Source organism: Plecotus auritus (genome assembly GCF_963455305.1).
Source record: "Plecotus auritus genome assembly, chromosome: X".
Taxonomy (NCBI): domain Eukaryota; kingdom Metazoa; phylum Chordata; class Mammalia; order Chiroptera; family Vespertilionidae; genus Plecotus; species Plecotus auritus.
Window position 1 is genome coordinate 102,918,698 of NC_137784.1, and position 288,358 is coordinate 103,207,055.

The 288,358-nt window shown below is 39.9% G+C and overlaps 1 protein-coding gene across 7 annotated transcripts; it reads left to right on the forward strand.

Moving 5' to 3' along the window:
* Window positions 1–62,278: 62,278 nt before the first annotated feature.
* On the forward strand, window positions 62,279–217,819 carry STAG2 (STAG2 cohesin complex component). Of its 7 annotated transcripts, none has more exons than XM_080652172.1 (34): window positions 62,279–62,624; window positions 129,277–129,421; window positions 136,336–136,414; window positions 141,937–142,098; window positions 149,062–149,158; window positions 153,483–153,559; window positions 155,958–156,162; window positions 157,970–158,121; window positions 160,034–160,107; window positions 161,421–161,544; window positions 162,310–162,408; window positions 162,502–162,581; window positions 167,545–167,652; window positions 168,366–168,477; window positions 170,889–171,006; window positions 171,421–171,524; window positions 173,755–173,847; window positions 173,972–174,061; window positions 174,655–174,858; window positions 177,203–177,273; window positions 177,571–177,658; window positions 177,749–177,829; window positions 180,070–180,162; window positions 182,910–183,084; window positions 188,368–188,507; window positions 190,400–190,501; window positions 193,042–193,190; window positions 195,438–195,566; window positions 200,088–200,311; window positions 205,156–205,345; window positions 205,436–205,546; window positions 208,424–208,550; window positions 210,858–210,935; window positions 215,895–217,819. In XM_080652172.1, the coding sequence occupies exons 2-34, from the start codon at window positions 129,378–129,380 to the stop codon at window positions 215,916–215,918; spliced, it is 3,804 nt and encodes a 1,267-aa protein (XP_080508298.1). In that variant the 5' UTR covers window positions 62,279–62,624; window positions 129,277–129,377; the 3' UTR covers window positions 215,919–217,819. The 7 variants fall into 7 exon arrangements, with proteins under 7 accessions (XP_080508298.1, XP_080508302.1, XP_080508303.1 ...); XM_080652176.1 differs by having other exon boundaries at window positions 180,073–180,162; XM_080652175.1 differs by lacking the exon at window positions 62,279–62,624 and adding an exon at window positions 63,121–63,195.
* Window positions 217,820–288,358: the final 70,539 nt, after the last annotated feature.

Here is a 288,358-nt window from a genome sequence, read left to right on the forward strand (position 1 = left end):
TAAGTGATATTCATTTTTAAATTGCACTGCAAATTTAAATGAGAATTTAAAAAATAATGACTGTCCTGGTTTTGTTTTACTATTAGTTATATATTCATTAAATTTTACATGTGTAGTCTAAGATTTAAATTTAAATTACAAGGGGAGAAAAGTGTTAACGTTTGTAAACAGTGCTTTCAGGACCTATCTGCTCCAAGTCAAGTAGTTAGTTCAATCTAGTTATTGGCCAAGGACTGAATTGTTTTAACATAAGGCTTTTCCTGTTCTGGGAGCCTCAGTCCATTAAAACTCTTAAAACTTGTGTGTTTAGAATTAGGCAAGACCTTTTTTCTCCCCGTGAGTTGTGAAATTTAATGCATGAAGCTGATGTGACTAACAAGTTTATTTTAAGAATTATTTAGAAATGCAGTTGCTTCAGGTTCTTAAATCACTCAGCACTCCACCTTCTCGTCAAATTTTTTTAAGACTTACCAATGTTTGTCTGTGTTCACACTATAAAAAAGCACTGGATCCTTCCCATCTAATTATGCAAAAAATGATCACTTGCAAGGTCAAAAATATAACCGGATCCAAATCTCTGCTTCCCCCTTTCCCAGAATAGTTCTCAGTATCTACATGTAGACATTCCTTTTCTGTATGAAGTTCATGCTAAGATTTCCAAGTGACCACCAATTTCCTACTTGTAGTCACATGAAGAGTCAAGTTTTGTAATAGTTATCTTTGTTTGTAATAATTTGGTATGCTGATCAAAAGCCTTGTCTTAATTTTTAAGAAATGGCTTTAGTGTTTATAAATTCCAGTTTATTAATTAATGGCTTTGTATTGCCTTTACTGCTAGATTTGTTTTTTGTGTGTGTGGTTTTGCTTTTTTCCCCTTTGGTTAGGGTCTAAGATGGAGTAGGGTGGTTGTAGTGAGTGTGCATAATGTAACCCTGCATATTATGATCTTTTCTCTTTTTTCTTGTTACAATATTTAAATTTTGGTAGTTGCTTTCTCTTGTTTTCATTTTAGTGAATAAAATTGGTATTTTGAACTCTCTGAATGGGAGACTACCACCACAGCATTAGTTGCATGTATTGTACCCTTAAGATCAAAATCATTGTTTTATTTCCTGATTATTCAGGTGTTGGGTATGGGAGAAGGCGGTAGAGGAGTGGGAGAAATGGGATTGGTTGTGTATCATTTCCATTAGAGAAATAAAACTGGAGAGAATATTTGAAAGATGTAGTTATTTTTAGTGAAATCTTCTTTTTAAAAAAAGAGGTTGTCATTTCTTCATCTGTGAAAATGAGAATAATACCTGACTTACAGTTATGAGAGTTCAAGAGATCAGGTATGTAAAATACCTGCTATAAATGTTAATTCCCTCCCTAACACTGTTACCCTCCTGGTTTGCCTTTGACTCTGGAAATTTGAGCTTAAAAGTTAGGTGATAACTCTTTCAGTGACTCTTACCTTTTTTGATGTTTCTCATAGTTAAAATGTAAATTACAATAAATCAATAGGTCAAGTCCTTAAAATATTTACATTTTTTAAAAAACTTGAAAAATTTATCAAATTTGGGTGAGCTTTCCTAATAGGAACAGTTGGCTAATCCCCACCTTCATAATCAGTTTCAATTTGACCCATATACAGTACTTAGCACAATGTGAATTTCATTTTCAGCGTAATAGAATTATAGGGGTCAAAGTTAGAAGTGACCTTAGAGAGTATCTAATTCTTCCCCCTGGTTTTACAGATGAGGTAATTGAGGCTCAAAGGTGAAGTGATTTGTTCAAAGTTGTATAGCTAATTAGTGGTAGCCCAGACTGGGAAATAGTTTGAAGGTGAAAAACTTCAAGCTACCTTTCCTGAAAGGCATCAAAAGTTTATTTTTTTCAACTATTCTTTCTTCTATACCATAACTTTTGTCACTACATATTATTTTTTTTAATATATATTTTTATTGATTTGAGAGAGGGAGAGACAGAAACATCAATGATGAGAGAGCCTCATTGATCGGCTGCTTCCTGCACGCCCCCTACTAGGGATCGAGCCGGCAACCCAGGCATGTGCCCTTGACCGGAATCGAACCCGCAACCCTTCAGTCCACAGGCCAATGCTCTATCCACCAAGCCAAACCGGCCAGGGCTGTTGCTACATATTAAATGACACTTTATAACTAATACAATAGGACAATCTTAAATACCTATATCTTCAAATTGTACAATACTACATTAATGTTTGGGTGGTAAGATTCTATTTTGAAGTCTAAAGTTTGCAGATTGTGTATAAGTATATTTTGTCATTTTGTGTATACTTAGTTACAAATTTGTGTTTTTTATTTGATGTAACAAAGGCTTTTATGTAATTTTTGTTAGAAGAGTTTGCATTTTTTTGTTACTGTTATACTTTATCTAACCTGAGAGAATGGCTAATTATTACGTCATTGTATTAGTGTTGTGAATAATCGTGTGAAATGTTTTGAGATAGAGTACTATATTTGTGAGTATAATTTTATGGCTTCTTCCCCATATATTAGAAACCTTTCCATCAGCATGGAAAACTAAGAAAATTACTTTCCACTGCATAATCTGGCAGTCATAGATTAAAGCTTATTTTTCTGTGAATAAAATGTATTCAATAAAGTACTATTCTTTAAAATGATCTTATTACTTTGTATATGTTGTACTTTTTCAGAAAAAAATAGAACAGCCCTTTTTAAAATACTAAAATACAACCTAAATACACTTTTTTTAAAATATATTTTATTGATTTTTTAGAGAGGAAGGGAGAGGGATAGAAAGTTAGAAACATCGATGAGAGGGAAACATCGATCAGCTGCCTCCTGCAACACGCCCTACTGGGGATGTGCCCACAACCAAGGTACATGTCCTTGACCAGAATCGAACCTGGGACCCTCAGTCCGCAGGCCAACGCTCTATCCACTGAGCCAAACTGGTTAGGGCCTAAATACACTTTATACCATTGTGCTAGGCATTAAGGTACACATCAAGTCATCATTTAAAAAAAGAGACATCCATTTTCACACTAATTTATAGAATTCTATAAATGCATGAAAAGTCATGGGGGTTTTTTTGTTTATTTTTTATTGCTTTCAGAGAGGAAGGAAGAGGGAGAGATAGGAACATCAATGATGACAGAGAATCATTGATCAGCTGCCTCCTGCATGCCCCCCACTGGGCCTGAGCCTGCCACCCAGACATGTGCCCTTGACCAGAATCAAACCTGGGACCCCTCAGTCTGTAGGCCGACACTCCACTGAGCCAAACCAGCTGGGGCAAAAAGTCAGTTTTTAAAATATAAAAATATGAACCATAGTAACACTCCCCTCCCCACAAAGATTGGCCTGGTTGTCCCAAGGGATAGTGTCTATGTATATAAAAGCCTAAGCGACTATTAAGACTGGAACAACTGGTCTACCAGTTACCATTATGGGCACTGACCACCAGGGGGCAGATGCTCAATGCAGGAGCTGCCCCCTGGTGGTCAGTGCGCTCCCACAGCAGGAGCACGGTTCAGCCAGAAGCCGGGCTCATGGCAAGCAAGAGCAGCTGTGGTGGCAGCGGGGCTCCTCCCCAGCCGCCTGCCACTTTGGCACTGCTATGTCCCTCGGGGGGGATGTCGGACTGCCAGTTTTGGCCTGATCCGGCAGTCCGACATCCCCCAAAGGATCCTGGATTGTGAGAGGGTGCAGGCCAGGCTGAGGGACGCCACCTGTGCATGAATCCATGCACCAGGCCTCTAGTAGTCACTATAACAAAGCTTAAAGAAGCAAGGGACCTAAAAGCCATTGCCCCTTTGAAGCAGGTGGTAAAGAAGGATTTTTGTGAGTCTGTAGAGGCAGTGACCCAGAGAGTTTCAGAAGCTGCAAGCAATCTGATGGGATAAAAAGGGAGGGAATAAAGAATCCTTAAAGGCAGAGAGTTTAGAAGTAGGTACAGTAGGCCCTGGGGTTACGTCGGAGATCCGTTCCTTCAGCGCGACACAACATGATTTTCACCGTAAGTCAGAACCCACCTACATAAGCACCTACATCATTCACATGGAGCACATACACAGCAGTAATAAAGTGACACAGTAAAAAAAAATTTAAAAGAAACAATTCCTGACCTTTACTTGTGGTAAATAAATAATAAAAAAATAAAGCACATATGTACATACATCAAAATGATGGAACTTTTTTTTTTATAAATAAATGGGAGATGGCAACGTAACCACGAAACGACGTACGTCAAGTCCAACATAACCTGAGGACTGCCTTGTATTTCTTTTTTTTTTTTTTTTTCAATATATTTTATTGATTTTTCACAGAGAGGAAGGGAGAGGAATAGAGAGCCAGAAACATCGATGAAAGAGAAACATCGATCAGCTGCCTCCTGCACACCCCCCACTGGGGATGTGCCCGCAACCAAGGTACATGCCCTTGACCGGAATCGAACCCGGGACCCTTCAGTCCGCAGGCCGACGCTCTATCCACTGAGCCAAACCGGTTTCGGCTGCCTTGTATTTCAACTGGCTATTTCTCCTACCCATTCCTGCCCATAATGGAGAGTCCTAAATTAAGAGTTGTATTTCAGGCCTCGTCTATTATAATGACTATTGAGTCCTTGACTATGTTATCTGAGATGACCATAAGAATATTTTTAATTGATTTGAGAGAGAGAGATTGGTGTTCCACATATTTATACATTCATTGGTTCTTACGTGCCCTGACTAGGGATTGAACCCATAACCTTGGTATATCAGGACGATGCTCTGACCAACTGAGCTACCTGGCCAGGGCCATAAGAACCTTGTTTTAAATGCAGTCCACATTTTTTCTTACATGTCAACTATACTTTCAATGAATATCAATGAAGATATGAATTTTGAAAGCTTTTTCTTACAGAAATTTTCAAACTTACACAAAAGTATAATGAACTACATGATAACTTGTCATTCAGCTTCAACAAAAACAAATACAAATATTTTCCCAATCCTGTTTTTTCTAGGACTCCCCCTCTCTTTTTATTTTTGCTGACCTATCTAGAGCAAATTCTGGACATGTAATTTTCCCTGAATTACCTTATCGATCTATATCAGATTAGAATATTTTTTAGCCCTAGTGGTTCTCAACCTTTTTAATGCCATGACCCTTTAATACAGTTCTTCATGTTGTGGTGACCCCCAACCATAAAATTATTTTCGTTGCTACTTCATAACTGTAATTTTGCTACTGTTATGAATCGTAATGTAAATATCTGTGTTTTCCGATGGTCTTAGGCTCTACAGCAGCGGTTCTCAACCTGTGGGTCGTGACCCACAGGTTGAGAACCATTAGCAGGGTCGCCTAAGAGAGAAGGTCAGTTCTGCCTAGGAGAGAAGGTCAGTGGATCTAGTTTTCTTTTCCTGCAAGCCACTAATTTGCTTATAACAAATATTAAATAACTAGTAATTCTAAAATCAAATTTTAAAAAAATTGAGTTTAGAGAGAGAAACATTGATCTGATGTTCAACTTATTTATGCATTTATTGGTTGCTTCTTGCATGTGCCCTGACCAGAGTTCTAACCCACAACCTTGGCATATTGAGACGACACTCTAACAAACAGCTACCCAACCAAGGCTAACCATTTGGTTTTATTTTATTTTTTTTTAAAATATATTTTATTGATTTTTTACAGAGAGGAAGGGAGAGAGAGAGTTAGAAACATCGATGAGAGAGAAACACCGATCAGCTGCCTCTTGCACACCCCCCACTGGGGATGTGCCCGCAACCAAGGTATGTGCCCTTGACTGGAATCGAACCCAGGACCCTTCAGTCCGCAGGCCGACGCTCTATCCACTGAGCCAAACCAGTCAGGGCAACCATTTGGTTTTATATAGAGCTGGCTGCATAGAGGTTTTTTCCCAATATTATTCTGTTTAATTTGAGATTTCCAAGATTGTCGGCACCATAATTAATGACAACATAAGAAATCTTTTCATAGGTCTATACTTGTTAACTTCAGTATTATGAATAAATATTGGTTCAAAACAAATAGGGAATAAGAACCTCAGAGAAAGCAAACTTTGATTATTTCCCTTTTTAATTTCCTAGAATATAAATTTGGAAAAAAAACAACAACTAGGGTACAATTGAGATGATAGTATATCCACAATGATCATGCTACAAAATCTTATTCTTGTTTCAATAAATTGTACAATTCCAAAAATATATTTACATATAAAATTATAGATGTTCATTTGGTACATAAACTTTTATTTTGAGAGTTATTTTTCTTTAAGTCAGTGTTGTGTTTCTTTAACTTTATTCTGTTACTAGTTACTAGAGATTTCTTTTTAATTCCATTAGCTTAAATAAGGGGCTTTGCATTTTTGGCTAAAGCACCAAAAATATTTTTTCTCATTAAATATTGGAATTTTGTTTGGCAGTGATTAGGTTCTGCTTCTGCCAGATACTGACAATTGTACTGAGAAATAAACAAACAGGAGTATGTTCATGAACAGTTGACATTTTAGAGGACTTATATTAAAAATAAAAGTCCCCTGCCCTAGCCAGTTAGGCTCAGTGGATGGAGTGTCGGCCTGCAGACTAAAAAGTGCCAGGTTCAATTCTGGTCAGGGGCACATGAACGGTTTGCAGGCTCGGTCCCAGTGGGGGGCATGCAGGAGGCAGCCAATCACTGATTATCATCATCAATGTTTCTGTCTCTCCCTCTCCTTTCCTCTCTGAAATCAATAAAAAAATATTTTAAAAATAAAAATAAAAGTCCCCAAATCTTGCCAAGCCAGTGTAGCTCAGTGGTTGAGCATGGACCTGTAAACCAAGAGGTCACCAGTTCAATTCCTGGTTAGGGCACATGCCCAGGTTGCAGGCTCAATCCCCATTAGGGTGTGTGCAGGAGGCAGCTGATCAATGTTTCTCTCCCATCGGTGTTTCTATCCCTCTTCCTCTCTCTCTAAAACCAACAAAAACATTAAATTGTTTAAAAAGATAAAAAAGACTCCAAATCCCCCCTATAAAGTTCATCTAAAGTAGAAAGAAACTTGCTAAAATTATTGTTTTTTAATTCTTTATTGTTGAAAGTATTACATATGTCTCCTTTTTCCCCCATTGACCTCTCCCAGCCCGCTCCTGCTCCCAGTACAGGCCCTCACCCCACTATTGTCTGTGTCCATTGGTTATGCTTATATGCATGCATACAAGTCTTTTGGTTAATCTCTTACCCTTCCCCCACCCTCCCTTGCCTTCCCTCTGAGGTTTGACGGTCTGTTTGATGCTTCTGTGTCTCTGGATCTATTTTTGTTCATCGGTTTATGTTGTTAAAAATTACTTTTATTCAGTAAACATTGTGCATGGATTTCCTAGTAGAAATTTAACAAAGGCCTGTGTTAATGATTAAGAGAAGGACCTAACTCACCTGGAAAAACCTGTTTTTCTTTCAACAGATTTTTGTTTGTTATTTGATTACTAAAAATAATGTACTCTACTGTACTTGTACCTTTCTTGGTTTTCTACTGTAAACTTTTCAGATAGATAATATTCTTATGTGATCTATAAGAACTAAGTACAAAGACCTATACTAAGTATTGAGTTATAAATCAATATTTGGTAAGTTATATGAAGTGTACCAAAAATATTAATACATAAGGATAATAATCCTTGCTCCACCTACCTCAGAGGATTGTTGCAAGGATCATATGAGTAAAGTACATGAAAGAGCTTCAAAAAGTACAAACCCTCCACATAAGCTCAAGGAATCATTTCTCTAATTAGTGTTTACTGGGCTAATTATGGGTTAGTTTCACACAAAATGAAACAGTCATGGATCAGTATCTGATTAATCAGGGGTATATAATGATGAAATTCATTTATACAGTTTCTTGGCCATTTCCATGGCTCTCAAAAACCTTTACATACATTATCTCATTGGCTTCCAGTCTCTGCATGATTACTCCTGTGTTTAAATCAGAAGTATATGGGTAATGTAATGGTGCAGAGATAATTGGTGAAATTGTTGCTGTGTACAGTTGTGGAAATTGTATTCATAAACCCTGCCATTCAAGTGGCCCTCAAATAGATTTACTTGGGCAGTCAGGTTAGCTCTGTTTTCTAACATGTGAAAATAAGAATATATAAAACAGATAAATTTAGGGACGATAAAATAATTGGTTCAGTACTCTTGCACTATGCCATTGGGTCTCTCATTCATTATATTCCTAGCGTCTCTGTAATTTAAAGCTGAAGAACCCCAGACATAGAGGTTATGTGACTCACCTAAATCATATGTTGAATCACAAGTCAAGCTATTCTTATAGGCAATAAAAGTGTTTCTAGCTAATTTTTGGCATGAATTAGCTAAATTGGCTGCCTCAATGTCTGAACTTAGACTATATATGTCCAAATCCAGGCTCTTTTTTGGATGACAAGACCTGGATGACCATATGATAGCAAACCGCAAAACCAAATAGAAGTAATAAATAGGTATATGTAGTCCTTAGCATGTCTACTCAACTAGAACTGAAAAATTAAAGTAATTCTAAAACACCAAAATTTATGTTTCTGATCTCAAGAATTTGGAAATGGGGCGAGGGCGGGGTGGAGAGAGTCAAAGCAAAAAATGGGGGGACATCTGTAATACTTTCAACAATAAAGATAAATTTTTTAAAAAAAGAATTTGGAAATGAGAGAGCATTTCACTGCATTGCCAAGGCAAACCTTGGATGTTGGGAAGCATATTTCCCTAATCACTGTGTCTCCAATGACGAGCAAGCTGTCTAGCCCATTAATAAGCACTGAGTTAATTTTTCAGTACTTAAATGTATGAATGAAGGAATGGGTAAAGAAAATAAATGAACAGAGTGAGAAAACCTCATCTCAAAGTTGTGCATTGAGAAATATAATACAATTTGGAATGAATACTGATTTTCTACAAGTATTCTTTTTTACTGAAGAAATAGTAAACATCTTCTATGTTCCAGGTTCTGTGCTAGATGCTAAGAAGTCCATTCTGTTGCAGGGCACTGAAGGGCAATATGAGGTGTACCTAATTCAAGCTGAAAGGGTTATCTAGCTAGCTTAATTAGGAAGATTAGGGAATAAAGAGGGTCCATGGGAGAGGAATGCATAGATGGAGACTTGAAGAAGCCAAAATACTTATCTTACTTATACAGAGGATACAACAATGCCATAAGAAGAGGGGGTCCAGGCAGATGGAAACATTCCTGGCCTGAGCAATTAGAACAGCCATAAACCATGACAGACAGGAGTATCTCTGGCTTGAACAGCCAGGAGATCAAAGGCAACTCCAACCAGCAAAATAAGGGGGAGAGAAAGAGGAAGGTATCACGTGGGCTTTGAACTTTGAAACTAATTTTATGTAGCAGAATGACCAATGAGGAAAACATGGGGGTCCTAAATTAATGAAAGGGACCAATAAGGAAAGGTCAGATACAAAGAACTGCAGCATATATAAACTGGAGACAAAGGGACACAAGGCAGGATTTTTTATTTTCCCATTAGAGAAAGAGAGAGCAGGCTTTTCCCATATGGGGGCCTCTCCCATATGGGGTCCCCTTTGGGGACACCCTTGCCCAGATGGCCTTTGTATCTGCTTCCAATAAACTTCGACATTTTAAAAACCTTTTCTTTATTGATTGATTAAGGTATTACATATGTGTCCTTATCCCCACATTGCCCCCCACACTCCCCCATTCATGCCCTCACACCCCTGTTCTCTGTGTCCATTGGTTAGACTTATATGCATGCATACAAGTCTTTGGTTGATCTCTTACCCTTACCCCCACCCTCCCCTACCTTCCCTCTGAGGTTTGAGCATCTGATCAATGTTTTTCTGTCTCTGGATCTGCTTTTGTTCATCAGTTTATGTTGTTCATTATAATCCACAAATGAGTGAGATCATGTAATATTTATCTTTCTCTGACTGACTTATTTCACTTAGCATAATGCTCTCCAGCTCCATCCATGCTGTTGCAAATGGTAGGAGATCCTTCCTTTTTACAGCAGCATAGTATTCCATTGTGTAGATGTACCACAGTCTTAATCCACTCATCTGCTGATGGGCACTTAGGCTGTTTCCAAATCTTAGCTATTGTAAATTGTGCTGCTATGAACATAGGGGTGCATCTGTCCTTTCTGATTGGTGTTTCTAGTTTCTTGGGATATATTCCTAGAAGTGGGAGTTCCATTTTCAGTTTTTTGAGGAAACTCCATACTGTTCTCCACAGTGGCTGCAGCAGTCTGCATTCCCACCAGCAGTGCACGAGGGTTCCTTTTTCTCCGCATCCTCACCAGCTCTTGTCACTTGTTGATTTGTTGATGATAGCCATTCTGACAGGTGTGAGATGCTACCTCATTGTCATTTTGATTTGCATCTCTCAATGATTAGTGACTTTGAGCATGTTTTTTATATGTCTCTTGGCCTTCCTTCTGTCCTCTTTCGAAAAGTATCTATTTAGGTCTGTTGTCCATTTTTTTTAATTGGGTTGTTTATCTTCCTTTTGTTAAGTTGTATGAGTTCTTTGTAAATGTTGGAGATTAAACCCTTATCAGAGATAACATTTGCAAATATGTTCTCCCATGCAGTGGGCTTTCTTGTTTTGTTGATGGTTTCTTTTGCTGTGCAGAAGCTTTTTATTTTGATGTAGTCCCATTTGTTTATTTTCTCTTTAGTTTCCATTGCCCTAGGAGCTGTATCAGTGAAGATATTGCTTCAGCATATGTCTGAGATTTTGCTGCCTGTGGATTCCTCTAAGATTTTTATGGTTTCTCGTCTTACATTTAAGTCCTTTATCCATTTTGAGTTTATTTTTTGTGCATGGTGTAAGTTGGTGGTCTAGTTTCATTTTTTTGCATGTATTTGTACAATTTTCCCAACACCATTTATTGAAGAAACTGTCTTTACTCCATTGTATGCTCTTGACTCCTTTGTCAAATATTAACTTTGACATTTTTTATTAAAGAAGACTTTTTGTCCACAAGTTTATTCTTCAAACTTCATGAGGACAAGAACCCATGGGAAGAAAAGTCTGCACCCTGAACCTCACGTTTCAAAGCTGTTTGGGGGAGGGTCTGAGGGAAAGTTTTCTGGAGGAGGGAGTCCTTGAAGTAGTCAAGGAGGTAGAGGAACGGAGTTCTGCCTAGGAGAGAAGTACTAGTATGTGCAGAGCTCAGAATTAAGAAAGTTTGAAGAACTAAAAATGGAAGTTTTGAATGAGAGGCATTTATTGAGAATCCTCAAGGGCTCTTTATGTCACTAGGTCTCCTTGGTACACATTTTGAATAAATTTGATCCCTCTTCCCCATACAGATTAGATAAATTCAAGCTGATATAATGGGTTTTAAATTTCTGAGCAGGAAACTACTAAGTTATCTTCTAAAGCAGGTTTTGTGAGGTATGTTGGGGGATAAGGAAGAGGATATTTATTTCCTAGGCAACCATCAACAGTTCTAAACCTTTGCTGGGGCTGGATGGAATATATGTGTCTCACATGGGTTCCTTTTTATTTAAAGTACTACATGTTCTAATTAAGGCACCTGTTTAATGAGTTTAATGAAACCTTGTTTCACATCATTGTTGGTCTCCACCTACAGAACTTAATTCTACTGTTATACTAACAAGTGCACTCGAAAGTTCTGGGAGATAGTCATAGAAAAAAATAAGATTCATGCCCTAACTCAGTGGTCAGCAAACTCATTAGTCAACAGAGCCAAATATCAACAGTACAACGATTGAAATTTCTTTTGAGAGACAAATTTTTTAAACTTAAACTATATAGGTAGGTACATTTTATTAACTTAATAAGGGTACTCCTTCAATCGCACTATACGTGCACGCCCGCACATGGTATTTTGTGGAAGAGCCACACTCAAGGGGCCAAAGAGCAGCATGTGGCTCATGAGCCGCGGTTTGCCGACCACTGCCCTAACTGGTTTGGCTCAGTGGATAGAGCATTGGCCTGTGGACTGAAGGGTCCCAGGTTCAATTCTGGTCAAGGGCATGTACCTTGGTTGCAGGCACATCCCCAGTAGGGAGTGTGCAGGAGGCAGCTGAATCAATGTTTCTCTCTCATCGATGTTTCTAACTCTCTATTCGTCTCCCTTCCTCTCTGTAAAAATTCAATAAAATTTTTTTTTAAAAAAGAAAAAAATAAGATTCAGGCTGGGTCCTCCTTGAATTAACAGCAAGCATGTCAAACTCAAAGGCTAACATGGGCCAAATAAACAAGGTTTAAATTTATGTGGGCCGCGAAGATGGCGGCATAGGTAAACACCTAAACTGCTGCCTCGCACAACAATTTCAAAACTACAACTAGCCGAAACCGGTTTGGCTCAGTGGAAAGAGCGTCGGCCTGCGGACTGAAGGGTCCCGGGTTCGATTCCGGTCAAGGGCATGTACCTTGGTTGCAGGCACATCTCCAGGGGGAGGTGTGCAGGAGGCAGCTGATCGATGTTTCTTTCTCATCGATGTTTCTAGCTCTCTATCCCTCTCCCTTCCTCTCTGTAAAATATCAATAAAATGTATTTTAAAAAAAACAAAAAAAACTACAACTAAAAGACAAAACGTCTGTCACCCAGAACCACGGGAAAACTGGCTGAGTGGAAGTTCTACAACTAGAAGGAAAGAGAAAAGAGCATTGAGATGTGCACAAGCGCTGAAAAGCTGAGGTACGAAGGTGCGCGTATCGGGCTGGCGACGGGCGTCTGGGAGTGCTGCTTTTTTCAACCCGAAGGGAGACAAGCTCCCAATTACTCCGAATTCCAGTATCTGGGGAGACGCTGGGGACCCAAACTCCTACAGAGAGAAGTTGGACTATCTGCCATCAGGTTGAAAAGTGAGGGTGGCTTTCTTACAGAGGTGCGTGCAGCGATCATTGTTTACTGCGCTGGGGTGTGGGATGCAGGGACTTGGAAACACGGAGACGCAGAGACAGCTGACTGGTAGCCATCACTGTTTGCCACGCCCTAGCCTAGTGACTCCCTGAGACCCCGCCCTGCACAATCTACAAACCCACCCAAGCTCCAAGCAGCGGCTTTTGCATATAAATGGTCTGCCCTATCGCAGCTTAACCTAACAAACTGCAGCTCTGGTCAGACAGCTCCAAAACCTCCAAACCCCAAGCAAAGAGGAGAAAACTATAGTTCTCGCTATAGCTCCTGCTGTGTGGCCTCAGACAGTAGCTGACCTGCACTCAATTGAAGATCCAGAAGCTAGTGTATCTAGTGGTCAGTGTGAGACGACACCAGATTTCAACAACTCACATCCATAATTGACACATTCAAGAGACAGACTCAGTGAGCACCAAAGCCCCACTGAAGCAAGTCCTGCCCCATAAGTGTGTCTCCAGCACAGCAGTTCTTCCATTATACACACAGCAGGTCCTCACAGCCAATTGGCCTGGAGGTCAATTCCTCCCAGCGTACCAACAGCAATCAAGGCTTATCTACACCAAGACTTTGCACTCAGCCCACAAAGGGGTGCACCAAGTGTGTCCACCTCAGGTAATAGGCTGAACCACTGGTCACCTACCACAGAAAACTACTCCATCAACACAGGGAAGCAGCAAAATGCAGAGACAAAGAAACATATCACAAATGAAAGAAATGGAAGAAAGCAAACTACTGGACATAGTGTTCAAAACCACATTATAAGGTTACTCAAGAATCTTCTAAAAACCGCTAAGAAACTTGATGAGACCTCCAAGGAGCTTATTGAGACCTTCAAGGACCTTAATGAGAATGCCAAAAAAGTCAGAAATTAAGCATACACTGTCTGAAATAAAGAATATACAAGAATTCAACTGTAGATCAAAGGACCCCAAGAATCAAACCAAAGATCTGAAATATGAGGAAACAAAAAAACACCCAACCAGAAAAACAAAAAGAAAAAAGAATCCAAAATATGAAGATAGTGTAAGGAGCCTCTGGGACAACTTTAAGCGGACCAACATCCAAATTATTGGAGTGCCTGAAGAAGAGAGAGAGTAAAATAGTGAAAACCTATTAGAAGAAATAATGACAGAAAACTTGCCCTACCTGGTGAAAGAAATAGACTTAAAAGTCCAGGAAGTTCAGAGAACCCCAAACAAAAGGAATCCAAAGAGGACCACACCAAGACTCATCATAATTAAAATGCCAAGGTCAAAAGACAAAAAGAGAATCTTGAAAGCAGCAAGAGAAAAACAGTTAGTTACCTATAAGGGAGTACCCATACGACTGTTAGCTGATTTCTCAACAGAAACTATGCAGGCCAGAAGGGAGTGGCAAGAAATATTCAAAGTGATGAACAGCAAGAACCTACAACCAAGATTACTCTACCCAGCAAAGCTATCATTCAGAATTGAAGGTCAGATAAAGAGCTTCACAGACAAGAAAAAGCTAAAGGAGTTCATCACCACCAAACCAGGATTACATGAAATGCTGAAGGGTATTCTTTAAGAAGAGGAAGAAGAAGAAAAAAGTAAAGATAAAAATTATGAACAACAAAATGACAACAAATACATACCTACCAACAAGTGAATCTAAAAATCAAGTGAATAAAATATCTGATGAACAGAATGGACTGATGAATATAATAGAATCAGGGACATAGAAAGGGAGTGGACTGACAATTCTCAGGGGGAAGGGGGTGTGAGGGGTGCGGGAAGAGTTTGGACAAAAATCTTACACCTATGGATGAAGACAGTGGTGGGGTTAAGGGCATGGTGTGGGTTGGGGAATCAGGTGGAGGGGAGCTATGGGGGGAAAAAAAGAGGAACACGTGTAATAATCTGAACAATAAAGATTTATTTAAATAAATAAATAAATAAATAAATAAATAAATAATTTTATGTGGGCTGCAAAAAAATAAAAGCTTCAATTTTCATAGAACCGTAGGTTTATTTCAATAGAGACATGCTAAATACAAAGGGCTGAAATAAATGAGTCATAGTTAACATAGAATAATAGAACATTTTAATAAAAATTAATATTTTCTTGAACATTAACTTACCAGACACTCAATAACTGGACAAATCAATAAGCGTAATGCAAATAAACCTATTTTTCTTGTTCTCCAAAAGCGAAATATTTCCTGCTGCGCATACCAAACAAGTCAGTGCAAGACTAATGACATGGCAATCGGCTGCTAAAATATTCACTGCTAGTATTAGTGGAGAGAAATGGTGCGCCTGCGCATAAGGCGTGTAAGGGACACGAATGCAACATGATTATAGTAATCAGTCATTAGTGAACGTTGTAGTTCATTATTAATAATTATGGCCCCCTCCCTGGAGAAGAAACCTGGGTTCCCCAAGATATGTGATCAGTTCTGGGGCCCCGCCAGCAGGCTAGGGGATCCCAAGGCAGGTGCTGGGCGTGGAGGCCACGGGGGCATAGCCTACCAAGGAGACAGAACTAAACCTCACATCACCCTGCTTGGCCCCAGAGGATGGCTGGTTAGCCAGAGACGGGTAAGATTCCTCAGGGAAAGAACAACCTAAGACAGGCACAGTCGCAGAGGGGCCAACAGGAGAGAACTTGGGGGTCAACAGAGGTGGGGCACAGACCCTCACCCCCCCAACTTTGCAGAGGCTTGAACCCTCACCCCGTCTGAGGGAGGTCTCCTGCCCCCAAGGCTGATTCACTTCCCATGCCCAGCTCAAATTGGGACCCAGGTAACAGACAGAGACTTGGCCGACAGCAGCTGCCCTCTCACTGCAACAAGACTTGTTTCAGTTGTCTTGTACCCATGGTGTGGGGAAGTGGGCTTTTGATATCTAAATCCAGCCTAGCACCAGGAATGCTCAGGGCCTACTCAAGAAGGCAAATGATCCTTTCCACTAATATTTACAGGGTAAACTAAGATTGTTGTTATAGTATTAAATTTGACAGTAAAATAGTAGTCAAGTTCTCAGACTAATTTAAATTGGCTAAGTGAAATAAGCAAATATTCTAGAAAAATTAATGGTACTGGACAAAAGGCTGTTCCTAAAGTGCTAACTAAGATCTTTATTGGTAGTTCATCTCATGGTAAGATTGCATAACATGTAATGAACCTAAAGCAGTCATATTTTAGTGCAAAAAATTAAAATTTAAAAGCTGTCAAGACTACATTATAAAATTTCCAAAAGCCTCCTAATATTTAAATCAAAAAAGGAGGGATAGTAGAAGAATATCATGTAAGGAAAAATATCCTGTAAGTAAATTACATCTAGAAAATTTTTACTCTAGAAAATTAACTTTCATTTGTAATGCTAACAGCAAGACACCCATGAAAAACACACATGGTGTCAAAACAAGCCAAAGGAAAATCATTTGGGCAAAAAATGAAAAAGGTTCCCAAGTCAAATTTATAGAAAAGATTCCTTTATTAACTTTTGGTCGAGAATATGTTTGTATATTTTCAGAAAACAACTCCAAGACCATGTGGATTCCTACAACAGAGAGGAATTGACTGGACTGCTCCAGCCATGAAGACAGAAGAGAAACAGTCCAGAGATGGAAGACGCTGACGACGCCTTGCCATACTAGCAGTCAGCAGCTGTGCATCGCTGCAGGTTGCCCAGGACCAAACCAGAGAGGGTCGGACCTGCATTACCACCATTTGTCCACCATCCAGAACTGAAATATCATTGCTGACATGTACACATAAGGAACTGTTTGACATTGAAATTGGGATACAAAGAACTGTTGGCCCAGAAAGAAACTCACTACAGACTGATTCATTTGCCTCTCAGCATAGCCATTATTGCTTGTCTCATTTTCGGTTCTTATAAGTGTGTTTCTAGTATCACATGATCTCACTCACCTAGGGGAAATGATGAACAACATAAACTGATGAACAAAAACAGACCCGGAGACAGGGAAGCATCGATCAGACTGTCAAACCTCAGAGGGAAGGTAGGGGAGGGTGGGGGTAAGGGGGAGAGATCAACCAAAGGCCTTGTGTGCATGCATATAAGCCTAACCAGTGGTTACGGACAACAGGGGGGTGGGGGCATGCATGGAGAGGGGTTTGGGATGGGAATGGGGGGATGAGGACAAATATGTGATACCTTAATCAATAAAGAAATAAAAAAAAAATTATGGCCCTAACTGGTTTGGCTCAGTGGATAGAGCATTGGCCTGCAGATTGAAGGGTCCCGGGTTCGATTCCGGTCAAGGGCAGATGCCTGTGTTGCGAGCTTGATCCCCAGTGGGGGACGTGCAGGAGGCAGCCGATCAATGATTCTCTTTCACCATTGATGTTTCTATCTCTCTTTCCCTCTCCCTTCCTCTCTGAAATCAATAAAGATATATTTTAAAAAATAATTATGTATAACAGGATATTGTAAAAATTAAGTTATGAAATTTTTATTAAAACGTTTCTTACATACCGTTTTATTGGCTGGGCCACAAAAATATTCATTGTGGGCCAAATGCAGCCCACGGGCCGCGAGTTTGATATGCTTGGTTTACAGTCTTGTTCACAGGAATAGATTTACAGTCATCATTCCCCCATTCTAAACATAATGCATGGGTCATTGGTAACCACTGTGTTGTTTAACTAAAAAAAATAACAGGAACAAAAGAATGTAAAAGAGTAATACAGTGCTAGATTGTGTGGTATAGACTATCATTATTACTGGGACACAGAAGGACAAATGAGGGTGTGGCCAATAATTAGAGAAGGTTTTGTGAAAGTGGTGCAACCAAAGCTAGAGACATTGCTGAAAAATAAAATAAAAAGAGATTGTTGGAGGCCATTCCAGATACTAAAACTTGATTTTATTTTATTTTTTAAATATATGTTATTGATTCTTTTACAGAGAGGAAGGGAGAGGGGTATAGATTTAGAAACATCGATGAGAGAGAAACATTGATCAGCTGCCTCCTGCACACCCCCTACTGGGGATGTGCCCACAATCAAGGTACATGCCCTTGACCGGAATTGAACCTGGGACCCTTCAGTCCGAAGGCCGACGCTTTATCCACTGAGCCAAATTGGTCAGGGCAAAACTTGATTTTATATGATGTATTTGTCATTGTTTTCCTTTTTTTTTTTTTTAAATAAATCTTTATTCAGATTATTACAATTATTTCTCCTTTTTCCCCCCATAGCTCCCCTCCACCCATTTCCCACCCCACCTTCTGCCCTTACCTCCCCCCCAATGTCCTCATCCATAGGTGTATGATTTTTGTCCATTCTCTTCATGAACCCCCCATACCCCTTTCCCCCTGAGAATTATCAGTCCACTCCCTTTCTATGCCCCTGATTCTATTATATTCACCAGATTATTCTGTTCCTCAGGTTTTTAATTCCCTTGATTTTTAGGTTTGCTTGTTGATAGATATGCATTTGTTGTTCATAATTTTTCTCTTTACTTTTTTCTTCTTCCTCTTCTTTAAGAATACCTTTCAGCATTTCATATAATACTGGTTTGGTGGTGATGAACTCCTTCAGCTTTTTCTTATCTGTGAAGCTCTTTATCTGCCCTTCAATTCTGAATGATAGCTTTGCTGGGTAGAGTAATCTTGGTTGTAGGTTCTTGCTGTTCATCACTTTGAATATTTCTTGCCACTCCCTTCTGGTCTGCATAGTTTCTGTTGAGAAATCAGCTGACATTCATATGGGTGCTCCCTTGTAGGTAACTAACTGTTTTTCTCTTGCTGCTTTTAATATTCTCTCTTTGTCTTTTGCTCTTGGCATTTTAATTATGATGTGTCTTGGTGTGGTCCTCTTTGGATTCCTTTTGTTTGGGGTTCTGTGGGCTTCCTGGACTTGTAAATCTATTTCTTTCACCAGGTGGGGGAAGTTTTCGGTCATTATTTCTTCAAATAGGTTTTCAGTATCTTGCTCTCTCTCTTCTTCTGGCACCCCCATAATTCTGATGTTGGTACGCTTGAAGTTGTCCCAGAGTCTTCTTACATTATCTTCAACTTTTTGGATTTTTTTTTTTTTTTGCTTTTTGCTTTTTCAGTTGAGTGTTTTTTGCTTCTTTGTATTTCAATTCTTTGACTTGATTCTTGTGTTCCTCTATTCTGTTTCTGGGTCTCTGTATAATATTTTTTATTTCAGTCAGTGTATGTTTAATTTCTAGTTGGTCCTTTTTCATATCTTCGAGGGTCTCGTTATATTTATCGGCCTTTTCTAGGATATTCTTAAAAAGTCTTATAACCGTGGTTTTGAATTCTATATCCAGTCGTTTGTTTTCCTCCATTTCTTTCGTTTGTGATCTGATTCTTTGACCCCGCATTTTCATTGATTCCCTGAGTTGGTAAGGTAGATATTTGTGCTAGGTTTCCAATATGGCCCAGTGAGTCTGCTTCCCCAGTTAACCTGAGGTGGACACTCTTGGTGCACCCCTTTGTGGACTGTGTGTACAGCCTTGTTGTAATTAAGTCTTTATTATTGTTGGTATCACTGGGAAGAATTGACCTCCGGGCCAGTTGGCTGTAAGGATCAGCTGTGTCTATACTGGGAGAAGTTCGGTGCTGGAGACAGCCTTATAGGATTAGACTTGCCAAATTGCAATAGCCTCTGTGCTCAGCTTGGATGGGGTGGAGTCTCAGTCTTGGCTTCCTGTCAGCCTTGCCCTTGCGCGCATGTGCGCTTTCAGTCCTCCGCCTTCCCCAGCTCGAGTCTCCGCCTGAGAGTCCAGACTCCCCCCACAAGAGCGTGGGTCCCCAGGGGCTCATCTGGAACTGGGGTTCACTGCAGTCAGAACTGGGGCTCAGTGCCGTCAGGAGCCTCTGACTCCCTTTCACTAGGGAAAGCCTGTGGCAACCTCCGCAGCCTTTGTGCGCACTGGCCCGCGTGCGCCTTCAGACTTCTGCCTTTCCCAGCTCGAGTCTCCGCCCGAGAGTCCAGACTCCCCCCGTAAGAGCGTGGGTCCCCAGGGGTTCGCCCGGAACTGGGGTTCAGTGCAGTCAGAACTGGGGTTCAGTGCAGTCGGAGGCTTCCTTCCCCCTTCCGCCAGAGAAAGTCAGCCAGGCTCTCAGCCGCCCTTCCTCTCTGCGTGCACAAAGCCCCTTTGCCGTACCTCCAATTCTCTGTGAGCTTTTCTCTTTCCTTCTAGTTGTAGAATTTTCACTCAGCCAGCTTTCCTGTGGTTCTGGATGGTGTCCGTTCTGTCTTTTAGTTGTAGTTTTGAAATTGTTGTACGAGGCAGCAGTTTAGGTGTTTACCTATGCCACCATCTTGGTTTCTCCTCTGTCATTGTTTTCCTTTGTTTTCTATGCAAGGTTAATGATGGAGGTACTTAATGTAGGACTTATATGTTTGCCTGGCATATGTCTCGAATAATATTTTAATATATTTTCCTACACATTCCATTAAATAATAACTCTTTGAACAGCATTATATCTTAAAAAGAATTCAGCCTTGCCCTAACCGGTTTGGCTCAGTGGATAGAGCATCAGCCTGCGGACTGAAGGGTCCCGGGTTCGATTCCGGTCAGGGGCATGTGCCTTGGTTGCGGGCACATCCTCAGTGGGGGGTGTGCAGGAGGCGGCTGATCGATGTTTCTCTCTCATCGATGTTTCTGGCTCTCTATCCCTCTCCCTTCCTCTCTGTGAAATATCAATAAAATATATTTAAAAAAAAAAAAAAAAGAATTCAGCCTCCCTTGCTTGGAAACAAGAAATAGAAGCCAAAATTCACTCAAAGCCCTGCTCAAGCATTCCCTCTTCATTTGGAAATGGTCAATTAATTCAAATGGCAAATATGGAATGGGAGCAAGTCAGCAGCTGATTCATGGTGTGATTGAAGGGTAACCTTTCTGTCTGTTTTTTCATCTACCTCTAGGAAATAATGGTCTCACAGAGATGTTATGAAAAATAATTAAAGTTGGTAGTGTGCTTTGAGATCCATGGATGAACCATGCTTTCAAAGTGCATAATTATACACTACAGTGAGTCTCTCAGACTGGCTTCCCCTACTCACTCTTTAATAGGTATTCAAAATGATACAGCTCAGGTAAGTTTTCCTTGATCTCAAGTTACTACTACATTATTTAGCCACAGATACCAGTTGCCTTTAAAATAGAATGCAGCCCACAGTACTAGTAAAGACCACTAATCCTTTGGTTTTAGGATTCTTAAAGTCTTTCCTTTTGGGGAATTTAGTTTTCCAGATCACTGTCTACCTTCATTTCTCAATTTTTCCACTTTAGTTGGCTCACTCATCTGCTCTCTGATGACAGTCCCCAAAGATTATAAAAGATCAGCTCAATGGCTTCACTAAAATCTAACAGGAGTGCCCTCCTTTGCTTTGCTTAATACTTGGGAATTTCTTCTTTATGGTTGTTATTCTTCTTCTTCCCCCCCCCCCATTTTAATTGAACTTTTGGAAACACACAACAGGTGAAATTCTTCAGATGACTCCACTGCAGGAGAAGAAAAGAACTCCAAATGTTCAGTTGTTGAGTCGGAGGAGGGAAGGGGCTGGGATTGGGCAAGTCAAGTGGTTGAGCCTGGACCTATGAACCAGGAGGTTGTGGTTCCATTCCTGGTTGGGGTACATGCCTGGGTTGTGATCCCCAGTCAGGGGGTGTACAGGAGGCAGCTGATCAATGATTCTCTCTCATTGTTGATGTTTCTGTCTCTCTCCCTCTCCCTTCCTCTCTGAAATTAATAAAAATATATTTTAAAAAAAAACACAAGAACAAGATGCAAGCAAGATGTGTTAACATCAGAATCTGTCTGGGTAGTAAGGAGAAACCTAGAACAACGAAGTCAATTGAGAATATGTGAAAAAGAACCATTGACCCCTAATCTGGCAGCCTTCCTACAAATTCCTTTTGCCATTTTGCCATTTGAGAGAAGGAAGGAAGTGAATGTGGTATCCCTCCCCATTACAGGAAACACAAGGTCAAACTTATATATCCTAATGACCTTCGATCCATAGTGACATCTTTATGTTCAAAGGAAAGCACATTTTTCTGAATGTTGGGTTCCAAGATGGAAGATGAAATGGAATATGAGACTATGAGTATACTAGTAAATCAAATATTTTTAAGTTCTATTTAAATTCTGTCATTTATCAATATGTGTGATTATTTCAAAATATGAATCTCAGGTAAAAGTTTTCTTTCATTCCTCCCAACCCCAAAAGTTCTGTCTGTACTACGTGGGAGGCTGAATTTCCTTTCACAGAAACCATTACTTGAAGCAGTGCCCATTTCTGAGGGGCTTCAGTTACTATCACTAAACTGGAACTTCACCAGACTAAAATATCCAGAGAGTGGGTCAATTTTATTCTTATTTTGCTGGTAGGAAATATTTTCCTTCAAATGGAGTAAAATAACACAAAGAAGGCTTTTACCCTTCTTAAAATACTGTAGCACTGCAAGATTCTCACTCTTAAGTGCAGAAAATTTTTGAAAAGTATCTACTTATATCACATTTTTGAAATGACAACATTTAAGAAATGGAGAACAAAGTAGTAGTTAGTTGTCAAGGACTGGGGAGTGGAGGGCAGAGGGAAATGGGTGTGGTTATAAAAAGGCAACTAGAATCCTTGTGGTGTTGGAACTGCTCTGTATCTTGACTAGTGGTAGATACATGAAGCTATGAGAGTGACAAAATTGTATATAAATTAATATACGCATGTGTGTGCATGCACACACAAATTAGTACAATTAAAGTGGGGGAAATATGAATAAGACCAGTGGATTCTATCAATATCAATATTCTGGTTGTGATATAATACTATAGTTTTGCAAGATGTAACCATTGGGAGAACCTGGGCAAAGTGTACAAGGGATCTCTCTGTATTATTTCTTACAAAGGTATGCAAATCTACAATGATCTCATTAACATTTTCAATATTTAAAAATATTTCTTATTGATTTTTTTTTATATATTTTATTGATATTTTACAGAGAGGAAGGGAGAGGGACAGAGAGTTAGAAACATCGATGAAAGAGAAACATCGATCAGCTGCCTCCTGCACAACCCCCTACTGGGGATTTGCCCGCAACCAAGGTACATGCCCTTGACCGGAATCGAACCTGGGACCCTTCAGTCCGCAGGCCGACGCTCCATCCACTGAGCCAAACCGGTTTCGGCTCTTATTGATTTTTTACACAGAGGAAGGGAGAGGGAGAGGAAGAGGAATAGAAAGCTAGAAACATCGATGAGAGAGAAACATCAATCAGCTGCCTCCTGCACACTCCCCACTGGGGATGTGCCCGCAACCAAGGTACATACCCTTGACCGGAATCGAACCTGGGGCCCTTCAGTCCACAGGCCGAGGCTCTATCCACTGAGCCAAACTGGTTAGGGCACACTTTCAATTTTTTAAAAGGTTAACCAGGACTGTTCTAGGCCCCACTCAAATAACACAGTTAAGGAGACAAACTAACCATGGCTGAGACAAAGAGAAGAAAGCTGGATCCTGAGAGGTGAGCTGTCCTCTGAGAACTGAGTGACCCAGAATCAAAGTTTGATAAATCAGAAAAGGAAAAAAATGGGGGAGGTTTGATTACAAGGTAACAGTCCATGTAAAGGATTTAAGTTACAAATTAGTAAAATAAATAAAGATAGATAAACAAACAAATAATGCTGGCCCTGGCCAGTGTGGCTCAGTTGCTTGGCCATCCTCCCATGCACTGAAGGGTCACCAGTTCTATTCCCAGTCATGGCACATGCCCAGGTTGTGGGTGTGATTCCCTGTCAGGGCATGTGCAGAAGGCAACTGACCAGTTTCTCTCTCACATCAATGTTTTGCTCTCTCCCACTCCTTCCTCTCTCTCTAAAATAAATTTTTAAAAAAAAACCCTGCCTGGCTAGCATGGCCTAGTGGTTGAGCATCGACCTATGAACCAAGAGGTCGCCAGTTCAATTCCCCATCAGGGCACATGCCCGGGTTATGGGCTTGATCCCTGCAGGAGGCAGCTAAACAATGATTCTCTTTCATCATTGATGTTTTTCTCTCTCTCTTCCTCTCCCTTCCTCTCTGAAATCAATTAAAAAAGTATATTTTTTTAAAAAGATGCTGAGTTGTGCAATATTTATTTCTTTTAAATGTTGTTCTAAGAAATGAACCTTCAAAACAAATAACTGCACTTCCTAATGCCTATTTAATTATTTTATTATATAATTTTATTTTTATGAATATGGGTGGAAAAATCATGCCCATTTTTGGCAGAAATTTGCCTAAAGCCAGATGCCATCACTGTAAAATGCCTGGTTCAAATTTGTTTTGAGAAATAAATCTTACAAAGGTTAAATTTTTACACTAAGAGTATCAAATGATAGCATGTTATAGATACAGACTTTTTTGGAAAATGAAGAAATATTAAATCTAGGTTTTGAATATATATATTTGAACCAAAAAGGTAGTAGATGGGACCAAAGTGAGATGAGAAAGAGTCTAGTTGTTATAGCCATAGATATTCTCTGTTAGATAATTATTATCCTGAGGGAATAAAGAGGAAAAACCAGCCTAGCTTATGTTTAAGTATTAAAACCTTCTCCAATTAAATTATTCTGTGTTAGTCAATAATGAGGTATTCAGATAGAATCAAACTAACAAACACCTTGATATAAAACTGAAAAGAATTCCAGGTCAAAGTTAAATATTTGCCTAGCATCCTATTTGTATAATAAACAAGACGAGATGTGACTAAACAATAATGAATAATGCATATGCTGGAAGTCAAACTACTGTACACACTGTATATTCCTGGCAAATAACAGCAGTCTTGCAAACAACATCCTGAAGGCTCAACAGGATGATATTTTCCATCCCCAGAAAGTCTTGAAGCATATCATCCAAGCAAGAAGGAAAATAATTTCCTGGAGACTGAGTTAGGGATCTCAGTGCCAGGGTGGAATAGGAGAGAACTCATAACTTAGCAGACACAGGCGTGACATTACCACGTTGGGGAAAACATGGGAGAAAGGGAAGGGCTGCCTTCCTAGAGGTTTTCAAAGACACGTAGGCAAAATGGAAGTGTCAATTAGATACACTATCAAAAAATTAAAGGGCAATAGGGTAATTTCTAATGAGCCAGGAGAAAGACAGGGTGGAGGGAATTGAAAGGAAATATTGAAAACAAAAAAAGAAGCCCGGCTGGCATGGCTCAATGGTTGAGCATTGACCTATGAACCAGGAAGTCTCCGGTCGATTCCCGGTCAGGGCACTGCCTGGGTTGTGGGCTTGATCCCAGTAGGGGACATGCAGGAGGCAGCCAATCAATGATTCTCTCTCATCACTGATGTTTCTATCTCTCTCTCCCTCTCCCTTCCTCTCTGAAATTAATAAAAATACATTAAAAAAAGAAAACAATAAAGATCTAATCTGGCTGGGAGTTGTATGCCCCTGGGACCTGGGAGTCAACCTTGGACCTGGGAGTCAACCTTAGAATGCGGTCCAGTCTTATTCAAGAATTATCACAGAAAGATTAACAACCTTGCTTACCCAAAAATGGAGTCCCACCCCAGCTGGCATTGCCTACCTTTCCATGTAATCTTTGTCCCACCCTATATAAGCAGCTGACTTATGGGGGTCTGCAGACCAGATTTTTGTGGATGACCTGCTGCTCTCCCATACTGCCGGCAGTATTAGAATAAACACTCATATATAATGAACAACATAAATTGATGAACAAAAATAGATCCAGAGACAGAGAAACATCAATCAGAACGGCAAACCTCAGGAAAGGTAGGGGACAGTGGAGGTAAGGGGGAGAGATCAACCAAAGGACTTATATGCATGCATATAAGCCTAATCAATGGACACAGACAACAGGGGGGTGGGGGCATGAATGGGAGGTGGGGGGTAATGGGGGAATAAGGACACATATGTAATACCTTAATCAATAAAGAAATTTAAAGAGAGAGAGAGAGAAAATAAGCAATGAGGAGCTTCAGATCCAGAGGCTGCAAGTATTAGCATGGAACTGATTCCAAGACTGCCAAATGGCTGAGAAATTACACATGAATGAAAAAAAATCTATAAGACATAGGCCTCCTAGGCTATAAGAAGCAAGTCAAAGGACAATCTATATATATAAAAGGCTAAGTGATGGATCATCCATCCATCCGATGGTCTGACCAACCAGCTGGTACATATAACATGCACTGGCTATATATATATATGGCTAAGTGTCCATCCGACCAGTAGCTATGACATGCACTGACCACCAGGGGGCGGACGCTTAATGCAGGAGCTGCCATGACGCGCACTGGCCATTTAAAAATAAACAGCACCTCGGACCTGGCGCCGACAAACCAATCAACACTCAGCTTCCCCAAAGTGGGACACAGGCCCCACCATCACCCCAGAGCAACACCCCACCAAATTGCAGCCAACGCTGGCAAGTCCCCATGGTGCAAAATGCGGCCCACAGCCCAGCCCAGCCCAGCCCAGTCCAGCCTGGAAATGGTCGCTGTGGGCTCCAGGTAATGACATCACATAGCAACGCCCGGCTTCCTCTCCCTAGAGACCAGCCTTCTTGGAGTTTCTTCAGCCCAGGAACACAACTTGCTTTATAGCCAGGTGTAAACATTTTACACTTTAACCAAATGTTTGTGAAGCATTTTCCTATGCCTCATCTCATTTGATCCTCACAGAAGTCCTGGAGTAGGTACAAGGGAGACTCAGTAGAACCCTATTTTCTTTTCATTAGCCAGAAAAAGGAGATTTAGAAAGTTTAGAAACTTGACCTGACTGAAGAGAAGTAAGAAATGGTGGAACTTGAAAATGATTTCAGGTTTTCTCACGGCACAGAATATAGTCAAACACTGCTACAGTTAAATATTTTACCCTTTATTCTCCGTGCATGATCTACAATAATAATCTGCTTTGTGTTGATATTTACTGTTGTGTTGCTGACAATTACCTGAAAGAGAAGTTGGGGTGCTTCACTGGGTTGGAAAAAGTTTAGCTAAATCAGAAAGCAGGTCTAATTAAGCAAGTTTATATATATATAAAAGGCTAAGTTGACTTGCGCATCTTTGATACACATAAAGCTCTCACTAGTGCCAATTACAGGCATATGTTTTGATCTGTCATTGTCGATCGTGCATTTGGTTGACACCTCTATTATAAAGAAAGGGTGAATAGCGATATTAAAACATTTCTTCTAATTAATTTCCTTTCAATGTGCATGAATCTGTGCACTGGGACACTAGTTTAAAAATAAACATTGACTTGCACATCTGTGATACATATAAAGCTCTTGCTGGTGCCAATTGCACGTGTGTGTTTCTCAAAGCTGAAGTACTAACAGGATCTGCACAAGGAGAGGTTGTTCTGATTCCAAGAATTGATTTGTCCACGTCTGACACTGGCCTCCCATTTAAATTAATTCGAAGACAGTTTCCCGTGATGCCAGCATTTGCGATGACTTTTAATAAATCACAAGGACAAACTCCAGACAGAGTAGGAATATTCCTATATGAACCTGTTTTCGGACATGGTCAGTTATTTGTTACTTTCTCTCAAGTTTGAAGAGTATGTGACGTTAAAGTTGTAAATACTTTATCACAGGGGAAATTAGTCAAGCACTCTGAAAGTATTTTTACTCTTAATGTGGTATACAGGGAGATATTAGAATAAGTTTAATCAATTTATCAGTCATTGTTTTTATCAATTTTTAAAAAATATATTTCTTTATTGATTTCAGAGAGGAAGGTAGAGGGAGAGAGATAGATAGAAACATCAATGATGAGAGAGAATCATTGATCAGCTGCCTCCTGCATGCCCCCCACTAGGGATTGAGCCCACAACCCAGGCATGTGCCCTTGACCAGAATTGAACCTGGGACCCTTCAGTCTGCAGTCTGACACTCTATCCACTGAGCCAAACTGGCTATGGCTCAATGTTGTTTTTATATCATGTCTTTGTTGTTGTTATATCATGTTTTATTGTTTATTTATTAATCAATTTATATATTGTTTTCATATACATTTTACTAATTTTCTTTCATCTCTGACACTTCTATTATAGAGAAAGGGCGAATAGCAATATTAAAATATTTCTTCTCATTAATTTCCTTTCAATGTGCACGAATCCGTGCACTGGGCCACTAGTAATTAATAAGAACTTAAAAATGAGGATTTTAAAAAAAGTAAAAAAATAAAAATGAGGATTTCAGAAAAGTATTCCATAGAAACTAAAAAAAGAATCTGGCCATATGTAAGTTGGCCTTTTTGGAACACATTGATATTCAAATGTTCCAGGTAGTCTCTAACTAACACTGGTTGCATCAAGCCAATTGCAATTTCATGGCCACTTGAAAACCTAGAGTCTAATATTTCAGAAAAAAAATAAAGGATCTTGATGGCAATTGTCTCTGTAAATACAGTATTGTCTTAGATAATCTATATATATAAAAAGCTAATATGCAAAGTGTCCCTGCAGGAGTTCAACCAGGAGACCAGGAGTTCTATTGCTCACTATGACGTGCACTGACCACCAGGGGGAGGCATGGAACGAAGGAAGGCTCTTGCCAGCAGCCTGTAGGCCCCAATCTGCCCTGTTCGCTGGCCAGGACTAGGGACCCTACCCTAGCCATGCACGAATTTCATGCACCTGGCTTCTAGTAATTATACAAAACCTTCCTTTCTGGGATGAAGCATGCTGTATTGTCATTTCCTACTGCCTGTCAGTTTCATCAGATAGACTATAAACTTCTAGAAGGTAAGAATTGTGGCTTACTTTTTCTGAATCCCAAGTGCCTGGTATATGCTAAGAACTCAATAAAAGATTGCTTTTTAATAAACGAACAGCAAGGCAAAATTATCAAAAATGGAAGGCACTGGACAGGCATCTACTAGCAAATTCTGAAAGTGCTTCCTAGCAATCTCTACATGATAGCATTGAAAGAAACTAGATTATGCACTAATAATTTCTTTGAGGAGGTTTGGGAGAAAATAGTTCACAAAGGAAAGGAACAGTACAAGAGAAGCACAATTCCTGTATGATGTTCTGAGATAGTCAAAGTTAACCATTAAATTACAACTGGTTACAACATTTTTCCCTTCCAGACTTAGATCCAGCTTACCCTTCTCTTAGTTATTACCTGCTGTGTGCCTTCTGTTTATCTTTTAACCACACAATACCACTTGTCCTTCCTGAGATAGGCTGTGCACTTTCATTCCTCTGCGCCATTGCTCATAATATTCATTGTGCCTGAAATGCACTTTCTTCCATTATTTTCCCGGAGAATTTCTCTTCACCTTTCCATTGCCACCTTGTCTCACTTACCTATAGTTGCATAACAAACTCCCCCAAAACGGAATGGCTTAAAACAACTTAATTTATTATTTCTGAAGATTCAGTGGATTGGCTGGACACTTCTACTGGTCTTACCTGGGCTCACTCATGTGGCTGTCATCTGGGGACTTGGCTCAGCTGGGACATGATCACACCTGGTTCTCTCTCTCCATGTGGTCTCTCATCCTCCAGGATCTCACTCTCCATAGTCTCTTTCCAGCAAGATAGTCTGGACTTTTTTCCAGGGCAACTGGGTTCCAAGAGCTAAAGCTGAAACTTCTAGTTCTCTTAAGGCCTTCCTAGGCTCAGAAATTCCACAGTATCATTTCTGTTGTATTTTGTTGGTCTAAGAAGCAAATTACATCGTTAGCCCAGGTTCAAAGAGAAGGGAACTAGATAAGAGGAGCTGAAGAATTGCAAAAGGACATGAGCCCAGGGAGGCATAGTTTATAGGGAGCCATTTTTAATAATCAGACAGCTGAACTGTCACCTCTTCATCATTTGTGATATATATACAGTCATGCATCATTTAATAATCTGATATGTTCTTGAGAAATGCATTTTAGGTAATTTCGTCTTTGTGCGAACATCATAGAGTGCACTTACACAAACCTACATGGTATAGCTTACTACACACGTACGCCATATGGTATAGCCTATTGCTCCTAGGCTACAAACCTGTACAGTATGTTACTGTACTGAATACTGTAGGCAGTTGTATCACAGTTGTAAATATCTGTGTGTCTAAACATATCTAAACATAGACTTTGCTATAAAAGTTAAAATGGTACACCCATATAGGGTGCTTATCATGAACAGAGCTTGCGGGACTGGAAGTTGCTCTGGGTGAATAAGTGAGTGGTGAGTGAATGTGAAGGCCTGCCCTAGGGCATTACTGTACACTACTGTGGACTTTATAAACACTGTGCACTTAGGCTCCACTAAATTTATTGTTTAAAACATTTTTCTTTCTTCAATAATAAATTAACATTAGCTTACTATAATCTTTTTACTTTACAAACTTTTATTTATTTGCCTTTTGAACTCTTTTCTAATGACACTTAGCTTAAAATGCAAACTGAACAAATTATTTTCTTTCTTTATATCCTTATTCTACAATGTTTATTATTACTTTTAAAACTTTATTGTTAAAAACTAAGACACCAGCACAGACTTTAGCCTAGGCCTATACAGAGTCAGGACATCAATATCACTGTCTTTCACCTCCCCTCCATGGTCCACTGAAAGGTCTCCAGAGGCAATAACACACATGGAACTGTCATCTTCCGAGATGACAATGCCTCTGGAACACCTCCTGAAGGACCTGCCAGAGGCTCTTCTTGAGGAGGCATCACACTTCAGAAGTATGTCCATGGTAGTTTGCTTGGTTTGTTTCTTTTTTTTCCATCATGGATTTGCTTGTAAGCAAATACTGCATCATGAATATTCCTCTCTATTAATGAAAACCTTTTGGTGTTGGATTCCATCTTTTCAAATATTTTAAGAAGCTTGTTGAGGTCTGCCTTCTCTGTGAATTTTCTTGGGGGTTCAAATTTTATCTATAACGAAGCCATAAGCTATGCATTCCTGGTCCAGTTCCAACAACTCTTCATTTGTCAATTCCTTAGGATCCATCTCTAGGAGCTGCTAAATGTCATCCTCATCCACGCCCAGGTTAAATTTTTTGCCATCTCAACCACAGCCTTGTTGATTTAGGCAACCTGTTCATCTTTGAAAAATTCTTTAAAGTCATGGACAAACCTCTTGTGTGTTTTCTTCCACATGCCATTCATGCACTCTTGGTTACATCACCCCAAGCCCAAGCAAGGTTCTTGCTCTGGTCATAGATGTTGTAATTCTTCCCGAATTGCATCAGTGTCTTCCTCAGTTGCAGCAATAGCCTACACAAAGGTCCTCCTTAAAAGCTGCTATAACTCCTTGATCCATTTGTTGGATCAAAGAGGTGGTGTTTGGAGGGAGAAATAGCACTTTGATATTGGGATGAAGATGACCAGTAAAATGAGAATGTCCAGGAGTCTTATCAACAATAAGCAAAATCTTGAGAGGTGTGTTATTTTCCAATTAGCACTTCTCTATTTCGCTGGCTTAGCAATTCAGGAGGCCATCTTGGAAGTGGAGCTGGGTCATTCATGACTTCTTATTGCTCCTGTAGTGCACTGGCAATGTGTTCATATTGATATCCTTGAAGACCCTGAATTCTCACTGTGCCTATTCATAAAGGGTTGCAATTTGTAGCCTGCAACATTGCCTCCAAGCAAGACTCTTCTTCTGTCCTTAAAAGCCTTGAACTTGGCATTGACTTGACCTCCTTATATATGAAAGTCCTTTCATGCATCTGTTTCCAGAATAGGGAGGTTTCATCCATATTGAATATTTGTTCTGGCAAATAATTTTCCTCCATAATAAACGTATCTAGAGTTTCCAAAAATTCTTCAGCTGCCTGTGTATCAGCACCCACAGACTTACCATTCACTTTCACATTATGTAATGAATAACAATTCTTAAATCATTTAAACCACTCAGAGCTAGCAATAAATTAAACATGGTAGTTGGGTCCAAACTTTACTTTCTTTTAAAAAAATGTTTTTTAATTGATTTCAGAGAAGAAGGAAAAGGGAGAGAGAGAGATGGAAATGTCAATGATGAGAGAGAATCATTGATGGATTGGCTGCTTCCTACATGCCTCCCACTGGGGATCAAGCCTGCAACCTGGGTATGTGTCCTAACTAGGAATTGAACTGGTGACCTCCTGGTTCATAGGTGGACACTCAGCCACTGAACCACACCGGCCGGGCATCACAAATATCTCTTGACTCTGTCCCATCCTTCCATGTACACTGCCATAGCTTCAGTCCAGGGCCTCATGAATTCTCCTCTGACCTATTACCACAGCCTATTAACAGGTTTTCCTGATACTAGTCTTGTCCCTTATCCATCCTCCATGCTTCCACCCAAATGATCTGGTGAGGTTAGTCCCTTCATTATTAGCCTTCATGGATTTCTACTGTTCTCAAGATCCTGTTCAGCCCTAGACTGTTTGGCTCAGTGGATAGAGTGTTGGCCTGCAGACTGAAGGGTCCTAGGTTCGATTCCAATCAAGGGCACATGCCCAGGTTGTGGGCTTGATCCCCAGTAGGGGGCGTGCAGGAGACAGCCGATCAATTATTCTCTCTCATCATTGATATTTCCATCTCTCTTTCCCTCTCCCTTCCTCTCTCTGAAATATATATATTTAAAAAAAGATAAAGTTCAAAGTTTTTGCACTGATTACAAAAGGGCCCACCAGGATTTGGCCCCTCCTTAATTTCTCTCTACTGCCCTCTGCCCTTGTCCTTTATGCTTCAGCAATACCAAACTTTTTGTAGCTCAATTCATGCCATGCTCCCTTATGACTTGATGCTTTTGCCCATGCTAGACTCTGTGTCAAAAACAATTGCTCCCTTCTCTATGTGGGTAACTCCGTGTTTTCTCTCAAGACTCAATATATAGGAATACTTCCCTTACCCATACCCTCCTCTCAATCTGGGTTAGGTGCTTCTCTTCTGTTTTGCCATAGCACCCAGTGCTTATTGCTATCATAATACTTATCGATCACTCACATGAGTAACTAAATTCTTATACAAACTGCATGAAGTAGGTTATTTTAGTGAATCCCAGTGGCAGCTAGGATTTGAACCCAGATGCCTGGCTGAAGAACCTACTGTTGAAACCACTATACTTCTTTCCTGTTCAGACACAACACTCATCACACTGTACTGTAATTGTCAATTTACCTGTAGGTCTCTTCAACCTATTGTAAATTTCTTGAGAATAGAAACTATGTCACATTCATCTTTTTTACCCTCAGAACCTAACATAGTGCCTGTCACATAATAGGCATTCTACATATATGTATTGAATGGATGGACAAAGAAATGAATGACCCCTAAAATTTATGGGTGATTCCTCTTGCTCTGTTGTTTTAGCCTTTTTTAAAAGATAAAAATGCCTACAGAACTACACACATACTTCAATAAAGACCCAAATTATATTAAGGAAAAGAAGAGAGGACTGCTCACAGGTGATAAATTTTTTGTTTACTGATGGTCTGTCAGTTTAAAAATATAAGCAAAATCATTTTATTAAGAGAAAATATACAACATGGAATGAAGAAGGCACTAGATAACAGCAAGAATTTAATTCTTCCTTCTATTCCTCCCCATTAAGATAAGAAATGAAATGAAACCTACTATTAAGGGAAACTAGAGAGGGACACAAAGGCTGTCTTAAAAAGATATAAGCTTGACCAGAATGAAGATATTAATAATACATAGAAATATAATATAATAATACACTGAAAGGTAGCTTGGTTGTAGTGGAAAGCACACACATTTTGCATCCGAATAGATCTGAGTTTGAATCCTGGCCCTGATACTCCCTGTGCAAGTCACTTAAAAAATCTCCAAACCTCAGTTTTCTCATCTGTCATATAGGGATGATAATATCTACCTTAGAGGGATATTATGAGGTTTACATATAAGGTACCATACTAGCCCAGTGTTTTACATGGAATTGGTGGTTAATCAATGGTAGTTTTATTTTATATATATATATATATAAAATAGGCATAACAGTACCTAGTTGCATAATGAGGGATTTTGATCACTTATATACAGGCCTAAAAACCAATGGAATAAATTAATATTTCAGATTGTGAACTCTGAAAAATCAAAGCCCATACTTATGAATGACAACCAAATTTAAGAGTCACAGTCACCAAAAGGCTCAGATAATCTGGTGTGATCCAAAAAACTTTAAGAAGAAATTTTTATAAAAAGAATATGAAGTACTCTGGAAAATACAAAATAAGAATTGCCCAGGCCGGTGTGGCTCAGTTGGTTGGGCATTGTCCTGTGCACCGAAAGGTTGCAGGTTCGACTCCTGGTCAGGGCACATGCCCGGGTTTTGGGCTTGACCTCTGATGGGGGGCATGCAGGAGGCAGCTGATCCATGTTCCACTCTCACATCGAGAAGAATTTACCTTCTTATACCTGAGGTGGCTTCTGCAGTACCTGGATTTAGAAACAGGGTGTCTCAATGAGTACATTGACAAAAATTAGGTCCTTGATTTGCAGAAATGAGTTTTGGACCCTGAATGGTGTTGATTCCCTCCCAAAGTATAGCCACTCTGCAAAGCTGGATGGAGAGCTGGCTTCTTGTCATAGAATCTCTTTCTCAAGTACATATCAAAAAGCAACAATTCGCAAGATTGCACACAAACCAAAAGGACTAGTTTAAAACTTTACAACCAGTTTTCATAACATTAGTTCTCTCCCATTGAAAGAATTACTAGTACATATATTGCACATCTAGGGAGAGAAACACACCCACATGTGCACAAAGATGTTTACTATAGTACTGTCGTTAATAGTGACAAATAAGAAACAAGCTAAAAAAATCAACAAAGAACCTCAATATCTATGAGCAGGAGAATGACTAAATAAAATGTAGCTTATTCATTCAATGGAATACTATGCAACAGTTAAAAATCATGAACTAGTGTATGTGTCAACAGGGATAATTCTCAAAAATATAATGTTGAATGAAAACCACAAGCCGCAAAAGGATATGTATGGTATGATACCATTTATGTCACTATACTACAACATAACATTAGGTATTTTTTCTATACCTATTTAGGTAAAGGTATTATTTTATTTTATTTTATTTTATTTTATTTTGGTATAGCAAAGATGGAAATTTATTGAAGAACAAGTACAGACTCTCACCTGAAGAGGGGGAAGAGTCCCATAGCACAGACTCCCACGTGGGGAAGGGGAAGAGTCCCACGTAAAAGTATTTAAAAGATTTATCTGGGAGAATGCACATCAAACTAAAAAATGGTTTCTATGGGAAGAAGGGAGAGAAGCAAGTTATAGAGGTAGCCAAGGGCAATGTTATGATTAGTTTTATCATTATTATAAAATATATTTTTATTTTATTTTTAATATATTTTTATTAATTTCAGAGAGAAGAAGGGAGAGGGAGAGAGATAGAAACTTCAATGATAAGGGAGAATCATTGATCAGCTGCCTCCTGCACACCCCCACTGGGGTTTGAGCAGGCAACCCAGGCATGTGCCCTTGACCAGAATCGAACACAGGACCTTTCAGTCTGCAGGCTGACGCTCTATCCACTGAACCAAACCAGCTAGGGCGTGAGTTGATTCTTGTATGTGCCCTAATGGGGGATTGAACCCACAACCTTGGCATATTGGGACAATGCTCTAACATGCTAAGCTACCAGATCAGTGCTTGTGATAATCGATTTTATTTTTTTATTTTTTATTTATTTTTATTTTATTTTTTTGTGATAATCAATTTTATATGTCAACTTGACTTGGCCACTGGGTTCCCAGATATTTGGTCAAACATTATTCTGGGCATGTCTATGAGGATGTTTTTGGATGAACTTAACATCAGAATCAGTAGACTTGATAGTGGGAAAGGGCATGTAATAAGAATAGAGCCACAGTTGTCTACTAATTAATCAGCTTACTAATCCTATGTAATAAAAGCCTAATATGCTAAGTGTCTGGTCATCCGTTCAACCAAAGCATAATATGCTAATGATATGCTAAGGCCACTCAACCACTCGATATGACATGCACTGACCACCAGAGAGCAGATGCCCCAACTGGTAGGTTAGCTTGCTGCTTGGGTCAGGCCAGCCGTGGGCAAACTACGGCCTGCGGGCCAGATCCGGCCCGTTCGGCTGTTCTATCAGGCCCGCAGAACCGAAAGAGCGGAGGGTTCTCTTGCTCTCCCCTCCGCTCCTTTACTTTGAATTTATATTAGTTCACACAAACACTCCATCCATGCTTTTGTTCCGGCCCTCCGGTCCAGTTTAAGAACCCATTGTGGCCCTCGAGTCAAAAAGTTTGCCCACCCCTGGGTCAGGCTGATCTGGACTGAGTGAGATGGGCCGGACATGCCCTGGAGCCTTCCCATGGTCCCTCCCAGGCTGGCCAACCTCCCGTGTCCCTCCCTGATCCTGATAGTGCATTGGTGGGGTCCCTCGGCCTGGTCTGCACCCTCTCACAATCCAGGATCCCTTAGGGGATGTCAGAGAGATGGTTTCAGTCTGATCCCACAGGCCAGGCCAAGGGACCCCAGTGGTGCACGAATTCGTGCACTGGGCCTCTAGTTATAGGTAAGAAGTGTTCTTCCAGACCCTGGGAAACTGGAGGATGAAACAAGGCTGTAAGAAGATGCCTTGAGGGGTGGGGGTGGGGAGCAATGGGGAGATAAGGACATATATGTAATACCTTAATCAATAATAAAAAAAAAAAAGATGCCTAGATGGGTCCATTACTCAGAAAAGAAATACGTTTGGGCCCTAACCAGTTTGGCTCAGTGGATAGAAGGTTGGCCTGCGGACTGAAGGGTCCCAGATTCAATTCTGGTCAAGGGCATGTACCTTGGTGTGGGCACATCCCCAGTAGGGGGTGTACAGGAGGCAGCTGATCGATGTTTCTCTCACAACAATGTTTCTAACTGTCTATCCCTCTCCCTTCCTCTCTGTAAAAAAATCAATAAAAAAATATATATTTTTTAAAAATTTAAAAAAAGAAATAAATTTGGAGAACAGACCAAGGATAGGACACTTTGATTTGGTGGCTGTGCCCAGACCTTGACCCTTCTGGGAGTTTGCTTCAGGAACTGACCATTCTCTGGTCCCAGGAACCGGCTGAGCTGTTTGTAACATCATAGATTAGCCACCTTGTTATCGTACTTTGAGCCTCTGAAGGCTGAATGGCAGACCCTCCCCTTCCCTTTTCATGTTACACTTGCAGTTCACAGCTGCACTTAGCTATCTTCTCCCTTGTGTGTATATAATCTGCCACAACGGGGGTGCGGGGGATGGGGGGAGGAGGAGGTTAGTAGAATTTCCAGGGTGACTGACTGCTCTCCCATAGTGCCAGCATTGTTGGAATAAATGCTCATGTATGATTCAACCCTGCCTCTGCTTAATTTGGCTCAAGCAGTGACAGGTGGCCTTGGACCCATTGTGTCTGGTTTCAGACTGAGTCAAGCAGATTGCCCTCTCTAATTGTGGATGGGCTGCATCCAATCAGTTGAAGGCCTGAATAGAACAGAAAGGCTGATCCTCTCTTCTCCTGTCTGACCGCTTAAGCTGCTCAAACTGAAACATCAGCTATTCTTTGGTCTCCAGCCTGTTGGTTCTTGGACTGGAACTAGTCCACTAGCTCTCTGCAGTCTCCTTCCAGCTTGCATTCTGCAGATCTTGGAACTTCTCAGCCTCCATAATTGTGTTGATCCAATTTCTTTTAATCATTCAGCCTCTCTGTAAATATAGACATAAATATAGACATAGATATCCCATAGGTTTTGTTTCTCTGGAGAACCTTAATAGAGAGATTTTAGCTTTCTCTTTTTAATGTTCTGATTTTTTTAAAAAGGAGAATGGATTCATGTGTTATATTTATTATTAAATTTATCTTCAAAGAACCAACGCTTGTCAAGCCTGTATTGTTATTCCCAGTTAACAGATAATGAAACTGAAAGGCTAAATGATTGTGGAAGTCCTTCCCCTTAGTTCCCACATGCACAGTTGGCAGGGAAGTTGCAAAGACAAATGCAGCATTATAAAAATCAAAGTATTTGGAGCTCCTTATTAGGATATAGAAATTAAAGGTATTATAATTCTTGCTTTTTACTTCTCACCTTCTTTTCTCAGATCTTCCACACCAAAGCTCACACACATAGAGAAAGAGAGAGGAGGCAACAAATGTCTCATAAACATAGTAATTAACTCAATGTTACTTTCAAGGTTTGCGGATGTGCCAAAAGTTGTCTGACCCCCAGAGTGTGGAGTGAATACTGCTTTGGAAATCATTGAGAATTAATGCTTCAGAAACATAATTTATGGGCACAGTAGCTAGACAGAAACATTTGCAGTGGAAAATTTCTTTCACTCCCTGGTTAAAGGATGTGGATAATTCTTCTGGACAGGAAAAATGTGCTTTGAAATATGTAAGTAAGAGGAAGGCAGAAAAAAATTAAAAGGGGAAAGCTAGATGAATATTTATAAAATCCTGATCTTTCCTGACTATTTCTAGGGAAAGATATATTGACATAAAATCTACTTGGGGGCTTTTCTGTTTTACTTAAAAGGAGAAAATAGGAATAAAGGTGCTTCTCTCTGTTGTCAACAAACACAGAAACCCCCTTACCATCAAGTTAAGAAAATACTACTGTATCTTAGGTCTTGGGAGGTCTTGTGTAACTATTTGAATGTCTGTAAACATGAATATAGAAGCAATTCCCTACTTCTCTGCCTCACTCCAAATCAATGGTTTGACCTTTAAATTAAAAATGTATTAGTTGTTACATAAATAAAGTGCTCTATTATTCAAATAGAATTATGCATATTTTAAAACCTGATTGTTTATCAAGACACTTCTCTGAAAGCTGTTTTCAGAATTCTTCCTTTTCCTTGATTAAGTTAGAATTTCTTTAAACAAGGTAATTTAAATTATAAAACAACAGTATTGCATTTAAGAAATTCCAAAATGGTTATATTGGCTTCTGATTTGAATTTGGACCTGGTTTTTCAAAATACCATGTATGCAGTGCTTATATGAATATATATATATATGTGTGTGTGTGTGTGTGTGTGTGTGTATGTGTAAAAATATATATTTTACATGAAGCAATCAATTAACTCTTTTTTATGCTAATAATATTTTATTGTGCAGACTTCATTACTTTTATCTGTAGAATCTAATTTTTTAGGTTGTATCGCTGAACTTTTATTAAATATCCAAGTACATTTCAACTGAAATGAAAAAGGGCTTCCTAATTTCACAGAATCTTTATTTTGCATTATTTGTATACATCTTTAAAATTATAATCAGAATTGTTTATTACATTTGAGATCCAAGACAAATACTCTTTATATTATACCTTCTCATTTCTTTAAAAAATTATTTATTGTTGAGAGCATTACAAATGTCCTCCCTTTTGTACCCCTTGTCTCCCATCACCCCATCCCACCACCCAGTCCTGCCCTACCTCAGGCCTCACCACCCTATTGTTTGTATTCATGGGCAATGCATATATGCATATAAGTTCTTTGGTTATTCATTTGCCTCCCCTACTTCCCTCTGACATTTGTCAGTCTTTTCCATTTTTTTAAATTATGAAATGTTTTACATACACAGAAGAATATAGAGAATAATATAATAAACTCCCATGTACCCACCACCCAGCATTGTCAAATCTTATGTTTCCCATAGTTACTAAAGATATATTAAAATTTTTTAAATTAAATTTATTGGGGTGACATTGGTTAATAAAATTATATGTTTCAAGTGTGCAATTCTATAATACATCATATACGTCTTGCATTGTGTGTTTATTACCAAAGTCAAATCTCCTTTCATCGCCATATATTTGACCCCCTTTACCCTTTAGTACCTCCCCCACATTCCCCATTTTCCTCTGGTAATCACCATATTGTTGTCTGTGTCTATGAGTTTTTGTTTGTTTGTCTTGTTTGTTCATTTATTGCTTTCAGCTTTATATCCCACATATGACTGAAATCATATGCTTCTTGACTTTTTCTGACTTATTTTGCTTTTACATGATATTCTCAAGATCCATCCAAGATGAAATATTGCCATTTTTATTTTAATTTTTCTGTTAATCCTCACCTGAGGTTATTTTTCCTTTTTTTTTTTCTAGAGAGAGTGGAAAGAAGAGGGAGAGACAGACACATCAATTGGTTGCCTCCTGCACACACCCTGACCAGGGCCAGGGAACCTGCAATGAAGTTATGTGCCCTTGACTGGAATCAAACCTGGGACCCTTCAGTCCGTGGCTGATGCTCTATCTACTGAGCCAAACCTTCTAGGGCATACTGCCATCTACACTAATAAAAGAGAAATATGCAAATTGACCATCACTTCGTGACACCCCACCAGCCAATCAGGAGTGAGTATGCAAATTAACCCAACAAAGATGGCAGCAGCCCCGGTCCCCAGCCCCCCGGGCCTCTGGGCAGCATGCATGCAGGTGCAGAGCGGCTGGGCGGGGCGGGACGCCTGCTATGAGGGGGAAGGTGGGGGCAGAGGGAGCTACAGGGCCGGAGCAAAGACTGAAGGCTCCAGCCGAGGCAGCAGCCAGAGTGAAGGCCTGGGTTCCAGGTGCCTGAGGAAAACTGGTGCTGGCAGCCAGGGGAAGGAAGGTCTATTGCACGAATCTTCATGCAACAGGCCTCTAGTTTTTAAAATAAAAGAAATAAGACTATGGATACAGCTAAAGTTTCCTGCCTCCATTCATTTCCCCTGCCTCCCTTTTTCAGAAGTAGCCACAATCATGGATTTGATGCTTTTCATATCTATGCATGTTTTCACATTTTTTACCACATATGTTTCTATGCATAAACTGTATAGAACATTGCTTTGTATATTTTAAGGTTATTAATTTGTATCAATAGCATAGTGAATAAGATTGCAAACATTGGAGCCAGAGGTAGTCTGGAATATCTGCTATATATGTTACTAGCATTATTACCTTGGAAAAATTAGTTAATCTTGCTGTACCTCATTTTCCTCACTATAAAACAGAAAATCATAATAATATTTACCACATAAGGTTGTTTTCAGGATTAAATGAGTTGATATATGAAGTAGTTAGAACATAATACACTAAGTATAATGTGTTAGCTATTATTCTACACCTTGCTTTTTTACATAATATTTTTGAGATTTATTCATGTTGATACATGTAGCATTAGTTCGTTCTCAGAGCTGCATAGTATTCTATCATATGGATATAATGTAATGTATCTGCTCTTCTGTGATGGACATTTAAGTTATTTTATTATAAAAATTGTTGTAATGAACATCCTTATACATGTGTCCTTGTGCACATATATAAGAGAATTTCTCTTTAGTTCTTCTTTAATTAACTATTTCCAGAAAATTTTTTTTTTAATGTGGCCTTGATTTCTTTTTCACAGCAAAGGAATCATGTCTCCAATTTATTCCAATGTCTTCAAAATCAACAGTGTTTGTGACTTTCTAAATGTTTGCAGCTATCCTCTTGAGCATCAAAATCACAATTTGATTGAAGTAATGGTGTTATGACAGCAAATACTGATCTTATTAATTGTGATCACCTCTTAATTTTCAGCTACTGCTGTCTGCAAATTGAAGGATAGAACCTGACCTCCAATCACAGGATACCATTTTTATACTATGTATAAAAAATATGATTGATCATTATTATACTTCAAAGGTTTTTAAGGTGTATGTCACAACAGTTGTAACTAATGAATGGCTTTTTAAACTCTGTTTTGTTATTTCTTCTTGGGAAAAGACTGAATTTGGTCAAGTGGGTGTTGTTTTTTTAAAAAATATTTTTTTTTATTGATTTCAGAGAGGAAGGGAGAGGGAGAGAGAGAAACATCAATGATGAGAAAGAACCATTGATTGGCTGCCTCCTGCATGTCCCCTACTGGGGATTGAGCCCACAGCCTGGGCATGTGCCCTTGACCAGAATTGAACCTGGGACCCTTCAGTCGGCAGGCTGATGCTCTATCCACTGAGCCAAACCGGCTAGGGCAAGTGGGTGTTTTATTGGTCTTAATTTGCTGAATGGTAGGCTGTAAACCTTAAGAATGTTTCAACAACTCATAAAGGAATAAAGGCCCCAGTTAAAAAGTCTCTGATGATTGGAATCTTAGACTACTAACCTCATTAAATTTCATCTGGTGGTCTTTTTGAAAATTTATTCAAATTTTATGATTTTCTCATTCTGAAGATTGTAGGAAAGTGTTATTTTTAAAGAAATAGGGACAAACAACTTCTGATGGCCTTTCTTTTTTTTGGCATTTTCTTGTGCTACCAATTGGTATACTTCTCCTTTAAGAATATCTAAATGTTTATAATGTTTTGCCCTGTAAAGTGACTTCAAATTGATTCTCAAAGTATTTGATACAGTATATTTAAATCTGAAGGAATAAAACCTCAATAAAGACTCCAAGGCTAATCTCAATTTATAATTTGCACCTAGACATTTGGATGTCCCACCCTCTGTGAAACAAGTCATCTACTTTCATTGTTGGTAGCTAGCTCTTCATTTACAACTCTAAGAAAATACTCATCAGGTTTTATAGCTTCATAAATAAATCAAAAAGCATCTTTGAAAAAAAGACTTTGTGAAAGGCATTCCAAATTAATGGAAATATCAAGTGTTTATTGAGCACCAAGTTTTATTTATTGAGCATCTACTGTGCTAGATAGATGTTCCTACTCTTGAAATGAGTAAGCATACTACATTTGGCCAGGAAGCAGAAGATTATGATCCAGTGTCTAAATATGGTCTGGAAAGTGTGTTCTCCAATGGTGTAGAAAATAGCTCCGGGCTTGGTGATGAGAGAACTAGGATGCTGCTCATAGCTCTCACTGGACATTGTGTGATAGTGGGGATGTTCATCTCTTGACTCTTCAGCTTCTCTTCTGAAAAATGAGGGGATTGATCTGGATGCTTTTCTATGTATCTTTCACACAATTCTATGAACTGTAAGGAAGGAACCAATGTTGAATGTGGTGTTCAAGAGAGACCTTATGGAGAACGGGAGGCTTCAAAAAATCCCATGAAGGATTCAGATGCTTGGGAGACAAGCAGTGTTAGGGTAAAACTAAACTGGTTCCTACTGCTAGGTATGTGATTGCTTTTAGCTTACAGTGTACAATAACTAACAACAAGAGTAGGATAATGTATATATTTACCTACTTTCTTGAGAAAGTAATTTTGAAAGATATTTTCAGGTGTTTAGAGAATAACATTAAAATATATTATTATAAAAATATATATTATTATTGAATATTTAACAGCACTAGGTTTATTTATTTAATTATTTGTCAAAAAATATTTTTATTGACTTCAGAGAGGAAGGAAGAGGGAGAGAAAGATAGAAACATCAATGATGAGAGAGAATCATTGATTGGCCCCACATCATTGGGGATCGAGCCCACAACCCAGGCATATCCACTGACTGGGAATCAACTTGTGACCTCCTGGTTCATAGGTCAATGCTCAACCAACTAAGCCACACCTTCCCAGTGACACTAGTTGTTTTTTTTTTTTTAATGTATCAACTCAGTTTAAAAGCAAAATAGAATGACCCATCCATTATAACAACACAAAAAATTTCATGAATCTGGACACGGTCTTTCATTTGATCCGTGGCAAATATGTTTTAACAACTGGCTCTCCAGATCTCCCTGATCTATAGCATTTGCTAATTTTCATGATGTAAATGCTCTCACCATGGCTCCCAATATGAGGTCACTAACTGCACAATGAGCTCTTGTGAGCCAATGCTAACAGGCTCTAGCACACCACCAAAATATATAATGTGTATATAAGGAATGTATTTACCTTTCTTTCTGAACCAGTTGAGTATAAGTTGCTTACATAATGCCCCTTTTACCCTTAGATATTTTAGTGTGTATCTCTTAAGAATGAAGACATCCTCTTAATAACCACAATATAATGATCAAAACCAGGAAATTAACATTAATTCAGTATTATTATATACTAGTAATCTACTAGACCTTGTTCAAATTTTTCCAATTGTCCCAATAGTGTCTATATTTTGGGGATAAAATGCATTTTCTCAGAAGTTCCTATCTCTAGCCCTCTTCCACTTTGCAAATCCCTCTTCATCCTCTCTTCACACCTCTTAATCTTTCCACAAGCAGTCCTAGCATTAATTTCTAGTGTCTAACATTAGAAGTGCTATCAGCATATAACAGTGAACGTGCTACCAATGATAGAGATCAGATGCTGACAGTGGTTCAAGTATTTGAATTTTACTTAATGTCAGTAGTTACTAGAAACAAATACTGCACTTAAATTTAGGGAGTGGTCTTTGTTGTCAATAATGTTAGTGTCCCTCTTACTTTGCTTTATAAGCTTGCATGCATGCCAATAAAAGAGAGTCTTATTGAAGTTTCTGGGCAATGCTAATTTTATTTATTTTTGAGAATATTCATAGGAGTTATTTGAGTCAAACTGATGACATATGCTGGGGAGCAAGATCTCAAGTGCTCCTGGTGGGTAATGCTAATCTTAACCAAATCACTCTGAGTAATGTATAGAAATAACTTTAAAATGTTTATTTTGGGGGGATGTGTTTGTCTATTATTCTGCTAACAATAATGTTTCTCCTTCCAAAAACTATTGCTATTTCTATAAAAACTAGTACCCAGTAACACTGCCACAACAGCAAAAAACAAAAGAATAATGTAATCATTAAATGTGTATGTGCTTAAAATGATAAATGTCTCCTGAACATATTGAAAAATCATGCATCACAATAGGACCTTTAAAAAGTAATCCATAAGTCTGAGTTGATAGGTCTGCCTGTGCCTTGATCAGTCTTTTTTGTTGTTATTAAATGCTGACCACTCAAAAAAATAATGCAAATGTTATCTGTCTACACAAACAAATCATGTGACATGTTTAACTACTTAATACAAATATCTAGGACCAGTGCCAGCATTAAGGTATGAAAGAATTAGCTGCTGATAGGAATGAATTATTTTGGTTAATATTTCTCAAATGATTTAAGCAGAAGACAGAAGGTAGTTTTTTCTTTGAAATTTTCAGAAATTCATACCAAGTTTTTACTTTGCTTCCATGGAGATCTGGCCATTCAGTGAAGGCTGTGACTCTACATGCAAAAGGAAAAAAGGCAGGAAAATCAAGTGGATTATGAAATAAAGACAAAACAAAGATGTTTATGGAAATTATCATCTTATTGCAGGCTACACAGCACATATACTCTAAGCCCTGATTACATTTTCACTGCCAGTGTTTAGTCCAAGCCCCATCACCTCTCAGACTATCCCTTTCCACTCCATCATTCAGAGACATCTTTCTAAAATGTCAAACCAAACATGTCGCTCCCATTGCCTACAGGATACCAAGCTCCTTCCTTTGCATGGCATTCCAAGGGCCCTCTGTGATTGGGCTCCCCCTATGTCTCCAGAATAAACATCTCCAGGTCTCCTTTTCACAGAGCTCTCTGCCCTCCACTTCCTAGGTGTTACCCAAAGGAACTACTTGTAGTTCCAGGAGGAGAGGGGCTCTGGGTTCTGACTTGTCATGCCTTTGTTCATACTCCTCCCTGAGCAAAGCTTTTTATCTTTTGTTTGCCTAATGAATACTATGTTATTTCAACTCTTACCTTCCTTATAAACCCTTTTCTGACTCCTGCCCACATTCACCTTTGTACCCACATTCTGCTTTGTCAATCTTCTATAATTGCACTGATAACATTTGATTGGATTTGTTCGATCCTATCTTCTCTTAATAGGTTGCAAGCTCTTTGAGATCAAGGACCATAAATTATTCATATTTCTATCACCAGCCCCTAGCCTATTCTGTGTCTGGCACACATAAGACACTCAGTTTTTTAAAAATACATTTTTTTATTTCAGAGAGGAAGGGAAAAGGAGAGAGAGATAGAAACATCAATGATGAGAGAGAATCATTGATTGGCTGCCTCCTGCATGTCGCACACTGGGGATTAAGCCCACAATCCAGGCATATGCCCTGACCTGGAATCAAACCGTGACCTCCTGGTTCATAGGTCGATGCTCAACCACTGAACCACGCTGGCTGGGCAAAGGCACTTCATTTTTACTAACCAATGTCACCCAATAAATTCAATAAAAAATAAAATAAAAAAGAAGGCACTCAGTAAATACTGTAGAATGAAGAGCAGTTTTAACTTGAATTATCTAGATAGCCACTGTCCAATACGCCACATGTGGCTATTTACATTTTAATTAATTAAAATTAAAAATTCAGTTCCTCAGTCATGCTAGCCACATTTCAAGTGCTCAGTAGCTACTTGTGGCTAACCAAATTGGACAACACAAATTATAGAAACTCATCATCTCCAAAAAGTTGAATACATAGCGCTGATCTAAATAATTCTTTTTTAAAAATATATTTTATTGATTTTTTATAGAGAGGAATGAAGAGGGATCTATGAAGAGTTAGAAACATCGATGAGAGAGAAACATCGATCAGCTGCCTCCTGCACACCTCCTACTGGGGATGTGCCCGCAACCAAGGCACATGCCCTTGACCGGAATCGAACCTGGGACCTTTCAGTCCACAGGCCGATGCTCTATCCACTGAGCCAAACTGGTTAGGGCTAAATAATTCTTTATTCTCTCATTTTAATTTAATAAACATTGATTTCTATTATATGCTAACATTTGTGCTAGGCATAGTGGTTTAGAAAATGTTAATAAAACATTATTATTATCATTTGCAAGGCATTCAAAATCTGCCAGGGAGAAACCTTGAAAAAAGAGAGATTTTCATATTGGGACATCAGGAAAGATTTATAGAGATTTTCCCATTTAAACTGGGCATTTAAGCCCGGCCAGTATGGCTCAGTGGTTGAGCTTTGACCTATAAACCAGGAGGTCATGGCTTAATTTCCAGTCACTCTCTCTCATCATTGATGTTTCTATCCCTTTCTTCTGCTCCCTTCCTCTCTGAAATCAATACAAGTATATTAAAAACAAAACAAAACTGGGCATTTAAGGATGGAGAGAATTTGAATGGGGCAAAGCTTGGAAAAGGAGAGAAAATAGTGTGAGCAAATGTGCAGAGGTGGGGAAGTACTACGAAATTGGGAAGTAATTTAGTTAGCATAGAATGTATGTTATATGAGCAGGGAGAAGTTGTTTAGTTTATTCATCCATTCCTTTAATCATTGAATAAATTTTTTTGGAGTACCTATCCTGTTTTAGGCTCTATTCTAAGCACGGGGGATACAACAGTGACCTATACAGACATTGCCCCAGCAGAATTCACAGTTATGAGTGGTGAGATTTGGATAAGACTGTAGAAGGTGAAGCATCCATCCTATATAAAAACTGATGTTTGAAATTTTAACCCTGCTATTTTGGCTTCTGTAAACGCTTGCTTGCTTCAATAATAAGGAAAATAAGACTACTCCCATTCCAGAGAGGCCGTGGACTATGCCCCAGACAGAGTTGTCAGTGCTGACACCAGGCCAGGCCTTGAGATATGGTCTCATGGCCCCTTCCCAGCACATAGGCCTTCTTTCCCAGAAGGCCCGGAAGTCTCATTCCAAATTTGGGAGACAAAAGAGCTAGGAAAAGTATAAATAGAAAAGGTTTCCTCCATGTGGGCGGGGGGGCAGAATTTGAAAGGCACATTTTTCTCTGGCCCTGCCCTTAATAAAATGTAACTCCCTTTCTCTAAGCAAGGCTTGGTTTTTTTCCGGTCTTCTGTAACATAATGTTCCCTGACCGAGAAGGCCAAACATGCTGGCCTTTTGGCCTCTGGTGAGTGGACCGGGTTTGGGGCCCAGGGGAGCTGGACAGGCCTCCTGGAGGCGCCACTCTGCTAATTTAGCAGAATTGAACCGGGGGACTCTGGGTGCTCCCGGACCTCAGCCTAGGACCCGGCCGGCATCTGGAGAGAGTGGATGGACACTTCTGGATTTGTCGACAGAAACTGTAAGGTAGGGGCCCCAGTCAGTTAGGCCCACTCCAAGTGAGTGGAAGGGGGAGCTTGATCACCTCCGGGGAAGTCAAGGATTTCCTCAGGCAATTAATCAGGAATCAGGTGGACTGTTTAAACTCTGAGTAATTATCTGGTAGAAGTCAAAAACTCAGACTGTCTGGTGTATAAATGTAAGTGTGAGAGTCTGTGTGAAAGACAGTGCAAACCCTGCTTTAGAGGGAAGACAGTAGAGAACTTTTAATTGCTTTTCCTTGATTTATAATTTTGCTGTGTTAGTTTAAAATTTTGGAATTCTAGGGTTAATTTAAGGGTATAAAATTTGTGAAGGTTGCCAATCCAGAGAAGTTTAAACAAAGGCTTGTTGGGTTAAGATTAGTCATAATTAACTGCTTTGTAGGCTGCCTTTTTCAGCCCTGCTAGCAAACAGAGAATCATGTGGTCCCAAGAACTGCGACCAGCCTGCCCTTCCTGATAGATTTAGAGTGGGTCTCTGGGGGAGGAAGAGAGCCGAAAACTGCTCTGGAGCAGGTGTGAGAAAGGGTAGAGGTGGTGGAATTCACGCTCAGCCTGCTGAGATAGAGAAGCCTAGGCTGGGGGACAGGGGGATGGTTGGAGATATCAGAAGTGGTGAAGGAGGAGGAGGATTTGAGATCTTCTGGGGCCTTAGAGTAAAGAAAGAAAATCTGGGAGGGAGAGCAGCTGTTCCTTAAGTGTAAAAAGCCTGGTTATACAGGATCTCAGACCACTTGCGTTATTTCCCCTGCTAAGGACAGAGTAAATGGTTAATGCAGAAAAGGGGGGGGGGCGTTGGTGGGGAGAGCAGGGAGAGATAGGTTTTTGTTGATTTTGCTGGCTACAACCTGCTCTGCTGACATCCTTGATTTTTGCTTATATGAACTATGCTAGACTCAAGGCTTTCTGTAAAACACAGTGGATCTTCCTCTGCCCCATTTTCTTCTTTTTAACCCTTCCAATACACATCAAGAAAATCTCATTGTCTGAGCCTGGCAGGGCAGGGTTACTGGGTACTTCTTGAGCGGTGGTGGAATATTCAGCAAAGGAACTTCAAGATATAATATCTTTAATGTTACAACTAGTTTAAGTTTTAAAAATCTCTGTCTCTCAAAAAGAAATATTTTTACCTACTCTTAGTTTTATCACAGAAGGTCTAAGTCATAAATTTTAATCTAAGAAATTCTGGCTGTTTACTTTTTAGGAGTCATATAAGGAACACTGAGTAGAAGGTCTGAGGCATGGTTATGCATTTTTAAAGGACATAGAAAAAAGGTTTGAGGCTAATTTAGAAGTGTAAAATTTATAAAGGTTGAGTATGTAATAATAAGAAGAGAAATGTTGAAAGGAAATCAAATAATACAGGCCAGTAAGCAAGGAAGAGTAAATAATTTACATTCTGCCTCCCTAAACAGAGGGTAAATAGTTATGCCAAAGTACTTAGGGAGGGACTGATAAAAGAAATCTAACAGTTACTGTTTGTTCAGGTCAGTATATTTTTCTCCTTATACAATTCCTCCGAAATTTGGCAATACTTAATAAATAAATCATGGCAATACATTTCTTTGCATAAATTCAATAAGACCGGTTTCCAATAGTGGTTTTATTAACCAGAAACTTTGACTGGAGTATCATGTTTTAAAGAGCCCTGCCTGAACTCTGAAGACTTGAAGCCATTAAGAGTGCCACGGAGAAAGCCTGGTATCCTGCTTGGTAGCCCTAAAAATAGCTCGTGCTGGAGCATCAGGCCCATACCCTACCATCACTGGGGGTTGGTCAGAGTACAAGGGGAGCAATAAGGGCACCTCTGCGTCCCTGCGGGACCCCCACACACTCTGAGCTGCGACGAGTAGGAGGGCTGAGATGGGCCTTGAAGCCTAGGGCATGGGCCCGGGTAGAGCCACTACAGGTGAGGACTTCACCTAACTCAGCAGATACTACAGGCAGGCCTGACGGCAGCTGGATGGCTTGGCTTCCTGGCCCTATGGGGCACATTAAGATTCAATCATGAAATTCCGGCAAAGGTAGTCAGTTACCATTCTTGTTATGTTTATGCAAACAATCAGGCCAAATTAAATACAGTAGATAAATTAGTCTTGATTTGGCTCTTTTGATAAACATGGGGGTAATTTTGAGGAGAAAATTCTATTTCAATAGAAGTTATTAAAACTGAAAAGTTTTCTTTCCCTTCCACCAGACTATTTGTTACAGTTTGTCTCCGCCAGGTCACAAGCCCACTTCCTTCTGTGCCCAGGCCTCATTGTCCCTCTGATAGGCAGCAAGGATCTCTTGGCTCTGAGAGAAACCTCTGACCCGCCTTAGCAGGAAGTATCTAGAAGAGCCCACCGACGTCCATTTTCTTTTTTTTAAATTTAATAAATCTTTATTGTTCAGATTATTACAATTGTTTCTCTTTTTTCCCCCCATAGCTCCCCTCCACCAGGTTCCCACCCCTCCCTCTGCCCTTACCTCCCCCCCACCACTGTCCTCATCCATAGGTGTACGTTTTTTGTCCAGTCTCGTCCCGCACCTCCCGCACCCCTTTCCCCCTGAGAATTGTCAGTCCACTCCCTTTCTATGCCTCTGATTCTATTATATTCACCAGTTTATTCTGTTCCTCAGATTTTTTATTCACTTGATTTTTAGATTCACTTGTTGATAGACATGTATTTGTTGTTCATAATTTTTATCTTTACCTTTTTCTTCTTCTTCCTCTTCTTAAAGAGTACCTTTCAGCATTTCATATAATACTGGTTTGGTGGTGATGAACTCCTTTAGCTTTCTCTTATCTGTGAAGCTCTTTATCTGCCCTTCAATTCTGAATGATAGCTTTGCTGGGTAGAGTAATCTTGGTTGTAGCTTCTTGCTATTCATCACTTTGAATATTTCTTGCCACTCCCTTCTGGCCTGCATAGTTTCTGTTGAGAAATCAGCTGACAGTCGTATGGGTGCGCCCTTGTAGGTAACTAACTGTTTTTCTCTTGCTGCTTTTAATATTCTCTCTCTGTCTTTTGCCCTTGGCATTTTAATTATGATGTGTCTTGGTGTGGTCCTCTTTGGATTCCTTTTGTTTGGGGTTCTGTGCAGTTCCTGGACTTGTAAGTCTATTTCTTTCACCAGGTGGGGAAGTTTTTGGTCATTATTTCTTCAAATGGGTTTTCAGTATCTTGCTCTCTCTCTTCTTCAGGCACCCCCATAATTCGGATGTTGGTACACTTGAAGTTGTCCCAGAGGCTCCTTACACTATCTGCAAGTTTTTGGATTCTTTTTTCTTTTTTCTTTTCTGGCTGAGTGTTTTTTGTTTCTTTGTATTTCAACTCTTTGACTTGATTCTTGCGGTACTCTAGTCTGCTGCTAGGTCTCTGTATAATATTTTTTATTTCAGTCAGTGTATGTTTAATTTCTAGTTGGTCCTTTTTCATATCCTTGAGGGTCTCGCTAAATTTATTGGCCTTTTCTAGGAAATTCTTGAAAAACCTTATAACCGTAGTTTTAACTCTATATCCAGTCGTTTGTTTTCCTCCATTTCTTTAATTTGTGATCTGTTTCTTTGTCTCTGCATTTTCGCTGCTTCCCTGAGTTGGTAGAGTAGCTTTGTGTGGTAGGTGTCCTGTATGGCCCAGTGGCTCAGCCTCCCCAGTTACCGGAGGTGGACACTCTTGGTGTACCCCTTTGTGGGCTGTGTGCTCAGCCTTGTTGTACTTAAGCCTTGATTGTTGTTGGTATCACTGGGAGGAATTGACCTGCAGGCCACTTGGCTGTGAGGATCAGTTGTATCTACACTGGGAGAACTGTGCTGGAGACAGCCTTATGAGACAAGATTTGCAAAATTGCAAAAGCCTCTGTGCTTAGCTTGGATGGGGCGGAGTTTCAGGGCGGAGAAGACAGCCTTGGCTTCCCGTCAGCCCTGCCCTATAGGCCCCTGAATCTCAGTATCCCTCGGTAATCGCTGCAAACACCTCTGAGAGAAAGCTGCCCTCGAGTTTCGCCCACTGCCAGACAGTCCAGTTTCTCCCCCGATGAATCTGGATTCCCAGATTCTCGCCTGGAACTGGAGTTCAGCGCAGTCAGGAGCTTCAGTCTCCCTCCTGCTTGAGAAAGTCAGCCGCGCACTCAGCCTCCCGTGCATTCAGCAGTCAGTCTTCTCCGTGTGCACGCGCCTCTGGACCTCTGCCTTCTGCAGCCTCCGAGTCTCAGTGTGCTTTCTCTTTTTCTGACAGTCTAGTTTCCCCCCCCCGAATGAGTCTGGTTTCCCAGCATCTCACCCGGGACTGGAGTTCAGTGCAGTCGGGAGCTTCCTTCTCCCTCCCGCTTTAGAAAGCCAGCCGTGCTCTCAGCCGCCCGTGCACACAGCCACCCGTCCTCTCCGTGTGCGACTCTCCGTACCTCAGCCTTTTATAGCCCTCTGAGTCTCAATGTGGTTTCCTCTTCTTGTTGTAGAATTTCCACTCAGCCAGCTTTCCTGTGGTTCTGGATGGTGTCCGTTTTGTCTTTTAGTTGTAGTTTTGATATTGTTATGCGAGGCAGCAGTTTAGGTGTTTACCTATGCTGCCATCTTGGTTTCTCCTCCTCACTACTTTTCCCGGCATCCATTTTCCCTAAAAGAATTCAGAGCCAGGATCCTTGAGGTAATATATTAGGCAGTTAGACAGATATAAGCAGAGCAAGGACGATGGGCCAACTAGCACTACCAGATGTAATTAATTCTTTCCATCTCTACCTATGTGAGGCAAGGGGACTCCCCAGAAGCAAGAGGGAATGAGGCTGCAGATGAAGCAGCCTGGGAGGCTGCCCTAAAACCAGTGGGGTCGCTACAGATTCTAGTGACTCTTCCAAACCCTGACCTACCCATCTCACCAGCTTACATGGAAACCCAATCTAGAAAAGCTGAAATCCATAACCAATCTTTACTCAAGTTCTTACAGGCTTTACAGTCCACCCAGAAAGCAGTCCAGAAGCATGTCCAAGGTACTCTGCCTATACCAACTTCTGATCCAGTCCATCCTTCCACCCTGGTGACTCTGTTTGGGTAAATTAATTTGCCACACAAGGACTGACTCCTACCTGGAAAGGACCACCCCCACAGCAGTCAAGGTCGACGGGATCCTGACGTGGCTTCATCACATCTGGCTTAAGACAGCCCAGGCAAAATAAGGAGTCCAGGACTCTTCAGACCCTCTAAAGATTAGTCCTGGCCCTCATTCAAGGCCCTTATTTTATAAACAGGCCCACTGACTTTATTCAGCAGAGAATTAATTCTATCAAGCTTATAGTCCTCATGGGTCAATATAACTCCCTCGCCAACAATGACCCAAAGAGTCAATGATTTGACTCATGTACATAAAACCAGTGGGGAATGAAGAATCCATCTTGTATAAAAACTGCTGTTTGAAATTTTAACCCTGCTATTTTGGCTTCTGTAAATGCTTGCTTGCTTCAATAATAAGGAAAATAAGACTACCCCCATTCCAGAGAGGCCGTGGATTATGCCCCAGACAGAGTTGTCAGTGCTGACACCAGGCCAGGCCTTGAGATATAGTCTCACGGTCCCTTCCCAGCACATAGGCCTTCTTTCCCAGAAGGCCCGGAAGTCTCATTCCAAATTTGGGAGACAAAAGAGCTAGGAAAAGTATAAATAGAAAAGGTTTCCTCCATGTGGGCGGGGGGGCAGAATTTGAAAGACACATTTTTCTCTGGCCCTGCCCTTAATAAAATGTAACTCCCTTTCTCTAAGCATGGCTTGTTTTTTTTTCAGTTTTCTGTAACAAAGGCACTGAAAGCTACCCTACAGAGTTTGTACTTTGTCCCTCAGGCCCTCACACTCAATGTGTGGACTTTAGAATAACAGCAATGTAGGCTAGGCATGACCTGGGAGTTTGTTAGAAATGCAGAATCTCAGGTCCCACCCTAAACTCAGACTTACTGAATCAGAATTTGCATTTTAGCAAGATCCCTAAGTCAGCCTTAAGCACAGTCAAGTTTGAGGAGAATTGTTTTTGGTCAACGATTTTCAACTGGTGTGCCACAAGAATTTTAAAAACATGCAATACCTGACTATTTAGTCAGGGGCACTGACCTCTTGTCCCTTAGATTGGCAAATATAAAAATGACAACAACAGCCAACACAACAATAGCTATCCAGTGTGAATGGTCAAAATTATACTTATGTTTTTGTCAGATCAGCAAGAAATATATTTTTTGGTATGCCGCAGAATTTTAGTAATTAGTTTATGTGTGCTATAAGATGAAAAAGGTTGAAAATAGCTGCAGTAGGCCACCTGAGCCAATTAAATAGTACGTAAGTGAGTTAAGAGTCAGTAAGGAAGTAGGAAAGTGACAAGTAAGTAAGCATAAGTAAAGAAGGTAGTATTCTAATCGGTATTGGGTTGAATGCAAAAGAAACTGCTCATAGGACTATTACTGTAGTTCAGATATACACTGAGTGGCCAGATTATGATCTCTGAACGCATAAAAATCTGGCCACTCAATGTGTGTGTGTGTGTGTGTGTGTGTGTGTGTGTGTGTGTGTGTGTGTATATCCTATCTAATAAAAGAGTAATATGCAAATTGACCATACCTCTGCTACACCAACAAGCCACGCCCACCAGCCACGCCCACCAGCCAATCAGGAGGGAATATGCAAATAAACCCAACCAAGATGGCTGCAGCCACAGAGAGCAGGAGGGAGGCTTGGGTTTCCCTGGCAATGGAGGAAGCCAAGATTTCTGCCTGCCCTTGCTGGCCTAGGCCTCCACTCAATGCTACAAAGTTTCAATTATAGAAGATAAATAAAGCCCAACAGAAATAGCGGCAGCCACGGAGCTGGGGAGAGCAGGAGGCTAGGGTTGCCCGTGGCTATGGAGGAAGCCAAGCTTTCCGCACACCCTGGCCTGCTTTGGCCTCCGCTTAAGGCTACAAAGTTTCAATTATAGAAGATACATAAATCCCAACAGAAATGGCTGCCACCACAGAGCGAGCAGAAGGCTTGGCTCCGCTCCAGGCTACAAAGTTTCAATTGTAGAAGATAAATAAGTCTCAGATCCCAGGGCCTCTACTTGGGTTGCTGGGGGGCGTGGCCGGCCTGCAAACCACCACAGGCCCCTCACCCAGGCTGCCCCACACCCCAAGGGAACACCCACCCTGATCCGGGACACCCTTCAGGGCAAACCAGCCGGCCCCCACCCATGCACCAGGCCTCTATCCTATCTAATAAAAGAGTAATATGCAGATTGACCATCACTCCAACACACAAGATGGCTGCCCCCATGTGATCAAAGATCCTGCCCCCATGTGGACACAAGATGGCCACCACAAGATGGCCAGCAGGAAAGGGCAGTTGGGAGGGACCAGGCCTGCAAGGGAGGGCAGTTGTGGGTGATCAGGCCAGCAGGGGAGGGCAGTTGTGAGGGAGCAGGCCTGCAAGGGAGGGCAGTTGGGGGGGACCACGCCTGCAAGGGAAAACAGTTGGGGGGTACCAGGCCTGCAGGGGAGGGCAGTTAGGGGCAAACAGGCTGGCAGGGGCAGTTAGGCATCAATCAGGCTGGCAGGGAAGTGGTTAGGGCAGCCTTGGGCAAACTACGGCCTGCGGGCCGGATCCGGCTGTTCTATCCGGTTCTCTTGCTCTCCCTCTGCTCCTTTACTTTGAATTTATATTAGTTCACACGAACACTCCATCCATGCTTTTGTTCCGGCCCTCCGGTCCAGTTTAAGAACCCATTGTGGCCCTTGAGTCAAAAAGTTTGCCCACCCCTGGGTTAGGGGGTTATCAGCCTGGCAGGCAGGCGAGCAGTGGGGAGCAAGCAGTCCTGGATTGTGAGAGGGATGTCGGAATGCACGTTTAGGCCCGATCCCACTGGGATCGGGGCTAAACAGGCAGTTGGACATCCCTCGAGGGGTCCCAGATTGGAGAGGGTGCAGGCTGGGCTGAGGGACACACACCACCACCCCCCCACCCCCCACCCCCATTCACAAATTTCATGCACCTGGCCTCTAGTCAGTAAATAAAGATATACTTGTTTTTATTGTTTTGTTTTGTTAATCCTCACCTGAGGATATTTTTTCCCATTGCTTTTCAGAGAGAGGGGAAAGAAGGGAGGGAGGGGGAGAGAGAATGAGAGAAACATCCATGATGTGAGAGAGACACATCAACTAGGTGTCTCTGGCACCTACCCTGATGGGGGGCACAGAACAAACCCACAACCCAGGTATGTGCCAACGCTCTAACCACTGAACCAAACCAGCCAGGGCAAAGATATACTTGTTTTAATGTTGGGCATAGAACTCCATTGTATGAATGTACCATAATTTCTTTAACCAGTCCCCTGATGATGCCTTTTCTATTGTTTCTCTTTATTACAAAACTATTATGAAAATCTTTATATATCTTTGTGTAACTTGCACGAGCATATCTGTATGATAGAAATGAAAATGCTGGGTTAATTTTACATGTTGAGATTTATTTTTAACAATTTACACTCCCACTAATGGTATATGAGAATCCTTAGTTCTTTTTTTTATAAATATATTTTACATTTCAGAGAGGAAGGGAGAGATATAGAAACATCAATGATGAGAGAGAATCATTGATTGGCTGCCTCCTGCACGCCCCCCACTGGGGATTGAGCCTGCAACCCTGGCACATAACCTAGACTGGAATCGAACCCGGGACTCTTTAGTCCACAGGCTGACACTCTATCCACTAAGCCAAACCGGCCAGGGTGAGAATCCTTAGTTCTTTATCAACATTGAGTATTATTAAAATTTTAAACTTCTGCCAACCTTGTAGAGTGGAATTTAATTTGCATGTCTTAGTGAATGAAGTTGAGCACTGTTTTATATATTTATTAGCCATCTGCATTTCTTGTCCAATGTTAGCTGATTACATCATTTGTCCGTTTTTTTTTTTAAATAAATCTTTATTGTTCAGATTATTACAGGTGTTCCTCTTTTTTTCCCCCATAGCTCCCCTCCACCTGATTCCTCACCCCACCCCATGCCCTTACCACCCCCCCACCACTGTCTTCATTCATAGGTGTAAGATTTTTGTCCAATCTCTTCCCGCACCCCTCACACCCCCTTCCCCCTGAGAATTGTCAGTCCACTCCCTTTCCATGTCCCTGATTCTATTATATTCACCAGTCCATTCTGTTCTTCAGATTTTTTATTCACTTGATTTTTAGATTCACTTGTTGGTAGGTATGTATTTGATGTCATTTTGTTGTTCATAATTTTTATCTTTACCTTTTTCTTCTTCCTCCTCTTCTTAAAGAATACCCTTCAGCATTTCATGTAATCCTGGTTTGGTGGTGATGAACTCCTTTAGCTTTTTCTTGTCTGTGAAGCTCTTTATCTGACCTTCAACTCTGAATGATAGCTTTGCTGGGTAGAGTAATCTTGGTTGTAGGTTCTTGCTGTTCATCACTTTGAATATTTCTTGCCACTCCCTTCTGGCCTGCATAGTTTCTGCCGAGAAATCAGCTGACAGACGTATGGGTGCTCCCTTGTAGGTAACTAACCGTTTTTCTCTTGCTGCTTTCAAGATTCTCTCTTTGTCTTTTGCCCTTGGCATTTTAATTATGATGTGTCTTGGTGTGGTCCTCTTTGGATTCCTTTTGTTTGGGGTTCTGTGCAGTTCCTGGACTTGTAAGTCTATTTCTTTCACCAGGTGGGGAAAATTTTCTGTCATTTCTTCTAATAGGTTTTCAATATTTTGCTCTCTCTCATCTTCTGGCACCCCAAAAATGCGGATGTTGGTCCGCTTAAAGTTGTCCCAGAGGCTCCTTACACTATCTTCATATTTTTGTATTTTTTCTTTTTGTTTTTCTGGTTGGGTGTTTTTTGTTTCCTCATATTTCAGATCTTTGGTTTGATTCTTGGGGTACGGTGATCTACAGTTGAGTTTCTGTATATTCTTTATTTCAGACAGTGTATGCTTAATTTCTGACTGGTCCTTTTCCATTTTTTTTGGCATTCTCATTAAGATCCTTAAAGGTCTCACTAAGTTCCTCAGCGGTTTTTAGAAGATTCTTGAGTAACCTTATAAATGTGGTTCTGAACTCTATGTCGTCCAGTAGTTTGCTTTCCTCCATTACTTTCATTCGTGACATGTTTCTTTGTCTCCGCATTTTGCTGCTTCCCTGTGTTGATGGAGTGGCTTTGTGTAGTAGGTGACCTATAGGGGCCAGTAGCTCAGCCTCCCCAATCACCTGAGGTGGACGCCTTTGGTACATCCCTTTGTGGGCTGAGTGCAAAGTCTTGGTGTAGTTAAACCTTGATTGCTGTTGGTACACTGGGAGGAATTGACCTCCAGGCCAATTGGCTGTGAGGACCTGCTGTGTCTATAACAGAAGAACTGCTGTGCTGGAGACACGCTTATGGTGCAGGACTTGTTTCAGTGGGGCTTTGGTGCTCACTGAGTCTGCCTCTTGAGTGTGTCACTTATGGATGTGAGGAGTTGAAATCTGGTGTCTCACACTGACCACTAGGTACACTGGCTTCTGGATCTCCAATGGGGTGCAGTTCAGCTACTGTCTGAGGCTACCCAGCAGGCGCTACAGCGAGAACTACAGTTTTCTCCTCTTTGCTTGGGGTTTGGAGGTTTTGGAGCTGTCTGACCAGGGCTGCAAGTTTGCTAGGTTAAGCTGCGCTAGGGCAGGCCATTCATATGCTAAAGCCACTGCTTGGAGCTTGGGTTGGTTTGTAGATTGTGTGGGACGGGGTCTCAGGGTATCACTAGGCTAGGGCGTGGCAAACAGTGATGGCTGCCAGTTAGCCGGCTCTGCGTCTCCTACCGTGTCCCCGCGTCCCAGGCCCCAGCACAGTAAACAATTATTCCTGCGAGCAGCCCTGCAAGCAAGCCACCCTCACTTTCCGATCCCCTGGCAGACAGTCCAGCTTCTCCCCGTAGGAGTTTGGTTCCCCGCGTCTCCCCAGAAACTGGAGTTCGGAGTAATCAGGAGCTTGTCTCCCTTCGGGTTGAAAAAAGCAGCACTCCCAGTCGCCCGTGGCCAGCCTGATTCGTGCGCCTCCGTACCTCAGCTTTTCAGCGCTTGTGCATCCCTCAATGCTGTTTGCTCTTTCCTTCTAGTTGTAGAACTTCCACTCAGCCAGCTTTCCCGTGGTTCTGGGTGATAGATGTTTTCTCTTTTAGTTGTAGTTTTGAAATTGTTGTGCGAGGCAGCACTTTAGGTGTTTACCTACGCCGCCATCTTGGATCCTCTCCGTTTTTCTATTAGAGTATTTTTATCTTATTGATTTGTGACAGTTCTTCACATATGAAGGAAATTAGCCTTTTTCATTCATGTAACAAATATTTTCTCACAGCTTATAGTTTATCTTTTGACTTTGTTTATGGTATTTTGATATAAAATTTCTGTGAACTCAAATGTATCCATGTTTAGGCTTCTGGATTTTATGTCATGTTAAGAATGGTGTCAGAAAATACAAAATATATATGTATGCTGTGTAGAGTAGAAGACTATCTGGAAAACCTAATTTATAATCAGAAGCTTGCTCTATTTGTATGGACTCAGAGCAAAGAGAATTGTGGGATACTTTTTTCAGACTATGGTAAGGCTGGGGATTATCTCTGCTACACTAGTGACCAGAATATTTTTGCATTAAATAGTGTCTTGCCCCTTACACAGTATCAAATGTTCTAACTATTCAACTTTCCTCTTTCAGTATTTACTAGGCACCAAAAGCTTCTGCCATGCAATATCATTTCATGAAGGACATGCTACAGATAATTAAGATTATAACTTATTTTATATCAGTTACATATTTCATTTGATGGCATTTTCTCACTTTGTCCTCAAATTATTAGGGTGCACTCTGGTCTTTCAATACCCTATGAAATAAATTCAACTTCTTAGGATAAGACTGGAGCATATATCAGTGTGATCTGCACATATTAAAGGCTCAATAAATATATATATTTTTAAATATTTTTATTGATTTCAGAGAGGAAAGGAGAGAGAGAGAGAGATAGAAACATCCATGATGAAAGAGAATCACAGATCGGCTGCGTCCTGCAGGGCCCCTACTGGGGATCAAGCCCGCAACCTTGGGCATGTGCCCTTGACCGGGAATCGAACCCAGGACCCTTCAGTCTGCAGGCCGACGCTCTATCCACTGAGCCAATCCGGCCAGGGCTCAATAAATATTTTTTGAATGAGTTCTAGGGAAAAAAGAGGGACAACTGTGAAACATTCTTTAATATGAGAATAAATCTGCTATACAATTTTTCTGATGTTATACCAATTAGTTATTATTGTTCTTCAGTGGTATTTTTTGCAAAATGAAAGTTTACTAACCAGAGGAACTTGTCCATTTTGTTCAAAGTATAAAGTTGTTTGAAGTCTCAGCTGCTACATAAGCAACCAAGAATGTAAATTTATAAAATAGATGAAAAACTGCACCATGTACTATAAATATGATGTTTAGAGCAGAAAATCAGTTTTCAGCTATTACTAAAACAGGAAATCATTTAATATCAATTTATATTAAATTGGCACAATTGAACTAAATTAATGTAAAATGATTTGGTACAGAGCCCAATTTTTCTATTACTTTAAGTGGAATTTTACATTAACTTATATAACTGTAAATTTTCCACTACTCTCTATTCAATGTTCTAGCTGCACCATTCTGTAACTTGAATCTATTAAAAACTGTATAACATCCTACCAAAGATGGTCTATAAAAGAAATTGAAATTTATTTTGCATTTATTTGGGCAGTATTGCACTGCCCAAAGCTTTAGAGTTAAGTAAAAATGTCTCTGATTTTATTTATTGTTATTGATATTTAGATGTTTCTGTTTAACTTTTATTGTTCAGTTGATTAAATATACCATAACTCTTCAAAGTTGCAGGGAAAAATACAGTAAGCACACAGGATGGGAGAGAAACTAAGACACTGATGTGGAAGGAATATAATTTGAGGACTGAAAATAATCATTATATTGCACTAGGAATGCTTTAGACGTACTATTGGGTGAAATATGCAGGATTTACACGAGGCTTGCATTATTTCTCATTTGGAAAAGTTGTCTTGTTAATAAATACATTTATTCCTTTTCTTTTAATTGAAAAGTAATTTAATATTAAAGAAATATTTAACCAAAAATTTAAAAAAAGAAACGAAAAACTAACTAAACAACGACTGTATGAATCTGGGAACTTCTATAACAGCAATGGAGACACTGTAATAGGGTCACTTCTTCCTGTCCTAGGTAAAGCGCTTCGGAGGGGGCAGGCCCTCCCTAGAGTTCATCTCCCCCAAGCAGAGAGCTCTTGGCAGTCAAAGGACCAAGAAACTGGATTGAAACAAATAAATACATACAAAGGGTGAAAAGGACCTGAGTTAACAGGGGTCAAGGAGCGGAAGGGGTCTTTTCACACTTCAAACATCTTGGGGGAGGGGGGAGGAGGCAGGATAGGAAGGAACGAAAATTAAGTCGCGAGGCCACCCCCGCCCACATTTACAGGAAGACACTGGACAAGCGGGGGAGGTGGGGAAGACCTTGTAGATCCCTCTTGATTTCTTTTACCCAAATTTCACTTTCCCTACATTTTGCTCTGTCCCATCCCCCCACCCACCGCCCCAAAAGTCTAGAATAAATTGGTCGGGCGCCCGGCCTACCCTAGTAGCCCAGTTCCCTGGTATTCCAAACCCGGGAGAGAAAGACCACGTTTTCTGGTAGACGGGAATAGTAAGTTGTAAAGAAAAAAAAAAATTTCCCCCAGTGCTAGGTCTTCCTGGCAAAGAATTAGCTCGTTTTCTTTCCACACCTGAAACAAAAAGCACACAAAACAAAAACTCAAAAAGCAAAACCCCTAAATCACTTAGGCTTAGGTGCCAGAGTTAGGCAAGTTGAGTTCTTTCGGTGGGAAGGAATTGGGGTCGCGGTGAAGACAGGGTTCGGAAACTAGGGCCATGGCCCCTCGCTGGGGCGTGTCAGAGGAGGGGTCGTCGCAGGGTGATGCCCGACAGAGCTACTACCTCGGGCTGCGCGGGGGGGGGGGGGGGGGGGGGCGCAAAGGGACCCGGGGGACGAGTCCCCAGCTAGCCCGCTTTCGGATTTCCCACGGCCCAAGGCTCCGCCGGACATTCCGATCGCTGTCCCGTCGACCCTCCCAATAAAGAAATAGGAAATGCGGCCCCATCGGGTCCGCGGCGGAAGCGCTGCCAAACGAATGAGTAAGTCAGGCGCGGGCACGGCACCTTGTTTACCCCACTCGGCGGCGCGCCCCTGCGGGGGCCTCCTTTGGAGGCGGTTTCGAGACGCTGCACCCGAGGCAGGTGGCCGCGATTGGCTGGCGACAGGGAGGAGGACGAGAGGTGGGCGGGCCGGAGCCCGGCCCTGCAGTGCCGGCGCGCTGCCGCTAGATGCCACTCCCTCCCAACGGGAGCCGCGCGCGGGTTCCTGGCCGACAGATGGCGCCTGCGCGTTCCATTCGCCTCCAAGTCGCCGAAGAGCGAACACCCCAAACAATCCCGAAGCGCCACCAAAAAAAAAAAAAAAAAAAAAAAAAAAAAAAAAAAAAGAAAAAAAAAAAAAGAGAAAGAAAAAAAAAAAAAAGAAAAAAAACCCCGCCGGATCCGACCGCCACTTTCAAAACCCCCCACCGTTCTAGAACCGCGGGAGCTTCCGTCCCTGAGTAGAATTCGAGGGTGTAAAGAAGAGGAAGGGGAAAATATCTTGTACCAGCCCAGGGGTGAAGAAGCCCCAGGCCTGAGAAAGAAAGAAGGAGTGGGGGAGGCGAACAGTCTCGTTGCTGCCTCTGTGTACGCTGAGGGGGGAGGTAAGTTATAAAATGGCGGAGGCGAAGCTTCTAGAAGTTTGGAGGGGCACCCGGAGGGCGCGGGGCCCACCGTGAGGTGTGTATGGTTGAAATAGGTCGCGGGGGAGGAGTTGGGAGGGAAAGCGATTGGGCGCCCCGTTGCCATTTAATTTCTCCTCTTCTTCCTTGGCCCCCAGCGGGGTCCGTCGTGGAGTGGCTGGCCAAGTCCAGGCCGCGGGGACTCCTGTTCGGCCCCGCGTAACCTCCAGCCCTTCTTTCTCCCTTGTTCCCCTCCAAGTCCCTACCTCCACACTACCAAGGAACTTCCAGCCTCCTTCCTCCCTACCTCCTACTCCTAGAGTGGCTTTCTACCGCAGGACTCTTCTTTTCGACTACCCTCGCTGAAGATTTTCTCTTCCTTCCCTCGCCCCACTCTCCCTCGGGGCCTCTACGGAGACCCCCCCCCCAATGGGTGGCCCAAAATGGAGAACGTGGAGCAGCGCAAGATGGAGGCTCCGTTTCTCTGTGTAGCATTAGATTTAGGTGCCTTTTCTCCGGCAGGCTCTTAAGGCTGAGAGAGCCAAAACTGGAGGTGGGGTGGGGTGGGGTGCGAGCCTAGTCGGGGAGGCTAGCCGGGGAGGCTGCGAGTGGGTGGGGTAGAGCGCGGTATCCTGGTGAGGGGAAGGAAGAGAGCAAAATGGTGGTGCTGGGAACCTGGGGGGAGGGGAGGAGAGGAGGCTCAGTTGTGTATATTTGGGCCTCGGACCGAGGGAGGCGAGGGAAAATCTACTCTGATCACACCCCTCCCTCGTGCCCCCTCCCTTCTCCCTTCCCCTCCTTCCTTTCCTCCCTCCCTCTTCTCCCTCCCTCTCTTCCTCCCTTCCTAGAGAGGGAACAACATTCATGTGACGGGCCCCTCGGCTTCTCCCCCGCCCCATCATCTCCAGCGCGTGGTGGGGAAACTGCTGGGGAAAGCGATTGGCATCGATCTCTCCATCCCTTCCGAGGCCCGACTTCGGTCAGTTTTCTTCGGGCAACAATTTTATAAATAGGTTGGGGTCTGGCGGCGTTGGCCCCCTCGTGCAGTCCTTGCCCCGAAGGGGGCCCTGCCTGGCTGGCATGGGAGGAGGGGGGAAGGGCGGGAGTGGAAGGCTGTTTGTTGGGGGGTTTTGGCGCCACTTTTGTTTTAGTTTTAGTGCTGCTTTTCGTTCCCACCCCCACCCGCGCTGTCTTTCTCAAGACACGAACAGAGCTGATCCTTGCCCCAGGTAGGCAGCTTCTGCTTTTTCCCTCCACACTTTTATTCTGGCTAGGGGTTGACTTTCTTTTTCCTTCTTTCCCGTACCCGGTGATCTGTGGACGGCGATTTTAGGGACGAAAAGGGTCGGATGGGCCATGGGAGAGAGAAGGTGTGGGAAACAGCATCAAGTAGTTCCGCAAAAACTTTGAGCCCCGTTCCCATTTTCTTCTGGCCTATATTCGTAAACGTATTGTTGATTTCTGCCCTTATGTTTTTTTTTGTGTCGCGAGAATGTCTTGTTTTGCCTTTAGTTTTTTTCTCTTCTCAGTAAGCTGGTGTACTTTCGACATTTAGTTTTCCCTCCCCCTTGGTGTATATGTCATTTTATTTTTAATCCCGGACTGTAATGGGTTTTATCGTGTGTGTTTTTTCGTGCTGCAGTGTTCAGCTTTAATTTTTAATATTGCATTAGTTTCATCCGGTTTGTGACTTTCTCCGTGGCCTAGAAATGTTTTATGTTGTTGCCTACCCCCCCTTCCTTTCTCTTAGATGTAGTTTTTTGAGGGTCATGGTGTTTGATTAAATGGTTATTTACAGTTTACATGATATATCTATTAGAAACTTTTGATCTGTAGGATTAGGTTAAAGTAAACGAAAAGCTTGCCGGTTTGAAATGGTTCCTTAAAATGCGCGGGCCGCCCCCCCCACCCCCCCGCTCCCGTGTAGCCTCATCTTCCCCCTCATATTGGAGTGTAAATTCCATACCCCTTTTCTCCCACGGACCGCCGTATTTCACAGCAGCCACACCCTGTATTTGTCTCTGTGGATTGGACTCATTATCAGCTTAATTTAGTGACTCTTAAACCACCATGATGGGACTTGCTTAAGCACAAGCTTCTTTTCCTGTTTAGTCCTAGTGGTTAGTGTCGAAAGAGGAATAATCGAGGTTTCTTGATGAAACCTGGTGCAGTCGAACCTCTGCCTTTTTTTCTGTTGTCTTTTTTTCCTACTCCGGGCTGTTGGCGGTGTCAGCACCGCTGCTGGGGGCGGGGGTGGAGGGGAGAAAGAGTCGGGTTACCGAAGTGCGTCATTCCTGGCTCTAGCTGGGCCTGCTCGGGAGCTGCTGGTGTTTGTTACTGTCCTCGCAGCACTTTCCTGCCAACCTTCTCTCTCTGCGTATTGGTTAGGAGCAAAAGCAGGAGGCGGTCTCCTAATTCTATCTGTAGCCTAGCGCGTTTCGTTTAAGGGTATATGTGAACTTATTTAAAAAAAAATAACAACCCAGTCCTGGAAAGTGGATACATTTCTGTTTGATGACATACAATTCAGGTAGTTTAGACTTGCTTTCATATATTTCCCAATGAACGGTGGTGTTAATTTTGAACATTTTCAACTAATGTTAAAATGCCTGGTTTTCTTTCTGCATTGATATCTATCTATAATTAGGGATCAGAAGGGCCAGTTAAGGCATAAGTGTTCAGCGGTTTTTCAAGTGGTTGAATTGTAATTTTATGACATTATGTTAAATAGCCTGTTTTTTTCTTTTCATCTTGAGCCAACGTGCTATATGAATGCAAGCTGATTGCACACGCACGTTTAAGTTCATTTTCATCAGATGTTCCTATTTATCCCATTAGATAAAATTTTAAATATGTCCTTTGGATCTTATGGACGACATTAAAATTATTAAAGATGGCTATTTCTTTGTTTTTTAACGGAATTCTTTTAAATTTACCACCTAACAAGGAATTGTGTAGGGTGGCTTTACAGTTACTCTGTTAAATTTTTGTCTTCTTGCTGTACTCTGTACTTACTGAGCACAGTGTCTTCCTTTTAATTATTTTCTAAAGATAAAAATTGGGGGAGGAAGCAGTGGAAGGTAACAGATCAAACAAAAGTGGCCTTGAGCTGATTGTAGCTGGATGGGTGAGTACAGGAGAGCTCATTGTACTGTTCTCTCTAGCTTTGTGTGTACTTAAATTTCCATAATTAAGCAAGTTTAAAGAAAAATTTTCAAATTGTCTTGCAATTTTGGGGTAACGGCTTAAATTTATATTTACATATCAAATTATTTGCATAGAAAACTTGGCCTTGTGTATAAGTAATTATACAATGCCTAATATGCCAACTTTCAAAAATATATTTAAATTGAACCAGTATAGAATGAGCAACATAAACTCTTATAAATTGGTTGAACTTGAAATGTTTGTAACTTAGTTGAGAATGTGCTCTACTTTTGTTTTCTCAATCCTCTGAAAATAGGAAAATTCCATTAGAAAATGTAAATTTTGCTTGGTGCCTATTTCATTAAGTTGGAGTTACAAGTGAGTCAGTATGAAAGGATTTACTATTAATAGGAGGGGCTTTGGCAGTTGGAATTAGTGACAGTAGAAGGGGTTCCGGTGCCCTAGGGAGCATTCCTGGTAGGAAGATCCATAGCCATCGAATTCAGTTTCAGTATTTGGTGTTTAATGAGTGGGTAGAGAAAAGGATTGGAAAATAAATGTACTTATTAGCCATTCTTTCCCACAGTGAAATAACTATAGCATTCTATGGTATCAGAAATTGGCAATGGGTGTGGGGTATATCCTTTTTAAAAAAAAAACTGATATGAAAATGTATACATATAAAGTGTGTTATACCCCCTTCCCCAAGGATCTGGTGCTATAAATAAAGTTGATATATGTAAAGTATTGTAATGTTTTCTATTACAAAAATTCTGACCATTACCCATCAACTGTAAAATAAAAGTGCAATGCAGTTAAAACTCTGTCTCAATTAGTCTATCTGAATTACTTCTAAATTCTTTGAAGGCAAGTGCCTTATTTTCTGCAATTTTGTGGTGTTCAGTGTCAGTGACTCCTCCCCCCACGAGATGTATTTTTGAACATATGTCAAAGTTCTACAGGGAATCCAAAATAATGGATATTTAATTTTATGTTTGGTAAGGTGTGTTTCCTAATCCTTATGAAAACAATTCTACCCTTTTCTGGGCACAGACATTTTATAACTGTTAATATTAATCTGTTTGTATATTTCATATTCAACATTTTAGCTTTAGAAGGATGTTAAGACAAATTGCATATTTTGAATTCTTGTATGCAAATAATCTTAAGTAGATGATGAGGATTGTGGCTTCAGATTTATTTTATTGTGGTGAGGCAACAGCTAAATTACTAAACCAACAAATTATGAGTTTGGTAACTTTGAAGTCTATTTAGTTAGGATTTTTTTTAAAGCTCAAACACTTAAGATTTTAATTAAATTCAATTCTACATTCCTTTTTCATTGTTTTCTTTTTCGACCTTATTGACTTCGATTGGTTGCCTGAGGACCCATGAATTAAAATTGGTGTGGTTGGTTGGGGAACAGGCTCAGGCTCAGATTATCCTTTGGGAATATAGGGTTAGATGTGAAAATACTCGCATTGGACAGTTTAGTAATGCTTAGTATTCTGCATGTTTAACTGATGCCACCCACAGTCATGTGTGGGAAGGGAGTAAACAGTGAATAGCTCATTCTTTTTTGCTTTGGGTTATTTTTTAAAACAGTTTTCTCATTTTAGTTACTGGTTTTTTAAATGTTTTTATTGATTTTTAGAGAGAGGAAGGGAGAGGAGAGGGACAGAGAGATAGAAACATGATGAGAGAAACATCGATCTACTGCCTCCTTCATGCCCCCTACTGTGAATCAAGCCGGGCATGTGCCCTGACCCTGAATCCTAATCAAACCAGGGACCTCTTGGTTCATGGGTCGATGCTCAACCATTGGGTTCTTTATAATAAATGGAAGATTTCAGTTTTTGATGCTGCAAGTTTTGAGCTTAAATTTTACATTAAATGGACACAATGATTTGTCATATGTCTCATTGGGATAACAATATCTTTAATGTTATTTTTTTGCATCTCATGTTTTTAAAAAATACTCTAGACTTGTATTAGCACTTTGAAATCTCTGTTAGTCGATTATTCAGAGAATTGGACATAACAGTTTCCAGTACAGTGGAGCATTATAGTATACTTATTTTGGGACTTGGGGAGCATAGCAAAGGAAAGGGATAAATTCCATTTAGCTATGGGTATCAGTATGTATGAAAAGTGATTAACCATTGGAGAGTAAAGAAAAAACTTTAAAGATAACAGGTTATTTTAAAAGTTCTTTACATTTCCCTCTTGTAATTTATTTTTGATATATATTTTGAACTTTTAATTTGTGGTTCAGTGTTGTCCTGGTATAATAATTTTCTGTATCTCTGGATATCTTGAGCTGTGGTTATTGCATGTTCTGTTTGGCAAAGATATGTGAGAAAACAAAATTGTCAGTTTGATTTTTTCCCCTAGTCTCTTGAGTTGCTTGCTTTGCATTTACTTTAACCAAATTTATATATCATCAGTGTAAGTGGTGTTGCTTGATAGAGTCTTAATTTTTGTATATCTGCATTAAAAAAAACACACTTTTTAGCAGCTGCCTGAATTGTGTTTTTAACATATGCTTGCTATAGTTCCATATTAGATAGTAACCAGAAGAAAACAAAAAGTTTTAAAATATGGTTAGTCTAGTCAAGAGATTACTGAATTGTTTTAAACTTCTCCCCCAAAGGAAGGGAGGGTGAATAATGTCAGTGGTCTGTTCTTTTTCATTATTTTAATTGGAAAATACATGACTAGGCTTGATGAGGCAAACTAGAGAGATTTCTATAAACATATAATGTAATGTACAACTAAAAGGTAAACTTTCTTTGAAAAATAGTTTAAATTCTGTTGAACGTTGCTGAAGTCAACATTCCTGTTTACACTTTGCATGGGTAACCTTTGTTGTAATGGGATTTGACCTATAAATTGTTGAATCCTGAGATATTCTAAGAAAGTCTTAGTCTAGTTGCCATTTGAGTTCCATTTAAATGCCAATAACTATGTGTTTTAATGTGTTGTTTAATCTCAGCTACCTTGCAGGATAGGTGGTTATTATTTTACAGATGGGGAAGCTGAGGCACTCAAGATAAATGGCTTGTCTCATGATAATGATTGTCAGCCAGAATTCACACACAAGTTTGGCCTTTTTTTGTTAAGCTCAGTAGTTTCCCTTAACTGGTTTAGGTCTCGGGTTATCTCTAACCAGAAAGCATGTATCATTTTAGTGTAGAAAATGATTTTTTTCATGTATAGGTCAAGATAAATGCAGATTTTTACACAGGGTTAGATGAGTTGCAGCCTGGTGAAAGGTCTAAATTGTGTTTTATACTAATAGTTGAAATAAGTCTGAGCTTTGTTTCTGAGTATGCTCATTATACAAAAGTTTGTGGGATAATATGTTGAATTGTATTTTTTTTGACATACAATGGTAGATAGAATAGTTTCACTGTTTTTTTCTTTGTCATTTATGCTCTATAGTGAATGGAGGCTGAGTGTGTCTGAGAATAGTTCCCCAATCATTCAGTTTGTTTACTACTGAGTGGTTGGATTTGAAATAAAAATTTAGGTGAACCTTTTATAATTCACTGCTCTGATTGGTTCTGTAGGGGGATTTTTTTTGGTTACTTAATGGTGCTTTAAAAATATTCTAAGTGTTAGTATCTTCTCTGTTTATACTTTGTATTCTAGTTCATCTATTCACTTTATTAAACTTTGTTGTTCACTTTTGTCTGAGATAATAGATAATATTGATGCCTTGGATTATTAAATTCATTAGTGATCAGAATCTTGACCTCAGCTTTCTCTGCTTTTCCCTTTTCCTTATTGTGTTTCATAAACTATAACTAGAATTTTTCTTATCTGAAGGAGTGCTAGATGTTGGATATCTGGCCTAAGATAAATTAGTGGAGATGAAGTAAAATTCAATATATCAGTGCTTTTCATAGCCATGAGTAAAATTTATATATTTTTTGTTAATCATTTCCTTAAGCTTCATTCTGTAGGAAATAATTTTTCCAGGTGATGCAGTCCTCTATCCACACTCTTTAATATTGAGTCTTTTCATCCATATTTCCCCCTTTGTACTCCAAGAATACCAAGACTTTGGTGTTCTACTACAGAATTATGCCCCAAGGTATCCATTGTATGTAATAGTTTCTCCTGTGCCATCTAGAAAGATACCAGTTATGTACCATTGTTGGGAGAATTCAGGAAATTGTCCCTCAAATCATTTTATGATCCTATAGTTAATATGAGGAACACTGGTTGAGAAAGGCTGCTAGAATATTCAGGGACTTGGTTTGGCACTAATCAGAGTTTTACTTTCCACAGTTAATATCCTGTCAGTAACCCTAATATAGCCTCAACTAAAACTTATGTATGATAAAATGTGAATGCAATTGGTAATATTGCCATCTCTGTGGGATAAATTGGTTAGTCTTGATGTCAACTAGTTAGTGCTAATTAGTTTTAAAGAATTGAATGTGGGAAGTTAAATGCATAATTTTATTTGTAAAAAGGAATATTGTAGGAGCTCTGTTCATTATGCAAAAAACTTTTTTTATAAAAAGGCTTTGACAATGACTGTAACATTAGCAATAGCTAACAGTAACTGAACTCTTACCATATCCCAGACATGTTAGAAATGTCATAGATGTATTAGCTCACTTAATCTTCATAACCTTATGAGGTAAGATGACTATGTGATTTATTGTTCAAACCAGGATATTTTTAAGAGTGAAAGGGGGCACTAGCCTGATGGTATGCTAGGATAATAGTATAAATATAAACTAGGATTATCTCAGAGAAACTAGGATTATGATGACCCTAATTAATACTCACTTTGTCAGAAGAGGAAACCAAAAGTATAGGGAGGTCAAGTAACTTGTGCAATTAGTAAGTGGTAGGAAGGGATTTGAAACCCCTACAGAGATTTCTTTGGGTATGAAAGTGATTTATATTTCTGTAAACTGCCATATTCTGAAAGTTTGTTTACTTTTACTCTTTTGGAGGAGTTTTTATAGGTGTAGGTTTGATAGTAAAAGACAAGATACAGCGTTTTTTTAAAGAGCTGGTAGACTTTTTTCAAGTGATTGTTAAGACTTCAGTAATTCTGTCTTAATGTTAAAAAGCAACTTCTCTGAGGTTTGCCTAGATAAAAGAGAAAATTCCAGAATAATTTTACTGATTACATTGGTGTTTCTTTTCCTTACATATTATTCAGAGTCCTTTACTATTTATTTTAGAAAGAAATGTGAATTTTATAATATTTCATGGGGAATCTTATGTGGAAAGTTTATTCTGAGAAGAAAGCTGAAAGAAATAATTTTGTGACTAGGGAGAAGTCGTATTAGAAAAGAAAGAAAAAGGTCCAGTTTAGAGACTTATCTGAAGTTAAAACTAATTTGGTAATGTAATTTGAGAGTTAAGTCTTACAGAGATTGGTGTGTCATTTAATAAAATTAATAGCTCTTTTATTTTGGGTGACTTTTGTAGTTGCTTTGTATTCCTGGCCTATTTATGTTTGTGGTACCACCCATTCCCCAAAGATGATTACTGTAGGCCAATTCAAACATTTGGAGAAATGATTTCAGCATAATTGCAGATTTACTGTGTTGTAAACTAAGATCCCCCCCCCCCGTTTTCTTTCAGTGGGGGTGAGTGGTAGAAGTTTGACCTTAAGACGGGTGGGGAACTTTTTCTCTACCAAGGGCCATTTGGAGAGAGAGAGAGAGAGAGAGAGAGAGAGAGAGAGACACACACACACACACACACACACACACACACACACACACACACACACACACACACACCCGATTTCAGAGAAGAAGGGAGAGGGATAGAAACATCAATGATGAGAGAGAATCATTGATCAGCTGCCTCCTGCACACCCCCCATTGGGGATCAAGCCTGCAACCTGGGCGTGTGCTCTTGACTGGAATCAAACCCGGGACCCTTCACTCCGCAGGCTGACCCTCTATCCACTGAGCCAAACCAGCTAGGGCCCATTTGGATATTTTTAACATCATTCACAGGCCACACAAAATTATCAACTTAAAAATTAGCCTGCTATATTTGGTCAGACATTTAATTAACTCACCCCTAATGCCTTGGCAGGGCCAGATCAAATGATTTTGCAGGCCTTATATGGCCCATGGGCCAGATGTCTCCTATTTCCCCCTCCCCCGCCCCCATCTTAAGAGGACTTTGAGTTTTATTTTCATGCTTGGGTATTTTAATATTTCATTGAGGAATTTGTGATTTTTCCACCCTAGCTAGTTTACTTTTGGAGGTTTTGTTGGTGTCACTATTTTATAAACAATAGAGGTCATTAAGTAGGTCTATTCAATTTTTTAAAAGTTTTTATTTAGTTCATTAAAGCCATCATGAAGTTGGGAGGGGTGTAGAGAACCGCATTTCTTTTTTTTAAAATATTTTTATTTCAGAGAGGTAGAGGGAGTGAAAGATAGAAACATCAATGATGAGAGAATCATTGATCAGCTGCCTCCTGCATGCCCCTTACTGGGGATTGAGCCCACAATCCAGGCATATGCCCTTGACCGGAATCAAAACTGGGACCCTTCAGTCTGCAGGCTGATGCTCTATCCACTGAGCCAAATGAGCTAGGGTGAGAACCGCATTTCTGACCAGATGAAGGAATTTGAGTGATTGGCAGACAAAAAGTTTATTTCTTGAGAATTTGATTTATTATATGAAACGAGAGGCCCGTTGCATGAAGATTTGTGCAGTAGGCCTTCCTTTCCCTGGCTGCTGGCACTGGTTTTCCTCCGGCACCCAGGATCCAGGCCTTCGCTCTGGCCGCAACTGAGAGGCCAAGCCTCTTCAGTCTCAGTCTTCAGTCTTCGCTTGGGCTGGAGCCTTCAGTCCTCACTCCTCGCCTGCCTGTGTATGCAAATTAACCCATCATCTTTATTGGGTTAACTTGCATACTCACTCCTGATTGGCTGGTGGGCATCGCGGAGGTACGATCAATTTGCATCTTTCTCTTTTATTAGCGTAGATTAATGCAGTTCTTTTAAGCCTGGGTTGCAGGCTTGATTCCCAGTAGGCAGCCAATCTATGATGTTTTTCTCATTGATGTTTCTCTCTCTTTCCCTCCCTCCCTCTCTAAAAAAAGTGTCAATGAAAAAAATGTAACAAGCTATTGCTGGGCCTGGCTGTGTGGTCCAGTTGGTTTGAACTTCATCCTGTAAACCAAAAGGTTGCGGTTTCAATTCCTGGTTAGGGCACATACCTAGGTTGTGTGTTCAATCCGTGGTTGGCGCAGGAGGCCACCAATCAATGTTTCTCTCTCACATAGATGTTCACACTGTTTCTCTCCCCCCAAAATCAGTACACATATCCTTGGGTGAGGATGAAACAAACAAACACACTGGTACTGAAAAGTGCCTACTGAGATGGGGATATATACACAATGGCAAACTAGATTATATAATCTCAGCCCTCAGATAACATTGTCAGTTGGGCTTTATCACTCTGAAAATGTAAAAAAGTATTTTTTGCCCTGCTGGAGTGACTCAGTTGGTTGAGGTTGCCAGTTTGATTCCCAGTCAGGGTACATACCTGCGTTGCGTGTTCTATTCCAGGTTGAGGCATATAGAGAAGGCAACTGATAAATGTTTCTCATACTGATGTTTCTCTCCCTGATCCCCCCTTCCCCTTCCTCTAAGCATGTCCTTGGATGAGGGTTAAAACAATTAAAAATAATTCTTTTTTATAACATTATTAGAGGAGTGGGGTCTGGCTGGCCCAGCTCCAATCAGGGTGAATCAGGGCCGTGCCTGTGGCTGGAGGTTGGCTGGCTGGCTGGGGGGAGGGGCTGCGGGTGATTGGTCAGCAGGCCCTACCCCTGAATGGGGTGGGGGGGCCATAGGGGGTCAGTGGCTGGGGGAGGGGCCATGGGAGGTTGGCTGGCCAGCCCCACCCCCGATTGGTGTAGGGGGGCCGATCGGGGGTGGAGCTGGCTGGGGGGAGGGGCCATGGACCAATTGGGGTGGTGGGGGCCCATCAGGGGCAGGGCTGGGTGGGGGAGGGGCTGCAGGAGGTTGGCCGGCCAGCCCTGTCCCCCCATCGGACCAGTCGTGGTTGTTGGTGTTCTGGTCACTGGCTTTTTATATATATAGATATACTGGGATTGCTATATATTAAAGAATATTAGGCTAAAATCAATAGATGTCAATACAGTTAGATAATGTCCTTAATTTGAGATTAGTGACAAGTATTTAACAGTAAGGATTACTCTGGAAAGCTTTAGGGGAAAAAATAGCAATTGAGAACTGTTAATAAGCCTTGGAATGCTTTAGTCTTTGGTTGTTAATAAACTAAGTTAAAAGAGCCCATGATCATCCCATATAATCAGTTATTGCTATCCAAAGGTTGAAATCTAAGTGATATTCTGGTTCTGTATAAAAGCAAAAGAGGCAATCATCAGTCACTCTGTTATGGGACTTTTGTGTCTTTTTAAATTTCAAGTTATAAATACTTGCTTTTATTTTTATTTTTTAAAAAATATTTTATTGATTTTTTACAGAGAGGAAGGGAGAGGGATAGAGAGTTAGAAACATCGATGAGCTGCCTCTTGCACACCCCCTACTGGGGACATGCCCGCAACCAAGGTACATGCCCTTGACCGGAATTGAACCTGGGACGTTTCAGTCCACAGGCCGACGCTCTATCCACTGAGCCAAACCGGTTTCGGCAATACTTGCTTTTAAATAGGAATTTAAATTTATATATATTTATACTTACTTTTGAATTCTCTGTTGGAATATTAGTTTGAAATTTCTTTGTAGTGTTATATGATGCTTATTAAATTCATTCTCTGTATAGGGATATGTAGGATGATTTCAGTTTGGTATATTTGAAATATTTCCATTTCAGAATTGGGATGTATGATAGCCTCTTTTCTTGGATTTCTAACCTTTTTCTCTTTTCAAAGCAAAGAGAAGTTTTCTATACTCACCAACGTGTCTACTGCCTTGTACTTCATTTGCAAACTTTATGGCAATGAGAATGTTATTACAGAGAACACATTTAATATCCTCTTACTAAAAAAAAGGCCTTTATATGGTTTAAAGAAGTTTTAAAGATAGGAACATGAACCTTTGAGAATTTCCCTTCTACACTAAAGAAGTAGAGAAAATGTAGGAAATATTAGCAAAGCCATAATATTTTCCCATTGGGATATGTTCTTCCCTGTTTACACCATTCAATTCAGGCCAAAAGACATTCCTCAGACTTGATCTCTGGCAAGAGAATTGAGGAAGTGGTGGTAGCCATGGCTGGCAGGGAAGCAGAAGTATGAAGGTATGTTTTTGAAAAGCAAAATTGTCAATGACAAATGGATTTTTCCAGCACTGAGAATATGTACTTTTTTGAGTTTTTATTAAATATCAATGCATAATGTGCTACTATTCATTGAGGACTATTCAGTAGTTGCATTCATATTTGGATGTTCTAGACAAACTTGAAAAATTTCAGAGGGATTATTTGGACAATACAGGATTATATTAGAAAAGAGGGAATTAGTTCCTAAACCTTTGAAGTAGACTGACATCCATCCAGGTTGCTGAAGAAAAGTAGCAAACCTAACTTGAGAGGTAATTATTTGTGTGTATAAATATATAGTGTTTAAATGTACAATATTGGTGAATATCCAAATTTATCTCATAACTAAATTGTTAACTTCTTCAGAGTAGGAATTCGTTTTTATCTGATTTTGTGTGAGTCCTTGTCTTATTATGTAGTAGATATTGTTCAGATTCTCAAATAATTGAATTGAAACCTTAGGTTTTCTAGAAATGTAACCCTGCATTATACTTACATGATTGATATTCATTACAGGACTGTATGTTGGAAGAGAAGTAGTCAATTTGTTTCCTCTAGTTGGCTTTGCATTACTAATAAACTTTAAGTTTTTATCTACAGGATATTATGTAGTAGTTGTACTAGGCTTCGTAACATTTAATTTTTTAACAGCAACCATGTGAGGTAGCTGATGGAATTTTCATTTACTGAGGTTCAGAATTGGTTAAGTGACTTGCCCAAGGTAACTCAGTAAGTGTAGAGCTTACTTTTGAATCCAATTCTGCCTAATTCTAGCACACTTCTTTACATGGGGATACACTGCCTCCCAGTAGGATGATTTATAGTAGTGATAATGTTAAAAAAATGTTTTTATTGATTTTAGAGAGAGAGAAAAAAACATCAATTGGCTACCTCATGACTCACCCCAACCAGGGATGGAACTGATAACCTGGGCAGTTGCCCCCACTGGGAATCAAACCAGTGACCTTTTGGCACATTGGATAATGCTCAACTAACTGAGCCACACCCACCAGGGCCATAGTGATAATTTTTTGGAGATATAGAATTAAAGAGACAGGAATTCTAAATTGATGAGACAGACTGAGGAGGAAGTTAAACTTCTCAAAGTAGTCAGAAAATTTTGGAAAATTAGGTAGGCGGAAGGTTTATTTTCTACCAGGAGCTAATAGAGGATAAATCATTCTCAATCTGAAGTTACATGTGATAATGTTTCATATTTTATAATAAACATCAAGTAACAACTAGAAGAAGGTAGGGGGGGAAGATGACAAAGTTTGTGATATTATACTTGTTTTAATTCTCAGTAAAGTGACACGTGAATTAATATTAAGGAATTAAACCTGTTATAAATTATGAAGCCAAATGTTAGCCAAACCTTTATTGGCATATGTGTCACAAGTAGTGTTCTTACTAAAGGGCAATAATACTTACAGGAATAATCTGTTCAGGTTAATTAGTCTAAATGCAGGCAACATTATGATGCCACTTTGCATTGTTCTGTTCTGTTTTTCATTTTCTTTTATTTATTGATTGATTTTAGAGAGAGAAAGGGAGGGAGGGGAGAGAAAAAGAGATATCAATTTGTTGTTCCACTTATTTACTAGTATTCATTCATTCATTGATTCTTTTTTTAAAAATATATTTTTATTGATTTCAGAGAGGGAGAGACAAAAACATCAGTGATGAGATAAATCACTGATGGGCTGCCTCCTGCACACCCCACACTGGGGATTGAGCCTGCAACCCAAGCACGTGCCCTTGGCCGGAATCGAACCGGGGACCCTTTAGTCCAAAGGCCGACCCTCTACCCACTGAGCCAAACCGGCCAGGGCAATTGATTCTTTTATATGCCCTGACCGAGGTTCGAACCCGCAACCTCGATGTATTGGGATGATGTTCTAACCAACTGAGCTACCCGGCCAGGGCCTGTTTTGATTTTCTCCAGCCTTTTCTGCTACTTTTCCATATCTAGTATTTTTACAATTTCTAAAATTCTCCATGGAAAGTAGAAATGTTTGATGGTAATGTTTTTTTTTACGCTACTACTGCTAATGCTAGATAACTATGTTAGGCATTTGTGTATGCTAGGAACTGAAATAGAAGTGACTTTAAAAAATTAACCCATTTAATACTCTCAATAACCCTGTAAGGTAGGTGCTATTATTATTTCCTATTTACAGGTGAGAAAACAGGTGCAGTGTGAAAACAAATTGTCCAAGGACATGTATAGTAAGTCCTCAATGTCCTCGATAGGTCCTTGGAAATGGTAACTTTAAACAAAACAACATGTAACAAAACCAGTTTTACTGTAGGCTAATTGATAAAAGCAAGAGTTAAGTTCCTACAGAATATTTCTGGTCACAAAATCAACCAAATTTCTAATGAAAGACTCAAAACATTTCTAGTATTAAACATTGAAATGAATGTGAGCTATACATACATTTAAGGAATATTAAGAAAAACAAGCTCTGGCCAGTGTGGTTTAGTTGGTTGGAGCATCGTCCTGTACACCAAAAAGTGGTGAGTTTGATTATTGGTTAGGGAACATACCCAGGTTCCAGGTTCTGGATCCCTGGTCGAGGCATGTATGTGTAGGAGGCAACCGATGGATGTTTCTCTCTCACGTTGATGTTTCTCTCTCTCAGATAATTTAAAAAAAGAAAAGCAAAATTCATTTTCAACCCACTTTCAGGGTTGCAAGGTGGGACCCACCCCTTACAGGATGCTCTCGGATTACAGGGTGCACTCACATTCACAGGGACTGGGACACTGTAGACATGCCAGTTTACCTCATATGCACATCTTTGGGGTGTGGGAGGAAACCAGAATTCCTGGAGAAAACTCACACAGACATGGGGAGAACATGCAAACTCTGCACAGTCAGTGGTCCTGGCTGAGAATTGAATTTTTTCATCAACATTATATAGAAACTAGAGGCCCGGTGCACAGATTCCTGCACCAGTGGGATCCCTTGGCCTGGCCTGCGCCCTCTCACAATCTGAGACTCCCTCGGGGGATGTTGAAGAGCTGGTTTTGGCCCGATCCCCGCAGGCCAGGATTCATGTACCGGGCTTCTAGTATGCATATAAGAGCTTTGGTTAATCTCTTTCTGCCCCCCTCCTCCTCCTCCCCCTTACCTCTCCCTCCCCCCTCCACTCCCCCTCCCCCTCCCCTCCCCCTCCCCTCCCCCCTCCCCCTTCCCCCTTCCCCCTTCCCCCTTCCCCCTTCCCCCTTCCCCCTTCCCCCTTCCCCCTTCCCTCTTCCCTCTTCCTTCTGAGATTCATCAGTCCGTTCATGTTTCCATGCCTGTGCATTGAGCATCTGCCTCCTGTGATCAGTGTGCATCATAGCTACTGGCTGTTGGCCAGTCGCTTAGGCTTTTATATATATAGATGATGTTGAATAATTGACATAATTCGAGGACCTGCTTTATCTAGGAAGAGGTGGAACCTTGATGTGAACCCAGGCAATCTGGCTGTAGAGTCTGCGTTCTTAGTGCTATAGCACCATTAATGTGAATAGTTTCCTCATCCTGGCATTGTATTTAAGTTCTCTCTTTAATTGTGGAATTGTGTTTGTTCATCCTTATAGGAATTTTAAAGGTCAGCAGAAGATTAGGCAAAGTTCTGATCCTTAGGTTTCCCAAGCATAAAATAGATATAATCTCATCTGCCTTATATGATACTAGAGGCCTGATGCATGAAATTCATGCAAGAGTGGCCTTCGCAGCCATGGCAGCTGCCTGGATCCCTCCCATCGCAGCCGCGGTGGCTGCCTCCAACCCGCATCTGTAGCCCCGGCTTCATCAGGAAGGATATCTGGTCTAATTAGCATAGTACCCTTTTATTATTATAGATTACTAGTGGCTTGGTGCATGAATTCATGCACATTGAAAGGAAATTAATTAGAAGAAAGATTAGTGTGGGGATAGGGCCAAAACCGGCAGTCCGACATCTCCTGAGGGACCCCGGATTGCGAGAGGGAGGGCGCAGGCCAGGCCGAGGGACCCCACCAATGCACGTGCACTGGGACTCTAGTAGTATTATAAAATTAAAACACATGTGTGATTGGTGCCAGCAAGAGCTTTATATGTATCGTGCACGCGTGAGTCAATGTTTATTTTTAAACTAGAGACCCGGTGCATGGATTTGTGCACATTGAAAGGAAATTAACTAGAAGGAATATTTTGATATCACTATTCGCCCTTTATAATAGAAGTGTCAACCAAATTAATGATTGACAGTGATAGATTGAAACACACGTGTGTGATTGGTGCCAGCAAGAGCTTTATATGTATCGTGCATGTGCAAGTTAACATTTATTTTTAAACCACAGGCCTGGTGCACGAAACACGTGCATGGGGGGCGGGGGTGTCCCTCAGCTGGCCTGTCCCCTCTCGCAATCTGGGACCCCTTGGGTAGGGTCACTAGGCCTAGCTGGAGATCAGGGCCTATTGGGGCTTTCCTTCCCCCGGATGCCGGCAGCTGGCCCCGCCCCCGCCGCTGCCACTGCTTGTTATCTGTGCGGTGCTGCCCCCCCCTCCTCCGCCACTTGTTGCCTCCCTCTGCGGGCAACAGGCATGGGGTGCAATTGCTTGGCTGGCCTGTGCCTCCCTCTGCAGGGTGATCGCTGGCTGGCCTCGCACACCCACCACAACGTCTCTGGCCAGTGGCCTGTGCCTTCCTCTGTGGGGTGATAGATCGCGGGTCCCTCCGACCAATTGCAATAACCCTCCTTGGCTGGCCTGGCACCAGTATGTGTCATATTGTGGTCGTCCGGGAGGTCGTCCAGATGGTCGTTCTCCTGTTTGGTTGATTTGCATATTATGCTTTTATTATTATAGATTGCCAGTGTGTGTCATATGTACCGGGTGGTCAAATGGATGTCCGGTTGGTCACTTAGCCTTTTATATATATAGGTGGGAATTAGATAACTATAATTTTTGAGTAATTTTTGTATATTGGCCAATATGCTGAGGCTTTTGCTGGCATGATAGGTGACGAGATAACTAATATTCTCATTTATTGAGTACATTTCCTGTGTCAGATACCTGGGGATATTATTTTTTATTCTTCACCTGAGGGTATGGTCATTGATTTTAGAGAGAGAGAGGAAAGGAGGGAGGGAGAGGTGGAGGGGGAGAAAGAGAGAGAAAGAAGCATTGATGTGAGAGAGAAACATCAATCCATTGCCTTCCGGGGATTGAACCCGCAACCTAGGTGTGTGCCCTGACTGGGAATTGAACTTGCAGCCTTGTTGGTGTATGGGACAATGTTCCAACCAACTGAGCCATCTGGCCAGACAGATATTATAACCATTTTACAGATGAGAAAACCAGGGCCTAAAGGAATTCAGCAATTTGCCGAAATAGGTTGCCACCTCAGGGCCTTTGTACTTGCTGGTCCCTCTGCATAGCTTGTTTTCTTATTTATTCAGGACATTTTGTTGAAGTATTTAGCCTTTCAGTGAAGTATTCCTTGGTCATGTCATGTAAAATAATGTCATTTGCCCCTTGCATTCCCTTTCCTCCTCTGCTGCTTTCTTTCTTTTTTATTTAATACGTCTTTATTGTTCAGATTATTACAATTGTTCCTCTTTTTTCCCCCCATAGCTCCCCTCCACCCGGTTCCCACTCCTCCCTCTGCCCTTACCTCCCCCTCACTGTCCTCATCCATAGGTGTACGACCTTTGTCCAGTCTCTTCCCGCACCCCCACACCCCTTTCTCCCTGAGAATTGTCAGTCCACTCCCTTTCTATGCCTCTGATTCTATTATATTCACCAGTTTATTCTGTTCATCAGATTTTTTATTCACTTGATTTTTAGATTCACTTGTTGATAGACATGTATTTGTTGTTCATAATTTTTATCTTTACCTTTTTCTTCTTCTTCCTCTTCTTAAAGAGTACCTTTCAGCATTTCATATAATACTGGTTTGGTGGTGATGAACTCCTTTAGCTTTCTCTTATCTGTGAAGCTCTTTATCTGCCCTTCAATTCTGAATGATAGCTTTGCTGGGTAGAGTAATCTTGGTTGTAGGTTCTAGCTATTCATCACTTTGAATATTTCTTGCCACTCCGGTCTGGCCTGCATAGTTTCTGTTGAGAAATCAGCTGACATTCATATGGGTGCTCCCTTGTAGGTAACTAACTGTTTTTCTCTTGCTGCTTTTAATATTCTCTCTTTGTCTTTTGCCCTTGGCATTTTCATTATGATGTGTCTTGGTGTGGTCCTCTTTAGATTCCTTTTGTTTGGAGTTCTGTGCGCTTCCTGGACTTGTAAGTCTATTTCTTTCAGGTGGGGGAAGTTTTTGGTCATTATTTCTTCAAATAGGTTTTCAGTATCTTGCTCTCTCTCTTCTTCTGGCACCCCCATAATTCGGATGTTGGTCCGCTTAAAGTTGTCCCAGAGGCTCCTTACACTATCTTCAAGCTTTTGGATTCTTTTTTGTTTTTGCTTTTCCGGTTGAGTATTTTTTGCTTCTTTGTATTTCAACTCTTTGACTTAATTCTTTCGTTCCTCTAGTCTGCTGCTAGGTCTCTGTATAATATTTTTTATTTCAGCCAGTGTATGTTTAATTTCTAGTTGGTCCTTTTTCATATCCTCAAGGGTCTCACTAAATTTATCGGCCTTTTCTAGGAAAATCTTGAAAAACCTTATAACCGTGGTTTTGAACTCTATATCCAGTCATTTGCTTTCCTCCATTTCTTTCATTTGTGATCTGTTTCTTTGTCTCTGCATTTTCACTGCTTCCCTGAGTTGGTAAAGTAGCTTTGTGTGGTAGGTGTCCTGTATGGCCCAGTGGCTCAGCCTCCCCAGTTACCTGAGGTGGACACTCTTGGTGCACCCCTTTGTGGACTGTGTGTACAGCCTTGTTGTAGTTAAGTCTTGATTGTTGTTGATATCACTGGGAGGAATTGACCTGCAGGCCACTTGGCTGTGAGGATCAGCTGTGTCTACGCTGGGAGAACTTCTGTGCTGGAGACAGCCTTATGAGACAAGACTTGCAAAATTGCAAAAGCCTCTGTGCTCACCTTGGATGGGGCGGAGTCTCAGGGCTGAGCAGACAGCCTTGGCTTCCCATCAGCCCTGCCCTATGAGGCCCCTGGGTCTCAGTGTCCCTCGGTTATCGCTGCAAGCACCTCTGAGAGAAAGCCGCCCTCGAGTTTCACCCGCTGCCAGACAGTCCAGTTTCTCCCCCGATGAATCTGGATTCCCAGATTCTCGCCTGGAACTGGAGTTTAGCGCAGTCGGGGGCTTTCGTCTTCCTCCTGCTAGAGAAAGCCAGTGGCACACTCAGCAGTCAGTGCTCTCTGCGCGACTTGTGCGCGTGCCTCCCGACCTTTGCCTTTTGCGGTACCCCTGAGTTCCCGTGCGCTCCTCTCTTTTCCCGAAAGTCCAGACTTCCCCCATATGAGTTTGGGACCCCAGGATCTTGCCCGCTTCCGTCTCTCTCCCGCTAGAGAAAGCTAGCCAGGCACTTAGCCGCCCGTCCTCTCCACGTGTGTGTCTCTGTACCTCAGCCTTTTGCAGCTCCTCTGAGTTTTCAGGTGCCCCTCTCTTTCCTTCTAGTTGTAGAATTTCCACTCAGCCAGCTTTCCTGTGGTTCTTGATGATGTCCGTTCTGTCTTTTAGATGTAGTTTTGAAATTGTTGTGCGAGGCAGCAGTTTAGGTGTTCATCTATGCCGCCATCTTGGTTTCTTCTTTTCTTTGCTTTATTTCTTGGTGGGCTCTATTTTTTATTGATTTCAGAGAGGAAGGGAGAGAGAGAAACATCAATGATGAGAGAGGATCATTGATTGGCTGCCTCCTGCACGCCCCACACTGGGGATTGAGCCCGAAACCCAAGCATGTGCCCTGACCAGGAGTAAAACCTGTGACCTCCTGGTTCATAGGTTGACGCTCAATGACTGAGCCACACCACCTGTGCTTGCAAGGCTCTTTCCACCATTGAACAGTTTTACACGTGTTGTCTCTTTCCCTACAGTAGAATGTAAACTCAGTGAGGGCAAAAATATTTGTCTTGTTCATTGCCTTAACCCCTGGAACAGTGCTTGGGACATATTCTAGATTGTATAATATTGAGTGGCTGCATTATGTGGTATCCTGAGACTCACGAGACTTATTTGCAAGCTGATTTTGAATTAAACTCATCTAATTTTAGTGGACCAAGTTGGGTATTCCCTGGAACACAAAAGTACTGTGGTATGTTCTTGGGCCTGTTTTAGGGTGGGAGTGGAGAGGCAGTAGAGTCTCGCATTGTAGTTTTTAGAAGCCTATTATCATGAATTGCCTTTGAATTCCAGGAGGAAGGAGTATGTGTCCTCAGCTCAGCTTCTAGATTCTGTGAAGTCTTTTATCTCTTAGTAGAGGTCTGCCATCCAAATCAGCTTTTACTGCTTGAATTTCAACCCCTAATTTTGCCTAAAGATTAGTTTATTGACCAATTATAGTGTATTTGTGATATGCACAGTTTGGAGATAGATGTGAAGCACGGACTTATTTGGCTTCAAATAGGATTCTTAGCTTTGCCATTTATTAGTTAGTAGGAAATAATATACATACAATATATGTACAACATATATGTATGAACATATGTTGTATGTATGATCAAAACTGCCATGTGTTAAATCTGTTAATAGTTATGTTTTAGTTAATATTTTCATAGTCGTTTTCTGATGTCCTGGAATGCTTACTTCTTTGTTTCTACTCAAAAATCTTGCAGAATGCAGACTGGTGCAGCCACTGTGAAAAACTGTATGGAGTTTCCTCAAAAAGTTAAAAATGGAACTGCCTTTTGACCTAGTGATCCCATTTCTGGGAATATGTCCTAGGAATCATGAAACATCAATCAAAAAGTATATATGTACCCCTGTCTATGTTCATAACAGCATTATTTACAATAGCCAAGATATGGAAATAGCACTAAGGCCCATCAGTAGATGAGTGGATAAAAAAAAGCTGTGGTACATTTACACAATGGAATACTCAACTGTAAAAAAAGAAGGAACTCTAGCCCAGCCAGTGTGGATCAGTGGTTGAGCATCGACCCCTGAACCAGAAGGTGGAGGTTCGATGCTCAGTCAGGGCACATGCCTGGGTTGTGGGCCCGATCCCCAGTAGGAGGTGTGCAGGAGGCAGCTGATCAGTGAGTCTTTCTCATTGATGTTTTTCTATCTCTGTGTCCCTCTCCATTCCTTTTTCTGAAATCAATTAAAAAATACAAAATTTAAAAAAAGAAGGAACTCTCACCTTTTGCAACAGCATGGATGGACCTGGAGACTATTATGTTAAGTGAAATAAGTTAGAGGAAGACAAATACCATATGATCTTACTTATATGTGGAATCTAATGCACAAAATAAACATGAATAAAATAGAAACAGAGGTATGAATGCATGGAACAAACTGACATGTCAGAGGTAAGGGGTGGGGAGACTGGATGAAAGAAGGTGAAGAGATTAGCCAACAAGCATATATGCATAACTCATAGACTCAGACAACAGTGTGGTGATGGCCAGATGTAAGGGGGAGCAGGGACTGGGTGGAGGTGGGCAAAGGGGGGGAAATGGGGACATCTGTAATATTGTCAACAATTAAAAAAAGACCCAGAACCAAAGTTTAGGAGCAACACTTGTGAACACCATTCACAAGGAACACTTGTGAACCCTTAAGTATTCCCCCCCTCCCACAGAAACAAAGGACTGGAACATGACTGGAACCTGAACGCCAAAACCTGCAACTCAGGCATGTGTGCCTTGACCAGGAATTGAACCATGACCTCCTGGTTCATAGGTTAACACTTAACCACTGAGCCATGACAGCTGGGCTATATTATTTCTTTTTAATTAAAAAATTTGTGTTTTTTATTTAGGGGAGAGAGAGAGAGAGAAAAAAAGATTGATGTATTTATTTCATTGGTTGATTCTTGTATGTGCCCTGACCAGGGATCAAACCCACAACCTTGGCTTATTGGAGTGACACTAACCAACTGAGCTACCCAGGCAGGTCTGTCCTCTTGCATTTAAATGGTAACTGATTTTGGAGAGACAGACATACATTTTATTTATTTATTTATTATTTATTTATTTAAATATATATTTTTATAGATTTCAGAGAGGGAAGGGAGAGGGAGAGAGAGAGATAGGGAGAATCATTGATAGGCTGACTCCTGCACGCCCCATACTGGGGATCGAGACCGAAACCTGGGCATGTGCCCTGACCTGGAATCGAGCCATGACCTCTGGGGTCATAGGTCAATACTCAACCACTGAGCCATGCCAGCTGGGCACAAATTTTATTTTAGATATTTCAATCTTAAGCTGATATTTTGTTACTGGAGTTCAGCAGACATAAGAGCAGGAGATATATGTTAGGGATCCCTGTGCATAAAGTACATTGGCTTTTAGGAGGGGACTTATAAATAAATAGAGGGTTGAAAACCTTGTTGTTTTTCCTTTTCACTGAATTTATTTGGGTGACACTGATTAACAGAATTATACAGGTTTCAGGTGCACAATTCCACAACACATCTGTACACTATTGTGTGTTCACCATCCCAAATCAAGTCTCCTTCCATCACCATTTATACCCCCCACACCATCCTTTATCTCCTCCTCTTGCCACAATCACCAGAAAACCTTGTTAATTGGGCAGGAGGAAGTAGGACCATTGATGGACTGGTCAGAGAGTTAGGAGAAAATCTAGGAAAAGGTAGCATAAAATCCATAAATATTTCAAATTTGAAAAGAATCCAGATGGCATGTTGTCCATCTGGGAAATGCTTTTAAATTGTATAGATATAAAAGCTGTTGTTCTAGTTATATCAAGTTGAAATTATCTTTAAAGCTGATATAATCAATGATTATTTGAAAAGGAAAACCTTTTTTCCCTCGGTACTTCCATGTGAAATAAATGTGTAGGCAACCACTTAACAGTTTTCAAAATTTGTGGAAAAGCTCACCTTGGGTAGAAATAATGCCAGTCATGAGTATCATATAAAATCTTTTTACTTTTCTGATTCCTGGAAAAATATTTCAGAGAAACTGTTATCTGAAAAAACTGTTCATAAATTCTATCTTCATTCTAAAAGTACTTAATTTTTTATTTCGGTAAAATATACATAAATTTTACAGTTTTAACTATTTTAAGAGTGCAGTTCACTGGCATTAAGTACATTCACATTGTTGTGCAAATGTCATTCATCATCATCGCTCTCTAGAACTTTTTCATCACCCTATAATGAAACTGTACCCATTAAACAACTCCCTATCTCTTCCACTCTGTCCTCAAAGAGTCCCTGGTAACCAGTGTTCTGTTTTGTCTCTATATATTTGACTATTCTAGGTACCTCATATAGGAGGAAGCATAGAATGTCCTTTGGTGACTGGCTTATTTCACTTGGCATAATGGTTTCAGCGTTCATCCATTTGTAGCATATGTCAGGATTTCCTTCCTTTTTAAGCTTGAATAGTATTCCATTGTATGTATATGCCACATTTTGTTTATTCATTTATGATGGACACTTGGGTTGCTTCTACCTCTTTGCTATTGTGAAAATGCTGATGGGCATACAAATACCTGTTCAAGTCCCTCTTTTAAATTCTTTTGTGTATATACCCAGAAGTAGAATTGATTCACAAGTATTTTGATTATCCACTACGTAGCAGGCACTGTGCTAAGCACTGGGGATTTAGTAATGAACAAGATAGACCTGGTCCCTGCCCTCAGAATTTATAGTCTAGTAGGGGGAAAAAGATTAAATAAGCAGTTACAATTAAGTGTGTTAAGTTTTCCAAAAGGGTAAGTACAGAATGCCATGTGTATATTTTATATGAGTATAATAATGTATATATTGTTAAGTGAAAAGAATACATTACATGCTTTTCCATATATGTATATATATGTGTGTGTGTATGTATATATATATATATATATATATATATATATATATATATATATATATAAAAGCCTAAGTGACTGAACGACTGAACAACCAGTCGCTATGACGCATACTGACCACCAGGGGCAGACGCTCAAGCGCAGGAGCTTCCCCCTGGTGGTCAGTGAGCTTCCCACAGCCAACCTCCTGCGCCTGGCCAACCTCCCTTGGTCCCTCCCCCTGGCTGGCCAGCCCAGATTGGCCTAGATAGGGACTGGGCGAGAAGGCCCCATTAGGCCCCAATTGCCAGCCAGGCCAAGGGATCCCACCCGTGCATGAATTCGTGCACTGGGCCTCTAGTTCTATTATAATTCCTTGTAGTAGCACTGCACTGCCTACCTACCACATGAAAATCTCTTCTGCTTTTTCCCCACATTAAAAAAATTTAATGGATCTGGAATTTACTTTTGATTGATGTCAGGCAAGGCTATTGTGATACTTTTATTTATAAGAAATATGTATTTGTTCTTCCCCCTGTTTCTGGTACAGAGCTCCCCAAGGGCTGAGAGTGAAAAGGTGTCTTTTATATTAATGAAGTGGCTTTTGGAATGCACCTAAAGATGGGGGTTGGTTAGTTGCTAGTGGAGCCAACTCTGTGATTAGAGGGTTGGAATTTGCAGTCTCATCCCCTGACCTCCAGGGAGGGGAGAAGGGCTGGAGATGGAGCTCAGTTATCAATGGTCAATGTTTTAATCAACCACGTCTACGTAATGAAACCTTCATAAGAACCAAAAAAGACAGTGTTTGGGGAGCTTTCCCTGTTTGTTTTTTTAAAATATGTTTTTATTGGTTTCTAAGAGGAAGGGAGAGGGAGAGATAGAAGTATTAATAATGAGAGAGAAACATTGATTGGCTGCCTCCTGCAAGCCCCCAATTAGGGATTGAGCCTGCAACCCGGGCAGGTGCCCCTCACCGTAATTAAACTAGGGACCCTCAGCCAATGCTCTATCCACTGAGCCAAACTGGCTAGGGTGGGGGAGTTTCCCTGTTGGTACACACATGGAGATTTGGGGAGAGTGGTACTCTCTGAAGGGGATGGAAGCTCTAAGGCACCTCTTCTATCTGGTTGTTCCTAAGTTATCCTTTTGTAATAAACTGCTGATCTGGTAAGTAATGTTTCTCTTGAGTTCTGTGAACCAAGCTAGCAAAGTAACCTAAGGAGAAGGGGGTCATTAGAACCTTGCCAGTCTGTCAGAAGCACAGGTAACAACATGGACTTGCCACTGGCCTCTGAAATGGGGAGGAGGCAAGTCTTAGAGGACTTAACCCTTAACCTGTGGAATCTGGTACTGTATCTAGGTAGGTAGTGTCAGAATTGAGTTGCATTGTAGTTATACTCAGCTGGTATCTGGAGAATTACTTGATGCTGTTTGGGAAAGCCCCAACACACATTGGAATTGGTTCACAGAATCAATGTAGCCATATACATTTTTGGCTTTTTTTGGTGCCATACCATGAAATATCTATATTTTTCTTGCAGTCCATTTTTCTCTTTCCCCTCTGATTTTTTTTTTAAAATATATTTTATTGGTATTTTACAGAGAGGAAAGGAGAGGGATAGAAAGCTAGAAACATCGATGAGAGAGAAACATCGATCAGCTGCCTCCTGCACACCTCCCACTGGGGATGTGCCCGCAACCAAGGTACATGCCCTTGACCGGAATCAAACCCGGGACCCTTCAGTCCGCAGGCCGACGCTCTATCCACTGAGCCAAACCGGTTTCAGCTCCCCTCTGATTTTGATGGCACTGTTTCTATGTGTAGCTTTGTTTTATTTTACCCCTATCTGATTATGTCCAGGAGTGGGATCACACTGTCAGTGTGAACTTTTAAAGCTCTCTAAATGAAGATATATTGTTTTCCAAAAGGGTTCTATTCTCCTTACAGAGCCTAACATTTCTGTGATATATGGCAACCACATTACCCCTGATTTGCAGATGTTATTTTAAGTATCTGCCAGTGGTATTTCAGGTTCTTTAATGTGATTTTTTTTTGATTACTAGCTAGAATGACCATTTCCCCTTATTTTTGAGCAAGGGATTTTGAATGTGACAGACAACACTTTAAGTTTAAACTGAGGGCCTTTTTATTATGAGTATACAGTAGTAGTTTTCTGGTTAATTACTGGTAGTGATGGTTTTTAGTATTAAGTAGACCAGTGATAGTTTTTAGTATTAAGTAGATGTATCTTTTTATTTTAAGTTGGGTCTGTTAATTTGTAATGTCTGTTCACCTTATTTGTAGTTTTAGTTCATTTCTATTTACAAGCAGCGGTTGCTTAGGAAACCTGCAATAATCTATGCATCCTCTTGTCTAACCCAGTAGTGCTAAGTTGCATTCATTGGACAGTTTGTGGATAAGCTGTGTTTATGTGTTTTGTAAATTGTAAATAGAGTATGAGAGAACCGGTGGGAAGAGCCCAGATTTTATTTTTGTCACTGCATGGTAATCTTTTTAACAATGAAGCCTACAGTGAAATTAACATTTTATTAGTAGTTCAGCCTGTTTCATGATAGTAATGATAATTTTTAGTCATGAGCAGGGTAGAGAAAGTAAACTTGTCTGTTATACATCATTCTTAAAACTAATCATATGAATACATTCATGGTTATGGCAGGTAGTAGTTCATAGACTTCCCCTATTGAGAATTTGTCAGTGCCAGGCATTGTAAAACCTATGGGAAAAGGTACTCTTCTTTAGGATATCTGAGAATGCTCTTGACTATCTAACTTTAGAGTGATTAAAGATACACTAGTAAATTTGTAGTGGAAAAATGTTCAGGTCTGGGGAGAGAAGTTCAGGGCAAATGGAAATATAGAATAGTTCATTTTCAAGCACTCTATAGATTAAGACTTATTTTAGATAGGAACATAACTTGTATTTATAAGTTTAGTTAAAAAGGTTGTGCATGGTATATTATGTTTAAATATAGTGAATGGAGCCCTGCTCGCTTCTCAATACAATCACCTTGTTTTATTTACATGGTAGCTTTTGTCACTGCTGGTATTTTCTTATTTTTTTGTGGTCTCTTCTCTTCCCTCTACTAGAATTTAAGCACCATGGGACAGGGGCTTTGTTGTTTAATGTTGTATCCTCAGTGTCTCTAACAATGCCTGGTATAGTAGATACTCAAGAAATATTTGTTGAATGAATGATTTAATAATTTAACTAGATACTGATTAAAATATTTATAAATAAATTCAATATTTATAAATCAATCCTAGTTGTGAATGTAACTAAATGTTTGAAGTTTTAGAAATTGTGCAGGGTTGTTTTTTTTTTTTATAAATCAGTTTGAGAAGGAGGAATAAGTTTTGAGATCTGAGGGGCTTGTCAGTAGTACTGCTCTAGATACAAGAAATTAGAGGTAAGGCTAAAAAAAAGACACTAGTCTTCAGAAGTTTGTTAAATCTTTCTCTGTATGTAACTATGTCTGAGCTATGACTATTAGCAGGTGTTCTTCTGATTAGTTTTATCTTCACAAGTTACGACGAGGATTTATTCCTATACATATGATTTGGTGTACACCAAGTCCTCATTTAGTATCGTTGATATGTTCTATGATGAAGCGAAATTAGGTATAACCAAAACAGTTTTACCATAGGTTAATTGATATAAACAAGTGTTAAATTCCTATGGCATTCTCAGTGCTATATAACAAAATGATGTTGAATGAAATGACGTTATTTGAGGACATGCTGTATTTCCAAATGTAGACAGGATGCTTTTGCAAGGTGCAGAAGTTTAGAAATCTGAAGCAGGTGAAAAAAGAGTAGTTAAACTACAGTTGACCCTTACACAATCCAGGGGATTGGGTTGTTGACATCTTACCCACACACATTAGAAAATATGAGTATAACTTTTGAGTTCCCCTGAAGCTTAACTACTAATAGCCTACTATTGACTGAAAGCTTTAACACTTATTTTGTATATGTGTTATACAGGGCATCCCCAAAAAAGTATACACACTTTAACGGCTGATAGCTCACTTTTGAAAATGAAATGTATTTTTTGTTTGTTAACCTGAGGATATTTTTTCCATCACTTTTTATTTTATTATTTTTTAAAAATATATTTTTATTGATTTCAGAGAGGGAGGGAGAGAGATGGAAACATCAATGATGAGAGAGAATCATTGATTAGCTGTCTCGTATACACTCCACACTGGGGATCAAGCAAGCCCTGACCAGGAATTGAACCACTGTGACCTCTGTTCATAGTTTGATGCTCAACCACTGAGCCATGCCATTGCTTTTTAGAGTGGAAGGGACGGGGTTGGGTGGGGGGAAGAGAAACATTGAAAAACATGGATTGGTTGCTTCTCACATGCACCCCGACCAGAGCCAGAGATGGAATCTACAACCCAGGTATGTGCCCTTGACTGGGAATTGAACTCGAGACCTCTTGGTGCACAGGTTGACGCTCTAACCACTGAGAACACTGGCCGGGCTATTTACTGTGTATGTTTTTTTTGGTAATCCTCACCAGAGGAAAATTTTTTTCTTTTTCACTGTTTTTTAGAGAGTGGGAGGGGGGAGTGACACAGAGACAGAGAACCAGAGAGAGACACACAGAGAGAGAGAGAAACATTGAGGTGAGAGAGACACATCGATTGGCTGCCTCCCACACGTGCTCCGACGGGACCTTGGATCGAGCCTGAAACCAAGATATGTGCCCTTGAGCAGAATTGAACCAGAGACCTTTCAGTTTCTGGGATGAACTCTAACCACTGAGCAACCAACTGGGGCTATATACTGCATTCTTACAATAAAGTAAGCTAGAGAAAAGAAAATGTTATTAACAAAATCATAAGGAAAATACATTTAAGTGTTTATTGAAAAAAATCTGCATGTAAAGTGGACCTGTACAGTTCATATTGTGTTGTTTAAGGGTCAACTGTATATTGCTTTTTTGCACTATCTTGTAGGAAGTTTGGGGGAGGATTTGTTTGCACTGTATTCTCCAGTGTTGAGTGTATTACCTAATATCAAATTCTGAATGTGGTGCTTATTATGTGTATTAATAAAATGTAATGGTAGTGATGATCCCACCATACTTTTAGTGCATTGTAGAGTTTACATATCATTTTCACTTTGTCCTCATAATAATCCTTTAGAGAGGGATTATTGTGGTATTCATGCTATTTTACAAATGAAGAATTAGCTTTTCAGAGGAGCCAAACATGGTCCAGGATCACACAACTAGAATTGGTAACAGGAACACTAGAATACATCTTATTCTCTGATTCTGGTTGTGTTCTTTAGAACTATAGAATTTTAGATTAGAAAGAAGCTTTAATTCTAACCTCCTTTATGTACTAGAGGCCCAGTGCATGAATTCATGCACGGGTGGGGTCCGGCTGGCCCATACCCGATGAGGGCCATCAGGGCCGGGCCGGCAAGAGGGAGGGGACATGGGAGGTTGGCTGGCTGGCCCCGCCCCCGATCAGGGTGGGGGGCGATTGGGGGTGGGGATGGCTGGGGGGGAGGGCCTGTGGGCTGTTGGCTGGGGGGAGGGGCCGTGGGTGGTTGATTGGCCAGCCCCGCCCCCAATCGGGGTGTGGGGGGGGGCTGATCGGGGGCCGGGTGGACCGGGGGAAGGGATACAGGAGGTTGGGGGGGGACCGATTGGGGCCGCAGTGGCCATCATAGTGACTAGTCGTTCTGGTTGTTCCAGTTGTTTCAGTCGTTCTGTCATTCCGGTTACTTGGCTTTTATATATATAGGAAATAATTTAACATTACAAAGCTAATGTGTAAGGATTCTAACCTAGGTCTTCTTAGATTGATCCTGTATTGTTTCTAATCTTCCATGTGTTTGATATTGGAGATGTGCATGCTACTGGATGAATAGGCTGGTAGATAACAAAGGTATTCATAATAGTTTTCTGGTTCATGTTTATTCTTGTAATGGTGAATAGCTTCTAAAAACAATTGAATATATTTTGAAGCAACTTGGGATACTGGAATGAAGGTAGTAATGAGCCTTAGAGTCATGCAGATTTAAGTTGGAATCCTATGTCTCCACTCATTAACTGTGTGGCCTTGTAGAAATTAATTTCTTTTGTTTTCTTATGTATAGATGGGCAGTATAACATCTGGAAATAATTAAAGGTAGTGTATTATGTTGAGTTTGAGAAACATGGAATGTGTTCAATAATGTTAGGTTTATTTTACAAAGTGTCAGAGAGATAAAACTCATGTCTTTACAGAAAGGAACAACTAAGATTAAAACAAATTTGGGAACACATTTGTAGTAAATATGAGCAAAGTTTTAAGTTACTCAGCATTTATACAAATTGATGTGAACAATTCTGATTTTAAGTGTTAGTAGACATGAAGTTTTTAATATTATTGCTACCACTTAATTGAGTCTTACTAAGTGCCACGCACTATGCTAAGTGTAATTTTATTTTATTTTTTTAAAATATATTTTATTGATTTTTACAGACAGGAAGGGAGAGGGATAGAAAGTTAGAAACATCGATGAGAGAGAAACATCGATCAGCTGCCTCCTGCACACCCCCTACTGGGGATGTGCTCGCAACCAAGGTACATGCCCTTGACTGGAATCGAACCTGGGACCCTTCAGTCTGCAGGCCGACGCTCTATCCACTGAGCCAAACCAGCTAGAGCTAAGTGTAATTTTAAATCCTTAGGCAGTAAACATGTAAAGAATAGGTGCAAATCTCCCCATTTTACAAATTGGAAAAAATTTTAGACATGAACCTTGTCTATAGTCAAGAGCCCTAAAATAAATGTTGATCTACTTGAATCTAATAATGAGAAAATCCTATACAATAAAGAGGTAATATGCAAATTGACCATCACGCCCTCACAAGATGGCTGCCTACGACCAGGTTCGCAGAGGGGTTAGTGAGGGACGACCAAATGACTGAACAAGCAGGCTGCGTGGGGTGACCAGGCTGGCAGGGGATTAGTGAGGGATGACCAAATGAACAGCAGGCTGTCAGGCTGTCAGGGGGGGTGCAGTTGGGGGCAACCCGGCCGGCAGGGGGGTCAGTTGGGGGCGACCAGGCCGGTGGGGGGGCAGTTAGGGGGAACCAGGCCGGGGGGGGGTTGCAGTTGGGGGCAGCCAGGCCAGCAGAGGCAGGGCAGTTGGGGGCGACCTGGCCGGCAGCGGGAGGCAGTTAGGGGCAATCAGGCTGGCATTCAGAGGCAGTGAGGGGCGATCATGCCGGCAGGGGTGGGCAGTTATGGGCAATCAGGCCAGCACGCAGAGGCAATGAGGGGTGATCAGGCTGGCAGGGGGGGCAGTTAGGGGCGACGAGGCAGGCAGGCAGGTGAGCGATTAGGAGCCAGCGGTCCAGGATTGTGAGGGATGGCCAACTGCTGGGATCGGGCCTAAACTGGCAGTCGAACATCCCCCAAGGGGTCCCGGATTGGAGAGGGTGCAGGCTGGTCTGAGTGGATCCCCCCCCCCAATGCACAAAATTTGTGCACCGGGCCTCTAGTAGGAAATAATTCCATATAAAATCTATACACAGGAAGCAGTGTTAGTATATGAAATATTGGGGTCAATCTTAAATAAGCAGGTTATGATACAGCATTTCTGGTGGACTTTCATGAACCTGTTTGTTTATTATCCTATATAATAAAGAGCTAATATGCAGCCGAAACCGGTTTGGCTCAGTGGATGGAGCGTCGGCCTGCGGACTGAGGGGTCCCAGGTTCGATTCCGGTCAGGGGCATGTACCTTGGTTGCGGGCATGTCCCCAGTGGGGGGTGTGCAGGAGGCAGCTGATCGATGTTTCTCTCTCATCGATGTTTCTGGCTCTCTATCCCTCTCCCTTTCTCTCTGTAAAAAATCAATAAAATATATTAAAAAAAAAAAGAGCTAATATGCAAATGGTCGTCATGCCATAACGCTGTAATGGCTCAGACACTCAACACTGGGGAGAGAGGAATGGGGACCAGCGAGGCACAAATGAGCTCGCGAGAGAGGAATGGGGACCAGCCAGGCTGCGGCCCAGGAGAGGGACAAGCCGCCCACCCCACGGTCCTGGGCGCCTGCGGCTGCTGCCAGCCTGGGCAAAGCCGGCCCGGGTCCTGGGTGCCTGCGGCCAGCCAGAGGGAGGGAAGCCCGGGTCCCGGGTGCCTGCGGCCAGCCAGAGGGAGGGAAGCCTGGGTCCCGGGTGCCTGCAACCGGCCGGAGGAGGGAATCCGGGGTCCTGGGTGCAGGGCGAGGCAGAGGCGGTTATGGGTGATCAGGCCAGCAGGGGAGCAGTGAGGGGCGATCAGGCAGAGGTGGTTAGGGGCGATCAGGCAGGCAGGCAGGCAGGCGAGCTGTTAGAAGCCAGCGGTCCCAGATTGTGAAAGGCAGTTGGACATCCCCCTAGGGGTTCTGGATTGGAGAGGGTGCAGGCCGGGCCGAGGGACCTTCCACCTCCTGTGCACGAATTTCGTGCACTGGGCCTCTAGTGACTATTATAAAAATGGTAGAAATGCATATAGAGATTAAAATTATGCACAATAAATATTCATTCTGTGTTTATAGTTTTGAAAAACTGACACCTAAGCATCTATGAATGCACATTCGGATAAAGCCTGAGGAGAAAAATGAAAATAAGTGATTTATCAGGGTAATAGATGCTATGTGATTGTTCTGAGTTATTTAAAGGCAATTTTGCATGTAATTTGTTGGGAACTAAGTCATATGCTTCCTGTGTAGTGTGTACTGATAAACATTGCTTTAAAAATGCTCAGAGGGTTTGACCTAGATGACATGATTCAGTATTTTGTTTCTTAAACTTTGGGCAGATTTTAATAGTCTCAACTACTGGCTTTTTACTTTATTCTTTTAGTAAACTCTCAGCACACATTATCATTCAACCCATTGAATTTTATCATGGAATTTTAGTGTTATTCTTTTCTTTTTCTAGAAAATTCTAACCACTGTAAGTAGACCTATATCTTATATAACTATTTTTGTACCTTAATGGATTTATTTGAGAATCTTTATTTTCTTGGTGAAATGAAAGAAGCATACTTTAATCCAGTGATTTTCAACCGGTGTGCCGTAAGAGTTTTTAATACATGCAATACCTGACTATTTAGTCGGGGGCACTGACCTCTTTTCCCTTAGATTGGCAAATAAAAAAATGACAACAGCCAACACAACAATAGCCATCTGGTATGAATGAATCAAAAGTATACCAATTTTTTGATCAGATTGGGGAAAAAAATTTTTTTGGTGTGTCACTGAATTTTAGTAATTAGTGGTTGAAAATTGCTGCTTTAAGCCATCCATTATAAACTTCTGTGCCCATTGTTTTTTTGTGTAGCTTGTCTTGTCAATCAGCAAAGCAAATATTTTACTGTTCCCTGCCTTCTAAATTACTTCATATATTTTATGGTTGATATATTTTATGATGTGTGTTCTTTTCTATTTCATTGCTTCCATAAAAAAAGACTGGTTGAGGTGTTAGTTTGATTCCTTCTCTTTTTCCATTCATCTGTGAGTACTACAAGTCACAGTGCACCATTGATTCTTGTATTTCTCATTTATATTCTGATTTTAAAAGAAGCTTGTTAGAATTTACCTGGAAAATTGGTATGATGATTTAGGTGGTTTGAAACTTACCCGAGTGCTTTTTCAGTTGTTTCCAGTTGTGTTTCTTTAAGGACATTGTTAAATTGGTTCATTCTTGTTCGTTCGTTTGTTCGTTCATTCATTCATTCATTCATTCATTCATTATTCATTCATTCTTGTTCTTTCTCTCCTTCTCTCCTTTCCCTCCATCCCTTCCCTCTCCCCTCTCTCTTCTCGCTCCTCTCTCTTCTCTTCCCCCTCCTTCTCTTTCTCTTCCCTCTCCTGTCTCTCTTCACTCATTTCGCCCCTCTCCTCTCCCTTCTTTCTCATCTATCTATCTGTCTATCTATCTATCTACTATCTATCATCTACCTTTCTAATTTCTATTTTTTTAAATACATTTTTATTGATTTCAGGGAGGAAGGGAGCGGGAGAGAGAGATGGAAACATCAATGATGAGAGAGAATCATTGACTGGCTGCCTCTTGCATGCCCCCTACTGGGGATCGAGCCCACAACCCAGGCATGTGCCCTTGACTGGAATCGAACCCGGGATCTTTCAGTCCATAGGCCGACGCTCTAGCCACTGAGCCAAACCAGCTAGGGCTATTTTATTTGTTTTAAATTAATCTTCAGAGAGTATGTCTGCAAGTGAAACCATTGAGAGTTCCCTGCATTCATAATTCTTAGGAATGTTTGCCTTCTTGGTCGTTGTATATTTTACAGAAGCAGTATCCAAAAAACTTGTGGGTTCTGTAGCATGGTACTCATGTCTTCAAAGGATTTTTTAAATGTTTGGTGCAAGCTGCTCAAAAGAAGGAAGGACTCTATTATTACGTGTATTAAAATAATGATTCCTATCCATGGTAAAAATTGAGTACAAAAGGGGTGTAAAGTGAAAAATTCCAATTCCTCCACTCCCAGTTTTCAGAGGTAATCACTGCTGATTGCTTCTTTCTATCCTTTTGGAAAATTTCTAAGTGTAAACAAATTGCATCAAATTGATATTATTGATCTGTAACTTGTTCTTTTCACTTGATGATATACTATCTTACATTTTATAACATCAGCACATTTTTAGCAGTATATACTTTGTATTTATGAATGCACTCATTCATATGCCCTTTTAAAAATTTATTTTTTAATTCTCACCCAAGGACAGAGAGAGAGAGAGAGAGAGAGAGAGAGAGAGAGAGAGAGAGAAAGAAACATTGATCAGTTGCCTTTCATACGTGCCCCAACTGAATCGAGCCCTCAACCTAGCTGTATGCCCTGACTGGAGATCTAACCAGCAACCTTACAGTGCACAGGACGATGCTCAACCAACTGAGCCACACCAGCTGGGCCCCATGGCTTTTTAAATGCATAAATTTCTGGGCATACATGTAAATTTTGTTGTTGTTGTTAATCCTCATCCGAGGATACTTTTCCATTGATTTTTCGGGAGAGTAGAAGAGAGAGGGAAAGACAGAGGGAAATATCTATGTGAGAGAAACACATTGATTGGTTGTCTCCTGCACGAGCCCTGACCAGGGCCCGAGCTGGGGAGGAGCCTGCAACCAAGGTACATGCCCTTGACCGGAATCAAACCCAGGACCCTTTGGTCCGCAGGCCGATGCTCTATCCACTGAACCAAACCGGCTAGGGCTGGGCATACATGTAATTTAATATTTGTTCTTAACGAAAAGTGGTGTTATAATTATTTCTCTACATGAAATGAGCCTAGACCCGTGGTTGGCAAACCGCGGCTCGTGAGCCACATGCAGCTCTTTGGCCCCTTGAGAGTGGCTCTTCCACAAAATACCACGTGTGGGCGCGCACGTACAGTGCGATTGAAACTTTGTGGCCCATGCGCAGAAGTCGGTTTTCGGCTCTCAAATGTCTATCGTTGTACTGTTGATATTTGGCTCTGTTGACTAATGAGTTTGCCGACCACTGGCCTAGACATTTTTTAAAAAATATATTTTTATTGATTTCAGAGAGGAAGGAAGAGGAAGAGAGAGATAGAAACATCAATGATGAGAATCATTGAAAGGCTGCCTCCTGCAAGCCCCCCCACTGGGGATCAAGCCCACAACTCAGGCATGTGCCCTTGACCAGAATTGAACCCGGGACCCTTCAGTCTGCAGGCTGAGACTCTATCCACTGAGCCAAACTGGCTAGGGCGAGCCTAGACAGTTTTGTTGTGTGGGAAGTTTGTGGGGATACGATTTAGGGCATACTTTATGTCAAAAGAATAAACTTTATTTATAATGGTGTCTTTTTATTGCATAAAATGCAGTTTTTATCCTCATAATGTCTAGTCTTAATACAGAAGGTACCTAAGGAAACAAAAACCTTAAAAATACAGGATCATTATTGTAATGATAGATGTTTGTGTATAGTAACAGAAAGAGGTAGTGATTATCTGGGAGAGTTCAGGGAGTGTGCCTTACAGAGTTGAGGTAGTGATTGAGGTTCAATAGAAGTATATCCGAGAATTCCAAACCAACCAACCTCCCTCCATTTCCTCATACATTGCAGTATTATCCAACTATTTTTGGTTATCTTACACTAGAGGCCCGATGCGCTAAATTTGTGCAAGAGTAGGCCTTCCTTCCCCTGGTTGCTGGCACCGGGCTTCCCTCCAGCACCCAGGACCCGGGCTTCCCTCTCAGCCCTGGCTTCGTCCAGAATAATGTCCGGTCTAATTAGCATATTGTGCTTTTATTATTATAGATACCATGCTATTTGAAGCCCACTTTGTTTCTTTACTTGATTTTTTTCTGATGTCTAAAACATTCATGTACCCACTTGCCAGTATAACTGTTCATGTCCTTCAGATTTAGATTAGGGTCACCTGGAAACCATATCTGAACTCCCCTTTCCCAGTTAAGAGCCACTTTTCTGTGCTCCGAGTATCCTATGCCAGTGTACTTTCATAATAATCATAATTGCTTGTGTGATACCTTTACTGTACTGTAAGCTCACTAGGGAGGGTATGACTCTTTTATTAATTTCCCCCAGCATTTTATTTTTTATTTTACTATTTGTTAATCCTCACCCAAGAATATTTTTTCCATTGATTTTTTAAAAAAAATTTAAATTCTTTATTGTTGAAAATATTACACATGTCTCCTTTCCCCCCCATTGACCTCTCCCCAGCTGCTCCCGGCACCCAGCACATGCCCTCACCTCACTACTGTCTGTGTCCACTGGCTATGCTTATATGCATGCATACAGGTTCTTTGGTTAATCTATTACCCGGCTCCATCCCCATCTCCCACCTCCCCTGCCTTCCCTCTGAGGTTTGATGGTCTGTTCAGTGCTTCTATGCCTCTGGATCTATTTTTGTTCATCAATTTATGTTGTTCGTTATATTCCACAAATGCAGCCGTGGGCAAACCACGGCCCACGGGCCGGATCCGGCCCGTTCGGCTGTTCTATCCGGCCCGCGGAGCCGAAAGAGCGGAGGGTTCTCTTGCTCTCCACTCCGCTCCTTTACTTTGAATTTATATTAGTTCACACAAACACTCCATCCATGCTTTTCCGGCCCTCCGGTCCAGTTTAAGAACCCATTGTGGCCCTCGAGTCAAAAAGTTTGCCCACCCCTGCACAAATGAGTGAGATCATGTGATATTTAACTTTCGCCTGCTGGCTTATTTCACTTAGCATAATGCTCTCCAGGTCCTTCCATGCTGTTGCAAATAGGTAAGAGTTCTTTCTTTTTTACAGCGGCATAGTATTCCATTGTGTAGATGTACCACAGCTTTTTAATCCACTCATCTGCTGATGGGAACAGGCTGTTTCGAAATCTTAGATATTGTAAATTGTGTTGCTGTGAACATAGGGGCACATATATTCTTTCTGATTGGTGTTTCTGATTTCTTGGGATATATTTGAAGAAGTGTGATTACTGGGTCAAATGGGAGTTCCATTTTTAATTTTTTGAGGAAACGCCATACTGTTTTCCACAGTGTCTGTGCCAGTCTGCATTCCCACCAACAGTACATGAGGGTTCCTTTTTCTCCACATCCTCTCCAGCACTTGTTGTTTGTTGATGATAGCCATTCTGACAGGTGTGAGATGGAACCTTGTTGTCGTTTTGATTTCTCTCAGATGATTAGTGACTTTGAACATGTTTTCATATGACTCTTGATCTTCTGTATATCCACTTTTGAGAAGTATCTATTTAGGTCCTTTGCCCATTTTTAATTGGATTACTTTCCTTTTGTTAAGTTGTATGAGTTTCCTATAATTTTTGGACATTAAACCCTTATCGTTGATAACATCGGCAAGTATGTTCTCCCATGCTGTGGGCTTTCTTATTTTGTTGGTGGTTTCTTTTGCTGTGCAGAAGCTTTTTATTTTTATGTAGTCCCATTTCTTTATTTTCTCCTTAGTTTCCATTGTCTAAGGACAGTGATCGGCAAACTGCGGCTCGCGAGCCACATGCAGCTCGTGAGCCGCAGTTTGCTGCTCTGTTGACTAATGAGTTTGCCGACCACTGTCTTAGGAGATATGTTGGTAAACATATTGCTACGAGGTATGTTTGACATTTTGCTGCCTATGGATTCTTCTAAGTTTTATGGTTTCCCATCTTACATTTAAGTCTTTTATCCATTTTGAGTTTATTTTTTTGTGTATGGTGTAAATTGGTCGTCTAGTTTCATTTTTTTCATGAATCTGTCCAGTTTTCCCAACACCATTTATTGAAGAGTCTGTCTTGACTTCATTGTATGCTCTTGCCTCCTTTGTCAAATATTAATAGAGCATAATGGTTTGGATCGATTTCTGGGTTCTCTGGTCCCAATTTTTTTTTTTAATTTTATTTTACTTTTGTTAATACTCACCTGAGGTTATTTTTCCATTGATTTTTAGAGAGTGGAAGAGAGGGGGAGAGACATAGAGAGAGAGAAACATCCATGTGAGAGAGACATATCCACTGGTTGCCTCCGGCTGGGGGATTGGGAATTGAGTCTGCAACCAAGGTATGTGCCCTTGACTGGAATCGAACCCAGGACCCTTCAGTCCATGGGCTGATGCTCCAACCACTGAGCATAACCAGCTAGGGCCTAACATTAAAAAATGTTTTTATTGATTTTAGAGAGAGAGAAACCTTATTGGCTGCCTTCTGTATGCCTCCACCAGGGATTTGAGACCACAACCTTTAGGTGTATGAGTTGATGCTCAACCAACTGAACCACACTAGTCAGGGCTCCCTCAACGCTTTATTAGAAAGATTTCCAGTATACATAATTGTTATGTGACCACCTATATACCCATCACCTAGATTCAACCTTTAACACTTTGCTATATTTGCTTTGTCATATATTCATCTATCTCTAGCCATTATTCTCTTCTAGCCATCAATCATCCATATTTTTCACTAGAGGCCCGGTGCACGAACTTCGTGCATGGGGGGTGTGTGTCCCTCAACCCAGCCTGCACCCTCTCCAATCTGGGACCCCTCAGGGGATGTCCGACTGCCCGTTTAGGCCCGATCCAAGTAGCCTGATTGATGCTTAACTGCTCCCCTGCCAGCCTGATTGCCCCTAACTGCCCTCCCCTGCAGGCCTGGTCACCCCTAACTGCCCTCCCCTGCAGGCCTGGTCCCCCCCAACTGCTCTTCCCTGCAGGCCTGGGTCCCCCCCAACTGCCCTTCCCTGCAGGCCCGGTCGCCCCCAAGTTCCCTCCTCTGCCGGCCCGGTCACCCCTAACTGCCCTCCCCTGCAGGCTTGATCACCCCCAACCGCCCTCCCTTGCAGGCCTGGTCCCTCTCAACTGCCTTCCCCTGCTGGCTTGATTGCCCACAACTGCCCTCCCTTGCAGACCTGGTTCCTCCCAACTGCCCTCCCCTGCTGGCCATCTTGTCATGGCCATCTTGTGTACACATGGAGGCAGTCATCTTTGACCACATGGGGGCAGCCATCTTGTGTGTTGGAGCGATGGTCAATTTGCATATTATTCTTTTATTAGATAGGATGGAGGCCTGGTGCACGGGTGTGGGCCAACTGGTTTGCCCTGAAGGGTGTCCTGGATCAGGGTGGGGGTTCCCTTGGGGTGTGGGGTGGCCTGGGCAAGGGGCCTGTGGTGGTTTGCAGGCCGGCCACGCCCCCCAGAGACCCAAGCGGAGGCCTTGGTATCTGGGGTTTATTTATCTTTTATAATTGAAACTTTGTAGCCTTGAATGGAGCCAAGCCTCCTGCTCACTCCATGGCTGCAGCCATTTTTGTGGGGATTTATTTATCTTCTATAATTGAAACTTTGTAGCGGAGGCCAAAGCAGGCCAGGGCTGCAGGAGCTTGGCTTCCTCCATCGCCGGGGGGGGCGGGCAACTCAAGCCTCCTGCTCTCTCCAGCTCCTTGGCTGCAACCATCTTGGTTGGGTTAATTTGCATACCTGCTCCTGATTGGCTGGTGGGCGTGGCTTGTGGTTGCAGCGGAGGTATGGTCAATTTGCATATTACTCTTTTATTAGATAGGGTTGATTACAGAGAGGAAGGGAGAGGAGATAGAAACATTAATGATGAGAGAGAATCATTGATTGGCTGCCTCCTGCCTGCTCCCTGCTGGGGATCGAGTCCACAACTGGGGCATGTGCCATGAGCGGAATTGAACTGTGACCTCCTGGTTCACAGGTCGATGTTCAAATACCTAGTCACACCAGTGGACTTACTGAATTTATTGGGGTTACAGTGGTTAATAAAATTATATAAGTTTAACATGTGCAATTCTATAATATATCATCTGTGTATTGTATTGTGTGTTTACCACTTCAAGTCATGTCTCTTTCTATCACCACTTATCCCCCCATTACCCTCTCCTGCCTCCACCCACCTACATTTCCCTCTGGTACTGTTGTTTGTCTATAATAAGCATGTCAAACTCAATGGTTAACATGGGCCAAATAAACAAGGTTTAAATTTATGTGGGCCGCAAAAAAAACAAAAGCTTCATTTTTAATAGAAACGTAAGTTTATTTCGATAGACACATGCTGAATACAAAGGGCTGATATAAATGAGTAATCTTTAACATAAAATAATAGAACACTATTAAAAATTAATATTTTTTCTTGAACAATAACTTACTAGACACTGAATAACTGCGCAAATTAATAAGCGTAACGCACATAAACTAGTGTTTGTTTCTCTTCTCTAATTATTCATGCCTTTTGACTATTCATGCATTTGACTATTTTTCTTGTTCTCCGAAAGCGAAATATTTTCTGTTGCGCACACCAAACAAGCCAGTCTAAGACTAATGATGTGGCAATCGGCTGCTAAAATATTTGCTGCTAGTATTAGTGGAGAGAAATGGTGCGCCTGTGCGTAAGGCATTTAAGGGAAATGAATGTAACCCGATTATAGATTCAGTCATTAGGGAAGGTTTTGTAGTTCATTACTAATAATTATGTATAACAGGATATTGTAAAAATTAAGTTGCGATATTTTTATTAAAATGTTTCTTACATACCTTTATATTGGCTGGGCCACAAAAATATTCATTGTGGGCTGCGAGTTTGATATGTTTGGTCTATAAGGCTGTTTTTTTTTAAATCTTTATTGTTCAGATTATTACAGGTGTTCCTCTTTCCCGCCATTGCTCCCCTCCACCTGATTCCCCACCCCACACCATGCCCTTACCCCCCCACCACTGTCTTCATCCATAGGTGTAAGATTTTTGTCGAATCTCTTCCCGCACCCCTCATACCCCCTTCCCCCTGAGAATTGTCAGTCCACTCCCTTTCTATGTCCCTGATTCTATTATATTCACCAGTCCATTCTGTTCTTCAGCTTTTTTATTCACTTGATTTTTAGATTCACTTGTTGGTAAGTATGTATTTGATATCATTTTGTTGTTCATAGTTTTTATCTTTACCTTTTTCTTCTTCTTCCTCTTCTTAAAGAATACCCTTCAGCATTTCATGTAATCCTTGTTTGGTGGTGATGAGCTCCTTTAGCTTTTTCTTGTCTGTGAAACTCTTTATCTGACCTTCAACTCTGAATGATAGCTTTGCTGGGTAGAGTAATCTTGGTTGTAGGTTCTTGCTGTTCATCACTTTGAATATTTCTTGCCACTCCCGTCTGGCCTGCATAGTTTCTGCCGAGAAATCAGCTAACAGTCGTATGGGTACTCCCTTGTAGGTAACTAACCGTTTTTCTCTTGCTGCTTTCAGGATTCTTTGTCTTTTGCTTTTGGCATTTTAATTATGATGTGTCTTGGTGTGTTCCTCTTTGGATTCCTCTTGTATGGGGTTCTGTGCGCTTCCTGAAATTGTAAGTCTATTTCTTTCACCAGGTGGGGAAAATTTTCTGTCATTATTTCTTCTAGTAGGTTTTCAATATTTTGCTCTCTCTCATCTTCTGGCACCCCAAAAATTCGGACGTTGGTATGCTTAAAGTTGTCCCAGAGGCTCCTTACATTATCTTCATATTATTGGATTCTTTTTTCTTTTTGTTTTTCTGGTTGGGTGTTTTTTGTTTTCTCATATTTCAGATCTTTGGTTTGATTCTTGGGGTACATTGATCTACAGTTGAGTTTCTGTATATTCTTTATTTTAGACAGTGTATGCTTAAATTCTGACTGGTCCTTTTCCATTTTTTTTTTTTGGCATTCTCATTAAGGTTCTTGAAGGTCTCGCTAAGCTCCTCGGAGGTCTCATCAAGTTTCTCGGCGGTTTTTAGAAGATTCTTTTTTTTTTTTATATTTTATTGATTTTTTACAGAGAGGAAGAGAGAGGGATAGAGAGTTAGAAACATCGATGAGAGAGAGACATCGATCAGCTGCCTCCTGCACGCCCCCTACTGGGGACGTGCTCGCAACCCAGGTACATGCCCTTGACCGGAATCGAACCTGGGACCCTTCAGTCCGCAGGCCGACGCTCTATCCACTGAGCCAAACCGGTTTTGGCATAGAAGATTCTTGAGTAACCTTATAAATGTGGTTCTGAACTCTATGTCGTCCAGTAGTTTGCTTTCCTCCATTTCTTTCATTCGTGACATGTTTCTTTCTCTCCGCATTTTGCTGCTTCCCTATGTTGATGGAGTGGTTTTCTGTGGTAGGTGACCTATAGGGGCCAGTAGCTCAGCCTCCCCAATCACCTGAGGTGGACGCTCTTGGTACACCCCTTTGTGGGCTGAGTGCAAAGTCTTGGTGTAGTTAAGTCTTGATTGCTATTGGTACACTGGGAGGAATTGACCTCCAGGCCAATTGGCTGTGAGGACCTGCTGTGTGTATAATGGAAGAACTGCTGCGCTGGAGACATGCTTATGGTGTAGGACTTGTTTCAGTGGGGCTTTGGTGCTCACTGAGTCTGCCTCTTGAATGTATCACTTATGGATGTGAGGAGTTGAAATCTGGTGTCTCACACTGACCACTAGGTACACTGGCTTCTGGATCTCCAGTGGGGTGCAGGTCAGCTACTGTCTGAGGCCACCCAGCAGGAGCTATAGCGAGAACTAAAGTTTTCTCCTCTTTGCTTGGGGTTTGGAGGTTTTGGAGCTGTCTGACCAGGGCTGCAAGTTTGCTAGGTTAAGCTGCGCTAGGGCAGGCCATTCATATGCTAAAGCCGCTGCTTGGAGCTTGGGTGGGTTTGTAGATTGTGTGGGACGGGGTCTCAGGGTATCACTAGGCTAGGGCGTGGCAAACAGCGATGGTTGCCAGTTAGCCTGCTCTGCGTCTCTGACCGGCGTCCCCGCGTCCTGTGCTCCAGCACAGTAAACAATTATTCCTGCGCACAGCCCTGCAAGCAAGCCACCCTCACTTTTCGACCCGATGGCAGACAGTCCAGCTTCTCCCCGTAGGAGTTTGGGTCCCCCGCATCTCCCCAGAAACTGGAGTTCGGAGTAATTGGGAGCTTGTCTCCCTTCGGGTTGAAAAAAGCAGTGCTCCCAGTCGCCCATCGCCAGCCCGGTTCGCGCGCCACCGTACCTCAGCTTTTCAGCGTTTGTGCACATCTCAGTGCTCTTTTCTCTTTCCTTCTAGTTGTAGAACTTCCACTCAGTCAGCTTTCCCATGGTTCTGGGTGATAGACGTTTTGTCTTTTAGTTGTAGTTTTGAAATTGTGCGAGGCAGCAGTTTAGGTGTTTACCTACGCTGCCATCTTGGATCCTCTCCTGTTTTTTTTTTTATCATCGATTTTTTGGGATGCATTTCATAGTAAGTTGCACGAGTATCTTTCACCCGTAAAGACTTTAGCATTATGTTCATTAAAATGGAGTTCATTTTTAATTCATTTTGTTCTATTCTTTTACATTTTGAAAATTGTGCTGTTATCTTTATCATCAGGGTTATCACAGTGCTCAGTATTTGAATCAATCCTTATTTTTGTGCATTTGACTGTAAGTATTGCACTTGATAGGAGCAATTCATTATGGGCTGGAGTAGAGAGAATTTCATAGAACAGGGATAATTATTATGATCATTAGAATAGTTTATCGTTTAAATGTTAAATAGGAAAGGGCAGTCATGCAATTGATTTAGGGATAGGATAGGATGGGATAAATGGCTTGGGAGGATACCAGGAGCTGATCTTAGAAACTAGTATATTTTTTTTAATTTTCTTTGTTGATTAAGGTATTACATATGTGTCTTTATCCCTCATTGCCTCCCATTCCCCCACTCATGCCCTAACCCCCCTGGTGTCTGTGTCCATTGGTTATGCTTATATGCACGCATACAAGTCCTTTGGTTGATCTCCCCCCCCTTACCCCACCCTCCCCTACCTTCCCTCTGAGGTTTGATGGTTTGATCGATGCTTCTCTGTCTCTGGATCTGTTTTTGTTCATCAGTTTATGTTGTTCATTATATTCCACAAACGAGTGAGATCATGTGATATTTATCTTTCTCTGACTCATTTGCTTAGCATAATGCTAGAAACTAGTGTTTTAACTGAACCTTAAAGAATGATTCTAGGTTGAGTAAAAAGGGGCGGTTATGGTTATGGACTGGAGAAACAGATATGGGAATGAGCACCTTTCATGGAATAATGAGATAAGCCTTGAACTTCAGAGCTGTAGGTTTAATTTCATTAATTAAAAAAGCATTGGTTTTTGGTCTCGAGGATCTCATTGGGATTACAAAGGGGCTTGATGATGTTAAAATATAACAAGGTACCCAAAAGGGTATCTTGTGTTCTTCTTTTTTTTTTTTAGAATTTCTATTTTAAGTTTACTGAAAATAATTTTTAGACTTTAAAAAGATTATACAGCACTGTTATACATATATAAAATGAAATACATGTCAAATACACTAGTTAAGATATTCCTAAACATTCTTCACAGATTCAGAATGTTTTGAATCACTTTTGACTCTGTTATTGATGCCTGTGCTTTCCTTCAGTGTGGTTCTCTGTACTCTGGAGAGCAATGGTGGTGTATCTGTCCTTTTAAGAGTTCTTCACTGTTTGGGGGAAATTTTTTTTCAGTCTACACACAACCCTTTTGCAAGTTTTGATGCTGTGTTTCTCTTGATCTTACCAGACAATGTCAGTGACACTCAACAGCTAAGTCATAGTAATTCCTCAAAAGTTCCTTTTTAAAAAAATTTAAATTCTTTATTGTTTAAAGTATTACATAAGTCTCCTTTTTCCCCCATTGACCTCTCCCTGGCCACCCTCACTCCCCATTATCTTATATTCTTCTAAAACTTAACACTTTTAAAAATGCAGTACTCTTTTTATCTGATTCTTTTTTGAAATTGAGTAAACTTTGTCTTGATTTATTCAGACTTTTTAGAAAACTGGCAGCTCTTGGCGTTTCTGTAGAAGATAGAAATTAGAAAGAGGAAGATCCCAGTGGCAAGTTGAAGTCTATGTGAAATAAACTTCCTGGAGATTTTCAATCACCGTTAGCTTAAACTTGCACAGTATGTTAGGAAAGAGATACTTTTTTCTTATGGAAAGAAGAGTAATGTGGTGACCATTGGTGGCTTGTCTCTGGGAAGATTCTTATGGACATTCTGGGGAAAATACATTATTGAGCTGCGAGTTTCTGGCATTTGAGAGAATAAGGTTCAGATGATTAAGTGTCCTAAGGCAGGCAGGGGGGAGTGTGTTTGCTTCTCTTCTCTAACTATTCATACCTTTTCTGTCCCTAAAACTGCGTCATCCTGTATGTTGGAAGTCGCCGACTCCATGGCTTACATCAGCTTCCCCCCCCTTTTTTTTTTAGTATTTAACATAAATGCTAAATCTGTTATTTATTTTTAATTGTTTTGTTGTTTAAAGTATTACATAAGTCTTCTTTTTCCCCCATTGACCTCTCCCTGGCTGACCCCAACCCCCAGCACATGCCCTCCCACCCCTCCCCCATCTGTGTCCATTGGTTATGCTCATATGCATGCATCTAAGTCCTTTGGTTGATCTCTTCCCCTCTCAACCTCCCCCAATCTCACCCCCCCCCCACCTTCCCTCATAGGTTGAACAGCCTGTTAAATGCTTCTATGACTCTGGTTCTATTTTTGTTCATCAGTTTATATTGTTCACTAGAGGCCCGGTGCACGAAATTCGTGCATGGGGGTGTGTGTCCCTAAGCCCAGCCTGCACCCTCTCCAATCTGGGACCCCTGGAGTGATGTCCGACTGCCCGTTTAGGCCCAATCCAGGTAGGATCGGGACTAAACGGGCAGTCGGACATCCCTCTCACAATCCAGGACTGCTGGCTCCCAACTGCTCGCCTGCCTGCCTTCCTGATTGCCCCTAACCGCTTCTGCCTGCCAGCCTGATCACCCCCTAACCACTCCTCTGCCAACCTGATTGATGCCTAACTGCTCCCCTGCCATCCTGTTTGCCCCTAACTACCCTCCCCTGCAGGACTGGTTCCCCCCAATTGCTCTCCCCTGCAGGCCTAGGTCCCCCCCAATTGTCCTTCCCTGTAGGCCCGGTCGCCCCGAACTTCCCTCTGCTGGCCTGGTCACCCCTAAGTGCCCTCCCTTACAGGCTTGATCGCCCCCAACTGCCTTCCCTTGCAGGCCTGGTCCCTCCCAACTGCCCTCCCCTGCTGGCCTGATCGCCCACAACTGCCCTCCCTTGCAGACCTGGTCCCTCCCAACTGCTTTCCCCTGCTGGGCATCTTGTGGCGGCCATCTTGTGTCCACATGGGGGAAGTCATCTTGTGTGTTGGAGTGATGGTCAATTTGCATATTACTCTTTTATTAGCTAGGATAGAGGCCTGGTGCACGGGTGGGGGCCAGCTGGTTTGTTCTGAAGAGTGTCCTGGATCAGGGTGGGGGTTCCCTTGGGGCATGGGGCGGCCTGGGCGAGGGGCCTGTGGTGGTTTTCAGGCTGGCCACGCCCCCCGGAAACCCAAGCGGGCCCTGGTATCTGGGATTTATTTATCTTCTATAATTGAAACTTCGTAGCCTTGAGTGGAGTTCAGGGCCGGCCAGGGCAGGTGGAAAGCTTGGCTTCCTCCATTGCCGGGGAAACCCAAGCCTCCTGCTCTCTCTGGGGCTGCAGCCATCTTGGTTGGGTTAATTTGCATACTCACTCCTGATTGGCTGGTGGGCGTGGCTTGTGTGTGTAGTGGAGGTATGGCCAATTTGCATATTACTCTTTTATTAGATAGGATTATATTTCTCTGCCTGGCTTATTTCACTTAGCATAATGCTCTCCAGTTCTATCCATGGTGTTGCAAATGGTAAGAATTCCTTTTTTACAGCAGTGTAGTATTCCGTTGTATAGATCAGTGGTTGGCAAACTCATTAGTCAGCAGAGCAGCAAACCGCCGCTTGCGAGCCGCATATGGTTTGCCGACCACTGGTATAGATGTACCATAGTTTTCTAATCCACTCATCTGCTGATGGGCACTTAGGCTGTTTCCAAATCTTAGCTATTGTAAATTATGCTGCTGTGAACATAGGGGTGCATATATCCTTTCTGATGGGTGTTACAGCAGCTTTTCTTAAAGTGTGATATGGACCCACCAGTATAAGGGATTTGTGAGTAATAAAGATGCCGAGACTTACATATCTACTGAGTTTTTCCCAAAGTGTGGGTTTTATAACCCTGCATCTTAATAAGCATTCTATATGATTCTTATGCACACTGGAATTTAAGAGAACTACTCTCTTATAGATAGAATTTTCTATTATTAAGTGAAGCTCCTCTCCCCGCCCCCGCCCCATATATTATGGTGGAGCTACTGCTCCCCTTCAGGGAACCACAATTATAGGCAACAAAGACCTATTTGCTTTATGGTAAGATAGCTGGTAAAGTGCAGCCGTTTGGGATTGTCTGCTGCTCAAGATTCTGCTAGAGATCATTTTGTGTACACAGTTGTAAGGAAACTTATGTTTATGTATTGAACAAGATATGTATGATATTTCAGGGGTTTCTATGTGATCATTTTAGATATTTACTTAAATACAGATGAAGGAAACTAATACCTCTCTTACATTTGAATTTAACTGATTCAGAAGACTTTAAGGGCCCAATTTCATTTATGTTCTGAAGAGCTGATGTGAATTATTCCAACAAGACACATTTGTGAAGCAAATATGCTTAAAATAGGTTCAAACTGAGGTTTTTGCTTCTTACTAGCATGTGTAACCTTGGGCAAAACTCTTAACCTTTTTAAAAAGTATTTAATGTTGATGAGTGTTTAGGGGAAGTTGATGATGTGTTGTCAAAACCATTTTATGACATTTGCTTAAGCATTTGCAATATCAGACTTCTGGTCTTACCATGATGGTATGTGGACATTTTTCTTCTCAGGTGCAATACATAAATAAAAGGTGGATAGGAAAAAACCCCTCTGTTGAACTCTTATTTTTTAAAGCATACTTACTAGTAGAGGCAAAAGAAAAGTGCCGATTGTGTAAGAGAGGGTAGGCAGTATGTCAGAAAAACGTGGAGAGTAGTAAGGTAGCCCAGGGATAGCTGATCTTAGAAATCTTAACTTTGAAAGATAATATCCTTTGTATGTGGCAATGGGAGCAGATAAAAAGGTGAGCAGATTGAAAAAGCCCTTGAGGACAAGGTTTTAGTCAGACTAGGAAAGGTAGTAGAGCTGAATGTCACATACTGCACAAATATGCCATATTAGCAGGAAGTGATGTGTTTCTGTGGAAGCAGTGGAGAGAACTTTTGGCTTATCAAGCTTGAAAGACTAAACTAATACATAAGGAGTGTTTTGAAGTCAGTGAGAAAGAGATCAGACTGGTAGGAAGAAAGGGCAAATGACATGAGCAGAGTTTATGGAAAAGACACTAAGAATGGCCCTTAAATATAATGAACTAAGTGAGAGAAGAGCAAATTAAAACCAAATAGCCATACTCATTTGGTTCCTGATTTTTATTAGCAAGAGTTCAGATAATTATGAATACTGCATTATCCAAATCTTGGTTTGAGTTTTGAATAACGGTTTGAGTTTTGAATAACAAGGGTTTTATTGAAAATGTATGTTTGAACCTGGCCGGCATTGCTCAGTGGTTGAGCTTCGACCTATGAACCAGGAGGTCACGGTTTGATTCTGTTCTGGGCACGTGCCTGGGTTACAGGTTCCATTCCCATTGGGAAGCGTGCAGGTGGCAGCCAATCAATGATTCTTATATTGATGTTTTTATCTCTCTCTTCCTCTCCTTTCCTCTCTGTCCAAAAAAATGTGTTTGGTTCCTGAGTTTGTGAAATGGAATTTCATGTAGGGAGATTTACCTATACCCTGAATTAACCCTTTGTCACCTTTTAGCAGGTTAGTGAAAATTTGAAAGTACAGAAACAGATCCATACATAGGTTGCTGGTAGAAGTACAGATTGTTATAACCCTTTGTCTATGGAGGCCAATTTTGGTATTATTTGTTAAAATTATAAATGCATGCAGCCATTGGCCAAAATCTTTAATCATGTCACTTGGTATGAGAGATGATTGTGTTGATTAAAACGGCCAGAGCAAAAGGGAATTAAATATTGTTCAAGTGGCTAAAACATGTAGTTTTGGGGTTTCAGTGTAGATATCAAAGAAACTAATTAGAAGATGGACACAGACTTTAAATTTTACTAAGGTATTATTTACAGCCCTACCCGGTTTGGCTCAGTGGCAGGGGTCCTCAAACTTTTTAAACAGGGGGCCAGTTCACTGTCCCTCAGACCGTTGGAGGGCCGGACTATAGTTTAAAAAGAACTATGAACAAATTCCTATGCGCACTGTGGGCCCGGGACGAGTCGGCTGCTAAGCAGGACAGGCAGCGGCACCCGTAAATGTCCTCGGCGGGCCGCATGTGGCCCGCGGGCTGTAGTTTGAGGATGCCTGGAATAGAGTGTCGGCCGGTGGACTGGAGGGTCCCTCCCTCCCTCCTCCACCTCCCTCCCTCTCCAAAAATCAATGGAAAAGTATCCTTCTGTGAGGATTAACAACAACAAAAGGATATTATTTACATAAAGTCCAATCACTCTTTTTAATATACAGTTCTGTGAGTTTTGGCAAATAGTTCTATAAAATCATCAGAATCAAGTTCCAGTATCTCTACCCCCCAAATCCTCCAAAAACACTAAACCCTCAATTTTGCGGACCTCAATTTAACGGACTTTGGATTTAATGGACTAAATTTTTGTTCCGTATGTCATATGTGAAAATTGACACCCTGTTAATTTAAAAATGCTTTTACCCAAGATTTGCTTATAATTAAATTAACAGGTTAATTTTTTTGTTATTAATTCACTGTTATTTTTAACAAAATTTAATAAATAGGCCATATGTTGGAAAAAACACTAGTAATTTCACAGACATAAATAAATATTACATATCTGCAACTATAGTCTACATATTTAAATCCAATAGCCACTGCTTGTAAACAGTGTTGGGCCGAATGTTTAGCACGTGATCATACTGCATCACGTGTGGTACTTGGTTTCTTTTGTCACGTGGTGTGACTTTCTGTGGCAGTTTTAACCTGTGCCATCTATGTTCTGACATGCACTAAGCCACGCCCCAGCTGAGTGCTTTTATTTATTTGTGGTGACTGGTGAATGCACACATTTACTAGACCTATTCAGTATAAACTTAAAATTACAGTAATACATATAGAAAACTTTTCTGTGAAATTAAACTTTTCATACATACGTAATTTTAATTACACAAACATGCCTACATAAATAAAAATGGGTAAATTAATTTGTCAATTTTTTTTAACACAGTCATTTGTAAAACCTACTTTATTGTATAATGAACTTTTGGCTTTAACTCACACTGCCTAACCTGAATTATAAGTTTTATTATACTCCATGGTATAGTCTTTCTCCTCAACCTGAGCCCCTGGCAACCATTGATCTGCTTTTCATCCGTGTTTTTTTTTCCCCCCTTTGTCATATAAATGGAATCATACAATAAGTAGCCTATTGAATCTGGCTACTTTCACTTAGTGTAGTGTGTTTTAAGATTCAGCCTAATATATGTGTAGTGAAATGTAAAACAGAAGTCATGCCTTTAAAATGAGTAATTACAAAAGTACTAAAAGAAAATATAGTAAGTTGCTGAGAGAATTTATAGCAATAATTTTTTTCCCACCTAATTTTTTTTCTGTTGAGTTTAAATTCAGTATTCTGTGTTGGTTTCAGATGTGTAGCATGGTACTGGAGAATCATGCACTTCGCAGAGTAGTCCCCCAATGTGTTGTCTTTAGATGAGAGCAGAGTTTGGCTGATTTCAGCACTGGCTGACTGTTTTGGGACACACATACAAAAATGTTCATTTAATAAATTAATTATTTCTTAAAAGAAAGATTCAGCCTCGTCATATGTATCAGATGTTTGTGTTTTTATTACTGAGTAGTATGCCATTGTATGGATGCAACAGTTTGCTTATCCATTCACCAGTTGAGGGACATTTGGTCAGTTTTCCACCTTTTGGTGATTACAAATAAAGCCGCCTAGAAGTTTTTAAAGTTTTTACATTTTAGTCTAGCATTCTTTTTGATTTAATTTTAACATATGATATAAGGTATGGGTTAAGGAAATTTTTTTGGCATATGGATATCTAATTGTTTGAAAAGACTGTCTTTCTTTATTGAAGTGTATGGGTACCTTTGGCAAAAACCAAGTGACCATGTGTGTGGGTCTATTTCAGGTCTCTGTTGATCTGTCTTGATCACCATTCACACTGTCTTTATTACAGTAACTTTATAGAAAGCCTTGATATAGTGTATAGTGTGAGTCCTCCAAATTGTTCTTTTTCAAAATTGTTTTGGCTATTCTAATTACTTTGCCTTTTCAACTAAGAATCAGTTTGTTGAGTAAAAAAGAAAACCTTGCTAGAATTTTGATTAGACATTTCAAAATTTTACTTTGGTATAATACTAGATTCACAGAAAGTAGCAAAATAAATGTAAAGGGGATTATATATACCCTTCACCTAATTTCCCTCATTGGTAATATCTTTTATAACTATAGTACAATATTAAGATCAGGAAATTGACATTGGTATAATTTACAAAGTTTATTCCGATTTTGGAGTTATACGTGCACTCATTTATGTGGCTGTGTTTGTGTATTGATAATTCTATGAAATTTTATCACAGGTGTAGGTGGTTTTAACGACTGCCAACATTAAGATACAGAACCATTCCATTATCACAAAGATCCCCTCATACTGCTCCTTTATAGTTACACTCACCTTCCTCTATTCTGTTTCTAATCCCTAGCAACCATTAATGTGTTCTCCATAATTTCGTTATTTTGGAGGCTGTTATATAAATGGAAACCATACAGTATATTTAGATACATCCAAGTTTTGACATTCCAACAAGTAATTCCTTTCTATTGCTGTGTTGTATTCCATGGTATGGATGTACTACAGTTTGGTTACTATTCACTCATTGAAGGATATTTGGGTTTGTGTTTGTTTGCTAAGGCTGCCATAACACAGTACCACAAACTGGGTGGCTTAAACAATAGGAATTTATAGTTTCACAATTCTGGAGACTAGAAATACAAGACTAAGACTAAGCTGTCAGCAGGTTTGCTTCCTTCTGTGGGCTGTGAGAGATAATCTGTTTATGCCTCTTCCCTAGCTTCTGGTGGTTTGCTAGCAATCTTTGGTGTACTTGATTTATAGAAGAATCGCCTTGGTCTCTGCCTTTATCTTCACACTAGAAGCCCGATGCACGAAGATTCGTGCTAGAATGGGCTTTCCTTTCCCTGGCTGCGGGCACCGCCTTTCTGCTCCAGCCCCACCTTCCCACGCTGCCCAGAGGCCCTGAGAGACCGGGGGTGGGGCAGAACGCCTGCATTGTCGCCATGGCGACGATGCAAGCATCCCGCCCACCCCTGTCACTCAGGCGCCTGTGTATGCAAATTAACTGCCATCTTTGTTGGGTTAATTTGCATATCACTCCTGATTGGCTGGTAGCGTAGTGGAGGTATGGTCAATTTACATGTTTGTCTATTATTATGTAAGATGATGTTTACTCTGTGCATGTCTGTCATCAAATTTCCTCCTTTTTTTGGTTAATTCTCACCTGAGGATATTTTTTTCCATTGATTTTTAGAGAGGGAGAGGGAGAGGGAGAGGGAGAGGGAGAGGGAGAGGGAGAGGGAGAGGGAGAGAGGGAGAGAGAGAGAGAGAGAGAGAGAGAGAGAGAGAGAGAGAGAGGTGAGAGATGTGAGAGAGAACCATCAATTGGTTGCCTCCCACACAAGCCCGGCACAAGCCCGGATTAGCCCAGGGATTGAACCTGCAATCTAGGTACATGCCCTTGACTAGGGATTTGAACCCCTGACCTTTTGGTGCATGGGCTGGCACTCTAACACTGAGCACACAGGCCGGTGTTTTTATTTAAACATTTTCCTGTTTTTGTAAGGATAGTAGTCATATTGATTTTTAGGGCCCACACTAGTGACCTCATTTTAACTTGATAACTTCTGTAAAGACCCTAACTCCAAATAAGATCACATTCCAAGATACTTGAGGATAGGACTTCAAAATAAGAATTTTGGGGTGACAAAATTCAACCTATAATAGAGTTGTTTTCAATTTCTGGCTGTTACAAGTAAAGCTGCTATGAACATTCTTGTACACAATTTTTTGTGTGGACATAGATTTTTAATTCTTTTGGGGATAAATGCTCAGTAGTAAGATTGCTTGTTCTTAATAGCAAATGTATATATGATTTTAAAATCTAAATTTTTAAAATTTACTGAGATATAATTTACATATAAGTTGTACAATATGTTGATTTGATATATTTATATATTGCAATATGATTACTACCATAGCTTTAACTAATGTTCTATCCCATCACATAATCATCATATCTTTTTTTGTGGCGAGCGTGTATGGTGTTTCAAAGAAAACTCCTAAACTCTTTACAAGAGTGGCTGTACCATTTCACATTTCCACCAACAATAACATATGAGAATCAGTTTCTTTGCATCTCTGCTATGATTTGTGTTTGTCACTGCTTTTTATTGTGACCATTCTGACAGGTATAGTGATGGTTCATGTGGTTTTTGCATTTCCTTCAATTCAATTTTAGCATGTGTTATTAAAGTTTTTTGTTTTAATTAAGATATATATATATATATATATATATATATATATATATATATATATATATATTACTGATTTTAGAGAGAGATATATAGAAACATCAACAATGAAAGAGAATCATTGATCGGCTGCCTCTTGCATGCCCCCTACTGGGGAATCAAGCCCACAACCTGGGCATGTGCCCTTGATCAGAATCTATCCCAGGACCCTTCAGTCTGCAGGCCAGCCGATGCCCTATCCACTGAGCGAAACCAGCTAGGGTTATTATAAAACCTTTTTAGATAATTACCTTTCTTCTCTTAAACTTAAAACTCTTGATATCATTAACATGATTACTTATTTGCTAGTATATAGTAAAAAGAAAATAACTCCAAAAGAACAGAATCAGCAGTGCAACAAAACTATTAAGTAAAGTTTAACTTTTCTTTATAGTTCTTTTTGTTCTTAGAATTCATCTCACTGTGGATAAAGTCTTGATTTTTAAACTTACTATAAATGCTTTCTCTGTATGCTTAGGGCATTTATTTGATGTACATTGTAGATTAGGTTTCTTTTTTTCTAATTTTTTACAACCTTACGCATTTCAAAAATTCAGTTTCATTTTTTTGAACAGGCAATTTATTTTCCTAAATCAAAATGTAAAATTATATAAAAAGGTATACACAGAAGTCTCCAGAGATTCCTTCCTCTTTATTCATTCTTTCATCCCCTCCCCTATATTGGCAACTTAAAAAAAAAGTTTCTTATTAATTCCAGTATTTCTTTTTGTGCAGACAAACAAATGCATGCATACACAAACACACATACACACACACACACTGAGTGGACAGATTATTATGATCTCTGAACACATAATAATCTGGCCACTCAGTGTATATCCTATATAATAAAAGGCTAATATGCAAATTTTCCCCTTGACCAGGAGTTCGACCAACAGGCAGGCCGGCCAACCGCCCATGTCCCCTCCCCCTGGCCAGGCTGGCCGGACCCCACCCATGACGAATTCATGCATCGGGCCTCTAATACACACACACACACACACATACACACACACACACACTCACTCACTCACTCACTCACTCTGAGTGGCCAGATTATTATGCGTTCAGAGATCATAATAATCTGGCCACTCAGTATATATACATTTTTATTTTATAGTTACTTCTTTAAGGTAGCATGCTGGTCAACACAATTTGTTGCATGCATTGATATTAAGTTCCAGACCTAATAGTTGTTAAAGAGTTGTATTGATGATGTGTTTCATGGTGTGAGAGTTGAATCTGCCACACTGACTTCTGAACCATTTCATGATCTGCAAGTTACGATCAATATGAATTAGTGAGGTAGGATTACTAGTAACTCTGTTAATGATTGTATAGCCACTTCAGCAGTGGAGACACTGCTTGTTGCTCTGTAACTTTGGATAGAAAAAGAGACAGGTGAAAATACCTTTCAGTACCTAGTAAGTTGTTATTGCTAGCCAAAGCAGTTTATACAGGATAGATGGGGGTTGGGGCAGCATATAATGAAGTAAAACAGTCAAGTAAAGTGTTATGAGTAGGATAATTGGCAAACATTAGCAGAATAATTTATAAGAAGCAGTTGGAGAAGAAAACTTTTTCCCTTTTTTGTTTGGAATATATTAATCAGGAATGCTAAGTATAATTGCTGATGGTAGAGAGTTAGTTTTTCTTGATGAAAAGAGCATTTTGAGCATTTTGGCCAAATCATAGAATAAGATGGCAAATATTTTTTTTTGAACATTGTATTTGTTGATTTCAGAGAGGAAGGGAGAGGGAGAGAGAGAGAGAAACATCAATGATGAGAATCATTGATTGGCTGCCTCCTCACACCCCCTATTAAGGATTGAGCCCGCAACCCAGACATGTGCCCTGACTAGGAATCGATGCTCAACCATTGAGCCACAACAGCCAGCCCAAATATTTATTTTTTTACAAAAATAAGTTATTGATTTGAGAGAGAGGAAGGGGGAGGGGGAGAGAGAGAGAGAGAGAGAGAGAGAGAGAGAGAGAGAGAGAGAGAGAGAAACATCAAAAGAAACATTGATAAGCTGCCTCCTACTGGGGATTGAGCCATATTGGCTCGGCTGTCGAATAAGATGGGAGATATTGCATATGAAGAATCTCCTTATACATGTTCTCAGATTTTGCTATATTATTTGCCAGAAATCTTTTTATGAAGTGGATCATTACCACAAACTTTTCTAAAGAATAATTTTCTAATTGAGAAGTTTCTTTTTGACTAATGGCTTAGCGGACAAATCATTGGTACGACAAATAATGTCTTAAAGCAAAGTTGCAATAATTATAAATTTAAGATAGTATTTTCAGGTTCTCTGCAATATACTTTCAAATATACCTAACACATGTAAACATTAATTATGCTGTATGTTTTATTTGCATTTAATAATGTATTGGGTGGGGCAAAAGTAATTTTACAGTTGTGAGTATGTGGAACACAGTTTATTCTTTTTTTTTTAAACCATTTTTATTGATTTCAGAGAGGAAGGAAGAGGGAGAGAGAGCAACATCAATGAGAGAGAATCATTGATTGGCTGTCTCCTGCATGCCCCCTACTGGGGATTGAGCTCACAACCCAGGCATGTGCCCTGACCGGGAATCAAACTGTGATCTCCTGGTTCATAGGTCGATGCTCAACCACTGAGTCATGCCAGCTGGGCTCAAATTTAAATGGGCTCAAATTTAAATTCTTAAAGTATTACATAAGTCTCCTTTTTCCCCCATTGACCTCTCCCCAGGCACTCCCACCTCCCTACTGCCTGTGTCCATTGGTTATGCTTATATGCATATAAGTCCTTTGGTTGATTCCCCCTCACCCCTCCATCCCACCCCACCTTTTCTCTGAGGTTTGACATTCGGTTTGATGCTTCTTTGTCTCTGGATCTATTTTTGTTCATTATATTCCACAAATGAGTGAGATCACGTGATACTTATCTTTCTCTGACTGGCTTATTTTGGTTAGCATAGTGCTCGGCAAACTGCGGCTTGCGAGCCACATGCGGCTCGCAAGCCACGGTTTGCCGCTCTGTTGACTAATGAGTTTGCCCATCACTGACCTAGACTCTCGATTCCAATAATTACAGGCTGTTGTTCCTTGTGATTAAGCCCCTATCCCAGCGGTCGGCAAACTCATTAGTCAACAGAGCGGCAAACCGTGGCTCACAAGCCGCATGTGGCTCGTGAGCCGCAGTTTGCCGACCACTGGGTTAGCATAATGCTCTCCAGGTCCATCCATGCTGTTGCCAGTGGTAAGAATTTCTTTTCTACAGTAGTGTAGTATTCCATTGTGTAGGTGTTCCACACACAGTTTATTTTTGTATTATAATTTATTGTATTATTTTCCATATGAATGACTGTAAACCTACTTTTGCCCTACCCTTTATTGGTTTTTATTAATAGTATATGTTTGCTGAATCATTATTAGCATTTAGATAATCCTTTTCAGGATGTTTTGTAGGATGCATTAATATATTCGTTGTGGTTTAGAAAAATGGTAATCTTTTGGTCTCAGTGCTCTAGGAAAGTTTTAAAAATTCCTGTCATTTTAGTGCTTGGATTAAGAGTTATCTCTTGTCCCTCTCTTTCACCATTGGATGGCATATGAAAGTGGACGAAATACACTTATGGATATATAAAAGCACTTAAAATGGAATAGGATACAGGGCAAAAAGTGGGACCCCTCGTAATATCTAGTACCAGTAATCTAACTACATACATATAACATTTTGATAATTTTAGAGGGTTATCTTTATTATATACTATCTAATAAAAGAGTAATATGCAAATTGACCGTCACTCCAGTACACAAGAGGGGGCCGCCCCTATGTGGTCAAAGATGGCTGCCCCCATGTGGTCAAATATGGCCGCCACAAGATGGCCTGCAAGAGAGGGCAGTTGGGGGTGCTCAGGACTGCAGGGGAGGGCAGTTGGGGGTGACCAGGCCTGCAGGGGAAGGCAGATAGGGGTGACTGGGCTGGCAGAGGAGGGCAGTTGGGGGCAACCAGGCTTGCAGGGGAGTGCAATTGGGGGGCGGGACCAGGCCTGCAGGGGAGGGCAGTTAGGGGCGACCAGGCTGGCAAGGGAGGGCAGTTTGGGTTACTGGGCCAACAGGGGAGGGCAGTTGGGGGCGACCAGGCCTGTAGGGGAGGACAGTTAGGGGTGACCGGGCTGGCAGGGGAGGGCAGTTAGGCATTGATCAGGCTTGCAGGGGAGTGGTTAGCGGGTGATCAGGCTGGCAGGCAGAAGCGCTTAGGGGCAATCAGGCAGGCAGGCAGGTGAGCGGTTGGGAGCCAGCAGTCCTGCATTGTGAGAGGGATGTCCGACTGCCCGGTGGAATCCGGCCTAAATGGGCAGTTGGACATCCCTCGAGAGGTCCCAGATTGGAGAGGGTGTAGGCTGGGCTGAGGGAAACCTGCTTGATAAAAGGGGGTTTAAATTTAATTTTTTATTGTGTTAACTCCCTTCCAACCCAAATAACATTTGCCATTTGAATCATTTTTAATGGGCAGTTCAGTAGTGTTGATCTTTTTGTGAAACAGATTTCTGGAACTCTTGTCTCCAAAATTTGAAACTTTATACCCATTAACAACTTCCCCTTTTTACCTCCCTCACTCCCTGGTAACCACCATTCTACTTGTTGTTTCTATGAATTGGACTACTATTTAGATACCTCATGTAATAGAATCATAACAGTACAGGGGTGGGCAAAAGTAGCTGTACAGGGTGAGTACACCAAACAGTTAATAAAGCTATTATAATAATCATAACCTGCATATCTTTTTCCATATGAGCAACTGTAAACCTACTTTTGCCCACCCCTGTGTCTGTCTTTTTGTGACTGACTGGCTTATTTCATTTATTATAATGCCCTGAAGGTTCATCCATGTTGTCGCATCTGCCAGGATTTCCTTTCTTCTTAAGGATGAATAATATTTCATTGTATGTATATCACGTTTTGTTTACCTATTAAGCTGTTGATAGTCATGTGGTCTGCTTCTACCTCTTGGCTATTATAAATAGTGCTGCTTTGAATATGGTTGTTGAACTTTCTTTGAGACCCAGCTTTCAATTATTTTGGTTATGTACCTGGAAGTGGGGATTGCTAGATCATATGGCAATTTTATTTTAAAATTTTTGAGGAGCCCTCCATGTTGTTTTACATAGTAGTTGTACAGTTTTACAATCCTACTGACAGTACATGGATATTAAATTTTTCCACATCTTTGCAGACACTTGTTATTGTGTGTCTTTTTTATTCTAGTTATCCCAGAGAGTGTGGAATGGTATCTCATTGTGGTTTTGATCCAAGTCCTTTGCCCATTTTTAATTTAGGTTATTTGATTTTTTGTTGTTGTCGAGTTGTAGGAATTGTTTATATATAGTGGATATTAACGTCCTATTAGGCATATGGTTTGCACATATTTTCTCTCATTCTGTAGGTTGCCTTTTCACTCTGTTGATGGTGTCCTTTAATGTATAAAAGTTTCTATGTAGTCCTGTTTATTTTTCCTTTTGTTACACTGTTCTTTTTGGTGTCATCTAAGAGATTATGGCCAAGTTCAGTGTTAGACGTTTTTTCCCCTGTTCCCCTTCTCCCCCAGGAGTTTTATAATTTTAGGTCTTATGTTTAGGTCTTTAATTCATTTTGAATTAATATTTGTATATGATATGAGATAATGAATGGTCCTATTTCATTCTTTTGCATGTGGACATCTAGTTTTCCCAGCACCATTTGTTGAAGAGACTATCCTTTCCCCATTGAGTGGTCTTGGCCTCTTTTAAAAAAGTTATTTAAATATGTATGTCAGGATTTATTTCTGGCTTCTCCATTGTATTCCATTGGTCTGTATGTCTGTCTTTATGCCAATCATACATTTTTTTGATTACTGTAGCTTGGTGATATGTTTTGAAATTAGGAAATGTAATGCCTTCAACTTTGTTCCTTCTTTCTAAGTTGTTTTAGTTATTTGGAGTCCCTTGAATTGTATGATAAATTTTTCTATTTCTGTAAGAAAGTGTTCTTGGGATTGTGTTGAACCTGTAGATTGCTTTGGGAATTATGGACATTCTTAAAATATTAAGTCTTCCAATCATGAATGCAGTGTCTTTCCTTTTATTTGTGTTTTCTTTAATTTCACTCAGCAATGTTTTTTAACTTTCAGTGTATGCCTTTCACCCTCTTGACTAGATTTAGTCAGGGTATTTTATTCTTCTGGTGCAATTTTAAATGGAAATTGTTTTCTTAATTTCCTTTTTTGATTGTTCATTGTTTTGTATATAGAAGCACGTGTTGATTTGTATCCTGCAACTTTGCTGACTGTTTATTCAACAGGTTTTCGTGTGTGTGTGTGTGTGTGTGTGTGTGTAATCTTTAGGGTGTTTTATATATAACAGCATGTCATCTGTGAATGTAGATAATTTTGCGTCTTCCTTTCTAATTTGGATGCCTTTTATTTCTTTTTCTTGCCTGATTGTTTTGGGTAGGACTTGTAATACTGTGTTGAATAGAAGTGATAAGAGTGGGCATTCTTGCTTCGTTCATTCCTGATATTAGCTTGAGCTTCTCATAAGTGGCCTTTATTATGTTGGGGTACTTTTCCTTCTATTCCGAGTTTGTTTAGTATTTTTATCATGAAAAGGTGTTGAATCTTATCAAATGCTTTTTCTGCATCAGTTGAGATGATCATAAGTTTTTTTTTTTGTCTTAAGACATCAGTGTTTAATACTATAGTGATTTCCAACCCCTTTCATCTTGTGGCACACAAACTAATTACAAAAGTTCTGTGACGCACCCCAAAAAATAAATTTTTTGCTGATCTGACAAAAAATAGGTATAATTTTGATTTATTCACACTGTATAGCTATTGTTATGTTGGCATTTTTTAAATTTGACAACTAAGGGAAAAGAGGTTAGTGCCCCCTGACTAAATGGTCAGGTATTACATGTTTTAAAAATTCTTCTGGCACACCAGTGTGCCTCTTGTAGCACACCAATTGAAAATCACTGGTTTAATATAGCAATATTCCACGAACACACAATTGATTTTTTTTTTTTTTGCCCATCATTCTCTTAATGTAGTGCATTACAGTGATTGATTTTCATATGTTGAACCAGCCTTGCATTCTGGGAATAAATACCACTTGGTCATGTGCTTATTGAATGGTTTACTAGTAGTTAAGAGTTTTTGTATTGATATTCATCGGGAATATTCATCTATAGTTTGTTAAAAATAATTTACATGTTTTAATCTTTATTTAGGAAAGCTTAAGATTAGAGAGAATTCAAATAATTTTACAGTACAACATATGTGTGATTTTTCCTGTCATTGTCATTGTGTAGAATTAACAAATGAAGAATCAACCTCTTAGATCTGAAATAAGAAATGGGAAGTATCTATATTGTTTTTCATAAACTTCATTGTGGAAGCATATTTGATTTCTGAGCTTGAACATGAATATAATTCAAGTCTATGAATTATGTGCTGTGAGTGTAGGTAGAAAGATTAGTGGTTTTTATCAAGTGGATGCTAATTCTAGAAATTTTATCTAATCAAAAGTGGAAGGTACAAAAATATTAAAGATGTAGCATGCTGTATTTTGTGGTCATATTAAAATGAAAAAAAATGTGGTTAGTAACTGCAGTTCTAAATTTTAGATTAAAATTTCCCATCATTATCTCTAAAGCTGTTTAATTTACACTTTGGCTTTATTATTGTTTATTAATTGAATTGTATATCCATTTTCATAAGAATTATTAATAGACTGAATATTTCAGTTAGATACTTTCTACTACCTTGAATAAATAAATGTGAAAGTTTTTGATGTAATCAATTAGAGAGTACTATGTGAAGTAAAATATTTGGATTTCTCTTGAAATCCGGGCGGGATTATCCTGTCTTCATCTACTTTGCTATGAAATCTGTCTTGATATCTGTTATTACTTGAAATCTGCCAGTGTGAATGGGTGTGATGATAATAATGCACTATGTGTAGACCATTTACGAGTGTTAACATGTGAATTTAGCTCATTGTTGTAATTAATCACTCCTAAATAATATGTGAATTCTGACTGACCTTGTTTAGTGAAGGCTGTGTTTTGTTTTTTCTTATTTTCTGTCTTGAGACCACTTGGCTTGAATTAAAAGAACTTTGAAACAATTATTTTATGAAGAAATCAACAGATTTTACAGAAGTGGAAGTAGAAAGTTTTTTTGTTTGTTATTGAATTAATTTAACTTGGAATATAAACTTCGAGTAACACACTATAAACATATATTCATTATAGATAATTTGAAAAGTTATGGTGATCAAGTTTCAGTTTTTAGATCTGTTTATATTAAAAGCAGTACTTGTGAGAGTGTGTACTTGAATTTAACATACAGAATTAATCTATTATGACCTATTCCTATTTAATCCAGTAATTATATATGAATGTATTTAATAAACCTTTAATGGCTGTATACTGAACACTTGAGCCTAAGGAAGTGGTTTTACAGTATATTACGCAACCTATCTACTAGTATAAAATGGGTTCACTTAGTTTTCAGTAAGGAGAAAAAGAAGCTAGTTGTTTTTGAATATATTCCCTCCCCCCAACAAAGGAAAATAGTAGTTGAGAGTTAAAGCATATTTCATTTCTATGCTTTATCCTCCAAAGCTGTTGGAATGTTAACTCTTTTATAGTAGTTATAGAGAATTGGTACATGTGATAAAAATCTCAGAAGTTTTTCCTTGACATTAGGTGAGAGCTCCACCTTGTGATCTTTGAGCATATTCTTAAAAATATTAATAGTCTATAGTAGACCAGAAATGATGTGATAAGTTTGCCTATTTAATTTAATACTTTTATTGAGCATTAACATGGTCTTATAGTTTTGGGTTTCCCATCTTAGGTGAAATGGTATTAAGTACATTAAAGTCTTTGCTTGTAAATTTTTTAATGTAAGTCTTTGGAGGAAGCAAATTGTCTTTATATACAGCTGTAGACATTTAAAATAAAAAGGGAAAATTTCTCAGCTCTTCCTGAAGATGAAGTTTCCATTCTTAACCCCCATTCCCCCAAACGCACACACACACACACACACACACACACACACACACACACACAATGCTAACTTATCCATTGTTCTGGCTCCTTTAACTACAAAGCTATTTTAATGTATAATTTTGAGCAGTGAAGAACTGTTTGGGTGGTAAATTGGTTATTTAGAGAATGAATAAAACAGTGAAAATTCAGATACATGGAATTTAGTATTCCTATGTTTAATATTAGGTGGCTGTAGAGTTAGGTGCCTTGTAGAAATAAATATAAATATATGTGTGTGTGTATATGTGTGTGTGTGTGTGTGTGTGTGTATATATATATATTTTTTTTTTTAAAAATATATTTTATTGATTTTTTTACAGAGAGGAAGGGAGAGGGAGAGAGAGAGAGTTAGAAACATTGATCAGCTGCCTCCTGCACACCCCCTACTGGGGATGTGCCCACAACCAAGGTACATGCCCTTGACCGGAATAGAACCTGGGACCCTTTAGTCCACAGGCCGACGCTCTATCTGCTGAGCCAAGCCGGCCAGGGCTATAAATACATGTTTTTAATCCTCACCTGAAGATATGCTTATTGGTCTTATTTTTAGAGAGGGGAACAGAGAAAGGGGAAAGAGAGAGGGAGAGAAAAAGAGAGACAGAGACAGAGACAGACGTGAATGTGAGAGAGAACATCAATTGGTCCTGACCGGAGGGTGGAACCCACAACCTAAGGTGTATATAATATACCCTGACCGGGAATCAAACCCGTAACCTTCTGGTATACTGGAAGATGCTCCAACCAACTGAGCCACATTCGTCAGGGTAGAATAAATATATTTTCACATTTATTGCAGGTTTATTATTATTACTCTTGTTTCTCACCACCGTATGCCCAGTGACCTGCACTGCATTTGGCACATGATAGATATTTTTAATTGGTTGGATGGATTTTTAATATTTAGAAACTTTTAAAAACAAGTATTTTACTGGGCATAGAGAGTTGGCCAATTTAATAATTTTTTTTCCCTAAATCTGTTAGGTGGTATTTCTTTTTTAAAAATAGACTCCTTGTCTGGGAGACTCACATCTTTATAAATTCCATTTTTCTTTTGTATTTGCTTTAGTTTCTAGTTTCTAAGCACATGTTAGTATAACCTTATACTGAGCAAAAGAATTTGACCTGACAATACTTCTTGTTCACTAGAAATTTTGTGCTATGTAGAGGAATGTAGTATATCACGCTACTTATTTTTTATTTAGTACTCTCTGCTTTTCAGAGCTGATACATTCTTTTTGTCCTTAGGGGAATATATTTACGAACTATCTTTAATGTCTGCTTAAAAACTGTATATTTAATGGGTGCAGCAAGTTTGGTTTTGTAAAATGCTGAGAGAGACTAGGGTCAGGTAGGTGGACAAACAGAGCAAGCACTTTCTTGCCATCTAGATAACCTGACGTGTTGGTTAGAACATATTTACCTCTATAACTCTCCAGCTCTCTTTAAAATAACAAAATTTTCTTTCTTAAAAAATACTTTTCTTTTTATTTTTTTAAAAAATATATTTTTATTGATTTCAGAGAGGAAGGGAGAGGGAGATAGAGATAGAAACATCAGTGATTAGAGAGAAGCATTGATTGGCTGCCTTCTACATGCCCCCTACTGGGGATGAGTCTTCAACCCAGGCATGTGCCCTTGACCGGAATTGAACCTGGGACCCGTTTAGTCCGCAGGCCGACGCTCTATCCACTGAGTCAAACCAGCGAGGGCAATACTTTTCTTTTTAAATAAGTTTGGGTTTTTAGGAAGCTAGGTGTGTCCCACATGTAATGGCAAGCCTCAGAATTCTGGTGTACTATTTAGATAACTTCTTAGGTTACAATAAGATGAACAATTAGTGGTCTTGGGGAACAATCTTGTGACCATGATTTATTGCAAGGAGAAGACCATGCTAACAGTCATGTCTAAATAAAGATTTTATAATGCGATTATTCTTTAGAATAAAAAAAGCTAAAATGATGGTATAGACAACCCTGGATTATTTAGGGCTTACTTTGTGGATTATTAATTCTTGTTTCTCTTATGACCTCATTATTTTGCTATTAATAGTAGCTTCATTAGAGTTTGCTGGGAAATGCTGTGCTTTGACTAGCCATTTATTGATGTTTTTAGAGCTGTAGAATTAATGGAAAAACCAAATTACCAGTTTCTTGTATAACGCCTGCTCTATTGGAAAGATCATTAGAAGTTTATTAGTATATGATATTTGAACATTTATTATTATTGGACATGTTTAGTCTGATCTGCTTTTTCTTTAGGTGGCCACCAAGTCCTAGATTCACTTGGAAAGAAAAGCATAAGAAAATCCTAAAAGAAAGTTACACATAAGATTAAAAGCTCTAGACCCAGCCTATATTATCTCTCTGTATTTGTTAGACTTGTCATTTGCTCTTAGGTCATTCTTTCATTTAGGAACTGCATCGTTGACTTTCAAAACTAGAAATAATACTCTTCCTATGGCCAAATTTACAGTGTTGTCCACATGACGTTATTGGTATTTAAATTGATTACAAGTTCTTGAGGGAAAGGGAATAGATCAGAGCTAGCATTTTCCCCCTTTCCTATTCAATACAATGTGGTATTATCATGAAGTGGTTATTTATTAATAAGTAAGACTTTGGACTTTATGTTTCTTCTACAGTAGAAGAACCTGCTTTTATAGTGTTTCAAAATATCTTAATTTTTTTATCTGTTCCTTTTGACTGTACTGTACACTACCAGCAAAAGATAGAGAATTTTCAGACATCTTGTATTATGTTTTAAACTTGTTATAAGGATTTCAGGACCAGTAAAGAGTCACATCATGGTTCCTAGTTAGGGTATATGTTTAAAAAAAAATCCAGACTAGAGAAACTTAGCAAATTTTAAAAATAATTGTCTGTAATACAAGCTTCTTTCTTTGTGTCTGTTGTTGCTATTGTGGGGCTACAATAGTTGTAATAAATCATATCTAGAAAGAGCAGTCAGATTCAAGGGAAAGAAATACTTAATTACTGAAACACAGTAGCAGGCACAGGGGAATTTAGGTTTTGAGTGTAGATACCCTTCCCAATATTTTTGGTATGTTTATAATAGATACGGCATTCCTCCCCTTTAAAGGAATTTTCTGTCTTAGAAGAAGGAAGCGAGCCATCATTTTTACCCACGTAAATATATGAATATATTTCTGACATTGGGGTGTTCCAGAAGATGATAAAGAAATGATAGCAGCTCCAGAAATACCAACTGATTTTAATCTACTACAGTAAGTATATTACGATGATTTTTATATACTTGTTTTTCCACAAAATAGGAAATGTATTAACTTCACTAAAAATTACTTGTGCTTGAGAATATCTAATACATAAGATACAGCATAGTATGTATACTTTGAAACAGTTTATATTAATGCTCATTGGACTCTGAAACAGTAATTATTCTGAGCTTTTGGTACTACATTTTAAACTTTTTTTTTAAAATTTGGATATTGCACAATTTATTATTTTTGCTGTGCAGTTGAATCCACACTTGGTTTTACAATAGCAGTTGTTTTGAGGGAGTGTCATGAAATTCTTAAAAAGTTACGTGTTCTCAGTAAGGACTATTTATCATGCAGTAGTACTTAGGATGTAATGTCATCTTTCTATAAAATCAAATGATGATACATTAAAATAAATCTAGGAGGGTGGGACATGCCCCATATTTTTGCAGAAATAATTACATGCTTATTGATGCATGAAGTGGCTTTTTTACCCTTGTCTTAAAAGCTGCCTATATTCCTTGTTCAACTTTTATTCTAATTTTTGATGATGGAAAGAATTAGAACTACTATATGTAATAGTAGTTTTCATACTATATCCCAGTTTCACAAGATGCCTCAGTGAAAGTGCAAGTGCTTGTGGATCCCTTTAACTTTGCACATATATATAATCATACCATCCTATATAATAAAAGGGTAATATGCAAATCGACCGAACAGTGGAACGACTGGATACTGTGATGCACACTGACCACCAGGGGGCAGATGCTCAATGCAGGAGCTGCCTCCTGGTGGTCAGTGGGCTCCCACAGGGGGAGCGCCGCTCAGCTAGAAGCTGGGCTCATAGCTGGCGAGCCAAGTGCAGTGATGGTGGTGGGAGCTCCTGCCTCAGTGGCAGCGCTAAAGATGTCAGACGGCTGGCTTAGACCTGCTCCCCCGAGGGCTCCTGGGCCTCTAGTATCCTATCTAATAAAAGAGTAATATGTAAATTAACCATCACTCTGCGACACCCACAAGCCACTCCCACCAGCCAATCAGGAGCGAATATGCAAATAAACCCAACCAACATGGCTATGGCCACAGAGAGCAGGAGGGAGGCTTGGGTTTCCCCGGCAATGGAGGAATCCAAGCTTTCCACCTGCCCTTGCTAGCCTAGGCCTCCACTCAAGGCTACAAAGTTTTAATGATAGAAGATACATAAATCCAAACAGAAATGGTAGCAGCCACGGAGCTGGAAAGAGCAGGAGGCTAGGGTTGCCCCCGGCGATAAAGGAAGCCAAGCTTTCCGCACACCCTGGCTGGCCCAGGCCTCCGCTTAAGGCTACAAAGTTTCAATTATATAGAAGATACATAAATCCCAACAGAAATGGCTGCCGCCACGGAGCAAGCAGAAGGCTTGGCTCTGCTCCAGGCTACAAAGTTTCAATTGTGGAAGATAAATAAACCCTAGATACCATGGCCTCTGCTTGGGTCGCCAGGCCGCCCCACACCCCAAGGGAACCCGCACCCTGATCTGGGACACCCTTCAGGGCAAACCAGCTGGCACCCACCCATGCATCAGGCCTCTATCCTATCTAATAAAAGAGTAATGTGCAAATTGACCATCACTCCAACACACAAGATGGCTGCCCCCATGTGGTCAAAGATCCTGCCCCCATGTGGATACAAGATGGCCACCACAAGATGGCCAGCAAGGGAGGGCAGTTGGGCGGACCCAGGCCTGCAAGGGAGGGCAGTTGGGGGCGATCAAGCCTGTAGGGGAGGGCAATTAGAGGTGACCAAGCTGGCAGAAGAGAGAAGTTGGGGGTGACCAGGCCTGTAGGGAAAGGCAGTTGGGAGGGACCCAGGCCTGCAGGGGAGAGCAGTTGGGGGGGACCAGGCCTGCAGGGGAGAGCAGTTGGGGGGGACCAGGCCTGCAGGGGAGGGCAGTTAGGGGTGACCAGGCCTGCAGGGGAGGGCAGTTGGTGGGACCCAGGCCTGTAGGGAAGAGCAGTTGTGGGGGGGACCAGGCCTGCAGTGGAGGGCAGTTAGGGGCAAACAGGCTGGCAGGGGAGCAGTTAGGCATCAATCAGGCTGGCAGGGGAGTGGTTAGGGGATGATCAGGCTGGCAGGCAGAAGCGGTTAGGGGCAATCAGGAAGGCAGGCAGGCGAGCAGTTGGGAGCCAGCAGTCCTGGATTGTGAGAGGGATGTCCAACTGCCCGTTTCGGTGGGATCGGGTCTAAACAGGCAGTCGGACATCCCTTGAGGGGTCCCAGATTGGAGAGGGTGCAGGCTGGGCTGAGGGACACCCCCCACCCCCGTGCACAAATTTCGTGCACCGGGCCTCTAGTTTGTTATAAAGGTCTTTATAAGACTTGATTTGAAAAAGTCTTGTTGCTAAAAATTTTGAAAACAGCAGATAGATATTCTTGTGCATAATGGTAGTCAGTGTTTGCTTTTGATGGTGTATGGGTTTTCTTTTTAAAAAACATATTTTTATTGATTTTAGAGAGGGAGAGAGAGAACTGGAGACATCAATGATGAGAGAGAATCATTGACTGGCTGCCTCCTGCTGCCTACTGGGGATTGAGCCTGCAACCTGGGCATGTGCCCTTGACCGGAATCGAACCCGGGACCCTTCAGTCCACAGGCTGACGCTCTATCCACTGAGCCAAACCAGCTAGGGCTAGATTTTCATTTTTAAAATAATTTTATTTTCAGTGGACACTAAGGATCTACTGGGATATTGACAATATTTCATAGTATGATTTTTTTTGTTGTTAAATCCTCACCTGAGGCTATTTTTTCCATTGCTTTTCAGAGAGAGTGGAAGGGGGGGAGGCAGGAGAGGGAGAGAGTGAGAGAGAAACATCAACTGGTTGTCTCCCACACACACAGGCAGACAAGGGGCAGGGAGTGCAACCCAGGTACATGCCCTCATCCTGGAATTGAACCCACGACCCTTCCGTGACTGGGCCCATGTTCCAACCACTATACAACACAGGCCAGGGCTCAAAGTACAGTTTTTAATGTGAATTAGAAAAGTATATATTGTTGATTTCAGAGAGGAAGGGAGAGGGAGAGAGAGATAGAAACATCAATGATGAGAGAGAATCATTGATTGGCTGCTTCCTGCACACCCTGCACTGGGGATCGAGCCCGAAACCCAAGCATGTGCCCTGACCATGATTTGAACTGTGACCTCCTGGTTCATAGGTCAAGGCTCAATCACTGAGCCACGCTGGCTTGGCTAATGTGATTTTAATCCCAGTGTATATTGACTCTATATTAAGATTTTTGAGGAAAATTTTTTATTTTTATTTTTGTTTGTTTATGGAATATCTGAGAAAATAATTTTTGCTTTGACTATCATGAAATTATCTTATGAATTTCTTATATATTAAAGGTTAGAGATGATTTAAAAGGTTTGTTTCATAAACTAGACCTTTGCGGTTTGATTATCTTAAGTAGGGCCTGAAATAGGATAATAGATACGAGGGAATTGATTTGTGGATGTAGAATAGTATTTTCCAGATAGAGAGCAGGGTAAAGAGAAGGGAGTGGAAGTTTCATTCGTGTGATAGCTGACTTGTGAAATTTCAAAGCCACTCAAAGGTTAAGCAGTATGTTCCTTAAACATATCTATTTTACCTAGGATAGGCTTTTGTTGTTTTGATCTTAAAAGCAGAGGAAAGCACCGGAGAAAGACAGATTCAAGAGAATATTTCTTTGGTTGAGGATATTTTAGACTTGTATACTGACTACTCACTCCAGCTTTCTTCAGAAGTTTTTCCCAGTTAGTAATCAAACTCTAATGGCTCATTCTTTTAGTTGGGATAACCTGGAGATGACGATTAAGATGTAATTTAGGTTTTGATTATTTTGTGGCCATTGGAATATTGTGAAGACCAATGTTTATTTGTAGACTTACAGTAGTTACTGAGCTAAGACAGTGGTCGGCAAGACAGTTGCTGCTCTGTTGACTAATGATTTTGCTGACCAATGCCTTAGGGAAAAACACTTAAAAAACATTTTAATAATGTACTAATGTCTTTAACCTGAAGTCAAAACTTCTGGGTAAGGGTAATGCCTTACACAGTGGTCGGCAAACTCATTAGTCAACAGAGCTACAGTTTGCCGACCACTGAGCTAAGAGAACTGATGTCTCACAAATTTCTTGGGAAGAAAGAAGTATTACTGTACACCAAGATATTTAAAAACATTTTCAGTTTTTTTTTTTTTTTTGCAAGGCCATATAGGCATGTGAGAAAAATATTGATGACAGCAATCTTCTTAAGATGTAACAGGCACGAGTTTCAGGGTTAATATTATAGTCATTCAGTTTTTGGTGTATTAACTCTTGGAAATGGTATTTATTACAGACCCTTTCCTCACAACATTATAGGACACAGTTAGGATTGCCACTATCTTCAATACATTGTTTAAATTACTTTGTAGATAAGTGCTATAAATAGTAACTCCAGCTCCCCCTCCCCAGTATCTTAACCATTACTTTAGATTTATAAAGTATTCCTCCTATCTCACAGCCTCTGGACAACTGGTTATTGTAGGAATAAAAATGGAAATAGAAGAAATATAGAGAAGACTAGCTTTTGAAAGATAGCTTTTCACTTTGATCCATATATTTTAAGCAAATCTGGTACTAGGTTTACACATTTACAGTGGTAAAACATTTATCTTTTATGGGTGTGGCTTGATTCTAAAATCCATTGTGACTTCAATAGGAAGTATGCCTTGCCTTAAAGGATTTAAGTGAGGGCATGCTACTATTATTTAGATCTATGTTAACAAAAGGAAGCATCATATGTACATCATATGTACATAAATTATTTTGTTTCCATATGTGTAAGAATATCCAGATTATACAAAATCACCCCTTCTACTCCAAAGTAAGGCACAATTCTTTGAACCAGTTTTTCTGCCAATAGCTTACCACCTTCATAAAGGATTTTGGTCAATTAGCATACCTCCCTACTATGTTTCAAAGTGTTTTATACATATACTAGAGGCCCGGTGCTCGAAAGTCTGTGCATTGGGGGTGGGGGTGGGGTCCCCTCAGCCTGCAGCCCAGGCATGTGCCCTTGACTGGAATCGAACCTGGGACCCTTCAGTCCTGTGCCCTCTCGCAGTCACCTTGGGGGGGGGATGTCCACCTGCTGGCTTAGACCCGCTCCCCTGGGGATCGGACCTAAGCTGGCAGTCAGACATCCCTCTGGCAGCCTGAGGAGGCAGGAGAGGCTCCTGCCACCGCCGCTGTGCTCACAGCCGTCAGCCTGGCTTGTGTGTGGCTGAGCAGAGCTCCCCCTGTGGGAGCACACTGACCACCAGGGGGCAGCTCCTGCATTGAGCATATGCCCCCTGGTTGTCAGTGCGCCTCATAGTGACCAGTTCCCGGTCATACGGCCTTTAGGGTGAATTTGCATATTACCCTTTTATTATATAGGATTCTTTCAGAAATACATGGTTTGTATAGCTACACCTAGATTTATAAGTATTTCTGAGTGACGTAGTAGAGGAAAGAGGATCTTTAATATTGCTAATATTCTGTAATAAAATTCAGTCAATGCCTAGTGTTAAAATACAGTTTTCCTACTCTGACCAGTGTAGTTCAGTAGTTAGAATGTCAGCCTGTGCACCAAAAGGTCGTGAGTCTGTTTCTGGGTCAAGGTCACATACCTACCTGTGTACAGGTTACATCCTGGCCCTGATTGGGCACATGCGGGAACCAACCCATCCATGTTTCTCTCACATTTATGTCTCCGTCCTCCCCTCCCCCTCCCCCTCCCTCTCCCCTTCCACTACCCTTTCTAAAAAGCAATGGAAATAAATGTCCTCAGATGACCATTAACAAAAAAATAAATATAAGTTAAAAAAAAATACAGTTTTCCCTGAGCACCATGGTCTTTGAATCAGAGAATGAATGAAACCAGCCATCATAATAGCACCATAGTTCCTAGGGTTAAAGTTTTGAGAGCCACTGGTTTCGTTTTTATGTTTTGGTAAAAAATTAACAAAATAGCGGAAACCGGTTTGGCTCAGTGGATAGAGCGTCGGCTTGAGGACTGAAGGTCCCAGGTTCGATCCCGGTCAAGGACATGTACCTTGGTTGCGGGCACATCCCCAGTGGGGGGTGTACAGGAGGCAGCTGATCGATGTTTCTCTCTCATCGATGTTTCTAATTCTATCCCTCTCCCTTCCTCTCTGTAAAAAATCAATAAAATATATTTAAAAAAATTTAACAAAATAAATGTTTAGACATTTGTGTTTCAGATTGTTTTTGTAGTTATGTAATTTTTAAAAATCTATTTTTATTGATTTCAGAGCGGAAGGGAGAGAAAGATAGAAACATCAATGATGAGAGAAAATCATTGATTGGCTGTCTCCTGCTCATCCCCTACTGGGGAGCTAGCCCGCAACCTGGGCATGTGCCCTTGACTGGAATTGAACCTGGGACCTTTCATTCCGCAGGCCGATGCTCTATCCACTGAGCCAAACCAGCTAGGGCACCAAGGATATTTTTCCATTGATTTTTAGAGAAAGTGGAAGGGCTGGGGAGAGACAGAGCAAAACAACCATGTAAGAAAGATACATTGATTGGTGCCTTGCGCATGTACCCTGACCGGGGATCAAGCCTGCAAACGAGGTACATGACCTTGACCAGAATTGAACCCAGGACTTTTCTGCAGTCAAACGCTCTATCCAGTGAGCCAAACTGGCTAGGGCAAGTTATGTAATTTTATATGTTTGGTAATGTGCTAAGGTATGATTTGGAAAATCATCTTAATTACATTTAATGCTAATGATGGAGTTTTGTAATAAGTTAACCCAATCTTTCTTTTAGAAAATATGGCCAAAGTTAGAAACTCCCATCTATATTTCTAAGGATGGTTTTAAATGATTGCTTATCTTTCTGTCACAGGGAGTCAGAAACACATTTTTCTTCTGACACAGATTTTGAAGACATTGAAGGAAAAAACCAAAAGCAAGGCAAAGGAAAAGTATGTACAGAATATGTGACTTTGTTTTGATTTGCAAGGTCTTTCATATATGTTTTAGTCAATATCTCAGATGTTATTGTCTCTTAAAAATGACTTTTTTCTGATTGGTATGGTAAGCCTTCTGAACACGTGGTTTCTGGGCTTCTGTCTAGATCAAGTATCTTTTGATTATCTATTTTCATTACTGTAAAGTAGAAATTAATAATACATTGTTGTTTCTAGTAGTTCATTTTGTAAAGCACAGTGTGCTAAGCTAAATGTGATACTCTGTTGGCTTTATTTTTATTTACACACGAGTAGTCAAATGCAAAGCAGTAAATTTCTTATTCTAAAGCACACTAAAAATGTAACCTACAATCAGTTTATATCTAATGGGTTACAGTGGACAGTCGTTATAACCAGTGAAAGTAATGTTAAGTGACATTCTGAGTCAATAGGATACAAGTTTAGAATATGAGTGGTTACCCTGAGGGTTCTGGATAACTTTGCTAGTGGTTAAATCATTTTGCTATTTTAGAAAGTACATTTAACTCTGTGCGTGTCTGTAAATACACTGTGCAAAATATGACTTATTTATATGTTTATTGATTTCAGAGAGGAAGAGAGAGGGAGAGAGAGATAGAAACATCAATGATGAGAGAGAATCATTGATTGGCTGCCTCTTGCACATCCCCTACTGAGGATGGAGCCCATAACCCAGGCATGTGCCCTGACCAGGATCAAAAAGTGACCTCCTGGTTCATAGGTCAAAGCTCAACCACTGAGCCAAACCAGCCGGGCATCAGCATTTTTTTAAGCAAGATGACTTTTGGATTTTTATTTTCTCATGACACATTTACTTTTGAAAAGCTTAATACAGAAATGTACAATGTACAAAGCAAAAAATTCCCATAAACATTATCCAGAGGTAATTTATTCTTTTTTTAAAAATATATTTTTATTGATTTTAGAGAGGAAGGAAGAGGGAGAGAGAGAAACATCAATGATGAGAGAGAGTCATTGATTGGCTGCCTCCTGCACGGCCCACACTGGGGATTGAGCCTGCAACCCAGGCATATGCCCTGACTGGGAATCAAACTATGACCTCCTGGATCATAGGTTGATGCTCAACCACTAAGCCACTCCAGTTGGACGGTAATTTATTCTTTTTTAAAAAATGTTTTGAATATGTTTTTATTGATTTCAGCGAGGAAGGGAGAGGGAGAGAGAGATAGAAACATCATGATGAGAGAGAATCACTTATCGGCTGCCTCCTGCACACCCCCCAATGGGGATTGAGCCCATAACCTGGGCATGTGCCCTTGACTGTAATCAAACCCAGGACTCTTCAGTCCCGAGGTCAATGCTCTATCCACTAAACCAAACCAGATAGGGCAGTAATTTATTCTTTAAAATTTTTGGTGAACATACTTTTGTACATAATAACCTATGTATAAACTTGAACATAGAATTTTACTTAATTCACTAGAGTTCCAGTGCACGGATTCGTGCACCGGTGGGGTCCCTCGACCTGGCCTGCTGGGATTGGGTCAAAACCAGCTCTCCAATGTCCCCCGAGGGGTCGCAGATTGCGAGAGGGTGCAGGCCAGGCCGAGGGACCCCATGAGTGCACGATCAGGGCTGGGGAGGGACTGCGGGAGGGCTCCAGGGCGTGTCTGGCCTGTCTCACCCAGACCCGAACGGCCAGACCCCAGCATCAAGCTAACTACCGGTCGTAGCATCTGCCCCCTGGTGGTCAGTGCACATCATAGCGACTGGTGAATGGTCAGACACTTAGCATATTAGGCTTTTATATATACAGATACTATGCAAACCGTTTAATCTGCTTTTAAAACCTAATGGTATGTTGTCAGCAGCTTTCCTATGGTGAATTTCTTTCTGTCTGTAATTTTTAATGATGTCATAGCATCCCATTTGGAAAAATGTTTTTATTGATTTCAGAGAGGAAGGAAGAGGGAGAAAGAGATAGAAACACCAATGATGAGAGAATTGTTGATCAGTAGCCTCCTGCATACCTGCTACTGGGGATTGAGCTGTGACCTCCTGGTTCATAGGTCGATGCTCAAACACTGAACTATTCTGAGGGGACCATAGCATCCCATTTTATGTATGGACATAATTTTTAACTAGTTCATAGAATACAATTTTATGTTTTTGTTTGTTTGTTTGTTTTGTTAATCCTCACCTGAGGATATTTTTTCCCCATTTATCTTCAGAGAGAGTGGAAGGGTAGGGGGAGAGACACACAGAGAAACATTGATGTGAGAAAGACTCATGGATTGGTTGCCTTCCACATGCTCCCCAACCACAGCTGGGGATCAAGCCTGCAACCAAGATATGTGCCCATGATTAGAATCAAACTGGTAACCCTTCAGTCCATGGCCGATGCTCTAACAACTGAGCAAAACTGGCTAGGTCAGAATACTATTTTAGAGTGCACATAATTCATTTGTTTCATAATTTCATATGCTGTTTTAGTCCCTTAAAAGTAGGAGTTTTGAGAGAGAAAAAGTGTGAATGAATAAAAATATTAACTCATGACTGTCCAAAGATAGCCATAATTCTAGTGGGTAGTATGGTTATTCATTAGGAAACTATTTTGGCCCATGTGGCGTGGCTCAGTGGTTGAGTGTTGACCTATGAATCAGGAGGTCACGGTTCGATTCCTGGTCAGCACACATGCCCAGGTTGAGGTCTCAATCCCCAGTGTGGGACATGCAGGAGGCAGCCAATCAATGATTATCTCTCATTATTGATGTTGTATCTCTTTCCCTTTCCCCTTTTCTTTGATATCAATAAAAAATGTATTTTTAAAAAACACCACATTTTTGTTTGGAACCATCTTGCAAAACTGAAACTCTACTTTTGACTTTGATTTAATTAGCACATTGGGACAAGACTCAGAATGGCAACTGCATAGAGGACTCCCCAAAATCTTTGTGCTATAGTTTGGTTAACTTTGTATACCCACTGCTATGAGTGAGGTGTAAGGGGTCAGATCAGGGATTATAATAATAACTATTTTGATGTTTGGCACTATATTATGTATGTTCCATGCATTCTGGTAATACATTTACATATTATCTAATTTAATATTTGAACAACTTTGTGGGTTAGAAAACTTCCTTATTTTATAGATAGGAAACTAAGGTCCAGAGAACTTAGTTGTTAAAGAATTTGAGCCTATATCTGTTGAAAGATGGTGCTTAAGGTCCACCATAGCAGTGATTTTCAACTTATATGCTACAGAATTTTTAAAACATGCAATACCTGACTATTTAGTCAGGGACATTGACCCCTTCTTTCTTAGATTATAAAAAAACCCAAGAAAACAGCAAACACAACAATAGCTGTCCAGTGTGAATGCCCTGTCTTGAACTATAAATATCCTATATAATAAAAGGCTAATATGCAAATCGACTGAACAGTGGAACGATGGGTTGCTATGACGCGCACTGACCACCGGGGGCAGACGCTCAATGCAGGAGCTGCCCCCTGGTGGTCAGTGCACTCCCACAGGGGGAGCGCCACTCGGCCAGAAGCCCTGAGCCTGGCTCACGGCTGGTGAGCGCAGTGGCGATGGTGGGAGTGAGCCTCTCCTGCCTCCACAGCAGTGCTAAGGATGTCCGACTGACGGGGGGGTGGGGGGGGGCGCTATGCTGTCAGTTGGACATCCCCCGAGGGCTCCCGGAGTGCGAGAGTGTGCAGGCAAGGCTGAGGGACCCCCAAGTGCATGAGTTTTATAGATCATATAATAGAGTTGCATCTTATTGGTTATGTCGCCTAATAACGTTATGTCTGATTGGTTAATTCTTGGTACCAGAAATCCTTGTATACAAGTATAGGCACCTGATTTTTAAAAAGGCACTTTGGAGCAAAAGAGCAGGTAATTATTCTTTTTTTGTCATATCTGCAAGAAATATAATAGAGCTTTTGGTGTGCCACATAGTTTTAATAATTAGTTTATGTGTACCATGAGATGAAAAAGGTTGAAAATAGCTGCACTATAGTATACTCCCTCATAGTCTTTTTTTAGAGATTTTTCCCCTCTAAATGATTGAAACTGGGTTAGCATGTTTACTTCTTGTGCTTTCCTGTATTATCACTCTGTGCACATTATTTTTCCTAGCACAGCATATTCACTGAGCCATTTCAATTGTACTAATTAGTTTTTCATAGCAACAGGGAATATTGAGGCATATGATAGATAAATTGCAAATATATAGCTCCATGTTAATTAACATTTAACATTTTCTACTTTTCTAGTGTATTCTTTGTAGTTGATCTTTTCTTTCACCCTTATCTTTGAAATTCCTTTTACTGGGGACAAAAGCCTTTCATTATACAATTAAGAATTAATTACTTGGGTTCACAAAGACTGCATATCATTAACAAAATAATGTGAATTAACCAGTAATATCTTTCAGTTGTTAGTAAGGTTTGTGAAGTAGTTAAGAGTAGTGTGGTTTTGGACTCTTAAAGAAGTAGGAAGGACCCTTTATTAAGCAAAGTAGTAAAGCATACTACAGGTCATCAGTGGAAATAAATTTGTAGACCTGTCTGTAGATAAGGGGTCAGCAAACTGTGGCCTGTTTTTATACTGCCCATGAGCTAAGACTTATTTTCACATTTTTAAAGGTTTGTAAAAGTAAATAATATATTTCCTGTCTGGTACTTTACAGAAAGTTTGCCAACCCTTGCTCTAGGTCATAGAAATGTGTTGGTCTAAAAGAGACCTTAGAAATTCTCTATTCCAATCTGTAAAGATTTTAGTACAATTCTGGCATTTTAGAAATGAGAACTCTGAGTTTGGGAATGACTTGTCTTTCTACAACAAGGTATAAAGAGCTGTGGGAGGTATTTTTTACTCAGGCATATAGGCAACCTTTTCACTGATTTTTATGGAGCCCTCACCCCCAATATTGACTATTTTCTTATAAAGGGGCTTCATTTTTGTAGTGTTCACATAAATTGAATTTTCATGATAAATAAGTGTCAGAGGGAGAGCCCAGACAAGAATGAGGTTGATACACCTCTTTTTATGCTGTTTGGAATTCCTTTGTTCAGTGCCTGTAATGATTTATAAGGACTAACAATAGGTATCAAGCTAAAATGTTAAACTAAGTATGAGTTAATTATTTGATAAAGCAGCAACCCTAATCTTTTTAATAAGACAAAAAGTTAAACAAAAACCCTACAGAATGGACAAAAATAGAATAGCCTAATTAGAACAGATAAAGTTGAGATTTAAAAAATACATACTTTTATTGATTTCAGAGAGGAAGGGAGAAAGGGAGAGAGAGAGCTAGAAACATCAATGATGAGAGAAGATCATTGATTGGCTGCCTCCTGCACACCCCACGCTGGGGATCGAGCCGAAACCTGGGCATGTGCGCTGACCAGGAATTGAACCATGACCTCCTGTCAACCACCGAGCCATGCCGGCCAGGTCTGCTTCTTTAGTTTAAATTTGAACTCTCAAACATAGCAATATAACTTAACCAACTTGTGTTTTTGTGCAGACTTGTAAAAAAGGCAAAAAGGGCCCCGCAGAAAAGGGCAAAAGTGGAAATGGAGGAAAACCTCCTTCTGGTCCAAACCGAATGAATGGTCATCATCAACAGAATGGAGTGGAAAACATGATGTTGTTTGAAGTTGTTAAAATGGGCAAGAGTGCTATGCAGGTAATGTTTATCATGTTCTTCTCAATTTATTTTGAACTTTAGTGAGTTATATAACATATATCCCTGGTTTTTCATAATTGTGTTTAAAAAAATTCTAACACTGATCATTTGAAAAAACCAACAAATTAGTTAGAAAACTAGGGATATATATTCATACATAAGACTGTTAAGCTGTGCTTTACATCATTTTCTACTGCATTATTTTCTTTTATTGGTATATAAGAATTATTTGGTCAAAAATATGCTGATATAAAGCCTGATTATGAGGTTTCAATTTTTCATGAATTTATATAGCTGCCATCAAAATATGAAGTCCTTTGCCCATATAGAATTCTTGGTTGAGTGACATAATATAACCACTATCCTCTTTAGTGAATTGAATTATTTTGATCACTTGTCTATTGCAAATTTGATTACCTGTGTTGTTTCTTAACAGAAGAGTAAAACGTTGTATCCATGTCAAATCATCCTAATTTTGTTTCTTCATAATCTTAAGACAGTAGCATTTAGGTTTTGTAATGGATGCTAAACCCATATGGTTTTTAAATATTGAATAAACACTGTGCTCAAAAAATATACATGCTTAATAAAGTTATTATTTAATTTATGAAAGCTGTAGTGAATAATTTTTTTTCCTTCATAGAATTAACAAATCAATAAAAGGCACACCTGGATGGGTTAGGGAGAACTAGCCTAGCCATTTACGCTTTTTGCTAATTAAATAAGTAAAATATAAATCTTATTTATTAATATGGACTTATCTAAATATGATGTGTGGTTTTGTAAATGAATTTTTAAATTATTAATTGGGACTAATAAAGATCATTTTTCCATGTAAAATGATAAAGAATTATTTTTAAGCTATCACCAGTTTTACAGAACATTGTATTTTCTTACATTTGAATTGACCTTCATTTATTTACATATGGTTTGCTTTCATATGTTTGTGATTAGGGTGTGGATTTGATTTCTTGTTTAATATTTTGAAAGATTTTGTGTGCACATTCGATATTTTTAAAAAAGAATATCTATGTTACTATACTATAGTTTATTTAGTTAGTCATTCCCTAATTTAAAAATTATTTCCTTTTCCTTAGTTCCCATTTTGGGTTAATTTTATCTAAGGGATAAATTATCTTATTTATATTATATCATTTAATTACTTTCCTTTTTATTTTTATATTATACTTTTTCTCTGTAATATTTGTTCATTTTTGTTAATATAAGAAATCTCAACTTTATCTGTTCTAATTAGGCTATTCTATTTTTGTCCATTCTGTAGGGTTTTTGTTTAACTTTTTGTCTTATTAAAAAGTTTTAGTATGAAATGTGAGGGTTTAGCTTTATATTTAATTCTTTTTGTTAATAGTATCTCAACATTTGAAGAATGAACATATTTCTTATTTTAGTGTTGCTTATGAATTGTCATATATTAAAATTGTACCTCTAAGCCATTTGTTTTTCTGTTTCTAAATGTGCTTTCCCTCTTAAAAGCAGAATGTCCTTAGTATCTCTGCATTGATTCCCCTGAATCCTCTGTCCACCTCCAGTTTACTTTGTGTACTTATTTTTTGTATACTTCTACTTGCATTATCGAACACCAAATTTGATCAAGGAAGTCTCCTGTTTACAAACTTTTAAGAGTTCTTCCTTATCTAACAGTTCCAGCTCAGATTTTCTTTTGGGATACTCGCTATTCTCTAGCCACAGTATGTATTCTGCCCCCAGACCTTTCTTCTTATTTTTCTCTCTGCCCGGACTAGCCCTTTTTCCTCCTTTCTTTATCACATAGGATTGACTAAACCAAATGTCACTCTAGAGAAGCATTCTTGGGCTCTGTCTCCTCCCATTCTCATTGAATGTATTTCTTACTCTTTCCTTTTCATTATAGCATTTGGTATATTGTGTTACAGTTATGCATATGTTTGCTTCTATATTGTTAATTCCTTGATCAGGTAATGTGTATTATTCATTTTTTGTGTCCCCAAGATATATCTATTTTAATAATTGTGAGATTGAATAAGTACAAGATTGGCTGTTGGTTTTAAGCTAGCTCTTGCATTTTAAGAAAGAAGGAACCATGAATATGCCCCTAGTTCTGTTGAATTTTATTTATAGATATTGAATTTTATTGAATAAGTCCTTTTTAAAAAAAATAAGTTCTTAACATACTATTTGATGATTAAAATCTTAAAATGTATTTCAGTGTGATAAGCTTATATTTTGCTTATAGCAGCCTTGTATTTCTAGTATAAACTCTACTTGATCTTCATGAATAACCTTTTAATGTGATGTAGTTATCGTTTTGTAAGATTTCATTAAATACTTTTGTATCTTTATTAATGAAAACAACCCCTGTCCCATTTATTTATTGCTGCATAACAAGCTACCCCAAACTTAGTGATATAAAAGAATAACCATTTTATTATGTTTAATGATTCTGTGGGCCTAGAATATAGACAGAACTAAATAGGGATGGCTCATCTGCATTGCTATCCATTATGGCTGGGGCCTCAGCTGAGACAGCTTGATTGCCTGGAGGTGACATAAACAGTTAAGGACTATAATAATCTGGAGGCTTCTTTATCCATGTTTGGTGCCTAGTCTGCAATGACTTGAAGACTGGGCTCAGCTGGAACTGTACCTGGAAGACCTACAACTGGTCCTTCCATGTGGCTTCTGGGTTTGGAGAGAGTATCCTGGGCAGGAAGGAGTATCTAGTTCTCTAGTGCTTCAAGAACCCAATGCAGAAGTTGAATGGCCTTCTGTTCCCTAATCTTGGAAGCACCATTATTTCTCCTGCACTGTTTTAGAGACGGGACATGACTTCTTGGGGAAGAACGTCAAACTATTTAGAGCCATGCTTTAAAACTCTCATAGTCGCATAATGCATTCTGTTTGTTTATATCCCGTATCATATTTGGAATAATCTTAAATATGTTTCTTTTATAAATTTAGTTGGTTAACCTAAACAAGCTGTTGTAAAACATAGAAAAGGGCTGAAATCTAGAAAGTAAGTCTAGTTTTAGAATATCTTCAGTCAATTTCTGAGTCAGGGAGATAATATTCTTTTTCTTTTTTATATTGTGTAATCATATTTGTTTTTGTACATCAAATTGTACATATTTTATTCATTCATTTTGTACCCAATTTTCATATTTACAGTTTTTATATATAGCTTTAAACATTTTCCCCTCCAGACTTTTAATTCTTTACATTAGCTCTTATTTATCATCCTAATTTTTAAAATTTGATTTATTTAAAAATTGTTTTTAGCCCCAGCCAGTTTGGCTCAGTGGATAGAACATTGGCCTGCAGACTGAAGGGTCCCAAGTTTGATTCCCATCAAGGGCACAAGCCTGGGTTGCGGGCTCGATCCCCAGTAGGGGCGTGCAGGAGGCAGCCCATTGATGATTCTTTCTCATCATTGTTTCTCTCTCTCCCTCTCCCTTCCTCTTTGAAATCAATAAAAATATATTTTTAAAAAATGTTTTTAGCCGAAACCGGTTTGGCTTAGTGGATAGAGCGTCGGCCTGCGGACTGAAGGGTCCCGGGTTCGATTCCGGTCAAGGGCATGTACCTTGGTTGCGGGCACATCCCCAGTGGGAGGTGTGCAGGAGGCAGCTGATCGATGTTTCTCTCTCATCGATGTTTCTAGCTCTCTATCTCTCTCCCTTCCTCTCTGTAAAATATCAATAAAATATATTTTTTAAAAAAATGTTTTTAACTGTTTTGTGGTTTCCTTTTCTGTTCCCAAGGGAATCAAGTACTGCTTTTATTTTTTAGTTTGGGCCTAATTTTAAAAAATTACTAATTTGAGATATACTTCACATACCATAAAATTCACCCTTTTTAAAAGTGTAAATTCAATGGTTTTTAGTATATTCAGAGTTGTCTGCTATCATCACAATCTAATTTTAGAATCTTTTTCAATACCCCAGAAAGAAACCTCTTGCCCATTAGCATTCATTCACTTTCTCTTCACCTGCCACAGGTCTAAGCCAGTGGTCGGCAAACTCATTAATCAACAGAGCCAAATATCAACAGTACAATGATTGAAATTTCTTTTGAGAGCCAAATTTTTTAAACTTAAACTTCTTCTAACGCCACTTCTTCAAAATAGACTCACCCAGGCCATGGTATTTTGTGGAAGAGCCACACTTAAGGGGCCAAAGAGTCACATGTGGCTCGCGAGCTGTGATTTGCCGACCACGGGTCTAAGCAATTACTAATCTACTTCCTATATATTTGCCTATTTTGGACTTTTCATATAAATGGAATCATGTAATAAATGGTCCTTTTTCAGTGTTTTCTTTGACTTAGGATAATGTTTTCAAGGTTCATCCATGCTGTTTATATTATAAATTTGTTCTTTTTTTATTGCCAAATATTCCATTGTATGAGTCATATGTTTATTAATTTATTCCTTGATGCACATTTGGTTTGTTTCCACTTTTTGGCTATTAAGACTGAATACTACTACTGTTAAGAGTATTCTTGTAAAAGATTTTGTTGGGACATGTTTTCATTTCTCTTGGGTAATACTAGTATATACCTTAGGATTTGAGTTGCAGGGTCAATATGGTAACTTTGTTTTTGAGGAGCTGCCAAACTGTTTTTCCAAAGTGGCAGCAGCATTTTATGTTCTTACTAGCCATGTTTTAGCATTCTACTTTTTCCTTGCTAACATTTGTTATTGTCTTTATTTTTTATTATAGCTATCATAGTGGGTGTGAGGTTGTGACTTTTTAAAAAATTTATTTTTAAAATGTATCTTTATTGGACCCCATTGAAGTATATCTCAGTTTAGTAATTTTTTTTAAAATCTTCACCTGAGGAGAGAGAGAAAAACATTGATTGGTTGGTTGCCTTCCACATGCTCCCTGAGTGGGGATTAAACCCATAACTCAGGTATGGCCCTAACCAGGAATCGAACCGGCAACCTTTAGGTGCACAGTATGATGCTCAACCAACTGAGCCACTCTGGCCTGGCAGTATCCTTTTTTTTAATAATACGTTTGTGTTTTTTAAAAAATATATATTTTTATTGATTTCAGAGAGGAAGGAAGAGGGAGAGAGAGAAACATCCATGATGAGAGAGAATCATGGATCGGCTGCCTCCTGCAAGTCCCCCACTGGGGATTGAGCCCACAACCCAGACATGTGCCCTTGACCGGAATCGAACCTGGGACCTTTCAGTTCGCAGGCCGATGCTCTATCCACGGAGCCAAACCGGGTAGGGCTCAGCAGTATCTTATTATGGTTTTGATTTCCATTTCCTTGATGGCCAGTTACACTGAGCATCTTTTCATGTTCTAATATCCATTTGTATGTCTTCTATATAGAGCTCTCTATTCAGAGCTCATGCCTAGGTTTCTAATTGGGTTATTTGCCTTTTTAAAATGATTGAATTGTAAGAGTTCTTTATGTATTTTGCGTAAAAATACCTTATCAGATATATGATTTGCAAATATTTTCTTTTTAATATTTTATTTTTATTTAATTTATTGGAATGATATTGGTTAATTAAAATTATATAGGTTTCAGGTGTACAATTCTTACAACATGTGATCTGTATAATGTATTGTGTGTTCACCACCCCAAGTGAACACAGCATTCCATCACCATTTATCCCCTCCTTTACCTTCTTCTACCTCTCCCCAATTCCCCTTGATTTGCAAATATAGTGTCCCAAAAGAATGTATACACTCACTTTGAGTAATTACAAAGGCAGTGCTTATTAAAATATATTTCATTTTCAAAATTGAGCTATCAGCTGTTAAAGTGTGTGTACATTTTTGGAGGACACCTTGTATTTTCCCCCATTCTGTAGATTCACTTTTTTACTACTTTGCTATGGAGTCCTTTGAAACACAAAAAGTTAATTATGAATAAATCAAATTCATTTTTACTTTTGTCTCTTGTGCTTTTGGTCTAATATCTAAGAAGGCTTTCCTTAATGCACAGTTATGAAGATTCACTTTTGTGTTTTAGGGTTTTAGCTCTTACATTTATATCTTTGATCCATTTTGAATTAATTATTAATATATGGTGTGAACTAAGGTCCAGCTTCATTCTTTTGCATATGGATATCCATTTATCCCAGCACCATTGTTTGGAAAGACTAGTCTTTCTCCATTGATTTGTCTTGGCGTATTTGTCAAAAATTAAATGACCATGAGTGTAAGATTTTATTTCTTGACCCTCAATTTTATTACATTGGATCTACATATTTATCCTTACTTTAGTACTATAATTTGATTACTGTAGCGTTGTAGTAAGTTTTCAGGTCATGAAGTGTGAATCTTCTAATTTTGTTCTTTTTCAAGATTGTTTTGGATGTTCTGCATCTCTTGCATTACCATAGTAATTTTAGGGTCAGCTTTCCATTTTCCACTATGAAACCAGCTGGGATTTTGATAGGGATTGCATTGAGTCTTTAGATCAATTTGGAGAGTATTATCATTTAATAATATTAAATCTCAAGATCCATGAACTGTCTGTCCTTTCTTTAGTCTGTTGTTATTTAATCTTCAGTTTGCCCTTCTTATTAATACAGGATTATCAGGGCTCACTGTTGAAAAAAATTTTTTTGTTCATTTCCTCATTGACCCAGGCATTCACTCCTTTAAAAATTATTTTCATTCCATTGCAGTGTTAATATTTAGTATAATATTTTAGTAAAAAAGAAATATGCATGTTACTTTTAGTATTTTCTAGGATATCTTCAATAATTTCACTGAGAAATAAAAAAGTAATTATGCTTTCTTTATCAGGTGATAATTTTACTGAATTTGATTCTATTTTATGATTCAAATTTAACTTTAAATTTTTATGTACAAGTATGTATATGTTAATTTGAAGTAATGTGATACCACTTAATGTTGAATTTTAATGACTTATATCCAACTTAATTTTTAGAACATTAGAAAAAGCTAATGTTTTTTTCCCTCTTTACTGTAGTCGGTGGTAGATGATTGGATAGAGTCATACAAGCATGACCGAGATATAGCACTTCTTGACCTCATCAACTTTTTTATTCAGTGTTCAGGCTGTAAAGGTAAGATATATTTATTTTTGGAAGCAGAATATTTTTAAATGGTCTCTTCTTTTTTGTTCCACCTAAAGCTATATTAACACTTTACATGGAAAATAATGCCAAGATATTGGATTTTTTTCATTATAACCATACATAATGTGTAAGGAAAAAAGAGCAAAGAACATAGTAAGAAACTGTTGAGACAGTTGACTAAAAACTTGGCAATTTATAATTGTTATGTTACTTTTATTAGATATATTTCCCACTTTCAGCATCTGGTTTTAGGAACAAAGAAATGGATTAAAAAGGGAGGAGGAAGATAATGAAGAGATGCAGGTTCATATGGCAGGGAATTGTAAAGTTTAGGGAATTAAAAAGTACCATGAATAACAGTAAGTAGGTAAGTAAGTAATAACTAAGTAAGTAAGTTAAATAAGGTATTGGTGAAATTTCCAGTTTTTCTTCTCAAAGGTAGAGAAATTGGATTGGGGAGTGGGATTTTTGTGAAAAATGTTTTTACTTTGTGTAAAAATATTTTGAGGTAGAAATGGGGAAAATATAAAACACAGAAATATCTTCCCAGAGATAAAAGTATTTAGTGCAGATATTGGGCTATAAAATTATGTAAGTTAAGGATACTTCCTCATGTGGATTATTTCATGAGTCAGTTAAGATTATGGGCAGATTCCCCATCCTAATTCTAGAAGATGCCCAGGCAAATAAATGTTACGTAGTGTTATAAAGGTGCTACATTTTTTAAAGAAAATGGCACCAAAAAACATGGGCATTAGAAATCAGGAGAAGGGAAGGTTGCTTAAAAATAGATCTAAGAAGTTAAGGTGCTAAAGAATGACTGACTTATATCTGAAGATAGAATAAAAAAAAAAAACACAGTTTACTTAGGCCTACTCCTTTCATTCGATTATAGTCCTTAAGAAATACTGTCATTGGAATTGGAAAACAAGTAACATTGTAAGAACTGATGCATTTAATTTAAGATTGATCACAACATTCAATGCAGTGTGCATATTAAATGTTAAGTATATGAGGCCTGATAAATATATTAACTTTTTGAGTCTATGATCTTTATAATGCTATTAATGTAGTCAGTTTTCAGAAATTAAAAAAAATTGTCTTAACTTTAGAGTATAGAAAGTTGCCTAGTTATCTTGAAAGTTAAAAGTAGCTGCAAATCAATATTAGAAAAATCTGCTGACTGCTCAGAAAAAGTGTTGTTATAATGACAATATGATGAGCCAGATTAATTCTTAAAAATGAGATATATTAATATTTTTATTTTGTCTATGTTTAGTCCATCTCTCTGCAGTAGAAGTGTATAGGGACCTGTTTGTTGTGTTAGGTAATCAAGGACCATGTCCTTTCTCTTTTTATATTTTTTGAAAATGGAAGGTTAATTGCAGAACAACCGAACAGGTGCCAGAAATAATTTGATGACTTGAAATTCTAATTTTTTATCTTCAGTATTCTCTGCTACATCATAGTTTTGTCAGTTTTAGTTTCCTAATGAGGCTACTGAATTGTAGTTTTAAAACAAGGCCATAGTCAAAAGCATTTTTCCTTTATCAGATTCATTCATTTCCTGGCATCAGTGTGATTTTAAGTCAGGATCTTGCCAACTCACCATTTGGATATACCTTGTCACAAACCACATTATCAAGATTTGTAAAAATTCAAAGTGTTGAAAACAAAGTATCAGATAGATTTAAAATACTGCCATAATAATTTTTTAGAATAAAAAAAGCTCCACTAAAGGAAATTTGCCATATAATCAAAGTTAAGGCCATTAAGTATTTAGAAAGCACAAAATTATTTTGATACACTTCTTTTATAAATGAGTTAGAAACTTATTTAAGTATATCCAGTATACTTGAACTTTTTCCTGTGGACTCAGGATTGTCATTATGAGCATCAGTTATTTTACTTCAGTTGTGCCTTCTGCAGCTATTGAGGTGCTCTGTCGTTGGTGATACTGTTGTTTCCTTCTTTCTTTCCTGCTCAACTGTCACTTTTAAATTTACCAGTTTTTAGAAGTCTTGCTTCATGTCTCCCACACTTTTAAGGCATTGGGCTCTGGCCTGGTGTTCTGGAGTTATATGTAGTGTGGTTTAGGGCTGTTATATGGCCTATGAGAGAGAGGAAGAGTTCAGAATTGGACATTTGTCAAAATGTATGCAGTATGTTTGCTTTGAGATTTATTTACATATAAGTGTTTATTTCATAGGGATTGTTTCAGGGATTGAGTTACTTTGCTTCTAGCACTGCCAAGTTTACAGCACCTGGGCATAAGTTATGGAAAGATATCTGAAGATTATATCCATGACTCTAGATTAAAATTTTAAAACCCTTTAAAAAGTTTTATGAGAATGTGTTTCTTTAGCCAAGGAAATGATGGTTTATTCCAAATGTTTTAATATTTTTAAACAGTCATTTGGTTCTCTTTGATGTTGTGTTAAATCTGGGCTCTTTCACAGCACCACTAGAAATTGATCTACCTTGCGGGCGATCAGCATGATGTAGATGAATAATGTCAGACCAATTATTTAACTTTTTCTTTGCCTTATCCTTATTTTCCTCATCTGTAAAGTCAAGATTATGTAGTACCTGCCTCATGGGCATGTTACCTTGGCTAATCATATGTGAAGTGGTTTGCGCATAGGAAGCTCAGTGGATGTTAGTTACTGGTCTACCCCTGCTGGCTTTGTTGTGCTACTGGAAAGTCTTAAATTGCATGCCCAAAGAGGAGGAGGCTCAAGTATCAATTGTTCTTTTCAGGTTTAGGGTTGCAAAGAGAATATGATTATTTATTGCTTTTAAATGTATACACACATACACGTACATGCATATACAGAATGTAGCTTGACCGATTGAAATATTAATTCTATCTAATTTTCATAATAAATTTAATCTTCCTATATGAAGACATTCTTTTCTTAGATGTTACTATATTTATGGTATTCTAGTTATAAAACTGGCATGGAATAAATAATCCATCAATAGAAATATGGTTTTTAAAATCTAATATTTTCATTTTTTAAAAGCCTAACACCCCACCAGAGGAAATTCAAGTACATCTTCTCCCTGCAATATCTCCTGCTTGAAACTTTTCCCTAGAAATTCCGATGTGGCTCAGTTGATTGGAGCATTGTCCTGTACACCCAAAGGTGCTGTGTTCATTTCTTGGTCAGGGCACATGCTTGGGTTGCAAGTTCCATTCCTGTTTGGAATGCATACAGGAGGCAGCTGATTGATATTTCTCTCTCACATCAATGTTTCTCCCTCCCTTCTTCCCTTCCTCCCTCCCTTCCTCTCTCTCTCCCATCCCTCTGTTCTCCTCCCTCCTCCCTTCCTTCTCTAAAATCAATTCAAAACAAAACATATCCTAGATGCCTTTTGCCTCTCCTCCCATCCTCCTTTAAAATTCTGAATGTCTTTATCAGATTTCAATCTTCTTTTGTGGGTATGAACTATAGCCATTTTTGGCATAGCCATTCATTAGGGCATTTATTATGTAATACCTTAATATTTTCCTTCCTTTCCTTTTTAGGCTTATATATTTATTTATTCATTTATTTCCTCGCCCAAGGATATGTTTATTGGAGAGAGAGAGACACACACATTGATGTGAGAGTGAAACATCAATCAGTTACCTCCCATATGCACCCTGACCAAGGATGGAATATGTAACCTACGTATGTCCCCTGACCAGGAATTGAACCTGCAAACTATTGCTGTATGGTAGGATACTCCCAACCAACCAAGCCACCCGGCCAGAGCTAGGTTATTCTTTATTTAAACTTCCAAGTAGATTATGGGCTTCTGGATGGGCAGGAACTACCACTTATGTTTTTTTGAAGCTCTTTTAGAAAATTATGGGATGTAGTTGACTTTTACATGGAGTAGTGCTTAATGAAGAAAATTGGCTAAAGTGAACTCTGCCTATTATTAATCTTTCCCTTGTTATGTTTAGGGTCTTCCTTACGGTTTTAAATGTTACCCTGAAAGCTGCCTCATTCTGATGACATATGTTTTATATTAAAGGAACTAATCCTGTATACATATAGAGATGAGTAAAATAAGTCATGCAGAAATGATGAAGGCTAGGAAGAAAGATATCTGTCGGAAGTATAGGGTCCTTTTCTTGTGCACATTGAGATTGGGATTTGTGCGTTATTTATTTTATAGGGTTGAGTATCACAGTTAAAGGTCACGTGATGAAGAAGTACACATTATGTGACTAGACATTTTAGTATTAAGAGATTGACTGAAAAGTTCTCTATTTAGTTCATTGTACCATGTATTAACTTCTCACACTTGCAAATTTCAGGAGTTGTCACAGCAGAAATGTTTAGACATATGCAGAACTCTGAAATAATTCGAAAAATGACTGAAGAGTTTGATGAGGTAACATTAATCTAAATGTTTTGATAATTTTATGCTTGTTCATCTTGATTTACTCTTGAAAATACTATTTTTTTAAAATTTCTTTTTGGAAGTATTCTTAAATTCTGAATATTATTGTCATGGATAAGAGCTTTGGCATCAGCTTCAATCAGATGATGGCTATGTGACCTTGGGCAAGTTTTTGTCTTAGCATTAGTTTCATCATCTGTAAAATGGGGCTAATAATATTTATCCCATAGGCTGTTTTGAAGATTGAATTTAGTAATATTTCAAAAACTCCTTAGCATTTTATAATGCTTGGCACATAGTAAGAACTTAATAAATGGTAGCTATTATTAGTGTCAAAAATAATTGAATAAAATTTAGAGCCTGAGATCATATCTTGACATCTTGTAAGAGGAAGGTTTAGTCAATATCTGAGGAACCAGCAAAGAAATATGTATATAAATATACATACTTATAAATAATTATGTTGTCTAAAATCTCCTTTATGTTTCAGATATGAGTAATAAGAACAATACAAATAAAAAATAAATATTAGCTTATATTTGAGTTGCTCCTTTATCAAAATGATGTCTTTGAAGTATTGTTATCAATAAAGACATATTTAGATTTACTATAATGTAAACTTTTTTTTTTTTAATATATTTTATTGATATTTCACAGAGAGGAAGGGAGAGGGATAGAGAGCTAGAAACATCGATGAGAGAGAAACATCTATCAGCTGCCTCCTGCACACCTCCCACTGAGGATGTGCCCGCAACCAGGGTACATGCCCTTGACCGGAATCGAACCCGGGTCCTTTCAGTCCGCAGGCCGACGCTCTATCCACTGAGCCAGACCGGTTTCGGCTATAATGTAAACTTCTTGAGGGCAAGGATTTTTGTTTGTTTTGTTCACAGCTGTATTCCAACACCAGTAGTTTCTACTCTTCAAAACTTTTTACAGAGAATTTTCAAATAGAAAGTCTTGTCTCATTTGAATTTTATTTTTCCTTACTTACTCTAATGAAGGGATTTTCAACTACCATTCTGTTTTTAAAAAAAATATTTTTATTGATTTCAGAGAGGAAGTGAGAGGGAGAGAGAGATAGAAACATCAATGATGAGAGAGAGTCACTGATTGGCTGCCTCCTGCATGCCCCCCACTGGGGATTGAGCCCGCAACCCGGCATATGCCCTGACCAGGAATCGAATTGTGACCTCCTGGTTCATAGATTGACGCTCAACTACTGAGCCATGCTGGCTGGGCTCAACTACCATTCTAAAAGATAGACAAGAGTTGTTAAGATAGCTTTGTTGACCTCTAAGTGCTATTAATCAACCTCCAAATAGTTAAGATGTAATTATGAGTATGGTATTATTTTAGCCTTCTAATATTAAATGTTTTAGTGAGAACCTTCTTACTAAAAGGAAACAGCTATTTGAGGTAGTAATCCTGAAATAAGAGTTTGAAAATAATTAGAAAACCAAGTTGCTAACAATTAAGATATGTTTTAATATAATCACTTAAATGAGCCAATCAGAAAAGATGGAAGAAAACCTTTTTGTGAAGTAGTATTAGGACCTTATTCTCAGATGCAAAATAGTGCTACTTAGATATGTCATAACTTAAAATAAAAAATACTGTTCTAATGACAAAATTTAATTGTTACAAAATTTTACTAAACTGATAAAATGATCTTAAGTCTCTATGATACTCTTGTCAGGAGTTTTTTTAGAAGTTCTATGTGATATTGGTCTCTGCTTTTTTTTTTTTTTAAGGACTTGTTTGTTTTTATTTATGAAAAATCTCACTGTAAATACATTGAAGAATATTCCACCTTTTTATGGAAGAGTATCTGAGGTCCATTGTTTCCAGGCTATACTAGCTACATTTCATTTCTTTTAAAAAATTATCTGGTTGTTTATATTTGTTGACTATTTGATGTCCTGAAGCTAGTGAAAACATGCATGGTAATCTTTTGATTATTTGGAAATCATACATCAATCTATTAGATTGCCGAGAATGTGATTTCATCATTTTGAATGCATTTAAAAATATAACTTTGGTTTGCTTTTGTTTTAAAAAAAATTTAATAAATGTATCTTTGCATATCAAAATAGTGTTTTGCTTTGATGAGAGAGGCATTTTTTTAAACCTGAATAATTGACATATATTTTCATTGGTTAAAGTGAATTCAGAATAGTCATTTTGGTATTTAATAAAAGCAGAGGTGCTCTGCTTTTATTTACTTCTGCCTTTGTATATTGTTCTCCTGCCTACTTTGAGGATTTTATTAGAAAAGAAAGGTGAGATAAAGGAGACATTTTAGCTTCTGCCTAGGTATTTCAAAAAGAAGTAAAATTTATTGTTACTCGTTTTATATGAAATGGTTGTTTAAATTTTTTTGTTTTAGGATAGTGGAGATTATCCACTTACCATGGCCGGTCCTCAGTGGAAGAAGTTCAAATCCAGTTTTTGTGAATTCATTGGTGTATTAGTACGGCAGTGTCAGTATAGTATCATATATGATGAATACATGATGGATACAGTCATTTCACTTCTTACAGGATTGTCTGACTCACAAGTCAGAGCATTTCGACATACAAGCACCCTGGCAGGTTGGTATTTAGAAATATTTTCTGTGTATTTCCTAAGATTAGAGATGAAAATGATTTTCATTAAAGATGAAAAAGATTTCCATTAAAAGAAATGAAATAATGGTGACACAAATTAATGAATTTTATTTATAAAGTAACCACTAGGAAGCCACCCACCTTTCCTCCATCCCTCATGAATTATTGGGAATGGGATCGTATTTCAGTTTTGTTCTGTGAAGGCATACTATCCTATATAATAAAAGCCTAATATGCTAAGTGTCCTGCCGTCCGTTCAACCAATCAAAGTGTAATATGCTAATGATATGCTAAGGTTGCTCAACCACTCACTGTCGTGCATTGACCACCAGGGGGCAGACGCTTCGACTGGTAGGTTACTGCTGGGGTCTGGCTGATTGGGACTGAGCGAGACGGGCCAGACACGCCCTTGAGCCCTCCCGCCGTCCCTCCCCGGCTGGCCAACCTCCCACATTCCTCTCTGGCCCTGTGCACCTGATCATGCACCGGTGGGGTCCCTCAGTCTGGCCTGCACCCTCTCGCAATCCAGACTGAGGAACCACCCCGCGCGTGCGCCCTCCTCCCCCCCCCCCCCCCCCCCCCCCCCCAGTGCACCAGGCCTCTAGTATTAGTATGTAATGATTTTCTTGTGGTAAACCTACTTGAATATTATGTATTAGGTAGAGGTGCTATGTCTCCTAGCCTTGGTATAGTGGCCTAATGTAATAGTTGTTCTGTGGGTTCCAGTGTCACAGCTTCCTGGATCACCCAAGCTGGGCACTCCAGGTGTGTCCCCACCCTGTGGGCTGTGTACTCCCTCCTGTGGGTTTGATTCCCAGTCAAGGCCATGTACCTCAGGTGGGGTTCAATTCCTTGCCCCAGTTGGAGAACGTGCCGGAGGCAACCAGTTGATGTGTTTCTCTCTCTCTCTCTCTCTCTCTCTCTCTCTCTCTCTCTCTCTCTCTCTCTCTCTCTCTGTGTGTGTGTGTGTGTGTGTGTGTGTGTGTGTGTGTGTGTGTGTGTCTCTCTCTCTCTCTCTCTTCCTCCACCTCTTCCCTCCCTTCCATTCTCTCTGTATATCAATGGAAAAAATATCCTCTGGTGAGGATTACAAATACACACACACACACACACAATTAAAATATCACTTCATTGAGTGATACTTTACTCTTAGTACTTTTGAATTTTCATCTGGATGTTCTTCATAATTTCACCATTGTCTTCATGATATGTAATAGAATAGAATGAAAGGAAATCAAATACTGGTAAAATTCCCCAACATTTTTATACACTATAGTGCCCAACATTTTTATACACTATAGTGTGATTAAAGCACCCAGGCTCTCTTTCTCTTTGGTTACTGAGATACCTAATTGACTGCTGTATGAACCACACTTTACTTTGAAGGTGAATCGTGATCTCTGAAAAAGATCATTGGAGGGGATATATAGTCTCCAGACAGATTACTAAAATTTGAATCCTACTTACATGAACTGCATAATCTGAGGCAAATTTTTTTAATCTCCATGATCTTCAGTGTCCTCATGAATGAAATGGGGATAATAGTACTTAATTTTGAGGGCTGTTGTAAGGATTAGGAGATATTCTATGAAAAGTATATAACATAGATAACCGACTGATATACAGTAAGTATTTAATACTCATTAGCTGTTGTTTTATTGTCATTTGTGGCAGCTGTATTTTGCTTTTCTTTTAGAAGCAGAACAGCCCACTTTGTTTTTAATTTCTCTTAATTTGTAATTTTTTTGTATCTGTGAAACTAATATCAACCTTTTTTTCCCTTTAAAAATAGCTATGAAGTTGATGACGGCTTTGGTGAATGTGGCACTAAATCTTAGCATTAATATGGATAATACACAAAGACAATATGAGGCAGAACGGAATAAAATGATTGGAAAACGAGCCAATGAGAGGCTAGAACTCCTGCTACAAAAGCGGAAAGAGGTAAATTCATATATTAATTATTTGCACTATTAATAGGTGACCAACTTGGTCACCATTAATGACACAGTTTTGCTAGTTCATTAGATAAAATGTTTTGAAAGATTTAAATTTGTTGACTATCCATGCCAGCAAAACCTTTTGGGTATATTTTCGTTCTTTGTGGACTAGGATTAAGAGTTTAAGGCTTCAAGTAAGGATTCCTGGGCATATCGGTCAAATTGTTTTAAGCCTTAGTATTTCATCCCTTCTGTGAAAATATCTCAACTTCCTCCTTCAGCTTGTCAGGATGAAATAAAGTTTCAGTTACGTGAAATCATTTTGAAAAATAACTTAAAAGCTATTTATGGTGTCTCAGTTGTTGGCTATTTTTGTGTAATGTAGAAGCACTTGTTTAAAATTAATGACTGCTAAATTCAGATTTGAATGAGGAAAATATTTTTCAGCCTTTCCCTAAATAATAAATAAAATATTTCAATGTTGTATTTGTGATGTAAATTCCTCCTTCATTGATGATATAGTATTTGGCTATCTGATACTGGGGATGTATATTTTTATTTTTAAAGGCAAAGTCTGATGTAACTCAGTAGTGCTGCTGAGTTACAAAACCTGCCATGGTAATCCATAAATTACTTGATTTTGGCATGGGCGTAGCTATAATATAAAGTTATTTCTGAGATTGTCAATAACTTTTAAAAATGCCTTGACTCAAGAAAAGCTAGAAAAGTTTGGTCCGTATTTCCCTGCTGCTTAAATACCTCAACGCTTTCATATAGTTTGAAATAAAGAACTGACCTTTTTGCCCTTTAATTAATTTCACCAGATGATTTATTAGGCAAACATACTTTTTGAAATTATGGCCTCATTCTTGAACATAAATTTAAGATTGTGAACACAGAATGAGTAGATTTATTTTTTGAAAACATTTTTATTAAATTTTAGAGAGAGAGGAAGGGAGAGGGTGAAAGAGAGAGGAACATTGATGTGAGAATGAAACATTGATCTGCTGCCTCCTGCACGCGCCCTATCAGGGATCGAGCCTGCAATCCTGGTAACCCGCTCAATGCACGGAAGGACGCCCAACCAACTGGGCCACATTGGCCAGGGCCAGGATGAGCGGATGAAATTCTTGTGCAAATATAGGATATTAATACTTCTAGGTTAGGGATAAGTTTTTAAACACATTAAAAGACCACCGGTACCTTTGACTATTTATCTGTACCAGTGAACGTAAGTTAACATTATTTAGAAATGCAAGGTTATATTCATGAAAAGAAAAAAATTTTTTTACGAAAACACAGATTTCTTATAACTTCCAAGCTCTGAAACAATTTTCTCTTAACTCTCAAACTCTAAATTAAAAATATATGGAGTACATAAGTCAACCAAGATTTGAAATGTTTACTTGATTTTTTTTCAGGTGAGCCTTCTTTCCCTCAAAAGAATTTAGCAGGGAGACAATTTTTTTTTTACAAGTTATCTTATTCAAATCCCTTTTATTTTTTGAATAGATACTAGTTAATATGACTCTTCTTTTTCAGAATATAAAGACCAGGATAAAAAAATATTGTTAATATTTTTATATGAACATATATATTATTTAATAGATAATATGTATTATTATAAACTTAACAGATTTCATTACATACCCTTATACAATGGAAATTTGTGAGCATTAGAAAAATCAATTTTCCAGCCAAACATTAAAAAAGCCAAGTCAAATATTCCAGATATCAAGGGACTTTACCTGATATACAACAGCTGTTAATTTTTCTGTGTTGACTGTTGTCTAGTGAAAGTAAAATTTAGATGTAACCACTAAACTACTGGAGAAACCTGCATTTGTACTTTAACAAATTTTAGATATTCTTTTGGTTGTCTTCCATTACTATTGAAAAGAAACTTTTTTTTTCAGCTTCAAGAAAATCAGGATGAAATAGAAAATATGATGAATGCAATATTTAAGGGAGTGTTTGTACATAGATACCGGTAAGTCATGACAGTTTTTTCTATGTAATTCTTAACTCTATTGAAGTTTGGAAGTGGTTTAGGCAGTATAAGTTAGTGGAAAGAGTGTTGGTGAAAGTCAACGTTAGAATCTAAGCTCTTCCATGAAATGAGACACACTCAAGGCAAATTATTTAACTGCTTTGAATTTGATGTTTTCTGTCTGAAAAATGGGTTAGTGTTGTTCTTGACTTGTAGCTGCCCAGCAAATGGAAGCTACTACCATTATTTATTAGGAGTCAGCGTATAGAATATTTCATTGCTTTTGGATGTATTATGCTAATAGAGCCTGTACACACTGACTCCTGACTCTCTTCTCTTTCATTTGAGTATCAGTGGGAAAATTTGGATAGACGTGAGATGTTTTCTTTTGCTATTTTGAATGAATAGAGGAAAGAAGTAGGTAATCTTACCTCCATTTCTGTTGTAACCTATTCTTTAAATGTTGGTGGCATTCTTATTCAACTTTTTTCTCATTTCCTCAACTTGGCAGTTATTTAATCAGGTTAATAATTCCTTTGTAATGTCTCTTTGTCCATTCTTTTTATTTCTTACTGTCATAGTTATCTTTGTCTATTTCCTCATCATTCTCATGCCTAGAGATTTTTGAAGTTTCCTTAAAATGTTCTTTTGTTGCATTATTTTTCTGCTAAAACGCCTTTAATGACTCACCAGTACCTACAGGATAAATTAAAATAATTTAGTTTGACATTCAAATCAAAATTGAGGTTGGCCTCATTGTTATGTGTAACTAATTCTCGCCTGGAAAATTATACTCTAACCAGACTATTGTGCCTGCTGTCTTCTGAATATACCATGCCCAGCAGGTGTGAGCAAAAGTCTGTGATATGGCATGGTGTAAAAGGTGGGGATCAATTTTGTTTGTAGTTCTGAGTTTAAATATTTATGTGGTGAAAATTATGCTTTGCCAACTAAATTGTAACCTCATTGGCATTCAGAGGCCATGCTTCAGCTCTACTTTTATTTTTAAAATATATTTTTATTGATTTCAGAGAGGAGGGAAGAGGGAGAGATAACCATCAATCGGCTGTCTTCCTACATGCCCCACAATGGTGATTGAGCCCGCAACCCAGGCTGTGCCCTGACTGGAATTGAACCATGACCTCCTGGTTCAACCACTGAGCCATGCTGGCTGGGCCAGTTCTACTTTTAAATCAATAATACTTTACATAGTAGTTTATTTATAGTAGGTTTGAATTATTTGGCATCTCTTGAATAAAAAGTCCTGTGGTATAGTGGCACTAATATGCATAATGTTTCCTTCCTTCCTTTAGCGATGCAATAGCTGAAATCCGAGCTATTTGTATTGAAGAAATTGGCATTTGGATGAAAATGTATAGTGATGCTTTTCTTAATGACAGTTATTTAAAATACGTTGGTTGGACTATGCATGATAAGGTAAGGTATGCCCTATAGACTATCTACCTACAGGCATCACTGTATACAATTCTCATTCGAAAAGAGTTATATGAATGTAGGTATATCTGGGACTCCATTCCTATAGGTCTGTCTCCTATATTCTGTTCTGAATGCTCCAAGAAATTATTATCTCTGTCACATAAATTCCTGTAGAGTTTTGAATCGTGGCCACTGATTTAGCCTTTAATCTTGAATTATTTTTTATTCTGAAACATGATCTGAGGATTATGTAGGTGGGGGTAGTGAGGAATTTCTTAGAGTACTAAAAAGAGTCCTTAATTTGGTTTTTAGTTTGTGAATACTATATTTTAAAAAATTCTTCTCAATAAATATGCATCTTAGATTGTAAGTTGTAACTTGACTTCTGACCTTTTTTATTAATCTGCCTTTCTCTGAAGCTGCCTTTTCGTTGTCCTTGAAGTTCCTAGTATTTATCTCTTACAAATGTTACTTTCTGTAAAGTAAAACTTAATATGAAATATGCCTCTGTTGTCTTTCATAATATTTCTCTGAATAGATTTTCAAAAAATTTTTATTTGATCTACAAAAATGGTAATCCCAAAGGTATTTAGTCATATATATATGTATTGATTCATATTTTTGCATTATCAAAGGTGAGTTTTTGAAGAAATGCTACTGTATAGAACATTTAAAATTTTAAAGTAGAAAATAGGGTATATGTATTGAATATTCAGGTTGAAAAAATACAAGCTTTTTAATGCATTTTTCCTCTTGTTTCTTTAGCAAGGTGAAGTAAGACTCAAATGTCTCACTGCTCTACAAGGGCTTTATTATAACAAAGAGCTTAATTCCAAACTGGAGCTTTTTACCAGTCGGTTCAAGGTTAGTATTACTTTTAAGTATTTAAAAATTACCTATCGTTTGAAAATATTTTTCTTTTGCTTTCCCTTTAAAAATCTTTTTTTTTGTCCTTAGGATAGAATTGTGTCTATGACCCTTGACAAAGAATACGATGTGGCAGTACAAGCAATAAAATTACTTACTCTTGTTTTACAGTAAGTATGTATTTATTGCATATTACTGATGTCCAGATATTTAAATAATACATTAGAGAATTTGGTTTCATTTATTTAGATCTAAATTTTAGTAACTTTTAAGTCATGGTATTTTTTTTTTATTAGGGTATTACATATATGTCCTTATCCCCCTGCCCGCCCCCCCACTCCACTCCTGTTCATGCCCTCACCCCCCTGGTGTCTATGTCCATTGGTTATGCTGGTATGCATGCATACAAGTTTTTTGGTTGACCTCTACCCCTTACCCTCACCCTCCCCTACCTTCCTTCTGAGGTTTGAGCATCTGATCAATGCTTCTCTGTCTCTGTTTTTGTTCATCAGTTTATGTTGTTCATTATAATTGGCAAATGAGTGATATCATGTGATATTTATCTTTATCTGACTGACTTATTTCACTTAGCATAATGCTCTCCAGCTTCATCCATGCTGTTAAGTCATGGTATTTTACAGGTACAAGTTTAATTTTCCCATGTAAACTTGAGAAAATAGGAAAAGGAAACCATGGAACTAGAAAAATTCTGAGCTAAGAATTCATGTGTTCTCATTCTTTTGGTCCATTTTCTTTCCATTTTAGTGTCTTAGATGCTCTTAAAGTTAAACACCTGAGTGTAATAAATGTTCTATTGTATTTTATTACACTTTCAGAAATTAGTATTTAATGAAACTAAACTTCTCTTTAAATAATCTGAATTTAAACATATTATGTTATAATGCAATAGTGATGCAAATCATTTTCTCTTTAAAAAATTGTGGTAATCCTATATCATAAAAGGCTAATATGCAAATTGACCGAACGGCAGAACGACCGGTTGCTATGACATGCACTGACCACCAGGGGACAGACACTCAACGCTGGAGCTGCCTCCTGGTGGTCAATGCGCTCCCAGAGGGGGAGTGCCACTCAGCCAGAAGCTGGGCTCACGGCTGGCGAGTGCAGCAGTGGTGGCGGGAGCCTCTTCTGCCTCCGTAGCAGTACTAAGGATGTCCAAGAGGTGCAGGCCAGGCTGAGGGGACCCCCCTTCCCCCCAAGTGCACCAAGCCTCTAGTACAGGGGTGGGCAAACTTTTTGACTCGAGGGCCACAATGGGTTCTTAAACTGGACCGGAGGGCTGGAACAAAAGCATGGATGGAGTGTTTGTGTAAACTAATATAAATTCAAAGTAAAGGAGCGGAGGGGAGAGCAAGAGAACCAGATAGAACAGCCGGATCCGGCCCGCGGGCCGTAGTTTGCCCAAGGCTGCTCTAGTATGTATATAACAGAATTTATCATTTTAAGTGTACTGGTCAGTGGCATAATGTACATTCACATTGTGCAGCCATTACCATTATCCATCTGCAGAATACTTTTATCCTTTTATATTGAAACTCTATACCCATTAAACACTAACTCTTCCTTCCTCCCTCCCCTCCTCACCCCCCAATCCCTGGTGACCACTGTTCTACTTTCTATCTTTATGAATTTGACTATTTTAGGTACCTCATATAAGTGGAATCATACAATATTAGTCCTTTTATATCTGGCTTATTAACTTCAGCATATTGTCTTCAGTGTTTGTCCATATTGTAGTGCATATAAGAATTTGATTCCTTTTTGAGGCTCAGTAATATTCCATTGTATGTTTATACCACACTAGAGGCCTGGTGCATGATCAGGGCCGGGGAGGGACACAGGAGGTTGGCCAGCCGGGGAGGAACCGTAGGAGGGCTCCAGGGCATGTCCGGCCCATCTCGCTTGTCCCAATCGGCCAGACCCCAGCAGCAAGCTAACCTACTGGTCAGAGTGTCTGCCCCCTGGTGGTCAGTGCATGTCATAGCACCTGGTTGACCTGTCAACTGTCTGTCCCCTGGTGGTCCGTGTACATCATAGCGACTGGTTGGCTGTCTGTTCCCTGGTGGTCAGTGCATGTCACAGCGTGTGGTTGAGTGACCTTAGCATATCATTAGCGTATTACGTTTTGATTGGTTGAATGGACGACTGGACATTTAGCATATTGGGCTTTTATAATATAGGATTTTATTTATGCATTCATCTGTCAGTGGATATTTAGGTTGTCAACATGATCCAAATAACTGCCAAAGGGTCCTTTTTTATCATAGCATGTTAATTTTGACACTCATGGAACATTCATCATGTAATAGTAGCCAGCGAAATTTAGTAAAACAAATAAGAGATGACCAATATGATTTTAAATCATATTGTAAAGCCATGGTGATTTTAAAATTTTAGTACTGGTGAATATGCAAAGAGATCATTGGCATAGAATAAAGAAGAATATAGAGACAAATGTGATGAATCCAGAAACCTAGTCTAGGGTGAAGATTGCATTTCCTATAAAAAAATAAATGGTTTTGTGACAACTAGGTTATATTTAGGGGGAAAATTAAATTAGATATTTATTTAATATACAAAAATAATTTCCAGATGAAAAGTTTAAATGCAAATAAATGAAACCACTAAAGTACTGGATGAAAATTCAGGAAGATTGTTTTATATGTAAAATGACTGAGCAATATCTTTCTGAGCATGACATAAAACAAAAGGAAATGTTTGCATAAAAATAATCACTGAATTAACTATATTTAAATCTAATACATAAAATACCATAAACTCACAAAACCAATGGCAGATTGGGCAAAATAATTGTATCATAGGAGTCATTTTCAATCTATAATAATAAAAGCTAATTAGACCAGACGTCCTTCCAGACAGCCTTCCGGATGAAGCCGGGGCTGTGAGGGAAGCCTGGGTCCCGGGTGCCTGCTGGTGGCCAGAGGGAAGCCAGGGTTCTGGGTGCCTGCTGGTGGCCAGAGGGAACCCCGGGTCCCAGGAGCCAGAGGGAAGCCGGTGCCAGCAGCCAGGGGAAGAAAGGCCTACTCTTGCACGAATTTTGTGCATCCGGCCTCTAGTAAATCAATAAAAAGAACAGAAACCCAATAGGAAAACAGTCAAAAGGCAGTAACCAGATCATTGATAGAAAATAAAATAAAAATTTAAACATATGAAAAGATGTTTAGCCACACTTTAGAGAAGTATTAAAATTAGACCATTATTTTACCTACTAGGGGCCCAGTGTATGGATTTGTGCACCGGTGGGGTCCCTCAGCCTGGACTGTGCTCTCTCGCAATCTGGGACCCCTCGGGGGATGTCAGACTGCTGGTTTCGCCCAATCCGGTGAGCCCAGCTTCTGGCTGAGGGGCGCTCCCCCCGTGGAGCGCATTGACCATTAGGGAGCAGCTCCTGCATTGAGCATCTGCTCCCTGGTGGTCAGTGCTCGTCATAGCGACCAGTCATTCCGCTGTTCGGTCAATTTGAATATTAGCCTTTTATTATATAGCATATGCATATAATTAAAATATTGAATAATATTGAAATAAATTTCAAAGTAATAGTACTCTATATATTTCTGTAGCTTCTCATCTCCCTCCATAATACCTTATAGACATTTTTTCTTGTTTCTTATACTGATATTTTTATGAAGGGTGATACTCATTTATCTTGATTTAGCCATGTATATAAATAATAACTGAAACTTCCAAGAAACATTCCTTCTCAAATAGTTAAAATGAATGAACTGATTTGAATCATGTATGTTTTTTAAAATCATAAACAAGTGATTTTTCTAAAAACGATCCAGTATTATACATAAGCAGATTAAATCAAAGTGCTATTGACACTTGAATTTTAACATTTTGATTTTGTTTCTCTTCAAAGAATTAATATTTCCTTAGACTTCAGGAAACCTTGAACACAACAACAAAAAAAGGGATCTTAGATGCTAAACTAAACACCTAAATGTACTTAGACTTTTCTCTTTGGGGTGGTCTTATGATTCTTAATTTACATATAATGATAAAAACCTAGATTATTTATCTCACAGTAGACTAAAAGCATATAAGCTCTTTGGCACTTATATTTTAATTAATCCATTTCTGTTGTCTTATATGGCGTTCAGTACATGATGGATGAAGTGTTCTTCATCATTGTGTGATAACTGGGTATTAGTATATTTTAATGTGGTGATATCCTATATAATAAAGAGGTAATAAGCAAATTGACCATCACACCCTCACAAGATGGCCGCATACGACCAGGCCAGCAGGGGCGTTAGTGAGGGGCGACCAAACAACTGAACAAGCAGGCTGCGTGGGGCGACCAGGCCGGTGGAGGGGCTGTGAGGGACGATCAGTCCAGCAGGGGGTGCAGTTAGGGGTGACCAGGCCGGGGGAGGGGGCAGTAAGAGGCAACCAGGCCAGTGGGGGGGGGGGGCAGTTGGGGGCAATTAGGCTGGCAGGGGGGCAGTGAGGGGCGACTAGGCTGGCAGGGCCGGGCAGTTGGGGATGACCAGGCAGGTGAGCGATTAGGAGCAGCGGTCCAGGATTGTGAGAGGGATGTCCGACTGCCGGTTTAGGCCTGATCCCCGGGATTGGGCCTAAACCAGCAGTTAGACATTCTCTGAGGGGTTCCGGATTGGAGAGGGTGCAGGCTGGGCTGAGGGGACTCTTCTCCCTCCCTCCCCACCCCCAGCAAGAATTTCTTGCACCAGGCCTCTAGTCATCACATAATATTGCTATGAAATGTATGCAGTGTTCTCTGATTATTAACTAAGCTCTTAGTGTGCCACTACTCCACTTTCTGCATTAGTTTATATTATTTTCATTTTCCTTTGATGTCCTTGTCTTACATTATTACTTCTCTTTATCATATGTCTTCACTTTTGTTATTGATTGGACTTTTGCCTCTCATTGATTTTAGATGTTCACAAAATACTCAGCTATTTTGTCATGGCAAGCTTTTACTGATAGATGATAATCAAAGTTGATGTCTTCTTTTTAATTTTTCTTAACACAACTTAGTGAAAATATGAGCATGGATTTTTGTACTCAATATGCTCAAAATTATACCACTAATAAAAAGACTGCTACTGTTTATTTATTTTTTAGGAGTAGTGAAGAAGTTCTTACTGCAGAAGATTGTGAAAACGTCTATCATCTGGTGTATTCAGCTCACCGGCCAGTAGCAGTAGCAGCTGGAGAATTTCTCTACAAAAAGTAAATCTGTTTTTCTGTTATTATTTCCTTTAAAAGTTTCAATTTCCCTTCTCCAATTCCTTTAATTTATTTAAGTTAAATCTTTAAAGGGGAATTGTACCATTTCTTTTTATGGATATGCTTAAAAATGTACCTAGCTGTATCACAATGTTAAGACCTTTTCCTAATTTTTCACTTTTACTCTGATGTCAGCTTCCAAAAAAATGCTTAATTTTGGGGTGAAACATTTATTTAAAAGAATATATGATGTAAAACAATCACACTGCAGTTTTCTATTTGTTACTACCCAGTGTTCTCTCTTTTTTATTTATAAAGAAAAACAACCACGATATCCATAGAGAGAGGCCACTAAGTCCAGACTTCGGAAAAATTATATAAGAAGGATAGAAGGGAAATACACGTTCAGTTTAAGAATATTTATCATAGTTTTATATGCATAAATGGTATATGTTAGTTATTGTATTGCTTTTATAAAAGGAAATGATTGCATAAAAGCAAGATTTATAAGAATAATTCATAACTATGAAGTTAAGAGAGCTGGGAAGTACCATCAAGTGTGAAATTATGTACTTGACTATAATGTTGGACAGTATTATACCTAACTACCTTCCAATTACTCCTTTGTTAGGTGCTTATATATGGAATCCAGTCTTTTTTAATTAGGAAATATTGTTTTTTTGTTTTAAAAGTAAATATTTTGTGTTGGTTTGCAGGCTCTTTAGTCGTAGAGATCCAGAGGAGGATGGAGTCATGAAAAGAAGGGGACGACAAGGTCCAAATGCCAACCTTGTTAAGACCTTGGTATTTTTCTTCCTGGAAAGTGAGGTTAGTTGATGTTCATTTTCTACTTATGCCAATTTTTTAAAGGATATTCCTTTTATGTTCATGCAGGATGTTGGTCTGTATATTTTTTACTTGTAATGTTTTTGACAGGTTTTCATATCAGTAATGTTGATCCTCTAAAATAAATTGGGAATCTTTAGGGTTATTTAAACTTTACAGAATAAAGGGAAATATTTTGCTTATATATTGAATTATTAAGTATACATGTATTTTGTTTTATGTAACCATAATCACTCCCATTCAGTTAAAGTTTGTAGCATCATATATATATATATACATAAAAGGCTAAGTGTCCGATCGTCTGACCGGTAGCTATGATGCTCACTGACTACCAGAGGCCAGACGCTCAATGCAGGAGCTGCCATGACGCACACTGGCCATCTATACTAATAAAAGGGTAATATGCTAATTAGACCAGACATCTTCCGGACAAAGCCATAATTGCAGGGGCCGAGACAGAGGTGGTTGGGGGTGAATCAGGCCGGCAGGGGAGGGCAGTTAGGGGCGATCAGGCAGGCAGGGGAGCGGTTAGGGGCGATCAGACACACAGGCAGGTCAGCAGTTAGGAGCCAGCAGTCCTGGATTGGAGAGGGTGCAGGCCAGGCTGAGGGGACCCTCCCCCCCACACACGAATTTCATGCACCGGGCCTCTAGTTTAAAAATAAAGGGCACCACAGAACTGGCGCTGACAAACCAACACTCAGCTTTCCCCAAGTGGGACATAGGCCCTGCCACCACCCCAGAGCGATACCCTGCCAATGCTGGCAAGACCCCATGATGTAAAATGTGGCCCACAGCCCAGCCTGGAAAAGGTTGCTGTGGGTGCCGGGTAATGACATCACATAGCAACACCTGGCTTTCTCTCCCTAATGACTAGCCTTCTTGCAGTTTCTTCAGCCCAGGAATCTGACTTGCTTTATAGCCAGGTGCAAACATTTTACACTTTAACCAAATGTTTGTGAAGCGTTTTCCCATGCCTCATCTCATTTGATCCTTACAGAAGTCCTGGAGTAGGTAGATAGGAGACTTGGTAGAATCCTATGTTTTTTTTATTAGCTAGAAAAAGGAGATTTAGAAACTTGACCCTACTTAAAAGTAGAAAGAAATGGTGGAACTTGAAAATGACTTCAGGTTTTCTCACTGCTCAGAATCCACTGAGTGGCCAGATTATTATGATCTCTGAACGCATAATAATCTGGCCACTCAGTGTATATCCTATATAATAAAAGCCTAATATGCAAATTGTCCCCTCAACCAGGAGTTCGACCAGCAGGCAGGCCAGCCAACCTCCCATGTCCCCTCCCCCTGGCCAGGCTAGCCAGACCCCACCCATGCACGAATTCATGCACCAAGCCTCTAACACACACACATACACACACACACACACACACACACACACTGAGTGGCCAGATTATTATGCGTTCAGAGATCATAATAATCTGGCCTCTCAGTGTACAGTCAAACACTGCTGCATTTAAATATTTTACCCTTTGTTCTCCCTGCGTGATCTACAATAATAATCTCTTTCATGTTGATATTTACTGCTGTGTTTCTGACAATTACGTGAAAGAGATCTTGGGGTGCTTCACTGGCCTGGAAAAAGTTTAGCTAAATCAGAAAGCAGATCTAATTAAGCAAGTTTATTCTATATATATAAAAGGCTAAGTTCACTCACGCATGCGTGATACATATAAAGTTCTCGCTGGCACCAATCACACGCATGTGTTTCGATCTGTCATTGTCGATCGTGAATTTGATTGACACTCTATTATAGAGAAAGGGTGAATAGCGATATTAAAATATTTCTTCTAGCCGAAACCGGTTTGGCTCAGTGGATAGAGCGTTGGCCTGCGGACTGAAGGGTCCCGGGTTCGATTCTGGTCAAGGGCATGTACCTTGGTTGCGGGCACATCCCCAGTGGGAGGTGTGCAGGAGGCAGCTGATCGATGTTTCTCTCTCATCGATGTTTCTAGCTCTCTATCCCTCTCCCTTCCTTTCTGTGAAATATCAGTAAAATATATTTAAAAAAAAAATTTCTTCTAATTAATTTCCTTTCAATGTGCATGAATTTGTGCACTGGGACACTAGTATTTTATAATTGAGAACAGTTAACTCATGTAATATTAATTCCAATTAGGCTATCAATATGCATGCATGTAATATTTTCAAAAATAATTTTTATGTTAATGATTATTATAAGAAATGTTTAATGCTACTACCTAGCAAGGTTTACTTAAACACACCAAGCAAAGGCAATTTTTCTCTGTCCTTCCATCTGAACTCAAAAGCAGATTGCTGTTTGCGTTTGTACATGGTGTCCACAAAGCTTCCTTTCTTTTGAGTTTAGGCTAGTATGCTATTTGTTTAAGAGTACCTTGCTCTTTTTTAATTAGCTACATGAGCATGCAGCATACCTTGTGGATAGCATGTGGGACTGTGCTACTGAGCTGCTGAAAGACTGGGAATGTATGAATAGCTTGTTGCTGGAGGAGCCACTTAGTGGAGAGGAAGGTAAGAATGTTTTAATTATGATATTTTTATTGTCCAGACAGTTTGGAAAATAGGTTTTACTTATTCCATTTATTTATTTTTGTTAAAATAATTGAGTGAAAACCTTACTTTGTGAGTAATTCTGTTTTCATACACATGAATTTTATGCTATATAGATAGATGTATTTGCCATCAACATTCTTGAATTTTTTTTTTTGTATCTGTGTTGATGTGTTCTTTGCTCAAATTGTGAACCAGTGGTATACAGATTTGTAATTTTTAGGAAAGTTTAACTTGTTTGGATCTTTTCTGTTGATACAGTAATGGAATTTTCTTTATATATTAGGTCTATCACTAGCAGAAGGAGCTCTTATGTAATAATTATAAATGTCATTTAGGGAAAATAAATAGATTAACTCTGATTTTTTTTCCCAGCATTGACAGACAGACAAGAGAGTGCTCTGATTGAAATAATGCTTTGTACCATCAGACAAGCTGCTGAATGTCATCCTCCTGTGGGAAGAGGGACAGGAAAAAGGGTATGCCAATACATTTTTAGTATTCTAAACTATGTCTTTCTTTTTTTCAATATCATTTATAAACTTACATTTGTAACTATAGAATCAAATTTTAAAATCTTATATTTTATTATTCAGATGATCTTTGTTAATATACGTTAGAAGTAAATTTTACAACATTAGCAATTTGGGAAATTTCTTCCATAAGATACTTTGTTAGTTATTGCAGAGATACAGTGATTGACAGGTCTTGCCTTTAAGACTGAATATAGTGCACTGTTTTAGAATGGTGTTTGTCTTTCCTGGTTTATTTTTAGATTTGCTTTAAATTTTTTTATTGATTGACGAGAGAGAGAGGGAGACTGATTTGTTGTCCCTCTCATTTATTGATTGGCTGATTCTTTTATGTGCCCTGACCGGGCGGATCGAACCTGCAATCTTGGCATATTGGGATGACACTCTAACCACCTTAGATACTTTGCCAAGGGCTTTAGATTTGCTTTTAATGAATAAAACATAATTATTCATTAAAATGGGGAAATTCCTCCTCTGGCTGGTGTGGCTTAGCTGGTTTCGCATTGTCTCATGCACCAACATGGTTTGATTCCCCATCAGGGCATTTGCCTGAGTTTTGGGCTCTATCCCCAGTGTGGCGCCGTGCAGGAGGCAGCTGTTGGATGTCTCGCTCTCACATCCATGTTTCTCTCTCTCCTTCTCCCTTCTTTTCTCTCTAAAAATCAATTCTAAAGAAAAATAAAAAACAAATCAATTCTAAAATATATTTAAAATGGGGAAATTCCTGTTTCCTGGGATTAGATTTTAATGTATTATTGCAAAGTTCACATATATTTGTATTGTAGACCAACAATTACATACGCTTTCAAGCTTTTTTGATTGTGAAGCACAAAAATACAATTTTATATTATGACCTAGTACATATCTATATATGTGTTTTTGTGTGTAACTAAAAGAAATTTCAGCCGAAACCGGTTTGGCTCAGTGGAAAGAGCGTCGGCCTGCGGACTGAAAGGTCCTGGGTTCGATTCCGGTCAAGGGCATGTACCTTGGTTGCGGGCACATCCCCAGTCGGAGGTGTGCAGGAGGCAGCTGATCGATGTTTCTCTCTCATCGATGTTTCTAGCTCTCTATCCCTCTCCCTTCTCTCTGTGAAATATATATTTAAAAAAAAAAAAAAAGAAATTTCATCAAATAATGAAACTCAGAGTATGTGATGTATTCTATTTTCTTTTGTTTCCTTTCTGTTTTTTAATTACTGGTAGTGACTTTTTTTTTAAACACTTAATTCTTGCTTTTATAGAATTGAAACAAGCATATAATCTAACAGTCCAAAAAGCAATGACAAGGTTTTAATGGTGCCTTGCCCAATTTTCAGGACCCTGTTTTGTACCCTAGAACAGTGGTCGGCAAACTGCGGCTCGCGAGCCATGGTTTGCCGCTCTGTTGACTAATGAGTTTGCCGACCACTGACCTAGACTCTCGATTCCAGTAATTACAGGCTGTTGTTGTTCTTGTGATTAAGCCCCTATCCCAGTACTCGGCAAACTCATTAGTCAACAGAGGGGCAAACCGTGGATCGCGAGCCGCAGTTTGCTGACCACTGCCCTAGAACTATCTACTTTCAATTCATACTGTCTCTTTTTGAATACACTTCTGTATTTCCATGCTTATACTACTCTCTTACAACAGTAATGATTAAATTCCTATTATGATAGATTGTCATTTACCTCTGAAATCTATCCCTTCTCATTCCCACCCAAATCACCAACTTTTTGTTAAAATAATAATTCACATATTACTATATAAATATTGTTCTCTGATAGCTGCTAGTGTGGTAGTGATTTATTGTGTTGAATTCATAACCCATGGTTCATGGCCTGCAGTTTAGAGTAGGATGAAATGCTCTTCAATCCTATTATTATGTAAGCTCCTAAACTGTATTTTCTGTTCCTAACAGCTGCTTCTTGGTTAATCTAATTGGGTATTGATTTTGCCTCTAGTACTATTCAAAGTTGTTGTTTTTTGTGGTTGTTGTTATTTTAGGTGGCTTTTTTTTTTTCTTATAATGTTCAGGTTATTCTCTTTGTCACTTTTGGCTTTCAAGTTTTATAGTAGAAATTTTTATATCCATCATCTAAAATGTACTTTTATTATTTATTTTGTTTATCTTAAACTAGAGAGTACCTAACGGTGTCAGTGGCTTAGTAATTATAAATATTGTGTTACCTTTTAGGTGCTGACAGCAAAGGAGAAGAAGACCCAGTTGGATGATAGGACAAAAATCACTGAACTTTTTGCTGTGGCCCTTCCTCAGTTATTAGCTAAAGTAAGTTTATGTCAGTATCGGCATGTTACTAAGAAATGACAGATCTTGTTGGGAAATGTCACACAGAATTTTATTGTAATGTTTACTATTATTGTGATGTTCTTAATTTTTTTTAATTTCAAAGTACTCTGTAGATGCAGAAAAGGTGACGAACTTGTTGCAGTTGCCTCAATACTTTGACTTGGAAATATATACCACTGGACGATTAGAAAAGGTATGCTGTTTTCTGTGTATTAAAACACCTTGGAAAGGTATTAGTTTAGTTAGTCCCATCACATTGTTTTAAACTATTTTTTAAAATATATTTATAACTTCTAATATGTAAGGAAACATAGCTTACATGTCTTCTGTATTTTATTGAATTGGATTTAGAGAATGGCACTAATGAGGCTTCCCCTTGATTCATATGCACAGCCATACTCTCATTCCTAGCCATTATGTGACTATCAGTGATCATTTACAGAGATTGGGGGTGGGTAACAGGACAATAACAATTAGAAAAAGAAAGCAGCTAATATCCATTGAATATTTTTACTTTCCAGGAACTGTTGTAAGTTATTTATGTGTTAAAATTCTCATCAGAGCCCTATGAAACGGTGATATTATTCCTGTTAATGTTAAAGAAATAAGTATGGGTGGATCAGTGCATTTATTTACCATGACTAGAAAAACAGCACAAAATGTATGTCCTACTTGCAGAGTTACTTTATTTTAAGCTTTTACCATCATGGTGTACTTGCTTTATGCCTACCATGTATACATTCGTTTTAATGGAAAAACAACAACAACAAATCTTTGATTTTGCAGCATTTGGATGCCTTATTACGACAGATCCGGAATATTGTAGAGAAGCACACAGATACAGATGTTTTGGAAGCATGTTCTAAAACTTATCATGCTCTCTGTAATGAAGAGTTTACAATCTTCAACAGAGTAGATATTTCAAGAAGTCAACTGATAGACGAGTTGGCGGATAAATTTAACCGGCTCCTTGAAGATTTTCTGCAAGAGGTATATATTACAAGTATTTTGTCAGTTGGGCCTCCTCCTCTTCAGTAACTGAATTATTCACCTGTCCTGGTGATAGTCCCTAGCAGTATGTTGAAAAGATGTTCATACTTTTTGTTCTATGATTCATCATGCTACTATTACTCCTCCACCAACATAGGAAGGTGGTAAAAATCTGTGACTTGGGGGAAGGTGAACGCAAAATTAACATCTTTTTTTAAATTTTATTTTAAAGAAATGATCTGGGAAGTTGCCAGGGTTTCGCTCAGGGGTGGGCAAACTTTTTGACTCGAGGGCCACAATGGGTTCTTAAACTGGACCGGAGGGCCGGAACAAAAGCATGGATGGAGTGTTTGTGTGAACTAATATAAATTCAAAGTAAACATCATTACATAAAAGGGTACGGTCTTTTTTTTTTATTTCAATAGTTTTATTCATTTCAAACATTTTAACAAGAAGAATGTAAACACTAATTATTATAATTTGAAACTTCAAAAAATGGAGGAATCATAGCACAATAACATACCTTATATTGAAGATGGCAAAGGCAAAATAAAATTGCCTAACAAAGGAAAGGTACAAAAGCCTTTCAAATTAAACTTAAATATAATAAAATAATTTAAAACTAAAACAAACAGAAAAGAACAAAATGTGTAAACAGTAAATTAAACATTTTCTTTAGTGCAACTTCCAACTTATGCCCGGGACGTAGATGTAGATGGCAATGTAGACTGGGTTGAAAGGTTTTTGGTCTTTAAAACATCAACTTCAGTGGGAACAGTGTTGTTGGTCTCCTTCTTAGCTAATGCTCTGATACTGTGCTCTCCAGGGGCGTGTCTCCCTACATCACCATGATAACGTGTCTACGCATTCCCAGGGTGATGTCGGGGGACGAGTCCGCGGGCATTACAAGGAGCCTCTGGAAGATTGAGAGGTTGTTCCTTCTACTGAATGGGCGGATATAAATCCGCCCACTCAGAAGAAGGAGCTGCGGTGGTGTTTCCGGATGTTGCCATGTTAACACTGCTGCTGGTGAAGGAGCGGAGGGGAGAACAAGAGAACCCTCCACTCTTTCGAGGGCCGGATAGAACAGCCGAATGGGCCAGATCCGGCCCATGGGCCGTAGTTTGCCCACGGCTGGTGTAGTTGAATATGAGGCTATTATGGAACAGGTTGTTAATGAAACAGAAAAGTAGAGCTAGCCTCTGGCCATGCAGTCTCAAAAGTAGGGTATTTCTTAGTCTATAGTCTTTGATATCATAAAACTTTGAGGAACTGCTGTTATACCCACTGTCGAATTTTGGGTTTTAGATGGTCTATCGTATTTCTAAAGAGGCTTAAAGCACGCCATGCAAACACACTCGTATTTTTACTGTGATTTTTATCATCTTTGGAAATATATTTAACAGTCTAATGGATTTGCATACAATAAAAATTTATACTTTTTAAGTTAATGTATTTAAGCCTTTTCAACATCACTTTTATCATTAATGCTGCAAAAATCATAGGGACTTTGTAATTTTCAGGTTTGTTGTTTTAGAATTCTTTAACGTTCTTTTATGTGTAATGTTGCATGCTTACTAATTTTTGCTTAATTGGCAGTTTGTAAAAATTTTAATGGCTGTATTCTTCCCTGGGTATGATTGTTATTAGGACAAGATAATTTAAAATCAACCAGTATTTTGTTAATTAAGTTTAATTACTTTGTAGAAAAATTAAAAGTTTAAAAACAACTAAGCATTTTTTGAGAGACCCACGGTTTGATACAGTAAGTTGGGTAGTATTTAACAAACTTTATAAGTTTCATGTATTAAGACTCATATAATTTTCAAAAACTTAAGTCACTCTAAATTATAAAGTTGATAGCCAGAAAGGACTAACATGCCTAGTCCTTACTCAGAGCTTTTTTTCCAAATTAATTGTGATTGGTCTGATACATCTTTCTTGACTGCTCTATTTCTTTTGTGTAGGTTTTGTTCTTTAGGTGTTATCTTTATGATCTTTTGCTTGTCCTCTAATATACTTTTCTTTATTGTCCTTATGTATTTGTTACTGTGAAAGAGCAGTTGTCTTCATAGTTTTGTTTCTAGGTTACATGAAGGAAAAACTGAGAATGTCACTCACTTTTTCTCTCTTGGGTATAATGTACTTGGGATAACAACTGTGTCACCTCATTCTAGCCATATTGCTTTAAATTTAGCCAGATTTAGGCATTGACTGGCACAGTTAATATGTGGTTTTTATTAGTTTATTCTTTCTTTACAAGGTAGTGTCGCCAATGTGATAGCCTGAAGTGTTTTACTTTGGTGGTTATTAATGTTTAATATTGTATAATTAATATTCATAGGGTGAAGAACCTGATGAAGATGATGCATACCAGGTATTGTCAACATTGAAGAGAATCACTGCTTTTCATAAGTAAGTTGAATCCTAAAGTTTCTGATTTCTTAAAACTGTAGCAAAACCAAATTGCATATTTTGAGGTTATAAAGCTATCAAATTCATTGCTAAGTTTCTTGTACTTTTTGGGGGAAAAGTACTTGAATTGGATAATCACTGAAAAATTATGAACTAACATACTTGTAAAGAAATACACATTTTTGCTGTTGTGGTGCATCTTAAAAAGTTTGATATATTTTAACATTCTGTTAACACTCAAGTCCAAAACAAACGTGATTAAGCTTAACTTTTTAATATAACAATTCTTTTTTACAGTGCCCATGACCTTTCAAAGTGGGATTTGTTTGCTTGTAATTACAAACTATTGAAAACCGGAATTGAAAATGGAGACATGCCTGAGCAGGTTGTTATTATTTACAAGTTTTATACTTAACTTTGAGAATGAAGAATTGTAACTTTACTTTTAACTTTATTTTCTTGGTTCTTTTTACAGATCGTTATTCATGCACTGCAATGTACTCACTATGTAATCCTTTGGCAGCTTGCAAAGATAACTGAAAGCAGCTCTACAAAGGTTGGTGGCAGTTCATTGGAGATTTTATTAATGTAATTAACTATTTTCTGCAAGCTTATGCATTTACTAGGACCACTTTATTTTGGTAAAGTCTTGCTTACTTCTGATCTACTGTTTAGGCATGTATACTTTAAAAAATAATCTTATTTGTAGTTTGATGTGTATTGATTGAAAACTTGTTTTGCTTCAGAGTATGATTTATAATTAAAAATTGTTCACATTTGAAGGTGGCACAATTTATGGGTTTCCATATTACCCTCAAAAGTATTGAGTACTTTTTTGAGAAACATAAATTTTGTAAATGATGACCAAGAATCTTTAAAACAAGCAGATGCAGCTGTTAGATTACATAAATTGATGATAACAACCTAGTTGCCTTGGTATTGTTTTAGGATCATCTCAGAATCTCTCTGTTCCAAATTGATAAATCACTTTCTGATTGAGTGTGATTTTCCAGCTACTATGTCTTAGAACTTTGAAAAATTTTATCCGTAATGATAATTCTTGGTATGTTATTTAATAACTGAACTAAATAGTACTGTCTTTCCATTTGTAAATTGTTTACTTGAAACATTATACACCCCTAGCTGGTTTGGCTCAGTCAGCCTAAGGATTGAAGGGTCCCGGGTTTGATTCCAGTAAAGGGCACATGCCCAGGTTGTGGGCTCGATCCCCATTAGGGGGCATGCAGGAGGCAGCCAATCAGTGATTCTCTCTCATCATTGATACATTTTTATCTCTCTCTCCCTCTCCCTTCCTCTCTGAAATCAATAAAAAAATATTTCTTTAAAAAAGAAAAACATTGTACTTATTCATAGCCAAAGATTTTGCCTTAAATATTATTTGGGCACATTTTTATAAATATTAAGTAGTATCTGGAAGTTACAGAATTAGTTGTTTATAGGTATTTTCCTCATAAAGGAATTCTCTCTTAAAAAACAAAAGATCTAATTGGCTTTATTGAACAATAAATGAATTGGGCAGTATCCCATCTAGTAAATAGAAAGGTGCTCCCAGGAATTCTCTTGATAATAAGTTTGTTTTGCATAGAAACCACAGAAAATTTTAAATGCTTAGAATTTCTCTGCATTCTTTTAAGTACAAGATGCTGTTATATCAGCAAATGGACATTTCCCCCTTGAAAAAGTAATGCAGTTTTGTTGTTAAAATAGAGTACTTTTTGTCAAAACACCCAAGAATTACCAAGCTTATAATAAAAACCGTGATCATATTAGTAAATATGATTATTCACTTACGTTGAAAGTATTGAGTTAAAATTAAAATGGGAAAAGGCAATACTTTTAGTAGAGGAAAAGGGGTAAAATGAATGTTACTGAATACAAAATTATTTATGCTGAAGGTTGATTGAGTTTTCTTCACCAAATCAATGTTCAAGTCAAGCCGGTTTTTATTAAACTTGTCTACTACATGTACCAAATATGTACTGATAGTCTGTCATTTGACATTCAGTATCAGAAGATACGTCAAAGGTTATGCCTTAAATAAATTAGTGTGGATCTTTTTTTTTAATTTCCTGACTATAATTTTCTATATATATTGATTTCAGAGAGAGATGGAAACACCAATGGTGAGAGAATCATTGATTGGCTGCCTCTTGCATGCCCTCCACTGGGGATCGAGCCTGCAACCTGGGCATGTGCCCTGAGCAGGCATTTAACCGTGACTGCCTGGGTTCATAAGTTGATGCTCAACCACTGAGCCATGCCAGCCAGGCCTTAATGATCTTTACAGAATGGTTTTCTATTTTAAATTAACTGGTAAATATTTAGAAATAGAGAAAATACACTAAAAAGATGCATCTTTTTAAATAAATATCACTTTATTAGACGTATAATTTAATTTCTTCCATTCATAAGTTGACCACCTTTCAAATTACAAAGTGAGAACGGAGTATAAATCCTTACTCTTTAAGTATTCTGAGGTAATGGATTTATTAAAGATAGCCATATATAGAGTTAGATAAGTTTTCTCATTCTGAAGGACCCAATCCACTTAGAATATTATCCATTAATATACCTAATATTTTGAAGGCTGCAATTTTGAAGAAAATTGGTCTCACATGTTTTTGTTCTCCTTTCTGATAAATAATAAAGAAAACTTTATATCTAATGTATAAGCAGAGTTAATATAGTTAAATGTATGATAATGTTTAAGTAATTTAAAATATCTTAAATACTGGATTTTTTACACAGTATTTTTAAATGTGCAATTTTTTCAAGGAGGACTTGCTGCGTTTAAAGAAACAGATGAGGGTTTTCTGTCAGATATGTCAGCATTATCTGACCAACGTGAATACTACTGTTAAGGAACAGGTTAGTAATTACTATATATAGCAATCTTTTAAAGCAATGTTAATAAATATTTGAACTGAAATAGAAAATTTAATATACTGATATTGAGCAAAGTAGAAATAACTTCTATCCATCCATGTATACCATGCTCAAAAATTAGATTAATGCATTTTTTTCATATTAAGTTTTATAAATTGCGTTATAGAGTACCCTCATTGTATTTATTCTGTGTTACTGTTTTCTTTATGGCACTCTTGGTAAACAGACTCATATATACAAATTAAATATATGAAATTACAAATGTTATTCCTGCAAGTAACAAGTATTTCTCAGGGAGGAAACGTCCGTACGTTTTTATCATCTCTGAGAATATTATCAGATATTGACATTCCTGCCTATCCTGATTGTGTGAGTTATTTTTTCTTATATGAACTTTGTCTTCACTCTTATACCCTTGTGATTCCAGTACTGCTAACTTTCTCATTCTGGAAATATATTGTTACCTGGTATCATAGGTAGTTTTCCAATCTGTAAAATAAATTCTGATCCTGGGACTAAAAGCCTATTTAGCTCCAATTCCCTAACAGAGGATTAATCTTTTTTTTTTTTTTTTGACAAATGCTTTTGTGGGGTAGATGAATTTATAATCATTTAACAAGAAATATTAATAATGATACAGTCAAAATGCTTACGGTGATTTCAAGGTTTTATGACCATTTCATTTTGCTTAGCCTGTTTTTATTGGGGTAGAGCCCCATTAGTCATTGTAAGTGCTGTTTTCAGCAGCTCATGTTATGTTGGGTACTGTTTGTTCTAATTTAAGGTATATTTACTTCTTAAAGCTACCAAGAAAGTTGTTCAACTATAATTGTTCAACTACGAAGCTACCAAGTTGTTTGACCCTTTTCTTTTGTCACTTGTCTTTATTTAATTTTTAAAAAACTGAATATTAAACTAATATTAAAGAAATACACTTGGATTGTTATAGCTAAAATGTTAGATATAATACCTAACTGTTGGTCTCAGTTTTCTTATTTCCAACACCCTTTTGTCCCTTCCATACATACATGCTTGGGCACAAATTAGTTAGAATATACTAAATGGCCAATACCCAATTACTGGCTTTTGTGCATTCTTGCAAAAGTATATTGCCACAGTTATTACATTGCTGAATTCTTTCCAGTTTTCAGCATGTAATTTTCTACTATAGCAGTAAAGGATTTGGAAATTCAATTTTCATCTCTATAATTCAGATGAAAGGAACGAAATTTCTGAAGGTGGTAAATTGAGTTTAGATTTTACACTTGTAAGAATAGGATTTTAATGAAATATGCACTGATCTAAACTCAACACACAAAATATGCCACCAAGATATTCAACTTATTCCCTGTTGTTTTTTTTGTTTTGTTTGTTTGTTTTTTGTTTTTACAGTGTTAACATATTATTTCTTATGTAATTTGTTCAGGTTTTGGAGATGGTTTGGTCATTAAATAGCTTGTGTTCAGTCTTCCTAACAAGTTTCTAGGACTATATCCTGGTCAGCTCACCTGACCTGCCAGTTCACCTAATAAATGAAACCATACTTATCACTTTGTATTGTTACTATGTATGTATGTTGCAAAAGTTTGTGTAAACTCATATCCAAGTAGCTATAAATTACTCCTGTAGTAGTAAAATGAGAAGTGACTGAAAGAAGAATTAAATTCATAAAGAGAAAAAAGTAAATGTGGTTAGTTCCAAAAAGGTAAAACTATGTTATAATTTGTATTTCCTTTAAATGTTATAATAGTCTTCCTTTAAATGAAATTTCCTATTGACTTTGTTACCCCCGAATTCTATTTTCATTGGCCCTTCCGAACAGGTAACTTTCTCTTTATCTTCTGACTTATTTTACCAGTGTTTGACTTCATTTAAAACTCCTGGTAGAGTTTTGTTAAGCTCCTTGAGATACAACTTTAGCCTTAAGTTTATTATGATACCTATCAGGTTTTCCTGATTTGTAGTAAGCAGCCCACACTTGGTTATGTTTGTGCTACTTAAGCACCACATATATTGACACTGAGAGTACTTAAAAAGTACCATAGACTTTGTGATTCCTTTTCTAAGAGGACTTTTATGAGATATTCATCTCTTTGGTATCATGTATTTTTCTGCCATTGAAGAAAAGAATGGTACCAAGTTCGTGCATTATTTAATATTTGAGAATGTATACCACAAGAGTGTAGGATTTGGAGTCAGAAAACCTGAGGTTGAGTCCTGGCTGCATGTTTTGGTAATGTTAGCATATTACACAAGTCATTTAAAGTTGCTAAAAATAGCCTTGGCGGTGTCTCTCTGGTTAGAGTTGTGGGTCCTTGCACCAAAGGGTCTTGGGTTCAATTCCTGGTCAAGGGCATGTCCCCAGGTTGCAGGTTCAATCCAGTCTGGGATCCTGGGGGAGGCAACCAATTGATGTGTCTCTTTCATATCAAGATGTTTTTGTCTCTCTCTCCCCCGCCCATCCCTCCTTCCCTTCCACTCTCTCTAAAAATCAATGAAAAAAATATCCACAGGTGAGGATTAGCAACAAAGGTGCTAAAAATAAAAGAGTATTTGTGAAATTACCTTGCTGTTCATAAAACATGATGTAAATATTAGTAGTTATTATCATAGAAATCGCACTCTTAAGATTTCCAAATACAGAAAGTTGGATTCTGTTTTTTCTGTTAAATGTGTAGCAGTTGGTGAGAAACCTTGATTTATAGTATACTGTCCTTTTTTTTACATAGGCCTTCACTATTCTATGTGATATTTTGATGATCTTCAGCCATCAGATTATGACAGGAGGGCGTGACATGTTAGAGCCATTAGTTTACACCCCTGATTCATCATTGCAGTCTGAGTTGCTCAGCTTTATTCTGGATCATGTCTTCATTGAACAGGATGATGATAATAACAGTGCAGGTAATATTATTGCTAGCATTTTGTTAAATCTTTATATCTACCATAAATCAAATTTAAGTAACAATGACCTAAAGTTTATACTACTATTTGATATTTTATGCCTAAAACATGAAACACAGGTACATGTTCCAGGACATTTGTGTTTATTTCTTGCAACGTTGTAAAGACAATGTGGTATCACAGAGCATAGGTTTTGGAGCAGATCTTTGCTTCTCACTAGCCTTGACCCTGCTTTTCTAATTTATAGCTACCTTTACAGAATTGGGTGAATTGACTAAATTGATCAAAGTGACTAGTACAGTGCCTGGGCATATAGGTATTCAATGAAATTTATGCCCTCTTTTCCTTAATCATTAGTAATACCAATATTCAGGTAATTTGAGCAGAATAAAGTCTTTAAGTGATGTTTTGTTGTATATTTTTATAAAGTAGGTTTTTATATTTTAGTGAGGGCATTAAACTATGTAATTTCTCAGTGTTAGAAATGTTTGAAACTATTCTGTAAGTCTGGGGTGGTATAGAATGTTCACAGGAAAATATTAACACCAGACTTGCCTAGGGTTAAGTTACTCTTCACACCCTAATTGCATACACAGTGCCTTAAAGCAAGAAAAGGTCATGTACAAACAAATACTTTTTGGTGGCTTCTTTATGTTTTTTTGTATTTTTTTTTAAATCAAATGCTTAATGATACTTCACTATTTTTTTTTTTACCTGAAATGCCTTTTGGTGTCCTTTATCCATTTTTCATGTGTGTGTGTGTGTGGTATATGTAAATTATTTATTTATTATTTTTTTAATAAATCTTTATTGTTCAGATTATTACAGTGGTTCCTCTTTTTTCCACCTATAGCTCCCCTCCACCCAGTTCCCACCCTACTCCCTGCCCTTACCCCCCCCCCCCGCCACTGTCCTCATCCATAGGTGTACGATTTTTGTTCAGTCTCTTCCTGCACCCCCCACATCGCCTTCCCCCCGAGAATTGTCAGTCCACTCCCTTTCTATGCCCCTGATTCTATTCTATTCACCAGTTTATTCTGTTCATCAGATTTTTTATTCACTTGATTTTTAGATTCACTTGTTGATAGATATGTATTTGTTGTCACTTTGTTGTTCATAATTTTTATCTTTACCTTTTTCTTCTTCTTCCTCTTCTTAAAGAATACCCTTCAGCATTTCATATAATACTGGTTTGGCAGTGATGAACTCCTTTAGCTTTTTCTTATCTGTGAAGCTCTTTATCTGACCTTCAATTCTAAATGATAGCTTTGCTGGGTAGAGTAATCTTTGTTTAGGTTCTTGCTATTCATCACTTTGAATATTTCTTGCCACTCCCTTCTGGCCTGCATAGTTTCTGTTGAGAAAGCCCTTATAGGTAACTAACTGTTTTTCTCTTGCTGCTTTTAATTTTCTCTCTTTGTCTTTTGCTCTTGGCATTTTAATTATGATGTGTCTTGGTGTGGTTCTCTTTGGTTTCCTCTTGTTTGGGGTTCTCTGCACTTCCTGGACTTGTAGGTCTATTTCCTTCACCAGGTAGGGGAAGTTTTCTGTCATTATTTCTTCAAATAGTTTTTCAATATCTTGCTCGCTCTCTTCTTCTGGCACCCCCATAATTCGGATATTGGTACGCTTGAAGTTGTCCCAGAGGCTCCTTACACTATCTTCATATTTTTGCATTCCTTTTTCTTTTTGCTTTTCCGGTTGGGTGTTTTTTGCTTCTTCGTATTTCAAGACTTGATTCTTGGGATCCTCTAGTCTGCTGTTGGATCTCTGTATATTATTTTTTATTTCAGTCAGTGTATGCTTAATTTCTAATTGGTCCTTTTTCATATCCTTGAGGGTCTCACTGTATTTCTCGGAGGTTTCTAGAAGATTCGTGAGTAACCTTATAACTGTGGTTTTGAACTCTATATGCAGTAGTTTGCTTTCCTCCATTTCTTTCATTTGTAACCTGTTTCTTTGTCTCCACATTTTGGCTGCTTCCCTGAGTTGATAGACTGGTTTTGTGTGCTAGGTGTCCTATAGGGCCCAGTGGCTCAGGCTCCCTAATCACCTGAGGTGGACACTCTTGGTGAACCCCTTTGTGGGCTGTGTGCACAGTCTTGTTGTAGTTAAGCCTTGATTGTAGGTGGTATCACTGAGACGAATTGATCTCCAGGCCAATTGGCTGTGAGGACCAGTTGTGTCTACAATGGGAGAATTTCTGTGCAGGAGACACCCTTATGAGACAAGACTTGCTTCATTGGGGCTTTGGTGCTCACTGAGTCTGCCCCCTGAGTGTGTCTTTTATGGATGTGAAGAGTTGTAATCTGGATGGTCTCACTCTGACCACTGGATACACTGGCTCCTGGATCTCCAAGGAGGTGCAAAGTCAGCCACTGCCTGAGGCCACCCAGCAGGAGCTACAGAGAGATCTGCAGATTCCTCCTCTTTGTTTGGGGTTTGGAGGGGCCCAGATGAGGCCCAGCTGTGAAGCAATGCAAGCTGCTGTCCAGCCTTGCGCCTTCTTTTGGAAGCTCTGGGGCTCTCTGACCCAGCTGCAGTTTGTTAGGTTTTAGATTGCAAAAGGCCAGCCTCTGCTCACAGCTTGGGTGGGATTGTAAATTTGATGGGGGGGGGGTCTCAGGGAATCAGCAGGGCGGAGCAAACATTAATGGCTGCCAGTCAGCCCTGCCCCGAAGAGTCCCCCAGGTCTCTGTGTCCCGGGGCACCGTGTAGAAACAATGATTGCTGCAAGCACCTCTGAGAGAAAGCCGCCCTCGTGTTCTGGCCCGAAGCCAGACAGGCCAGTTTCCCCCGTATGAGTCTGGGTCCCCAGAGTCTCGCCCAGAATTGGAGTTTAGAGCATTCGGGAGCTTGTATCTCCCTCCCGATTGAAAAAGACAACAGCGTACCCAGTTGCCAGCCCCTTTTGCGTGCGCCTCTGTACCTCCACACTTCCACACCTCCGCACCTCCTACCAGACTCAATGCGCTTTTCTCTTTCCTTCTAGTTGTAGAATTTCCACTCAGCCAGCCTTCTCATGGTTCTGGATGATATTCATTTTATCTTTTAGTTGTAGTTGTGATATGGTTTTGTGTGGCAGCAAGTTCAGGTGTTTACCTATGCCGCCATGTTGGTTGTCTTTATTTTTTTACGCTTTAAAAATTTTTAAATGTTTTCTATTGCACTTTACATTTGATAATATTTTGTATCAGTTTCAGGTGTACAGCATAGTGATTAGCAAGTCATATACTTTACATAGTGTTCCCCCTGATATTTCCAGTACTCACCTGGAACCATACATAGTCATTACAATATTATTGACTGTATTCCCTATGCTGTACTTTACATTTCCATGACTATTTTTGACTACCAATATTCACTTCTCAATCCCTTAACCTTTTTTTTTAATTTTAATTTTATTTTATTGCTTAAAGTATTGCAAAGAGTAGTACATATGTCTCCTTTTCCCCCCCATTAACCTTCCCCCGTTCTCCCCTACGCCCCAGTACCTTGCTTCCATTGGTTATGCTTATATGCATGCATACAAGTCCTTGGGTTGATCTCTTACCCCGCCCCAAACCCTCCCCAGCCTTCCCACTGTAGTTTGACACTCTGTTCGATGCTGCTCTGCCTCTGTATCTATTTTGTTCATCAGTTTATAATGTTCTTTATTACCCATAAGTGAGTGAGATCATGTGGTATTTTTCTTTCATTGACTTGCTCATTTCACTTAACATAATACTCTCCAGTTCCATCCATGCTGTTGCAAATGGTAAGAATTCCTTCTTTTTTTTTACAGCAGCATAGTATTCCATTGTGTACATGTATCATGGTTTTCTAATCCATTCATCTGCTGATGAATTTCTGGGTTTGTTTTTAACTTGAAGGATAATATCATATATATATATCTCCATCCTTACAGAAACTGACATCACTCTAAAACAGCATTTCAATAAATATATATAATTCTAGACAGAGTTCAAAATTCTGAATATCTCGGTAATTCAGTCTCTAGGGGATAAAAAGTCTATATATCTTTAGGTCCAGAGAGCAGTATTAACAACTTTGTTTATAAATCTGTTATAATCACAGTGTCATTAAGGGAAAGCTAGCTTATGTATTCAGTGCAGTCTTCTTAAAAAATAAACTATGTTTTAGCTTCTAAGCAAATACTTTGTTCTAGAATATGCACAGTGATAACAAAACTTTTCCTGATGGCCTGTCTAAAATTCCTATTATCAAAATTTGGTTTTAACTTATTACCAGTTATCAAGGATTATCAGAGACAGGGTGAAGTAAATACTTGTTTAAAAGAGCATTTTTATTTTATACCCAATTTTTTTTTATATTGTGAATCTTACATTGAAGTCCTGACAGAATATGCACCCTCTGTTCACCAAAACGGAAATATAAATGGCTAAATAAATGCAAGAAAAAGTTCACTGATAACCAAAGAAATGTCAATCAATATAAGGTGGTGTGTTTTTTTTAAGTAACTTTATTTTTAATATTTATCCAGAGGGAAATTCTTTACATAGCTTTTTATGTAAAAGGCTTTATCACAACTTTATTTTCAATATCAAAGAATTAGAAACAATCCTTTGGCAGTACATGGAGGCTGTAGTCTGTCCGCTTGATAACTGAATGTCAAGATCTCACATAATGGATCAGAGCAGAAATATGTCACATCTTCTTAAAGAGACAGAATGATTCTTAGCTAAGTATATATAATATGGATAAAGTAAGTAGGTGTCAATAAGAGTTGGGATAGGCTCATCCTTGGGAGGGATTATTGAATTTCTGAGATTGGCAGACCCCAGGGAACAAAGGACCTTTAACCAACAGACATTGAATATGTAGATCTCATTGACAAACTATCTTATTAGGGAATTAGATGAATGTATTAGTCCAGTGGTCGGCAAACTGCGGCTCGCGAGCCACGTGCGGCTTGTGAGCCATTGTTTGCCGCTCTGTTGACTGAGTTTGCCGACCACTATATTAGGCAAGTTTAGCCTGACTTCACTAAGCATCAGTTCCTTTGACTCACTCCACTTGTTTATGTTCCATGTTCATCAGGCAGCCTTCTGACTATTTGACTTAACAAAAATTTTACTTATTGGAATGAATGGACCTGTCATTCATTAAGATATTGACAGTGATCATAATCTTTATTTTATTTAAATGTTTTTTTCTTATTTTTTAAATTCTCCAAAATAAAGGTATTTTATAGTGAGAATTAAGAAAATATGTGGTTGAATTAAAATACAGATGGTTTAATGTTTGGAACTTTTTCCTCAGATGGTCAGCAGGAGGATGAAGCCAGTAAAATCGAAGCTTTGCACAAGAGGAGAAATTTACTTGCAGCATTTTGTAAGCTAATTGTATATACTGTTGTGGAGATGAATACAGCTGCAGATATCTTCAAGCAGTATATGAAGGTAAAGTTTGAAAAATGGATAGCAAGATATTTTTACAATGCTTAAAAGATAATGTAACATTGGCTTTTATACTTGGTAGTCATTGAATTTTTTAATAGTAAATTATTTTTCTAGTTTAAAAGAAATCTCTACCTGTACTCCATTATAATGAACAATTTAAATTTATTAAGTTCACTAGAGGCCCGGTGCACAAATTTGTGCATGGGTGGGGTCCACGAATTCGTGTATGGGTGGGGTCCGGCTGGCCCACCTCAAGCAGGCGGGGGGGAGGGGCTGATTGGGGGTGTGTCTGGCCAGGGGGAGGGGCCACAGGCGGTTGGTGGGCTGGCCCTGCCCCCTTGTTGAACTGCTGGTCACAGTCCTGGTCAAAGGGACAATTTGCATATTAGCTTTTTATTATATACGATAGGATTTGCTTTGGGATATTGGAAACAGCTTGTCTTATGTTAACTGTCACTATTAGAAATTGTATTTGTGATTTAGTTTAAGACAACAGGATGGTATTCTCCCTTGCTTGATGTGGCATTAAAACTATTGTTTTTAGAAGTCAGGAGGCCTAGATGGTATAGTTTTGGATTGGTGACTATGCAACTTGTGGCCTTGAGTAACAATACTTTTTGTGTCCTGCCTTTCTTCATCTGTTCCACTGGGATAGCTAAGGTTCCTTTGGGGTCTCAAAATCTGATTTCATTTAGAGTAGGTTATTCACAATTTTCATAAATACACATGAAATTCTCTAGTATTTAAATAGTAGTAGAAAGGATATGGTTAATTGTACTAACAGAATATGACTAAATATAAGATTGCTTTTCTTTAATCCTTTCTCAAGTAAAATCTAATTATGAATATAAACTTTGTTAAGCCTTTGGCGTCTTTCGAAGTCTGGGAGTCCTCGGAGGATGTCCAACTGATGGCTTAGTGCTGCCGTGGAGGCTGGGGAGGCTCCCACCACCGGCTGCTCCAGCTGTCAGCCCAGCTTGTGGCTGAGCAGCGCTCCCCTGGTGCGAGTGCACTGACACCAGGGGGCAGCTCCTGCGTTGAGCATCTGCCCCCTGGTGGTCAGTGCGCACCATAGCAACCTGTCATTCTGCTGTTCAGTCGATTTGCAGATTAGTCTTTTATGTCAAAACCTAGTAATTCTCTTTGGAATACTTTTCTACAGGATGGAGCTCTAGCACCATTATAACTTACTTTGGAACCTAAGTTATTTGTCATGATAATTGAATTTTTTTAAAACTAAGGTTGATTATGAAATAATTTTGCAAGTTTTATTAAACTTTTAGACTTAGGTATTCTAGGTTAAAGTCAGTTGTATTAGTCATAGGAGCGTAGTTATCCTGTTATATCTAATAATTATCTTGTATGCATTTTGAAACAATCTTAATTAAATTAGAACAAAATTTCATGTGCAATGCATCATGTAAATATCACCCACAATAATTTTTCTCTTAAATGCTAACAGCCTAATAGTTTGTATAAGCCAAATTAATAAAGTTGGAAACTATACATGGACCGCATGCCATTAGCAATGGATAAGTTATAAAAGTAACTGATTATATTATTTGTCTTAATAGTTCACAAAGAATACAAGAACTTGGTTTATATCCTTTGTCTTCTTTCTGAAAATCTGTATAATTATTGTTTTATACCATACCTCTTTAAAACCAAGTTTAGAGCTTAATGTGATTAGATCTTAACTGTGATATTTCTAAATTTACTTAAGTTAGGGATTGTGTGTTTAGAAATTATCTTAAAGTTTCAGTAGCATTCTTTTGTGTTTTTGAAGACATAATTTTAGCCAAATACATGCTTACATGATTAACCTAAAATTAGTCTTATTGTCCAACAGTTTTAAAAGATAAAGCTCTAATTTGTGAAAATTTCTTTTCTAGTATTATAATGACTATGGAGATATCATCAAAGAAACAATGAGTAAAACAAGGCAAATAGACAAAATTCAATGTGCAAAGACCCTTATTCTCAGTTTGCAACAGGTAAGACATTTAAGAGTACCAGCTTTAGGCTAACACAATTAACAATGGTTTTCAAGGTAACTGTAGGTCAAGGATAATAGACAATTCATAAAAGTAGAAATACAAGATATTCAACTTTAGTAGTAGACATTGTACAAGTGAGATTATTTTTTGTTTTCAGACTGGCAAGTTTGGCAAAACCTATAGCTATCTAAGTTATGGGGGAAGTAGGTACTATCATCAGTATATATTGGTAGAACCTTCCCGTTAGGCAGTTTGGCAATATATGTCAGAATTTATAATGTATATCCCATTTAAGGCAGCAATTCTACTTTGAAACATTTATCCAAGGTAGTAATAGTACAAGTTTGCAAAAATGAGTGTACAATTATTGTACATGGCAATATTGTGTAATAACAACAAGGAATTAGAAATAATCCTAATGCTCATCAGTAGGATGTTAGATGAATATAGTATACTAGAGGTACGGTGCACAGATTTGTGCACCAGTGGAGTCCCTCGGCTTGGCCTGCGGGGATTGGGCCAAAACTGGCTCTTCAACATCCCCTGAGGGGTCCCGGATTGTGAGAGGGCGGTTCTCAGGTGACGCACCCTGAAATCGGGCTCCGTCCTCTCTGGTTCTGGGTGCATCACCCAAGAACAGCAGCTGCCAAGTCACTGCAGCTTGGCAGCTCCTGCCTTGAGCATCTGCCCCCTGGTGGTCATTGTGTGTGTCATAGTTACCAGTCAGACAGTTGAAAGGTCGGATAGTCGCTTAGGCTTTTATATATATAAATAGGCTATCTCTGCAATGGCTGTTATATAGCACTTAAAATTAGTTTTAAGTAGGTCTGTATTCATTAATGTATAAAGATTTCCACAATATATATATATATATATGGTTTGAAAATAAAGTAAAAAGGATTACAGTATAGCATCCCTATAAAATAGTACATATCTATGTCTATCTGAAAAAAATAGTCACTAAAATGTTAGCTGTGGTTAACTTGTTTTGGTAGGTTTTAGGTGAATTTTACTTTTATCTTTGTATATGTCTATATTTTAATAAGTATCAGTTGTATAATCAAAATTCTATAGTCATTTTCATTTTGGCAGTGGCAAGGCAAGTTTAATTAGGTAAAAGTAATTTGCTTAGTATACTTTTGTCTCTAAGAGACCAAATGCATGAGAAGCACAACCCCTATCAATTTGATAAACTTCGTTTTTGCTTTTTAGAAATCTAGGTATGAAGATTCTTAATCTTATTTGCATACTCTTTGTTAAAAAGTAATAGAGTTTAAAAGGTTTTAAAGGTAGAATTTAAATAACTTCTTTGTTATAAAATAACAGCAGCTTGCTCTAGAAACTTTAGAATATATAGGAACTAGGCAAATGCAATTTATCCTTAATTTTTTCCACTTAATAATGCTTTTAGTTTTTATAGCATCCTTACTTTTTTTAAATGCATTTATGAAATCTTATTTTTACATAATTAAGTCACTGTGTATTCTATTTTGCAGGCCTGAATTTTTCACGTTAACAAATTCTGAACCCTTTCATTCTATTAAATACTTGCCTCAGCATTTAAAATGACTATATAGTATTCCATTTTATAGAAGGACCATAATTTAACCAAGATCTCTTCTTGTTTGATGTTGGGTTTTTTGTTGGGTCTTTGCCATTATTAGTGACATTAAAACAAACACTTTTTTACTTATGTATATTGTGCACAAGTAATATCTCTTTTGTATAAAGTCTGATCATTAGCATTGCTTAGTTAAAGGACATCTAAACTTTCACTAAATTTTGCCAGATTGTTGTATAACAGGGGTGGGGAAGCTCTTTTCTGCCAAGGACCGTTTGGATATTTATAACATCATTTGCAGGCCATACAAATTTATCAGCTTAAAAATTAGCCTGCTATATTTGGTCAAACATTTAGTTAACTCACTCCTAATGCCCTGGCAGGGCCAGACCAAATGATTTCTTGGGCCTTCTATGGGCTGGATGTTCCCCACCCATGCTCTATAGAAAAGAAGGTAATCTCAGTTTATGTTCCCAACAAATCAGAGTGCTCACTGTACTGTATTCTTATCAGTGGTAGTAGCCATTATCTGTTTAAAAACTTGGCAGTTTGGTAATTGAAAAATTGCATATTGTTTTGCTTACTTTACGATGAAAATTTTGATGTGAGATTCATCATTTAAATATAAATAACAGAGCATAGTTTCCTCATAAGTTTGTGGGCTTCCTTTTTCTTTACATTTTTATATACTATCTTAATATCCAGTGTATTCCAGCAGAATAGAATTCTTCCATAACTAACCTAAAGAATTTTTAATCTCAATAACTAGTGTGAATATGGTAAGTGCTACAATTTTGGTCATTTGTGTCATGTGTTTTAAAAATCCATGTTTTTTTAATAAAACACAATGCCTCATTTATGGATTATCTATTAAAAGTTTATTTTAAGTGGAAGATATGTTATTTTAAAAGATGTTAATAACCCATAGTTGTAAAAGAAAACTTTAACATGCTTGCTTTCTTTTTTCCCCAAACAGCTTTTTAATGAAATGATACAAGAAAATGGCTATAATTTTGATAGATCATCCACAACATTCAGTGGCATAAAAGAACTTGCTCGGCGTTTTGCTTTAACTTTTGGACTTGATCAGTTGAAAACGAGAGAGGCCATTGCTATGCTACACAAGTAATCTCCAGATATTTTATTTAGCTCTCCTGTTTTTTAATCATTAAAATCTTTGAATGTAGTTCTTTTGTTTAGAATAATCAAATTCAATTGCTGCTTAATTATTTGTTTACAGATCTGTAGCATATCTCATTTATTAAGAACTAGTTATAGTGCTATTTCTATTAACGCATAAGTTGGGACTAAATGTCCTTTCATACAGTCTTTGCTTTAATTAAAATCATACATAAAATCTTTATAAATGAAGTGGAGAAAAGCAGCATATATTTTCATTAGGTATTACAATACCGCTTAATAGCTTTTGTTAAAATTTCACTTCTAGTTAGAGAAATTTTTGAGATTTGATTCCTTTATTTAAAAAGTTTTCTCCTTCTGGTTCTGTTCTCCATATTAGTGACCTTCTCCCTTGTTTTTAGCCACAACCTTTTTTCTATGTGCATATCTTCTTTGCATTAAAAAAATTGGAAATCATCTAACTTTATTTGGTCATGTAATTTAGTGATCAATTATACTTTTTAAGTATCAGTGTATTTTAGACCTTTAACATGACCAACACATGGATATTAATACCCTTTATCTTTTATTTGGGAAAATCAAGAGGCTTAGACTCTCTCATTGAAAAAGCTCTGTTTTATTTGTCTCTCTTTTACTCATCTTGCTTACTTAGTTATAACAGTATTAAATGTCTCCCTACAGAAATGTTTTTTGCTCTTTAAAGTTAATCCCATACCTTCCCCAACTTTAATTTACTCTTTCCTTTCACTTTGCTCTAAAAGTCTCAAATTTCTTTTTTTTGCTGTTTAATAGATTAGATGATACTTTTAGTTAACACTAAAGGACCACATATATAGTAATTATTTTCAGAAGTAATATGTTATTTCCTTCATGTAATAGCCTTCCTTCTTGTCTCCCCATTTTCACCTGGATTATATTTTACGGTTACATTTTTGATACAGTATAATCTTGGATTGTTGTCTTGATTAATAGATGTATTATTAAATAAGTATAGTTAAAATAGGCCCTGCGTAGAGTTTAATTTTTAAACTTTACTCTGATATGGGTTGTCACAAACAGTATTGATTTATTATTAGTTAATCCCCACCCAATGATACGTTTCCCATTGATTTTTAGAGAGAGTGGGAGGGAGGGAGGGAGGGAGGGAGGGGGGGGAGAGAGAGAGAGAGAGAGAGATTGAGATTGAATAGTTGCCTCCCACACATGCCTCAAACCTGCAACTCAGGAATCCGTGATCTTTTGGTGTGTGGGTTGAAGCTCTAACCACTGAGCACACCAGCAAGGGCTCCAAATAGTCTTTAAGCTAGTCCTGTCCTGGCCGGGTGGCTCAGTTGATTGGAGCATCATCCTGTGCCCCCAAAGGTTTTGAGTTTATGATTCCCATTCGGGGCACCATTCCTAGGTTGTGGATTGTTTTCTTTTGTTTTGTTTTTTGATATATTTTTACTGATTTCAGAGAGGAAGGGAGAGGGAGAGAGAGATAGATACATCAATGATGAGAGAGAATCATTGATCAGCTGCCTCTTGCATGCCCCCTACTGGGGATCAAGCCTGCAACCCGGGCATGTGCCCTTGATTGGAGTTGAACCTAGGGCCCTTCAGTCTGCAGGCTGACACTCTATCCAAAGAGCCAAACCGGCGAGGGCCTAGGTTGTGGTTTTGATGCCTGGTTGGGGCACATAAGTGAGGCAACAGATCAATGTCTGTCTCTCTGTCTCTCTCTCTCTCTCTCTCTCTCTCTCTCTCTCTCTCTCTCTCCCTCCCTCCCCCTCTCTCCCTCCCTCCCTCCTTCCCCCTCCCCCCATCCCTCCCCCATTCCTTTCTCCCTAAAAAAGAAAAATAAATAAAAACATATCTTTGGGTGAGGATTTTTAAAAATGTTTTAAGTTAGTCCTTTGTCTTAAAAAATATAGAAAATGTATTGATCTTTATATGAGAGCATTTGGATTATTTTCTATGGAAAAGAGAACTGAGGAAAGAATGTAGATGTACCAAACCACATTCTAAGGGCTAATGTGTGCCTATGTGGTTTTGTTGTTTCAAAAAGTAACAGTACCATAAAATGTAAATTTATTCTCATATTATAGCCTCTTTATTCTCTATATTTTTCAGATTAAATGTATGGCAAAGAAAACAGTAGTGGAATGAAAGTATAGAGAGAAATTTCCTTTCTAAGTTACTAAATTTTGTATTGTGGTCCCTTAAATATTTGTTTATCTTTTTTTCTTGCAGGGACGGCATAGAATTTGCTTTTAAAGAACCTAATCCACAAGGAGAGAGCCATCCACCTTTAAATTTGGCATTTCTTGACATACTGAGTGAATTTTCTTCTAAACTGCTCCGACAAGACAAACGAACAGTGTATGTGTTAGAAATACTCTACTTAATTTTGTTTTGTAATTCTTAATTCTTGATTTCTCCCTTTTACACACAGAGATTGGAATTGTAGCCTAACTAAAGAGAGAACATTTAATATACAGCAATATCAGTGATCCATCAGGAACATTTGAGTCTGTGTCCAAAGTTATGTCTACACTGGAAAGTGGAATTCTCCTTTTTATCTTTTTACTTGAACTACTAGTGCTGTCCTCAACAGATCATTTAAGCAGGATACTTTTCTGGTATAGTCTCCTAAAATGGTGGCATATTCTAACAAATGGAACCAAATTCGAAAATATTCTCCTACTCTTCCCATCTTGGCTTGTGGTATAAAAGGGCAGAAGAATATGAATAACTTATAGTAGAGGTAGTCTCTTAAAGTCCACCAATATTTTGCGTTTGAAGGTTGTATAGATTTTATATGAAATTTAATGCACATAAAACTAATCTATGGTGATAGAAATGACAGGGGTTACTTCTAGGATTGGGGAGATTGAATGGGGAAAAGCAAACAGGGTACTTTCTAGGTTCATGGGAATGCCCTGAATATTAAAAAAGATGTGTTGGTTACATAGCAAAACTGATCCAACTGTACTCTTTTTTTTAATATATTTTTATTGATTGCAGAGAGGAAGGGAGAGAGGTAGAAACATCAATGATGAGAATCATTGATCAGCTGCCTCCTGCACACCCCCTACTGGGGATCAAGCCCGCAACCCGAGCATGTGCCCTTGACTGGAATGGAACCCTGGACCCTTCAGTCCACAGGCTGATTCTCTATCCACTGATCCAAACTACCTAGGGCCCAACTGCACTCTTAATTTCTGTCCATTTTATTGTATATAAATGTATTCCAATTAAAAATTTCAGCCCTGGCCAGGTAGCTCAGTTGGTTAGGGTGTCATCCCAATATGCCAAGTTTTCAGGTTTGATCCCCAATCAGGGCACATACAAGGAATCAACCAATGAATGCATGAATAATTGGAGAAACAAGTCGATGTTTCCTCTCTCTCTCTCTCTCTCTCTCTCTCTCTCTCTCTCTCTCTCTCTGGTCAATAAGTAAATTTTTACAAATTTTATTGACGCTATTAATCAGAGAAATAAAAATTAAAGAATGAAAAACCATTTTCCACTTAGCAGATTAGAACAGATTAAAAAATCTGATAGTCTCAAGTACTGTTGAGGATGTTGAGTGATAGAGACTTAGGCATTTCTGGTGACAACATAAATTGGTATAAGACAGTGGTCGGCAAACTCATTAGTCAACAGAGCCAAATATCAACAGTACAACGATTGAAATTTCTTTTGAGAGCCAAATTTTTTAAACTTCTTCTAACGCCACTTCAAAATAGACTCGCCCAGGCCGTGGGATTTTGTGGAAGAGCCACACTCAAGGGGCCAAAGAGCCACATGTGGCTCGCGAGCCGCAGTTTGCCGACCACGGGCATAAGACTACTTTGTGGAGGAGCTATTTGGCAATGTCTAGTAAAGTTTAACCTACCTTATGATCCAGTAATTCTGCTCATATGTAGATACCCTAGAGAAACTCTTATACATGTATACAAAAACTGTAAAAGAATTGGTTGAATTGTTTGAATAGGGAAAAGCTCAAAACAACTAAACATCTATCAACTAGAAAATGGAATACCATAGGGCAGTCAAAACGGTTAGATTTTTTAAAGGTAAGCATAATTCCTTAATTTTATTAAATGTCCCAGTCATTCAAATTTCCAGTAGTCTCAGATGTCATAAATTACTTTATTTTTATAGTTTATTTGATTAAATTGGGATTGAAATAAGACTCACACATTCCAATTGATTGTCTTTTTTGAAACCTTAAAAAATTTCATTTTTATTGAGGTATATTTGACAAAATTGTAATATATTTAAAATATATAACATGGTGGTTTTATATATGTATACATTGTGAAGGGATTCCCATAATCAAGTTAATTAAGACATCCATCACCTCACATATTTTCCGTCTTAAATAACACTTAAGTTCTATTTTTCAATTATACAGTATTATATTATACAATTTTATCAACTGTAATCACCATTGTATCCTCAGATCTCATTCATCTTTTTAAAAAAATTTTCCAACTTTATTGAGATATAGTTGACACATAATGTGTAAGTTTAAGGTGTACAACATGTTGATTCACCACTGTAACATTAGCTGATGTCACTCTTCCAAAATGATTAGAGTTTAAAAACAATGTTGACTGCAAAAGGCAAAGTACCAAATGTGCAATGATGTTTACAGAGAAAAATGTATTAAAAGTACAAAAATTTACATAGGGATGATAAATAGCAAATTCACGTTAGTGGTGACTTCTGTGGCAGGGAAATAGCATCAGGGAGGTTACTTATCTTGTATGTTCTGTTAAACTATGGGGTAGATACACAGTTGTAAATCTCTCTACCAGTATATTTTGGTTTAAGCTCCATATCTTACAACAATTCTGAGATTGCCCTAGCCGGTTTGGCTCAGTGGATAGAGCATCGGCTTGCGGACTGAAAGGTCCCAGGTTCGATTCCGGTCAAGGGCATGTACCTTGGTTGTGGGCATATCCCCAGTAGGAGGTGTGCAGAAGGCAGCTGATAGATGTTTCTCTCTCATCGATGTTTCTAACTCTCTATCCCTCTCCCTTTATCTCTGTAAAAAAAGCAATAAAATATATTTTTAAAAAAACCACAATTCTGAGATTTACAGGTAGTTCATAGGCCACACTTTAAGGAATGCTTTACTGCTGTGTATAGCTGAAATATATTGCAAACTAGAGGCCTGATGCACAAAATTTGTGCACTGGAGGGGGTGGGATACCTCAGCCCGGCCTGCGCCCTCTCACAGTGTGGGACCCCTCGGGGGATGTCCGACTGCCGGCAGTCAGATATCCCTCTCACAGTCTGGGACCCCTCGTTCCTTACCTCTTGACTTGTTATTTCTTAGAGCTGCTGTGGAGGCAGGAGGGGCTCCCATCACCACCACTGAGCTCGCCAGCTGTGAGCCTGGCTTGTGGCTGAGTGGTGCTCCCCCTGTGGGAGCGCACTGACCACCAGGGGTCAGCTCATGCATTGCGTATCTGCCCCCTGGTGGTCAATATGCATCATAGCGTCTGGTCGTTTTGGTTGTTCCACTGTAAGGGTTGCTTAGGCTCTTATTATGTAGATAAGAGGAAATAGTGGCCCTGGCCAGTGTGGCTCAGTTGTTTGAGTGTCAGCCCATGCATCGAGAGGTCACCAGTTCGATTCCTGGTCAGAGTATATGCTCAGGTTGCAGTCGTGATCCCCATTGTGGAGGTGTGAGTGTGATTCGCCGGTGTGGGGCGTGTAGGAGGCAGCTGATCAGTGATTCTCTCTCATCATTGATGTTTTTATCTCTCCCTCTCCCTTCCTTTCTGAAATCAATAAAACTGTATTTTTTAAAAAATCAATACAATTTTTTTAAAAAAAGGAAGAAATACTGAACAAATGACACCAAGTAGTATGTTTATAACTGATATCTCCTGTCTTCTCTTTTAATAGTGTTCAAAACTGGTAATTTTGAATTGATTGCAATTAGTCATTATTATGACAGAAAATATTTGAATTGCACCTTACAGTTGACAAAAAAATTGTGTTCATGTATTTGAGGCATAATACAGACAATAAAACACAACTCTTATTGTCAGAAGCCTGGGGTTTGAATTGTAGTTATACTGCTTTTTCATTTTTATGACCATGAATATGTTACTTATCCTTTCTTTCCTCATTATCAAATAGGGAGAATGTCTTCCTCACAAGATTATAAGAATTAAGTTAAAGCATCCAAGAGAAAACTGTCTAGCACATAGTCACTCAAATGTTAGTTGAATTTTGATTGCTATCTTACATATAAGCCTTAGAATCCTTGTGATACTTTGGATTCCAGGGTAGATAGATGTCTGACTTCCATCAGGCTGAAACTTTTTTGCAGGTAGGGACCGACCATATTGCATTCATCTTTCTATCTATCCCTAGTGCTTGGAGCATAATAGATGCTCAACAAATATTAAGCTGAAATGCCCTGAATTGTATGCTATAACGTGAAAATCTTGAAAGACAAACTTGCTCGTCATTGTACTGATGAAGCTGAGATTGAGTAATAAAGGAATATGCACATGCTCTCATAGCTAGGGGTTGATAGAACTGGGACTAGAACCCAAATTGGGTGATTTTTAAACTTAGTTGTCTTTCCAGAAATATTAGTTGAGTTTGTTCTAGCAGAGGACCTATAAAAAGTGAAGATAGAGACATTTTGAGAATGAAAACATTAGCATCTTTTAATTGTCACTCTGTTTTGAGTTAATGTGGACTATCAACCATTTTAATGTACTTTGCTTTTTATTTAATTCTAAGTAAATCATTGGATGTTCCACATGGTATGTGAGCCTTAAGATTATTAGGAAGAATAACAAAATAGGAAAAAAAAACTGTTGTAGTTCTATGTACCAAAGCTAATGATTTCTACTTCTTTTTAAGGTATGTTTACTTGGAAAAGTTTATGACATTTCAGATGTCACTCCGACGAGAAGATGTGTGGCTTCCACTGATGTCTTACCGAAATTCTTTGCTAGCTGGTGGTGATGATGACACCATGTCAGTCATTAGTGGAATCAGCAGTCGGGGGTCAACTGTGCGGAGTAAAAAATCAAAACCATCTACAGGAAAACGGAAAGTAGTTGAAGGCATGCAGCTCACACTCAGTAAGAATATAGTTTATTCTCTTTATATTTATCCCTTATGTTTACCAACTGAAGTGTCATTAAGGTTCATCTTATTTTTTTGAGATTTGTGTTGTTAAGTAGTATCTTGCACTGTGTGTTCATTGTATGTAAATGTACTGTTTCAAGCATTTTTTAAATATATATAAACTAATTTCTCAAACTCTAGGTACATCCTCATTTTTCAGAAGAGAAAACTAGTGTAGAGAGGTCAAGTAACTTACCTGAGGTCACGCAGATATTAAGTAGTAAATCCAGGCAGTCTCATTCTAGAGTGCCTGCTTTTTAAACACTGTGCTATACTGTGTGCATAGGGATATGGACTTGGTATTATAGAGCTAATTAGTACCTAGATCGTCACATCCATCTAGTTTAAGTGAAACAACAGATTTACAGAGGTTGCAGCTTTTGGATTTCTACGAAGAGAAATCCAAGATTAATCATGAAGAACTTGTTAGAAATACAAATTGATGTCTATAATCTTAGAGGTAGTAATGCATTATGACACATAAGTCTCTTGGACTCCTAGCATGCCAGGATTGGTTCAAAATGGGCCTGGGGGCTTTCTTCCTTTCCTTAGGAACCTTTAAAAAAAATCTGCATACTTGTCCGAATTTGTTCCAGTTATTATTGCTATGTTGCAAACTTCCCCAAAACTTGACAAAGCAGGGACATAGTGCCTGGTACTTCAGTTAGGAAACCTCAAAGACTGAAGACTGGAATTGTATGGCAGCATTCCACTTATAGATATACTAGAGGCCCGGTGCATGAGTTTCATGCACTGGGAGTGTGGGGGGGTGGTCCCTCAGCCTGGCCTGCAACCCCTTGGGGGATGTCCGCCTGCCCAGAGATCAGACCTAAGCAGGAAGTCAGATATCCCTCACGCAGTCCGGGGCACTCGTACCGGGACCCCTTGCTCCTGCCTGCCACGGAGGTGGGAGAGGCTCCCGCCACCACTGCTGCGCTCGCCAGCCGTGAGCCTGGCTTCTGGCTGAGCTGTGCTCCCCCTATGGGAGTGCCATGACCACCGGGGGGCAGCTCCTGCATTGTGCATCTTCCCCCTGGTGGTCAGTGCGCCTCATAGCGACCAGTCATTCCGCTATTGGGTTGATTTGCATATTACACTTTTATTATATAGGAGGATCTGATGCTGACTGTCAGCTGGGACTTCAGCTGGATTGTCTCCCAGAACACCTACATGTGACCTCTTCATGTGGCTTTATGGCTTTCTCACACCATGTGACTGGACTCCAAGAGTAAATGCCTGAAGAGCAAGGAGGTGGAAGCTGCCAGTTTCTTAAGACCAGAAACTGGCATAGCATAATTTCCACCATATTCTATTGATCAGTCACAGAGCTCAGATACAAGGGGTGGAATATAATCCCCCACCTCTTAATGTGTGGAGTGTCAAAGATTTTGGAGCCATATTTTTAAATTGCCAAATAATTTTTAAGCGTTAATCATGTTTATAGTGCCTAAAACTTGATTGTCCCATGGAAATGGTTTTAATCTTTTGTCTAATATAAAGGCATAAACTTGTAATTTGTACAAGTTAGATTATACTTTTGGTTGGTTATATAGTCCCAATATCCCAGTCAATGGGAAAATTTCTTTTACAGTAGCCCTGACTGCTTAAAATAGTTAGGGCTGATACTTTATAGGAAGTTAAAATAAATTTTCTTTATTTTAATATAGAAAAGTTATCAAATTAAAAGATGATGTTTCCTGCATATTACTAACTCTTTAAAAGATTTTCTTATTTGAACAAATAGTTACAAATTTGTGCCAGGTCATCAAATCCCCTTTTCCTTAGACTTTATGGAGCATGTATGAATTGGTATTTATATAACATCTTAAAGATATGTTATCAAACTGGATACTTCAGTTTTTATAGAAAGAGTCAGTGCTTTCTTTGTTTAGGTTTTTAGAGAGAGCCATAGAAATTGAGGCACTAGTAAATTTGAAGAAGGAAGAATAAATATTGATAGGTTGGCCCTGGCCAGGTGGCTCAGTTGTTTGAAGCTTCGTCCCATACACCGAAGAGGTTGCAGGTTCGATTTCCAGTCAGGGCACATACCTACGTTGAGGGTTTGATCCCCTGTCGGGGCATTTATGGGAGGCAACCAATTGATGTTTCTTTCTCATATCGATGTTTCTCTCTCTCCAAAATCAATAAACATATCCTTGGGTGAGGATTAAAAAAGGAAAAAAAGCCTGTCCTGTGTGGCTCAGTAGGTTGAGTTCAACCCATGAACCAGGAGGTCCCTGGTTCAATTCTCAGTCAGGGTACATGCCCAGGTTTCAGGCTCCATCCCCAGTAGGGGCCGTGAAGGAGGCAGCTGAACAGTGATTCTCTCGCATCATTGATGTTTCTATCTCTCTCTCCCTCTTCCTTCCTCTCTTAAAAAAAAATACTGATAGGTTGGCCAGGTCAGTGCAATTTAAAAGACAAAAGTTGGAGCCTAAACAGAGTAGAACTTAAAGGTTGATGTGATTATATTGCAAATTGTGACATTTCTTTCTAATCCATTTATTACTATGGTAGTAGCTATTAGCACCTTTTCCTTTGCACTCTTCCCTTAAAAACTTATCTGTATATATGCACACTAGAAGCCTGATGCATGAAATTCGTGCAAGGGGCTTGGCCCTCGCAGCCCTGGTTGCCTCAGCCAGCCCTCACAGCCCTGGCCAGCCCTCGCAGCCTCGGCTTCGTCCAGAAGGTCGTCCGGAAGGTCGTCCAGCTGTTTGGTCTAATTAGCATATTAGCTCTTTATTATATAGGATATGTAATGTTCTAATAAAATACTTTCAGTCAAGTGCTATTAATTTCCCCTCCCAAATCAGTGATTTTTCAAAAAATGACTATGAATTCAATAACACTTGCATGTGAATTTGTCTTTAATTAATTAATAACTAGAGGTCCAGTGCACGAAATTCGTGCACCGGGGGGGGGGGGTGCCCCTCAGACCAGCCTGCACCCTCTCCAATTTGGGACCCATTGAGGGATTTCTGACTGCCCGTTTAGGCCCCATCCCAGTAGGATCGGGCCTAAACGGGCAGTCGGACATCCCTCTCACAATCCAGGACTGCTGGCTCCCAACTGCTCACCTGCCTGCCTTCCTGATTGCCCCTAACCACTTCTGCCTGCCAGCCTGATCACCCCCTAACCACTCCCCTGCCAGCCTGATTGATGCCTAACTGCTCCCCTGCCAGCCTGTTTGCCCCTAACTTCCCTCCCCTGCAGGCCTGGTCCCCCCCCCCAACTGCTCTCCCTTGCAGGCCCGGTCACCCCCAACTTCCCTCCTCTGCCGGCTTGGTCACCCCTAACTGCCCTCCCCTGCAGGCTCGATCACCCCCAACTGCCCTCCCTTGCAGGCATGGTCCCTCCCAACTGCTCTCCCCTGCTGGCCTGATCCCTCCCAACTGCCCTCCCCTGCTGGCCATCTTGTGTCCACTTGCGGGGAGCCATCTTTGACCACATGGGGGCAGCCATCTTGTGTGTTGGAGTGATGGTCAATTTGCATATTACTCTTTTATTAGATAGGATAGAGGCCTGGTGCACGGGTGTGGGCCAGCTGGTTTGCCCTGAAGGGTGTCCCGGATCAGGGTGGGGGTTCCCTTGGGGTGTGGGGTGGCCTGGGCAAGGGGCCTGTGGTGGTTTGCAGGCCGGCCACGCTTCCCGGCAACCCAAGCGGAGGCCCTGGTATCTGGGATTTATTTATCTTCTATAATTGAAACTTTGTAGCCTTGAGCGGAGGCCTGGGCCGGCCAGGGTGTGTAGGAAGCTTGGCTTCTTCCATTACCCGGGCTACCCAAGCATCCTGCTCGCTTCGTGGCCACAGCCATTTTTGTTGGGATTTATTTATCTTCTATAATTGAAACTTTGTAGCCTTGAGTGGAGGCCTGGGCCGGCCAGGGTGTGCAGGAAGCTTGCCTTTCTCCATTGCCAGGGAAACCCAAGCCTCTTGTTTGCTCCGTGGCCACAGCCATCTTGGTTGGGTTAATTTGCATACTCGCTCCTGATTGGCTTGTGGGCGTGGCTTGTAGATGTAGTGGAGGTACGGTCAATTTGCATATTACTCTTTTATTAGATAGGATGACAGCATCTACAGACATTTGAAAACAAGTAGGTTTTGCAGGTGTGAAACCTGGTCTTTTTAGTCTAGTGCTTCATGCATATGGATTTGTGCTCCCCTTGAAGTTGTTCTTATGTCTACCTTCTATACTGCCATCACATACTTTGACTAAAATATGTAACTCACCACATCAATTCCTTAAAACCTCCAGCAGTGGTTTCTATCACCTTAGCACAGCTTATAAAACTTTACATAAATTTATGGCTGCGCCTGCCTCTTTATTCACTCAGCATTACCTTTTGCTGCTTACCCCATGACTAACATAATGTAGTCGTATGAAATTGCCTTTTTTGTAGGTTAAGAACTGCTAAATATCAGCAAATTAGTATGGTTCAGTTGTTTCATGCCTCAGTGCTTTTGCTTGTGTTCTTCCCCCTGCCTAGTTCACCCAGTAGCTTAGTTAGAAATCACTTGCAGGTAGCTTGCTCTGATCCCTCTTATTGTTCCCATTCCATCTGTGCTTCCTTCTCTTTTAGCACTTCCCACACTGTGTTGTAATTGCCTGTGTTTTCTTTCTTCATAACTAGAATGTATGGATGGGGGGCTGCACCTTAAGTACCTTTGTATCCCTCTATTCCAAGCACTTAGACTGTGATAAACAGGTGTTTGTTGACCTGAACAGGTTGTGTTAGACATCTAATTAGTCAAAATTAGTGACTGAATTTCATTGCTGTTGATTTTGTCTTTCAGCTGAAGAAAGCAGTAGTAGTGACAGTATGTGGTTAAGCAGAGAGCAAACACTGCACACCCCAGTTATGATGCAGACACCACAACTCACCTCAACAATTATGAGAGAGCCCAAAAGATTACGACCTGAGGATAGCTTCATGGGTGTTTATCCAATGCAGTCTGAACATCATCAAACTCCTCTTGATTATAAGTAAGTACATTTGATTATTTTCTGTACTACAACTTTGTTAATTACATAGAAAAAAGTTAAGTTAAAAGAGGAATAAAATTCTCCTTGAAGCACGCAGGTAACATGGATGTTAGCTCAAAGACAGCAAGAGGAAGCAAGGCAACAACAGGAGAGAGCAGCAATGAGCTATGTTAAACTACGAACTAATCTTCAGCATGCCATGTAAGTGAGAGTGCCTTATTGTCTGAGTCTAGGAAGTACACTAATTCATTTGAACATATTTTAATGTGTGCCTTACCTAAAAGTTTCAGCAAACTCTCTAGAGTAAGCTGAAATAATCAAGGAACTGAAAATTGGTCTTTCCAACAGAAAAAGAAACTTTTAAAGTTAAATATTAACTAGTTAGCTAAAGGACCACTCTTAGTTTGATCTGTTGGAAAAGTTTAAATCTGAATCCTTATTTACTTTGGTACACAGAATTATAGCTGAAAGTCTAGTTTTGTTACTTCTTAATTGATTCCCCACCTTAGTTCAGGCCCTCATCTCTCACCTGAACTATCATGTTAGCTTTCTAACTCATTTTCTTCCCTTAAAATCTATTTATCCTCTCACCAAATTCCCCCTCTCACTCCATCATTCACACCACCATCCAGAATTACTATTCTAAAATAAAAATCCTATCATGTAACGCTTTTACTTAAACCTTTCCATGGCTCTCCACTGCCTTCAGGATAAGTTCAAACTCCTTAGCTCATGGCATGCAAGATCTTTGAAAATATGGCCCCTGCCTACATTTTAGTATCATATCCCATTCTCTGGAAACGGGTAAAATCACCATAAAAGAACAAGCTCAGGTATCACCTTACAAGAAGATGTGGTAATCCATGCTCTCATAGCATTATATTTATATTTCTTGTAGTACTCACCACATTGTATTATAGTTATTTGTTTATGAATTTTCCCTTTCTGTAGACTGTGAGCTCCTCAAGGGCAGGGACCACTTTATTGCCTGTCAGTGCTTGGCACATAAAAAGTGCTAAATGTTCATTGAATGAGTAAATGTCCAATGCAAAAAAAATTTGTAGTTTAACTTTTATATACTTTGTTTTTACTGGAATCTGTATTAGAGTTTTATAAATCTTTATTACCTTTGGCTTCAAAAGAAATGTCAGTCTTTCAATGATTGGCACAAAGGGAAAATATGATGACTGATTATTTACGGTTTTGAGTTTGAAAGCTTTGTATTTGTAACATAATGTAGTATATGTTTTAATACTGGGAGATGGTAATTGTTACCTTTTTAAATTTTAGTTTGTTTTGTTGGTTTTTAAATGATGAGAATTTCACCTGTTTTTCTTAAGAAATTATCATTTACCACATGAGTAGTATCTTATTTAAATTCACTTCAGTTATCTGTGGCAATCTTAAGAACCTATAAAAAAGTATACTCCATCACATGTATAGATCCTGATCTCAACTTGTCTAATATGGTCAACATCTATACAGTCAGTCACTTGGTATTTATCCTATTCATTTTTCTATGGCCACATTACCCTTAATATATATTCTTATTTCATGTTGGATTCAACAGCTAATTTCTTAGCTTCCAACCAATCACCAGTTCAAACATTCTGGAATTCTTCTGGCAATCATTTGGTCCACATTTCTCCCCTGAAAACTTTCCACCAATCCCCAAGATCTTCCACAGCATCTCATTACTCAGCACCATTTATCATTATTCTTTTGTTTGTAGTTTGTTTTAATTCCCCTTGGAGATAAACTTCCCTGGTGACTACAAGAGATTATCCCAGTTAAATAATTATCACTGGAAGAATCTTTTGGTTGTTGTACCATAGTGGTCAATCACCTGATGCTTTAAAATATTTTTGTTTTGCAACAATTTTTCTGTAATGATAATCTGCCCTATAACTGAAAATACTTCCAAATTCTCTTTGTATTTTTAAATAGTTTATATTATATAATCTTCCTTACACTCCAAATGAAATACAGAATGGATTTCTGGTTTTCTATAACATGGTCCAAAAAGCACACATTTTCACTTTACAGTTGCCTCCACTAAGACTCAACATAGTATTGTGTCAATTGTAAGCAAGTGTCCATTAATAATTGATTGGGGGGCAGGGGGTTAAGATCTTTCAATTACTGAGAAAAGAAGGAAACATTGGCCATACTGGGGAACAAGAAATTACTCTCAGTTTCACTATTACTTAGACTAATGCTGATCTGGGCTAATTTGTTAACTTGAAATTTGAATTGATTCCTTATAATTATGTAATAACATACATAATTTTTGGTCTTAATTTTTACTTTACTTTTCTGTATGTCTTAGAGTTTCCTAGGAAACAGAATCTAATTTTCATCATAAAGGTTGCTCATTTCTTCCTGAAGCAGAATTAATTTCTTCCAGTATATCATTATAGCAATTGATTCATATTTCTCTTGCAATATATGTATCACATTTTGTCATAATTATCCGTTTCTCATAGTATATTGTGAGCTCCTTGAGGGCAGGAACCATGTCTTAATTCATCTTTTTTTTTTTTTTTTTTTAATTTGCATCCATAGGACAAAGTTGAAGCCTGGCATGTAATAGGCATTTTATAAATGAGTGAGTGCCTGGTATATTAGGTACTGAGTGAATGAGTGAGTGATGGGTAAAATTAACACTATATATTAATGAAAATATATGTATTCTGAAAATGTTATTTCTCTGGTCTCTGTTTTATATTTGTTTATTAATTTGTACCCTGCCTACTGTCAAAAAGGATTTGAGGTATCTTATCTGTTCCCATGTGGGATACTGTCATTGAACTTTTATCTGGGATATCAGAACTATTAAGCTAACTGTATTGAAGTAATGTAGAATAAACATAACTCCTTAGCATTTTTAGACAAGCGAACATTGGGGTTTTGACATCATTGATAACATGATCAATGCCTAATCATTTTCCCTGACCTCTAATTCCATCATTTTCCATTATGCTTGAATTGAATATATAGAGAGCCACATAGTTGATGCCAACATATTAATAGTTACAACATTGGTTCAGATCTTGACCTTGTTTTATATTTCTCTAGTCGGCGTGGTGCAAGCCTAATGGAAGATGATGAAGAGCCAATTGTTGAAGATGTTATGATGTCCTCAGAAGGGAGGATTGAAGATCTTAATGAGGGAATGGATTTCGACACCATGGATATAGATTTGGTAAGAAACTTAGTGATTTCTGTAAGATTTTCCAAAGTTTAGACCCTTTGGAAATTAAGTTGGATATTTATTAGAGAAGAGAAATACTTGCCATGAGAAGTAAGTTTTGCAAAATCTATAATAATAAAAGTATAATATGCTAATTAGATTGGATGTCCTTCCGGATGAAGCTGGGGCTGCGAGGGAAGCCTGGGTCCCGGGTGCCTGCCGGCGGCCAGAGGGAAGCCCAGGTCCTGGGAAACCGGTACCGGCAGCCGGGGGAAGGCAGGCCTACTTTTGTACGAATTTCATGCATTGGGCCTCTAGTCTATACTAATAAAAGAGAAAGATGCAAATTGACTGTACCTTCGCAATACCCACCAGCCAATCGGGAGTGAGTATGCAAATTAACCAAACAAAGCTGGCGGGTTAATTTGCATACACGGGCGCCGAGCAGCCAGGGGCGGGATGCTTGTGTCGTCGCCATGGCGATGACGCAGGCATTCTGTACCACCCCAGCCACTCCGGGCCTTTGGGCAGCGTGGGAAGGCGGAAAGGTGGCTCCGGCCGGAGCAAAGGTGATGCCAGCAGCCAGGGGAAGGAAGGCCCATTCTTGCACAAATCTTTGTGCATCGGGCCTCTAGTTATTAAATAAAATAGTTAAGTCTTTTTAAGTATATGAGAAGGGATTGAGGAGAGGGTGAGATTGGTGAGCATATTAGATCCTAGTTTAAGATGATTAATTTTCATGTTAATTTAGGAATATATTGATTTAAAGAATATATTTCATTTATTTTATTTAGTATCATATCACCTTATAATTTTCCATTTATTCACCATCATTAAAACTACATTATTGCCCGGTTGGTGTGGTTCAGTGGTTGAGCATTGACCTATGAACCAGGAGATCATGGTTTGATTCCTGGTGGGCGCACATGCCCGGGTTGCGGGCTTGATCCCCAGTATAGGGCATGCAGGAGGCAGCTGATCAATGATTCTCTCTCTCCCTCTCCCTTCCTATCTGAAATAAAATATATGTATGTGTATACACACACACACACACACACACACACACACACACACACACACACACACACACACACATATATATATATATATATATATATATATATATATATATATATATATAAAACACAACTTCAGCCCTAGCCAGTTTGGCTCAGTGAATAGAGCATTGGCCTGGGGACCCAGGGGCCCAGGTTCGATTCCAGTCAAGGGCACATACCTGGGTTGTAGGTGCCTCCTGGGCCTGGACCCTGGTTGGGGCTCATGCAGGAAGCAACCAATTGATGTGTTTTTCTTATCAATATTTCTCTGTCTTTCCCGCTCTCTTCCACGCTCTTTAAAAATCAATGGGAAAATATCCTTGGGCGAGGATTAAAAACACACACACACACACACACACACACACACACACACACACACACACACAAATACATTATTAACTTGCTACTAGCCAGTTATTGAGATGAATTTTCATATTAGATAATGAAATTACTTAAACTTGGAAGTTAAAATATATATAAGGGTATATGCTTTATTAACTATTACATCATATTTATGATTAGGCCTTTGTCATATACAAAATGCTTCTACATCATTTTGCCACATGTCTCATTCAATTTTGTGAGGGAGATTGAAGCTTAGACAATTAGCCTATCCAAGGAGACAAAACTAGTAAGCAGTAAAGCTGAGACTTATAACCAGGTCTTCTGATTCTACTTCCCAGTATACCACAATGAAATCTCCTTAACAGGAAGAAAAAAAATTTTTTTTAATACATTTTTAATGATTTTAGAGAGAGAAGGGGAGAAGGATGGATAGAGAGATAGAAATATCAGTGAGAGAGAAAAACATCATCAATTGGCTGCCTCCTGCACACCCCTTACTGGGGATCTAACCTATAACCTGGGCATGTACTCTGACCTGAAATGGAACCATGGCCTCCTGGTTCATGGGATGACACTCAACCACTGAGCCACACTGACTGGGCAACAGGAAGAAATAATTACATGGTCTCTCTCAGAGCAGTTTAATCTGGTCCCTTTAAAGGAAAATGATTACAGGGGAATTTTTAAAGTAAAATGAAAAGAGTTTTCCAGTTTTCTTTTTTTAGGATAACTTTCCATTAATGAATTGCTTTTGTTTTTATTTAAACATTTTTTAGTTTGTTTATATAGTATTTAAATTATTGTAAGGTACAATTGCAACTACATGTTCCATGTGAACATTTAATGCTAATTAATTTCAATATTTTCCGATTATAGATAAGGCAATTGTCAACTTTCTTCCTTTTTTCCCCTTTAGCCACCATCAAAGAACAGACGAGAGAGAACAGAACTGAAGCCTGATTTCTTTGATCCAGCTTCAATTATGGATGAATCAGTAGGTTTCATTTAAATGTACTGCAGGATTGCAAAATCAAAAGCATAGGCAGCCCTAACTTTGAGGATGGAGAGTTGAGACAGCACATCAAGAATGGATAAAAACAATTGGAACAGGAGAAAAAGAGGCAGGCAGGAGTGATTTCCAGAGAAGGAGAGAAGGGTGATGCAATGGTGGTGACAGATTTAAGTGCTTTTGAATCCCTGGCCAAATGGGACTTGCATTAAGGAATTTGGACTTTTTCTTTAGGCTAGACTTGCCCATTGAAGGATTTTGAATGAGGGAGTGGCATGATCAGAATTGTGTTTCAGAAAGATTTCCTTGGCATTTATGGATAGATAAGATGAATGAGAGGAATAATAATTAAAATCATCTGAAGGCATAGTGAAAAATAGAACTTAAAGACTGATAATAAAGTGAAGGGGGTATTAAGATAATTGGTTATTGTTAAGTATTGTCAGTCCTATTTTTTAAGTACCTCTTATATCAGTCCCCACTATATTTTCCCTGACAATGCCTTGGCTCATTCAAGTCCTCCTTAGTTTTCACTTGGACCATTGCAATAGTCTTTAAATTGATCTTGCTGCTACACCCTTCTTTTATCTCTCCTTTGGGGTCATCTTTCCAAAATACAAATCGGATTCTTCTCTCACATATAGTTTTAGGTTTTTCTCTGCCCCTCCCCCATTGATATTAAGAAAAATATTCTGACTCCTTAGCCTGGCAAAAAAGCTTTTTGTGATCTGGCTCCATCGCCAGCTTAACCTTGGCCCTTTCCTTACATGTATTCTGTGCTCCAGCTATACCAAATCTTCCTCTCATACACTTTTTGTTCTTTCATGACTCTGTGACTTTGTGTAAGTTTTTCTTGGTCAGAATTGCCCAGCCCCCCTTCCTCTTGTAGTGAATTTCTTCTTTAATAGTTCTGACATTATCTAAGGAGTTTTGCTGACTTCTCCAGATGGGTACTTTTTTTTCTCAGCTTCTATAACACATTGTATACACTTTTATTTTTATAATTACCAGATTGGTGTGGTGAAATCCTATCTAATAAAGAGGGAATATGCTAATTGACCTTCACACCGTCGCAAAGATGGCGGCACCCAGAGCCAATAAGGAGGGAATATACTAATTGACTGCCCCGCCCTCAAAGATGGCAGCACTCATAGCCACATGCTGGCAGCGCCCATTCCTCTCAGCTCCTCCAGGGTGGCAGGCACAGGGCAAGGCAGGGCCGGCCCCCAGGTAGGCCCCGCTGCTCTGCGCGCCTGCCTCCGGAGTCCCCCAGTCCCCTCAGCCCTCCAGCTGCCCAGGGCCGCCCGAGGCTCAAGTAACCAGGGCTCGCCGAGGCTTGCGCTGCCGGCAGTGGCAGCAGCAGAGGTGTGATGGGGGCATCACCTTCCCCTGAGGGCTCCCAGACTGTGAAAAGACTGTGGGGACCCCCCACCCCCGTGCATGAATTTCCATGCACCGGATCTCTAGTAGGATATAATGCTCAATAGACTGAACTCCAGGAAGTGATGATTTTATTCATTTTGAATTCTGCGTAGCATGAGTAGGTGTTTAGTTTTATTTGTGAAGTGAATAAGTCAGTTAAGTGCCCTTTCATATCACTATTCTCTTTCCTAACTCTACTACCTCTGGTAACCTCATCCTCTGAGGCCTGCCTTCTATGCCCCTATTTCTACCATTCTCTCCTTGCCCTCGCTCACCTCATAATATACTTCCAAATAGCTCTTAGAAGAATTTTGACTAATTCATACTAATATTATATTAGAAATCTTTGGACAAGCCATCTGGGATCCTTTTTAAATTAGTGTTCTCAACCTCTAATGTGCATGTGAATTATCTGGAGGTCTTTTGTAGATTCTGTTTCAATAGGTCTGGAGTGTGGCCTGAGATTCTGCATTTCTAGCAAGTGTTGTCAATGCTTCAGGTCTGCAGACCATACTGAGTAGCATAGGGGACCTAGGCTTGCCCATAAGTCTATAGTTTTAAAGGCATATTAAAGTATATGATTCCCTGATAATCTAGGAGTATGTTTCTTCCCAATTTGTTAAATAAAACATGAAGGTAGTGATTGTAATGAGTAAAGGAATCTTTTCAAGCAGATATGATAAAATGCATTAGTTCAACAATTTACTGAGCTAGAAGTTCGTGCTAAAGTGAATAAGATTGTCTCCCTGTCCTCAAGTTTATATTCTAGTCCACCTTGACTATCACTTTTGAAATGAAAAGGGCGGAAGCTAGTATTTGAGAGCTTATGTGCCTGACACTATGCTAGGCATGATTTATTTTTATCCTCTAAGCAACCTTGTAAGAAAGGTGGTGGGATCCCAGTTTTACACCCAAGCAAATTTGGACTGAAGAAGTGATTCAGTGATTTGCTCAGAGTTATACAACTTTAGTGTCAGGGTAGTAATTCCATCTGAGTTCCAATTGATTTTAAAAAATCTTGTGCTGTCTCTGCTGTTGTACTTCCCTGAACTATTATCAGACCTCATTTGGAAGAAACACCAAGAAAAGTAATTTAGAAATTGAAATGATTAACTATAGTCAAAATTGATATGGGCAGTTAGAGATTTCCTTTTTTTTCCATGTGTTTATCTAAAGTCAGGAAAACTTTAGACATTTGTTTTCTTAGTTACTAGATTTGCAAAAAGGTGTTCTTTAATTCACATTACTAAAATAATGAAATAACATTGTAAATTATGTCTATATATTTTTGTCATTTAACATTTAGAAAAAAATAGTCTGAGTGAAGCCAAAGATAGGAATCTGATCATTATTTATGGAAAACTTTTGGCATTCTTGTTTTTATTGAATATGTTATAACTAAGGGGATAGTAGTTTACAGGAAAATGAGCACATGCATCCATGTCTGTAGTTTTATAGTATTTCCACATGATGGCAGCAGTCACATAACTGAGTGCTCAGTCTTTAAAGGTTTATGTATCTTTAGAAGTCTTTGACTGTATGTTTGTGTGTGTGTGTGTGTGTGTGTGTGTGTATGTATATATATATATATATATATATATATATATATATACATACACACACATACTAGTTTATTTTTAAATATACATTAAATTTTACCTCATATTATCTCAATAATAACTTAAGAAATTAAATAAATAGAAAAAATTTTAATGCAAAGATCTGTTTGCCCTTTATACAACAGCCTACATCTGTTTTTACTTAAGCATATGATAAATGAGTAATTAAAACAATAGTAAAATTGGAACTTAAATTCTTTCATACCCAGTTCTAATAGAAGATTCTAGGTTTATGATTTTGTTAATTTTACATCTGGAAACAACATTGGTTTATCCCATTGTACCACTGGTTGCTTTCTGCTACCAGTGAGCCAGTATTGCCACAACACACCAAAGCTTGCTTTTTGTATTTTTAAATATATGCTTAAGTGTTTTTTAGTCTCAACACAGAAACAGATAGTTTAGGTCAGCACAAAAGAGAATGTATCACTAATGTTATTCTTTTCCTGTGTTGAAATTCTCTTATTACAAATATCTGTAGTATAAAATTGGTGAAAGAATGGTTCAGTATGATGGAGCTCAGTTAATGTTCTAGTAGAAGAATCTACTTATAACCCAGTTTGCACCCCCCCCAAAAAAAATCTGTTCTAGTGGTTTCTAGTTAGACACTGTGTTTGGAAAGAACTTGAGTTCATCTTCATGACACACCCTATGCTAAGAATTGCTAATAAGATTTTATACTCTGCTTCATCATTGGACTTTCTCTTACCCAGAGTCATGAGTGTTATAGCTAGAAGGGACCTGTAAACATCTAGGCCTCTTGGGTGGAAACATTCTAACTACCCAAACTCTGACTCTAACCAAAAAAGGTGAGGACAAAGGATGAGTAGTAGTGGTGGCGGTTTTGGTGATGACAGGTAAGAAGTGGGTGCATTAATCTTCTTTGTTCTCATCACTGGGGATTCCAAACACTTAAAGTTTCACTACACGGAGGCTGCAATCAGATAGATACTGGTTTCCTGGTCTGAAAATACACAATTCCTACAGATCAAAACAAGTCATGAATTCTGTGACTTTTGCTGAAGTTAGTTTTAATTTAAAGTAAGAGTCCTCTGTAATCCCAGTCTTAACTCATTACTTCTAGCTTTTAATATCAGTGTTTACTAGGTTATTATAGTATTTCAAAGTATTACTTATCATAGTAAGTGCTGAAATTATAATTGAATAGCCTAACTTTTAGTATATACAGCTCAAAGGTGCATCTTGTTCTTATTTAATGAACAAGGGGAAGTAGCTCCATTCATCATCTGCTTTTACTTTTCTTTAGTTAGTAACAAGTAATTATTCGATTTTACCTCAGTTCTTTTCCCAGGAAAACTGGGAATGTACAAAAAAGAAGGCATCAATATAAGTATGTTTGCCCAGATTTCACCTTACTTACTTGATTTCTTAAAAATTGTAGTTCTCTCCTTTCACTCAGGTCAGATTTTCTAAAGAAAACTTTCTACTTTCTACATATTTGTATTATTCTTGCATATATTTGGTCTGCATGTTCAAATGCTTTTTTAAAGAACCAAGTTTGCAAGACATTCTTAAGCTATTTTCAGCAAACCTGTGCGGAAAGTATATGTCAAGAAGCACATTTGTTTGTTCACTCAAGTGTTGAGTGCCAATGTTTAGGGCATTATTTAGGCATTGGGGTATGTATAAACATAATTGAGACATGGTTCCTGCTCCTAGTTATATTTTTCAGGGTAAGTAGCATCTTGATTAAGTGTGTTATTCCATTATATATTGATGGTCATTTTAATTTCAGAATTTCATATCTAAAGAGGGGTATTTTTCAAAGTAGTTTTATTAGCATGTTATTAATGTTAATTAGTATTGTAATAATTCACAGATATATTTTACAAAGAAATGAATGACAATCTTAACGAGATTTTTTTTCCCTCTCTCTCATTAGGTTCTTGGGGTGTCAATGTTTTAATACCCGTACACAGTTAAATCTCTGGTGAAGTCATTTTCTAAGTGGAAGAGGAAATTTTAAAATAAAGTGTGGTAGATACAGTGAAATTCTGTACAGATTTTTCTCTAAGGAGAATATGACATGCTTATGCTTACCAAGATCAAGTGCATTGAGGGGCAGTTTTGTTTGCCTGAAAAAAGTAAAGGACAAGTAAACAATTTGATGATAAGCTACAGTTTTCTTAGAAAGTAAATATTTTATTTATGCGCTGTTAGTTGGCCTTTGAATCAATTATTTCATGCTTTTTTTAAAGAAAATATAACAATCTGAAGAGACATTTGGTACAGACATGAATTCTCTCACATTTATTTACTGGGTGTACTAAGTAATGATGACCTCTGCTGGATTTCTGTTTATATCCAAGAAATAAAGTTAAGGATGGATTTATTTCCCTACCCTGAAATTATAGGATAGAATTGTTTTTAGCATTCTAAATTTAAATGCTTAAAACGTCAATCAACAAAGCTTTCTTTTAAATATTGTAATTGTGGAGAAAAGTAAACTTATAAGCAGAACTTTTACAATTTTTTCATCTAAAATGTATTTTAAGATATTTTTAAAATCCAAGAGCTTCTCTATACTTTTCAGAAATATCCAGATGCAGTGAACTGCCAGAAGGTAACCAGTCTCAAACATGCTTATACCATTATCAACCCTGAAAGTTTGCTTGTCCTTTAAGATAAAAATGTAATGTTGTGATAATTCCTTCCAGTAGTGCCACTGTATTTTGTCTCCAAATAAAAGAAGCTTATTGTAGTATGTTTGCAGAAAAATTCTAAACAAAAAATTATACAGCTTATTAGAGTGTGGGAATAGGGATCTAAATTTTAAATAAAATTATATATATATATAAATTGGTGCTGATTTTATAATTGCGCAGTTTGTTTAGTTTTTTCTTACTTTTAAATTCCAACTTAAAATTATGAGGTTTCAGAAATATATTGAAAGTTTAACAATGTTTAAAAATAGAAAAGCATGAGTGTTCATGCTTTAAAATGATTTTTAAATTTGTATTTTATATTGTTTTATCTATCTGTCTTTGCAAGCAGTCTTCAGGTTAAAGATACTTCTAACAGGTTACAGTACATTTCCTCTGTATGTAAATTAGACGGGATAATAGAATTCATAACCCATAATATTCTTTGAAAGCTAAGCTTTAAACTTCATTTTATGTCCTTTCACAAATAAATTAGTTTAAAACAGGAAGTGGCCACTTGCCATTTTGACATCAACTCATTTTGCGAGGCTTAGGCAGCTAGACATCGTTTAAAACAAAATATTAACTTATATTACATGTGTATCTATCTTTTGTCAGTCGTCTCTCAGTTCTTGAGGTATATTATTTTAATCATTCCATGCCTTAATATGCTTGCAATACAAGAATATCTACAGATGGGGGTGAATACCAAAATGCTTCAGTTCTTAGAGTCAAAAATCAACAAGCATTGGGCTGTGGTAGCCAAAAACCATAGGTTAGCTAAAAGATCATAAAGAAATTCAATTATTTTATTAAATCATGGTGAATAACAGATGAAACCAGACTTGTCTAACAAATTTTCCATCAACGAATAATATTATGTGCAAAAGTATTGCCTATGTTGTTTTTCACACCACTGCATTTACTAGAACTGCTGAGAGGACTGTATATATGATTTTAAACCTAAGTTGATTTTTCTTCTCATTCTTGAAAGAAGTACTTCTTTGTGAAAGCAGTTCTTACAGCTTTGTTTTCAACCAGCTAAAAATGTTTTATATATTACTCTAACCTGTTGTCCTCCACATTCTATTGTCCTAATTGTACTGTTTTCTGATTTGTATTTATGTCTTGAGACAGTAACTTTTTGAATAAAAATAAACCTACAGTGTGTTGTATGTTTTATCTTTTGTAATGGAAAGAAAAGGTTGGTTATAAATGGTTTAGAAAGTATATCTATTAGCACACCTTTGACATGTTTGGGTAGAAATAATTTATACAAGACATTGCCATTTTATATTTTTCATAAATAATGTATTTTAAAATGAGATTAAATCCCTAATTGGGTTATTACTTTAAAGTAGAAATCCATGACCATTATTACTTTAATTTTTATCTGGTAAGGGTTAAACACTTTAAAATAGTTGCATTCATCCGGGATACATTCGAGTGCCTACAGTGTGCTCTGCATGTGTTAGAGATCTAACAGTAAACAAGATAGACAAGGTCCCCCCTCATAGATCTAGTGGTATAAACAAATAAGGAAAGAAAGAAAATAATAATAAACTTGTAATAATTGCTATCAGGGCATGCTGAGCTGGAGAATGTGTGTTTGAGTCTAAATTAAATCTCCCTTAGTTAAGGAGCTTGTGCTGTGCATGGAGGTGAGTGAAAGACAACATTTGAAAAAAAGAATTTAGTAATTGAACTCTTATTGAAAGCTCTTACAGTCTTCAGTGTGTTAACGGGATTTGCATTGTACTCTCATTTGCATTGTAAACTGATTAAAAGTAGTGTAACACTGGCACATTGGTCATTTATGCTAGTTTGTAGATCATAGTATAAGACCAGTCTTCTATCATTAGGGATTCAGAATTAACATATTAAGTGATAGCGAATAGCTGGGCACTGATTTAAGTGGTTTCCATGCAGTAACTTATTTAGCACCATGATAATAGGTGATACATGTTATCACCCCCCAATCTACCTCCTCTTTTTTCTTAATAAATCACGAGACAGTGGGAAAAATGAGGCACAGTGAAGTTAAAATACCTTGGACAAGCTTATATGGCTAGTAAGTGATGGCTGCAATTTAAGTCCCAAGAGCATTGACACTGATACATACGGATAGCATAGATAGCTGCATAAAGGTAAAATAGCACATTATTCATTGTGCCATGGTTAGGAAATGGACCTTTAATTTGGTATGAATCAACACTGTGCTTAATATGCTACCCAGTTGGCTTCTATAAAGAGAATATAAATTAAATCTGAGCCCATCAGTTGTCAGTTTCTAAAGTTGAGGGGAAGAATAGAAAACCCAAAAGAGATGTCTTCAATATCCTGCCACCAAGGGAATTTATAAGAGTTTGCATCAAGCATGTCAAACTCAAAGGCTAACATGGGCTAAATAAACAAGGTTTAAGTTTATGCAAAAAAAACGAAAGCTTCAATTTTCATAGAAACGTAGGTTTATTTCGATAGAGACATGCTGAATACGAAGGGCTGAAATAAATGAATATACACTCACACACACATATATACTGAGTGGCCAGATTATGATCTCTGAACGCATAATAATCTGGCCACTCATTGTACTTCTCTTGAGTACCTCATTTATTTGATATCAAAGCTACTATAAATCGTGCACCTGATCAGTTTTCCCTTTTGCACTGGCTGATAGAAAGCTCAGGGAAAATAGGTGGTTGATCTCCAGCAAAAGTCTAGAATACTTTTGGTACCCATTTGAGATACAAATACACTGAGTGGCCAGATTATTATGCGTTCAGAGATCATCATAATCTGGCCACTCAGTGTATACATATAAAAGCCAAGCTACCGGAATGACCGGTAGCTATGACGCACACTGCAGCGGCCAATGGGCCCCTCCCAACCTCCTGTGGCCCCTCCCCTCAGCTGGCCGGGCCCCCACTGGGGCAGGCCAGCCAGACCCCACCCATGCATGAATTCGTGCACCTGGCCTCTAGTTGTTAACATAAAATAATAGACCATTTTAATAAAAATATTTTTCCTTGAACATTAACTTACCAGACAATGAGTAACTGCACAAATTAGTAAGTATAACACAAATAAATCTATTTTTCTTGTTCTCCAAAAGCAAAATATTTCCTGTTGTGCACACCAAACAAGTCAATCCAAGACTAATGACCTGGCAATCACCTGCTAAAATATTCGCTGCAAGTATTAGTGGAGAGAAATGGTGCACCAGCGGATAAGGCATGTAAGGGAAATGAATGCAACACGATTATAGTAATCAGTCATTAGCGAACGTTGTAGTTTGTTAATAATGTATTACAGGATATTGTAAAAGTTAAGTTATGAAATTTTTATTAAAAACATTTCTTACCGTTATATTGACTGGGCCACAAAAATATTTGTTGTGAGCCGTGAGTTTGACATGCTTGGTTTATACGTGGATGAATTCCAGGTCAAATAGAGTATTCTGGTAGCTGTAATGACTCATCAAAAGAAAATGAAGCAATAAAGCCCAAAGCAAGGCCTCTGGTAATGAGGAAACTAGGTGATGAAGTTCACTATCACTTAGGTCAAACAAACCTTTTGACTACTGCGTGCCTGGCCTTGTGCACACTGCTAAGCAAAGACCAATAAGACAGACTTTGTTTTTGAATTGCTTACAGTTCCATTGGGGGTCAGGATACATATACAAAACTAATAAAATGGAGTAAATTCAATATTTTTACTGGGTGTTAAGGAAGCCCGGAAATAGTTGTTTACCTTTTTTTTTTCCTTTGGTATAAAATTGATAAATGATGAAATATGCAAACTGTAAGTATATGTATGGTGAGGTTTTGAATTTTTTTTTAAAAAAATAAATCTTTATTGTTCAGATTATTAGAATTGTTCCTCTTTCCCCCCCCCCATAGCTCCCCTCCACCCAGTTCCCAACCGACCCTCTGCCCTTACCCCCCACTGTCCTCATCCATAGGTGTACGATTTTTGTCCAGTCTCTTCCTGCACCCCCTACACCCCCTTCCCCTCTGAGAATTGTCAGTCCACTCCCTTTCTATGCCCCTGATTCTATTCTCTTCACCAGTTTATTCTGTTCATCAGATTTTTTATTTACTTGATTTGTAGATTCACTTGTTGATAGATATGTGTTTGTTGTTCATAAGTTTTTTTCTTTACCTTTTTCTTCTTCCTCTTCTTAAAGAATACCCTTCAGCATTTCATATAATACTGGTTTGGCAGTGATGAACTCCTTTAGCTTTTTCTTATCTGTGAAGCTCTTTATCTGACCTTCAATTCTGAATGATAGCTTTGCTGGGTAGAGTAATCTTGGTTGTAGGTTCTTGCTATTCATCACTTTGAATATTTCTTGCCACTCCCATCTGGCCTGCATAGTTTCTGTTGAGAAATCAGCCGACAGTCGTATGGGTGCTCCCTTGTAGCTAACTAACTGTTTTTCTCTTGCTGCTTTTAATATTCTCTTTGTCTTTTGCTCTTGGCATTTTAATTATGATGTGTCTTGGTGTGGTCCTCTTTGGATTCCTTTTGTTTGGGGTTCTGTGCGCTTCCTGGACTTGTAAGCCTATTTCTTTCACCAGGTGGGAGAAGTTTTCTGTCATTATTTCTTCAAATAGGTTTTCAGTATCTTGCTCTCTCTCTTCTTTTGGTACCCGCATAATTCGGATGTTGGTACGCTTGAAGTTGTCCCAGAGGCTCCTTACACTATCTTCATATTTTTGGATTCTTCTTTCTTTTTGCTTTTCTGGTTGGGTGTTTTTTGCTTCTTTGTATTTCAAATCTTTGACTTGATTCTTGGGATCTTCTAGTCTGCTGTTGGATCTCTGTATATTATTTTTTATTTCAGTCAGTGTATGCTTAATTTCTAGTTGGTCCTTTTTCATATCCTCAGGGGTCTCACTAAATTTATCGGCCTTTTCTAGAAAATTCTTGAAAAACCTTATAACCGTGGTTTTGAACTCTATATCCAGTCATTTGCTTTCCTCCATTTCTTTCCTTTGTGACCTGTTTCTTTGTCTCCGCATTTTGGCTGCTTCCCTGTGTTGATAGAGTGGCTTTGTGTGCTAGGTGTCCTATAGGGCCCAGTGGTTCAGCCTCCCCAGTTACCTGAGGTGGACACTCTTGGTGCACCCCTTTGTGGGCTGTGTGCACAGTCTTGTTGTAGTTAAGCCTTGATTGTTGTTGGTATCACTGGGGGGAATTGACCTTCAGGCCAATTGGCTGTGGGGATCAGCTGTGTCTACACTGGGAGAACTTCTGTGCTGGAGACACCCTTATGAGACAAGACTTGCTTCAGTGGGGCTTTGGTGCTCACTGAGTCTTCCCCCTGAGTGTGTCCCTTATGGATCTGAGGAGTTGTAATCTGGATGGTCCCACTCTGACCCCTGGGTACACTGGCTCTTGGATCTCCAAGGAGGTGCAAATTTAGCCTCTGCCTGAGGCCACCCAGCAGGAGCTACGGAGAGATCTGCAGATTCCTCTTCTTTATTTGGGTTTTGGAGGGGCCCAGATGAGGCCCAGCTGTGAAGCTATGCAAGCTGCTGCGGGGCCTTGGGCCTTCTTTTGGATGTTCTGGGTCTCACTGACTCAGCTGCAGTTTGTTAGGTAAGTTTAGAATTCAAAGGACCAGGCCTTTCATATGCAAAAGCCTCTGCTCAGCTTGGATGGGGTGGAGTCTCATGGCAGAGCAAACAGCTATGGCTTTGTGGGGCAGGATCACAGCGTGGGGCAAATAGCGATGGCTTCCTATCAGCCCTGCCCTAAGAGGCCCCTGGTTCTCTGTCCTGCGGTAATCGCTGCAAGCACTTCTGAGAGAAAGCCGCCCTCGAGTTTTGAGTTTTGCCTGCTGCCAGACAGTCCAGTTTCTCCCCGTATGAGTCTGGGTCCCCAGAGTCTCGCCCGGAACTGGAGTTCAGAGCAGTCAGGAGCTTTTGTCTCCCTCACGATTGAGAAAGCCTGCCGCTTACTTAGTTGCCAGCCTTCTCTGCGCACGCATCAGTACCTCTGCCTTCCACAGCTCCTGTAAGTCTCAGTGTGCCTTTCTCTTTCCTGCTAGTAGAATTTCTACTCAGCCAGTCTTCCTGTGGTTCTGGATGATGTCCGTTTTGTCTTTTAGTTGTAGTTTTGAAATTGTGCGAGGCAGCAGTTTAGGTGTTTACCTATGCCGCCATCTTGGTTTCTCTCTGTATGGTGAGTTTTAACAAGTGATTACAGTTGTTTAACTCAAACCCCTATCAAAGATATTGAACATTACCTTTAACACAGAAAGTTCCTTTCTACTTTTTACCAATCAATCCCTGCTTCTATCCCAGCCGTGGGCAAACTATGGCCCGTTCAGCTGTTCTATCCGGCCCGCGGAGCCGAAAGAGCGGAGGGTTCTCTTGCTCTCCCCTCCGCTCCTTTACTTTGAATTTATATTAGTTCACACAAACACTCCATCCATGCTTTTCCGGCCCTCCGGTCCAGTTTAAGAACCCATTGTGGCCCTCGAGTCAAAAAGTTTGCCCACCCCTGTTCTATCCCTTCTATGGAGGCAGCAACTGTTGTTGCTTTTCACCATAGATCAAATTTGGCTCTTCTAGAACTTGATATAAATGGAATCATATAGTAGGTGTTTTTGTGAGAAGTTTCCTTCACTCAGCACGTTTCTGTGATTTATCCATGTTGTGTGTATCAACAGTTTATTCAGTAGTTGTTGGAAATCTGGGTTGTTTCCACTCTGGGGCTGTATGGGTAAAGCTGCTACTTGAGTTTAATTTTAAAAGCTGAGAGGTGGCCTAGGTGAAAGGGGGGGAGGGTGGCATGGTGAACAAGACAGAATTCCAGGCAAAGGGGGCAGCATACCAGTAAATAATCATCAGGGATGCAAACTATTAACTGCATAGGGTTGGGTGGGCAAGACTGGAAGATAGTTGGCCATCCACTACCTCTCATTAGCTTTAAAAGTGAAGGACATTCACAATTGGTGTCTTTGGTGACTTGTTACATGCATTGTTCTCAGAATAGGCAATACCCAAAGATGAAGTAGGGTGCCTTTCAATAACTGTGATAAATTGATTTGTTTTAATAACATGGATGTTTTAGTTCATTAGGCCTTATTCTATCATTGAAAAAAGAATGCTTTTTCTGCAGTTTCTCAGTTGTGTAGTTGTATTAAAAATGAGCTGTAAATTCCTAAAATATAGGTTCCTCAATTGAAGTCAGTTTGGAGCTTGATAGTATGAACTTAAAATGAAAGGTCAGCTACCATAAGTTTACTTGATTGTTGTTTTTTTACCCTTTGTCAACTTAATTTTAGGATAGGCATGAGGAGTTTAGTTACTCTTTGGCAAGTTCGCTTTTAAATTTATAGTACTTATAGCAAAATTGTAACTAATTTTGAAAAAATAATAGACTATTTGCTTAGTGTTTACTGTGTGCCAAACTATTTAAAGTGCCTCACTAGTTAATTCTTGCAGCAAATTTATAGTAAATATCCACATTTTACAAAGGGAAACGTGCATGGTTTAACTTGCTCAAGTGATGGAGCCTAGATTTGAAACTAGGCCATCTGACTCCACAGTCCATGCTCTTAATCACCTCTCCATCTTTGTGCTACTAAGTGTACCCATGTACTTGCCTCTGTATCCATGTACACTGCATTTTCTTTAGAGTAGATAAGCTATCGTATGTAAGACTGGATATCCCTCTCTCCTCCCCAGCATTATTAGTTTCCCCTTCAACTGGTTCATTACTAACATCCAAACATCTATCTTCAAAACTAGAGGAATAAACATCCCTTTAACTAAACATGTCCCTCTAGTTTCTCTCTGCTGTCTGGACTTCCTTTTCTCCCAGTGTGTGTGTCTCTCTCTCTCTCTCTCTCTCTCTCTCTCATTTTTTATTGATTTCAGAGAGGAAAGAAGGGAGAGGGAGAGATAGAAACATCCACGATAAGAGAATCATTGATTGGCTGCCTCCTGCATGCCCTCTACTGGGGATCGAGCCCACAACCCGGGCATGTGCCTTGACCATAATTGAACTGTGACCTGGTTCAGGGGTCGATGCTCAACTACTGAGCCATACCAGCTGGGGCTTCTCCCTGTCTCTCTTGAATGCCCTCTAATCAGGCCTTAATTTGTACCACTTCACTGAAACTCTTCAACATCCAATGACCTTCATTTTGCTAAATTTTCTTGCCAGTATTCTCTATCTACAGAGTCTAGTTTGCTCTGAATCTCTTCCTCTGTGCCCCAGGCTAACCCACCCCGGTTTTTAAAAAGATGTTTTATTGATTTTAGAGAATGAGGAAGGGATTAGGAAACATCGATGAGAGAAACATCAATTGGATTTCAGAGAGGAAGGGAGAGGGAGAGATAGATCAAGGATAAGAGAATCATTGATTGGCTGCCTCCTGCACACCCCCTACTGGGGATCGAGTCCACAACCTGGGCATGTGCCCTGATCAGAAATTGAACCCTGACCTGGCTCATGGGTCAACACTCAACACTGGCTGGGCGAGAGTTGTGCCCTTTTGGTGGAGTTCTGGGGATGCCTTTATTTGGCAGCCACTTCTCTGGGAACTGACAGAAGGGTGTTCCCATGTGACTTTCCCAGAGTCTGTGCAATAGTAACTGAACTTGTAACTGCTATATTAAGTCCCCAATCTTCATAGCTGTCAGAATCTAGCTTATGTCACATGAAAACTTCTCTGTATTTCCCTGTTTCCTTGTTAGTGGAGCAAGCACTTTCATCATCTTACCCTCTGCAAATGGCTGCTGTCCTGGTGAGTTGAGAGAACATTGGAGCAGAGCCTTGCACTGAATTTCACACCTGCCAAATCCTGTTTGGGTCACGTTCACATTTTCTGATTCTCAATCTCTTGGGACTAGTGTCCTTTGTACCTAGTTTCAGTGAAAGTATAGACACATTCAACTAGTCCTTCCATAGCATTTAAAGGTTTATCTGGTTTATCTAGGGTTTTAGCACCTTCAAAAGCTTTTTCTTAGAATTGTCTACTTTGAGAGCACAATGGCATCTATTCAGAAGGCTAAGCTGTTGTAAGAAGAGATTCAGCAATTCAGTGACTTAATACATAAAATTATTTCTCCCTTTGGTAGCAATTTAGGACTTCTCTTCCAAATTGGCAGGTGCCCTTTCTCTATTCGGTTGCAGTGGCAGGAAATTCTACCATCTTTAACACATGGCTTTTAAGGTGGTTTGGTTCATCATACTAGCCCACAGGAGATGGGAGTGATCATGGTAAGAGTGCACGTGGGAGGTTTTCATGGGTCAGGCCTGAAAGTGGCACCCATCACCGGTTCATATTCCATTGTAGAGAATGTCTATGGCCCCACCTAACTTGTGGGGGAGGGGTGCAGGAGGGCTAGAAAAAGTATTCTAGCCTTTACCCAGGAAGAATGAATTTTGGCAGACCACTTGCAGTCTCTGCCTCGGTCTTTCCGCTCTTGCCATCCCAGGACATACTAGTACTCTACCCCTTTCCTAAGGGAAACAACCCTTAAGTTCTTTCCAGTTACTACATGCAGCTCAAAGTCCAGTTTCTCTGGGTCATGCTCAGTCTTCTCCATCAGGTCCAGATATGGATATCCGCTTCCACCCAATATAGAATGGTGGTGCATAAACAGAATCACCACAGTGACTCAGGAAAGGGAAGGATGGAAAACATTGTCAGTCACTGGTCCATAGGGAACCTTCTAGATGGAAATTGTGACAACTTCCTGCCCTGGCAGTGGAGGAAGTCCTTTGGTCAAATTCTGGTTCTGCTGTCTGGACGGGATTTCCTTATCCTTTGTCTTTTTATCCTCCCTCTGGAAGGACCCCTTGTCCATTATCTCCTATGGCCAACTCTGAATTGGGCAACAACAAATAGTTTTGTTTGTCAGCATCCCACTTTAAGGGACCTACCTGATCTGTATTAGTTGGCATAGGATACACTGCTGTTAAAAGATCCCACAATGGCTTACAGACAGTGGCTCACAGAAGAGTTTTTTCTGCTCTTCTCCAGTACAGGGTAGCTGTTCTAGGTTAGGGTGTGACTCCTATGTGGTTATCTGGGCTGAGAGTGGGAAGTTGTGTCATTATTTTACAACTATTTTTTTTTCAGCAGGCATATCATTAACTAGAGTTCAATATTTATAATTTCTTCTTTTGATATATTTTATGTATTAAATGTTTTATCTCTCTATATAAAGAGGTAATATGCTAATTGGTCCTAACGGTGTCACAGTAACGACCAATTTGCATATTGACAGACCAACAGGAGGCTGCGCATGCAGCAGGGGGCGGGCGGCCGGAGCCAAGTTCCCAGGGGTCTGAGGAGACTGCCTGACAGGAGCCTGGACTGCAAAGAAGGAAGAGGAAGAAGCCACAGGGAGCTCTTCCAACCCCCTGCATGGACACCCTACCCCAGCCCCCGCACCCCCAGGGGGACGGGGAGGCTGACCAGATGGGGAGAAGACCCAGCCTCGGGGGTAGCTGCAGCCTGCACCTCTGACTCCCAATCTCTTCCCCCACCACCCCCTCCAGGGGCGTCCACAATGAAAGCACACCGGCGACCACCCATCAGCGCCCTGGAGGCACCTGGGGTCCACAGCCTGCCGCTGCCGGGCCCCCTCCGCTGGGGCCGGGCATGCCTCCTCCCTACAACTCCAGACCTGGGTGGAGGCAGGCCTGAGTGGCCCCCCAGGGTCAGACCCTTCCCCCTGACAGCAACAGCGCCATCTCCGCAGTAGAAGTGCTCTGAACCTCGCTGGGGGCGTGGCTAAACCCCGCCGTCCTAGCCCGCCTGGCTCCGCCCTGGCCTGGCCCCCACCCTGCTCCAGGATATTGAAGCTCTGCCCTGAGCAGGTACAGCTGGGAAATAGCCACATACAATTTAAAGAATGGCGCCAAGTAGGAAGGTTTGACAGTTACTCCCCCTTTGGCCTAGCTGCCCCCTTAGCGCCCCCCCTAATACCCTGCCCCCCCACCAGCGCCTCCAGGGATGACCACCACTACAGAGCCCGCCCCTCCGAGGCCTGCCAAACACTCTGCAAAGCTTCCATAGCTACAGTCCCAGGAAACAATCATGCCCTCCTCCCCTAATCAGCACCTGCTACCTGAGAGGGTACCCATGGGCTTAAAATAACAATCCCTTCCCGTTTAGACATCACTTACTTGATGAAACATTTCTAGGTTTATTATCTCAGGACCTCCTCATGACAACCCAGTGAGGTAGGTGGAGAAGAGATTACAATTCCCATGGCATATGCGTATGTATTCAGAAATGAAGCTCAGAGAGGAAAAGTGTCAAGCCCAGTGGTTCTCAAGGTGCAGCACACGCCCCACAGGGGGGGGGGGGCAATTTGATTTTAAGTGGGGGCAATTTGAGAATGAGTTAACAGTGAATTTTTTGCATTTCTTATGGTTCTAGGGGGCCTCATCTACAGCATATCCCACATAATAAAAGGCTAATGTGCAAATGACCAAATGGTGGAATGACCGGTCACAAAGATGCGCACTGACCACCAGGGGGCAGACACTCAATGCAGGAGCTGCCCCCTGGTGGTCAGTGTGCTCCCACAGGGGGAGCGCCACTCAGCCAGAAGCTGGGCTCACGGCTGGCGAGCACAGCAGCAGTGGTGGGAGCCTCTCCCGCCTCTGTGGCAATGCTAAGGATGTCTGACTGACGGCTTAGGCCCACTAAGCTGTCAGTCAGACATCCCCCCAGGGCTCCTGGACTGCTAGAGGGCGCAGGCCAGGCTGAGGGACCCCCCACCAAGTGCATGAATTTTGTGCACCGGGTCTCTAGTTTTGAAATAATGTCGGACATACAGAAATGTTGCAAGAATTAGTAAAAAGTCCTGTATACCCTTTACCCAGATCCCTTAAGTGTTACCATGTTTATCATTCTCTCAGTGTGTGCAAGTATTTTTTCTGTAAAGTTTAAGTATGTTGCAGAAATGATGCCCCTTTAGCTCTCAGTAATGTGTTTCCTAAAATACAAGATTCACTTACATAACCACAGCACAATTAACAAAATCAGGAAATTCACATCGACATGCCCTATTATTTAACTTACAGACCTTCAAAAATTTCCTACTGTCCAACTAATGTTCTTTATATGAAGAGAAAAAAAAATCTGGTCCAGGAACTAATTAATGATGACATATTACATTTAATTATCATGTCTCTTTAGTCTCTTTTAACCCAGAAACACCCCTAGTCTTTGTCTTTTGTGACATGGACATTATTTTAAGAGTATAGGCCAGTCATTTTATTAAACAAGCCTCAATGGAATGTCCCTCAATTTGGGATCGTCTGATATATCTTCATGATTAGGTAGATTCAGGAATACTACAGAGGTAATGTGTCCCCACTCCATCATATCAGGAGGCACATGATGTTGACTTGTCTAGTTACTGGTCATTTTAACTTTGATTACTTGGTTGAGGTGATGCTAGGTTTCTCCACTGTGAAGTTATATTTTTTTGATCTATAATTAATAAGTATTTTGTGGGGAGATACTTTGAGTCCATTGAAGTACCCTGTAACTCATCAACATTCTTGCCTGAATTAATTGTTACTATTTATATCAGTATGGACTCAGGAATATTTGTTTTAATCTATGGTTAAAATTTATTAATATCATTATTCATTTTGGTAATCATATTGTCCCAGGTTTGGCCAGTGGGAGTCCTTTCAAGCTGGCTTCAGTGTCTTTTGACATGTTTCCATCATTCCTTCATCATTTCATTACTTTTTGGTACCACATGATATTCCAGGCTCATTTTCTTCTTTCCCTGCCCAGCCTTGGAATCAGCCATCTCTCCAAGAAGTCCCAGTTCCTTTTATTGGAGAACTAGTGGCCCAGTGCATGAAATTAGTGCATGAGGGGGGTGGTCCCTCAGCCCAGCCTGCACTCTCTCCAATCTGGGACCCCTTTGGGGATGTCCAATTGCCGGTTTAGGCCCGATCCCTGTGGGCCTAAACCGGCAGTTGGATATCCCTCTCACAATCTGGGACCGCTGGCTCCTAACCGCTCACCTGCCTGCCTGCCTGATTGCCCCTACCTGCCTTTGCCTGCCTGCCTGATTGCCCCTAACCACTCTGCCTGCTGACCTGATCACCCCCAACTGCCCCCCTGCTGACCTGATCGCCCCCAACTGCCCCCCCTGCCAGCCTGCTTGCCCCCAATTCCCCCCCCCCCCCGCTGGCCTGCTCGCCCCCTACTGCCCCCCCCCCCCCACTGGCCTGCTCACCCCCAACTGCCCCCCTGCTGGCCTGATCACCCCCAACTTCCCCCCCTGCTGGCCTGATCACCCCCAACTGCCCTCCCATCCTGGCCTGATTGCCCCTAACCGCCTCTGCCCCGCCACCATGGCTTTGTCCGAAAGGATGTCCGGAAGGTCTCCTGGAAGGTCTTCCAGTCTAATTAGCATATTACCCTTTTATTAGTATAGATAGTATTTAGAAACTAGGATATGGGATGTACAAGTATTCATTGGTACTGAGTTGTGATTGTTTCTAGAGGTCTTAGAGGACAGAGATGGGAAATAGATGGATGTATACACATATCTGTGCATATGTCTATGTCCATATGTACATTCTGTGCACCTCCTCCCCTGTCACTGCCACCATAATGTGGTTATGTCATTCATTAGACACACAGGTTCATTTGCTTCTGTTTGTTTATATTGCATTTTTGAAGTCCTCCTCAATACTTACTGATTTTATTAATTTTTGAATATGTGAAACATAACATGATTCCAAAAACCCAAACTATACAGAAATATCTATTCTGAGAAGTCCCATTATTACCCATAATTCTTTCTATCGATAAGTATCCACAATGCTTTCCATCCTGTTTCCACTTCCTATAGGTAACCAGTCTTTTTAGTTTCTGGTTTATGTTTCCTGTGCTGCCTTTTGCAAAATAAGCAGATACATGGTTATTTCTTATTTTCCCTTTTTATTACTCTTGCATGCTTTTTAAACTTAATATTTCCTAAATCACTCATATCATTTAGAGATTCTCATTCTTTCTTGCAGTTACATAATACTTCATTGTGTGAGTATACTATAGCTTAACCACTCTCCTGTGTGTGGCTGTTCAGATTGTTTTCATTGTTTTGAATTCACAAGAAATGCTACAATGAATAACCATGCGAATATGTATTTTTGTACCATTGAAGGTATATCTGCAGGGTAAATTCCTAGAACTAGAAATGATAGGCACTTGTTGATTTTTGTTAAAAATTTCCAAATTCCCCCCCCCCTTCATAAGGATTGTACAAATTTGCATTCCCACCAGAATGTGGTACTGATGTATGAGTGCCTATTTCTCTGCAGCCTCACCAACAGACTGTTATCTTATTTTTTAACTTTTTCCAATCTGATAGCTGAGAAATGGATTCAGTATAATTTCAATTTGCATTTCTATTATTTTAAGTGAAGTTGAAAATTTTTATTAAGAGACATTCTTATATTTTTTGGGGTGAATTGTCTATGTCTTGCTAATTTTTTATTAGGTTTTTGATGTTTCTCCCTCAATTTTAAATAGTTCTTTAGATATTATAGTTATTTACCCTTTACCTATGATATGTGTTGCAAATATTTTCTCTCTTTTTTTGCATTTTTAAATCTTTATTGTTGAAAGTATTACATATGTCCCCTTTCCCCCCCCCCATTGACCCTTCTAGCCCACCCCCATCCCCTGCCCCAGGCCTTCACCACTCTATTGTGTCCATGGGTTATACACATATGCATACAAGTTCTTTGGTTGATATCTGCAAATGTTTTCTCCAAGTTTGTCATTTGTCTTTAACTTTTACATATATATAATATATATATATATATTTGTATGTTAATGTTTTTAAAAACTTTTATGTGGTCAAATGAGTCAATTTCTTATTGCATCTGGATTTTGAGTCATAGTTAGAAAACCTTTACCTACTTCCAGGATATATAGGAATTTACCAATTTTTTTCTAGGACTTAGAGTTTAAATTTATTTATTCAGATCTCTGATCCATTTGAAATTTATTCCTGTGAATGGTGTGAGGTATAAATCTACTTTTATCTTTTTCCAAATGGTTATCCTGCACTGTTTATTAAAAGTTCATCTTTGCCCCAGTGATTTGAGATGTCACTTATGACACACTAAATCTCTCTATTTACTCGGCTTATATTTCTGGACTTCTTGTTCTGTTTCACTGACCTGTCTGTCTATTCCTGGGGGCAGTACCACACTTTTATTTATAAAGGCTTTATAGTGTGCTTTAATATCCCTTTTCAGTGTTTTCCTAGTTATTGTTGCATGTTTATTTTTCCATGTGGACATTTTCAACTTGTCTAGCTACATAAAAAAACTTTTTAGTATTTTATTGGGATTGTGTTAAATTTGAAAATTAACTTGATAACTGATATCTTTATGATGTTCTCTTCAAGAACAGAGGATACATTTCCATTTGTTTCTCAGTGTTTAATCTTCATTATTGCAATTTGAATGGGGTTTTCCTCTACCATTATCTTCTGTAATTGATTATTACTTGGGTATGTGAAGGCTATTGGTTTCTGTATCTTAATTCTGCATAGCCATTTGAAAAAAAAAAAACTAACCCCAACTCCTCTCACACCATGCACAAAATCAATTTGCAATGGATTACAGAACTAAAGCTTCTAGAAGAAAATGGGAATATCTTTGTGATTTGGCAGTAGGCAAAGTTTTCTTAGGACATAGATAAATGACATCTATCAAAGAAAAAAAATCAATAAAATACACCATCAAATTTTAAAATGTCTGCTAATGAAATGACACCAATAAGAAAAAATATAGGCAAGCCATAGACTGGGAAAGCATATTCACAAAACATATATCTGAAAATGGATTGGTATCAGGATATAGAAAAAACTCCTGACAGCTCAATGATATAAATAAATACCCAGTAAAATTGGGCAAAAGTTTTGAACACACAAAATGAAAGATAGATGAATGGAAAATATATTGTACATTTTATATAGGAAAATTTTATGGTATATGAATTATTATTATTTTCCTCACCCAAGGATATTTTTCCACTGTTATTTAGAGAGAAGGAAAGACAAAGAGAAATATCAATGTGAGAGAAACTCATTGATTGGTTGTGTCCTACACGAGCCCCAACCAGGGCCTGGACTAAGGAGGAACCTGCAACCAAGGTATGTGCCCTTGACTGGAACTGAACCCGAGACCCTTCAGTCCGCAGGCTGTTGCTCTATCCACTGAACCAAACCGGCTAGGGCTGGTATGTGAATTATATGTTAGTTTTTGAAAAGCAGTTATGTGGGGGCCAAAGCAATTTTCTGGGGATTTTTCTTACACTTAGAGATACCAGGGGTAAATTTTAGACTAGAGAAATGGATGGACTTCATAGCCTTCAGGCAGACCGGGAATCGAACTGCAACCTCCTTGGTCATAGGTTGACGTTCAACCACTGAGCTACACCAGCTAGGCTCAGCTGAGATTTTGATAAGTTGAGCAACTGTGAGTTTGAAGGTATGCTATTTGACAGTCCTTACAGCACAACTACTTACAGCACAACTATTCTGTGTTTGCCAAAGAACAGAGCCATGTGTTTTAAAAGTCAACTGAAGTGAAAAATGAGCCAAACAAGAACCCGTCCTGGAATAGAAAGCCATTGCCCTTTAGCATGGAGGCAGGCCAAGGGAATATTCCCTGTCAGGGCCAATAAACACTCGAGAAGTAAGTTGTGATTTGCTTTAGCATATGGATGAACCAGACTCCAAAACTCTACACTAGAGAGCAATTACAATTTTAGGCTAGAAAAAATTTAAAGTGCATAACCAAATCTTGGTCATGAAAAAGAATATCAGGAAAGATTTCAATTTGAACAATGTAACTTCTGGATCAGCCAGCCACCAAAGAGAAACTAGTTGTGAAAAGTATGCCTGGGTAACCAAATGAATTGACTTGCTGAATGGGATTGTTAGTACTGAACTTGATAAATGTAAGGGAATATCTATGAAAAATGATGACTTTGATTTTCTAAGGGTTGGTTTGAAACCCCTCTTTATTATTGTCATTCTTAGTTTGTGACAATACCTTGTGCATGTGGGAATGGATAAAGCATCCATCTTCTTATTTCAAAGTGATATTAAGTTATGAAGGTACACCTAAAATTGAGAACAAACTAGAACACATGCCTGGTGAATGAATCAGAAAATTTATGGCTGGTGAAATGAAATACTCCTCGTGATTCTTTTGATATTTTTTAATTGGTGACTAGAGGTGCACTGAATACACATATTGGCAAAATGCTAAATGACCAAGTGTTAAAATCAATATCACCTGAAGCCAAGGCCAAACTAACTGTACCATATGGAAAAAATTTTTTTCTGGGACATAAAAGTAAATCCAAAATTTTATTGAAAAATTATTAAGACTTTTGTTAAAAATGAGATTTTCAGCCTGGCTGGTATGGCTCAGTGGTTGAACATCAACCTATGAACCAGGAGGTCATGGTTCAATTCACAGTCAGTGCACATGCCTGGATTGTGGGCTCAATCCCTAATGGGGGTTGTGCAGGAGGCAGCCAATCAATGATTCTCATCATTGATGTTTCTATCTATCTCTCCTCCTTTCCTCTCTGAAATCAATAAAAATATGTATAAAAAACTGAGGTTTTCACATTTAAAAATTGTGACATTACAATGCAGAAACACTGATATCTCAGCATTGTCAGTTTTGTGCACAGCTTGAATAAAATGCTTTCTGAATATTTTAAAATTAGACTTTATTTTTAAGAGCAGTTTTAGGTTCACAGCAAAATTGAGTGAAAGATACAGGTAAGTGGAAGCAGGTGAAGGCAGATCTTGGGGTGCCTTGAGCCTTTTGCTGGCATGCCCCTGGGCTTGGTGTTGGTGGAAGCTGGCTTTGGTGTGCAGCTTGGCCCTTCCCACACACAAGCAGGCCCTACAGAGGCAGCCACAAATTGGAAATCATGTTGTAGTTCCAAACATGTTACCCAGGCCACTCACAGGCAGCATCTGACATTAACCTGCACCATATTTCCTCCCAAAAGACCCCAGAACCAACACACCCAATGGAGGGCTTCAGACAACATCAGAGCAGGATCAAATTAGCTCCACAAGCACCACATCCAACAGGAGATCTTGGCAGGCACTAATCCTTGCTGAGGAGAATTCTGATTTGTGTGGTCAGCTCATAAACTGTAGTCAGGGTTAATCCTCACAGTCAGGCCACCTGAGGGTGGACCCAATGCACAGATGGGCCAACAGCGATGAAGACTCACTCAACTGCAGTAGGAGGGCTCACATTACCCACACAAGGGACATTCCTCGAGCACCCAGCTCAGGTGATCAGGGAGACTGTGACACTGGGTCCCACAGGACACCTACTGCATAGGCCACTATACCAACTCTGGGAGACATAGCAGATCTACCTAATATGTAGAAACAGACACAAAGAGACAGCCAAAATGGGGAGACAAGAAACATTCCCCAAATGAAAGAACAGGAGAAAAGGAACCAAATGAAATGGAGTCAAGCAATCTACCAGATACAGAGTTTGAAAAATTGTTATAAGGATGCTCAAGGAACTTAGTAAGAACTTTAACAGCATAAAAAGGACAGAAACCATAAAAAAGAACCAGTCAGAAATGAAGAATATATCTAAAATGAAGAATGCACTAGAAGGAATAAGCAGTATGTTGGAGTGATTTTGAAGAGAGAACAGTAGAAAACACCCAATCAGAGCAGGTGTTGGTGGAAGAAAGGAAAAAGAATTTTTAAAAATGAGGATAATTTAAGGAACCTTTGAGACAACATGAAGCATAACAACATCCACATTATAGGGTTACCAGAAGAAGAGAGAGAGCAAGGGATTGAGAACCTATTAGAAGAAGTAATGATGGAAAACTTCCTTAACCTAGTGAAGGAAAAAGACACACAAGTCCAGGAAGCACAGAGTCCCAAACAAGATGACCCCAAAGAGGCCCACACCAAAACACATCATAATTAAAATGCCAAAGGTTAAAGACAAAGAATCTTTCTTTAAAAATATACTTTATTGATTTTTTACAGAGAGGAAGGGAGAGGGATAGAGAGTTAGAAACATCGATGAGAAACATTGATCAACTGCCTCCTGCACATCCCCTACTGGGTATGTGCCCGCAACCAAGGTACATGCCCTTGACCGGAATCAAACCTGGGACCCTTGAGTCCGCAGGCTCACGCTCTATCCACTGAGCCAAACCAGTTAGGGTGACAAAGAATCTTAAAAACACAAGATGTTGGGTGGGAGAAAGCTGGTAAAATAGAAATTATGGTTCTATTTATTCTGGGACAGTAGAAATATAGCACATTTTAAAAGACCAAGATAGAAAGTATTAAGTAGACTATGCACACCATGTCGTAGAGAGGCTTACCACTACCACATCACATTGCTTCACCTCTCTTCCATGGCATCTTAGCCACCTGCTGATTGATGTCGGCTGATAAGACCAGTGGTGAGGACTGAACAGCTCTGCCAAAGTGAAATATACAAAGCTACTGCTCATCTTTCCTCAGCTGTTCCAAATAAATCGTCAGAGGGTGGAAATAACTCAGTGGCTAGATTTCCTAAGTTGACTTTGTTCAAAGCAATTGATCCAGATAAGCCTTCCTTTTTTCTCCATCATTCTGGAAAAATACCACCAGAAAAATGTATGCAAAGTAAATATGCAAGATTCTAAGAAAATCTGTATATATTCTACTTCTATATGCATATTTAAGAGAAACAAAATGAATTATGGATTTTTTATTGATGGTTTTAACACAAATCAACTATGTCTTCATCATCTGGTTATAACCTCACTTTCTTATGTTTCTATAAAATTAGATAGTAGTTGAGGATTGTGGAAAGTATGCTGATAAGTCAAGAGGAAAAATTTTAAAGTGAAATATTGAGATTTAAAAATTGCACTGAGAATTTAGAGAAAATTTGACACAGTTAAAGCCAACCTGTGTCATTTATAATACAATTGACTCTAAGAACTGTATATGTAAAACAGATAAAAATGACTAGTCCCTGGAGAAAAGGGAGTTGAATACATAAGTACTTCTCTATGTCAGCCAAGTTTTTAGTAGAATTTTGAGACTCTTGAAAGCTTGCATTTGCTACTACAATTTTTTTATTTTTTAGAAATGTAGTTCATGCAAATAAAGGTCCCTTTGGACCCAAATTATTTTATGAGAGGAACTGTCTCCAATTTCAAAATTATACCATAGAGTACCTATCAGTATAAGAACACAGTTTGATTATTTTTTAAATATTTGTCCAATTAAAGCAGCACCATATATGACTTAATTCCATTATTATAATTTCAATACTGTACTATTAGAGTATTGATAACCTGCTGCTTTTATGGTATGTCTTGTTTTATACAAGTAATGAATTCAGGAAAATGTATATGGAAAGAGAATCCTACCCTCCACTGCTATTGTATAATATGGTTCTGCTGCTTTAAGGACTCTACTCATTTTCTCCCTTTTGCTCCCTTTTTTGTCCCCATCCTCACCCCTGCCCAGTTTAGTAAAGTGCACAAGGCCAATGGAATAGGGAGGGAAGGAGTGATATATTAGTTGGAGTAAACTTTTTTCCTGAAAAATTACTGATGCAAACCACCCAGGGCAGTATAAGAACACCTTTAACAATTAAAATATTAGCATGATTTGATAACTTTTTCATGCAACAAACATTTGCTGAACACCTATGTCCTCATGGTCGTAGGCATTGGAAATACAAATATGAATAAGATAATCCCTGACTCAGAAAAGTTCACTCTTTTAAAGTGAAAAGCATCATGGGATGGGAGGAGTGATAAATAATTTATAAGTGTGGCTGGATTTAAAAGGATTGAATAGGAATTTTCCAGGTGAACAAGGAAGAGAAGGGCTATTGGCAGAAGGAACAGCATGTACATGGCAAGAAGATGTGAAATGACAAGAGGTTTGGGGAATTCCCAAGGAAATAGTGAAGGGAGGAGAGAATGCAAAGTGGCCAGAAATGATGTTGGAAAGGGACAAGAGCGAAATCACAAAGGGCTTTTTAAAAACAAGTGTTTTTGTTGATTTCAGAGAGGGAGAGAGAGAGAGAAACATCAATGATGAGAGAGTATCATATTCGGCTGCCTTCTGCATGCCCCACACGGGGTTGATCCGCAACCCGGGTATGTGCCCTGACTGGGAATTGAACTGCAACCTGCTGGTTCATAGTTCAACGCTCAACCACTAAACCACACTGGCCAGGCACAAAGGGCTTTGTATACCACTGATCATAAGAGGTGTTTTCTCTTGCTGGGCAGAGATGGTACATAGAGCCTGGTGAAAGATCCCTGAACCATGTAATTCCTTTGATTCTCATTTCATGCTTACCAAGTTGTTTTCTGGCTTTGTCTTAGAGATGCCATGATATCAGAAAAGTGATACTGAGAGTAGTGAGCAGAAATAAAATGGTAACTGGAAAAATAGAACTCCATTTAAAATGAATAAAATAGAGAATTCAGAAACAGACTTAAGTCTCTTTGGAAATTAATTTTATGGTAAAAGTAGCATTTCAAACCAAATAGTAGAAAGGATGGATTTTTCAGGAAATGATGTTGGAACAGTTGGTTTGCCTTTTGGGGAAAAAATAAAGCTTGATTCTTACCTCATTCCTTATACCAAATTTTCTATATCTCCTCTCTAGGGAAGAAGATGGCAGGGTTTGTTTTTTAATTTAGGAAAAGAATAATTTGCTCTAATTCTGCCCCTCACTATATACCCTGCTACAAAAGAGAGCTTCCTGCCAATTTGATTAGTGTGTGTTGGGCGGGGGGGTGGGGGGGGATGAGGGGGGTTCTATAGAGACTGAGCAAGTCTTGGTGCAGTGACTGAACCAAGTTTCTAGACCTCCAAAAGTGAGGATCGGACCCTGGAGTATTGTGATCCCACCCAGACTTATAGCTCCATAAGAAAGCAACAAACTCATTTATCCATTCCTTTAGGAAATATTTATTGTATACTTACTATGTGTTAGGCACTGTTATAGGTACTGGGGATTCTGCAGTGAACAAAACAGAACAGAGAAAAATCTCTGCCTTGATGGACATTACAATCTCATCTGAGTATTTGTATTTATTCATTTACTCATTTGAGCATTCATTCAATAAATGCATATTGAGAAATAAGAGGTGGCAGACACTATATTGGATCAGTAGTTAAGTCTAGCATAATCAGAGTCAATAGCCCCAGTTATTTTTTTTTAAATGGAGATAAAATTCATCACTTTAACCATTTTAAAGTGCACATTTCGGTAGTTTGTAGTATATCCACAATACTGTGCAATCATCACTATGGTCTAATTCCAGAATATTTTCATCACCCCAGAAAGAAACCTTATACCCATTAACCAGTCATTTCTCATTCCCCTCCTCTAAGCCATTGGCAAACACAAATTTAGTTTCCATGTCTACATACAGGGTGTCCCCCCAAAATGTATACACACTTTATTTATTTATTGTTATTTTTTTATTTTTAATAAATCTTTATTGTTCAGATTATTACAGGTGTTCCTCTTTTTTTTCCCCCCATAGCTCCCCTCCACCTGATTCCCCACCACACCCCATGCCCTTACCCCCTGCCACTGTCTTCATCCATAGGTGTAATATTTTTGTCCAATCTCTTCCCACACCCCTCACACCCCCTTCCCCCTGAGAATTGTCAGTCCACTCCCTTTCTATGTCCCTGATTCTATTATATTCACCAGTCCATTCTGTTCTTCAGATTTTTTATTCACTTGATTTTTAGATTCACTTGTTGGTAGGTATGCATTTGATGTCATTTTGTTGTTCATAATTTTTATCTTTACCTTTTTCTTCTTCTTCCTCTTCTTAAAGAATACTCTTCAGCATTTCATGTAATCCTGGTTTGGTGGTGATGAACTCCTTTAGCTTTTTCTTGTCTGTGAAGCTCTTTATCTGACCTTCAACTCTGAATGATAGCTTTGCTGGGTAGAGTAATCTTGGATGTAGGTTCTTGCTGTTCATCACTTTGAATATTTCTTGCCACTCCCATATGGCCTGCATAGTTTCTGCCGAGAAATCAGCTGACAGTTGTATGGGTACTCCCTTGTAGGTAACTAACCGTTTTTCTCTTGCTGCTTTCAAGATTCTCTCTTTGTCTTTTGCCCTTGGCATTTTAATTATGATGTGTCTTGGTGTGGTCCTCTTTGGATTCCTCTTGTATGGGGTTCTGTGCGCTTCCTGAACTTGTAAGTCTATTTCTTTCACCAGGTAGGGCAAGTTTTCTGTCATTATTTCTTCTAATAGGTTTTCAATATTTTGCTCTCTCTCTTCTTCTGGCACCCCCAAAATTCGGATGTTGGTAAGCTTAAAGTTGTTCCAGAGGCTCCTTACACTATCTTCATATTTTTGGATTCTTTTTTCTTTTTGTTTTTCTGGTTGGGTGTTTTTTGTTTCCTCATATTTCAGATCTTTGGTTTGATTCTTGGGGTACGTTGATCTACAGTTGAGTTTCTGTATATTCTTTATTTCAGACAGTGTATGCTTAATTTCTGACTGGTCCTTTTCCATTTTTTTGGCATTCTCATTAAGATCCTTAAAGGTCTCACTAAGTTCCTCAGCGGTTTTTAGAAGATTCTTGAGTAACCTTATAAATGTGGTTCTGAACTCTATGTCATCCAGTAGTTTGCTTTCCTCCATTTCTTTCATTCGTGACATGTTTCTTGTCTCCACATTTTGGCTGCTTCCCTGTGTTGATGGAGTGGCTTTGTGTGGTAGGTGACCGATAGGGGCCAGTAGCTCAGCCTCCCCAATCACCTGAGGTGGACGCTCTTGGCACACCCCTTTGTGGGCTGAGTGCAAAGTCTTGGTGTAGTTAAGCCTTGATTGCTGTTGGTACACTGGGAGGAATTGACCTCCAGGCCAATAGGCTGTGAGGACCCGCTGTATCTATAATGGAAGAACTGCTGTGCTGGAGACACGCTTATGGTGCAGGACTTGTTTCAGTGGGGCTTTGGTGCTCACTGAGTCTGCCTCTTGAATGTGTCACTTATGGATGTGAGGAGTTGAAATCTGGTGTCTCACACTGACCACTAGGTACACTGGCTTCTGGATCTCCAACGGGGTGCAGGTCAGCTACTGTCTGAGGCCACCCAGCAGGCGCTACAGTGAGAACTACAGTTTTCTCCTCTTTGCTTGGGGTTTGGAGGTTTTGGAGCTGTCTGACCCGGGCTGCAAGTTTGCTAGGTTAAGCTGCGATAGGGCAGGCCATTCATCTGCTAAAGCTGCTGCTTGGAGCTTGGGTGGGTTTGTAGGTTGTGCGGCGTGGGGTCTCAGGGCGTCACTAGGCTAGGGCGTGGCGAACCGCGATGGCTGCCAGTAAGCCGGCTCTGTGTCTCCGACCGCGTCCCCGCGTCCCGCGCCCCAGCGCAGTAAACAATTATTTCTGCACGCAGCTCTGCAAGCAAGCCACCCTCACTTTCTGACCCGATGGCAGACAGTCCAGCTTCTCCCCATAGGAGTTTGAGTCCCCTGAGTCTCCCCAGAAACTAGAGTTTGGAGTAATCGGGAGCTTGTCTCCCTTCAGGTTGAAAAAAGCAGCGCTCCCAGTTGCCTGCCGCCAGCCCGATTCGCATGTACCTCAGCTTTTCAGCTCTTGTGCACGTCTCAATGCTCTTTTCTCTTTCCTTCTAGTTGTAGAACTTCCACTCAGGCAGCTTTCCCGTGGTTCTGGGTGATAGACGTTTTGTCTTTTAGTTGTAGTTTTGAAATTTTTGTGCGAGGCAGCAGTTTAGGTGTTTACCTACGCCGCCATCTTGGATCCTCTCTGTATACACACTTCAACAGCTGATAGCTAAATTGATGTTTCTTGAGAAACCAAGATGGCGGCATAGGTAAACACCTAAACTGCTGCCTCGCACAACAATTTCAAAACTACAACTAAAAGACAGAACGGACACCACCCAGAACCGCAGGAAAGCTGACTGAGTGAAAATTCTACAACTAGAAGGAAGGAGAAAAGCTCACAGAGAATTGGAGGTACGGCAAAGGGTCTTTGTGCGCGCAGAGAGGAAGGGCGGCGGAGTGCCTGGCTGGCTTTCTCTGGCGGAAGGGGGAAGGGAGCCCCCGACCGCATTGAACCCCAGTTCTGACTGCACTGAACACCTATTCCGGGCGAGCCCCTGGGGACCCACGCTCTTGTGGGGGGAGTCTGGACTCTCGGGCGGAGACTCGGGAGCCGGGGAAGGCGGAAGACTGAAAGTCCGCTCGCGCCAGTGCGCACAAAGGCTGCGGGAGGCTGCCACAGGCTTTCCCTAGCGGAAGGGAGTGAGAGGCTCCTGACGGCACAAAACCCCAGTTCTGACTGAAGTGAGCCCCAGTTCTGACTGCAGTGAACCCCAGTTCCAGGCGAGCCCCCGGGGACCCACGCTCTTGTGGGGGGAGTCTGGACTCTCGGGCGGAGACTCGGGAGCCAGGGAAGGCGGAAGACTGAAAGTCCGCTCGCGCCAGTGCGCACAAAGGCTGCGGGGGCTGCCACAGGCTTTCCCTAGCAGAAGGGAGTGAGAGGCTCCTGACGGCACTGAACACCAGTTCTGACTGAAGTGAGCCCCAGTTCTGACTGCAGTGAACCCCAGTTTCAGGCGAGCCCCCGGAGACCCACGCTCTTGTGGGGGGAGTCTGGACTCTCGGGCGGAGAATCGGGAGCCGGGAAGGCAGAGGACTGAAGGCACACACGTGCTAGCAAGGGCAAGGCTGATGGGAAGCCAAGACTGAGACTCCACCCCATCCAAGCTGAGCACAGAGGCTATTGCAATTTGGCAAGTCTAATCCTATAAGGCTGTCTCCAGCACCGGACTTCTCCCAGCATAGACACAGCTGATCCTTACAGCCAACTGGCCTGGAGGTCAATTCTTCCCAGTGATACCAACAACAATAAAGACTTAATTACAACAAGGCTGTACACACAGTCCACAAAGGTGTGCACCAAGAGTGTCCACCTCAGGTTAACTGGGGAGGCAGACCCACTGGGCCAAATTGGAAACCTAGCACACAAATCTACCAACTCAGGGAAGCAGTGAAAATGCGGCGTCTAAGAATCAGATCACAAACGAAAGAAATGGAGGAAAACAAACGACTGGATATAGAATTCAAAACCACGGTTATAAGGCTTTTTAAGAATATCCTAGAAAAGGCCAATAAATATAACGAGACCCTCGAAGAGATGAAAAAGGACCAACTAGAAATTAAACATACACTGACTGAAATAAAAAATATTATACAGAGACCCAAAAACAGACAAGAGGAACACAAAAATCAAGTCAAAGAATTGAAATACAAAGAAGCAAAAAACACTCAACCGAAAAAGCAAAAAGCAAAAAAAAAAATCCAAAAAGTTGAAGATAATGTAAGAAGACTCTGGGACAACTTCAAGCGTACCAACATCAGAATTATGGGGGTGCCAGAAGAAGAGAGAGAGCAAAATACTGAAAACCTATTTGAAGAAATAATGACCGAAAACTTCCCCCACCTGGTGAAAGAAATAGACTTACAAGTCCAGGAAGCCCACAGAACCCCAAACAAAAGGAATCCAAAGAGGACTACACCAAGACACATCATAATTAAAATGCCAAGAGCAAAAGACAAAGAGAGAATATTAAAAGCAGCAAGAGAAAAACAGTTAGTTACCTACAAGGGAGCACCCATACGACTGTCAGCTGACTTCTCAACAGAAACTATGCAGGCCAGACGGGAGTGGCAAGAAATTTTCAATGTGATGAATAGCAAGAACCTACAACCAAGATTACTCTACCCAGCAAAGCTATCATTCAGAATTGAAGGGCAGATAAAGAGTTTCACAGACAAGAAAAAGCTAAAGGAGTTCATCACCACCAAACCAGTATTATATGAAATGCTGAAAGGCATTCTTAAAGAAGAGGAAGAAGAAAAAAGGAAAGATAAAAATTATGAACAACAAATACATATCTATCAACAAGTGAACCTAAAAATCAAGTGAATTAAAAACCTGAGGAACAGAATAATCTGGTGAATACAATAGAATCAGGGGCATAGAAAGGGAGTGGACTGATAATTCTCAGGGGGAAAGGGGTATGGGGGGGTTCATAAAGAGACTGGACAAAATTCATACACCTATGGATGAGGACAGTGGGGGGTAGGTAAGGGCAGAAGGTGGGGTGGGAAATGGCTGGAGGGGAACTATGGGGGAAAAAAGGAGAAATAATTGTAATAATCTGAATAAAGATTTATTTAAAAAAAAAATAAATTGATGTTTCTTTCTTTTCAGATTTAACTCATTGAAATTAATAATTATTCAAAGTGTGTATACATTTTTGGGACACCCTGTATTTGTCTATTCCAGACATTTCATATAAATGGAATCATATATGACATTTTGTGTCTGGCTTCTTTCACTCAGCATAATGTTTTCAAGGTTCATCCATGTTGTGGCATGTATCAGTACTTCATACCTTTATTTGGTTGAATAATATTTCATTATATGAATACTAGAGGGCCCGGTGCATGAAATTCGTGCACAGGAGGGGGGTTCCCTAAGCCCGGCCTGTACCCTCTTCAATCCGGGACCCCTCGGGGGATGTCCGACTGCTTCTTGCAATCCGGGACCACTGGCTCCTAACCACTCGCCTGCCTGCCTGCCTGATTGCCCCTCACTGCTACCCTACCGGCCTGGTTGCCCTTAACTGCTCCCCTGCTGACCTGATCGCCCCTAACCGCCTCTGCATTGTCCTGCACCCAGGACCCAGGATTCCCTTCTTTGGCTGGTTGCAGGCACCTGGGACCTGGGCTTCCCTCCCTCTGGCCAGCCGCAGGCACCCAGGACCCGGGCTGGCTTCACCCAGGCCGGCCACAGCTGCAGGGGACTGTGGGCGGCGGCTTCACCCAGGCTGCAGCCGCAGGTGCCCGTGACACAAGGCGGGCAGCTTGCCCCTCTCCTGGGCCGCAGCCACAATCACTGGTGCCTGGGACTGTGGGGCAGGCGGCTTGTCCCTCTCCCGGGCTACAGGCATAGGCGCTGACTCCTGGGACCGGGGGGTGTGCAGCTTGTCCCTCTCCCAGGCCGCAGTGTGGCTGGTCCCCATTCCTCTTTCACAAGATCATTTGTGCCTGGCGGGCCCCCATTCCTCTCTTGTAAGCTCATTTGTGCCTGGCTGGTCCCCACTCCTCTCTCCCCAGTGTTGAGTGTCTGAGCCATTATGGCATGAGGAAGTGATGACCATATGCATATTAGCTCTTTATTATATAGATACCACAGTGTATTTATTCATCATCGGTCAACAAACATTTGGGTTGTTTCTACTTTTGGGCTATTATAAATAATGCTACTATGAAGGCTTGTCACAAGTATTTGTGTGAATATATGTTTTCACTTCTCTGGGGTATATATCTAGGAGGTGAATTGCTGAGTCATATGGTATCTCGATGTTTAACTCACAGAACTGCCAAACTGGTTTCCACAGCAGCTGCACCATTTTGTATTATCATTAGCAATGTATGAGGGTTCCTATTTCTCTGCATTCTCACTAATACTTGTTACTTTCAGTGTGTTGTTTTTTTATAGCCATCCTAGTGGATGTGAAGTGGTATCTCATTGTGGCTATAACCCTTTTACTAGTAATATGATGCAGAATCTGGTTTGCTAGTATTTTCTTCAGGATTTTTGTTTCTGTATTCATTTGGTCTGTAGTTTTCGTTTCTTGTAATGTCTTTGCCTGGTTTTGATGTCACGGTAATGCTAGCCTCAAGAGTGAGTTAGGAAGTGTTCCCTCCACTTCCATTTTTTTGGAAGAGTTTGAGAAGGGTTGGTGTTAATGATTTTGTAAATATTTGGTAGAATTCACAGTACAGACATCTGGTCCTGGACTTTACTTTATTAGAAGATGTTTGATTACTGATTCAGTCTTTACTTGTTATAGCTCTTTTCATATTTTCTATTTCTTCTTGGGTCAGTTCCAGTGATTTTTATCTTTCTTATTTTAAAAAATGCTTTTAGAAAAATAAGTTGAAATCTGCTTTTCATCTCTGATCCTGTCTTGGTTATTTGTGTCTTCTGTCTTTATTTTCTGAATAATTCCAGCTGAGGTTAAAAAAAAAGGTGATGTTCTGCCTCATTGTTTCAGCTCTTCTACTGTAAACAAACATACTTTTTACAGTGTATTTGGTGTCATTTTTTTGCATTTGTGTGTATTTTGTTGATGATTTTTCTGTTTAAAATGCAGTATTGATTTTGTTGGTTATTTCTACTGGTTCTTGCTCTTGAAGTCCTTGTATGTTTGGACATTTTTTACACTGTTTTGCTCATTGTATTTAAATTTTTATTGTAAGAATAATTTGAGATCAAGGGTAAAGGTATTTTCCTTAAAATGATATGTATTTGTTTATGTCGGGCTTTTGGAGGCACCAACAATATGGTACTGCCTTAAGTCTAGTTCAAGCCTTGAGGCTCTTTGAATGACCCATGTAATCAGACTTGGGCTGCAATCCCGTGTAAGAACTATTCCAATTCTGCTTCACCATTTCCCTGAGGGGGTAGCACTTCAGGGTTCCTAACAAACAGGGGAGGGTCTCCTGTTTGTGAAAGCTCCAGACTTTGACTTCTATCCTGCTGCTACTTGTTCTGTGACGTTTCAAAGAGGAAATTCAATATTTTGAGGATTTTCAAAAACCCTCAGTGGAAAACTTGTTTTTGTTCTTCTTCAGCTATCTGGTGAATATTTTCTGTTTAATTTTGGCTTAGTAATTCCATACTGTCCTGTCAGGTGTTTTATGCTTTTAAGATGGCGATTTTTTTTTGGCCCTGACCAGTTTGGCTCAGTGGATAGAGCATCAGCCTGTGGACTGAGGGGTCCTGGGTTCGATTCCGGTCAAGGGCATGTATCTTGGTTGGGGGCACATCCCCAGTAGGGGGTGTGCAAAAGGCAGCTGATAGATGTTTCTCTCTCATTGATGTTTCTAACTCTCTATCCCTCTCCCTTTCTCTCTGTAAAAAAAAAAATCAATAAATATATTTTTAAAAGATGGTGATTTTTATCTTTTATCCAGTTATTCCAGTTGTTTTCAGTAGGAGTGTTGTCCAAATAATCTATCCCTCAATTACAAAATTAGGAAGCTAGCATTTAATTCAGTCCCATTTTATTTTCTATCTCTTCTGCGTAAGGTGGAGGCTATTCCTGTGTGTACTTTTAAGCTCAATTCCCCATCTCCTGTGTGTTATTACTCAAACAGGTGAAGACATTTTTCCACAAGAAGAAGCAGTAGTTATAAGGCAAAGGAGAGTCCCCCCCAAGGATAAAAAAAGACTCTGTAGAAATACAAGGTGAACTTTAGTTCAACTACACCCAATGATTTTTGCAATGATTTATATTCCAAACAGAAGTCAGTTCATCATTCTAAAAATGTCTTCATGTTGCTTCATAGTTTCCTTTAAGAACAAAGAATCATGACTTGTTTTGCATGTATGGAAATGAAGAGCCCATTCAAGGGTTCTCCCCAACCTTTCTCCCTAAAAGAATAGCTTGAACTAAAGATGAATTCGCATTTCCACTTCCTACGCTCCCTGCTTCTATATTTTAAATAATAGCTTTCTCAACTTTTATCTACCAATATTTTCAAAAAGTTCACAGGCCTCACAATTTATCTTAGGCACCTTGTTAACTTTCCATCATAACTACAGAATCCAACTTATCCTTCCTCCATCTTTCCCCTTCCCAACCTTGGATAGTTTACATGGAACAAGAGTTGATGGCCCACAATGCTGCCTTTCATAAAAGCTGCCTGCTGCTAAATAGGTCTTGCCAACACATTTGCTTGTAAAAACAGGCACCTCTATGGCAATATTTTATTCCAATGATGTTTTTCCATTCTACCAGTACATGCCAGAAATGTAATCATTTTGGTTGATGGCTCTTAGTACAATGGAGTCAAGTGTTCAGCTTTACATTTTTCGGTTTTTTGTTTTGACTAAGAACCCCAAACTAAGGTGTTTTAACACATCAAAGAGACACCAAATCTCTTATAAGTAAGAAAGAGAGTAATATTTGAAGGGACTCTCTATTGGTTTTTAAATTTGAAAATCAGTGCTCACTGTCCAACAAGTTTTTATTTATTATCTAATGGAAGTATGGGATGTTTTAAACATGCATCTTAAAATACTGAATTTCAGAACAATTTGCTTGAACACAAAGAATTTTGTATATTGGGTGTAGGATGGGAAATGGAGTGAGAGTGTCCGTGTATAATGCAAAGTACAGTAGAAAGAATGATGAAGGAAGGGAGGAAGACAGTTGCTGCTTAGGCAGAGGAGAAGAATGGATAATTTTGGTAAAGCTGACCATCTGCCTCCTCCTATCCCCTCAAGTTTGCAGGGACAAGTAGATGAGTATATACTAGGTTATAATATAATCCTATATAATAAAAGGCTAATATGCAAATAAACCAATTGGCTGAATGACGGGTCGCTATGATGCACACTGACCACCAGGGGGCAGATGCTCAATGCAGGAGCTGCCCCCTGGTGGTCAGTGCACTCCCACAGGAGGAGCGCTACTCAGCCAGAAGCCAGGCTCATGGCTGGCAAGCAGAGCAGCGGTGGCGAGAGGGTGCAGGCCAGGCTGAGGGACCCTCCTGAGTGCATACATTTCATGCACCAGGCCTCTAGTCCTATCTAATAAGAGAGTAATATGCAAATTAACCACCACTCTGCTATACCCACAAGCCACGCCCACCAGCCAATCAGGAGCGAGTATGCAAATTAATGCAACCAAGATGACTGTGGCCACAGAGCGAGCAGGAGGCTTGGGTTTCCCTGACAATGGAGGAAGTCAAGCTTTCCGCACACCCTGGCCAGCCCAGGCCTCTACTCAAGGCTACAAAGTTTCAATTATAGAAGATAAATAAATCCCAACAAAAATGGCGGCAGCCACGGAGCTGGAGAAAGCAGGAGGCTTGAGTTGCCCCCGGCGATGGAGGAAGCCAAGCTTCTGCAGCCCTGGCCTGCCTTGGCTACAAAGTTTCAATTGTAGAAGATAAATAAATCCCAGATACCAGGGCCTCCGCTTGGGTTGCCAGGGGACGTGGCTGGCCTGCAAACCACCACAGGCCCCTCGTCCAGGTTGCCCCACACCCCAAGGGAACCCACACCCTGATCCGGAACACCCTTCAGGGCAAACAAGCTGGCCCCCACCCATGCACCAGGCCTCTATCCCAGGCGTCCTCAAACTACGGCCCGCAGGCCACATGCGGCCCGCCGAGGACATTTATCCAGCCTGCCGGGTGCCGCTGCCTGTCCTGCTTAGCAGCCGACTCGTCCCGGGCCCGCAGTGCGCATAGGAATTTGTTCATAGTTTTTTTTTAAAACTATAGTCTGGCCCTCCAACGGTCTGAGGGACAGTGAACTGGCGCCCTGTTTAAAAAGTTTGAGGACCCCTGCTCTATCCTATCTAATAAAAGAGTAATATTCAAATTGACCATCACTCCAACACACAAGATGGCTGCCCCCATGTGGAAACAAGATGGCCGCCACAAGATGCCCAGAGGGGAGGGCAGTTGGGAGAGACCAGGCCTGCAAGGGAGGGCAGTTGGGGGCGATCAAGCCTGCAGGGGAGGGCAGTTAGGGGTGACCAGGCCGGCAGAGGAGGGAAGTTGGGGGTGACCAGGCCTGCAGGGAAGGGCAGTTGCGGGGGACCCTGGCCTTCAGGGGAGAGCAGTTGGGTGGACCAGGCCTGCAGGGGAGGGAAGTTAGGGGTGGCCAGGTCTGCAGGGGAGGGCAGTTAGGGGTGACCAGGTCTGCAGGGGAGGGCAGTTAGGGGTGACCAGGCCTGCAGGGGAGGGCAGTTAGGGGCAAACAGGCTGGCAGGGGAGCAGTTAGGCATCAATCAGGCTGGCAGGGGAGTGGTTAGGGGGTGATCAGGCTGGCAGGCAGAAGCAGTTAGGGGCAATCAGGAAGGTATGCAGTTGAGCAGTTCGGAGCCAGCAGTCCTGCATTGTGAGAGGGATGTCCGACTGCCCATTTAGGCCCAATCCCGGTAGGGGATCCAGATTGGAGAGGGTGCAGGCTGGGCTGAGGGACACCCCCCTCCTGTGCACGAATTTCGTGCACCAGGCCTCTAGTCCTATCTAATAAAAGAGTAATATGCAAATTAACCCTCACTCTGCTACACCCACAAGCCATGCCCACCAGCCAATCAGAGCGAATATGCAAATAAACCCAACCAAGATGGCTACGGCCACAGAGAGCAGGAGGGAGGCTTGGGTTTCCCTGGCAATGAAGGAAGCCAAGCTTTCTGCCTGCCCTTGCCCGCCTAGGCCTCCACTCAAGGCTACAAAGTTTCAATGATAGAAGATAAATATAGCCCAACAGAAATGGCGGCAGCCACGGAGCTGGAAAGAGCAGGAGGGTAGGGTTGCCCCCGGTGATGGAGGAAGCCAAGCTTTCCGCACACCCTGGCTGGCCCAGGCCTCTGCTTAAGGCTATAAAGTTTCAATTACAGAAGATACATAAATCCCAACAGAAATGGCTGCCGACACGGAGCAAGCAGAAGGCTTGGCTCCGCTCCAGGCTACAAAGTTTCAATTGTAGAAGATAAATAAACCCCAGATACCAGGGCCTCCTCTTGGGTCGCCAGGGAGCATGGCCGGCCTGCAAACCACCACAGGCCCCTTGCCCAGGCCACCTCACACCCCAAGAGAACCCCCACCCTGATCCGGGACATCCTTCAGGGCAAACCAGCTAGCCCCCACCCGTGCACCAGGCCTCTATACTATCTAATTAAAGAGTAATATGCAGATTGACCATCACTCCAACATACAAGATGGCCGCCACAAGATGGCCAGCAAGGGAGGGCTGTTGGGAGGGACCAGGCCTTAAAGGGAGGGCAGTTGTGGGCGATCAGGCCAGCAGGGGAGGGCAGTTGGGAGGGACCAGGCCTGCAAGGGAGGGCAGTTGGGGGCGATCAAGCCTGCAGGGGAGGGCAGTTAGAGGTGACCAAGACGGCAGGGGAGAGCAGTTGGGGGCGACCAGGCCTGCAGGGAAAGGCATTTTGGAGGGACTCAGGCCTGCAGGGGAAGGCAGTTAGGGGCAAACAGGCTGGCAGGGGAGCAGTTAGGCATCAATCAGGCTGGCAGGGGAGTGGTTAGGGGGTGATCAGGCTGGCAGACAGAAGCGGTTAGGGGCAATCAGGAAGGTATGCAGTTGAGCAGTTGGGAGCCAGCAGTCCTGGATTGTGAGGCCCAGTGGGATCGGGCCTAAACAGGCAGTCTGACATCCCTCGAGGGGTCCCAGATTGGAGAGGGTGCAGGCTGGGCTGAAGGACACACACACCCCCGTGCATGAATTTCGTGCACCGGGCCTCTAGTAATGAATAATTTCCAATGTTAGTGCCTAATGCCACAAAGATTTATTTGTCCCTGGTAGCCAATGTAGTTCTAAGGGACTTTCTAGCATTACTATACCTCCAAGTGGTAACTATACCATCGAGGCTAATGGGGGTTTCACCACTTAATCACACATCTTAAACACATGGTTGTTTCAAACCTGATTGATGTAACATGGGAAGAAAGAAAGTGTGAGGATCTTGCACAAGCAATTAAACACTGCATTCCAGAAGAGATACATAGCACTTCAGCCCACAACCCATTGGCCAAACTTGCCACATGGCCCTGATCAACTTCATGATGGATGGAGAAGTGTAATTGCCTATGTGCTTGTAAGGACAGGAGAACCGTACATTAATGAGCATTAGAAATCTCTACCACAGAGGTGCAGCCTGAGGTTCTTTTCTTGACTTGCAAGTTATTGTGTCATAAAAAAAGTAACTGAAGGCCTGGCCAGTGTGGCTAAGTTGGTTGGATGTCATCCTGTGCACCGAAAGATTGCAGCTTTATCCCCAGTAGGGGGTGTGCAGGAGGCAGCCAATCTATGTTTCCCTTTCTCTCCCTCTACCTTCCTCTCTCTCTAAAAATCAATAAAAATATTTTTAAAAAAATAGGTGAAAATATATGCTTCTTAGCCACAGAATACAAGCTGTGGAAGGAGCCTTTTTTCTTTAGAAAAAACTCCCACTCCTCAAAGAAGGACATGTAGAATAACACGCCATCCTTTTGGTTTTCACAGACTACCACCACAATGTGTTGAAATGAAAAACAGTTTGTCAGTTAATTTTATGTGTCAACTTGGCTAGACTATGGTACCTAGTTGTTTGGTCAAACATGAAGTCTAGATATTGCTCTGAAGATAATTTTTAGATGTGATGAATATTTACAATTGGTGGACTTTTAAGTAAAGCAGATTACCCTTCATGATGTGAGTGGGCCTCATCCAATCAGTTGAAGGCCTTCAGAGCAAAGACTGAGGTTTCTGAAGGTGAAGTAAATTCTGCCTCAAGACTGTAAGATTGACATTCTGCCCAAGTTTCCAGCCTGCTATACTGCCCTACAGATTTCAGGCTCAGGACTACAACATTGGCCTTGGCCAGGTAACTCGGTTGGTTAGAGTATCATCCCAATACACCAAGGTGCAGGTTCAATCCTGGTCAGGGCACTTACAAGAATTAACCAATGAAAGTATAAATAAGTGGAACAACAAATCAATGTTACTCTCTCCCTTTCTTTCTCTAAAAAAAAAAGGAATTAAAATGTATTTTTAAAAAGACTGCAACATTGCTTTTTTATTATTTAAATAAATCTTTATTGTTCAGATTATTACAATTGTTCCTCTTTTTTCCCCCCCCAGCTCCACTCCACCCAGTTCCCACTCTGCCCTTACCCCCCCTACTGTCCTTATCCATAGGTGTACGATTTTTGTCCAGTCTCTTCCTGCACCCCCCCATACCCCTTTCCCCCCAAGAATTGTCAGTCCAATCCCTTTCTATGCCCGTGATTCTATTATATTTACCAGTCCATTCTGTTCATCAGATTTTTTATTCACTTGATTTTTAGATTCACTTGTTGATAGATATGTATTTGTTGTTCATAATTTTTATCTTTACCTTTTTCTTCTTCTTCCTCTTCTTAAAGAATACCCTTCAGCATTTCATATAATACTGGTTTGGCGGTGATGAACTCTTTTAGCTTTTTCTTATCTGTGAAGCTCTTTATCTGACCTTCAATTCTGAATGATAGCTTTGCTGGGTAGAGTAATCTCGGTTGCAGATTCTTGCTATTCATCACTTTGAATATTTCTTGCCACTCCCTTCTGGCCTGCATAATTTCTGTTGAGAAGTCAGCTGACAGTCGTATGGGTGCTCCCTTGTAGATAACTGTTTTTCTCTTGCTGCTTTTAATATTCTCTCTTTGTCTTTTGCTCTTGGCATTTTAATTATGATGTGTCTTGGTGTGGTCCTCTTTGGATTCCTTTTGTTTGGGGTTCTCTGCACTTCCAGGACTTGTAAGTCTATTTCTTTCACCAGGTGGGGGAAGTTTTCAGTCATTATTTCTTCAAATAGGTTTTCAATAACATCCTCTTAAAGTTCTCTTAGACAACAGCAGCAATAATCAAGGGAAGAAACTCTTAGAATCTTGGTAGGAAGATGGGGTATATAAAATGTTATAGCTAAGACACTTCAAAAGGCTATTTTAAAGGGGTGTTGATTACATGCATTTAAATGGAGTCACAAGATTTGTTCAGTGAAAGATTAAGGATCTATCAGTCTTCTAAGACTATAACTTTCTCTAACTGGCAGGTCATGTGCCATGTAACACTATCACGGGGGTTGATTTTTTAAATCAAAGCATTTTAGTCTTTCTTTTAGTAAGGTGCACATATTTTGTGTGATTCTATGGCCTCTGAATTTCTTCTCCATACTGTTTATCATGAATAAGTTTGTATGTGGAAATGATTTTGCCTTACAAATTTTTGATTATTACAAATAACTTCATTGGAGAGGGAGAAAAAAGTGCATCAGAAGCAGTTCTTACATTAAGCCCAGGTTGAAAAATGTATATGCCCCCTAGAGCAGTGCTTCTCAGACATTAATGTGCATAGGAATCCCTGAGGAGCTTGTTAAAATGCAGATTTGCATTCAGTAGATCTGGGGTGGGATTGGAGATTCTGCATTTCTAACAACCTCCCAGGTGATGACCATGCTGCTGGCCCCTGGACCACACTTTGTATAGTAAGACTAGGTGGTTTTATCTATGACTATGGTTCCAAACACCACGTATGGTAATAACTCCAGGATCTCTATCTTCTGCCATTTTTAACTCCCCCGTTCCTCCCTAGCTCAGTAAATGGCACCACTCATTGCTCAAGCCAGAGACCTGTCATCCATTACCTCTCTTTGTCTTACCTAACTGACGTTCAAATCCTGTCAAGTCTACTTTCAAAACACCTCCCCCCAGCCCCCGGTCCAAAAAAAAAAACAAAACCTCCCAAATTCATAATCTTTTCTCGGTCTCTACTATAACATCTAATATCCTCTCCCAGGCCACCATCATCTATCTCTTGCCTGGGCTACCAAACATTGCCCTCTAGCTGGGCTCCTTTCTTTTACTTTTGCCCTCCTTTAGTTCCTTCTCTATACAACCAGACCCATCTCTCTAAAATACAAACCTGTTCACACCACTCACCTGCTTAAAACTCCTACTGCCATCAGGATAAAGTCCAAATTCTGATTCCATGGTTTGCAAGGGTCTCCAATAACTACATGTTCCTTGATTATTTCTCTAGCTTTATGTCCCATCAGTCTCCCATTCCTTTATTGCACTCTAAGATCTTGCTATACAGTCATTTTTAAGTTCTTGAATTGAGTCTTTTATCTCTGTACTTTTTCAGATACTATTCACTCTGCCTGGAGCACTCTCATCTGGGCAACTCCTATTCATCCATGGGTTTCAGCTTAAATGTCACCAGAATCTCTCCCAAGTCACCTAAATTATGCTGACAGCCCCACCTTTGTCCTCCCACAGCTCTCTGTATTCTCTTGTCATAGTGGTACCCTTATGGTGCCATAATTAACAGGTTACTTGTCTCCCTCGCTAGGATGTAAGCACCATAAAGGCATGGACCATGTCTGTCTTGTCCTCTGTCCAGCACGCAGCTTAGAATCAATGGGTACTCATAAATATTTGTGAATGAATGACTAAGCAAAGGAATGGATGAATGTCTGAGATTCTGTATCTCCTAGTGTCAGAATTCTTCTGGTGCTTCAGCCTCTAATAAATTTGCAAGTTTTTCCTGGGAAGGAACCTCACCAATCTTGTTTGATTTGCCACAGGCACACAGTGCAATCTTCCAGATACACTTAGGACCAACCAGTCAAATTCAGAGGCTGAGGATGGGGTAATAGGGTTGTGGTAGTGCTCATGTTTCTGGTGAGTTAGTAGTATTGCCTGTGTAGTTGAAGGCTGTTTTTATTTTCATATTTATAATTACATTTTTTTCTTAATATCATGTCTGTCTCTCTCAAGTGGGAGGTCAAATCCATGTGGACTGGTGTGAAGTTTTCTACCACTTTTTAAGGTCTCCAACTTTGCTGGTCCCATGCTTACTACTTGATAAGCAGCAGCCTCAGAGGCTGATTAAAAGTTTGTGGACAGGGAGATTGAATGTTTTGTGTAGCTCCCCTTGTGAAAAGTAGCAGAGTTTCACTAAGCAATGATTGCTGATGATTTTGAGGCTTATAGGCAAAGATAACCAGACTAGGGTGTGGACTTACCCTTGTTTTATAGATGTGTGGGCTGTCCTCTTGAATGAAGGCATTACCACTTGCTAATATTGGGAATAAAGTCTTCCCAGGTCTTTGTTATTTTTTTTAAACTTTTGTAGTGCTTTTTCTTTTTAGGTCTTTGTTATTAATTTTAATGTGTAAACATGTCAACTACTGAGTCTCATTGGAAAATTCCATCAGTCAGTTATAAAAAGAAAAAGGGGCGCTTTACATCTGGGGGAAGAAATTATTCTTATCCTACCCTTGTGACTTTCTTATTCTGCATAATTAATGTCATAATTTTGATTTCACTGTGTTTAGTCTTCTCCTTGAGTTTGACTAACCGAAAACCCTTTAAAACTCACCCCAGAGTACCTGTGGATTAATTTATATGTTGTGTCCTAGAAACACTGAGATAGGCAAAATATAGTCAACGTTCAAAGATGTATGATGTGTTAACCTAAGTTTCAACACAATGGTTGCAGAAATCTTTATTAAATGAGCTGTAAATAAAAATTTAGATGGATTAAAGAGATCCTAAGATAGACCCTTTTGTACATTAGGTGAATCGTGCAATGTAAATAAGTAATCCATACTTGATCTGGTTTATTTTTTTAAAAATAAATCTTTATTGTTTAGATTATTACAGGTGTTCCTATTTTTTTTCCCCCATAGCTCCCCTCCACCTGATTCCCCCCCCCCATCCCATGCCCTTACCCCCTGCCACTGTCTTCATCCATAGGTGTAAGATTTTTGTCCAATCTCTTCCCACACCCCTCACACCCCCTTCCCCCTGAGAATTGTCAGTCCACTCCCTTTCTATGTCCCTGTTCTATTATATTCACCAGTCCATTCTGTTCTTCAGATTTTTTATTCACTTGATTTTTAGATTCACTTGTTGGTAGGTATGCATTTGATGTCATTTTGTTGTTCATAATTTTTATCTTTACCTTTTTCTTCTTCTTCCTCTTCTTAAAGAATACTCTTCAGCATTTCATGTAATCCTGGTTTGGTGGTGATGAACTCCTTTAGCTTTTTCTTGTCTGTGAAGCTCTTTATCTGACCTTCAACTCTGAATGATAGCTTTGTTGGGTAGAGAAATCTTGGATGTAGGTTCTTGCTGTTCATCACTTTGAATATTTCTTGCCACTCCCGTATGGCCTGCATAGTTTCTGCCGAGAAATCAGCTGACAGTCATATGGGTACTCCCTTGTAGGTAACTAACCGTTTTTCTCTTGCTGCTTTCAAGATTCTCTCTTTGTCTTTTGCCCTTGGCATTTTAATTATGATGTGTCTTGGTGTGGTCCTCTTTGGATTCCTCTTGTATAGGGTTCTGTGCGCTTCCTGAACTTGTAAGTCTATTTCTTTCACCAGGTAGGGCAAGTTTTCTGTCATTATTTCTTCTAATAGGTTTTCAATATTTTGCTCTCTCTCTTCTTCTGGCACCCCCAAAATTCGGATGTTGGTAAGCTTAAAGTTGTTCCAGAGGCTCCTTACACTATCTTCATATTTTTGGATTCTTTTTTCTTTTTGTTTTTCTGGTTGGGTGTTTTTTGTTTCCTCATATTTCAGATCTTTGGTTTGATTCTTGGGGTACGTTGATCTACAGTTGAGTTTCTGTATATTCTTTATTTCAGACAGTGTATGCTTAATTTCTGACTGGTCCTTTTCCATTTTTTTGGCATTCTCATTAAGATCCTTAAAGGTCTCACTAAGTTCCTCAGAGGTTTTTAGAAGATTCTTAAGTAACCTTATAAATGTGGTTCTGAACTCTAAGTCATCCAGTAGTTTGCTTTCCTCCATTTCTTTCATTCGTGACATGTTTCTTGTCTCCACATTTTGGCTGCTTCCCTGTGTTGATGGAGTGGCTTTGTGTGGTAGGTGACCTATAGGGGCCAGTAGCTCAGCCCCCCCAATCACCTGAGGTGGACGCTCTTGGTACACCCCTTTGTGGGCTGAGTGCAAAGTCTTGGTGTAGTTAAGCCTTGATTGCTGTTGGTACACTGGGAGGAACTGACCTCCAGGCCAATTGGCTGTGAGGACCCGCTGTGTCTATAATGGAAGAACTGCTGCGCTGGAGACACGCTTGTGGTGCAGGACTTGTTTCAGTGGGGCTTTGGTGCTCACTGAGTCTGCCTCTTGAATGTGTCACTTATGGATGTGAGGAGTTGAAATCTGGTGTCTCACACTGACCACTAGGTACACTGGCTTCTGGATCTCCAATGGGGTGCAGGTCAGCTACTGTCTGAGGCCACCCAGCAGGCGCTACAGTGAGAACTACAGTTTTCTCCTCTTTGATTGGGGTTTGGAAGTTTTGGAGCTGTCTGACCCGGGCTGCAAGTTTGCTAGGTTAAGCTGCGATAAGGCAGGCCATTCATATGCTAAAGCCGCTGCTTGGAGCTTGGGTGTTTTTGTTTTTTTTTTTTTCATTTTTATTTATTTATTTTTTTTAAAATAAATCTTTATTCAGATTATTACAATTGTTTCTCCTTTTCCCCCCATAGCTCCCCTTCACCCTGTTCTCACCCCACCTTCTGCCCTTACCTCCCCGCCACTGTCCTCATCCATAGGTGTATGATTTTTGTCCAGTCTCTTCCTGAATCCCCCCATACCCCTTTCCCCCTGAGAATTATCAGTCCACTCCCTTTCTATGCCCCTGATTCTATTATATTCACCAGATTATTCTGTTCCTCAGGTTTTTAATTCACTTGATTTTTAGGTTCACTTGTTGATAGATATGTATTTGTTGTTCATAATTTTTATCTTTACTTTTTTCTTCTTCCTCTTCTTTAAGAATACCTTTCAGCATTTCATATAATACTGGTTTGATGGTGATGAACTCCTTTAGCTTTTTCTTATCTGTGAAGCTCTTTATCTGCCCTTCAATTCTGAATGATAACTTTGCTGGGTAGAGTAATCTTGGTTGTAGGTTCTTGCCATTCATCACTTTAAAAATTTCTTGCCAGTCCCATCTGTCCTGCATAGTTTCTGTTGAGAAATCAGCTGACAATCGTATGGGTGCTCCCTTGTAGGTAATTAACTGTTTTTCTCTTGCTGCTTTTAATATTCTCTCTGTCTTTTGCTCTTAGCATTTTAATTATGATGTGTCTTGGTGTGGTCCCCTTTGGATTCCTTTTGTTTGTGGTTCTGTGCGCTTCCTGGACTTGTAAGTCTATTTCTTTCACCAGGTGGGGGAAGTTTTCAGTCATTATTTCTTCAAATAGGTTTTCAGTATCTTGCTCTCTCTCTTCTTCTGGCACCCCCATAATTCTGATGTTGGTATGCTTGAAGTTGTCCCAGAGGCTTCTTACACTATCCTCAACTTTTTGGATTTTTTTTGCTTTTTGCTTTTTCAGTTGAGTGTTTTTTGCTTCTTTGTATTTCAATTCTTTGACTTGATTATTGTGTTCCTCTAGTCTGTTGTTGGGTCTCTGTATAATATTTTTTATTTCAGTCAGTGTATGTTTAATTTCTAGTTGGTCCTTTTTCATATCTTCGAGGGTCTCGTTATATTTATCGGCCTTTTCTAGGATATGCTTGAAAAGCCTTATAACCGTGGTTTTGAATTCTATATCCAGTCGTTTGTTTTCCTCCATTTCTTTCATTTGTGATCTGTTTCTTTGTCGCTGCATTTTCACTGCTTCCCTGAGTTGGTAGGGTAGCTTTGTGTGCTAGATTTCCTATATGGCCCAGTGTGTCAGCCTCCCCAGTTAACTTGAGGTGGATACTCTTGGTGCACCCCTTTGTGGACTGTGTGTACAGCCTTGTTGTAGTTAAGTCTTGATTGTTGTTGGTATCACTGGGAGGAATTGACCTCCAGGCTAGTTATCTGTGAGGATCAGCTGTGTCTATGCTGGGAGAAGTTCGGTGCTGGAGACAGCCTTATAGGATTAGCCTTGCTAGATTGCAAAAGGCTCTGTGCTCAGTTTGGATGGGGTGGAGTCTCAGGGCGGAGCAGACAGTCTTGGCTTCCCATCAGCCTTGCCCTTGCGCGCGCGCGCCTCCAAACTTCTGCCTTCCCTGGCTCCCAAGTCTCCGCCCGAGAGTTCAGATTCCCCCCGCAAGAGCGTGGGTCCCCAGGGGCTTGCCTGGAACTGGGGTTCAGTGCAGTCAGAACTGGGGCTCAGTGCAGTCAGGAGCTTCTGACTCCCTTCCACTAGGGAAAGCCTGTGGCAACCTCCGTAGTCTTTGTGTGCACTGGCGCGTGCACCTCCAGACCTCTGCCTTCCCCGGCTCCTTAGCCTCCGCCCGAGAGTCCAGATTCCCCTCCGTAAGAGCATGGGTCCCCAGGGGCTCACCTGGAACTGGGGTTCAGTTTAATCAGGAGCTTCCAACTCCCTTCTGCTAGGGAAAGCCTGTGGCAACCTCCGCAGTCTTTGAGCACACTGGCGCGCGCACCTCCAGACCTCTGCCCTCCGGGGCTCTCCCGGGTCTCCCCCGGGTCTCCGAGTCTCCGGGTGCCTTTCTCTCTACCTGACAGTCCAGACTCCCCCTGTATGAGCCTGGGTCCATGGGGTTTCCCCTGGAACTGGGGTTCAGTGCAGTTGGAACTGGGGTTCAGTGAGGTCGGGGGCTTCCTTCCCCCTCCCGCCAGAGAAAGTCAGCCAGACTCTCAGCCGCCCTTCCTCTCTGTGTGCACAAAGACCCTTTGCCGTACCTCCAATTCTCTGTGAGCTTTTCTCTTTCCTTCTAGTTGTAGAATTTCCACTCAGCTAGCTTTCCTGTGGTTCTGGATGGTGTGTCCGTTCTGTCTTTTAGTTGTAATTTTGAAATTGTTGTGTGAGGCAGCAGTTTAGGTGCTTACCTATGCCGCCATCTTGGTTTCTCTCCTGGAGCTTGGGTGGGTTTGTAGGTTGTGCGGCGTGGGGTCTCAGGGCGTCACTAGGCTAGGATGTGGCAAACAGCGATGGCTGCCAGTAAGCCGGCTCTGCGTCTCCGACCCGCGTCCCCGCATCCCGTGCCCCAGCACAGTAAACAATTATTTCTGCGCGCAGCTCTGCAAGCAAGCCACCCTCACTTTCTGACCCGATGGCAGACAGTCCAGCTTCTCCCCGTAGGAGTTTGGGTCCCTCGCATCTCCCCAGAAACTGGATTTCAGAGCAATTGGGGGCTTGTCTCCCTTCGGGTTGAAAAAAGCAACGCCTGCCGCCAGCCCGATTCGTGTGCCCCCGTACCTCAGCTTTTCAGTGCTTGTGCACGTCTCGATGCTCTTTTCTCTTTCCTTCTAGTTGTAGAACTTCCACTCAGGCAGCTTTCCCGTGGTTCTGGGTGATAGACGTTTTGTCTTTTAGTTGTAGTTTTGAAATTGTTGTGCGAGGCAGCAGTTTAGGTGTTTACCTATGCCGCCATCTTGGATCCTCCGGGACAGCCCCATTTAAATCGATCTGGTTTAATAATTTACATTTTTCATATTGAATTTTTCTAAGACCAGGTATAATAATACTGATAAATATCTACATATGTCATTTTTTGGTAAGCCTCAATTGCCCCCTCTCCAATATATACAGTTGTAAACCACTCTTATAGATATTAGTGCTATTAACCAAGTTTTTCTGGTTCTCTTTGGGCACATGATAGCATTTCACTTCCTGGCCTCTTTGGGGTTGGGTGGGGCCATGTGAATTGTGAGTAGTTGCTATGGTACTGAATGTTTTTGTGGCCTCAGAATTGAAGCCCTAATCCCCACTGTGATGGTATTAGGAGGTGGGGCTTTTGGGAGGTAATTAGGTCATGAAGGTAGAGCTCTCATTAATGGAATTAGTGCTCTTATAAGAAGATATATGAAAACATAAGAAAAAATAAAGAATAACAGAAGAGAAGAAGAAGAAGAAGAAGAAGAAGAAGAAGAAGAAGAAGAAGAAGAAGAGAAATGCTCTCTCTCTGCCATATGAGCACACAACAAGAAGGTGGCCATCTAAAAACCAGGAAGAGGGCTCTCACCAGAAACCAAATCAGCTTGCACCTTGATCTTGGACTTCCTGGCCTCTAGAACTGTGAGAAATAAATGTCTGTTAAGCCACACAGTCTATAGTATTTTGTTTTAGCAGTCCAAGCTGAATAAGACAGTGGCAATGATATGTCACTTCTTTACCAGAGCACTTAGTTATCAATGGCAGACTCTCTGAAGCTCTTTTCTCATCAGGCTAGGTCCATGAGTAATTATAATAAGCAGAGATTCCTGCCAACTCATGACAGATATGAAGCATGAGTAAGAAATAAATATTTGTTATTTTAAGTCACTGAGATTTGAGGGTTGTTACCCTAGCCTATCATGAGTGTATGTGGCATGGACCAGGTGAAGCACGGCCCTTGCTTCCATACAGAAGAAAAATCAGTATGTTAATCTTAAAGTCTGTTATGCTAGAGGAGCCATCTGTCCATCTGTAGTTTCCCTCTAAGGCTATTAGGTGGCTTCACCTAAACTTGGGAAGGACTGGTGTGCCTTCAGACCTATAACTATTGGGGCGCTGGAAGGTAATTGTAAGCTGGTAACATTCCCTTCCAGAAACCCTCTAATCCTGTGTCTTTCAGACCAAAGCACACTGAATTGCAATGCAGATTTTAGGAAACAAAAATTTGAGAGCTATCATAGTCATGAGTCCTTAAATGACTATTTTTTTTCTGCTAACAGACCCTGTACCTTTGGTCAAGGGGTGACCACCTAAGTCAAAGTGGGTTAATCAGAATCCTTCCCCATAATTTTTCATACTAATATAGGACATAAGCTATAAAGATAAGCACAGATCTGTTTAAAGCCTTCTTCCCTGCTCCAGGTAGAAAATCTGACAGCAGGAGGTAGAAAAGTGAATGTTCTAAGAGAAGCAGCAATGAGAAATAGAGGAATGGAGAGCTGGAGATAGTGGGTGAGAGAGTGCTAATGGTATTTGTGTTCCTTCATCCAGTCATCACCGAGGCCAGCTCCATCCTGGCCATTTATACATTTTTGGTTCTTGAGTCAATAAATGTAATCTCCACCCCACTGCTTATTCAACTCAAGCTAGTTCTAGTTGAGCTTCAGCCACTTACAACTAAATGAATCCTGATGAATAAAGTAGTTTTCACAACTCTATTATTAGTATCTCAATGTGATTTTTCTCAATGTTTCCTAACTCTTTTACTTCCTGATGCAAATGGAAAGTGAAAACATTTGTATGACACCTGGGGGGTTAACTGGAAGGGATTTGTGAGTGTCTATATGGGACTCATTGACAACATTCGTTACTTTTTTGTATCAAATAATTATAAGAAAAATAAATATAAAGTTTTAAAGGAAACATTAAATATTCATGTCAAACTTACAAATAAAATATTTTCATGAAAAACTCGAACTTGCTTCCTTCAATATAACTTTTTATATCAGGTGTCATGCTTGAAATGATTACACACTGTTTCCTATCAAGATTTTAGTGATGACTCTGAATTTGGGTGACAAAGACAATTGAAACCTTGTTTTACAGTCATTCCAAAATTTACAACAGTTGAAATTATATTTAAAGTGCCTAACAGCTGTTTATTTTCTGTTGAAAAATACTATGATGAAATATATTGTGTTGACAAAAATGGATTACAAATCCAATTGAATTTTTCATGTCAAGCACAGTACTTCAAAATAATGATGATGCTACAATTTGCAGAACACACATGCAGTCACCATGTGGCTAACTTGGATGCAACTAAAAAGGGCGTATCAAACAGATGTTAAGTATGTGACATATGTGAAGACAGGGATTTGAGCCTAGTACCTGGAGCCCCTCCAACAGTTCCCCTCCTCATGCCCTCTGCCATCCTCTCTCAAATCCATATCCCCATGATGGAGCACCTCTTTGGGTATGGTCAGTGTGAAGCAGTGGAGATCGAGGGGCTGGAAGTGCCCTTCGTGCTGCCTGCCCATGAAGACCGTAGGGCAAAATTCCAGATTCTGTACTGCAGGATCTGTCTTCTGAAAAAAATCCATCTAAGCTGCTAGCAGCTGGTGGTGGGTGGCTTGAAGGCTCTGGCTCCCCCAAGCTCTGCCTGATTGCCCCAAACACCAAGAAGATTAGTTATTCGTGCCCACGTCTAATCCACTGGCAGCACCCCAGTGTGTCAAAGCTCATCAGTTGGGAAGCTCTGATTTATCTATTAAATCTTTCACTAGAACCTTACAGGGGGATGGAAGGAAGCCTCAGCATTTTAGGCCTCAGAAGAGGGAAGTTCCACTTGCACTCTCACTCTCTCTCAAGCTCACTCTCTAAAGTCCCCCCAGTATTTGTTCTGAAGTCCTTCCAGCATTCTCACCCCTTTCTTGGGAAACTACGCTCATTTCCTTGAGAGAAAAGAATTTCTGAGTATTTTGGTCTTTTCATCTGGATACAGATGGAGGCTTGCAGGAACCCAGGCTTGACAAGCATTGAGGCTGAGACCTGTGGGTGCCATGACTCAGGAGTGTTAGACTCAGCTATGGGCAGGTCTCACCATCTAGAGAAGCTTCTGAACCCGTGTAAGCCTCAACCACCACGGCAACAGGGATTTTGTTGGACTGCTGGACTCCTAGCAATGCCGTGTTGTAGCAACAGCGGCAACAGCTGAAGAAAACATTTCCTAGTCCTAGGTGGACTGAGCAGGCTTCCAGCTTTCTTTCCTCAAAGCAACAGAGGCCAGTACTGATCCTTTGAAATGAGTATGTACCCTTGAGATTCACAGAACTCTTATGAGAGGGAGCACCCTGGAGAGGGAAGAAGCATATTTTACTGATAGGTAAGATGAGGAACTAGGGATAATTTAATTAGAAAAGTAATAGAAATTTAATTGTTTTACTTCAAGCTAAATAAGTGGTGTTATTTTACACTTTTAAAAAATATATTTTTATTGATTTTAGAAAGGAAGGGAGAGGGAGAGAGAGATAGAAACATCAATGATGAGAGAGAATCATTTATTGGTTGCCTCCTGCTGGAGATAGAACCCAAAACCTGGGCATGTGCCCTGACTTGGAATTGAACTGTGACCACCTGGTTCATAGGTCAACGCTCAACCACTGAGCCACTCTGGTTAGGCTTTTTTACACTTTTAATTTGTTCTTTCCCAAAACAAAATTGCCCTAAGTTGTTATTGGCTCTAGCACAACTGTCCTTAAGAGAGAGGTGGTGACACATTAAAGTAGTGAAACAAAGCAGGCTGCCCCTCTCTGTTAATCTTGTCTGCTGGACTTCAGATTTCATTGCAAACCTCACTTTCTTCAGGAAGCTAATCCCTGCTCCATCAGCTTCTTTAATCCTGGGTGCCCTTGGAGAAGTAGAACAAAACTTCTGAGTTTTTCTCATATTTGTTAATCTGTTCAAGTTTATAGAATTTAATCTACCAGTTGATCACTCAACTTATTGACGTGCTCCTCCTCCTATGGCCTGGGGAACATGAAGAAAAGAGCCAAGTACAAAGGAATGTTGGAACCAGAGTCAAGGTCCTGGAAGTTGTCTTCTTTTCTTCTCCCTGGAATTATAAATATCATCTAGGTCATGAAGCTGCTACCTGGGTTAGCAGCCAAGTCACTGCCTACCCTCAGCTGGGCTGGTATGTCAGCTTGCCAGTGTTGCTATTCATTTCTTGTTAACTCTCATGCTTCCTCCTCTGTGCTCCCCTAAGCCATTTAAGCTTTTCCCATCATAGCACTTACCACCCTGCTTCCTTCGCCGTCTTTCCTACTGGAACAAAAACTCAACTACTTCCAACACTTAGCCTGGCAAAGTGTTAGCATTCAATAAATATTTGTTGCATGAATGAAACAACTTCTGTTTGGCTTGGTGACCTGAGCAAAGTTATTCCTTCCTCTAAGCCTGTTTCCTGATCTGTAAAATGAGAGTTATGGGCTAGATACTCTCAAGGTCCTTTTCAGTTCTGACATTTTATGGTTTACTTTCCTGAAACATCATTCCCATTCCCAGTAACATTCTTCATTGGTGACTTCATCTTGCACTTTGGTAATACTAAAATTGTCCAAAGTGAGATATTGCAATATATTCTATTCATTTCAAAATTATTTTCTATAGCTGCCTCTTCTCCCTTTTATTACCTGTTTCAAAGAAGGAAGATTTCTCCATTTATCCAACTTTCACTCCTCTAGCCGTACTCTCTACCCCTCTCTGCTATTCTGCTCTGCAGTCTTACTTTCATCCATTATTCAACAAACATTTGTTGAGCATCTACTATGTGCCAGACGCTATGCTAGGCACTGAGGATAAAATTATAAGCAAGCATAATCCTTACTTTCAAAGAATTTATACTTGGGACATCTGCAATACTTTCAACAATAAGGATACACAAAAAAAGAATTTATACTCTTTATGTATCATATTTCTGTAGAAGCTCTCAAATCTTTAACTTTATCCTGGTTACTTTTCCAAAGCTTTAGACTATAATATTCCACGTTTCTTGTGGGTATCTCCATATGGATGTCCCATCAACCCCTCATATCATATGTAATATATTCCAAATATAAATTTTTTTCTTCCAAAATGTTTTCTTGTTGATAGTCTTACTTTGATTCATGTTTCTATATTGTCTGAACCAAACAGATTTGAGGCCCCAGAGTTATAACTGCCTTCCTTCTTTTTACTATCTGTGGTAGGCTGAAAAATGACTTCCCACAAAATATCCAGGTCCTATTCCCTGGAACATGTGAAAGTTACCTTATATGGCAAAGGGACTGTGCAGATGTGGTTAAGAATTTTGAGATGGGAAGATTATCCTGAATTACCTGGGTGAGTCTGATGTAATCACAAGTGTCCTTAAAAGAGAGAGGCTGAGGGACATATGACGCAAAAGAGAAGGAAAGTGACAATGGTGGCAGAGATTGGAGTGATGCGGCTGTACACAAGGAATGCTAGCAGCCACCAGAAGATGAAAGAGGCAAACACCAGATTCTCTCCCAGAAACTTCTAGAAAGTAGCAGCACTGCCAACACTTTGATTTTAGCCCCGTAACATTCATTTTGGACTTCTGGTCTCCAGAACTGTAAGAGAATAAATTTCTGTTGTTTTAAGTCACTAACTTAGTGGTAGTTTGTTACAGGAGCCATAGGAAACGAATACACTGTTCTACCTCAAATCAGTTGCAAAGTCGTTTTGAGTCTATCTCTACCTGTCTTCTAAATCCATTCTCCCCTCACCATCTCCACCACTACTGTCCTAGTTCAGGTTTCCATGAACTTTACCCCATGTTACTAAAATAGCTTTCTAGTTAGTCTTTCTTTCTTAAGTCTTGCCTCTTCCAATTCATCTACCAGAGTGACTGTTCTAAAAATAATGTGGATCTTAGCTGATATTTCAAACCTTCCACAGGTCTTAAATATTCCAAATATTTGTCCATAAACCTCTGCTTGAACACATCCAGAAGTGATGACCTCCCTGACTTATGATATAGTTAGTATGATTATTAGGCAACTCAAGTTGTTTGAAAATTATTCCTGTAACTTCTTTTAGGCCTAAGTCTACCCACCAGGCCATTTCTGGTTCCCAGCCTCTACTTTTGTCCTCCCTGTACAGTTTACTTGGCTAGGCTAAGCTAAATTTCCCAGAAGTTCCTTCCCTGTACATTTCCCATTAGTGTGAGCCACAAGAGAGATTCTTGTGTGAGATTTAAAAGGTGGAAATGAAGCAGTGATGATTTTGTAGCTCATCTGTGTGGCTGATCTGTTGACTCACCTCGTTGATATGAGGCAAAGGCTGGGCCTGCAACTAATCCACCTTTCCCTGATCTCTCTTCAGCTTCTTACACTTCTAAGACAGGTGTATGTTTATCAGGACACCCATACTACCAAAATCGGACCCAACAAGAACTGACATGGGTTTTGGCCTATCCTTGTGGGCTCCAGCTTGTGCTTGTGGGTTTCAGCTTGTCCTTGTTTTTCTGCACTTTACTTCTATCTTTCCAACTGCCAGCTCTCCTAGTGGCTCTGCTTCTTGGATTAAACCCTGACTGAGACCCTCCTCGTGCTGGGACCATTTACTAGGGGATCATCCATTTCCTTAGCTACAACCTCAGCTCTGTCTCAGGCTCTAAGACCTATCCTGACCACAGGCCAAAGGAAAGTTAATGGTTGTAGCCCATTACTCTGAGATTCTTCCTCAGGTCACTCTTGCTGCAGGGCCAGCCTTGAGCGTAGGCCCAAGTTCTGATAACTGGCAGTTGCCTTCTTCAGACCCAGTCTCCCTTCAAAGTACAGTTCTGATCACTGTGGCCTGAGTGAAGTTCACTTTTGTTCTTACCATGTTCTCACTTGAGCCCATACATGAGGGACAGGGAGGATAGAAACCAGAGAAGTTTCTGAGCAAGAACCCATGAATTACCTCATTAGACTCTTGTTGGATTGCACAACTCCCATCTCCTTCAGCGCTTACATGTTTCCACTTGAGTCTGATTCCTAGGAAAGGGAATCAAATTGGTCTAGCCTGGGTCACTTGCCCACCCTTGTGTTTAAGGAGGTGGGGGCTACTGACTGGCAGTACAACAGGATCATAAGAAGTGCAGGGGAGGCAGATGCTGGGTGGACAAAAGTGAGACATTCACCATATGCCTGCTAGATTAGCTTGTCCTCAGTACATTCAGCTCGATCTAGAAGTTCACCTTTACTCAATCAATTCTTTCTATCCATCACAGGAGGCCTCGCAAATTCCCCATAATAGCTCTTCCCAGTGCTATTTATGACCTATATTGTTCTTTGTTCTCAAAGTATGAATTACTCTGGCTTTTGGAATACATAGAATAAGTCAATTCCTCTTCTACACAACATTCTTTTCAAGAGTTTAAAGCAAGCTGCAGACTATGCTTGGCCTCTTCCATCCAGTCTACCTTGCAGCTATCTCTTTTTTAGGCTTAATATACTTCTCAGGACCCTCAGCTCTTCCTCGAGTCCCATGGTTCACCTGAGTCAATTTTCGAGGGCAGAAACTATATCTTAATACCTGGCAGCGAATATGAGTTTAAATGTGTAGTGATTGACTCATTGACATAGTTTCTATACTGATCACTCTCCTGGTCAGTCTTCTGGGTACAATCAGATTGGCATTGAGTTCAATTGTGCATACAGACTGGTGCAGAAGAGAGTGGGGGTGATTCCATCTTCAGCTGGGATGCTATGCTTATCTAAATGAAGTCTAGTGAGCTCAGACCACATTTGGGAACATAGCAATAGCTCCGTGATGACTTTTGGGCTCTCTTCTACCCCTAGTTTCACAAACTCCATAAAAAAGTCCAGAAGCTTGTTTAACTGGGTTTTATTGAAGCTGCTTCAGGGGGCATGCACTGGCAGCGAACCAGTTGTGTCTGTGAAAAAAAATCATAGCCCCCATTAGCATATCTGTACTAGTATGCTGCCCAGGAACATTAATTATAGAGAAATAGGAAAAATAGCAAAAAGAAGAGATTAAAACCCCGTAATTCCACTGTCTAGAGGCAACCACTGTTAGTACTTGGGGTGTGTCATAGTTTCTATCTTTCCAAGTTTAAATTCTGACTCTGCCAGTGTTTCTTGACTTTGGGAAAATTTTTAACTTTTCATGGCCTCATTTTCCTCATCTGAAAAACTGAGATAATAATGCCAGTCTAACAGGGCTGTTGTGAAGATCTGACGAGATAATTTATGGAAAGCACTTAACCCATAGTTACTCTTAAAATTGTAACTATTGTTATTTGATCAAGTTATTAAAATTCCAAATAATAGTCTTAACCACTCTCCTGATCTTTCTTGTGATGGTTTTCTTTCTTTAAAAAAAAAAAAAAAAAAGAATGGGAACATAGATGGAACAAAATCGGCCAGAAGTTGATGGTTATTGAGAATGTGGGTTCAATATATTATTCTCTCTACTTCTGTATGTGTGTGGGAATTTTCCATAATTAAAAGTTATAAAAAGACAAAAAAGGCAAGAAGCCCTGAATTCAGATGTTGCCCCAATCTCTTGTTGCAAACTTGTTTTCTACAGTTTTGGGACCAGCAGGAAGGGACCTTGCAAGTTGGAGCTTGCAAGTGTGAGCTGAGGCCCATAATTAAGGGTAGTTTAACATGTAACTGTGTGGCTATGAGCATTGATTTTGGGTTACATAGTTTGTGGATATTGAGTTGGATAAGTTACTTTCCCCCTAAAGGGCATAAACCCCATAAGCCCCATGAATGGTGGGCAGGGCAATACAGAGGTCTGCACAGAGAGGCTAACATAGTGATGACCTGCCAATACTGTGGAGTAGTTCTTGCTGTGGAGACCCTCTACTACCGCCTAGATCCTGACCTTCTGCCTTCCTTCCATCCAGCGAGCCACTCCCAATGAGCTCTGAGGGCCTATTATTAACTTCTCAGGAATTTTGTGGACCCAATGATGTCACACTAAGCAGATTGCAAGCGCCATGATGTGGGAGACTTTATATGCTGGAAATAAGTAAATATTATAAATCAGATTATTTTGTCCTGCACAGCTGGGTGTTAAACATTTACCAGGTGCACCAGTGACCAGACCATGCCAGTAAATTTCCTTTTTACTCAAGTTAGCCAGATACCTGTCTCCCAGCTTCCCTAAGTAAAAATTAGTAAAAAAGTATTCCTTGAAGAGAGAGAACAGCTTGTTACTGCTGCTGCGACTAAATGCTAAACATGGCATGGGGCTCTTTTAAAGTCAATGGTTCCACTGATACCAATAAAGTGCTTAATTTCCTTAATTGTCAAACAGCTTTGGGGGAAATTCTAAGTGACAGGTACCAGCACTGGTGGCCTCATAGGAAGCAAAACTGCCACACCCTCTTCCTGAACACATCCAACCCAATATACCCCATGGCCTCATAACACCATGGCCTTCTCTCACTTTTCACTGAGATAAAGGACTGGATGGATCACTTGCACTAATCTGACACAGTTCTCAGATTTAGTGGTTCACTGATTCCCACTGTCATTTTAAGTTTTTCCTCTGGTTTGGGAATTCAGTTTTCTTGCAGCATTAAAGAGACCTGAGTTGTACACTTCACTCTGTCACTAACTCACTATGTCAACTTGGACAAGTCTCATCTCTTGAGGTTGCGACCCTTAAGTTTACTCTGGAATCTGGCATTCTCTAACTGTGCATGTTGTTGCTGGAGTAATGGGGCTACTCCTGATCCCCCATCCCAATTTGCTTTAATATTGCTTAAAAACTTAAACAAGTTTTTTAATTAGATGATATTTTTTAGTGATATGAACTCATTCCTGTTCTAAAGGTTCAAATAACACAGAGTTTCATATAGTAAAATGTGCAAGTCCTTCATTCCTTCTTCTTCCCCCATTTCTCTTCCTGGAGGTAGCTATGGTTATTAGTTTTTGTGTTTCCATCCAGTTCTTTTAAAATCCATTTTTCAGCCCTAACCAGTTTGGCTCAGTGGATAGAGCGTTGGCCTGCGGACTGAAGGGTCCCGGGTTCGATTCTGGTCAAGGGCATGTACCTTGGTTGCGGGCACATCCCCAGTTGGGAGTGTGCAGGAGGCAGCTGAATCGATGTTTCTCTCTCATCGATGTTTCTAACTCTCTATCACTCTACCTTCCTCTCTGTAAAAAATCAATAAAAAATATTTAAAAAAAAGATTCTCTCTCTTTAAAATAAATAAATAAATAAATAAATAAATAAATAAATAAATAAATAAAAAAAATAAAATAAAATCCATTTTTCAGCCCGGTTGGCATGCTCAGTGGTTGAGTGTCGACCTATGAACGAGGAGGTCATGGTTCGATTCCAGTAAGGGCACATGCCCAGGTTGCAGGCTCAATCCCCAGTGTGGGGGTGTGCAGGAGGCAGCTGATCAATGATTCTCTCTCATCATTGATGTTTCTATCTCTCTCAGCATATGAAAATTAAACAATGTAATATACCATTCTCTAATTAATATTCTCATATTAAGAGAGTAAAGGATAAAACTCCACAAAGCCATCTCAATTGATGTACTAGTAATAAAAGCATTTGAAAAAAATCCAACACCCTTTCATGAGAAAAACACACAGCACACTAGGAATGAAAAGTAACTTGCTCAATATGATAAAGGGCATCAACCAAAAACCCAGAGCTAACATCATACTCAAGGGTGAAAGACTGAAAACTTTCCCTCTAAGATCAGGCAGAAGACAAGGATGTCTTCTTTCTCCACTGCTATTCAACATTGCACTAGACATTCTAGCCAGGGCTATTAGGCAAGAAAATAAGACATCCAAATTGGAAAAGAAGTAACTATATTCATCTGTAGATGCCATGATTTTATATGTGGTAATCCTAAAGAATCCAGAAAACAACTATTACAGCTTATAAATTTTAGTGAAGTTGCAGGGTACAAGATCATCAAACAAATATCAGTTTTATTTCTATATGCTAGTAATGAACAATCTGAAAATGAAATTAGGAAACAATCCCATTTACAGTAGCATCAAAAAGAATAAAATACACTTCATAAGACAGCTTCTTGTCTGCTGGGTCTGACCAGTAGACCCTGAGCAATGGATGAATGATTACTCTGACACAAGTTCACTGTGAGAGGGCTAAAGGACTGCCTGGCTAAAGGAACCAGACAGCCTCGATCACCTGCCTCTTCAGGCTTTTATTGCAATAGCAGTTTGAGATAAAGTTTATCTTTTAGATACAATCAGTAAGGTAAGTAATCTTGGGAGGACACATGTGTCTGCAGTGTCCTTTAAGCAAGGACACCTAAAGATTAAGCATAAAGATTCCGGTAAACACCTGAGGGTCTGCACGTACACAGACTTGTTTAGAAAGGTAGAGGAACAATTAGGGGCAGTCGCCTTCGGCCAGCTCCTGTAAATTGGAATTCCGATAAACAGGGGCGGGCCACCTTCAGCCAACTTCCCTTAGGTCAGAACTTCCTCCTTACAAACTTTTCCAACCAAGTCTCCTGTGCTCCCCCACACTTGTCTATTCTGCATCTCTATTGAGAATGCACATGATGAAGATCATTGTTACCTGCCCATTTTTTATACTTTGTCAAGTCTTCTGAACAAACTAAACCTTCTCTCAGTTCCTTGCATTACATTAGTAGTGAATAGCAAAGACCTTCTCACTTTAATACTCCCTTGAAAGTAATTTTCCTGTTCCAGTCTATGACTTGTTCGCCATGGAGATTCTGAGGAGTCCAGACCTCTAGGACAATACTTTATAAAGTATTACTTAGTAAGTTTTTTTAGTAATTACTTACTTTCTCTTCCCCCCCATTCATGTTTTATTTAAAGATTTTAAAATTGATTTTTAGAAAGAGAGGGAGGGGAGGGGAGGGAGAGAGAAAACATTGATGTGAGTGCAACATCTATCGCTTATCTCTTGCATGCTGTCTACCGGGCATCGAGTCTGCAACCCAGGCATGTGCCCTGGCCAGAAATTGAACAGGCAACCCCCAGGTGCATGGGATGGCACCAAACCAACTGAGCTACACTGGCCAAGGCTCTGAGTACTTTCTTACTTAGCTCTTAGAAAAACACTTTATTTTTTTGTCCTTCCTTCCTTTCCCGCATCCATTCTACCTTCTTTTGGCAATAGCACCTCAATTTCATTTTGGGAAATTCTCTACATTTATACTGAATAAATTTGGCAGGAATATTAATTAAAACACCCTGCCCTCTCATAGCTTAGGAGCAGTGATGTTGATCCAAGCTGAACTGATTAGAAGCTTCCTCTTAAATTTGATCCATGAGTAGAGTAATAAAAAAGACTGGATAAAGCATTAAGCAGTTCTTGCTCGACACCTTCTGGAGTTGCCTGGTTTCTGCCCTAGTTTCTAAAGATCTGGGTTCTCTAGTCTTTCTTAAACCTGTTTTCTCCCCGGTATCCTTCAAATAAATTCCTCTTTGTCCTAAGTTAGCCATAGTTGAATTTTGTTATTCACAACCCCAAACCCCTGGCTCAGAAAGGTGATCCATTCAATCATTCAGCAAATTTTTATTAAGTATTTACTATTTGCTAAGTACTGTGCTAGTCACTGGGGAGGGTTCTCAAAGTGCTTAATAGGCTGATCTCTTTCTGTCAATAAGAGAAAACTGGGGGTTAACTCTACAAGCCTTCATTTTAAGTGCCAGGAAAGAAAGAGACTCTAGGAAACTCTAGGAGAATAATTACCTATCATTATACAAAGTTTAATAGAAATAATAAAAACATGAATGTTGAGAAATACTTCTCTCTAATTAAAGTATCTCAGGGCTGTAATAATTGTCAACTTCATAAAAAGTTTCTTTAGAGGTCAAATGTATTGTTATACTCTAAAGCACGTTTGATTCCTGTTGCTAACCACTCCGGAACACATTACATAGTGTTGCATATATGAGAAGCAGCTTCATCACAAAACAATGCTGATTATTTGAGGCATCTGCACTTGTGATGTATTAATAGCATGGGGGAAATATATACTCATTTGGTATTTCAGGCATTTAAAAGATAAAGGTGTAATTTTAAAGGAACGAGTGGTTTGGGGGAATTAAAGACTGATTCCCCTCTACTGCACCCCATGAAATACACAGTTGAAATGTGGATATTATCTTAAAGATCTTGGAATTCTGATACTGCTCCATTAAAAATTATTTTAGCAACTTTGGGGACTTAGTAATTGGCTCCAACATAACCTTTTCATTGGAACATTTAGGCTCTCCTTTCAGGTTCTAGACATAGAACTGGTGTAGATTCTTTGGCATAATTGATTTGGAGCTCAAATTTAATAGCACTACTTTTTCTAGCAGAAACATCTGCATTCATAGTTCACATAGCTCCTGGTCAGCAGTCAAATGTCTCTCTTTTTTTAAAAAAATATTTTATTGATTTTTTACAGAGAGGAAGGGAGAGGAATAGAGAGTTAGAAACATCGATCAGCTGCCTCCTGCACACCTCCTACTGGGGATGTGCCCGCAACCAAGGTACATGCCCTTGACCGGAATCGAACCTGGGACCTTTCAGTCCGCAGGCCGACGCTCTATCCACTGAGCCAAACCGGTTAGGGCCAAATGTCTCTTTGAATTCTGACTTTGGTTTTAACTGCCTGTGAAAGAACATGATTCTCCTGGTTCCATCAAGCATTTGTCTCATTGTACCTCTATTTGTCCTTGAAAGAGCCTATCTTTCCAATTGGCCCTCATATGGGTGTGCATGTCAAATTGGGTTTCCATCTTTCAAAAAATGTTCATTTAAAAATGCACTTGGTGCCCTGGCTGAGTAACCCAGTTAGTTTGAGCGTCGCCCTAATACACCAAGGTTTCAGGTTCAATCCCTGGTCAGTGCACGTACAAGAACCAACTAATGAATGCATAAATATGTGGAACAACAAATCAATGTTTCTCTCTCTGTCTCTCTCTCAAAATCAATTAATAAAATATTTTTTTAAAATTTACTTGACAATGTGAAACTAATATTCAAAATCTTTGAGGTGAATTTTGTAGTATTTAAAAAAATCAATAAATAAAACATTTTAAATATTTAAAAATCTCTCTAAAATCAATAAATAAAATATTTTTAAAATTTCACTTGGTAATGTGAAACTAATATTCAAAATCTTTGAGGTGAATTTTGTGGTATTTAATTTCTGTTTGGAGAAAAAAATAAAATTATTAATTTTGAAAATTAATGAAAATTTTGAATGTCCTCTATATCCATGGCATTTTAGCAAAATTCATTAAGTATAAATTTCTTTTCTTTCTTTTTAAAAAAGATTTTTATTTATTGATTTTAGGGAGAGAGAGAGACTGCTTTGTTGTTACACTTATTTATGCACTAGAGCAGTGGTTCTCATCCTTTCTGATGCCGTGACCCTTTAATACAGTTCCTCATATTGTGGGGACCCCCAACCATAAAATTATTTTCATTGCTACTTCATAACTGTAATTTTGCTACTGTTATGAATCGTAATGTAAATATCTGTGTTTTCCGATAGTCTTAGGCGACCCTGCTAGCGGTTCTCAACCTGTGGGTTGCGCGTGACCCACAGGTTGAGAACCGCTGCTGTAGAGCCTAAGACCATCGGAAAACACAGCTATTTACATTACGATTCATTAACAGTAGCAAAATTACAGTTATGAAGTAGCAACGAAAATAATTTTATGGTTGGGGGTCACCACAATATGAGGAACTGTATTAAAGGGTCGCGGCATTAGAAAGGATGAGAACCACTGCTCTAGAGGCCCGGTGCACGAAATTTTTGCACTCGGGGTGGTCTTTCAGCCCGGCCTGTGCCCTCTCGCAGTCCGGGAGCCCTCAGGGGATGTCCGACTGAAGGTTTAGGCCCGCTCCCCATGATCCCGGCTTCTGGCTGAGCAGTGCTCCCCTGAGGGAGCGCACTGACCACCAGGGGGCAGCTCCTGCATCCATTGTCTGCCCCCTGGTGGTCAGTGCATGTCATAGTGGTTCTTTGGTTGATTCTTCTATGTGCCCTGACAGGGCATCGAACCCAAAACCTTGAGGTATTAGGACGACTCTCTAACCAACTGGAACAATGCTATAACCAACTGAACTACACAGCCAAGGCTAAATTTCTTAACTCACCCAAATCTTTATAAAATAATAGGCCACTGCCTTAACTGGTGTGGCTCAATTGGTTGGAGCCTGTCATCCCATTCATCAAAAGGGGGCATGTTTGATGCCTGGTCAGGGCAAGTAAGGGAGGCAGTTGATTGATGTTTCTCTCTCACATTTATGTTTCTCTCTTTCTGTCTTCCTTCCTCTCTCTGGGATCAATAGGAAAAAAAGGGTTTTTTTTTAAAATGATGGGCTACACCACTCACTATGAAAGAAAAAGAATAATCAAGGTGTTCTACAGAGTCCCTAAGGTTAATTTTGTCAATACAATGTATTCTAAGTCACACTATCTCAAACATGGCCTCCAAATTTGGTGAAAATCTGTGTAGTGGTTTCCATGCCATGTAGAAACAGTCAAAACTGGATGTTAATTACATATAAATAAGACATAGGTAATTTTAGTCAGTGATGACCTTGTCCCTTTCTTCCTTGACTCCTGCTACTCATTAGTACCTCCACCAGAGGGCAGGCAGTAAAAGAAAAAGGGAAAAAGAGAAAAAGCTGTGAGATCTGCAATATGAGGCAGAACTCAAGGTTACCATCTCTGAACCCATTCCCCAGTGGCCCTAATGGGTCTAACTTATTTGAATGAAGGTATTATCTCAGATGGTGACACTGGGACCAAATAATGGTTCAGTCACTTCGGGAAGTCAAGAACTATTTATTGAATGTCTGCTATATGCAAGGCACTGTTCTAGACACTGAGGATACAATAGTAAACAAGAAAGGCAAAAATATTAGCTTGTAGAACTAACATTTTAGTATTATATTTTCATAATTCCAGAAGGCCTCAGTTTCCTATCTGTACCATGGGGGCAATAATACTAGAATTTCTGTGAACATTTACATGAAATGCTTAAACATCTAATAAATTTCCTGGATTATAATTTATAATTTGTACACAGTTTTAAATAGTGTCTATAAAATCATGTGTTCTAATTTTCATTGTTTCATGAACACTTTTTTCCAATTAAATTTATTGGGGTGACATAGGATCATATAGGTTTCAAGTGTCCATTTCTATGATACATGATCTGTATATTGCATTGTGTGCCCACCACCCAAAGTCAAATCATCTTCTGTCATCATATGTTTGGCCCACTTTTCCCTTTACTACCCTGCCACCCCCTTCCCTCTTGCAACCACCATGCTGTTGTGTCTATCAGTTTCAGTTTTATATCCCAAATATGAGTGGAATCATATTGGTGAACACTTTCCTAAGAATATTTTTAGGCCCAGCAGGCATGGCTCAGTGGTTGAGTGTCGACCTATGAACCAGGAGGTCACGGGTTCAATTCCCGGTCAGAGCACATGCCCAGGTTTTGGGCTCCATCCCCTGTGTTGGGTGTGCAGGAAGCAGCCGATCAATGGTTCTCCCTCATCATTGGTGTTTCTATCTCTCTCTCCCTCTCCCTTCCTCTCTGAAATCAATAAAATTTATTTTTTAAATATATTTTTTAAAAAGAATATTTTAAGCCAGTATTTTAATAATTATGTAACATTTCCTTGTGTCAATGTATCATAATAATTAAACTTACTCTGTTCTATTATATACTTGGTTCATAGAAGGTTCTCAGTAAATATTTGTTGAAAGAATGCATGATTATCACAAATTTATATTCTGTCCATCTTTTCAATATTGCAAATTCAGAGGCAGAAATAGTTTCCTTCTACCCTTCTAGATTGTTTGCTTGGTCTAATCAAATTGTCATAAGACAGGTTAACAAGAGAAAAACACATTTAATTATGTACTGTGGAGAAAAAAAAGGGGGAGGGTTCTATGGAAAGTAACATTTCAGGGTGATCTGATTCTAAATTCCTAACTGGGCAGGTTATGGTAGGTAGTCAAGTCCCAGGCCTGTAACTTCTTTAGTGAAAGGTTTTAAGCCAGCTCTGTCCATTGTTCTTGGGCATCTAGGTTAACACACCTTTGAAGTACCAGAAGTAATACCCCTTGAAGGGGTTATTAACCCTTAATAGAGCACATAATCTTGTTAACTATCCTGTAATCCAATTCCCACCTGCTTTCTCTAATCTTCCTTACATGCCTTCCTTAATTTCAAATACATAAAAGCTGAAAAACTGTTATTCGGCAGAGCATTTGAGATCTTGCTCCCTGATATATTGTCAGTTTAGCTCAAATAAACTCTTATAAAATTTTTTATTTATTGGTTTTAGAGGGAGAGAGGAAGGGAGAGAGAAACATTGATTTGTTGTTCCACCCATCCAAGCACTCATTGGTTGATTCCTGTATGTGCCCTGACCAGCGGTCAAACCTGCAATCTTGGTCTATCAGAATGATGCTCCAACCAACTGAGATACCTGGCCAGGGCAGGTCTCGATGTTTGGGGGAGGAGTAGGGTGGGTGATGGTGGAAGAGGGTATAGAGGGGATAAATGGTGATGGAAAAAAATAAAATAAATAAATGCATAAAATGGTAAAGAAATAACCAAACCAAAACAAAAAACTACCCAACCAGTACCTATGGGAGCCGCATAAAAATATGAGGCTCAAAAGGCAGCCAGGTAATTGAAGTTTATGTAACATCCTAAGCTAAGGAAAGGAATAGGGGTCTGGGAATACAAAGGGGAGGAAGACCATTTACAGGAAGGGCAGAGGCAATGTTTGGAAAACAAAGTTGCAGATACATTTCTTTTTTTTTTTTAATATATTTTATTGATTTTTTACAGAGAGGAAGGAAGAGGGATAGAGAGTTAGAAACATCGATGAGAGAGAAACATTGATCAGCTGCCTCTTGCACACCTCCTACTGGGGATGTGCCCGCAACCAAGTTACGTGCCCTTGACCGGAATCAAACCTGGGACCTTCCAGTCCGCAGGCTGACGCTCTATCCACTGAGCCAAACCGGTTTTGGCCAGATACATTTCTTAGGTAAAAATGTATCTCTGGTAATAGTCTCCTTTCTGTGTAAGCCTCCCATTCCATTGTAAAGTTAGGCAGTTGAGGGGAAGGTAAAGAACTTTTTCTGAATCTTCAGAGTTTTGATTGCTTAGCTCAAAAATAATTCTTACACCAAAGAGTCATATATATTTTGGGGCAGCAATATCTGCCCCCTTTACAAAGAACATTCTTTTTATCTTTTGAATAAACTTCCTGGGAAAAGTTCTAAAAGTAGGCCTATTGCATCAAAATGCATGATACAAGGTATGAATATTTTCGTATCATGTAGGGGTTTAGAACGAATCACCCCAAGAGGTGCCTTTGTGGTCTATGGATTGTTTTGAATTAAAGTCAACAAAAACCTTGTGGGCTCAAGAGAAACTTCTGCTCCGCCTTAACTACTTAGAAGAATTTAAATTGGGGGCCTTGCTCATAATAAGATTATCAGAGGTAAGTTTTTTTAACCTATTGTGGGAACCCTAGTCAGAGTATGCCACACACACGAGCAAAGGCAATGACATAGCAGTTTTACTGTATGCACTACCAGGCGTACCTTTCTATAACCCAAATATTGATGTCACTATTTGTCTGAGAGAGAGAGGAAGGGAGAGAGAGACTTTAAAGAACTGCTTTGTCTGATGGCTACTTGGTAGCAATGGCTACTTGGTCTGCAATAAAGTCTCTCCTATTTACCTATGACTTCGTTTGTCTTCTCCATCATAATACTCGGTGTCTGAGGACCTGTTCTCCCACAGTTGGCACAGCGAGCAGGATCAAGGAGTAAGTCCTCTGACACCTATCAGAGCAGGGCAAACTACTAATTACTGAACATCTGCTCTTCTTTTTTTAAAAAAATATTTTTTATTGATTTTAGAGAGGACGGGAGAGGGAGAGAGAGAAACATCAATGATGAGAGAATCATTGATCGGCTGCCTCCTGCACACCCCCTACTGGGGATCAAGCCTGCAACCCCAGGCATGTGCCCTTGGCTGGAATCAAACCTGGGACCTTTCAGTGCACAGGCTGACGCTCTATCCACTGAGCCAAACCAGCTAGGGCTGCTCTTCTTATTATCCTGCAATGACCTTCCTCCCCTCTGAAGCCCCAAGATGATCCTTAGCTCAGAATGTCATATACAGATAGTCCTCGGGTTACGTCAGACTCGACACACGTCGTTTTGTGGTTACATCGCCATCTCCCATCCTATCTAATAAAGAGGGAATATGCTAATTGACCATCACTCCGTCACAAAGATGGCTGCACCCACAGCTGAAGCCAAGTTCCCATAAGGAGCCTTAAGGAGCAATCAGCAGGAACCTGAGGCTATGCCCTCCCCTGCCCCTGTAGGGCTTGACAGGGTACCTCAGGCCGCATCCCCCACCTGGCAGGGCTTGACAGGGGACCTTAGGCCTTGACCCCTGCCCTGGTGTCAGGCTGGGGGACCTGAGGCCATGCCCCCCACCTGGTGGGGCTTGACAGGGGACCTCAAGGTGCGCTTCCCATCCTGGTGCTGGGTTAGGGGACCTCAGGCTGCTCCCACTGCCCCAGCGCCAGGCTGGGGGACCTCAGGCCTCGCCCCCCACCCCAGCACCCCTGCTTGGCTGGGCTTGACAGGGCACCTTAGACTGCACCCCCCACCTGGCAGGGCTTGACAGGGGACCTCAGGCCATGCCCCCCGCCCAGCGGGGCTTGATGGGGGACCTCAAGGTGCGCTTCCCATCCTGGTGCTGGGCTAGGGGACCTCAGGCTGCTCCCCCGCCCCAGCACCAGGCCAGGGGACCTCAGGCCATGCCCCCTACCCAGCAGGGCTTGACAGGGGATCTCAGGCCATGTCCCCCACCTGGCGGGGCTTGACAGGGGACCTCAAGGCACGCCCCCGGCTTGGTCTGGGCTGGGGGACTTCAGGCCACGCCCCCCATTCTGGCGTCGGGCCAGGGACCTGAGGCTACATGCCCTGCCAGGTGGGGCTTGACAAGGGTGGGACTGGCCAGATCTGGATCTATCCTAATGAGGGGGGCCGGCTGGGTCTGGGTCTCACGCAATTTTGAGGTGCATGTGGGTGGGTGGGGACTTGACTTTGGGTCCCGTGGTGCGCCCCAGACTCTAACAGGAAGAAGGTTTTCATATACATTTTACTAATTTTCTTTCATCTCTGACACTTCTATTATAGAGAAAGGGCAAATAGCAATATTAAATTATTTTCTCTAATTAATCCCCTTTTAATGTGCACGAATTTTGTGCACCGGGCCACTAGTCTATAATAATAAAAGCATAATATACTAATTAGACCGGACATCCTTCCTGATGAAGCAGGGCTGTGAGGGAAACCTGGATCCTGGGTGCCAGAGGGAAGCTGGTGCCGGTAGCCAGGGGAAGGAAGGCCTACTCTTGCACAAATTTTGTGCATTGGGCCTCTAGTTTATTTATAAAAATAAAAAAATTACGTCATTTTGACATATATACATATGTGCTTTATGTTTTTTATTATTTATTTACCACAAGTAAAGGTCAGGAATTGTTATCTTTCTTTTACATTTTTTTTACTGTTTCACTTCATTACTGCTGTGTATGTGCTCCATGTGAGTGACATAGGTGCTTATGTAGGTGGGTTCCAACTTATGGTGAAAATCGCGTTACATCACACTGTAGGAACGGATCTCCGACGTAACCCGAGGACCTACTGTACTTCTCATTTTCCCTTTCTGTTTTGAACCTCTCATACATGTGAGGACTCTGTCTCAGGTTTGTGGGGTTCCCATACATATGTATGTAATGAAATTTGGTCATTTTCTCTTGCTAATTTGTCTCATGACTATTAGACCAATTGAAAGAACCTTGAGGGTAAAGGAAAGTTTATTCCTCTTCCACAATCCTCAATATACACTGAGTGGCCAGATTATTATGACCTCTGAATGCATAATAATCTGGCCACTCAGTGTATATATAGTATATTAGCATCATGTTGCCATGAAGAGTAGTACTAATTTAAAAGTAACGACTGCCCCGGCCTGTGTTGCTCAGTTGGTTAGGCATTGCCTGATGCACAAAAAGGTTGCCCATTTGATTCCTGGTCAGGGCACATGTCCGTGTTGTAGGCTCGATTCCTGGTGGGGGGCATGCAGAAGGCAGCCAATCAGTATTTCGTTCACATTGATGTTTCTCTCTCTCTCTCTCCCTCTCCCTTCCTCTTTCTCTAAAAATCAATTTAAAAATCTTTTAAGAAATAAAAATAAAATAAAAATATGACTACCACATTGTTGTTTAATTTGTATTCTTTAATTATTCATATTGTTTAATTTCTTTCACATAGTTACTTATTATTTGGATATCCCTGTTGTAAAAATTATGTGTTTGAGGGGCAGGGCACTTTGGAGGAAAGTCAGGGGAGGCCCTAGGATTCTAACTGAGGAGGATAAGCCTCAAAACTATCCCTTTAATCATCAGGGCTTGAAGAGCAGAGAGAAGAGGAGCAAAATTTGTCACTCCAAAATATGTTTCTTTGGCATAAGGGTTATTTTAGGATAATTATTTTTAAGAAACAACAGACACAGGAGAAACTCTAAAAATTGTGTAGTTACCCTTTTGTAAGAGACATTTACACGTATAAGGGAAATTTCCATTTGTAGGGTGTCTCCTTCTCTGTACCAGATGCCTAAATCTCTAGAAACTTATCAATGGAGAAGGTATGGACATAAATCTTCATAATAACCATACCATTTCTTATTGTGCTTTGCCTGGTAATCTTCCATAACTGACTCTCCTTTCCCCTCAACATCTTTCTCTTGTCATTAGAAGAAGATGATATGTAAGGGGATGGCTTGGGCCACTTGGGGGAGTTTTTCTGGGTATCTCCCATGTATAGAGGAAGGATATGTGTTATTACACGTCTGTTGCTTTTTCTCCTGCTATCCTGTCTTTTTATCACAGGGAAGGGGGCTCTCAGCCAAGAATATATAAAGGTAGAAGAAAAATTATTTTCCCTCCCCCACAGGAGGATGAGGTGACAAAAGGAAGAACAATGCAGAAAAGAAATTGCAGAGACATTGAAGAGATGTTACAGATTTGCTAAAGACTAACAGATGCCAGATAAAGACTGTTACCACAGAGGCGTACCTCTTTGTTGCATCACATCAGGGATGGGTCTGTTTAGAGCAATGAGCACCTGCAGCATTAGAAGTCCTAAAACTCTGCTGCCTTGGTCAGACTCCAGAGAGCTGATGCAGCACTGGGCATAGAAATGTTGATGAATTAGTATGAATAGGTGCCTGCTTGGTAGTGTGATTTGCATACCTGTGGTTTGGGGTTATGAATACCATGATTTTTCCTCTTTGCTCTGAAAAAAGAGGACTGGTTGAGTGGTTGAAATTAAGCTATGAGCCTTTGATCTGAAATGGTTTGGTAAAATAACAATTGCATGGTTTTGAAAAATAATGTATTTTGAAATATTTTCAAACCTACAGAAAAGTCACAAGTGCAGTACGAAGAACTTCCATGTTCCTTTTGCCTAGTTTTCTAATTAACATTTCACTGCATTTGTGCTCCCTTGCTCTCTCTTTCTCCAATCTCCAGACCTTATTAAAATTGTGCCAACTGACTGTGGACAAAAAAGGGGCCATATACTAAACCTGACAAACTCAGAGAAGCCCTGCATGGTGGGCCTTACCAACTCAGAGACCTAAAGTAACCACGTAGGATGCTCTAAACACAAAAATTCCTAACTAAAAGTGAGTCATATAAATCAAATCATTATGTGTGGTCCTTCATGACTAACATCTTTCACTTAGCATAATGTTTTTCAATAGTCACGTTGGAACATGTATCAGTAATTTTTATGTGACTTTTTTGGCTTTTTCAATTTTTTGATAACATTCTTTGGAACACAAAAGTTTTTAATTTTGATGAAGTCCAATTAATCTATTTTTTCTTTGTCTAGAATAGGTAAATATATGGAGAGAGAAAGCAATTTAGTGATTGCCTATTGAGGGTTTGTGGAGTGTTATAGCTAAAGAGTATTGGTTTCTATTTGGAGTGATGAAATGTTCTAAAATTGACTGTGGTGATGGTTGTAGAACTCTGAATATACTAAAAACCATTTAATTATACACTCTAAATGGGTGAATTGTATGGTATGTGTACTGTGCTGTTACAAAAAAAGATTGAATTAATAACTTGAGGGTTTGGGGATTTGAATAGAGCCTATTACATAAAAAAATAAAGTACACATCCAAGCTCTAAAATTAATCAATAAAACCTTTAGAAATCATAAAAAAAAGAGAGCAAATCATGGCAGGTAGTCATGTCCTAGGCCTGTGCTTCCTTGACAAAAGTCAAACTTTACCTTAAGTGAGCCTGTCTATTGACTTTTTGCATTTAAGGTCCATCTCTGTGTGCTATAAATGCTAACTATCCTGTACCCACCAATGTAAAAGAAGTATGTGTCTCTCTGTTTTACTTTTTATCCAATCTCAAAGATTTCCCTGCTTTATTTTCTCTCGCCTCCCTAATCTATTACCAATGAATTTTATGTAACCCTGTGCTTACATCTCCTCCTTTGATTGTAATGTATGAAATAAGGTGCTGGCTTTTGGTTGGGACCTCAGCTGGAGCTGTCAGTCAGAACTCCTACATGAGGCCTCTTTATGTGGCTGCTTGATTTCATCCCAGCATTGTGGCTAAGATTCAACACAAGCATCCCAAGAGAACAAGGTGAAAGTGCATGGCCTTTTTGTGATACAACCGCAGAATTCACATAGCTTCACTTTCCTTGTACTCTGCTGGCTGAGGCAGTCATACCTATCCACTGAGTTTCAAGGGGAGGGGACATAGTGTAAGAACAGCATCACAGTGTAAGAACAGCATGTAGGATAGACTATATTGTGGTGGGCTTCTTTGTAAAATACAATCTGCCCTGTTCCCCATTTATTTATTCACTTATGCCCTGGCCACTTGTGTGGCTTAATTGGTTGGAGCATTGTCCTGTGCACAGAAAGGTCACAGGTGCAATTCTGGTCAGGACACATACCCATGTTTCCGGTTTGATCCCCGGTTGGGGTGCATACAGGAAGCAGCCAATCGATGTTTCTTTCTTACATTGATGTTTTTCTGTCTCTCTCTCCCTTTCCCTGCCTCTCTCTCTAAACTCAATAAAAACACTTTAAAATATCTATTTATTCACTTAGTAGAGGCCTGGTGCATGACATTCATGCACTGGGGGTGGGGGTGTCCGTTAGTCAAGCCTGTGCCCTTTCACAGTCCTGGAGCCCTCAGAGGATGTCCGACTGTGGCTGTGGAGGCAGGCCACTGCGCTTGCCCCCTAATGGTCAGTGTGCGTCATAGCGACTGGTTGTTCCCCGGTTCAGTCAATTTGCATATTACCCTTTTATTGTATAAGACTAAAGGCCCAGTGCATGAATTTCATGCGGGAGGGGGGTGGGGGTCCCTCAGCCTGGCCTGCCCCTTCTCACAGTTTGGGAGCCCTCGTGGGGAGCGGGCCTAAGCTGCAGTCTGGCCTCCCTCTGCGGGAGGCAACAGCTGATCAGGGGAAGGCACCACCCTCATCACCCCCTCACTGCTGCTGCCTCTGGCCTCCCTCTGTGGGAGGTGACCGCTAGGCTGCCTGAGCCTTGGCCATCACAGCCACTGCAGCTTGCCTGAGCCTTGCCCAGCCCTCATTGCCTGAATCTCAGGCCCTCGCAGCGGCAGCAGCCATTGGCGGCTTGCCTGAGCCCAGGGCCAGCCCTGGGCAAGTGGCAGCAGCCATCGCATCCCCAACACTGCAAGTCCCCGCCCACCAGTGCCTGCTGCACACGCAGCCTGCTGATCAGTCTTTACTGTGACCACATACCAACCAATTTGCATATTACACTATTATTAGATAGATAAGTCTATTTCACAATAATTTCTTTTATATTTTCTTTTTCAAAAAGCATTTGAGGTGGCCACTGTTTGAGGTGCCTACCTGAAACTTTCTACTGGAAGTAGAAGTTAAAGGTTGCAGGTAGTGGGAGCAAGTGTCTTATTATCCCAGAGGCAGAAGGTTACAGCTTCATCATCCCATTGAACTGAATTATTTTCTTACTGACTCCTCTTCTTAAACTTCTCATTTCTTCCTCCTATTGTCTCTTTTTCCTGGCCCACCCTTTTTAAAATTTCTCTTGCACACATTCTCGCTCATTTTTTTAAAAAGTATTTTCTTTTCTGCTCTCCTTTTAAAACTTTTTTCTCTATCCCTTTTCCCTCACTTGTTACTCTTCCCTCCCCTTCCCTTCTCCACTGTATTCCATCCCATCCCTTCTTTTACCCTCTATTTATTGACCACTTTAAACATTTTTCATTTCTTCTCTTTCCTTTTCTAACTCTCTACTTTTACTATTTACTGGTTTCTCCTTTTTCAAATCAGTTCTATCTACCTGTGCATGTGTCTATCTATTCATCCACACACCTACCTAGCTATCTTTATTGTATTTTTTATTAACTTTTTAAAAAAGTCTTATCCCCTTCACACACAATTGTATTTGACTTCCTTATTTGCTTCTCCCTCTCACACAATTTTTCTCTCTCCTTTATGTAACACTTTTTCCTACTGACTCATCATTTATAAACTTTTCTTTCCTCCTTATTTCCTACTTCGGTTCCATCATCCTTCTTCCCATCTTTCTCCTACCCTCCCTCCCTCCCCACATTCCTTCTTTCCTTTATCTTTACTCCTGCCCTCCCTCCCTTCCCACCTTAATTTTTTTCTCACTTCCTCCCTCGGACCTGCTTTGCTCCCTCCCCCATTTCTTCTTTCCTCTCATTCTCCTTTTAAGCTCTACTGGCTCCCCTTTAAAACTTTTCTTCCCTCTCTCTTTCTCTCTCATCCTACCTTTCCCATACATTCTTCTCTACTTACTTCCACTGTTTTAATATCTACCTATCTACCTGCCTAATTATTCACTGTCATTTATCTTTTTTTTCTTTTCTGACTCCTACTTTTAAAATCTGTCCCCAGTACACAACTATACTTGATTTTCATTATAGCTCCTACAGTTCACTCATACATCCTCTTTCCTTCTTTAGCTCTGTTCTCTACTGACTCCTTTATAAAGTTCTTCCCTCCCTCCTTCCCTTCTACCCTGTCTTCCCCCCTCCTCCCTCACTCTTTTACTCTTTTTACAGGATAATTAAAAAAAAAATACTTTCTTCTCTCTCTCTTTCTATGCTTTTCGTCCTGTTTTAGTACTGACTTCTCCACTTAAAAATCACACTCAATAAAAATACATTAAAAAAAATCATCCTGTACTTAATTTTCTTACCAACTTTTCCGTTTAAACTCCCCTCATTCTCACATTCTGTTTCTTTTTATTTGACTATTTTTCTGGCCTCACCCCATTTTTGCATCCTTCTCTTTCCTGCTTTCTTTCCCGCCGTCCCTTTGAACCCCCTCCTCCCTTCTCTCCCTTCATTCCCCGTGTCAGTCTCCTTCTTATCCCCCCCACCCCCTTCCCCAGCCTCCCCCCATTCCCTGCCCGGGATGCCCCAACTTCTAGTCAACAAACTACACTTAATGTGCCACCAATCTAACCCTGGACAGTGTCTTTGGGGTCTAGCCTTTGGGGGCGAAAGGGGTACCCTTCTTAGTGTCCGATTCTGCCCCAGATAAGCTGTGCCTCCCCTCCCAGCGCGGGACGCCCGGCCCAGAGAGGGTGGCCAAAGCCCGCGCAGCCCAGGCGCTGCTGCTGCAAAGCAGTAGTGCCTCCTCCCAAGGCCTCGGACCATCCGCCCCTCCGTCCAGGAACGGCGGGCGCCTCCTGGCCAATGGCCTGCGCTGGGGGCCACCGCCCTCCTCCCGCGTCTGGGCGGGGCTCCCCGTTCCCCCGCTCCGCGCTGCGCCCCACCCCTTGCCAGGCACACCTGCTCCGCGCCACCCGCTCCCCCTCCCCCCAGTCGCCACCCTCTCCCACATGCAGCCCTCCCCCGCCACCGTTTCCTTCCCTTTTCTATTCCTGCTTCGTTTACTCATTCCCTTTCTGTATTTCTGTTTCTCCTCTCAGCCTGTCTGCATGCAAGCCTGCCTTCCTCTCCCTCTCCTTCCTTATCCCCTCCTGTCGTAGCCTATCCTACCTATCCCTGGCCTCGGGCCTTGCAGCTGCCTGAGCCCACCGCTGCCTGAGCCCCAGGCCCCGCAACCATTGTGCAACCTTTGTCCGGATGGACTTCAGGAAGATGTCCGCCCTAATTAGCATATTGCCCTTTTATTAGTATAGATTTATTTGTATCAATATAGACTCATGGATTTTTATTTAATATAATTGGTTATAATACATTATTATCATTATTTATTTTGATGTTCAAATTGTCCCAGATTTGACTCTTGTGAGTCTCTTTCATGATAGTATCTGTGTCCTTTTGACATGTTCCCATTATTTTCTGAGCACTTCCTTTAGTGGAGAGTGATATATAGAAACCATGATCTGGGCACTTGGTATATTCACTGCTAATGGGCTATCATTGCTTCTAGGCCCCCTTACAAACAGGAGTAAGAAATATATACATATATTTCTACATAT

Bases quoted from the DNA above. Each gene is read 5' to 3' on its own strand.
- STAG2 (XM_080652172.1), top strand. From the start codon at position 129,378: ATGATAGCAGCTCCAGAAATACCAACTGATTTTAATCTACTACA. The intron at 149,159-153,482 runs GTAAGATATATT...TGCAAATTTCAG, and splicing joins TCAGTGTTCAGGCTGTAAAG to GAGTTGTCACAGCAGAAATG. The intron at 161,545-162,309 runs GTAAGGTATGCC...TTGTTTCTTTAG, and splicing joins GTTGGACTATGCATGATAAG to CAAGGTGAAGTAAGACTCAA.